We start from the raw sequence: 288,358 nt of genomic DNA, 5'->3' as shown, positions 1-288,358 counted from the left end.
AGGTATGTGGCAGTTTTGCATGTCTGTACCTATGGCAGGGACAGGTAATACAATCAAAGCATTATCTTGGGTGCAGGCTGTAAATGGAATGTGCCACCCCGGGGAGGCATCTGTACTATTTATTGTACTTAAATGCAATTTTCTACACATTTGGCAAGAGCAACCAGAGAATCTTTGATCAATCATCGTGCACTTAGGTAATCAAAGGACTATATTACTTCTAATTCATATCCGTGCAATGTTACAGTACTGGGCAGCCAGCCTTCAAGGCTGACACAAGACGATCTGATCATATTGTCCACAGTCTATGGATATGTGCAGAGAATGTACATAAGTAATGCCACACTGGGAAAAGGCCAAAGGTCCATCGAGCCCAGCATCCTGTCCACGACAGCGGCCAATCCAGGCCAAGGGCACCTGGCGAGCTTCCCAAACGTACAAATATTCTATACATGTTATTCCTGGAATTGTGGTAAAGGCGGTTAGCTTAGCGGAGTTTTAAAAAGGCTTGGACGGCTTCCTAAAGGAAAAGTTCACAGACCATTATTAAATGGACTTGGGGAAAATCCACTATTTCTGGTATAAGCAGTATAAAATGTTTTGTACTTTTTGGGGATCTTGCCAGGTATTTGTGACCTGGATTGGCCACTGTTGGAAACAGGATGCTGGGCTTGATAGACCTTTGGTCTGTCCCAGTATGGCAATGCTTATGTACTTATGTGGTATTTCTAATGTATTCAGTAGATGACGGCAAATAAAGACCTACATGGTCCACCCAGTCTGCCCAATAACCTAGCCAGAGTTGTACCTGTTTCTCTGTGCAGGTTATACCCCTCGGTCATATTTAAAGTGTGAAGGGCATTTAAGTTTTGCTTTGACTTCCATCCTGTTTCTACATAGGAATCCTCTGCGTTTGTCCGATGCCATTTTGAATTCTATTGTCTCCACTGCTTCCCCCGGAATGGTATTTACGCACCCACCATCCTCGCTATGAAAAAGTATTTCCTGATGTTACTCCTAAATCTACCATCCGACAACTTCAATTCATGACCTCAAGTTCTACTGCCACTTCCCTGTCTCTGAAAAAGATTTGTTTGTCCTTAAACATCTGTATCATATCCCCTCTGTCAATTCTTGCCTCTCAGTGGTTCCCAAACCTGGTGCTGGAGGCACCTCAACGAGTCAGGTTTTCAGGATATCCACAATGAATATGCATGAGAGAGAACTTCATGCAGTGGGAGCAGGGCATGCAAATCTCTCTCATGAATATTCACTGTGGATATCCTGAAAACCTGACTAGCTGGGATGCCTCCAGGATCAGGTTTGGGAGCCACTGATCTAGGGTCTACATATTCAGTTCACCCAGGGACCCTTTTACTAAGGTGCCTAGACACCTACATGTGTAAAACATAAAAATAATTGTTCACTTGCGACACAATGCAACCAAAGACCATAACAAACATTACCTGACTCTTCTTCCCCCTTTTCCTCTAAGTTCCCCCAACTGTACCTACCTTACATGTACCTCATTCTACCACTATATCACTTTGTATTCATTCATACCATGTATTTGTTCAGACCGGAATCGGCTAACGCCGTTAACGGTGATATGTAAGCCACATTGAGCCTGCAAAAGGTGGGAAAATGTGGGATACAAATGTAACAAATTAAATAAATAAATAAATAAAACGCACGTCAAATTACCACATGCCCCGAGTGGTAATTCTAATTTTTACGTGCGTTCGATACGCACATCGGAAAATATTTTGTATTTTCTGTCATGCAGCGCTAACCCGGTGATAATCGGCAGTGTGTACGCAAGCTGATGATTACCGTCTGGTTAACGCATGAGACCTTACCGCTAAGTGAATGGGTGGCGGTAAGGTCTCAGATGCAAAATGGATGGGCACCAATTTTTATTTTGCCATACGCCCATTTTCGGCAAAAAAGAGGTTGTTTTTTTTTTGCAGGCGTGCTGAAAAATGGACCCTGAGCGTTTCCAAAACACGCGCCTACACTAGCGCAGGCCATTTTTCGGCACACCTGGAGTCTCTTCACATGCATATTTTGGTTTATTTGTTTTGTCCTCCACCTCTCTTCCTCTTTTCCCCCCTATGATTTAGACCTGGCCTATTTTAAATGGCATTTTTTCCCTAATACTATTTTAATTTATATTTGTGAACCACCCTGACCTGTTTGTCAGATAAAGCAACATTGCAAGTTTTTATCATAAACATACCATTTTTTTTTACCTTCCTCTGAACTGCATCAAGTCTTTTTATGTCATTAGCTCAGATAGAGCCTCTGAAACTTAACAGAATACTCCAAGTGAGGCCACACCAATGACTTGTACAGGAGCATTAATGCTTCCTTTCTTCTGCTGGTTTTGCTTCTCTCAATGCAGCCTAGCATCCTTCTGGCTATGGCCACTGTCTAGTTTTGCCACCTTGAGATCTTCACTGTCACTCCAAGGTCCCTCTCCTTGTCTGTGCATATCAGCCTCTCACTCCCTATCACATGCATCTCCTTTGGATTTCTACACCCCAAGTGTATCACTCTGCATTTCTTCACATTAAATTATAAGATCATTTTTCTAAGTTTTGTAGATTACTTCTCATGTTCTTTTTTCCCTCCAGGTTGTTCATTCTTGCAAATTTTCTTGTCATCTGCAAACAGACAAACTTGTTCTTCTAAACCTTCTGCAATGTGGCTCACAGATATACTGAATAGAATCAGCCCCAATACCGATCCCTGAAGCACTCAGCTACTCACCTTTCATTCCTCCAAATGAATTCCATTTATCACCACCCTCTGTCATCTGTCCCTCAACCAGCTTCTAATTCAGTTCACTACTTTGGGTCCTAACTTCAGCCTGCTCAGTTTATTCATGAGGATCCTGTGGGGATAGGGATGAGCAGCCAGAGAATTTTTGTGTCATTTATGGGAATGTTCATTTTATTCCGGTTTTTCTGGTTATTTTGCCACTTTCCAGTGATCTTATGGACTCTTTGGAAAGAAGACACACTGTCCCACTAAGTTTGCTCAAGCGCAGTGGTTAATTTAAGAACATAAGACTAGCCATAACCCGGCAGAAACCCAATTAGTAGCAACATTCCATGCTACCAATCTCGGGGCAAGCAATGGCTTCCCCATGTCCATTTCAATAACAGAGGGCCAGATGCACTAAACAATCGTTAGAGCCCTTCCTTTACTGATTCACTTAGCGAATCGGTAAGGAACGGGCATGCATTAAGGAAAGGGAATGCAAATGAGCTGCTCATTGTAGCTCACTTGCATTTTCTATTCCATCGTTAAACAGTCGGCCAATCGGCCGGTCGAGCATGCGCAGAGCAGCCAAGCGTTATGCTGGCTGCTCTGTGCATGCCAAATACGCCTCCCTGTGCCGCCCGAAGACGCCACACTGCTCACCCCCTTCGATGTGGCTCGATCCAGAGGACAGTGCAGTTGAGGACGCCCATCCAAAAAAAACGTCCATTTTGGCCGTCATCCCCCCCCCCCCCCCCCCGGCAATAATAAAAACGTCTTTTTTTGGCAGTGCTTCACTCAGCTGAGAGACCTGGAAGTCCCTGAGCCAATCACAACGCATTTAGCAAGCTAAACGCGCTGTGATTGGTTCAGAGACTTCCAGGTCAGAGTGAAGCATGCCAGGGTTTACTACTTGCTCGTTAATGGCTTGTTAATGGCTCCTTAAGTTTAGTGCATCTGGCCCAGACTATGGACTTTTCCTCTGGCCAGACCTCAATCATATCTCCATTGTTGTCAGGGTTGCGGTCTTCCCGAGAAAATTTTCGGCAGCTGCGGGGTGCGGGTTTGGCCTTTTTTTCCTGTGGCCGCTGTGTGCTTTTTTCCGGGGCTTCTATTGGTCAAATTTGGTCCAATAGAAGCTTTCCTGGGGCTTCTATTGGTCCGATGTGGTCCAATAGAAGCTTTTCAGGGGCGTGGCTGACAGGGGCGGGGTTACCGACGTCAGGGGTGATGTCAGGGGGCGGGGTTGGTGACGTGGGAGGCGGGGTTTGACTTTGGGCATTTTTGGGGCGGGTTTAGGGCTGATTTTGGGCTGGGAAAATTTTTCCCATCTGGCAACCTTGCATATCTCCTCTCAGTTGTCTCTTTTACAAGTTGAAGAGCCCTAGCCTCTTTAGCCTTTCCTCATATGAGAGGCGTTCCGTCCCCTTTACTATTTTGATCGCTCTTCTCTGAACCTTTTCTAATTCTGCTATATCTTTTTTGAGATACGAATGACCAGAATTGAATACAATACTCAAGGTGAGGTTGCACCATGGAGCAATACAGAGGCATTATAATATTCTTGGTCTTATTTTGCATCCCTTTCTAATAATTCCTAGCATTCTGTTTGCTTTTGTGGCTGCAGCTGTACACTGGGCAGAAGATTCTTCCCAATGTGCATCATTTTGCATTTATCCACATTAAATTTCATCTGCCATTTGGATGCCCAGTCTTCCAGTTTTCTAAGGTCTTCCTGCAATGTTTCACAATCTGCATGTGTTTTAACAACTTTGAATATTTTTTGTGTCATCTACAAATTTAATCACCTCACTTGTTCCGATTTCCAGATCATTTATAAATATGTTAAATATCACCAATCTCAGTACAGATCTCTGTGGCACTCCACGATTTACCCTCCTCCACTGAGAAAAATACCTGTGTGGCATTCGGAAAAAATGTGCCCTTTTTCTGAAATAGTGCATCCTCTTTCCAAATAATGCACACTATTATCAGCAATTACAAAGTACAAAATATGTTTTTTTCTGTTTCTTTTCATTTGGCAATGAAATGCAATTTCATAGGGTACATCATCAACATTTCCTATGTCTTTGCAAACAACAGTTCATCCCTATGTTTGGAACCTTATCAAAGGCTTTGATGAAATCCGAGTAGACTACACTTAGTTCGTGTTCTCGACCCAGTTCTCTAGTCACCTAGTCAAAGAAATCAATCAGGTGTTTGGCATGAGTTTCCTTCAGTAAAACCATGTTGCCTTGGATCTTGCAACCCTTCGATTCTAGGAAGTTCACTATTCTTTCCTTAAGCAGTGTATCCATTACTTTTTCAATCAATTCAAGTGTCCCACTTCTTCTTCTCATCATTTTTGTGAAAAGGGACCACATCCACTCTTCAGTCCCATGGAATCTCTCCTATTGCCAAAGATTTATTAAACCAATCTTGAAGAGCATCTGCCAGAACCTCTCTGATCTCCCTCAGTATCCTGAGATATATCTCATCTGGCCCTGTGGCTTGGTCTACTTTCAGGTTCTCACCATTAGACACTGCAGCTTCATAAGGGTGGTATCAACTGGAAGCTCTTTGAGGCTTTTACCTTCCTTTTCAGCCTTTATTGCTTAAGTGTATGGTTCAGCTTCTGTTATTGTTTTTGAAAACTTAGTATTTTATTTGTTGGTGGACATTTTTTTGGCCATCATTCTCACCTCATTTATAGTGTGTAGTTGATTTTAAAACTACTTTCAGTTTTTCACATTGTTCATGAACACTTATTCCAGGAGCAGTGTAATATCTACTATAGTCCTATATATATATACCTTTGTCAGTCAACTGGGAGCTTCCACAACTTTCTTCCTGGAGAAGGAAAACCGTTGGCTAAGAAAGGTAAATATGTGAATGATGTTTGACTTTTGTTTTGGATATTTTAATTGAGGAAGCAGCAGGGGATTTTGACCTGTTATTTTTCTCTGCTCCCTAGGCTTTCATCTCTATTAGACCGAGTCCTGACTAGGCCTCAGCCTTCCACAAGCCTTTATGCCCTCCTTCCCATAGTTTTCTCTCATTTTAACCTCTTGAGGGCAAAGTTTCCAAATGGGTTAGTTTTGTGCATACCAAGACAGTGATGAACCTCGCTCCGAGGCCAGGGTATGTGGGGTATGTTTATTGGCATTTGCATCATGCTAAAATGAGCTCTGGAGTTCATAAGATGTGATAGATGTATAGGCAGCTTATCAAGCCATGTTTGGAAATGGCCTTAAATCAGGTCTGTTTCACCCAAATATAATGGGAAATATTTCTGTATCTTCCTGCCACATTTTCTTGGTTTCTGACAACATTTCCTGGTACTTAGAATCTTCTTCCCTCCACACAATGTACTAAATAATCACTTGATACAGACATGTCTCTTATCAGTGCTGTTATTGTATTTATTTTATTTAATTTCTTATATATGGTTTATAGTTTATGATTTATTTGACTTGATATATCACTCTCCCTTCAAGGAATAACAGAGTGGTTCACAATATAAAAATGAGAAACGATGAGAGGAATGCCAGTTTCAAACAAGGAAGTTAGTATAGGGTAGAGTTAGAGAGAAAGAAAGATGAAAGCGAAGAAAATATAAAAACGTTTCTGGACATTAGTGGATCCCCAAAGGCAGCAGAACCACCAAGTTCTACATTGAAGGTTGTTTCAAACAGGGTTTAAGGAGAGATCTAAATCATTGATAGGATGGTTCAAGACTCAACATACAAGGAAGAGAACTCCATAGCAAGGGTGCAATTGGGGGGGGGGGGGGGGGGGAGGTCCAGGTCCAGGTCCAGGTCCAGGTCCTAGTGGTTTGGTATATACTGCTTACAAGCCAAAAAGCTATTTATCGAAGTGGTGACATTCAGGTACAGTACGTATTTTTCTTTTCCTGGAGGACTCACAATCTGAGTTTGTACCTGAGGCAGTAGAGGGTTGAGCGGCTTGGCCGAAGACCACAAGGAGCTGCAGTGAGATTTGAACTGGGCTCTCCTGGTTCTCAACCCTCTGTTATATTTTTCTCGTATACCAATATATTTTGGGTTTCTTGCATCAACTTTCTGTTCAGTTGGAATATAAAGGTTCCAGGTGATCATAACCTCTTACTTCTCCACAGTTCTCTCAGAGTCATGACCCCAGTGCTTTTCTGGTGCATCGGTGTTATAACGGTTGCACAGCTTCCAGTGGACGAGAACAATTTCCAGTGGAGACAGTCAATACAGCTTCAGTCCCCTGCCTGAAATAGGTGGACAGCAGATAAACTCTCAGGCAGCCCTCAGTGGCATTGCAAGGACACCAAACCCTGCATCTGTAGGCCACAGAGGCCAGAGCAGGCCTGGCTTCTTATGCATCCAAAACACACTTACAGAAGGTAATGTCACATCTAGCAGTTCCCTAACATCTCCTTCTCCGGCCTCTGCTTTTAGACTAGGCCCTCCAGGAAAATTGGCAATCAGGAAACAGACGCTTCAGGCTCAGTATGAGCTTCAAAGGTTGGTTCTTGCTCTTTCTGTTTAGTCTTTCTTTATAAGGGAGGTGTTCTATCTCTTATATCATTGTGACCAGAACTGCACACGGTATTCAAGGTGGGGCTGCACAGTCTGATCCAGTCCTGGTTGCGTTCCATTGTACCTTGGAAATTTTCTCTCTTGCTTTCTTTGGGGGGTTTGGAATTATAATACAGTAGAGCAAACCCGGGATGGGCTCAGTCAGTCTTTGTTGAGCTGTCCTAAATCAGTCTTCCTCTCTCATCTGGATTTCACCAGCCTGTCTTCTTTTGCGTTGTCCTGATTCTATGAAATGCATAACATTCTACTTTTTGTTAAGTGTTCTTTTATTTGAAATTTGGATGTACATTCATTTATTCAAGCAGGCCTTTGATGGGCCTTGGAGATGCAGCCCCTCACTAAAGGGTCAGGGTTTCCCCCCATCCCCGTCAACTTACTTTGCCCTCACAATTTCCCTGGTCCTTCCCTGCTTCTGCCCTACTTTCCTCTGTTCTCTCATTCAAAGGGTGTTCCTTTCAGCCTTTTGCATTTCTAAAATGCTTTGATTGGTTATCCTGAAAGGCCATGTACCAAGTGCCGAATCAACATGCATCTTAAGCAAAGCTACTAGCCTTTTTCTCTGGGCCCACTAACTTTTCACCCCTGTCACTAAAAATCACCTTCTTATGATCTGTGCAGCATCACTGCCAAGACCTTGGAAATTCCTTTCTTCCCATGGATGTTTCCTCCAATTTCATTCTCCATTCCCCACCTAACTGTGCCCCAGGTGCACACATGGGAACTAACTTACTGTACATAAACTGTTTCACTTCTAGTGATGGCACCGCTGAAAAGAGAAGAAAATTCCCTCTCCGCCTTTATCAGAGTGGCGAGACTCAGACAAAACAAGCAATTCCAGCCCATTCGGGCTTGTTTCCTGGGAACTGCAGGCCTGCTGTGTTTGCAGAGTTCTCTGTGCTGCTGGGAGGTTGCTTTGTTTGCAGGCTTTTGCACTGATGCCTTGATTTCTATGGGCTTTTTTGTAGATGTTGAATTTGTGGGCAATAGGCATTGTAAGAAACATTCCGCTATTCAGGTCAGGAAGTCAAGGGGTCAAATCTCCTTTGAGAAAGGAGCAATAGAAGGTTCACTTCTTGCTACACCAGCAGAGCTCATGCAGATTAGGAGCTGGACCATTGGAGGTATATATATTTTTTTCTATCCAATGACCTTGGTATATTCAGTTTGGGGAAACTCCCAGCTCAGTATTAAAGAGGTTGGTACCTGTACTGCTGGGAGGTGCTGTCTCTGTTGTTACCTCTTCCTGCTCAGGGTTGGCTCAACCTATGGACCAGGTGAGGCACTGGCTCAGGGCGCCGGTGTTAAAGGGAGACCAAATCCCAGTCCTGTCTTCCTTCAGACTCTTAAAGGAATAGATGGTGGACTAAGATTTCGGCACCCTTTATCATCAGTGCCCTGAGCCAGTCCCTCATCTGGTCCAGCAGGAAGAGGGGGGAATTTGAGAGAGAGGGTGTGTGTGTGTGGAGGAGAGATACCATATTGCATGGGAGGGAGTGTCAATGCAAAAGTTGACTCAGGGAGCTATAGTCCTTTGCAGTGGCGTAGCCACCCACTTGAGGCTCAGACCCACCCATAAGTGGCACAGCTCTGATGTGTCTGGTGAGGCTTCTCAAGTCTTGTCAGCAGAAGACTACCAGCATTCTCCCCTCCCCCACAGGCATTTTGGCATCAGTTTACTCAATCCCCCAACCTCTCCACACCTTTTCAATCTGTCAGTGTTTCATGAACAGCGACTCATACCTGGAGCTCGTGCCAGTCCAGAGTCTTCTCTCTGATGTGACTTCCTGTTTGCACAATAGTGGTACCAGGTCAGAGGGAAGGCTGTGGACTGGTGAGAGCAGCGGGTATGAGTCATTGTTTGCTGACGGTGAAGCACTGAAGATTTGAAAAAGTATGAAGGGGAGGGTGGTATTGAGAAATTATTGGTCTCCTGGAGGAGGTGGGAGTGGAGGCAGAGATGCCGAATGGGATTCTTGTGCCCATCCACTTTAGGCTCAGGCCCACCCAAAATTGGGTGTCTGGCTTTGTCCCTGGTTTGAGCTGGTCCTGTTCTTGCTCCGTATTGAGTGACATTTATATAGTATACCAGATAAATGTAGCACTGTACAAACACGGAGAATAGCATTATTTACTTTTCAGACAGTTTTGAAGTCTTTTACATTACATTACATTATTATAATCTTATATTCCTCATCAACCAACAAGTTCAGTGCAGGTAGGAAAAACAATCTGAAGAGCTCTTCAGGAAATATACAATACTGCATAGAACAAGGACTATAACAAGCGAAAGAGTCTAGTAACATAGTAGATGATGGCAGGTAAAGACCTGAACGGTCCATCTAGTCTGCCCGAGTAGATAAACTCATTTCATAAAGGTAGGAGGTGATCCAGCATGTGTATACCTAATCTTGGTTTGTTCATTCAATTTTCAGGGCATAGACCGTAAAGGTCTGCCCGGCACTGTCCTTGTTCGAAAACTTCTGAAGATGTCATCGAAGCCCTTGAAAAGCTCCAGTCCAGCCCATCCAGGCCACGATCAGGGCACAGACTGTAGAAGTTCTGCCTAGCGCTGCCTATACTTTCCAATTAACAGCGTTGCCACCTAGTTTCCAGTGAGCTTCTTTGGATCGATTCTTTCTAAACAGGAGTCCTGCACGTTTATCCCACGCATTTTAAAATTCCGCTATGGTTTTCATCTCCACCACCTGTCGCGGGAGTGCATTCCAAGTATCCACCACCCTCTCAGTGTCATTAGCGCACAGCTTAGTAAATGGGGGGGTGGGGGAGTTAGGAGAGTTGTTTTGCTGTCCTAACTTTCTCCCTGTATACTAAGCCATGCTATCGGCTGCCGTGTACTAATACCGACACAGCCCATTCACTTTAAAAGGGCTATGTTGGCATTGCCACGTGGCAGCCAGTATCACGGCTTAGTAAACGGGGTGGGGGGGGGGGGGGGGGGGTTATTTCCATACTTAAAAATACAAAACGTTCTTCTATTTCACAATGACCATTTAAGGTCCGGGCGAATTTCAGTATCATTAAAAAAAAAAGAAAAAAGATTTTGGACAATTCCCAAAAGAATTGCAAGAAGAATTCAAGAAAATCATTAGAATTACCTTAGCTCCCCACAAATTTCTCTAACAGCACCCTCTTTCAGAAGTTTCCTATATAAACAGTAGTTTGTCGTGATTCTAACCTGTATTGGTAACACGTTCCAGGTCTTTGCTGCTAAAAATGGAAAATTAGATGAAAATATGGATTTGAAATAATCCCCTTTGGACTCAGATACTGCAATAATAAAGCATGCTGTGCTACTTCAGCTCTGCGCAAACTTGGAAAACATTTAAGGGATGCAGTTCTATATATAATATTAAAAATCATTACACATAACTTAAACTGAATTCCCACTGCAGCTCCCTGTGACCCTGGGCAAGTCACTTAATCCTCTATTGCCCCAGTACAAAAACCCTCAAGGGACAGAGAAAGTTCCTGCATATAATGTGTACAGCGCTGCGTATGTCTAGTAGCTCTATAGAAATGAGTAGTAGTAGTAATACATGCCTCCACTGCTAACAAAACAGGTTTACCAGTAGATGTGTAATCCTCTCCCCTTTTATTTACAGAAAATATCATTCAAGCATCTGTGTTCTGTATAATCTACAGTTTAATGTGCAAGTTGCACAATAAAATTTTTGCACATTCCAGATAAATTATGTTACAGTCAGTAATCCAGACTGAATAACACATAAGCACCGCCATACTGGGAAAAGACCAAGGGTCCATCAAGCCCAGCATCCTGTCTCTGACAGCAGCCAGTCCAGGCTTCAAGACCTAGCAAACCGCCCCCCCCCCTCAAAAAAAAATTTTTTTTTAATAATGTTCAATGGACTGTTCCTTCAGGAATCTGTCCAAACCCCCCTTAAACTCCGTAAGGCCAGCCACTGCCACCACATTCTCTGGCAACAAGTTCCAGAGTCCAACTACACGCTGAGTAAAGAAAAACTTTCTCCTATTTGTTTTAAATCTACCATATTCTAGCTTCATCTTGTGTCCCCTGGTTCTATTATTGTTTGAAAGTGTAAACAAATGCTTCACATCTGTCTGCTCTACTCTGCTCATTATCTTGTAGACTTCTATCATATCACCCCTCAGCCGCCTTTTCTCCAAGCTGAAGAGCTGATAACTGGCTAATTTGCATCTTGCCCAAACTCCGCCTCCAGACCATCCCCAACCTTAGGGGGTCTTTTACTAAAGATTAGCTCAAGTTATCTGCAGCAGGGCCCATAGGAATAAAATGGGCCCTGCTGCTGTTAACTTGAGCTAATCTTTAGTAAAAGACCACCCTTAACCAGTTAGGGAATAGCCAATTAGCAAATATACTCAGTGGCTCTCCTGCCTGGTTAAACTCCTTTGAATGTTTAGGCCTAGTATTATAGGCAACCTGACCTCATTGTTCAGACATTTCATATTCATGGATACAGTCTATGCCAGTACAAGAATCTATATGTTTATTTATTTAGCACATTTATACCCCACTTTTTCCCACATGTTTGTAGGCTCAAAGTGGCTTACAATGTACTGATAAAGCTTTCGCCAGACCAGTGGTTATACAATTACAATTAAATTAGATAGGATAGAAGGAACAGGGAAGAAGTAAAAGGGAAAGGGTAAGAGAGTCTAAAATGGTCCATGGATATGTTGTTAGGACATGTTCAGTGGCTGTTCTGTGTCTGCCTGTACCAGTGGCGTTCCTAGGGGGGCTGACACCCGGGGTGGATCGGCGATGCGCCCCACCCCCTGGGTGCACGCCGCTGGAGGGGTGCCGCGCGCGCCTGTCCTTCGTTCGTTCCATGCTCCCTCTGCCCCGGAACAGGAAGTAACCTGTTCCGTTCCTGTTCCGGGGCAGAGGGAGCATGGAACGAACGAAGGACAGGCGCGCGCGGCACCCCCCCAGTGGCGTGCACCCGGGGTGGACCGCAACCACCGCCCTCCCCCCCCCCCCCGGAATGCCACTGGCCTGTACACAGATGCTACTTTTAAGAATGTCTTGACCAAACTAAGCCTAGGTCTCCAAGGACCTAGCAGATAAGGTTCCTGTTGTTTGTTGGGGTTTTGCTGCTGGTTCAACTTTACCAGAGTTGGGATTTTAAAGGAAGAATGATGTGAAAAGTATTTTACACAGAGAAGAAATGGGAGCGAGTGGTAAGAGCAAGGTTTGGCAAGACTGGAGACCTCCTGAAAGTGCCACATTCAGGGGTTGGCTCCATGATCGTTTATCATTTATTTATTTACTATACCATTTCAAATTGCATTCACAAAACTGAACGGTTTACATCATCATATAAGAAATCCATAGCTAATGTTTACAGTCCTGTGCCAAACTTCAACCGCATAATAATTACCCAATTTTTTCTTCCCTTTGGAAACTATGTCACAGATCAGGTGCCAACAATTCATAGATCGACTGCCCATCCCAGAGTTGCCCATGTGCTTGTTTCTGAAGTATTAATTATATTATCACTGCTACAACTATTACTATAGAAAACACTCCCTGGAGTAACTGGAGCCCTCAAGATCTCTCCATATTTTGGAATGATATGCAGACTTCCATCGAAGTATGTTCCACTTTCCATAGATCTCTGACAAAAGAGAAGCAAAATCCACATGTTATTTCTGTTGCATTGCCAGATTTTCATGTATATATGCGTTTATTTATAGTAGCCTGTTATGGGATAAACAAAAAAAGAGAGAAAGGAAATTCACTTATAAATAGCCAGCCTGCTCAGCCAAATGGAAAAGCCCTGTTGATTTTAATCAGAAGCCTCTTGTCCATATTAGCCATGTGTCATGATTAGGCTGTAAACCATAGGGCAGGGCTGCCGAGAGACTGGGCCGGGCCCGGGGCAAGGCCGCCCCGCCTCCGTCCCCCGCTGCTCCCCCCGCCGCTGCAGTCCACAATCTCACCTGCCTGCCTCCACGGCTCCGGGCCCCCTTCATTCAAAGTGGCAGTCGCAGATTGCGTCTCTTCTGGCCTTCCCTCCTTGTGTCCCGCCCTTGTCTGATGTAACTTCCGGTTTCCATGAGGGCGGGACACAGGGAGAGAAGGCCAGAAGAGACGCAATCTGCGACTGCCGCTTTGAATGAAGGGGGCCCGGAGCCGTGGAGGCAGGCAGGTGAGACCGGGGACTGCAGCGCCAGTGGCCTGACCCCGGCGCTGGGCCCCCCTTGGAGGCCCGGGCCTGGGGAATTTTGTCCTCCCTGCCCTCCCCTCTCAGCGGCCCTGCCATAGGGAGCAGGATCGGTCTCCTGTACCAAAAAGCAGCTATGCTCACCACTATACCAGCAACACTTGCTATGGTCTCATATATGTATCTGTGCAACATTACTTACATCTGCTACTTCTGTAGCAGAGAGGTAGGTGCTTTCTTCTCACCTGCTCCTGGGAAGTCCACTTATTCTCCCCTCTTCCCCATCCTATAATAGCTGATCCTACTTTAATGAGCTTTCTGCACATGTGAGCCAACGGCTAGACAGGGCTCTTTTGGCAAACACAAACCGAAAATCACAAGGTCTGCTAATTCACCCTTCGATTCACAGAGCAGAAAGAATTGACGGCCACATTCCAGTAGCCTGGAAACCGTGATCCCCCTTTCAGCCTCACTCTGCAGAGTGACAGCATAGATCTGAATGAGAATCACACTCCATTCACCCTGTCTCACCCTCTGGGACTGAGAAGGGGGCAGGCCAGACAATAGCCCCATTATTTTTACCCATTGGCTTCCCTATTACCAGTGTGTTTTTATACGAAGGAGTTCTCATGCTGAAAGCTGGGGTAAAGTTATCGTTCGCCGGGATTCCAAAGTCTGCAAAGCTTCTAGAGAACCTAAAGAAGGAAGAGAAATATCTTTGTTAATTTAAGAGTGATTATTTTATGGATATCATTTTTACTAACTTCTGCAGTAATCTTACACCGGGGAGGACAGCCAGAGTGCAGTCGCTTGAGGTAATATTGTTTTCTTTGCTTCCAGTAATGGATCATGAACAAATTCTTTTCAACAATTGGCCAAGTCATCAATGACTTCTGGGGAATTTTATCTTCCACGGGCAAATCTAGACAAGCCCCCAAAAAAATCCATGATGGTTTTTCAGCGACTGCAACTGTAGCGCCAAACCAACTCAATCTTGCATGCACAGATATCAGTCATGAGGTGTTAACGTTCTTCTTTTCTGCTTTGGGAGTTCTATGATGGTAGAAAGAAAAACAAAATCTTCATCCTGAAATAGTGTAAAACAAAAATACCAGATAGAATCTAATCTCATATTTTGATGGAGTTTTAGTAGAACAACTGCCTTTTACAGTTCGTTTCATCTTTACAAACTGGTAGGTTGCTGCTTTTGTCCGTTCAATTATAAAATGTCTTACAGTTTGGCAAAGCACTGAAAATGAGTATTTAACAGGTGATGGCATGAGAAGTGTTTGTCAGGTGTTTTAAAAGATGGAGATATTAACAAAACAAAGGATGTTTCTGATAAGTATAGGAATGATCAAGCATGTTATAAATGTAGGTTGTAGTAAGCTGCCATTTAGAAACATCATATGATTAGCCTTGTTTTAAATACATACTGACTTCCTTCCGATTTTCATGAATTGGCATAAAAACTTGAGCATCGATTGCGCATTCCTGCTTAACAGAGCATAAAACCAGCCCCAGAGCTCATTCCTTCACTTTTGCTACGCTGAAGCTCTGTAATATTGCAGCCATAGAAATCTGTCTAACTTTAATAGAAGGCATTTATTTCCTCATACAGATAATTTTTTAATTTTATGTGAATGAGCTGATAAATAGGATTTGTTCAAAGACGAGGGAGTGTGAATGAAGAAAATGAAACTGGAGCAGTGTGTAATTTTCTTCATAATGAGCAGGGGTTTGGAATTATAGATGTTTAGTTTAATTAATGTCATATACCATCATCAATCAAAATAAAAATAACAGAGCAGTTTTGTCTTGTAAATTGTCTTTATGTATTTATGTGAAGAAGGAAGTGAGAGAATTTCTCTTGTTTAATGTTTCAGTCAGGGTTGGTACCCAAGCCTTCAGTCTAGTGCCTTTCTCAATTAACTTCCAGGTTTCTAGGTCCTTCAACTCCATGAAGATCTCAGTAATCATGATCTCAACACCACCATTCCTCCTAAATGATCCTCATGCTTTTAAAAATTAAGCTTTGTTTAGTATTTGTGTAATTTCCTTAAGATATTTACCTGGGTAAATGGGCTACTTGAAAACTGCCCCCACTCCCGTTAGTTCTTTGAGTTTGTGTGGCTGTCATGACCTTTGTTTCCCTTTGCTTGTAGTAGTGTTTTGCCCCTCCCCTAAAGCTGCTGTCTTAGGTGATGGCCTAGGCTTTCTATTGGTTAAAACCAGCTCTATTCCCAGCAAATGAGACACAGCAATGGCTGACTGTGAAAACTACATCCAACAACAATCAAGCTAAAAACATGTCAGCAATGCAATCGCCAATCAACAGCAAACATATATGGAAAGACATGTGTTCATTTACCAAGGATCAGCAAAGACAAAAGCATGTGCTAAGGGACAATAAATGAGCAGAGTAATGGTGAGAAACAGACAAATGTTGTTTTATTTAATTTAGTTGGATTTGATTTTGTTTTGTTTTTCATTTGTGTTGTTTAGTTTTGTAATAGTGCATCCTGGAGGAAAAGTCTATAATCTGCTATTAAGTCAAACCTGGGGGAAGCCAGTACTGGATTGGTAGGTACTAGCATGCAGTCTTTTTCCACCTATTTGCAGATTTTGAAGATGATCCTTTCTTTGATTGGGAGCCAGTGCAGCTTTTCTTGGAGGGGTTTTGCACTTTCGAATCGTGTTTTACCAAATATCAGCCTGGCTGCTGTGTTTTGGGCGGTCTGGAGTTTTTTTGTGAGTTGTTCTTTGCATCCTGCGTAGATTCCGTTGCAGTAATCTGCATGGCTTAGGACCATTGATTGTATTAGGTTTTGAAAGATTTCTCTTGGGAAGAAATTCAGTGCAAAAAGTATGAAGAAGGGTGCTATATTGGAGAAACAAGCTGGTGTTATATTGGATAAACAAGCCAGATGCTAAAGACAAGATTCAGTCTACATAGACATCATATGAATGAAGCATGACAATGCCAACCAAGATGTCACTTCAGTGGGACAGCACTTTACAAAACCTGAAATATCAATGATCTTATGGTGAAAATACTAAAAGGATATTTTAAGACAATCCAGGAACGTAAGACATTTGAAGTCAACATTATGAAATATTTTGACACCCAGCAGACAGAACTTAACAAAAATCTGGGTTTTCTATCCAACTATAAACCATAAAATTCTACTGCTTTGACACCCTCTTATCTACCATTCATCTCTCCCTGTCTCTCACCCACCCAGCTCTCCCCATTTCTCACCTAACCCACCCCACCTTTTTCTTGTGACACTGCCCTTGCAATGATTTTGTGTTGAGATCCAAGATGGCGTCTGAGGCAGACATGCACTCGGTTAGCTCCTGACTACCAGATGAACGCCAATAGCCTGAGGTTTCCTTGGATCCAATGATGGGAAAAAGGAAGGGAAAGTCTGTGGTGCCTACCTCCTCAGGCCGTACAGACTCCTCAACCATGCGACAGGCAACTCTGGATACGATGGTCCTATGAGTGCCGGCATCCACGTTGAACGCTTCGGTAAACCCACAAGATTGGGAACATAGTGTAGAGGAAGCGACGCTGAGTCCTCCCTCGCATACAGCTCCCCCGCGACCCGGCGGTGAAAGAGAGGCATCGGAGGAGCAGCAACCAGGTGCACCCGGAAGCGGTTTAGCCCTGGCAGCTCGAGTTGGAGGCCCCATTGCCACTTCTTCCCCTGTGAAATCATCAGAAGCGGGAGGACAGGGTATGAGTTTCGTATCCTTACCAGCTTCACAACAGGGTGATCCCGCCGAAGAGTTTCGAGGAATAAAAAGACCGGCTGTGATAACCCTTGATAGTATTTGGGAAGCGATTCAAGGCATGAGCCTCACTCTGCAGCAAAATTTGGTTAGTATGAGAGGAGAAATGGCGGAGATCAAACAAACTACACTTCGGATCGAGACTATGGAAACCAAAGTTCAGGTACTGGAAAATGAAATACAGACTTTTAAAAAATTTTCAGCAGTTGTTTCCAAGGATAAATCTTTCCAGTCCCGTAAAATTGAATATTTGGAAAATCAAATACGAAGGAATAATCTGAGGTTGTTAGGTTTCCCAAAGTCACTATTGATTTCTCCTTTGGACATGTTTAGAAAACACTTAATGGAAGTCCTACTTATCTCCTCAGATAATCTCCCACCCATTACAAGGGTTCAATATATATCGGGTATTAGAAATGTAAGAGATCCTGGTCCTACAGATATGAACCTAACTGATTTTCTCCAAAATTCATTAGAAGTCATAACTGAGAGAACTACTGTTCTGGTAACATTTGTTCTCGAATTTGATCGAAATAATATTTTCAAATTGTATTTTCCCAATATTAATGAAAACTTTCTGGGAGCAAAAATTCAAATATTCCCTGATTTAGCCAGGGATACTCAGAAAAGACGGAAAGAATTTCTTCAGCTTAAATCTAGAGTACTTAATTTGAGTGGAACTTTTCTGCTTAGATATCCTTGTCGTTGTATGATAGTATATAATTCCTCAAATTATCTTTTCTTTGACCCAGGAAAGTTACTTGAATTTATTTCCAGTAAAGAGTGAGCTCTTAACACCTGAATAATAACACTATGTACCGGCTGCAGTGATTTTTTGTTTCACTTATATATTCTGATACTTGTCAACATTTGCCTATTTCTGATTTGAAGAAGAAGGGTTACCTTTAAAAGGTAATAAAAAAAATGTATTAAGGTAGTCCAATAAGAAAGATAGCATCTTATTTTCTTTTCTATGTTTTGTCTTATTTATTACCTTTAAAAGTGGACTAACACGGCTACCACACCACTTGCACTCAACAATAATAAGAAAAGGATGTGCTAGCCACCATCAGAAGAACACATCAAGAACCATCAACAATAAACCAATTTATCTAGAACTTTTACTGATCAAAGCACCTACCATGAACTATCAAATAGTGTAGGTACTAAAAGCCATTACTAATAACCAGTCGAGTCACAAAGAATCATGAGCAACTAATGAATGTGCTGAGTAAAACAATTAACCATGTGTTTACCAAGAAACCGCGCTAATAGTAGTGAACTTTTGAGTTATAACAGGAATGCTCTTCATTTGACCTTGTTTTTTTTCTTAAGGAATGTTTCACTTAAGTAGGTCTGGCATTACGATATAAATGGGCAGCCAGAAAATTTCCATGTCCGTTTTCTGGTTTATCTTCGTTCCAGACGAGAGTCATTAAAGGGGGCATTTACTAAGTTGCGGTAGACTCTACGTGCATGCAGCACGCCCAAATAAGACTACTGCCAGGTCAGTGCACCCTCCTGGCAATAATTTCAGATTTGGCATGCGCCCATAATGCGTGGATGAATTATTTATTTATTTCCTCCGGTAATTGGCACTTGGCGTGTTCCGACCACTCACCGTGCATATACAGTATGAGCCCTTACCGCTAGATCAATGGGTGGTGTTAAGGGCTCAAGCCGGTTTTTGGCACGCGCTGTTTTTAGTTTTACTGCGGGCTCTTTTCCTGTCCCGATAAAAAAAGGGCCCTTTTTTGCAGACACTGTAAAAACTGGCCCAGCGCGCACACAACACATGCGCCCACACTACCACAGGCCACTTTTTACCGTGGCTTAGTAAAAGGACCCCTAAAAGTGCAAACTCCTTGCAAAGTAGTGCAAACCATCATGCGTGCATGCACTGTTGGGAGTGTGGACTTTTAGAAGAGGGTATATTATTATCAATAAATGACATTTCATCGCAAAGAACTGCCCATCCCTACACTACAATTAAATACAGTAAAATGGCAGACTGTGAAGTCATGAAAAGAATCTGGGAGGAAGATGGGGAGATGATAGAAAAGGGGAATAGGTATGCACTCCCCCCTTTCCATCTCCAGTGGTTTCAATGTCACTCACCCAGAAGCTCACATTCCCTTCCAACTGGAGTTACTCTATCTTCAACTGGGATGTTTAATAGCTCCCAGAAAAATTCAGAAATCAGAGGGTTCTTTCCATAAGGCAGTTCCTATGATTTTACTTCCAAAAACATGAATCTATTTCTAGTTTGCATTTACAGAATTCTCTGACTTTCCTATATTTACCTTTTTACCAGATCCCTGATTCTAATCTCACTAGATGATCTTGTGTTCTATGGTGACAGTCTGAAGACAAGACCCTAATAAACAGTAGCAGATGAAGCCGATTGCTTTTATCTTCCTTTTGGGTAAGTGCACTAGATATTTTTTCAGCCATTTTAATCAATTGGCAAATGCCGTATACCAAAGGACCCTCTTGTCTGCCACTGAGGTAGGCCACCTTCTAAAAGGTATAACTAGGATGGAGTTGGTCCAGAGGGCAGCTATTAAAATGATCAATGGTCTTTGTCATAAAGTGTATGGGAACAGATGTAAAGATCAATATATATGGTAGGCAGGAACATAGGAACCAGCTCTGCAGGTGCCAGTAGGTGCTGGACACCCCGAATACTGACCCAGATCCTTCATTGTGTCCAGGGAGGGGTAACTTGTATTATGTGTGTGGACTGCCCAATCATTTTGAAATGTTGGCACCTATGGGCAGTAGAATGGAGATATGATAGAGACAATTAAATACAGGAGGCAGGCTTCTTTCAATTGAAAGGAATCTCTAGAACCGTAGGACATAGGATGAAGTTGAAAAGACATAGATTTAGAAGTAATCTAAGGAATTATTTCCTGAAGGAAAGGGTGATGTATATGTGGAACAGCCTCCCAGTGGAGGTTGAGGACTGTATCCGAATTAGGGATGGGCAGCCAGAAAACTTCAGCTTGAAGTCGTTTCATGTGTCGTTTCTGGGAATGTTCATTTTGATTGTTTTCATTGGCCATTTCCTTTCAGCACAGGAGCAAAGTCATTGAGTGCGCATTATTTGGAAAAAGGGTGCACTCTTTCTGAAACAGTGTACACTCTTTTCTTGAGAGTATGCACATGCACGATGGTTCATTCGTGCACACTGTTTCAGAAAGAGCGTACCCTTTTTCCAAATGGTGTGCCTTTTCAGATTGGTTCCCCACTTGAAACTTGGCAGCCTCGTAACCCTTATGATAACTTGTTGGAAGAAGCGTACTGATCATACCCTGGTACAATGTCAGCCTGCACTAAAAACAAGTCAAGAAAAGTAATTGGCCCTTCTTCAGACATCGCATATTCAAAACTACTCACATGGCTCTACTTCATAGGACACAATGGGGAGAAAGACAAATTTATGAGAAAAATAGGGAAAGGGAAATGGGACTTGATATACTGCCTTTCTGAGGTTTTTGCAACTACATTCAAAGCGGTTTACATATATTCAGGTACTTATTTTGTACCAGGGGCAATGGAGGGTTAAGTGACTTGCCCAAAGTCACAAGGAGTTGCAGTGGGAATCGAATTTGGTTCCCCAGGATCAAAGTCCACTGCACTAACCACTAGGCTACTCATCCACTCCACTTATATATAGAAGTAAATTAGATTCTAGAGAGACCATAAGAATTTAGGTGCATTGAACCTACATGAACTGAGTAATAGCACTGTAACTTGAAGAAAGAACAGTGATAGGCAGAAATGATCCCTGGTGGACAAGAATTGTGGGCAGGGCCAGTGGTTTGCTGGGGTCAGTGTCTTTACACCAGCGCGGGTTCAGGCAGAGTAGATGGACTTAACAGTGCTTTCTAGCATCATAGTCCAAATATTAATGGGAACAGGTTTTGGAAATTGTAGTATTGTAAACATACCACCCTTAATCTCTTGAGGCCAGAGGCTGAGGGGGGGGGGGGGGGGGGGGGGGGGGGAGAGGAGAGGAAAGGAAGCACAGCTTAGTGTTGCAGAAGGCCATGGGTTGCCATGTTGAAACCAGCATGCTACAGTTCCCTAGGAAAAGGTGTCGGTACTAGTAGGTTGGTGGAGGCTGGTTGCTGTCCAGGAAAGCCATAGGGTGAGCACTGTGCATGCAGTGGGTGCTAGAGACCTTTCATACTGACAAAACTTCTTCACTATACCCCCAGTCATTTTCAAACAGTTCCAATGAGCAAGACCATACTGACCTAAAAAGCTGGTTGTTTAAATTTCTATATACAGTGCAGTCCGCATAAGTGCAAGGGTCTGGGACCAAAGAAATACATGCAGTTAACCAGAGCGTGCACTTAACCGTTGTCACCCAAAGAAGCTTGACATCTGATAAACATATGTACAGTACTGTTTATTATACATACAGTATACAGTCTCCATTAACTGACGTTATACAGTCTGTTAACTGACGTTAGGCCTACTTGAAGTAATCAGTGATAGTCCTCTTTACACTATTGTGTCTGTGAGCTCCATAGACTACGTCTGCCAGACGGTAAAAACTGTCATAGCACTGACATCCAGTGGCCCCCAGATAGGCCCACATGGTGTTGAAACTCTCCAGCGCTCTTGCAAAAGTGACAGGAGGTTGTTGAATTTTGTCAGCATGTGCCTCGCTGCTCATTTCATCATCTGTTTCATCATCAGCTGTTAACTGCGTGTAGACACATATCTCGACATCAGTGCTGTCGTCAGCTGTTTGTAGATCGTAATCAACAGCTACGTAGTGATGAAATTCCTCTTTAGTAACACAGGCTGGGATGTCAATAGCATGTTCATCTGATGCGTTTGCAACAGCTGCATCTGTTTCGTCCCTCTCCACATCCTTAACAAAGCTTGCCCGCTTGTAGCAGTTCACAATGGTTGCCTGTGTAACATGATTCCAGGCTTCTTTCTGCATATGTAGGGAATCCAACAGTGATAGATTATGAGCCAGTTCAACAGCATGTTTATCCTTGCCAGTCTGGTCATTTATAACGCTCATCAGACGATGTAGCACAAGAGCCCGATAATGTTTTTTGAAATTGGCTATTATGCCCTGATCCATAGGTTGGATCAGAGAGGTAGTGTTTGGTGGCAGGAAGACCACCTTGACGTTAGACAGCCTGACATCACTGTGTGCAGCACAATTATCACAAAGCAACAAAATCTGACGCTTTTGTGCCCGTATTCTAGTGTCTAACTTCTGTAGCCACTGCTTCCAAATTTCCCCAGACATCCATGAATTTGTGTTAGCCTCGTATGACATAGGAAGTCGCTTAACATTCTTGCAGCAACGGGGCTGTTTGCTCTTTCCAATGACGAGTGGTTCCAACTTCTCACTCCCATCCATATTGCAGCAAAGGAGGATTGTCAGTCGGTCCTTCGATGTTTTACTTTCTGTAGTTTTGGCATGTTTGAATGCAAGTGTTCCATCAGGAATCGCTCGCCAGTAGAGACCGTTTTCGTCAGCATTGAAAATGTCATGAGGTACAAACTTGTTCAAGATGGTAGGAAGAACTGAAACAACCCAATTTTCAGCACCAAAGTCATCAGCGTCTTGTTGTTCACCATGCTGTTTCTTGACTTTTATGTGGTTCCTCTCCTTCCATCTTTCCAACCATCCAACAGTGGCTTTGAATTCAGTTAGTCCAAGACTTTCAGCTAGCTGATTAGCTTTCTCCATAAGCAGTGGACCACTGACAGGAAACTGTCTGCTCCTGACTTAAGAAATCCACTGAAGAAGAGCATCTTTTCCCGTCCATTTTTGTTTCCAGATTTGTATTGTTTTGCCAGTCTTCCAGAAGCTGATATTTCTGCTTCAAGATACGTGAAATTTGACTGGGATTGACACCATATTCTTTAGCAATAGATGCTTGACTTTGTTTTCAAATTTTTTAATAACTTCTGTTCATTCAACCAGTGTTAAAGTCTTACAGTTGCGCGATGACAATGACTCCAGTGTACACTCTAACAACTTTCTTTCACTTATTCTGCCTGTGGCAGTTAACCGAGATTTCAAATTTACCGCCCATTTGTCACGTGCCAGTCGGCTTCCATATTCTGTGCGTGCGCTTATGCGGAGTCTTTCCTGCAGAGGAGCGGTCTTAAACCATGTATATAAGCAAATCTTGCACATCAGTGGTGCGCTAAACCGAAGTTTGTCCCCATAGAAATTGATGGCGCCAAAAACGGGACTGAAGTACGGCATGCAGTTAAACAGAGCATGCGCTTATCCTACATACACTTAAATGGAGTGCACTGTATCTACAGTAGATTATTATGCAACTTGGTGGTACTGTATGATGGGGGGTGGGGAATGGCATCTTATATAGTTATCTATCTAGGACAGTAGAGAACTTATAAGGAAGGAAGCAAACAAATCCTGTAAAGGGTCCCATGTGCACAGCTGGCCAGACTGGATGGGCTATTCGGTCTTTTAGGGGTGTGTCTTGTTACTTGTTTTATATTGTTAAGTTAAAGTGGAAAAAGAAACAAAAGGAAAAGAGAAGCTGTTGGCTGTGGGACTGCCCTCTCCCCTACTGCAAAGGTTTGTTAAAAAAAATAAGTCCTCTTGGCATGTCTACTGGAATCACTCCTGAGCAATGCAAACCCACAGATGGGATAAGAAAAGCGGAGGGGTGAGCTAGAAGGGATTGCAGGAATGGCAATGGCCATGGGATTATCGGTGGGGGGGGGGGGGGGGGGGGGGGGGGAGGGGGGAGCCCACGGTCTGGCTGTACCAGATAATTTTTTTTTGTTTACACCAAATGAAAAAAGAACAAACCTTCATTTGTTTCTCTTTAATTTTGTTTTCAGGATGAAATGAAAGAGGAAGTTTCTTTTTGAAATTTCTTGTTTTGTTTTTAATGAAAACTCATTCTTAGTAGAGCATGTACACTATCTTATTTTTGTAATAGTGGTCCATTAATTTCAACTGGACATCTTGTAGCTGCTCAGCTTTTGTCGACAGATGGCGAGGGGGTTTCTTCGTTGTTATTGTTAGAAGCCAGTCACAGGCTTTCACCTTGTAAAGGGGATTTGTAAAACTGGTGAATGCGGCTGCTGTTTCCATTGAGCAGAGCTGCGCCTCTGAGTCCTTCGCGGGAGGCAAGGAGGGATTATATCAGACTCTATTAGAAACTTGCAGATGCTATCTGTTGTCGACCAACTTACTACTTTTTGTTGCATCCTTTTAGATCCACAATTTTTTCTAAGCTTATAACCATGTTGTCCTTGCAGAGCTTGGTTAAATTTTTTTCATTTATGGATTCCCCTCTGTTATTTTTGTCTTAAAGTTGTTGATTTTATTGTGTGTTTGTAAGCTGATGTTTTATTACGTTTTCATATTATTGTTTTGATTTTACATGCTCTCCTGTAAATTGTTTTTGACATGTTATAAAATTGACGATAAATAAAATAAGTGTATATTTGTGTGTTGCTGTCTTACGCCCACCTTCTTTCCTTCTATCTTTCTTTCTTTCTTTTTCTTTCTCTCCTGCTCATTTCTCTTCCAGTTTGTTTGCTTCTCTAGCTTTCCTCTACCTTCTTCAGCCCATCAGTCCAGGAGATGTCAGAACTCTCTGTCCTACCATCACTTTTCTTGTACTGTATAATCGGAAGAAGCAGCTATTTATGTCTGACCTGGGAAGATAGTGGGAAGGGCTGAGAGCTTGGGGTAAGTCCATGAGTTCTAGTCTGTCTTTTTTGCTAATGCTACTACTACTATTTAGCATTTCTATAGCGCTACAAGGCATACGCAGCGCTGCACAAACATAGAAGAAAGACAGTCCCTGCTCAAAGAGCTTACAATCTAATAGACAAAAAATAAATAAAGTAATCAAATCAATTAATGTGAACGGGAAGGAAGAGAGGAGGGTAGGTGGAGGCGAGTGGTTACAAGTGGTTACGAGTCAAAAGCAAGGAGATGTGCATTTCCAATCAACTGCGCTTCTGTCAGAGACCAATAGCTCAGCTGGTCCAGAGACAGCACGGGTAGCAAGCACCCAGAGAAGGTAGGGTGGAGAAAAGTGTGCACTGAGTAAGAGATTGAGGGATCTGCATTTAAGGTCAGTGGGAGCTTCTGCTGGCTTCCTGGCCTTACGATGAAGAACACCGCACTAGGTTGAGAATCAGAAACTTTTTGTTCTGTGGCAAGGTGTGTGTGGTTGTGTCCTGGGTAGAGGCATTTGGGTGGAGTCTGGTATGTCTGGAACACCCCTGCTTGTTTTCCTTGCTGTGCAGAGCTCTTCTGGTTAATAATTCACAGGGTGAAATGCAGGTGTGGGCACTGGGCAGAGCAACAGCATTGTCAAAAATATAACTTAAAAGCAAGAGATGCCATGATTCCAATCATGAGTCGAATCCGGATGGAACCTGAAGTCTACTTAAGGAATTAGACATTGCCACTTTTGGGCCATGAGATCTGGACACACAGAGCAAAGGAGCACTATGGCCATTTGCACAAGAGAGAGGGGAAAGAAACAGCTTGAAGTGGATTTATGTAAAGGAGTTCAAAATACTTTGCATTAGATTCAGAAATCAGTGCTGGGAAAATTGAGTGCCGATTTCAGTGCCCAATTGGGGTGCACATCCCCAGTATTTTGCATGCAAACTTTAGGAATACCCCTGACCCGCCCATGAACCTCCCATGGCCGCGCCCCCTTTAGGATTGTGCCCTATGGGATTTGGGCACACACTGTTATTGAATATCTTGTAGCATGATGTGCGTGCAAATTCAAATTGGTGCCAATTAGCACCCAATTACTGACACTAATTGGCTCGTTACCCATTTAGTTGGGCGCATATCTTGGATTAATACCCAATTTTGGGTGCCATATATAGAATCCGGGGGCTTTGTGTCTATAACCTCCATAACTGCATAGTGGGAAATATTTTCAGATATCTGTTTGCACTAGAATGTCCTCACTAGTGGGAGAAGGACCAGTACCCGATCTTCTCTGTGCAGCATCCAGATGACATTTATGATATTAAAGGGGTGAGCTTCACAAAACACATCTTTTTGAAGGCAGCTACTATCATGCCTAGCAGTATCCCAGACCTCAAGTGCTGTATTCAGACTGAAAGATTGTTAGCTCGTATATACCTCTTGCATCTGTCATGTTTATAAATTCAAAAATGCGCATCACAAAGAGATCTCTCAGCAATCCTTCAATCATATACATTTCTGATTGTCAGGACTTATCACTATGACATGCAATTTTTCGGACCATCAGAGGCAGGAAACTCAAGCACTCAATAGTTTGATCAGTGCTTGCCTTCAATCGTCATCAGTCCTTTGAAATTTTATTGAATTTATTCTTCCACTCATTTAAAACCATAAACATCTAAAGTAAATGTCTTATCAATTTCAAATTCTTCTTCAGTATAAATAGTTCCAAAATGCTTAGCTTGAAACAGTTGAAAAAACGGGCACACTGCCAACGTGGCCAGTGTTTCGGGAACTTCGTGAGGGAAGCGGTCCGTCTAACAGTTCAACTTCAATCTTCATAATGCATCGTTGCATTATGTATTATTATTTCCTGGTGATTTTTGTTGCTGCTTAAACTATAAGGAACAGTGCAAGCTTCCCCTTTCAACTCTCACAATTATGCCTTGGCTTGGTCTTAAAGAGACAAACACTAAACACAGACTTTCAAAGGCTAATCCAATTTACATCTGAACTTCGACCTCTCTATAGAACACAATAAGATAAATTACCAACAAGGAATAAGACGCAAGCCATTAATCAGCTTGCAATCTCTGCACTCTCTTACCGCTTTGGAATTACAGACTAGCCTTATAAAGATATTTGTGTCCTTTCATTCAATTTTTTATTTATTATCAAATTTCTATTCCACACAATCCTACATTCTTGGAGGATTGCAAAGATCACATACATCATAATAAAAACACATTAAAAAAACACATCACCAAGACACACTTTATAAAGCAAAAAGTTAACAGGCAGTAATTGATCAAATAGCCGTATGTGCACCTAATAAAATATTCAAAATATCCTAATAAAATAATAAAATCAAGGTCAGGTATACACATAAAGTAGCACATATGCATAGGCGCCCGGTATAAGAGGCTTGGAGAGGCTAAGCCTCCCCCCTGCTGCAGCAGAATGGATCAGCTGTGGAGTCCAGCTGCTCTGAGGGGATTAAATTGTTGATTTACCTCTATCCTCATAGCAGGAGCTGCAGTGAAAGCCCTCTAGCAGTTGTAGAAATTGGTTTATGGTTTATTTACCTTACTGCTGGGAAAGCAGGGGGGGTTGGCTGGAGGTGTCCTGGGTTGCCCGGGAGATATTTAACGAGGATGACTTCCTGACCTGCACTGAGGACAGATAGCAGCAGAACGGATACTGGGCCAGCATGATCAGAAAAAGTCACCAGACAACAAAGGTAGAAAAGATCATTTTATTTTCATTATAGTGTTTGGAATATGTCCACTTTGAGAATCAGGTGCTCAACATTAAAAGTTTATATTTATTTACTTATTTATGGCATTTTATCCCACATTAAACATGAATTAGGGTGTTTTGTGGCTCTACATGAGAATTGTGATGATATGATCCCTTGTTTCATATTGTTGACGGTCTGCATTTTTCGTATGGGTGGTATATTGGTGTATTAGGTCTGCCCAGTGTAATATTTATGGTACAGTAAGGTTCTGAGTGTGTTTTTGGACAAAGTTGTGCATAGTGTTTTGCAGTTGAGCGATTGTGGTTAGAATATGCTTTGAGCAACCACTTTATTCTTTGACATATGATACATATCTAATATCTAAATTTAGTAAAAGGTATTAATTGTGACTTTTTATTTATTTATTTTTTTCTGCATGTTATCAGACAATTATGGATTTAAGCTCCACCCCTGGCCCTACCCCTAACCCCGCCCCCTTTAGCCTCCCCAAACAGTTGGGCCACCGACCGCCTATGCACATATGAGTTTATCTTGTTGGGCAGACTGGATGGACCGTACAGGTCTTTCTTTGCCGTCATCTACTATGTATTCTCTAAGGGGCCCTTTTATTAAAACTTGGGAAAATCCACTGCTTATTTCTGGGATAAGCAACATAAAATATATTGTACTGTTTTGGGATCTTGCCAAGTACTTGTAACCTGGATTGGCCACTGTTGGAAACAGGTTACTGGGCTTGATGGATCTTTTTTGTCTGTCCCAGTACTGCAATACTTATGTACTTACATCTTGGGAATCTGAATGGAATCTTGCTACTCTTTGGGGTTCTATATGGAATGTTGCTACACTTTGAAATTCTGCATGGAATCTTGTTATTCTTTAGAATTCTAGAATCTTGCTACTCTTTGAGGTTCTACATGGAACATGGCTACTCTTTGGGTTTCTGCCAGGTACTTGTGACCTGGATTGGCCACTGTTGGAAACGGGATACTGGGCTTGATGGACCTTCAGTCCATCCCAGTATGGCAACACTTATGTACTTAGTGCGTATTAACGGACATTGGTGTGCGCTAAGTGCCCCTTGGCCCATAGGTATAGGGACATACAGCATTTACTGGCCTTTTTACTATGCCACAGCAAAAAGTGGCCTGCTGCAGTGCGAGCGCATCTTTTGGGCTTGCGCCAGGCCAGTTTTTACTGCATCCTGGGAAAAGTGCCCTTTTTTTAAGGGGCCAGAAATGGACATACGGTGTGTCAATTTTCAGTCTGAGAACTTATCGCCACCCATTGACTTAGCAGTAGGACTCACGCGCTACCCAGACAAGTAGGCATGCAGCGCATGCCCATTGCCGGGCGGTAATGCCGATTTGGCGCATGCTGGATTCACATAGGCCCTTATGTGCCTTTGTAAAAGGGACCCTCAGCACGTAGAAATGAATGTTACCACGCACAAAGCTTTGGAAAAGGGCCCCTAAGTGTGGTACAATACAGTAAAATTAAATTCAAACCAAAACCTTTTCCCTCCTAACCTATATAAAAATATATAAACAAAATAACATCCAATTACAATAAATAAAAATTAAAATATCATAACACAATGCATCCAACCCTACTCAAAACTGTACACACAAGAAAACTCCTCCATGCCCATGAGGTAGATTATAAATTGGCAGTCATATATGGGTCTTCGGTGGCACCAGGAATTTATACAGGTATCAGGGGCGTAGCTACGGGGGACCACGGGGGCCTGGGCCCCCGCAAATTTCATCATGGCCCCTGGTTTGGCTGGCGAGGGTCCCCAACCCCCGTCAGTCGAAGCCTTCTTCAGCGCCGGTCTCCGGCGCAGCCGCGTTCGCTGCCTGCCCCCTGCTCTTCTTTCTTCTTGCTCCTCCTATGCACACTGACGCTGAACACAAGAGGAGCAAGAAGAAAGAAGAGCAGGGACCGTGCTGAAGAAGGCTTCGGCTGGCGGAGTTTGGGGAACCCTGCCAGCAAAGGTATTTCTGAGGGGAAGCGGCAAGGAAGCGGGGCGGGGGCACTCAAAATGTGCCCCCCAACCTCGGGCTCTGGCCCCCTCCCACTGTGAGGTCTGCCTACGCCCCTGATAGGGTATGAACGAAATTCAGTGTCATACCTGCATAGCTAACCAGGAAAAGTTAGCACTACCTTTATGCTGTCCAACTTGCCCTGTAATCTATGCAGAGACCATTACTGAATACCACCAGTACCTGCATAACTCCTGGCTCCTCCCCGACTCTGCCCCCAGACTACCCTGGCACTACCCTGAGTGCTGTGCTGGTCAGAGCTAATATTCAGCAGGAAATATCAGCTCCCAGCCCGCTCAGCATGATTTAAGCAAGCAGGAGCTGAATACCGACCCCTATGCTTCTGTGTAGATGATGCTCTAATGATTTATCATCACTTATGACTGACCTGAGCCAGATTTACCCTGGCGGCTGAAAAGTAGAAGGCTTTATGCCAATATGTGTTTCATTGCTTAAGTAACTACCATTACTGATCCAGAGTATTGCCAGCTATCATTGCTACTGTCAGGAGCTTGTGAATCTCCCTAATACAGCAGGACAGGCTGCTTCTTATGCCCCAGGCTTTTAAAGGCAAGAATAGCTCTCTGTTACAACTAGATTGTACAATGTTGTTGGAAAGCTGTGTGCCAGAAATAGGCTGTTATGGAGAACAGGTATGATTCACCTGCCCATTTTGAATATTTATTGTGGGAAGTTTAAGTAAATGGATGAAGAAGAGATTTTTTTGCCTTTTTGTGAACAGATCTGTTAAATTCTAGAGAGGAAATGGAGGAGTGACTTTGCGTTAAAATAGTAACTTTAGAACCAGGTAAAATGAGAGTTCAAATCCTGCGCCTCTCACTGACTCTCTTCTGATCTTGGGCAAGTTGTTCTGTCCTCCATTGTCTCAGGAACCCACTTTACTTCTAAGCCCTTCAGGGCATGGATTTGTTGTACCTAAATACATATCATGTTAGAACCTGCCCTGATCGTTGTTTGGAAGCACCAGCAAAAATATAATTATTCTATCATCCGCAGAATATGAAAGTGGCTCTGAGCACCTTCACCATCCCCTCTATTGCAGCACAAACGTGGCGTAAGATACAGGGAAGGAACTAAGGGTCGGATAATTGACCCTTCGTAACGGATTCATTTTTAATAATTGACACTTTTTGAAGTGTGTCAAGGGTTTCCCTGAATTGTAACTGCCTGGTTGTATGACTATCATCTTTTTCTTGCTTATAACTGCTGATTTGTTTCTCGTTGTCAAAAATCCAAGATCCAGTACTGTAGGGAACAAAACCTACAAGATACTAATGCCTCCATTCTTGGGCTGTCCTTCTCTTTGGGCGAGCCACAGAGCTGTTCCTTGCATTGAACTCTTGCACTGTAAGGTAATATTTAACTGAAATACATTCTGCTTCACAGCTCTTAACATTCCTGACATAGCACTGCTATGATTTACAGCACCATGCACAGGTAGGAACATGACCGATTAGAGTTAACCCTTCATCTTCCAGCACGACATCCGGTAGATGTCAGGGTAGCTCCTAAAACAAGGGTCTGTCTTCAAGATCAGTAAGAACAGTTGCTTTAACGGATTGGCAGGAGGCCTCTTAACCCTAGCTGCTGATTCCAAGCTGACCTAGATGAGTAATGACCCAAAGATGTTCTTATCTAATGGTTATTCAGAGAGCAATACTCGGGCATTTTCCAGCAGTTGAACAGTACTTTGCCCACCCTACATGCCAGTAACAGTACATGTGCAGGAGATATTTTTATAAGAGGAGTGCATACATATAAAAAATGTTGGATTATAAATCTGATCCTATGGAGACTCATTTGATGGTTGGTGGTACTTTGTATCCTTTGCAAAAGGTTATTAAATTATTAGGTGTCCATATTGATCAGACTTTAACGTTGGATATTTCATTTTTGTTAGAGTTCATTTTGTGTATTATGGAAATTAAGACATACGAGAAAAAAAATTCTCAATTTAAGGTTGCTGGTGCAATCTCTAGTTTTATTTAAATTAGATTATTGCAACCTTCTGTTGTTGGGTGCTTCTAGAAGTCAACTGCGAAGATTGCACTCTGTACAAAATACAGTTCCCTCTCACAAGGGGATAAAAAGATTTAGCCTATTAAAGCAATTGATGATATTTCAGGGTCCTAAGATTTGGAATTCTTTGGCTTTAAAATTAGAAGATCCGAATAGTTATGATAGTTTTCAGAAGTCTATGAAGACTATTCTTTTTAAAAGATTGGTCAGTTAATTTTCCTTTTTTATTTTTATTAGATGGTATAATTGTAATTTGTGAGGTTTGTCTCGGTTTTTAGTTTTTATCTTGTTGAAAACCGCCTAGAACTTATGGGTCAGGTGGGCTAGAAATATAATGTAATGTCCCTGCCATATACATGCATAAAAGTAGGTGCTTCCTTTTATTCACAAACCCCCTAATTCAGTGGTCCCCAAACCTGGTCCTGGAGGCCCCCCAGCCAGTCAGGTTTTCAGGATGTCCACAATGAACATCCGTGAGCCCCCGTTGCATGCAAATCTGTCTCTTGAATATTCATTGTGGATATCCTGAAAATCCGACTGGCTGGGGTACCTCCAGGACCAGGTTTGGAAACCACTGCCCAAATTCTAGAAACTTGCATGTCCAACTTTACACTTAGCATAAAAATTTGCGAGTGAAAGTTAGAATAAGGGCAGGTTACATGTGTAACTTAATAATGAGGTGATAAGGTTGGCGACCAATAATAGGCCTAAAATTGCTGTTAATTGGTGGTAGTTGGCACCAAATGGCAGTAATGCACATAATTGTCCCTTGTTGGGATTCTACAAATTGTGAGCGCAAAATCCACAGCAGGCAAGTGCAAAGGGAGTATGAGCCTGGGATGGACTTGGGCAGGTCAGGGGCATGTCTAACAGTTACGCTCATGGGTTATAGAACACTGGCAGTTCTGTGCCCATCCACCAACGTCTGTGCCCAGTAATTCTTAGCAGGTCACTCAAAGAAGTTTGCAAGCGATGTGACCACATCGCACCATTTTTGCAAAAACTTCACTGGCTACCAGTACAGTACAGGGCTAAATTTAAAACTCTGTCTGATCTTCAAGGCCCTTAATGGAAATGTCCCCAAGTACATGAACAGGATCACCTTCTGCATACCTCCAAGGACACTAAAGTTCTCCCAAGGAATATCCCTAACCACACCCTCTCCAAAGGGCATTACACGATGTGATACCCACAAGCAAACCTTCTCCGGAGTAGCCCCCACACTCTGGAATGCATTGCCTGAAAGGATCCGCTTAACACAAGACTATCTCTACTTCAAGAAGCAGGTGAATGCTTGGCTCTTCAACCAGACATTTAATGGAAGAAGTAACTAACTTGTTAGTCTCACTCACACACACAAGGCATGACATGGGCTGCACATACTGCGGCAGGACATGCTTATCCACTTCTACCCTAGCTGAGATAACATTTAATCACCTCTCTGAGATACTACCCCCTTAAGATCTCCCCTCCCACTCACCCATGAAGAAAATCTAAGGCAGCCCCAGGACCAATTCCTCCCCCTCCCCCTATGGTGGTAGAAATGTATTGTGGTATCCAATCATCAATCACATTGACCCAACATGGCCATGTTATGACTTGACTCACCTGCTTCAGTGGTCTAGGACCGAATATATGTCAAATTTTGTACAATGTTTCTTTTTTGAGACTTCAGATAAATACTTTGCTTGAAAGATTGCACAGCATGTAATCTGACTGCTTGGCCATGTTGGGTTGATGTCATAGATGATTAGATGTTACAATAAATTTTACAACCACGGTGGACTCCAGAGTCCTTTGCTGTTCTGGTGGTCATCATCGCTTCCTTCTGCGCTTAATTTTGTTTCCAGTCAAAGCTTTGTCCTGGCATTCTCCCCATTGAAAATACTGGGGATAATCACATTTATAAGTCTGGAAGCGTTTTTCATACTTGAGGAAAACTTGGAACATCAGGCCTACAGCACTGATTCCTGGGCTACCCTGGTGGAGGGATGGGAAAGGGGATGTCTGGCTGTCTTGTAGAGGTTTCTGTGTGCACCTGTGTGCTTTGCAGATTGAAGACTTTTTAATCTTAATCAGTGCTTTTTTTGTGCCGGTACGCAACGGTACGGCGTACCGGCACCTTTTTTTTTTTGCTCCCCCCGCCCCGTGACGGACGCACTGCCAGCCCCCATTTCCGGCCGCTGCTGCTTCTCCTGTTGAGCAGCAGCGGCCGCTACACAAAGAAAAAGATTTAAAAAAAACTTCAAACCTGGCTAAAACGCGGCACCCCGGCACCGTAGACAGCCATTAGGCATTGGCTGTTGTCCCGCAGCCGCTCCTCCTCTTGCCTCTACGTCACTGCGCTCCTCCGGGGTCTTCCTCCAGGGGCAGTGACGTAGAGGCAAGAGGAGGAGCGGCTGTGGGGCAACAGCCAATGCCTAATGGCTGTCTACAGTGCCGGGGTGCCGCGTTTCAGCCAGGTTTGAATTTTTTTTTTAAATCTTCTTTTTCTTTGTGTAGCGGCCGCTGCTGCTTCTCCTGTTGAGCAGCAGCGGCCGGAAATAGGGGCTGGTGCCGCGTGCGTCGCGACTTCGCGCCGTTCGCGGGAAACTTGGCAGGGGAGGGAAACCAACAGAGAAGGATTGGGGAGAGAGAGAAAGAGGGAAAACAACAGAGGGAAGGATTGGGGAGAGAGAGAGAGAGGGAAAACAACAGAGGGAAGGATTGGGGAGAGAGAGGGAAAAAACAGATGGAAGGATGGGGAGAGAGAGGGAAAAACAGATGGAAGGATTGGGGAGAGAGAGAAAGAGGGAAAACAACAGAGGGAAGGATTGGGGAGAGAGAGAAAGAGGGAAAACAACAGAGGGAAGGATTGGGGAGAGAGAGGGAAAAACAGATGGAAGGATGGGGAGAGAGAGGGAAAAACAGATGGAAGGATTGGGGAGAGAGAGAAAGAGGGAAAACAACAGAGGGAAGGATTGGGGAGAGAGAGAAAGAGGGAAAACAACAGAGGGAAGGATTGGGGAGAGAGAGAGAAAGAGGGAAAACAACAGAGGGAAGGATTGGGGAGAGAGAGGGGAAAACAGATGGAAGGATGGGGAGAGAGAGGGAAAAACAGATGGAAGGATTGGGGAGAGGGGAAAAACAGATGGAAGGATGGGGAGAGAGAGGGAAAAACACAGATGGCAGGATTGGGGAGAGAGGGAAAAACAGATGAAAGGATGGGGAAAGAGGGAAAACAGATGGAAGGATGGGGAGAGAGAGGGGAAAACAGATGGAAGGATGGGGAGAGAGAGAGAGGGAAAAACAGATGGAAGGATGGGGGGAGAGAAAGGGAAAATGGAAGGATAGGGAGAGAAAGAGGGAAGACGCTGGATGGAAGAATGCAGAAAGAAATAGGGGAGACACTGGAAGGATGGGGAGAGAAAGCAGAGCTGCTGGATGGAAAAGGGGAATAGAGAAAGACTGGAGAATAAGAGGAAGGGGCATGGGGAGAACAAGGGTGAGGAAAAGATGAAAAGCCACGGGTAGATGAAGGAAATTAAAGAATGGATAGTAAGAATTAATTAAATCTGGACAGAGAGCCTGAAAAATATTGAAGAAAGCAAAGAAAAAGGAGACAAAAAATGACAAATGGCACAGAAGAGTTAAGCGAAAACAAAGGAAAGGAGAATCACAGACTGGGACCAATATGGAAAGAAAAACAGTCACCAGACAACAAAGGTAGAAAAAAATCATTTTATTTTCATTTTAGTGTTTGTAATATGTCCAATTTGAGAATTTACATTGGCTGTCTTATTTTGCACTGGGTATACTACTGCTACTAGTTAGCAAATCATGTTATTTGTTTCTCCTATAGTATTGTAATATTTTCAATGATGTCTGTTTATATGCGCCATGGCTGGTATAGGGGGTGTGGTTAATGTGGGTGTGGCTATCATAGGGGTGGAGCCATATGTGGTGACCCCGCCCATAATGAGTACCGGCACCTTTTTTTCTACAAAACAAGCACTGATCTTAATAATATGGAATCCATGAGACTTGAATACGGAATTCTCTTCCCCTATGAAAAATATCCAAGGCACCTAGTAGCCCGAAAGGATGCAAAGATGATTTATGAATAATTTGCCACTGGTGAGAAGCTTCTAAAATTACAGCTGACAGATCGTAGAATACGTTGCCAGAAGGACTTTTAAGATAGAAATGAGTAATCTTTGACCTTGCACCTGACTGCTTTTCAATACATTTCCAAGATCTTGTCAGGAAAGATTTCTTTTCAGGATGAAACATTGGTATTCCACACTGAGCTCCAAGGTAGGGCCGAGGGATCATAAATCAGCCTTACAGAAAGTAATGCAGAAAACCAAAGGACACCATGAAATGCTTGAGAGGACAGAGCTGCTGTGTCCAGCAATGTCCATCTCCTCCAGAGGATAAATGACTGCAGCTATAGGAACAAAACAAAATCCAGGTTTTGTAGAACGAACGCCTTCCAAAATCCTAAAAGCACAATGATACACTTTGCTGCTTCAAATGAGGGGCATAATTTATTACAAAAGCAGGAGCACCCCAAGAAAGTGGCTGGAAAACAGGGGTGAGGTGGGATGGGGAGGTCAGGAGTAGCCAGGATTCTTTATGCGGGTCCCGGCTGAATATTGTCCAGGACCCGCATATGACCTGGCGTCTAGCACGTATTTGGCTAACATGTTTGCTGCAACTGCTGAGTACTGTGCAACTACATAAGTACATAAGTATTGCCATACTGGAAAAGACCAAAGGTCCATCGAGCCCAGCATCCTCTTTCCAACAGTGGCCAATCCAGGTCACAAATACCTGGCAAGATCCCAAAAAAGTACAAAACATTTTATACTGCTTACCCCAGAAATAGTGGATTTTCCCCAAGTCCATTTAATAATGGTCTATGGACTTTTCCTTTAGGAAGCTGTCCAAACCTTTTTTTAAACTCCGCTAAGCTAACCGCCTTTACCACATGCTCTGGCAACGAATTCCAGAGTTTAATTACACGTTGAGTGAAGAAATATTTTCTCTGATTTGTTTTAAATTTACTACATTGTAGCTTCATCGCCTGCCCCCTACTCCTAGTATTTTTGGAAAGCGTGAACAGACGCTTCACATCTGTATAAGCCATACCATTAACCTTTTTCGGAGGGATATTGCCCCGGATTCTTTATAGTGAGCCTAGAGATCTGTGCCAAAATCCAAGCAGATTGTATAACAATGTACATAACTTAACAAGCTAATGAGCGCTGATAACAGCACTTAACAAGCAATAATGAGCACTAAGTGGCACTGATTAGAATTTGCATGCACGACTCGCTAAGCGTATTCTGTAACAATGTGCGTCAAACTTCTAATGCGTGCAGGCAAAAAGGGGCATAGTTATGGGCAGGGAAATGAGTGTTTCGTGGGCATTCCTAATTTATACCCATAGTTATAGAATATGGCCCTGTGAACCTAAATCTACTCGCTGAAATTTACACCACAGCTTCGTTGGTGTAAATGGATGCATGTAGTTTTAGGCTCTGAGATACCAACTAAGAATATTCTGTATATTGCACCTAAATCTAGGCGCTGCTTATTGACTACTAGTAAAAAAAAGCCCGTTTCTTATTGAAATGAAACGGGCGCTAGCAAGGTAATGACCTTCTGCCATTAATGTTCTCCCCCCCTGCTCCCCTCGTTTCAGGATCCCCCCTCTATCCGGGCCCCCCTTTCCTCCGATGTCCATGCCCCCCCCCCCCCCCCCGCCTCCCATTTCTGCCGGCCAGCGCCTCCCTCCCTCTGTCTCTGTGGCCTCCGACAGCAAGGAGGACGTGTGCGGGTGCCCCAGCCCTTCGTAAGTGGCAGCTGCTGTTTAAAAAGTTTTACCTCCTGCTCGTCCGGCAACACTGAAATGCAGCAAGTACAGAGGCCCGCTTCTTTCAGCTGTTCTTCTGGTCCCGACCTCATTTCCTGTTTGCAGAAGGGCGGGACCACAGGAACTGCAGAAACAGAAGCGAAACCACAGAGTTCCCTCGAGGGCGGGGCAGTGATCGAGAGTGCGATTACGAACCCTAAGAACACTACACGGCTTCACTGCCACGCTGCCACGGAGTCAGCTTCAGAACATTGGAGGTGCGAATTATTATATTAGATGCTTAGTCGGCCCTGATTTCCATGCCGATTTTTTTTTTATGCACCATATATAGAATCTCCCCCATTGTGCTTTGACTCCCTTTTATTGATAACCCCTGAAGTGGGCGATGTAGCCACATTGGGCGTACTTTATAATAAAAGGACTTCTTTTAGACTTCAGTTTCTCCTGTGCGATCCACTTCTTTTGAATGTTGGCATTGAAAATCTGGGCATAAAGCCAGCAGCAGTGAAATAATCACAGACCGCTGATGGCTGAACATTTACCCCATTCTTTCTATATCAGCAGATAATTTAATACGGGCTCCATCTGAAGAATGTGCCCAATTCACGTGATTTAAAAAGCTTTATGTACTATCTCCCAAATTCTATATAGTATGACCAGAGTTGCATGCACAAATCAGGTTGAATTCTGATTTGCACGCGCAACTTAATAATCTTAACAAGCCAATCAGCACCGATAATTGCCACTTCACGGGCAATTGCTTACATTAATTGGAATTGATTAGAATTTATGTGCAGAACTTGCTAAGCGTATTCTGTAAAGTTTTGCAAAAAAATTCTAAGATGCAGAACCGAAAATGATAAAGGGGATGGAACTCCTCTCGTATGAGGAAAGGCAAAAGAGGTTAGGGCTCTTCAGCTTGGAAAAGAGATGGCTGAGGTGAGATATATGTTTACTGTCTTACTTTTACACTGTTTAATTGTACTTTTCTGTACTGTAGCCTTCCCTACAGTTTTGTGTAAGCCATATTCAGCCTGCAACTAGCGGGAAAATGTGGGTTATAAATGTATTAAATAAATAAATAAATATGATTGAGGTCTAAAAAATCTTGAGTGGTGTAGAACGAGTAGAAGGAAATTGATTTTTTTACTCGTTCCAAAAGTACAAAGACTAGGGGACACTCAATAAAGTTACATGGAAATACTTTTAAAACAAATAGGAGGAAATATTTTTTCACTCAACGAATAGTTAAGCTCTGGAAATCTTTGCCGGAGGATGTGGAAAGAGTGGTTATTGTATCTGGGTTTAAAAAGGTTTGGACAAATTCCTGGAGGAAAAGTCCATAGTCTGCTATTGAGACAGACATGGGAAGCAACTGCTTGCCCTGGGATTTGTTGTACGGAATGTTGCTACTCTGAGATTCTGCATGGAATCTTGTCACTCTTTAGGATTCCAGAATCTTGTTATTTTGGGGGGTTCTGCATGGAATGTTGCTACTCTTTGAGATTCTGCATGGAACCTTGTCACTCTTTAGGGTTCCAGAATCTTTCTATTATTTGGGGGTTCTACATGGAATGTTGCCACGATTTGGGTTTTTGTTGGGTACTTGTGACCTTGCTAGTCCACTTTTTGGAGAACAGGATGCTAGGTTGGATGGAGCATTGGTCTGACCCCGTATGGCTACTCTTATGTTCTTATGAAAAGAGGTATGGCCACGGGCATGGAATGGGCGGTTCGTGGGCTTTTCTATATGGAATACACCTGCTCTGCTCAGTCGTTGGCATTTACACCAAGTTTTACTTGGCGTAAATACCTGCAACTAAATTTAATCACGTGGATGGGTGCTAGGCATATTCTGTAAACCGCGTCTAACTTTAGGCGTAGTTCATAGAATATGCCTAGGTATATAAATATTTTGTGCCGATTATTACGGCACCATATGTAGAATCTGGTCCCATAGCTCTTTGGGTAATTGTTCCATTAGCACAATGAGCCCCACCTTGTGCTCAGGTTTGCAAAGATGGGTTATAAATAATACATTCCATTACCACCTCTGCTGAGAGGATATTACAGGTCTTGTCATTTTTCTCTTTGGTTATACGTTCAGCAATTCATCCAACACCCAGGCTGTTTCCCATTGTCTTATTTAATTATTCAAATACAGTGGGGGAAATAAGTATTTGATCCCTTGCTGATTTTGTAAGTTTGCCCACTGACAAAGACATGAGCAGCCCATAATTGAAGGGTAGGTTATTGGTAACAGTGAGAGATAGCACATCACAAATTAAATCCGGAAAATCACATTGTGGAAAGTATATGAATTTATTTGCATTCTGCAGAGGGAAATAAGTATTTGATCCCCCACCAACCAGTAAGAGATCTGGCCCCTACAGACCAGGTAGATGCTCCAAATCAACTCGTTACCTGCATGACAGACAGCTGTCGGCAATGGTCACCTGTATGAAAGACACCTGTCCACAGACTCAGTGAATCAGTCAGACTCTAACCTCTACAAAATGGCCAAGAGCAAGGAGCTGTCTAAGGATGTCAGGGACAAGATCATACACCTGCACAAGGCTGGAATGGGCTACAAAACCATCAGTAAGACGCTGGGCGAGAAGGAGACAACTGTTGGTGCCATAGTAAGAAAATGGAAGAAGTACAAAATGACTGTCAATCGACAAAGATCTGGGGCTCCACGCAAAATCTCACCTTGTGGGGTATCCTTGATCATGAGGAAGGTTAGAAATCAGCCTACAACTACAAGGGGGGAACTTGTCAATGATCTCAAGGCAGCTGGGACCACTGTCACCACGAAAACCATTGGTAACACATTACGACATAACAGATTGCAATCCTGCAGTGCCCGCAAGGTCCCCCTGCTCCGCAAGGCACATGTGACGGCCCGTCTGAAGTTTGCCAGTGAACACCTGGATGATGCCGAGAGTGATTGGGAGAAGGTGCTGTGGTCAGATGAGACAAAAATTGAGCTCTTTGGCATGAACTCAACTCGCCGTGTTTGGAGGAAGAGAAATGCTGCCTATGACCCAAAGAACACCGTCCCCACTGTCAAGCATGGAGGTGGAAATGTTATGTTTTGGGGGTGTTTCTCTGCTAAGGGCACAGGACTACTTCACCGCATCAATGGGAGAATGGATGGGGCCATGTACCGTACAATTCTGAGTGACAACCTCCTTCCCTCCGCCAGGGCCTTAAAAATGGGTCGTGGCTGGGTCTTCCAGCACGACAATGACCCAAAACATACAGCCAAGGCAACAAAGGAGTGGCTCAGGAAGAAGCACATTAGGGTCATGGAGTGGCCTAGCCAGTCACCAGACCTTAATCCCATTGAAAACTTATGGAGGGAGCTGAAGATGCGAGTTGCCAAGCGACAGCCCAGAACTCTTAATGATTTAGAGATGATCTGCAAAGAGGAGTGGACCAAATTCCTCCTGACATGTGTGCAAACCTCATCATCAACTACAGAAGACGTCTGACCGCTGTGCTTGCCAACAAGGGTTTTGCCACCAAGTATTAGGTCTTGTTTGCCAGAGGGATTAAATACTTATTTCCCTCTGCAGAATGCAAATAAATTCATATACTTTCCACAATGTGATTTTCCGGATTTAATTTGTGATGTGCTATCTCTCACTGTTACCAATAACCTACCCTTCAATTATGGGCTGCTCATGTCTTTGTCAGTGGGCAAACTTACAAAATCAGCAAGGGATCAAATACTTATTTCCCCCACTGTAAATGTATTAAAATGATAACATGCCTAGCAAGAACATGACTCAAGGTGGCTTTCAATAAAAACATTCACTATAAAAACATAACACCGCCCACCTCAAAATCCATTTTCTTACCATCAAACTAGACAGGCACCAAAATTAGTGAGCCTGTTGTCTGGAACATTCAGGCACTCCATGCTCAACGTTGTTACAGAGATAAATGTGTAAAAACTGTGTTCAGTGTTGAACACTTAGGGCTCAATATTCACTGGATCTTATCTGGGTGGGAGTGGCTCCTTCCTAGATCAGTTCCATTCACCACATCCATTCCTGGATTTTCAGCATCTGAACAAACCCCATTAACACTAACCAGGTTGTGCTGAGGCAGAGACTGATATTCAGTCTCTTCACTGGGTAACTGCCCTGTTGAAGTCAGTATATTAAAAAGGATGTCCAAACTTTATTTGGTTAGTTATATGGGAACTGGTCCGAATACTGCTGGTGAGGGGCGGCCCGACCACTCTTTCAGGAACAGCATCTTCCCCCTTCCTTCCTCCACCCTGTTCCCCAATTTTACCTTCTTTTTATGTTTTTTAAAAGCCGACGGCAGCAGCAATTCCCATACACTGCCCTGCCACTGGCACCCGCCTCTTCCCTTTACTGTGGCCACCTCTCTGATGTAACTTCCTGTTTCCTCAGAGGTGGCAGCAATAGAGAAGAGGTTGGTGCCAGCAGCAGGGCAGCATTTGGGAATTGCTGCTGCCACTGGCTTTTAAAAGAAAACGTAAAAAGAAGGTAAAATCAGGGAATGGGGTTGAGGAAGGAAGGGAGAGATGCCAAAACGTGTCCCGAGAGGGTGGCATCTTAGCCCTGCCTCAGAGATCTTGCCTTGGGCTGCCCCTGCTGCTGGTATCCAAATAAATGCTGACCACCAAGTTATACACAGGTATTCAATGCCAACCAGTATCTAGATGCAGGCGCTGAAATCTGAGTATAAAAAAACGTGGCAGCCAGCTCTCAAATCAAATGCTGACCGCCATGACTAAATATTGGTAGAGTACCAGGAATAATAATGCTTAAAATATCAATATACCGGCCGATATTCAAAGCAATTTAGCCACCGCTGACCAGTTAAATCACTTAGTCGGGGCTAGCTGCTAATTTTCGGTGGCACTTAACCAACTAGGTGACGCTGAAGTTCACAGTTAGTGCCTAACTCAAAGCCGGCTATGTTGGAGGCGTTCTGGGGGAGGAATCAGCAGTTGGCGCGTAAGTCCTGACATTCAGGAGGAATCTAAGAAAGTATTCGTTCACGAAAAGGATGGTGGAAGCCTGGAATGGCCTCTTGGTGGAGGTCGTGGAGACGAGGACTATGTCAGAATTTAAGAAGATGTGGGACAGGTACGTGGGATCCCTTAGGAAATGGAAGAGTTAGTGGTTATGGAGGATGGGCAGACTGGATGGGCCATTTGTCTTTTATCTGCCGTCAATGCTTCTATGTTTCTATTCAGCCCATAAGCAGCCAGGTTTAGCACATAAATAGGATGCATAAAACTCTGTCCTATCTTTATGTGCTAACTCATGGCCGCTTAAAGGCTGTATATTAACTTAAGCAGCTATGCGTTAGCCGGTTCAAAAATAACCAAAACCGAAGTCCAGACAGGACCCGGCTTTGACTATCTGGGAATAACTCTGTCGGCTCTGGACAAAACACTCACCACTGCCAGCTGAATATCCAGGTCCATAATCTCTCCATCTGTGAATCTGATTTCTGGACCGTCAATGGAGAATTTCAAAGTATGGCACCCCTTCACTTTGTCACTCAACGAATAGTTAAGCTCTGGAACTCTTTGCCGGAGGATGTGGTAACAGCAGTTAGTGTATCTGGATTTAAAAAAGGTTTGAACAAATTCCTGGAGGAAAAGTCCATAGTCTGCTATTGAGACAGACATGGGGAGCAGCTGCTTTCCCTGGGATTTGTAGTATGGAATGTTGCTACTCGTTGAGATTCTGCATGGAATCTTCACTCTTTAGGATTCCGGAATCTTCACTCTTTAGGATTCCGGAATCTTGCTATTCTTTGGGGTTCTACATGGAATGTTGCCACGATTTGGGTTTCTTCCAGGTACTTGTGACCTGGCTTGGCCACTGTTTGAAAAACAGGATACTGGGCTACGTGGACCATTGGTCTGACCCAGTATGGCTACTCTTATGTTCTCAAAGTACATGCTCTAAGTATTTCTCGAAGAAGAGAGGAAGATGTGCTTGGCTCTAGCACACTCTCTATCTTGTCTTGGAACCTGCCATTTTGGTATGGGGATTTGCAAAGGAACTGGAATCCTAACAAGAAGATACTAATTGCTAGCTCGGTTCTGTCTTCTGACATGTTTGGCTTGTTGGTTGGCAGCACTGCTGCTGTAAAAGAGGGAGGAATGTTTCAGAGATCATTGAAACGTATTATCTTTTTTTGTTTATACTTCTAGAAGGCTGTTGGGACTAGAATGCTTGTTGAAAATACATCTGACATCTGAATGTTTGGGTTTGTCTTTCAAAGATGGATATTTAGAGTTCTGATTCCCCATTCCATGGGCCAGGCTGGCACCAAAGGCAAAGGAATATCATTCTGTTAAAATGGAAAGAGATTATCGGGTATAGTCCAGTCCTTTGCAATGCTCTGTAAACCCTAACATTTGCACATTGTTGTGAATTTGCCCTCAACAGTCAACAGCTTTAAAGCCACTGACAACCATGGGCTGAATTAGAGCCAGATATTCAATTCCAGACCTAATCCAAGCACCAGCATCTACAGCTGCCAAAAGTTATGTGGGTGCCATCCAATATTCAGACCAGTGTCCGAACACCTAAGCGGATAAAGTTAATTTTTCCTGACCAGACCTACCAAGTCTGCCACGTTCAGCTGGAGATTCCAACTTATGCGGCACATCTCCTGAACTCCCATTGGGGATACAGACTCTCCCACTGAGCAGCTTCCCCTTCCAGGGGCAGCAGGAGGTACCTTAATAAAATGTGGTCTCTAATAACCCTTATCACGAAACTGGTTCTGCTACAGCAGGCAATGATGTTTTATTAAGTCATCTCCTGCTGCTGTTGTAAGGCGAGGCGACTGCTGGTGTGTACCAGGGGTGGAGTTGTAGGTGAGGCTGTGTGGAGCTTGGGATGGGGCCATGAGTGGGGTGGGGTGGAGTGGGGCTGGGGGGCGTGCCCTAAATCTCCCTCTGAATAATCTCATCCCCTTGGCAACTCTGCTGACCTAACTTTATCTGAGCACTTACCTGGTTAGTGGACTACAAATCACCACTAACTGGGTAAGTCCTTGTTCTGCCTTGATTCTGCCTCGGTACTAAATGGACCGTGCTGTGGCGGTCACAGCTAATATTCAGCAGCACTATCTGGTTAAGTGGCACGGCAGAAGCCTCTCCTGAATATCTACCCCTTAGATTTTAGGCACATCAAGAACTATGCAGATGGAATTGACAAATTTTGTTGAATCTGTCTGGGTTCTATTTGGGATTCTAATCCTGTTTTGCAGGAAGGCATAAGAAAACAAGGATGGTTTTCCAGTGCAGGGCAAAAGTTTGGTTCCATACAAACTGTAACACTGGGAAACCCTTTCTGATTCCCCCCTTCCCCCCCCCCCCCCCCCCCCCCCCCCCCCCCCCCCCCCCCCCCGTCTGCAATCAACAGTCTAATCTTAATTCTTGTAATCTCTAACATACTTAGTCTGATTGCAAAGTTTCAGATTGTGTATGATACTTTTGTTGCATAGAAGAAAGTAAAACAAATGTAGACAGTTTCCCCATGGAGATAGCAATGATCACTCGTAAAGTTTCATGGTAAAAATGTAAAATATTGTCCTGGCAATTTGTGAATGGCTCGGCATGTGCAAAGTACAAAAACCAGGGGGCACATGATGAAATTACATGGAAATACTTTTACAACAAATAGGAGGAAATATTTTTTCACTCAAAGAATAGTTAAGTTCTGGAACTTGCTGCCAGAAGATGTGGTAACAACGGTTAGAGTATCTGGGTGTAATAAAGGTTTGGACAAGTTCCTGGAGGAAAAGTCCATAGTCTGTTATTGAGATGAACATGGGGAAGCCACTGCTTGCCCTGGGATTGGTAGCTTGGAATGTTGCTACTATTTGGGATTCTGTCAGGTACTTGAGACCTGGATTGGTCACTGTTGGGAGTAGGATATTAGGCTAGATAGACCATCGGTCTGACCCAGTATGGCTATTCTTATGTTCTTATGAATTATTAACAAAATCCCATGAAGAGAATACACAAAGAAAGAGTGGGAAGTGGACCAATCACTCCAGAGACTGGGGCAACTAACTTGCAGATACAAGCTACGCTCAGCGTTTTTTTTTTTAAATCTCAAATCACAAAGGTCTTCTTTAAGACCCCCTTTTCTATTCCAGGACTCTACATCCGAATACAGACCATCAAAGACTCCTGAGGCAGGCCTGTGGCCGAAACACAGATCTCTGTTGAGTCTGCAATAAAGTTCATTTGCCCCATTCTCTGGAGTCATTGGTCCACTTCCCACTTTTCCTTATGAATTATTAACAATAGTGAACTACCTTTTTAAAAAGATCAAAATCAGGAAGAAGGTGAAGTTCTTGGCCTGTTTGAAAACAATATTGTTTTTTATCTTTGCTTTGGTGAAAAATATTTTCTGTAAAATGCCTATACTACTACTACTACTACTACTATTTAGCATTTTTATAGCGCTACAAGGCGTACGCAGCGCTGCACAAACATAGAAGAAAGACAGTCCCTGCTCAAAGAGCTTACAATCTAATAGACAAAAAATAAATAAAGTAAGCAAATCAAATCAATTAATGTGAATGGGAAGGAAGAGAGGAGGGTAGGTGGAGGCAAGTGGTTACAAGTGGTTACGAGTCAAAAGCAATGTTAAAGAGGTGGGCTTTCAGTCTAGATTTAAAGGTGGCCAAGGATGGGGCAAGACGTAGGGGCTCAGGAAGTTTATTCCAGGCGTAGGGTGCAGCGAGACAGAAGGCGCGAAGTCTGGAGTTGGCAGTAGTGGAGAAGGGAACAGATAAAAAGAATTTATCCATGGAGCGGAGTGCACGGGAAGGGGTGTAGGGAAGGACGAGTGTGGAGAGATACTGGGGAGCAGCAGAGTGAGTACATTTATAGGTTCCTTCCTTGTAGCACCCCTGCTATTCCAATACTGAGATAAACGGAGACATACAGACAACTCCACCACAGCAACAAAAACAGATGATGGTAGAGAATGATCAGAGAGCCATGCGGGCCTGCCCAGTAATTCCTGTCTATAGAAAAGGAAAAAGAGCGTCCCAGGTGTTGGTATAAAGTCAGACTGTGTGGAATCTGCTAGTATCATCATTTAAGAAGGGGTCTCTAAAGGCCTGACCTTTCCAGAGATTTATTTGTGTCCTCCTAGCTTCTTCCTACTTCTTTTGGCTTACAGCCCTCTCCAAACTTTATAACTGTGAATATAACATGGAAAGGAAGGCAGTGTAGTTGTTGAGGTAAATTAATGGTCATTATTTTTTCTTCACAGCCCAACTGCTGGCAGCCCAGACTGAAGACCCTGACTTACTGGAACATGGCTGTACTGAAGGGAGCTGCTACCCAGCCACAGGAAACCTTCTGATTGGCCGTGCGGAGCGCCTCAGCGCCACGTCAACATGTGGACTGGAAAAGCCTCAGGATTACTGCATTGTCAGCCATCTCCAGGTAGCGGGTCTTTATTGTGGAAGCCCATACTACTGATTATGTCGCATTAATTTCCTGTTTTGTCTTCAAAGATTTAATTCATTCACGTGAAATAAGCAGCAAGGTCAGGTGTTTCAAACTGCCTTTCTTTCCTTTCTTGGGATGCTCTGGAAGATTTTGATCTCACACAAGGCGAATTCAGATTGAGGGAAAGCTCTAGAACTAGTGGACATAGATGCAGGTTTGAGACAGCCTCGGGAAATATTTCTTCATGGAAAGAGTAGTGGGTGCTTGGAACGCCCTCTCAAAAAGGTGCTGGAATTGAAAAAGTGCAATAAACACAGATGACCCCTAAAGGGAAAGAGGATGGAAACGAAGAATGGAGCACCTCAGCTCAGAGCAGATGTGAAATGACTGTTGCGTTTATATTATCAAACCATGGAAAAAGGAATCTGCAGTGAACAGCAGGTACAAACCATCCCCACCCCCCATTAAAACCTGCAGAAAGTAACCTGTAATGCATGGCAGGTACCCTCCCCCACCCTCCAAAACAAAATCTTGCAGAAAGTAGCTTTCACTCTACCCTGGCAACCTTCCTGAGCAGACTGAATGAACCATATAGGTCCTCTATAGAATAGTAACATAGTAGATGATGGCAGAAAAAGACCTGCACGGTCCATCCAGTCTGCCCAACAAGATAAACTCATATGTGCTACTTTTTGTGTATGCCCTACTTTGATTTGTACCTGTCCTCTTCAGGGCACAGACCGTATAAGTCTGCCAAACTCTATCCCCGCCTCCCAGCCACCAGCCCCGCCTCCCACCACTGGCTCTGGCACAGACCATATAAGTCTGCCCAGCTCTATCCCCGCCTCCCAACCACCAGTCCCGCCTCCCACCACCGGCTCTGGCACAGACCATATAAGTCTGCTCAGCACCATCCCCGCCCAGCATTAAAAATTTTCAGTACCATCAATAGAATCTAGTCCTAAACGTATTAAGTTAATTCAACAAAAAGACATCACCTTTCCATTTTGTGTTTCTAATTATTGCCTTTTTTTCAGACATTTTTTCACTGTGTTTCAGAAATTAATGTTTATAGTATTAATTTGGAGGTTTTACATCTAAAGTCAATTTAATGTGAGTTCTTTATATGCATGAAATTTAGGAAACAAATATATTCTAATACATGCACATCTGTAATTGCTGTTTCTGATGTGTGTTTGAACATGGTATGGCCTGGACTTTGCATATACAAGGAAAGGAAAGACAAAAATTGCTATTCAAATCGACTTTCCGGGTTTGAGTCATCTTATTCAGACTAAACTCCCTGAGTTATTATGAAATCCTGTGTTTTCTGTCAAGTCTCTGCAATCTGCTCCATTCTATAATTTCATTTTGTACATTCCTTTCCAAATCCAGAAGATTGTCTATATATGGCTGAATAATTGCTGGGTTTCACGAGGACATCATATTTTTATACCTTATTGCATTCCCACGATATTCCAGTGGAAACTAAAAACATTGAGGGAATTAAATCCCCAAAGCCAAGGGTAGAGGGAGGTCAATAATACCCCATTTATATAAATACTTTAGGTGAAATTTAAACTTTGGATCCCACAGTGCTTCTGGTATACAAATGTTTTCCCTTGATGTACATAGAAACACAGAAACTTACTGTGGGTCTCATTGTCAAAGTACTTAGGCTTACAAAATTCCATAGGTTACACACACACAAGGAGTGGCACGGGCTGCACATACTGTAGCAGGACATGTTTATCCACTCCTACCCTAGCTGAGATAATATTTAATCACCTCTCTGACCTCGTGTGCAACTTTCTTTAAATTAGTCCCCTTATTTTCTAACTCCTCTTACTCTCTTACCTATCTATATGTTCCATCCTTGCTTATACCCTACACTGTCAATTAAAATGTTCTATTACCTATTGTGTTGACATTGTAAGTAGTATACTATGGTGTACTTTGTAATGTTATTTGGATATTTTTATTGCTGTAATTGTCTATTGCTCATGTTTGATTTATTCTTACTGTACACCGCCTTCAGTGAATTCCTTCAAAAAGGTGGTAAATACATCCTAATAAATATGTAAATTCTAAGTCTAAGTGCTTTGAAAATATGCCTCCATATGACGTGTCCAATCTGCCCATCCATACCAGCTACTAACCTCTATCATCTGTTCCTCTCCATAAGATTGCTCTGTGCTTATCCCAAGCTTTCTTGAATTCAGACACAGTGCTCATCTCCACCACCTCCACTGGGAGGCTGTTGCATGTCGACCTGTAAAGAAGTATTTCCTCAGGTTATTCCTGAGTCTGTCCTCTTTCACTTTCATCCTGTGCCCCCTCGTTCCAGAGCTTTCTTTCAGTTGAAAAAGACTAGGGTTACCATATTTTGTCCTCTGAAAAAGAGAACACATGTCCCATCCCACCCATGCCCCGCCCCCTGTCACATATTCCCCTCCCCTTACTTACTATCTACTGCCCTGGTGGTCTACTGACCTCTTCGGGGCAGGAAAGAGCCCCCTCTTTCCTGCCCGGAGCTCTGTCCTTGCCCTGCATCCTGTTGCTGTGACGGTCTCGGGATTCAAAATAGCTGTCGAGAGTTGAAGTCTCATGAGGCCGCTTCAACTCTTGGTGGCCATTTTGAATCCCGAGACCATCACAGCAACAGAATGTAGGGCAAGGCAGCACTCCGGACAGGAAAGAGGGGGCTCTTTTCTGCCCCGAAGAGGTCACTAGACCACCAGGGCAGTAGATAGTAAGGAAGGAGAGAGGAGGCTAGGATAGGCCCGCCGCCTGCCCGCCTGTTTGTCCAGAAATCCGGACAAACAGGTGGACTGGCAAAACCCGTCCGGACGCCTGGACATGTCCTCAAAAAGAGGACATGTCCGGGTTAATCCAGACGTATGGTAACCCTAAAAAAGACTTGCCTCCTGTGCATATATGCCATTACTCTTCACAATGTAACCCATAATCGTACTGTGACTAATTGTATTTCCATCATTCACAATGTATTGTAAGCCACACTGAGCCTGCAAATAGGTGGGAAAATGTGGGATACAAATGCAATAAATAAATAAAATACCTCCCCTCTCCTGCTTTTCCTCTGGAGTAGATACATATTGAGATCTTTAAGTTCATCCCCAAATGCTTTATGACCGAGGTCATTTTAGTAGCTGCCCTCTGGACCGTCTCCATCTTGTTTGTCTTTTTGAAGCAGTGGCGTAGCTACAGGTGGGCCTGGGTGGGCTGTGGCCCACCCAATTTGTACTCTGGCCCACCCAAAATTGTGGCACTCTTGCTGTGGCTGTTGGGAATCCCCAAACCCCACCAGCTAAAGATTTCCTTCTCCTCAGGCAGCCAGTGCTCTTCCAAATGGGAGCTGGCAGCACACCGGCCCCTCTGCACATGCTCAATTTTCACCAGGAGGAAGCACTGAGCAAGTATGGACTACTGTCAGTGGTGTCAGCTCAAGTCAAGTGCTGCCATCTGCTGTTTGGAAGAGCACTGGCTGCCTGCGGAGGAGGAAATCTTCAGTTGGTGCAGTTTGGGGATCCCCACCATCTCAGGTATTTAATATTTTGCATTTGAGGGTAGGGGGAGAGGCAGCATGTGGCGAGCAGAGCGGGGGGGGGGGGGGGGGGGGGGAGGAGGGGCTGAATTCTGTGCTCATTCATTTTGGGCTCAGGCCCCAAAATTGGCTATCTGGCTATGCCCTTGTTTTGAAGGTGTGATCTCCAGAAGTGTATACAGTATTACCAATGAGGTCTCCCTAGAAACTTCCACAGAGGCATCTACACCTCCTTTCCCTTCCCCTTCTGCACCCAAACATCCTTCTGGCTTTTGCAGTCACTTTTTCACCTGTTTGGCTACCTTAGGATCACCAGATATGATACCCCCAAGTCCTGCTTTTCTTTCACGCATGGAAGTTCTTCACACCCTGTATCATACAGCCTCCTTGGGATTTTGCAGGCTAAAGGCATTTTTTAGCATTACATCTTAGCTGCCAAATTGTCTACCAGTCTTCCTGCTTCACTAAATCATTATCCACACTATCCAGTGTGTCTACCTTACTACAGAGTTTTGGTATCATCTGCAAAGAGGCAAACGTTACCAGCCAGCCCTTCTGCAATATCGCTTGCCAAAATGCTAAAAAGAGCCAGACCATGAACTTATCCCTGTGGTACACCACTAATAATACCACTTTCCCCAAAGTGAATTTCATTTACCACTACCCTTTGTCACTAAAACCAGTTTCTAACCCAGTCACTTTAGGGTCCGTACCAAGAGGGCTGGGTTATTTATGTTGCCTGTGCCGAATCATGTCAAAGGCTTTGTTGAAATCTAAGTTCACCAACTCTCTGGTTAACCAGACAAAGGACTTAATCAGATTTGTCTGACGAGACCTGCCTCTGGTAAAACCATTCTGCTTCGAGTTCTGCAATCCACCGAATTCCAGAAACTGCACTATCCTCTGTTTCAAAAGTGTTTCTATTATTTTTATTTATTTTCAGCACTTGATATATCTCAGATGATCCCTGAAGCAATTATGCAGTTTACAATTTCTATTACAGGTACTTTGCACTGGCCCTAATGGGCTCACAATCTAAGTTATATATTGTACCTGAGGCACTGGAGGGCTAAGTGACTTGCCAGGGTCAAACAGAGATGCAGAGGGAATTGAACCTGGTTCCCCAGGATCTCAACCCACTGCCAACTGTCAGGGAGCAGCAGAAATTGAACCCGGTTCCCCAGGTCTGCAACTCACTGTATTGACCATCAGGCCACTCCTCCATTCTCCACAGAGGTCAGACTAGCTGGCCTGTAGTTCCCAACCTCTTCGGTATTTCCACTTTTGTGGAGAAGGGCCACATCCACCCTTCTCCAGACCTCCAGAACCACTGCAGACTCTAAAAAGCATTGAAAAGGTCAGACAGTGGAGCCCCCAGAGCTTCCCTAAGTTTATTCAGTACCCTCAGATGTATGCCATCCGGCCCCATCTCCTTGTCTACTTTTAGCTCAGATAACTCCTCATACATACTCTTCTGAAAGTTGTTGGTCTACCTCACTTCCATTCCTATTTATGTTGGCTTCTGCAGTCCTACTTCTGGTCATTCATTTGTTAATTCCACCTTAACGGCTTCTAAGTATTCCTCCTCTCCACCCTTGCATCTCACAATGCCACTTTGGCACTTCTTCCTATCACTAATGTATCTAAAAATGTTGCGCCCCCTCATTTTACTGTACTGGCTACTTTTCTTCAATTTCCATCTTTGCTTTCCTGACTAGTATACCAGCTTCTCTTAGCTTTTCCAGATATTATTGCCTGTCTTCGTCTTTCTGTAAACTCTTGTAGTTTATGAAGGCTAACCTCGTTTTCCTTACCTTTTCAGAACCAATGTGGCCTCCTTTTCCTCTTATTTTTATTTACTTTTCTAGCTGCCCTTAAAATAGAACCTTTCAGTTTTACCCACTGTTTTTCCTTCTCCCAGATCTTCCCATCCAGCTAAACTCTGAAGGTACCAAGTCAAATATTTTCAAAGGGAAATGCTACAAGAAGTCTGAGAATTGCCTCTAAGGATACAGTAATGTGTGAACAACACCCTTATCATGTCTGACATGAGAGTTTTAAAAAAAAAGGGTATTTAAAATGATCGTTAAAGAAAACAGGAAACTTTAATTATTGAGTATTATCTTGAGAGGTATGTTCTGCTCATTTTTCCTGCAAGCTGAGACTAGCATCTCTAAAGCGTTACCTGCTGTGGTGCCTTAATTCATAATCAGAAGAGCATCTCTTCAAGCAGAAAATGGTCACAAGAGCCCTTGCCTCGTCTTCATCTTCCAAAATGAATGCCAGTAAAGATATGTAAATTTGATACACAGGGACTCGTTTATAATGCGATCAAAATCTTTGGACCCCATGCCTGTGTTCTATCCAGTCTATAATATGTTAAATGTTCAGTACAACGTACAGTGTTAAAGAAAACATCTTGCACCCCCAACAATCTATTCTTCATTTTCCTGACTGGTGGAAGGCTACCTTCCCCCCCCCCCCCCCCGCCCCCCGCAGTTTGAGAACCATTGCAATAAGGCAAAACCAGGACTGACTCACACCATAGAGAAGGCATGGAACTGGATGGTAGTCATGTCTCTCATTCTTTTTCTCATATTTTCTGGACAGGCCTTTAACAATTACCAATTTTTTTAAAAATTGCATTGTAAAACAGCCAACAAGAAAAATGCTACAGATAACAATACTAAGATAAAGTAGCAATCCCATAACGGCATAAATACAAACAAATCAGAAATACCTCCGATTTTGAAAAATAAGAAGAGGCTAAGAAAGAACACAAAGATTAGCATGTCCTTTCCCCCCCTTGACCCACACCCAACCCTCTCCATTCACACCATCCAGAACACATCAAATGGTAAACAAAACGAACCTGAACAGATACAACAGATACAAGCAAAATGTGCCCACATTTTTCCCCACTTAAAGTATTTCGCTGAGATACCAAGAGCTTCTCTATTTTGCAAATATATTATACACGTACCATTTAAGCAATGATGGGAAACAAGATTGATTCCAAGAGTGAGCAATCAGAAGTTGAGCCGCATGAAAACACTGCTTTGAACATTGCTACCTGTTCCCAGAAGGGTTTTGTTAAAAAGATAAATTGCAGGATCCCAGGGAATCGCGTGCCTAAGCCAACGCTGCATACGAGCATGCACTGATTTCCAAATGACCACCAATTTCTGGCAGGATCACCAAAATACCATGTTGGCTACAGAGTCACCAACACAGTGGTGAGGCAGTTGCAAACATATGATAAAGTCTCACCGGGGTCAAGTACCAGCAATAGAGTATTTTAGCATAATTCTCTTGAATATTCAGAGACGGGGATACCTCAACAGAAGCAATTTCCATAGCCTCCCAGTCTCATAGTAACATAGTAGGTGACAGCAGATAAAGACCTATATGGTCCATCCAGTCTGCCCAACAAGATATACATATAAAGTAGCGCATATGAGTTTACCTGACCTTAATTTGTATCTATCATTTTCAGGGCACAGACCGTAGAAGTCTGCCCTGTACTAGCCCCACCTCCCAACCACTAGCCCCGCCTCCCAATCTTCGCTAAGCTTTTGAGGATCCAAATTGGAATAATAAAATTGCTCACCAGAACAGATGGACCCATCCACGGCATGGCACTCCACATCCCCCCACCACCACCCCAAGGAGATATAAAAAAACAATTATTGCTGCCAGCACCGGCTCCGCAGGCTTCCATCAGTGGTCCTGGCATCTGCCACCCGTCGCTGAACCCCATCCCTCCCTGGTGTAACTTACAGGCGTCCCCGGCACCTGCAGTGATTTAATTATTGCTGCCTGTGCCGGCTCTGCAGGCTTCAATTGGCCGGTTCCTGCAGGACAGGAAATGATGAAAGTGAGGGCGGGACATGGCTGATGTCTCCATCATCATAACTGACCCCCCAACTCAGTCTCCCATCTGGAATGATGCAAATATGCAGAGAGCAAGGCATCCTGGAGATGACGATAGGGGCAAGATATAAGAAACCTGGTGCCATGAAAATCTTCACAGACGCCTTCAAGAAAAGTCTCATCACCAAGTAGTTTAGCTTTCATTTTGGTGGTAGTGAAAAAAATGAAGAACCTGATGGTACGCTAAACAATTGGCAAGTTTTAAGACCAGGATAGGGAGGTCATTTCCTAATATCACTGCCTATCTGGTATTTAAGTGAACATGGGCTATGACGAGTGCCTGTTCTTAGTCACTTAACTGTGTCACTGTTCAAAACAAATTTCATTTCTTCTTTAGTGAACATTTTTTCTTGTTTCTTTTTTTCCTTACTTATTTTACAACCTGTATTTTTGCTTTTACAGCAGAAGATTTCTGTTTCTGTTTAGGTGGCAAGGGAACCAGGCATTTTTATTCTTCTCCAGAGTTATTAGGAGGAATTAATTTAGACTTTTGTATGGTAAACCCGAGATCGTTGGCTGGCACACTTCTGCTCTTGAAAGTCTTTTGTTTCTCGCCGCCAGCAGTGAGGTGAAACAGTGCAGCACATTATAAAAATTCAGAGGTCCTTTTACAAAGCTGTGGTAAGAATAGGCCTCAGCACAGGGGCGGCCCCGACCATTAGGCCACCTGAGGCAAGGGCTTCGGACAGCATTCTTCCGGGAGCGGCATCTCCCCTTTCCTTCCTCCACCTCCTTCCTTGAGTTTACCTTCTTTCTTCATGTTCCAAAAGCCAGCGGTTGCAGGCACAATTCCCACATGCTGCCTTCCACCAGCACCCGCTTTTTCTCTTTACTGCGGACACTTCTCTGATGTAACATCCTGTTTCCTGGGAATTGCTCCTGCTGCCGGCAGCTTTTGGAACATGAAGAAAGAAGGTAAACTCGGGGAACGGGGTGGAGGAAGGAAGGGGGAGATGCCAGAACTTAGCCCGGGAGGTGGGGAGCGGCATCTCGACTCGGGGGGGGGGGGGGTGGCATCTCAGCCCTGCCTCAGGTGGCATCTTGCCTTGGGCGACCCCTGCCTTACCATGCCCTTATGTAGGTCTTTCCCGCTCACAATGCCTATTTTTACCACAGCTATAAAAACCTCTTATTTTCCAATAATTTTATTTTTGGCCATGCCCTAATTATACCATTAGCATACAGTTATTTTTAAAAGTTACTGCATGAAGACTTATCCTTACCTATTTAGGAGCCAGTAAGGGCAACTGTGGTAACCGTGTGCTAACCAGTTAATGTAGATGTGCTGATTAGCACAGGAACACCCATTCTCCACCCCCTGACATGCTCCCTAAAAAAAAAAAAAGCTAAAAAATAACGCACACATAATGCAAAAACTAATATGGGTTGCATAGCGTATCCTGTGTTAGTCTTTTTTTTTTTTTTCCTACATTAGGCTTCCTTTAGCACCTAACAGCTTAGTAATGAAATAGATGTTTTTGATTTGATAGATGCTAACTATGCAAGAGGAATTTAATATATATGTTGTGGAATTGCACTAACCTGCATTGTACAATGTTTAAGAAAATATACTGAGAACATTAAGGAAGGACGAGATTCTTATTCTCAGGTACAGAGCAAGTTTATTTACAATACTGTACAGGTAATGCAATAATTTTAGCACTCAATTTAGGGATCTTATACAAGCGAAATGTGCAACAAGATAAATATTGCTAGAAAGCCTGAATTATTAATTATGCTGGGTTGGTATTAACTCACTATGATTGAGGCTCAGATGTATTCTTTCTGCTACTGGTTGGAGTGGTGAAGGAGGTCTTGTATCTGTAGCTTGATGGTGATCCTTGCTGGAAGAGAAGTCTTCTATTTGCAGATTGGATGGGAGTGGAACATGGAGAAAGTCCTACCTTGGGTGTCTGGAGTCTAGCAAAGGGTTCAGAGAGTGGTTCGGAGATAAAGAGAGTTCATTGAGAGTCCAGCTTTTATAATTCTTGTGGAGCCATAACAGTTAAAGTCACGTGGTGTGTGCTAACCCAATCAAAACTCAGGGATAGTTGAAACTTTCTGGTTCCGGAGATGGAGCTATAGAAAAGTTTGTTTAAGCTGGTTTAGCTGGTCACAAGATTCTTGGATGACCAGGTACTGAGATCCACATCCCAGAATGTACTTTGCAAGATTAAGAGGGTCATTGTCTGGGGGTTTCAGGTAGGTGGTCGTTCTGTTGTTATATCCAGTCTCTTTGATTGCTGTCAATATACAGATCCTGTTCTTGGAGAACAGTGGCGATTTAACTCTTCTGTGTCAACCCAGCCTTCTTTTGTGAGACTGTGGTTGACCACTTAACAGTTTTTGTTTCAGGTTTTGAATGGAGAAGGAAAGCTAGGTCTTCTTTGCAAGCCATTTTTATATTTCTGTATCCAGCACAAATAACTCTGAAAATCAATCATATCATGCTACAGTAAAAGGGCCGCTCAATGCTGTCCTCTTTTGGTTGGTCTGTGTAGTCTCACAGGAACTCTCCCTCTCTCGTGTATATTACAGGACTCAGAGAAATGTTTCTCCTGTGATTCTAGAGCCCCGTATCTTAGAGACACCCACCAAATACAGAATGTCATCTACCTGACAGGGCAGGATGGAGAGAAGACCTGGTGGCAGTCTGAGAATGGTGAGTCCATCTAGGGGATGGAGAAGGGAAACGTGGGGTACTTCCTCTGGAAAATACAGTATAATGGTGGAAAAGGATAGGGGTTTCTTCCTTGTGCTAATTAAAGAGCATTTTGGCAGGGATTGTGTTGATATACTTATCCCTCCCCTCCACCCTTTCTATGACTGTAGTGAGTCAAAATAGTCTTCTGAGCAGAAAGACTATCTATTACATTTTTTAAAAAATCTGTATATTTAGGTTGTGTTTTGTGCCATGGGGTGCTCTAGTGTGTTGAACTAATGGGAACATCACTATTCCTTGGCAGAGCCAAATGAGATAGCGGAGGGAGATCAGTGATTCTCAAACCTGTCCTGGGGGACCACCAGACAGTCAGGTTTTCAGGATATCCCTAATGAATATGCATTATATACTAACGGGTTAACCCAAATGCTCAATAACTGTATAGAATATTATAAATATATAAGTTACACACAGTTATATGCAATACTCTTTATTTATTGTATGCTTTATATCAATCACTTTTCAACATCTGATAATAAAATACCTACATTCATCCTCATTCATTCACATTCATACTATTTCCCCACACAGAGACCACTAACTAATACAATCAATAGCTATCTACCAACCCAAGCCCATTAATATTAATAGTCCATATCCTGTTCAACCAATGAATACTTGATCCACTGATTAATTCATCCGGAACAGTCTTTAATTTCACAACTCAGTACTCCATATATTATATCCTTTTAGCACTGAAATCAGGTGCTGACTCCACTAATAAGTTCATCACCAAACATTTTTTTAAAACTTCACGAATCAGTGCTCTGCATGCCGATTGCAACTGCAAAGTGATACCATCCCCAAAAGATATAGCAATCCAAGGCTTTTTGGTAGAATCGCATTAACAAACTTTCAACAGGTCTCCACGCAATTCATGACCAATCCTTTGTAGATCACCCCAAATATCTAATGAAACAGATCTGCATGCCTACTACTTCCTTTATATGCAAGTCTCACTCATGAATATTCATTAGGGATATCCTCAAAACCCAACTGGATGGTGGTCCCTCAGGACAGGTTTGAGAATCACTGTGCTAGAGAACAACTGTGTATCATACCGCAGCCCCCCCCCCCCCCCATCTGTCTTTTATGGTGTATAGTTCAGAGGACTTTTTAAATGATTCTTGCTAACTTCTCAGTTTGCCAGGCAAAAGAACCCTTTTAATAGAGACTGCAAGATCAATTTCTTACTTGGGTCAAATTTTGATTGCAAAATCTGATCACCCAGGAAAGGAGCCCTCCCAAAAATGCACTGTTCATGCAGTAATGTTTTTTCTTGGCAGCAAAGCAGGCTGTCTTGAAAGTAGCCAAAGAGCTCCTCATGATCTCATACCAGATAGATTTGATGATCACTCTTTTTCCAAGGTAATTAAGCTGATAAACCTCCCGCCCTCTCTCTTCCAACCTCCTCCTGTACAAACACATTCACTGACGGGCTCAGCCAGAGAGCTGAATAATGTGCTGAGAGATGGGGAAATGCCGTATTGTGTCAAACAGTGCCCAGGTTTAGGCACCACACCAGTGGATCATTTGAAAAAAATTACGTGCTCTCTTAAATAATACAAGGAGTAGCCTACACCCCTCATAGCAGTGGCAGCTAAAGGTTTCTCTGACTTGCTGTAGGCTACCAGTCAGTCTAATTCTAGTGGTGGGAAGAAAAAGTTGATCCGTTTTTGGCGCCTGGCATGGTACAGAGCCGAAAAGGAAATTTACGTTGATGCATGATGTTCTGGCACTAGCAGTCTTTTGATAATTATGGAGACAGCAAACACCTTTAGATAAAGTAACCATGGAGCTCTGAGTCTGTCCTGATTTGATACCACTGGATGTGTCATTATGTTTCTGCTTTCCCTAATAAAAAGTGGGACTATGGCTGAATGTCTGCAAACTCAGATTGTCCCTTTTAACGTGGAGCTGTGTACTCTCCCTGCAGTTAGGTCCGATATCAAACTTTTTTACACACACTCTTCTCGGGAGATCTAAGCTGAGTTGAAGGCTTATGAAGCGATTATAAACAAAATCTGGGGTCCCTTAACCATGCTGCACTAAAAGGTGGTTGGCACTATCGTTCTCTGCGTGCTGCGGCCACGTTTAGTGCAGTGGAAAATGGCTGCCTTTCCATATTATTTTGTAACGGCCACACACTAATTTCCCACAGCTTAGTAAAAGAGCCCCCTGTGTTTGTTGATATTTTATGGGGTTAAAAAAAAAATATCTTGTCTCTCAGGTGTTGAGTCCGTCAGCATTCGCCTTGACCTGGAGGCAGAGTTCCATTTTACTCATCTCATCCTGAAATTTAAGGTACTCTGAAGGGGTCGATATGATCAGTTAGTACCAATGTTTACATTGCCATAAAGGTTCATGATATGTTCAAATAGAGGAATGCTCAGAAGCAGGCTTTCTCTATTTAGGTCTATACTGTGTAACTGAATGAGGATAATTGAGGATAGGGGTGAATCGTGGACATGAAACTTCTTGCCCCAGTGACATGGTATGTACACTGGTTTAACTAATTTTCACAGAGCAGAAACAAGATTACACAGAAGCCAGGTAGTAAAGAACACACGTAATTGGTTACAGTCCAAGGACCCTGTGTACTAAGCTGCATTATTGGCACGTTAGCGTTTTTAATGCGCCTACAATATCCCTATAGGTGCCTACATGGTTAGTACACACATTAATTGTAGGCGCTTAAAACGCTAACACGCCTTAATAAACAGGGCTGTTGAATTTTAAGAACAGTGGATCATGATATGAAGTTAGAGGGAAAGAGTCTCGTAGGAAATATTATTTAACTGATTTATTTTTCTAATTTACTTTCAAATTTAAAACAGTATCATACAAACACATACAATATCATCATTTCTGGTTATTTTGTTTTGGATAAACAAACAGCATTAGAAATAGAGACAAATATACAAAATTTGTGTACATTCATTCTGTAAAGTGGCTTCATCAAACAATGGTAATTATTTAAGCTGAGACACAATGACATAATAAATCTGGGTCTAAGCAATGCACAATTACCTCCGATTCTGTAAAGGTCATCAAAAATTGCGTGTGCAAATTTAGGCGTGTTCCTAATTTAATTGAACAAGCCAAATTAGTGCCAATAATTGGCTTTTTAACAAGCAATTATTGGCACTAATTAGATTTAATTTAATTTAGTTAGGCACGGGATCTGTGCCTAAAATTTACATGCGTTCCAAAAAAAGGGGATGCGGAAACAGGAGGGTCATAGGCATTTCAGGGTGGAACGGGAGCGTGGCTTTGCACGTAATTACAGAATAATAGTGCTCCACGTGTAAATTTAGTGTGGGCAATTGCACCACATTTTCATTGGTGCAGATAGGTCGTGCCTAAATTTACACATGACTCTCCGCTTAAGCATGTAAACTCCTTTTGGAATGAAGACGTACAGTGCTACTTGGGTTTTAGTCCTAGAAGCAAGGAAGAATACTTTTCTTGGTAGTGTTTGGTAGAAAGTGTCATGTGCCACAGAGCTAGCATCCAACTGGAAAGCACTGTCCTGGTTTGGTTATAAGGACTTAGGGCTACAACCGTTTGAAAGTCAGTCACAAACTTTCCCAGTGATTTGACCATCCTCTAGCTCATAAAATTCCTTCTGGTTAACAGTCTTTGCCGTCTTCCCTTCCTCCACCCCAGACCTTCCGTCCTGCAGCAATGTTGATTGAGAGGTCGGCAGATTTTGGGCATACCTGGAAAGTATATCGCTATTTCTCTTACAACTGCACAAAGATGTTCCCTGGTGTCCCCATCAACAACTTGCAAAAGATCGATGATGTTATTTGTGAGCAGCGTTATTCGGATATTGAGCCATCCAGCGAAGGAGAGGTTAAGTTCTTCTGGAAGCTGTCATTTAGGTTTCTTTCCCTCGTAGGCGTCCAGTCACTCCATCACTCATATGGCACTGTCCTGGCAGCAGCACTAGTCGAGGAGGAAGCCGCATTCATAGCAGGTTGCAATACTATTAGTAGACCGTCACAGAAATTATCCAAAGATGTTATTGTAGATTAACTTTAAAGACCCTAGTTGGTCTCTTCTTTTGAGGAAGAGCCAATTTTGCACATGCCTAATGAAACAAACCACATACCATACATTAACTTTCAAGACCCTAGTTGGTCTCTTCTTTTGAGGAAGAGCCAATTTTGCACATGCCTAATGAAACAAACCACATACCAGCAGTAATATCAGGGGCTTCTGTCATTCTTTATCTTTTTATTGATGAATGTACTTCTTGTCACTTTAGGTGATTTTCAAAGTTCTGGACCCAGCAATCAAGGTGGAGGATCCCTATAGCCTGGAAATTCAAGGTACCACAGGGTTAGGAATTGGGGAAAAGCAGTTCGTAGAGTTCAGTGGTTGAAAGCATATGTTGTCGAGATGGAAGAATCTTCTACATTGTATGGGGTAATGAAGAGCAGGTGTTAAAAGTCAATACAATGCTCAATGTAAATCTGCTGCAGGATAAGAACTATGAATTGCGCAGTCTAAAGTACTCTTTTAGAATTCTATGTACGACTCAGTGGGTGTAAAGTGTATGGCTGCTTTAGCATCTATACCCTTATCTGAAAATGGGCTTTGTGCCTGTGTTATTTGCAGGCTAATTTTGAACAGATCAAGCATACGCTGATCTACTTTAACACATCCTCAGAAACATGTCTTTTTAACCCGATGGAAAGTATGCATGTTTTGGAAACCTAAGGCTAAATCAGTATTACACTGTGCAGTATTCTCAACCCTACTGTATTGGGCAATTGTCAAAAAAATGTTTCTCAAGTAACAGGGTTTTTTTGACAGCTGCCCTGTACCGCACACTGAAATGTATAAAAGTTTCAAGAATCTCACACACCACAGAGTACAGCAAGGTTGAGAACCACAGAGCAGTAGATACCAGAGGACAAAGATTTGCAGACAACTCTTGAGGCTTTAAGAAGCCATGAGTGTGTGTACTGTGGGGAATTTAATGGAATGGCTTGCGTTGCTCTCTCCCATCTTTCTGTTAGAACTTCTTCAGATCACAAACCTGAGGATAAACTTCACCAAGCTGCATACCCTTGGAGACAACCTGCTGGATCAGCGAGTAGAAGTTCTGCAGAAGTATTACTACGCTGTGTATGAGCTGGTGATGCGAGGAAGCTGCTTCTGCTATGGTCATGCCTCACAATGCTCACCCATCGAGGGGTTGCAAGGAGGCATTGAGGGGATGGTAAGAATATCAATAACAGAGCATAGGAGCAATGTGTGTTCTTATCTCTAGACTGTAACATAAATCTCTGGGATCTCTAATTCGGTGGTCTCAGAGTCATAGGTAAAACAATGGCTTGGATCATACCTGGCTTGCTTCTCAGAGTATTTCGAAAGCAATGTGTCAAATGAAGACAAATTCTATGACAACAGAGATCCTCAAAAAACTTCCGTAGAAAGCAAATTGTTTTTTTGTAAACTGGTCATGTTTTGCAATTTGCTCTGATAATACAACCCATTTTCTCTACCTGGCTGAAAATGCTTTTCTTGCATTTGTTCCTCTAGTCATATCTATACAGAAGTCAACGCTTTTGAAACTGGGTCTCTCTAACTTTTTGGCCCACCATTTTCTTCTGCAATTTCCAGCCTGATTGGAATCAATACTGGGCTATGGCACCATGAACCTTCATCTATAAGTCTCAGTGTAACACCCAAATTCTCCCCATTAGACCAGCTATCACAGTGACAGTCCTCACTCAGTGGCCACAGACCATGGCTCTCTAAATCTGGTCACTGGATGCCACCTTATGTGGTGGTTGAGAATTCCTTTCCGCTTTCCTCCATCAGCCCTTTTGCTGCTCCACCAGCCCTGCTCAGCTTGTGCAGTTGAGCCCAGATCTCCCATGCGGCAATATGACTCCATATACAGGACTGCAATGATTTCACTCTTGAAATGTAGCTCCATTTTGCTGCAGGAATGTAGTTGTGTATGTGGGGAGGAGTAACCTAGTGCAGTGGACTGAGAACTTCAGGAACCAGGTTTGATTCCCACTTTGGCTTCTTGTAACCCTGGGCAAGTTACTTAACCCTCCATTGCCCCGGTACAAAAGCTTAGATTGTCAGCCCACTAGGGACCAAGAAAGTAGCTACATATAACGAATGGAAACTGCTTTCGTTGTAGCACAGAAAGATGGTATATCAAATCTATGACTCTCTCTACTCCTTTTACTTATGGTGATATCACAGGAATGTACTTATGGACTGCAGGGAGGTGACTTTAGGAATGCTATCTCTTTGGTATAATTAAGTGGATCAGGAAATACTGTTTACTAAAGAAATGAGGAGAACCTTAAATGGGAAATAAAAATTTCACTGACATAGAAGTTAGAAAGCATAGCTGAAGGCTACCTCAGTGGCTCAGTTGGCCCAGGTCTTGCATTCCGTTAACAACCCAGGGAAGGAAAGGAGTCAGATTTATCACAGTAGTTGGATTCAGGGTCTAGGATTAGTAGGGGTGTTTAGCCAGCAACCTTTGCTTGTGTCATTTCTGGGAATGTTTGTTTTGATCAAGGGGGTTTTCTCCTTATCTTGTCATCAAGGAGCAATGCGTCCTCTTCTGAAAGAGCACAGACTATTTCCACAGAGTGTGTGCTCTTTCCTGATCATGCTTGTTTTTATTTGCCAATGGCATGAAAGTCATATGTTGTAACATTTCCTATATCGTTTTTAATGAATGCACAACCCTGATTCCAGGAAGCAGCCTTGGTCTATAGTCATAAGCCCCTGGCCAAGCAGTCATGGCAATGACTGAACTAAAGCAGTTTGGGAGGGGATATGAAATAGGAGCAAAACTCCACAGGTAAAAGCAACTGAAGGCTTCTAAGTCAGGTCCTAGCCCTGGTTCCTATTGACTTGGAAGCCTGAATGAAACCACCAGGCCATAAACGTGCAAACTCTTTATGCACATTTTCCAACAGTGGAACAGTTCCAGACGAGGATTAACAGATCTCACTGATGTGAGAAGGAGGGAGAGGTACAGGGATGCTCACTTGATAACTCTGGATTCTCCTCATCTGAGATTAGCTGTTTTCTTGCAGATTCATGGCAGGTGTGTATGTAAGCATCATACCAAAGGGCTGAACTGTGAACTCTGCAAGGATTTCTACCATGATTTGCCTTGGAGACCAGCTGAAGCCAACAACCCACATTCCTGCAAACGTAAGACAAGCCCTTCATCATACGAGGGGCGTAGATATATCTCCTAAGTACATGCATAACATAGAATTCTGTGAGTTATGCACATAGCATTGAATACTTAGGCATGCTCACATGTACGTGCCGTGTGTGCTCAATGTCGGTCCTCAAGGTTTGCAACCAGTGGCGTAGCTACGTGGGGCCAAGGGGGTCTGGGCCTCTGTAGATTTGGCCCTGGACCCCCCTGCCGACAACCCTCTCGCCCCCCTCCCGCTGCCAACCCGCCGCCGCCTGCCTTTGCTGGTGGGGCACCCCAACCCCCGCCAGCTGAGGTCCTCTTCTCGCAAAAGGCTTCCTTCTGTTTCGTGCAGGACGTCAGACTCACAGAAGGAAGTCTTTTGTGAGAAGAAGAGGACCTCGGCTGGCAGGGGTTGGGGTCCTCCACCAGCAAAGGTAGGCGTTGGCGGCGGGAGGGGGGGGTCGAGAGGGTCGTCGGCAGGGGGGGGAAGTTGGTGGTGGTGGTGGCGGGGTCGGCAATGGTGGGTGGGGTGGGGGGTAAAATGTGCCCCCTCACCTCGGGCTCTGGACCCCCCTACCGCTGAAGTCTGGCTATGTCCCTGTTTGCAACCCAGTTGTATTTTTAGGATTTCCCTAATAAATATGCATACAACAAAAATACTACTGGGTAACAATAATTTCAATATAGTTACACAAATATATCCAATATAATAAGCAACTATCAAATGTACAAAATTCTTTACTCAAACAAAGTTACCAAACAAGTTTTTCAAAAACTATTCTAAAAAATCAATACATTCTTCCAATATGCCCAGTCCTACAAAACATATATAAATATTAAACCACAACATCACAAAACAATTTTTATAATGAGATGTTGTGGTTTTATATTTATATATGTTTTGTAGGATTGGGCATATTGGAAGAATGTATTGATTTTTTAGAATAGTTTTTGAAAAATTGGTAATTATGTTTGAATAAAGAATTTAGTATATTTGATAGTTGCATATTATATTCAATAAATATGCATGAGATCTATTTGCAAGCACTGCCTCCATTGTATGCGTATTCATTGGGCGAATCTTGAAAACCTGACTGCGCTGTGGACCTCGAGGACAGACATTTAGCTCCCCTGGCATAAATGATCACGACTAACTTTAGGCACATCAATGCCAACAAGCTTCTTGGCGCACAGATGCAGTTAAAGAATTGGCACTCAGTGCATGGCATCAGTGCTCCTAACTGGAGGTCCCCACTTATAAAATTGCCCCATGTGAGAAGCCATTTTTATGCCAATGGCTCTGTGCAATATGTAGCGAACCTCTGTACCAAGGCTCATCCCATTCCATGACTCTCTCTTTCTACTGCAGAATGCAACTGCAATAACCATTCTCACAGATGCCACTTCGACATGGCTGTGTATCTGGCCACTGGCAGGGTGAGTGGTGGGGTCTGTGACGATTGCCAGCACAATACCGTGGGACGCAACTGTGAGTTCTGCAAACCATTCTATTATCGCAACCCCAGGGCGGACATCAGGGCAGAGACCGCCTGCATACGTGAGTGTTATATTCCCTACCCCGATATAGAGAAGTTGCCTACAGAAAGGAAGAGTGATTGGTGACATTTATTTTTACGTATTTTATTTTTATTTATTTGTTACATTTTGTATCCCACATTTTCCCATTTATTTGCAGGCTCAATGTGGCTTACATAGTACCATAAAGGCAATCGCCAATTCCGGTATGAACAAATACAAAGTGATGTTGTGATAGAATAAAAGATCATGTGTAACAGACACATTAGGGAATCGTAGGGAGGAAAAGTTAAGTTATGTCCAGTACAAGCTTAGGTTTCGTTGTGCTGCAGGGTTCAGTCATTTAAGTTGGATCGGTAGGGTTGGATCGGTAGGGTATGCCTTTTTGAACAGGTTCGTTTTTAGTGATTTACAGAAGTTTAGGTGGTCATACGTTGTTTTCACGGCGTTTGGTAATGCATTGCATAGTTGTGCTGATTACATACATAAATGATTAGAATAATGGCCTAAACGCATGTACATGTGCACTTACACAAATTTCTATATATGGCACTCAAAATTGTGTGTGCCAATTTACACGTCCAATTTAATTGGTTAAAGAGTCAGTTGGGCTGTAACAACCAATTATTGGCGTTAATTGTGAAAAATTTGGATTTACGCATACATGTTGCAAAGCGCTATCCTTTAAAGATGTGCGCATAAATCCCTTAGGACACAACTGAAAAGGGGGTGTGGCCATGGGAGGGGCATGGGCAGGTCAGGGGCATTCACTAGAGATGTGCGCAGTATTATGGAATTTGGAGGATCCGCGCCTAGTTTAAATGCCAAGTTTTGCCCCAGCTTTTAGTTGGTGTAAATGCTCGTGCCTATAAGTTGGGCGTGGTTCCTGGAGGTACACGACACCCAACTCGGAGCACCGTTTATAGAATAGCGCTGAGCGCGGTTTTTGTTCGGCACCCAAATTTGGGCACCGTTTATAGAATTTCCCCCAATAAGACTAGATTCTATATATAGTGCCTGAAAAATTGACGCCAAAAATATTTCCACCTAGGTGTATTCTGTAAACTGTGCCTAGATTTAGGCGCAGTCTATAGAATATGCCTAGATGGTTTATAGAATACGCCTAGCGGCCATGACTGCGCCTAACTCTAGGCGTGTCCATTTACGCCAAGTAAAACTTGGTGTAAATACCAGCACTTAAGTTAGGCATGAAGCAGGTCTATTCTATAACCCTGCACACAGATTTATGGAGTGCCCACGGTCCGCCCATTCCAGGCCCTTAGCCAGGCCCCCTTTTTGGCAGAGTGCATTAGAATTTGCATGCCTAGCAAGCTGTGCATGTAAATTTTAATTAATGGCAATTAGTGTCAATAATTGCTTCTTAAGTATCAATTGTCAATGCTGATTGGCTTGTTAAGTAATTAAATTGCACACGCAAATCCAGAATATGACTGGAGTTGTGAGCACAATTTCAGTCGTGCTCTATAGAATCCAGGGGATAGGGCATATTTGACAGATAACGCTTACATGTAAGTAGAGACCGCAGCTTACTAAAAGGGCCCCTTAGTGACCTGGAAACATAGACAGAATTTATCCACTGATAAAGCTTTTCTTTGATTGTATGAACACTTGGCTTTGTTAGGGTTAAATGCATTTGTTTTCATTTAATTGTTTGTAATTTATTGTATTTAGCAAGTGCTAAATTTTTATATTTTGGTGGGTTTATTTGAAGAGATTTAGGGCCCTGTTTTACTATGGTGCATTAGTGTTTTCAGCGTGTGTACACTTAACATGCATGCGTGCATGCGCCAACCATGTAGGCGCCTATAGGGATATTGTAGGTGCATACATGGATAACGTCCATGCATGGTTAAAAATATTAACGCGCCTATAATGTTGCTTAGTAAACGGGGGGCCCTTACTAACTAAGCTGGACCTCCAATCCCTCCTTCCTTTCAGACTCTTCCAGAGTCAGTGGGAATATCCCCTGCTCTTCAGACCACAGATCTCCCTAGAGCCCCAACCCAATCATGGTTCCCAATATGTCTTTCTGTTCCATATGCAGCCAGCTTTGGAACACTCTGCCAAGATCCATCCGAACAATCAACGACCATCTACCATTCAGAAAAATGTTGAAGACCCATCTCTTCAAGAAAGCTTACCCTAATGACCCAACTTAACTTTTTAATCCCACCCACATGATTCCTGCCCCGACGATTATTATACCTTTGACCATGTCTCACAATCTCCTTATGCTCATTCCTCAATCTCTTCCTCTCCATCCTTCCTACTCCTTACCCCTCCCAATCTCTTCTCCTTTTGCTCATCCTATCTTTGTTTACCTCTCCATGCTCAATTTACATATCCTCAAAACCCCACTACTACTATGTTTACTACAACTTGTAACATTCTCCTTCAAGACTTTGTAATTCTATTTACTATGTAAGCCGCATTGACCCTGCTATGTGTGGGAAAGCGCGGGGTACAAATGTAATTAATAATAATAATATGCGAGAAGAGTAAGTCCATTTAGAGAAGTTGTGCTTGACTTTGCAGCCTGTGACTGTGATCCAGAGGGATCTTTCAATGGGGGCGTTTGTGACACCCACACAGACGTGAACCTGGGCATGATTGCGGGGCAATGCCGCTGTAAAGAAAATGTGAAGGGTGAACGCTGCAACAGCTGCAAGGAGAGTTTCTATGGACTCAGCAGAAGTGACCCCGTGGGCTGCCAGCGTAAGTATCAGGGCTGCCTCTAATTGGTTAATCGTACTTTGCAGGGATGTGCACAGGGCAAACATTTTCAATTCATTGGGTCTTTATGCCCACGTTTCGGATGTGCTTTAGTTGATTTCGCCATTAGTTTTAATTGAAAAAATGTAATAGATGTTAAGACTTTGCAATATACGCTAATTGATTTAACATGCATTAAAGCCCTAATGCATGTTTAGCAGGTGGAAAAACAGGTTGTGATATTCTGCCTATTAGCATGCGCTAACTCACACGTTAACTATTTTTTTTAAATATATATATTTTTGGAGGGGATGTGTCATGGATAGAGAATGGACATGGAGGAGTAGCCTAGTGGTTAGTGCAGTGGACTTTGATCCTGGGGAACTGAGTTTGATTCCCACTGCAGCTCCTTGTGCGGCCGCATTGGTGATCTGCAAGGGCAGGCTTCTATATGGAATGTTGCTAGTGGAGGAGTAGCTTGGTGGTTAGTGCAGCGGACTCTGATTCTCATTGCAGCTCCTTGTGACTCTGGGCAAGTCACTGAACCCTCCATTGCCCCTGGTACAAAAATAAGTACCTGAATATATGTAAACCACTTTGAATGTAGTTGCAAAAACCACAGAAAGGCAGTATATCAAGTCCCATTTCCCTTTCCCCTAACCTGCTAGTGAGTTTGCATTAACAGGTGCTAACTGGTTAACACTGGGTTAACATGAGAGCAATTAGCATCTCCTAAATTAGAGGCAGTTACAAGTAACGTACACTAACGCAAACATAAGCACACAACCAGCCAATCAATTATTCCAAAATGTCTTAATTTGTGCTACCTTGAATCTGAATATAGCACGCAGAAAGTCCCAGGTTAAGACATGCTAAACCCAGATTCTAATGCCCTTTAGTAAAAAGGGTCCCGAAATCAATTTAGAAAGAAGAAAGCCACAGAGGCTTGGTAATATGGAATTCCAGAAGACGAAGGGCAGTATTAGAAAGATGGGTTTTTAATAAATGATTATCCTGCTTATAATCGAACGAGAAAAACGCCCAAGTTCCGACCTAAATCGGGAGATGGACGTTTATCTCACAAAAACGAATAAAGCGGTATAATCGAAAGCTGATTTTGGACGTTTTCAACTGCACTCCGTCGCGGATGCGGACAAAGATGATGGGGGCGTGTCAGAGGTGTGGCGAAGGCGGAACTGGGGCGTGGTTATCTGCCGAACAGAGATGGGCGCATTTCACCGATAATGGGAAAAAAGTATGCGTTTTTAGCTAGAATTTAGGACACTTTTCCTGGACCCTGTTTTTTCACGAATAAGGCCCCAAAAAGTGCCCTAAATGACCAGATGACCACTGGAGGGAATCGGGGATGACCTCCCCTGACTCCCCCAGTGGTCACTAACCCCCTCCCACCACAAAAAATGAAGTTTCACAACTTTTTATTTTCACCCTCATATGTCATACCCACCTCCCTGGCAGCAGTATGCAGGTCCCTGGAGCAGTTGTTAGGGGGTGCAGTGGACTTCAGGCAGGTGGACCCAGGCCCATCCCCCCTACCTGTTACAATTGTGCTGCTTAATGCTTATTAGTCGTCCAACCCCCCCAAACCCACTGTACCCACATGTAGGTGCCCCCCTTCACCCCTTAGGGCTATAGTAATGGTGTAGACTTGTGGGCGGTGAGTTTTGAGGGGGATTTGGGGGGCTCAACACACAAGGGAAGGGTGCTATGCACCTGGGAGCTCTTTTACCTTTTGTTTTGTTTTTGTAAAAGTGCCCCCTAGGGTGCCCGGTTGGTGTCCTGGCATGTGAGGGGGACCAGTGCACTACGACTCCTGGCCCCTCCCACGAACAAATGCCTTGGATTTATTCGTTTTTGAGCTGGGCGCTTTCATTTTCCATTATCACTGAAAAACAAAAACGCCCAGCTCACACATTGTCGAATAAAACATGGACGTCTATTTTTTTCGAAAATACAGTTCGGTCCGCCCCTTCACGGACCCGTTCTCGGAGATAAACGCCCATGGAGATAGCCGTTTTCGTTTGATTATGCCCCTCTATATCTCTCAAGAACCTTTTTTGTTCATGGTAAAACTGATGTTTGTCTTCATAAACCAATTTAGTACACACTAACTTTTTAAATTCAGTTTTTACTATTATAATTTAAAATGTTTTAATTGATTGAAGAAAAACAATAATAATTTCAAAATACATGCATTTGTTTTCATTTAATCTTTAAGTCCTGCTTTTTTTTTATCCAAATCAACTACAAAGTGGGGAGGATTCAAGGAAACCTGTCAGATTGCCAACACACTATGGGGGAAGTTATCAAACAGTAGGCTGTTACCGCATCTTGATTTACCACAGGAGTCACCAACCCATGGTATCTCAATATTGTTGTTTGCTGAATCCCGTGGAAAAAATAATGCTGCTTGCGAGCCATCTAAGAGCAATGGGTTGTTTGCCATGGTCTGATGATTCTAGATCACTTCGTAAAGATTTAAAGGGGCCCCAACAGAGAGAGGCTTTCGTGACCCCCCCCCCCCCCAACAAGGCCCTCCCCAGTAGTGCTGTTGATCAAATCTCCACCCAACCTGAAGGGCTCCTCCAAGGAGTGAAACCTCCACCCAGAAGCCCTGCCCCCAAGGTCCCCCCTCCCCTCCCCTCCCCAAATCCCCCAGGTGACCTTTAATATTCGCTGGTGGGTGGGCAGGGGTGATCCCTAGTTGCTCCTGCCCTTGCAGGCACCGGGATCCAAATGGTACTGGTGACCCTTAGGAGTACTAGTGATACTACCACTAAGGGTTATATTTACATATATGTGAGACTACCGCTAGGAATCATCGGTGCCATTTTGGATCCTAGCACCAGTGAGGGCAGGAACAACTGGGGATAGCTTCTACCCACCTACTAGACAACATGGAATATTAAAGGTATACTTGGGGTGGAGCTTGGGGGCCTTCTAGATTGAGGGGGCAGAGAGCACATGGTGTAAGCAGCAGAAAAGGCTTGGAAGACTGGACAAATCTGCCTCACGGTTTATTGGCTATTAGATTTTTTTTGTTCCATATTTGGCATGATGTGTGCCTTGAGAGAGAGAGACAGCGGGGCAGAAGCCAATTGAATCTTATTGCTTTTCTTGTCTCTGTCATCAGCTTGCAGGTGTGATCCTCGGGGTATTATCACGGGAAGTGCACCATGTGACCACATCACCGGTGACTGTTACTGCAAACGCTATGTCACGGGACGCTACTGCAACCAATGCTTAGTGAGTCACCTTTGGACAAGTCATGCCTCCATGGTGCTATACTCACAATGTAAAAAGGGACTAACATTGCCCATAGCAATGTGAACAATTCCATTGTTAGCTTTCAGTCAACAGATTGCTAAAACCTGTCGTTTCTTCCTCTATAATATCGCCAAAATTCGCCTTCTCCTTTCTGAGCACTCTACCAGAGCCCTCATCCACACTCTCATCACCTCTCACTTGGACTACTGCAACTTGCTTCTCACAGGTCTTCCACTCAGCCATCTCTCTTCTCTTCAATCAGTCCAAAACTCTGCTGCGCGACTCATCTTCCGCCAAAGTCGCTATGCTCACATTAGCCCCCTCCTTAAGTCACTTCACTGACTCCCTATCCGTTTCCATATTCAGTTCAAGCTCCTCTTATTAACCTATAAGTGCATTCACTCTGCTGCCCCTCACTACCTCTCCACCCTCATCTCTCCCTACACTCCTTCCCAGGAACTCCGTTCACTAGGCAAATCTCTCCTAATTGCACCCTTCTCCTCCATCGCTAACTCCAGACTCCGTTCCTTTTATCTCGCCGCACCATATGCCTGGAATAGACTTCCTGAGCCATTACGTCAAGCTCCATCCCTGGCCACCTTCAAATCCGGGCTAAAGGTCTATCTGTTTAATGCTGCTTTTGACTCCTAACTTGTCACCTGCTCGTAACCTTTATCTTGTCTCCCTCTCTTCAATAGTCCCCTTTCCCTATGTGTCCTATCTGTCTGTCCTACCCTTATCCCTTGTTTGTCCTGTCTGTCTGTCCTGAATTAGATTGTAAGCTCTTTTGAGCAGGGACTGTCTTTTCTTCATGTTCAATTGTGAAGCGCTGCATACGACTGGTAGCGCTATACAAATGATTTGTAGTAGTAGTAGTAACTCAAGGGCACAAAGAGTTGCCACTATGTGCTATGCCCGCAATATTGTGCTCTCTGAGCATCTACACATTTCTGTGTCATATTGGGCAACTAAGAAGATGGGTTCATATCCATCACTGCTAAATTCCAACTGCCTTGTAATCTTGTAACACCTTGGACTGGGGATATCCTGATCTTTCATTGCATCTCTGTCATTATAAAGTCTGCTTGAGTCTCTATTCCCTTTCCACTCAGCTCATCATCTCTTTTTTCTTACCCTTTAATCTTTCTCACCCAAGGGGTAGAAATTTCAAACTTACAAAATTGACTCTAGAAATGGAAAACTCATCTGTGAAAATGAATCATCCATAAATTGACGCCTCTTGCATGATTTCCCTCCCTCTACAGATCGAATTCTGGGGTTTAAGCAATGATATCGCTGGTTGTCGCCCATGTGCCTGTGACTTTGGAGGATCCTACAACAACCGGTATGATTAGGTTTTGGGGTGAGACTGGCACTAGGATGGTTCTAGCACCTGAGAACTTAGACATGCCCTAGTAAAATGTTACGCAAAATTTTACACTAAATAATCATGGAAACGTCAATTGATTTGATGGTTGGAAAGTAAAGCAAGCATTCTCTTGAAGTGGCTACTTATTTAATAGGAACATTCATGTTTTCTGTTTATTAAAAATGCCATAAAACAAAGAAATGTAGCTTATAAGGGCAATAGTTGTATGTGGACAAGGTAAAATACCCTGATTCTCAATAGAATGCGTCAGTTGTCAGAGCTCCCACTCAACACTCCCTCCTAGGATATTCGGTACAATTTGACCTTAGATTCTAGGAAATTCGGTACAATTTGACCTTAGATTATCCACAGTTTTCCTTTTCTTCTGGGCACTGTGACCTAGCTTATGGTAATTACTTTCTCTCACCTGCTGTGCATTCGCAGGTGCTCCATGGACAATGGCCAGTGTGACTGCCGGCCACACATCATTGGGCGCCAGTGTGAAGACGTCCAACCTGGTTACTTCTGTATGCCACTGGACTACTATACATATGAAGCTGAGAATGCCGGGGGCCTCTCGCCTACTGATGATACCTTACCAGTAAGTACACAGAAAAGGTCCAGCAGTAATTTGGCAATAATGGTAAAAGAATCACTGTATTCATTCCTGCCCCACCTTTTGCACAAATGTGGGATTCCTAATTTATTTCTTTATTTAACACATTTATACCCCACATTTTCCCACTAGTTGCAGGCTCAATGTGGCTTACACAATAACAAGGGTATGCTACAATATCAATAAACAATGTCATAATAAACAATGTGGTAGTAAAAATTGTGATCGTAAACGTATCGTCTAAAACAACAAGATAATAAAATATAAAAGAAAATTATTAAGGTCCATATATTTGCTGTAACAGATATTAAGTAAACTAAGTAACGTCTGGTAGGTAGGCCTTCTTGAACAGGGTGGTCTTCAGTAATTTCCTGAAGTCTAGATGATTCTAATGCAGGTAAAGAGATGCCTTTAGCCACCTAAGCACACTCTAGTGTCCAGGTATGTGTGTGTTCTTGATAGTAGAAGAAACCATATAGAAAATCACTCCTGGTACACACACACAGGTGGGGAAGGTCTTGCTTTGAGGTTTAATTTTTATTGCATTTTCTGCATGCAAAGCCTATCAAACACATGGAAGAGGACTACAGTTAATCAGTTTTAAGACGAGGAGTACAGACTTTGGGGATAATATCTCTGTACAGGATGCGCATGCTCAGGAGAAACTGTATATATGTAAATAGCAGGGCTGTTAATTGATTAAAATTGTTAACTGCACAACTAGGAGCGATCAAAATTTTTAATCGCGTGGTTGATCGCGTAGTGTCCCTCTCTCATTTTCGCCTGTATAGTGCAAAATATAGACGGCAGATGTCAATTCTCAAAACTGACATATTGTACTTCAGTTACTAAACTGAAAATAAAATCATTTTTCTTACCTTTGTTGTCCGGTGATCTTATTTTTCTAATCATCTTATTAGATGTCTCGGGTTCTGTTCCTCTGTCTGTTCTCTGAACTCTATTTTCAAGGCCTCCTCTCTCCTCACTATTTCTTTCCTCTTCTCCTCTCTTCTTTACTTCTCCCCCTATAGCATCTTTCACATTCAACATTCTGCCATTTTTATTCCTTCTTATAGGAGAGAGCATCATGATGCAATTAATCGTTAAAATTATTAGTGCAAGTAAAAAAAATTCCTGCAATTAATCACGATTAATTGCTTGAATGAACAGCCATAGTAAATAGCCCTGAAGGAGAATTCCCCTGTAGATAGGCCTGAGGAGGCCTTTTTGGACTCCTCACACAGGCATCCTGTTATGAAATTATGCCCTACCTAAATAATTGTACAGGACAATTTTCAAAGATATTTGCCTGGACAAAGAGCTGCTCGTCTCAATAAACTGGCATGTCTGAAAACTGCCCCCTTCTGCCTGGCGAAACGTATGCTGGATTTCTATAACCTGCACACTTCTAGCTGGGCAGAAGTGTTAGAGGCATTCCTAGGGACCAACAGTGCCCATAAAAAACAAATTCACTTTTGACCCATGGACTGGTTTTTCAGTTAGAAAATTAGCTATAAGGTGCATGAAAAGTACCTGCAGACTTTGCAGCTATGTGGGCTGTTTAAAAATTGCTCCCATGCTGTTTGAGCACATCTCGTAATTGGCTCAATTTTAGTTTGACAACCCTGACACATCTGTCTTGTGCATCATTTTACATCAAGGAGCAGTGGAAGAAAAATAAAGAAAACCTAGAAAAGAAAACGATGAATAGAAACAAAGAATGAGGGATGAAGAAAGATGGCTTGAGAGAGAGATTAAAATGGCCAGGATTATAACTAAAGCCGTACTAATTCTAGAAACTTTGATCTTGTTTCCTAAGAAAGAAAACCTAGTTTTCCAAATACTACTGTTGAAATACTGAGTCAGAAATTGTCAATGTAAAGTATAAATCTCTGTTGGGAAAAAAAAAACTAGAAAAAAAAACCCACTCCTAGTCCCCTCCCCCTTCTTTTTTTGAAAAAGTGGATTTACTCAGTAATAATCTGCTTAGGCCTAGTTTTCAATATCAGCTCCTGAATCTTATAAACATTGGCGTTCTTGTTGCCTTGCAACCATCGTTGCTTAGCTAGGTGGGAAACATGATTCACTGATCTTAGTCTAGGTCTGTCACTTGACCATCTGTCACGCGGAGAGTGTATTGTAGCTTGTTCATGTAATCGTCTGCCATGTTCAGTCCCAGGTTTCTATTCATGTAAAGTTTATACTTCACCAGCAAATCAGTCAGCTTAGTTTTCAGAGAACTTAGAGGCAGATGCAGCAACCAAACGTAAAAAAATCAAAATCGTTAAAGTCCCTAACGATTTTTAAAAAACGAAGAATGCACCAAAAAAAAAAGTCACACATGCTCAGATCGGTATTCAAACGTACAATGTATCAAAGAATCACAATACACATCGGTAATCGGCCCCTAAATCATGCGCAGAGCAGCCAAGCGTTTTGCTGGCTGCTCTGCGCATGCTGCAAACGTAAAAACAACAACAAAAAAAAGCCACAACAAATACACGTGGCTACCCGGTCAGCAAAATCCAAAAACAAAGGATCGGGAGGGGGCAAGGGCGCTCATCAGGAGCGTCCTGTATGGACGGCCTTGCCCCCCCCCCCCCCCCCGCTGCTCCCCACTTTCCGCCGCTCCCCCCCCCCCCCCGAAAAAGCAAAATGCTAGCTGCCCCGGTCCCCTCCCTTCCTGTTCCTGTGTTCTACAGAGCTAACTCCGCCTCCCGTCATTCTTCTGCCCCGTGCCCCGCCCCCGCTGCCCCCCCTGAGGTCGACTACGCCGCTCCCCCCCTCCACCGAGACCCCCCTCCCTATTAACGACCCGAGCAGCGCCTCTCACCTCTTTCAGAAGCGCTGCACGGGCAGGAAGATCTATTGTGTTGGTTGTAGAGTCTCCACGACGTCTCTTCTTCCCTGACGTAAGGTTACTTACGTCAGAAGGAGGCGGGGCCTGGGCCAGGGAAGAAGAGACGTCATGGAGACTCTACAACCAACACAATAGATCTTCCTGCCCGTGCAGCGCTTCTGAAAGAGGTGAGAGGCGCTGCTCGGGTCGTTAATAGGGAGGGGAGTCTCGGTGGAGGGGGGGAGCGGCGTAGTCGACCTCAGGGGGGGCAGCGGGAGCGACGCACGGGGCAGAAGAATGACGGGAGGCGGAGTTAGCTCTGCAGAACACAGGAACAGAAAGGGAGGGGGACCGGGGCAGCTAGCATTTTGCTTTTTCGGGGGGGGGGGGAGCGGCGGAAAGTGGGGAGCAGCGGGGGGGGGGGGGCAAGGCCGTCCATACAGGACGCTCCTGATGAGCGCCCTTGCCCCCTCCTGATCCTTTTTTTATTTTTATTTTTTTATGTGTTTTCTGACGTCCTTTGGACCAATCACAGCGCTTTTAGCTCTGCTAATGCGCTGGGATTGGCTCAAAGTTTGTTTATTTTTTCACTTAATGATTTTTCCTGGCACAGAGCTGTCCTAACGAGAGGTCCAGACCTCTCGTTAGTTTTCCTGCCTTTTTCCTGCGTAAAGGCAATCGGAAAAGGTTAGTGCATGTCGTTTCAATGGGGTTTTCACACTAATTGCTCATCTCCATTCCGTTTTCGTTAGCTGCTGGCCTCCTCGGTAAAAGCCCTTTGATGCATGCAACGGATCAAATTTTCCTCGTTGGAGGGTCATTAAAGGCTCATTTAGCTTTAGTGCATCTGCCTCTTAAAGACTTAGTGTGGTCCAGCACTTGATTCTGTAGCTCTGCAATTTGAGTAATAGAAGACATATCACCCACAAATGTAGTGGATAAATTAATTAAGGAAGAGTTCAGTACCTGAATGGCATCCCAGACAGAGTCCATTGTAACCAACTCGGAACAGGATAATTAAAATGGGTGAGGCTATACAGTCAAACCATTTCTATTCCATCAATCACGAAGTTCTAGGTGGAATTGGCGTACAACTGTTGCTAAAAAATCATCTTGTACGTTCCTCAATCTTCATTTCCCCAACTATAAAGGTCTAAAATACAAATTAATACACACATCAACCTTTTCCTATATGAGTACGCAATTCTGGAACGCATTGCCACGCAACCTAAAAGAGGCCTATGAACTGACCAATTTCCGTAAACTTCTAAAGACCCATCTCTTCGACAAGATATAATACCACAAAGATCTAAACGTGTGAAACTCCCACATTTATCCAGAAATGTTAATAATGCCTTCTGTTATATTACTATCGTGTATTCCATTACCATGCAACCCAAAATCCTTCTGTAACAACAAATGTCTTTTCTCTTCTCTTTTCCATTATCCATGATGTATTGTAAGCCACATTGAGCTTGCAAAGAGGAGGGAAAATGTGGGATACAGATGCAATTAAATAAATAAATAAATAAAATTCTTCCACAGTGTAAAACTGAATACATACATGATTAAAAAAAAGAAGCAGGAATAAACTCGAAGATCAAGGAGCAGGGAAGCTGACATTTAGATTAATTTATATTATAGACAGTAGAGACGAGAGTAAAAATAAATCTACTACTACTATTTATCATTTCTATAGCGCTACAAGGCATACACAGCGCTATACACCATACACAAAAAGACAGTCCCTGCTCAATGAGCTTACAATCTAGATAAGACAGGTAAACAAACAGAACAATTAAGGGTAAGGGAATAAAGAGGTGAGGATAAAAGGACAGGGCAAGTGAGTGGTGGTTAGGAGTCAAAAGCAGTGGTAAAGAGGTGGGCTTTAAGTTTAGACTTGAAAACGGCCAAAGACGGGGCAAGACGCACAGGCTCAGGAAGTCTATTCCAGGCGTGAGGTGCAGCAAGACAAAAGGAATGGAGCCTGAAATTAGCAGTAGAGGAGAAGGGGACGGATAAGAGAGATTTATCTACAGAACGGAGTACCCGAGAGTGGGCGTAGGGAGAGACAAGTGTGGAGAGGTACTGGGGAGCAGCAGAGTGAATGCACTTATAGGTCAATAAGAGAAGCTTGAACTGAATATGGAAACGGATAGGGAGTCAGTGAAGTGACTTAAGGAGGGGGCTAATGTGAGCATAGCGACTTTGGCGGAAGATGAGTCGCGCAGCAGAGTTTTGGACTGATTGAAGAGATGACTAAGAGGGAGGCCAGTGAGAAGCAGGTTACAATAATCAAGACGAGAGGTGATAAGAGTGTGGATAAGAGTTCTGGTAGAGTGCTCAGAGATGAAGGGACGGATTTTGCTGATATTATAGAGAAAGAAACGACAGGTTTTGGCAATCTGCTGAATGTGAGCAGAGAAGGAGAGAGAGGAGTCAAAGATGACCCCAAGGTTACGAGCTGATGAGACAGGGAGAATGAGAGTGCCATCCACAGAAATAGAGAAAGGGGGGAGAGGAGAGGTAGGTTTAGGGGGAAAATCTCATTCATTAGACACTCCTGTATGCTGCTGATAAAATGATTCTGTCACACTTGGTGTATTCTCGTTCTTACAGGGAAGCCCCAAACCTGAGGCACCAACAGACTGTGTGGAATATTATAATGCTATTCAGAACGGGAAAAAAGTAAGGTTAAGGCGCCAGCGAAGGACCATCCGTGTTCTGCAGCAACGAGCAGCCCTGCGTCGCATTCGACAGCTCCAGCACAAGGTGAGAGCTAAACTTTCAGTGAACCAGAGAAAGACACCTAACGGTCATGGTTGGTGAGGCCACAGAAGGAAATGTTGCTCTCTTTAGGAAAGCAAGTCCCTGTGGGCCATAGATAAGAGTGGTCCATCCAGGCTAAGGTCATAGTCACTTCTTGACCAGAAGACAGAACCAAAATGTTTATTCAGTCAGATTGGATCCTTTGTGGCTAACAGCTGGAATATTTTCTTGTGATTACAGCCAGATGTGGAAGTTATCCGCAGGGAACATATGCCGGGTCACATGATCACATGGACAGGCCTTGGATTCGCTAGAGTGAAGGATGGCGCTGGATTGTTGTTCCAGATCAACAATATTCCGTACCCAATGGACTATGACATCATGATCCGATATGAGCCGGAGGTACCAGGACACAACCTCACAGATACAAAGTCCCTTTAACGAGTTCTTCTTGGGTATTATCCCCAATATGTGTAGAGATGTTCAATGGCACCGTGGAGGCTTCCACTTAACTGCTCCAATGCCAGACAGTAAAAGCCCAGATTCCATTATAGCATAACCCAATTTGGGGGTACCTTACATTTATGCACCCCACAGTTACACCGGCCATAGACCTGGCATAAATGCAGTCATGTAAAGGCAGCAGGAAGAAGTGTAACTTGCTGAATTCTGTAAATTACATGCATAAGTGCTCTGCCATGCTCCGCCCCCTTGTATTTACGCACTAGCCAGCAGGGCCGCCGAGTGGGGGGGGCAGGGGGGGGACGAAGTTCCCCGGGCCTCCAAGGGGGGCCTGGCGCCGCAGTCCCACCCGCCTGTCCTCGGCTCCGTCTGCCACCGGGCCGGGCCCCCTCCATTCAACGCCTCACCACCTCGCTCCGTGTGAAAGTGCAGCAGCGGCAGTCTGCAGATCGCCTCCCTTTGGGCCTTCCCTCCCTGTGTCCCGTCCTCGTCTGACGTAACTTCCGTGAGGGCGGAACACAGGGAGGGAAGGCCCGAAGGGAGGCAATCTGTAGACTGCCGATGCTGCGCTTTCACGCGGAGCAAGGTGAGGCACTGTGATTTGAATTCAGGGGGCCCAGCCCGGTGGTGGACAGAGGGGGGTGGCGGCGGGCGGTGGCCCTGCTAGCCAGCAAAGGAGTGGAAACAAAAGCATAAGAAGCCTTCAAAACTGGGGGTGTTAAAATTTCTGGCGCGCAGCGCTAACTGGGCAATAATTGGCATTGTATGTGCACTGATGATTACCATCCGGTTAACGCGTGAGACCTTACTGCAAAGTCAATGGGCGGCAGTAAGGTCTCAGGCCCAAAATGGATGTGCACCAATTTTCACTTTGTCTCACGTCCCGCCAAAAAAAAAGGCCTTTTTTTTGCTGGTGTGCTGAAAAATTGACCTGCGCGTCCAATACACACGTCTACACCAGCACAGGCCACTTTTCGGCGCACCTTAGTAAAAGGACCCCCAAAATGGCCAATGTGATAAGTAGGTCTAGCCCTACTGCAGACCACATTGGTGCTTGTGACGATTGGCCTGTGTAGGTTTTAGCATGTATATCCCATCCCTTCAAATAACAGTTTTTCTCCTCTTTCTTGGTCTTTGAGTAGTCGGCTGAGGACTGGGAAGCCATAGTGAGTGTTACTGCACAGATATTACCCATGAGCCCTCGCTGCGGGAATGTGCTGCCTTCTGAACAGAGGTACACTGAGAAGCTCCCTCATACAGAACGGTACGTTGCTTGGATCCGCATCTGAATGGTTTTGCACCAGTGAGTCCTCCAGCAGTAAAGATGAGTTTAAGCAGGCAGCGGCGGGGGAAGCCGCAACATCTGTCCTTGTGTTTGGCCTGTTGCCCTTTAATAACCAGCAAGAGGAAGGACATGTTCCACTTGCAGAATCCATTCTAGGGTTGTAGTAAAATAAAACTGCCTACAATCAGGGCCACCGAGAGGAGGGTGCAGGGGGGCAAAATTCCCCGGGCCTCCAAGGGGGGCCTGGCGCTGGTGTCAGGCCGCCGGCGCTGCAGTCCCCAGTCTCAACTGCCTGCCTCCTCGGCTCCGGGCCCCCTTCATTCAAAGCGGCAGTCGCAGATCGCGTCTCTTCTGGCCTTCCCTCCCTGTGTCCCACCCTGGCGGAAACCGGAAGTTACATCAGACGAGGGCGGGACACAGGGAGGGGAGGCCAGAAGAGACGCGATTTGCGACTGCCGCTTTGAATGAAGGGGGCCCGGAGCCGAGGAGGCAGGCAGGTGAGACTGGGGACTGCAGCGGCGGGGGGAGCGACGGGGGGCGGCAGCAGCAGGGGGAGCGGAGACAGGGCAGTGGGGGGGGGGGGGGGGGCGGAGGCGGGGCGGCCTTGCCCCGTGCCCGGCCTAGTCTCTTGGTGGTCCTGCCTACAATACTCTTATTTCTGAACAAGGTAGATGGATAATTGTTCTTTATCAGCCACCCATCTACAATGTTACAGGGAAATATAGAAATGTGGAAAATGATGGCAGATAAAGACCATTTAGCCTATCCAAACATCTAAGCTTTAAATATATGTTACAATCCCCTCCTCTCCCTCAGAGATCCTGTGTGCTTGTCCTGGGCTTTCTTGAATTCAGATACAATCCTTATCACCACTTCCACTGAGAAGCCATTCCATGCATCCACCTCCAGGGCATTTAAATATATCAGCAATATTCAGCTCTGTCTGAGTATCCAGGTACGACAGACTGCCACTGTTATCCAAACAATGTAAATATTCAGAGCCATTAAATGAATAAAGATCCAGACAACCTAATCCCCCCCCCCCACACACACACACACATGTTTTACAAAGCCGCGCTAGTGGCTGCCAGTGCAGTAATGCCAACACAGCCCATTCAAAGTGAATGGGCTGTGTCTGCATTGCCGTGTGGCTTTGTAAAAGTGTGGGGGGGAAGGGGGTTGGTAAGACAGCTATCACCTGCTATCCCAATAATTCCCCACTCTACCCACAGACTAGCCAGGTGCTATCAGATAGTATCGGGATGGTCTGCAATGATTTTCAAAAATCCAGGGATGGTCCCAGTCAGTGGTCCTTATCGAGGTCGTTAGTTTTCAGATAAAGTCTTTGAGTAATTCTGCTGCATTTTTATGATGATGTTATGGAGGGAGATGTTCAGAAGTTTTTCTTACTGTGATTCGCTATAAGTCTTGTTTTTAAATTACAGCAAGTTTTCATAAATAAAACATGCAAGTTTCTATCATTGCGCCAGGAGGGGGGGGTCGTGCTGCACCCGGGGAGAGGGGGGGGGTGCGCATCGGCGATCCGCCTATGGTGGAGCTGACCTACGATCGTCACTGCCTTTAGTAAATGACAGTCCATCCAGTCTGCTCAGTGATGTGGTTTAGGGTTGTAGGTGTCACTCCGCGCAGGTCGCCTCTTCCTTCTGCAATAGGCAAAACCAGGGCTGTCTCAACCTGCTCAGCTTTATCCTGTTCTTGCCCATCTCTGAGTTATATAACCAAGTAGCATTTGGGACTGAAAATCCTTTTCTTTTCTCCAAAGAAAAACAAATCATTTACCAAAATAAATGGGTATGAGCTAGGGAAACATGCTTGGAACAGACCCAATCTCTCGCCAAGAACACTGAGGCGTGAAAAAAAGTTCCGCTAGTTTCCAGTCAGTTATGGTTTCTCACAGTTTGGACCATTCATCGTGTCATTGGGTTGTTCTAGTTTTCCCTTGACTGCCGGCGTTATCGCTCACATGGTTCAACCTGTCGGTCATACAACCCTTTTTTAACCTTGATTTTTGGTAATGGAAATGAATAAGTCTCCTTCCACTTTCTCCTGCTGTTAGATATATTGTGCTGCCCAGGCCTTTTTGCTTCGAAAACAACAACCAGTATGAGATTGCAATTCGGTTCCAGCGTTCTGGGGTTCCACACCGGCATATGATGGCCTTCATTCTGATTGATTCGGTGAGTGAGTCCACCATGGTGAATTGCTCATTAGTTCATATATCCAGGCGGTGTTTATCAAGCTGGATGAAAATAAATTAAGAGATTTTTATTCACAGATTTCCCAGTGCTGCCCCCTACTGTAAGGGGGGTGTCACAGAACTTTCTCATCAGCAAAAGTAGAACATGGGGTTCTCTGTAATAACTATTTGCTGGGTGATTGACTATTACTAGGAGCTGGCAGGGCATTTTGTCACTGATACACATCTTGCTTTGCCATTGTTCCATGTAGATGTGTCTCCCCTCTATCACAACAGAAGGTGGTATAAAGCAACATTAGTCTGTATTTAAACTGGCTTAAGGAATTAGTTTGGTTTTAAACCAGATCACTGTCTCCATCTATTGGTCACAGTTGAATATAACAGAGCACATTGCTTCAGCAAGACAGCCAAAAGACCTCCATCAGTCAGCATTATGCAAACCTTGACTTGCTGAAAATAGGAAATTGTGATAGCCCCATGGGACTTTCCAGGAATTCTTCACTTCCTATCATTCAGTTGTAATCAAGATGTACCAGCTGTGTTATACTGGCTAGCTGAGGAATTTCAGCTGTGTGTATACGTAGTTTCTGCTATCACGTACATGCTGCAATTAAAAAAAACTGAAGACTCAGTTGTTTATGGAGGCCCTTTTATAATTTTTTTTGTTTACAGTGGGAGTTGGAGAGGTACTGCTTTTGTATTGGTGATTCTGTTTATGTTGAGTTGGTTAGAGTAGCACTGTTTTTGTGGTTTTTATGTTGTGTTTTGTTTGATTATTTTAATCTATGTTTGTTTATTTGGAAACCACTTAGGTGTAGGTGGTATATACATTTTGAAAGTAAATAAATAAAGGAATACAGGTGCTCCCTGGAGTTCTCTGTCAGTTAAACTGGTGGATTTTTTTTATTAAACATTATGAAGTAATTACTGGAAGGTTTCATTGTGAACTGTGAAGGCATTTACCACACTGTGTTAAGCAGCTGGTATGGATTTTACTGTGCGGTAGCAATTAGCTCAGACCTGCACTAACAGCTATGAGTGGGTCATCAGCTAAAAAGAGGCAGGAAAGAAGACTGGCTGCCAGTGACACCACCCAGATCAGTGCCGTAGGCTAGCTGTCATTACTGTCAATAATGTGGCTGCACAACACCACTTCAAAATGTGGTGCTAAGTACAGCCATGCTACCAGCAGTCTAGTACTGTTGTGCTCAGTTGGGGTAACGGAATGCTCATGTACTGAAATGCCTGCAGCTCTGTCCATCTTTCACCCCTACAGCTGGTCCTCCTGCCAAAGTTCTCAGAGCTGCCTGGTTTCCATGGCAATGATCCGGTCTCCGTGCACCACCGGGAGGAGATGGAACGTTATATGTGCCTTGATTCCTTCAAGATGGCCACCATGCCTACACTGGCAGAAATGTGCATCAAACTTATCTGCAGCATCTCGGCCATCATCCATGATGGAGCACTATGTGAGTGTTCCCAAACCGCTGCTTGCTTATTTGGAAATTTTAAACCTGATTAAAGATTTATCCCCACCCAAAAAGCATTCATGGGAAAACAGCACTTAGCCCATGAGACATGAAGAATAATTACATAGCAGAGGAAAGTAGACGTCCACCTGATGGAGCTGGCAAAAACATAATTCCTTAGTGTCCTCACCAGACCAGTCCAGAACCTGTAGGTTAAGTATCCCTTAAAAGGTTGATAACCTTACTGCTCCGTCAGCTGCAACATGTGCTCTTGGACTGAAAAGAACCTAAAGTTAAAAATCTTAAATGGTTTTCTGCCCTAATGGAGAGGCAGTTACAACTCTTACCACCTTACTAAGCACCCTTGATGAGCCATTTCAGTTTATCTGCTCTTATCTAATGTGTTAATATCTATATATAGGAAGGCTTACTCAGTTCGAGAGCAGTGTTTATGACATGTATGGTCAGTTTAAGACAAAATCCAAAGCTATTCTGTCTTTGCTATCTGTGGATATACAGTGGGGGAAATAAGTATTTGATCCCTTGCTGATTTTGTAAGTTTGCCCACTGACAAAGACATGAGCAGCCCATAATTGAAGGGTAGGTTATTGGTAACAGTGAGAGATAGCACATCACAAATTAAATCCGGAAATCACATTGTGGAAAGTATATGAATTTATTTGCATTCTGCAGAGGGAAATAAGTATTTGATCCCTCTGGCAAACAAGACCTAATACTTGGTGGCAAAACCCTTGTTGGCAAGCACAGCGGTCAGACGTCTTCTGTAGTTGATGATGAGGTTTGCACACATGTCAGGAGGAATTTTGGTCCACTCCTCTTTGCAGATCATCTCTAAATCATTAAGAGTTCTGGGCTGTCGCTTGGCAACTCGCAGCTTCAGCTCCCTCCATAAGTTTTCAATGGGATTAAGGTCTGGTGACTGGCTAGGCCACTCCATGACCCTAATGTGCTTCTTCCTGAGCCACTCCTTTGTTGCCTTGGCTGTATGTTTTGGGTCATTGTCGTGCTGGAAGACCCAGCCACGACCCATTTTTAAGGCCCTGGCGGAGGGAAGGAGGTTGTCACTCAGAATTGTACGGTACATGGCCCCATCCATTCTCCCATTGATGCGGTGAAGTAGTCCTGTGCCCTTAGCAGAGAAACACCCCCAAAACATAACATTTCCACCTCCATGCTTGACAGTGGGGACGGTGTTCTTTGGGTCATAGGCAGCATTTCTCTTCCTCCAAACACGGCGAGTTGAGTTCATGCCAAAGAGCTCAATTTTTGTCTCATCTGACCACAGCACCTTCTCCCAATCACTCTCGGCATCATCCAGGTGTTCACTGGCAAACTTCAGACGGGCCGTCACATGTGCCTTCCGGAGCAGGGGGACCTTGCGGGCACTGCAGGATTGCAATCCGTTATGTCGTAATGTGTTACCAATGGTTTTCGTGGTGACAGTGGTCCCAGCTGCCTTGAGATCATTGACAAGTTCCTCCCTTGTAGTTGTAGGCTGATTTCTAACCTTCCTCATGATCAAGGATACCCCACGAGGTGAGATTTTGCGTGGAGCCCCAGATCTTTGTCGATTGACAGTCATTTTGTACTTCTTCCATTTTCTTACTATGGCACCAACAGTTGTCTCCTTCTCGCCCAGCGTCTTACTGATGGTTTTGTAGCCCATTCCAGCCTTGTGCAGGTGTATGATCTTGTCCCTGACATCCTTAGACAGCTCCTTGCTCTTGGCCATTTTGTAGAGGTTAGAGTCTGACTGATTCACTGAGTCTGTGGACAGGTGTCTTTCATACAGGTGACCATTGCCGACAGCTGTCTGTCATGCAGGTAACGAGTTGATTTGGAGCATCTACCTGGTCTGTAGGGGCCAGATCTCTTACTGGTTGGTGGGGGATCAAATACTTATTTCCCTCTGCAGAATGCAAATAAATTCATATACTTTCCACAATGTGATTTTCCGGATTTAATTTGTGATGTGCTATCTCTCACTGTTACCAATAACCTACCCTTCAATTATGGGCTGCTCATGTCTTTGTCAGTGGGCAAACTTACAAAATCAGCAAGGGATCAAATACTTATTTCCCCCACTGTATATCCAGAGATATTGATGTATAATATACACACATATGCCTTGGTTCTTTGCAGCATGCCACTGTGACCTTCAAGGCTCCTCCAGTGCAGTGTGTGACAAGGTAGGAGGACAGTGCAAATGCAAACCCAATGTGATTGGCCGTCGATGTGACCAGTGTGCACCAGGGACCTATGGATTTGGTCCATATGGCTGCAGTCGTAAGTAGTGCCCAGGTCTTAATACCTTTCATTTCTTTCTGTCTCTCTCTGGCTCTGGTCACCTTGTTGGGTAGACTGGATGATCTGTGCAGGTCTTTATCTGCCATCATTTACTGTGTTACTGTATAATGTTCAGTTCGGCAGCACAAGGTCACTATTATCCTTTAACCTGAAATGCAACTGGATGGGGATGAGTAAAAAAGAATATGGTTTAGTGACCAGAATGACGGTTTTCCTGTAATGTAAGGAGGATGCAACACACTATGGACAATACAACTGGTCTGGCTGTAATAGCCCAACTGTGTGAAAATAGGGTGTTGGAAAACAGATTCCTAATGATGTCCTGTTTCCATTCGATCCGTAGCTTGTAATTGTCACTCTCAAGGCTCCGTCAGCAAGTTCTGTGATCCCTCCTCAGGACAGTGTCAGTGCCAGCACAATGCCGTGGGTCGTCAGTGTGACCAATGTATGCCTGGCCAGTGGGGCTTCCCAAACTGCAGGCCCTGCCAATGCAATGGACATTCAGAGGAATGTGATCCAAGAACAGGGACATGCATTGGCTGCCGGGATTATACCAGCGGCCGTCACTGTGACAGGTGAGAAGCAGCTTAGCCAACTCCGATTTCTTTGTTTGTTGGTTTATTTATTTATTTGTTACATCTTCTTGATATACCGCTATAATAGCTTGGAGGTGAACAAAGTGGTTTGCAATATTTAAAAAAGTAGTTTAGATTGCATAGGTTGCAGCCTTGATGGTGTGAGTGTGCAGACATGCCATGTAGGAGATGCTGATATGAAGCCTCCCCACTAACAACCTGGGTGGTTGTTAATTATTTACTTCCACTAGTTCTTTCTCTCAGGTGCTTGGATGGATATTATGGTGACCCAGTGCTCGGTTCAGGACAACAGTGTCGGCCGTGTCCATGCCCTGGGTACCCTGGGAGTCGCAATTACCATGGTACTTCCTGCCATGCTGATAAGGATTCTAATCAAATCATCTGTCTCTGTGCGCCTGGCTATACAGGTAAGAACTAAAGAAAGGGCTGTTAACGTTGCTCATTGGAAAGTAATTTGTCCAGGTCTTATCCAGTGCCACCTTTTTTACCCCTTTGAGGGTAAGGATGACCACAATTTCATATTTGCAGAGGTCTTCTGTTGGCAGAATACAGATAAAACCGTCACAATAACGGGAAGGAACAACTTTATAATTAAAGATGAGAAAGATCAAAACTACTTCATAATGTTAAATTCTCATCTAAAAGACATAAATACCATTCTGCAAAAACACTTGAAGAACTTATGTCTTTTAGATGAGAATTTAACATTGCATGGCAGAATGCAGATGTCAGGATGATACATTAAGGAGGTGACACCATCAGACTGCAGGGAGCTCCAGTCCAGTTCTGTCAGGTTCTGCCAGTTATCCAAAGCCTCAATGTTTCTCACCATACAACAATTGAGGCTTCAAAAATAATCTCCAAGTCTATGGGTTTTAGTTAGCGGACTTAGTAGATATGAGTTGTGAATCACAGAGTGGAATTACGTCAACTAGTTGAAGAACAGAAGTCAAGGTTGCAGCCTTAGGTGCTCCAATGCTTCATGAGGAGCACCTAGTCTCCAACAGCATCAGTGCACCCAAGTTCCATTAGAGAATAAAGACGTTAGCTGAACTCAGTTAAACTAGGTCAATGGCAGGTGTAGATGGATGTGCCTATGTGTTTAGTGCGTAACTTACAGTATGTGGGAGATTTGCCAATGTCCCACCCAGGTTCTACCCAAGAGCCTATCCCCCCCCCCCCCCCCCCAGCCATGCAGTTACTCATGAATGCGCTTACACACTATGTTATAGACCAGCACGTAATGCATTTATGTGGTAAGTGCCAATTTCCTGTGCAGGGTTACAGATTTGCCCTTCATGGATTTGACAGCACAGGGAGCAGGGTACCACATGGTTTCTAAGTCAGATCTACGCGCTACCGAGCAAGGAAGTTTTCTCTTATTGCTTCCATGCAGGCCTCTGGGACTCCCAGATGGTTTTCCAATGCTAGAAGCAATATCTCTTAGAATCTGCGAGGCAGGTATTACTGATTTCTTGAAGAATCTCCAGGTTTGGGCCTTCTGTTATTTGCACGTCACACTTTTGTGACTTATGCATGGAGTAATCAGCTACATTTTGTGTAGACTCCTGGGATTTCTTGCACTGTGGGATGACACGTTAGTGGTTGTCCTAGTTCAAAGCCAACCACTTCACTTTTCCTTAGCTTTAGCTGTGTTGCCCACTCCCGCTTTTTAAAAAATCCTTTTGCTTTCTTGGTATGTTGATTCCTGTTTCCAAGGATGCCCAGAGAGTAAAATCCAAAGTTAGTCCTAGGTTCCTTTTAAATATGTTTGTTGTACGAACTAGTCTTATCATCATAAGGTCCATACTTGACTTCTGTATTGTGAGCCTTTCGTTATGTGTCTGTCTCAGGGACTCGCTGCGACAGGTGCTCTCCTGGTTATTTCGGAACCCCAGAGCACGGAGACGGAGAGTGCCGGCCTTGTCAATGTCATAACAACATTGACCCCACAGATCCTGAGTCCTGTGACCCTCGTAGTGGGCAGTGCTTAAAATGTCTGTATAATACCGATGGCCCCAACTGTGCTGAATGCAAGCCTGGTTACTACGGAAGTGCCATACAGCGCAGCTGCAGACGTAAGTGAGAGCTGGTGTAAATTTAGGATGGTAGCTGTACGTCACCTCAGCCTCTTTGAAACTCTCTGTATGATCGTTGGTCTTCCTTTCTTTCTACATTTCTATCATCATTGGCAAAACCTCTTTCTGTTGGGTTCGAAATGTATCTAAAGTGTACCCAGTGCTCATAGGTTCATCTTACCCCTCCCCCCCCTCAATTGTATGATTTTATGCTTTCTGGCATTCTTTCCTTCCGTCCATTTACCTCATCGAAAAGGCTGTGACATATCAACTGTTGACAGCTTCCACTTCACTATACCTTTCTTTTCATTAGGCCTCTGATGTTCCAACGCCCACCTATTCTTGCTCAGATCATGTTGAAAAATCACTTTTCTTCACATTCTTTGCTACCCACTCCCAGGAATACTTCTCATCTCTTATTTCACTGCCCTACATCTCAACATTTCTGCTCCTCAGCTGCTGTTCTCCGGTCTCTTCCTTATTCTGCTCTGTCAAGAATTTCTGCCTTCCCTTTCATGGTGAAACCAGCTCTCTACCAACATCTGTCAGGTCCCATTACTCAGCACTTTTAAATGTCTCTTTACAAGAAAATTCTTCTCTACTGCTCTCAGAATCCCAGCCAGAGCTTTCTTCATTTTCTGCATTTAACTGGATTATTTTTTTGCATTTTAATTCCTTTTGTATTGCACCGTATGATAAGAATGCATAATTAAGAAGGACTGTTTGTACACCGATTGTGCTAAACACCCGAGAGTCAATTTTCAAAGAATCTGGTGATTTTATTGTGAAAGGCGATTCAGTTGTGAGATGTACATGTTTTTTTAAAAATATTTCCATTGACATATATATACTATTTTGGGTGAATTTATTCAAAAAGGCAGTATATAAATCCTGAAAAAAATACATAAATATTGGAAAGCTACCACATTCCATACTCCTCGCCCTGCTGGCCGTGGGGGCGGTGTTGGACTACTTCTCTCTCCCTCCTCAAGATTTCAACCCCTTCTTCCACCTCAATCTCACTGTTTTTCCTCCTTTGAAGTCCACTCTATCCGCCTTTTCTCTCCTCTGCCTCTTCGAATAGCGGTCATTTATCGTCCCATCCTTTCTCAGTGACTTTGACGCCTGGCTTGCCTTCTTCCATGATCCTTTCTCCCCCTCTCTCATCCTTGGTGACTTTAATATTCCTGCTAATGATCCTTCCAACTCTTATATTTCCAAGTTACTCGCTTTAACATCCTCCTTTAATCTCCAACTATGCTCCACCTCCCCCACTCATAAAAATGGTCACTGTCTTGATCTCATCTTCTCCTCCCAACTGTTCACCCTCTAGTTTCCTTGCCTCTGATCTTCCCTCCTCTGATCACCATCTTATAACTTTCACACTTAAATCTCCTCCCTCCCAGTCCCGTCCTATCTTATCTAATTTATCTAGGAATCTTCACGATATTGACCCTTCATCTCTATCCTCCCATGTTTCAAACCTCCTCTCTACTGTGGCACCATCCACATCTGTCAACGAGGCTGTTTCTTCTTACAACAATACTCTATCCTCTGCCTTAGACACTCTTGCACCTTTGATGACCCGCCCTGTAAGGCATACAAAACCCCAACCTTGGCTGACTTCTAATATCCGCTACCTACGTTCCTGTACCCGCTCCGCCGAACGCCTCTGGCGGAAATCTCGGGCCCTTGCTGATTTCTTACACTTTAAGTTCATGCTGACCTCCTTCCAATCTGCTCTTTTACGTGCCAAACAGGATTATTATATCCAACTGACCAACTCTCTTGGCTCTAATCCTCGACTTCTCTTCACCACATTGAACTCTCTCCTCAAGGTGCCCCTCCCCCAACTCCCCCTTCATTATCTCCTCAGACCCTTGCTGAATTCTTTCACAACAAGGTTCAAAAGATAAACCTTGCTTTCTCTACCTCACCACCTCTCCTTCCACTAGTCTGTTCCCCTCTCTCTCCTTCCCCTCATTCCCTTTCCTCCTTTCCTGAAGTTACTATTGAGGAAACTACACTTCTCCTTTCTTCCTCAAAATGTACCACCTGTTCCTCTGATCCCATTCCCACCCACCTTCTTAATGCTATCTCTCCTGCTCTTATTCCTTTTATCTGTCACATTCTCAACCTCTCACTTTCCACTGCGACTGTCCCTGCTGCCTTTAAACATGCTGTGGTCACACCTCTCCTTAAGAAGCCTTCACTTGACCCTACTTGTCCCTCTAATTACCGACCCATCTCCCTCCTTCCTTTTCTCTCCAAATTACTTGAGCGTGCTGTTCACCGCCGCTGCCTTGATTTTCTCTCCTCACATGCTATTCTTGACCCACTACAATCTTGTTTTCGCCCTCTCCACTTAACCGAAACTGCGCTTACTAAAGTCTCCAATGACCTATTACTGGCTAAATCCAGAGGTCAATATTCCATCCTCATTCTTCTTGATCTTTCCGCTGCTTTTGACACTGTCGATCACAGCATACTTCTCGATACCCTGTCCTCACTTGGATTCCAGGGCTCTGTCCTTTCCTGGTTCTCTTCCTACCTCTCCTCCGCACCTTTAGTGTACACTCTGGTGGATCCTCTTCTACTTCTATCCCTCTGCCTGTCGGCGTACCTCAGGGTTCTGTTCTTGGTACCCTCCTCTTTTCTATCTACACTTCTTCCCTTGGTTCATTAATCTCATCCCATGGCTTTTCCTACCATCTCTATGCTGATGACTCCCAAATCTACCTTTCTACCCCTGATATCTCACCTTGCATCCAAACCAAAGTTTCAGCGTGCTTGTCTGACATTGCTGTCTGGATGTCTCAACGCCACCTGAAATTAAATATGACCAAAACCAAGCTTCTCATTTCCCCCCCCAAACCCACCTCCCCGCTCCCCCCGTTTTCTATTTCTGTTGATGGCTCTTTCATTCTCCCTGCCTCCTCAGCTCAAAACCTTGGGGTCATCTTTGACTCTTCTATCTCCTTCTCTGCTCATATCCAGCAGATTGCCAAGACCTGTCGTTTCTTTCTTTACAACATCCGTAAAATCCGCCCCTTTCTTTCCACGCACTCTACCAAAACCCTCATCCACACCCTTGTCACCTCTCGTTTAGACTACTGCAATCTGCTTCTTGCTGGCCTCCCACTTAGTCACCTCTCCCCTCTCCAGTCGGTTCAAAACTCTGCTGCCCGTCTCGTCTTCCACCAGGGTCGCTTTACTCATACTACCCTTCTCCTCAAGACCCTTCACTGGCTCCCTATCCGTTTTCGCATCCTGTTCAAACTTCTTCTACTAACCTATAAATGTACTCACTCTGCTGCTCCCCAGTATCTCTCCACACTCGTCCTTCCCTACACCCCTTCCCGTGCACTCCGCTCCATGGATAAATCCTTTTTATCTGTTCCCTTCTCCACTACTGCCAACTCCAGACTTCACGCCTTCTGTCTCGCTGCACCCTAAGCCTGGAATAAACTTCCTGAGCCCCTACGTCTTGCCCCATCCTTGGCCACCTTTAAAGCTAGACTGAAAGCCCAACTCTTTAACATTGCTTTTGACTCGTAACCACTTGTAACCACTCGCCTCCACCTACCCTCCTCTCTTCCTTCCCGTTCACATTAATTGATTTGATTTGCTTACTTTATTTATTTTTTGTCTATTAGATTGTAAGCTCTTTGAGCAGGGACTGTCTTTCTTCTATGATTGTGCAGCACTGCGTACGCTTTGTAGCGCTATAGAAACGCTAAATAGTAGTAGTAGTAGAAGTGAGGGCTGTATTTACTGTCTATTGATTCTGTTATAATATTACATTTTATTTTTTATTTTTTAGGCTGCACCTGCAACCAGCAGGGGACTCTTCCATCCCACTGCTCCTTGGACACCTGCTATTGTGATAGGGTCTCCGGGCACTGCCCCTGCAGGGCTAACATTGTGGGCAAGAACTGTGACCAGTGCGCCCCGAACTTCTGGAACTTTGGGGGAGTCCTGGGTTGTGAGCCATGTGCCTGTGACCCCACACACTCTCTTCACCAGGACTGTAATATGGTGAGGCCAGGGTGAGAGAAGGGGGCCCTCCAACAGCTTTAAACTATGCAGCTAATGGTTGAGCAAAAATGTACTTTCAGACTCTATTTTATATCATGATGTTCTCCAGATGTCTTGATACGCCATCAGCCTTCCACCATATACATACCACCATCTCTGGCCTTTTATCCCTTTTGATTTATTTATTTATCCATGTATTAGCCTGCTTTACTGATAACACCCAAGAACAGCTTATAATTTACATACATAATTAATAACAAACATTTTAAAATAACATCGTAATATAAAATCAAATTATACTAACCCAACACTTGTAATTACATCATAAAATAAAGTTATAACGTAAAGTAACAAATCTATAAAATCTATGATCAATGCCTGTAATCTATCATTTACATGCATAACTGTGTTCTCTGCCCAGACTCCGCCCACCTTCATACCACATGTCTTTGCAATTAAGCGCAGTTTACAGCAGAATACGCTGCTAGAATATTGGCATTTATGCATTTCTGTGCACATATACTTGCATAGAAGCAGATATTCTGGTCATGTACACACCTTCTTGGTGCCCTGTTTATATAATTAACCCGTAGAGGTAATTCTATAAATGCCAGAACAATGTAAAACTTCATAGAGCTCCGGCTCTTAAGAATTTGATAATGCTTTACCAGTGGCGTAACCAGGAATTTTCGACAGGGGGTGTCTCACGCTGCATTTCCCTCCCTTCTTCCTCTTGCCGTATCTCTCCCTTCCCTTCCCCGCAAAGCTATCACAATTCCTTCCCAATCCCTCCCCCTACTTTAAAATCTCCTCCAGTCTTTGCCCAGGCAGCGTCAGTGGCACTCATATGCTGCCTGTGGCCTGAACCGATGCTTTCTCTCTGAACCATCCCGCCCTTCAGAAAACAGGAAATTGAATCAGAAGGAGCAGGACGGTTCAGAGAGAAAGCCCCGATGCAGGCCGCAGGTAGTCTATGAGTGATGCTGCCATTGGTGCTGCCCTGGCGAAGACTGGAAGTGATTTTAAGGAACAGGGATGGGGGGAGCTGGAGGAGGGAGGGAATTGCGAGAGATTTGTGGGGCCAGAAAGGGAAGGGAGAGATGTGGTGGGGGTAGGGGCGAGAGAAGGGAGGGACTGACAGGTGGTGTGTGTACGCAACACACGGACCTTGAATGGATACGCCACTGCTTCAAAAGATTATAAACTCTACTGATGAGAGTGCGGGAACCGTCTTACTTACAGCCAAGTGGCCTCTTCCAGCCTGTCCTGGTTCATTCTCTGATCTCATTTCTGTCCTTTCCTCTTGCTTCAGTTCACAGGACAGTGTTGGTGCCAGCCTGGGTTTGGCGGGAGAGTGTGTGCGCATTGCCAGGAAGATTACTGGGGTAATCCAGAGCAGGAGTGCAGAGGTAAACCTATTACTGGGGTTAATCCAGAGCAGAAGTGCAGAGAAATATCTGTCTGGTGGGGGGCATGTGTGAAATCCTCAGGCAGAGCTCTACAGCAGGGCTTCCCAAACCTGCGCCAGTGACCCCACTGTCAGGTGACTTCTTAGCAGATTCATAACAAGTATGGAGTGGAGGAGTGGCCTAATGGTTAGTGCAGTGGGTTGCGGACATGGGGAACTGGGTTCGATTCCCGCTGCTGCCTGATGGTCAGCAGTGGGTTGAGATCCTGGGGAACCAGGTTCAAATCCCTCTGCAGCTCCGTGTGACCCTGGGCAAGTCACTTAACCCTCTGTTGCCCCAGATACAAGAGTAGTGTAATGTACTACTTAGGTTGTGAGCTCACTAGGGACAGTCCCAGTACCTGTAAAATTAAACTGTAAACCACTTAGGTCTAAGTGGTATATAAATAAATACTAAATGAAATGAGATAAGCCCGAGAAAGGTGCATGCAAATCTCTCTCATGCATTTTCATTGTGGATATCTGAAAAACCCGCCTGGCTGTGGAGTCACCACTCCAGAACAGGTTTGGGAAACCTTGTAGAGCATCTCACTTCTACTGGGACATCATCTCACTTTAGTTTTGGAGCTTGGCCAGAGTTCAGGGTGACTTACATTTCAGGTGCATTTGCATATGAAGTTTAATTTTTGATTGAATTATTTGCATTTTCCAAATCAAGGTCAAGGTAAATTACAATTCAGGTACTGTATTTATTTCAATAGAGCAGTTAATAGAAATTTTTATATACGGTCCTCCATTAAAATCATCCTTCTTTGTGCATTCTGAACCTGCATAGTTCACAAAAGCTAGAAGAGGTGTTTAAAGATAGTCCAATAAAGGGGTAATTTTTCAACATTTTTCCACATGGAAATGGGCTCTTATAAATTGCACAGCTGCATGTGTGTGCGTGACTGCTCTACCCAGCTGATTAAATAGCATTTAGCTGGCTAACCGCTAATATTCAGCAGGAGAAAGCCGGATACCTCCGCTGAATATTTGCGGTCAGGGGCGGCCCGACCATTAGGCCACCTGAGGTGGGGGCCTCAGGCGGCACTCTTTTGGAGCGGTATCTCGGGGGGACAGCTTCGCGGTGCTTTACCTGGTCACAGTGACTTTCCAAACCCAGCAGCGATTCCCATATATTGCCCTGTCGCCACCACCGGCACCCGCATTTTCCCTTTAACTTCCTGTTTCGCTCAGGCAGCTGCTGTAAGGGGAAGAGGCAGGTAGCGACAAGGCAACGCTTGGGAATTGCTGCTGCTGCCAGATTTGTAAAATCACCGTGACCAGGTAAAATGCCCCGGGGGAGGGGCGGCATCTTGGCCAGGGGTATAAACAAAGATGGAACATATAGATAGGTAAGAGAGTAAGAAGACTTAGAAGGTAAGGTGGTTAACTTGAAGAAAGTTGCACATGAGGTCAGAGATGGTTTAATATTATCTCAGCTAGGGTAGGAGTGGACATCAGTGACATCATCTGGATAGTGCCACTGAATGTCCTCACAGACCACCTCGGTACTATCTGGATGTGCTGGATGTTAACCAGTTTAGCAGTGATAACCAGATAACTATCCGGATGAAATTTTCAGAACTGGTTACTATTCGGATGCTGGTGCTAAATATTGGATATTCTTTTTTAGACATGTGGCTGGTATTTTTGTTAAATGCTGACTGTCGCACCTGAATATTGAGTTGAATATTCACAAGTTTATAATCCTGAATTCCTAAGAAATAAGAATAAGCAGCATAAAATGTATTTTACTGTTTTGGGATCTTGCCAGGTGCTTGTAACCCGGATTGGCCACTGTTGGAAACGGGATGCTGGGCTTCATGGACCTTTGGTCTGTCCCAGAGTGGCAATACTTATGTACTTATGTACTTGGATTCTGAATGGAATCTTGCTACTCTTTGGGGTTCTACTTTGAATGTTGCTACACTTTGAAATTCAGCATGGAATCTTGTTATTCTTTAGAATTCTAGAATTTTGCTACTCTTTGGGGTTCTATATGGAATGTTGCTACTCTTTGGGTTTCTGCCAGGTACTTGTGACCTGGATTGGCCACTGTTGGAAACAGGATACTGGGCTTGATAGACCTTCTGTCTGTCCAAGTATGGCAATGTCTGTTCTTATTTTCTTAACCAAAGTGGTTTTACATTGATTATATGCAAGTACTTTCTCTATCCCTAGTAGGCTTCACAATCTAAGCAGTGGAGTGGCCTAGTGGTTAGAGCACCGGTCTTGCAATCCAGAGGTGGCCGGTTCAAACCCCACTGCTGCTCCTTGTGATCTTGGGCAAGTCACTTAACCCTCCATTGCCTCAGGTACAAACTTAGATTGTGAGCCCTCCTGGGACAGAGAAATATCCAGAGTACCTGAATGTAACTCACCTTGAGCTACTACTGAAAAAGATATGAGCAAAATCTAAATAAATAAATATTGTACACAGGGTAATGGAGGGTCACAAGGAGCTGCAGTGGGAATTGAACCTGGTTCCCCTGTTTCTCAGGCCACTGCACTAGCCATTAGGCTCCTCCAAGTGGCCTATGTAATGTAAAACCTCCTTTTCAACATTTTTTAGATAATTGCTATATTGATCGAATAAAAGGTATCTCAGAATCCAGCTGAACTAATAAGAAACTGTGATGTTTCCACTTGATCAAATCTTGATTCTTACCTCTTTTTTTTTTCTCTTTTTCTGCTCTTCAGTGTGTAACTGTCATCCAGCTGGCTCAGAAATTACGCAGTGTGACCGCTCCACTGGCCACTGCCACTGTCGGCCAGGGTTCACCGGGCAGCACTGTGATAATTGCACACGTGGCTTTCAGGACAACTTTCCCATCTGCACCGCCTGCCACCCATGCTTTGCCCAGTGGGATGTCACCATGTCACAGCTCCTGCGACAGCTCCAGTGGCTCAAGCAGAAGGCTGCAGACCTACTGACTGGTAACACTGCCCCCGAGGTCAGCAACAGCAGAATAAAGGACCTAGAAAACAAGCTGACCATGATTCAGCAGCTGATCGGAAATGGCACTTCCCAGGGTACTGAACTACTGGGAACAATGGATGACCTGCTGACCACAGCAAGGCAAGTTTTACTCTCCTGTCTCTGATGCATTTTCTGAAGAAGCAGTGCGCTACGAGTCAGAGATAAAGTAGCTTGCTGGAGATAGATGGGACAGCATGGAAGAAGTGTAGAGCTTCAAAATCATCTCTGAGGGTCAGTCAGGCTATTAGAGTCCCAAAGAAGGCACAGGTCTGTCAGCAAAACCCAAAATGCATGTGTAAGGGGTGCCTTCTTTTGAGGTAGCCCGTAGGTGGATTAACACCTCCATTTGCCCATAGATCATTTACTTTATCCTTGTTCTGTTCCTTAATCTACTCTCTGCTCCTTGGAAGCACGTTCTCTCTGGAGGGTGAAGGGATTTCCCCAGTGGCGTACCAAGGTGGGGGTGGTCCGCCCCGGGTGCACGCCGCTGGGGGAGTGTCACGTGCCTGTCCGCTACGTTTGTTCTGTGCTCCTTCTGCCCCGGAACAGGTTACTTCCTGTTCCGGGGCAGAGGGAGCATGGAAACGAATGAAGCGACAGGCGTGCGGCACCCCCACCCCCCAGCAGCGTGCACCCGGGGGGAGGGGCGCATCGGCGATCCGCCCCGGGTGTCAGCCCCCCTAGGAACGCCACTGGATTTCACTTCAAGGTCCTGGTGGAGATTTCTCTCTTCACCACAGATAGAACTGAGATGCTCCAACTAACTTTACTGAACCTTGGTGCAAAACAGTTACTGCTTTCAAGCAGTCTTTTTGTCCTGAGGTTTTGCAGCATTAAGGGAACCTGTTTAGTCACACAACATTCATTTCCTTCCTTGTCACTGTCAGTTCATGGATCGGTAGCTTCTCGTGTACTGGGCTACCTAGACCCTTCTGACTGAAGCCTAACAGTCTGTCCTCTGGGATCCTGCTTCCTTTCAGACTCTCTTAATAAGGGAAATCTTGCCTCACATTGCCTTCTCCTGCATTAAACTTCTGGTCAGTGCTTCTCTCTCTCTCTCTCTCTCTATTTCCTTTATCTTGTGGGAAACCCTCTGACTTTTTACATGCATTTCATGCAATGCAAGACACTAACTTAAAACTCAAGGGAGACTCCCTTCTGGATACAAATTAACTTGGTTCAAGGCTGAGCCTTGGTCCAGTGCTTCTATCTGCAAATCCCCCCCCCCCAAATCCACCACACACTCCCTAGTGGTCTCTGGTTTATTAAGCAGAACCAATACAGCCACCCTACTCCTCTGCCTCATTTTTACAGCGCTACTAGACGTACCCAGGGGACACTGTAACAGTATAGTGCACACTTCCTCTCTATACTAAGTTGGCATTGTCCTGAAATCAGGAGCATTATTGGGATGGTTTATGTTTATGTTTATTGGTGAATCTGATATACTACCTTTCATAATAAACATATAGGGACCCTTTTCTAAGCTGTGTAAGCATCTACACGTGCCCAACGCACGCCACCGACTGCTGCTTGGCTCTTGCGGTAATTTCATTTTGGCGCGCGTCCGAAAAATATTTTTTTATTTTCAGATGCGCGTAATGGGCGCGCACAGGTCATTACCACCTGTATTCTTTACCGTGAGGTCAACGGCTGGCGGTAAGGTCTCAGACCCCAGAATGGATGCACGGCAATTTTGATTTTGTCGCACGTCCATTTTCGGCGAAAAAAGAGGCCTTTTTCACAAGCACATTGAAAAATGAATTGGTGTGTGCCCAAAACCCACGTCTACACTACCGCAAGCCATTTTTCAGCACACCCTAGTAAAAGGACCCGGATACTGAGGTATGTTTCCTCAGTGTAATCCATAACTAACAGCACAGCAAGTCAGAATTTTCCTGCATTGGTTACAACTGTACAGAGCAGAAGGAACAATAAAGAGAGCTTCACTTATGCCTTGAACAACCATAATCTTTGCGTTCCACATCTACTCAATGCTAGTGCTGTTTTATTTTAATCTGCAATACAATTCGCTAAATTATTATTCAGTAGAACCACACTACCTATTTATTGTACTACGGTGCAAAAATGTGACAGCTGGTAACCTACAGGGGGCAGTATTGCATTAACTACAACTTGTATTTGACCCTATTAAGAGGCCAAGGAAGGGCAAGGCTGAAGCTCTGGGTACAGGGATTTCAAGTGTTTAAAATCTAATCAATTTTTAGTCTTTTGCTCTGAATCCACCTAACACCCTCCAACCTTCCAGGGCAGATATTTTCCATATATCAAAACAACTGAACGGGCTAGGGAGGCACTTGAATGAGACGGACCTGAAGGAACGGGAACAAAGAAACCAGCTGGATTCACTGAACACTGAGTTGAGGAAGATTAATGCAACTGTGTCCAGGCTGAAGGATCAGCTCCAGGGCATCGTAGCAGCTGGATTTAATGGTGAGAAGGAACTGGGGCTGGGAGCACTGATGGTTTTGTCACTGTTAAGTAGGGATGTGTTGTCCTTTGTAATGACATAGCAAATGTCAGTGACATAACATTATTGTTTCATGTCATTACCAAATAAAAATAAGCAGAAAAGATAAGACATTTCAGGGCCCTTTTACTAAGGGACAACGCTTATTGCAAAATGCAGTAGTTTTGCATTTATAAGTGTGTGTTAATGAATTTCTTTCAATTATTGTTTGGAAGGGAGCATGCCACAGGTGGGGATTGAGCGTGTCTGCATTAACCCGCTAGTATGATTGGTATCCACTAACTGGTTAACGCAGAGTTAGCACAGGAGTACACAGGAAGTGGTAAGTGTTCCTGTGTTAATTTTTTTTGCAATTCTCACATGCTAATGGAAAAATTAGCATGGGACCTGCAAACATTTTTTTTAATGCCCTATTTTGTGGCTGCATTAAAATGGGCGTGTTAAACGTGCTAGGTCTATTTTTTTAACACATTTTATATTTTCTTATTCACTGATAATAGTATGCACTCTTTCCCAATGGTGGAACCATTGTGTATGCACAAACTCAGAAAAAGTGTGCCCTCTTACTGAAATAGTGCACACTATTCCCAAAGAGGGTGTGGTAACAGTGATCAGCGTATCTGGGTTTATAAAAGGTTTGGACAAGTTCCTGGAGGAAAAGTCCATAGTCTGTTATTGAGATGGACATGAGGGAGACCACTGCTTGACCTGCGATTGGTAGCCTGGAATTTTGCTACTATTTGAGATTCCGGAACGTTGCTACTCTTTGGGTTTCTGCCAGGTACTTGTGACCTGGATTGGCCACTGTTGGAAGCAGGATACTGGGCTAGATGGACCATTGGTCCGACCCAGTATGGGTATTCTTATGCTCTTATTTCACACTATTATTGAAAACTGTCAAAATGACAAACTGTATCAAAGAGCCTCTATCTGGTGAGTATTATAGCAGAATGTAAACCTTAACATTCATTTTTTTATCTAATTTTTAATTTTATTATAAAAAGGAGAGAAAAGCTTCAACAGACTCCACCTAGGCAAGAAATGCCTGTATAGTAAAGGAGTTCTCGTCGTCATCATAGGCTAAGAAACTTCTCAAAAATGTAATATGCACAGTTCAAGAGACAAAATATCCATAGATCAGCTTTATGGAAGGTGTTTCACACTGTCAAGATAAGTGTAAAGCTGATCTCTTGAACTGTGCATATTTATTTTTTATTTTTATTACATTTGTACCCCGCGCTTTCCCACTCATAGCAGGTTCAATGCGGCTTAAGTACTTATTTGTACCTGGGGCAATAGAGGGTTAAATGACTTGCCCAGAGTCACAAGGAGCTGCATTGGGAATCGAACCCAGTTCCCCAGGACCAAAGTCCATCACTCTAACCACTAGGCCACTCCTCCACTCATATTACATTTTTGGGAGGATTTTTTTAGCCTGTGATGACACCAGGAACTCCTTTATTATACAGGCATTTTTGTCCAGGTGGAGTCTGTTAAGGCTTTTTCCTCTTTTTTATAATAAAATTAAAAATTAGATAAAAAATGAATGTTAAGGTTTACATACCGCTATAGTACTCACCAGTTAAGAGGATCTTTGATATATTAGGTTTTTAACTGAGAGAAATCCTCTTTTGAAAATGACAAAATGGCCAAATAAAACAAAAATTCCTGTAAACATCATAGGAAACGACACAAAACGAACATTTTCTGGCTGCCCACCCCTACTGTTAAGTATTTTGACTGTGGGTGCATTTTTGATCAGTGAGGACAGTGGAAGGATTCCTGTCCATCCAACACCAATTCAGAAATTCTAGCCCTAGAATTGGTTTCCAGTACAGCAAAATGAGCTCTGTCAGTTTTCTCTTGCAAATGAAAAGTTCAGTTATTTCATGCAAGTGTTTCTTTGTAGTATATAGATCACTATGGAAATTTAGAAAAAGACACACAGAGTGGTGTCATATAACGCATGCATATTAGCACCATCCAGACACATGTTCCATATCTGTGACATAAGCAGAGTTCTGGTGGTGCCAGTATCTTTAAGGGGTTTGTTGAAAGAGGGCTTAAAATAAATCTGCCCCACCCCCAATGACTTCAAACTGTTTTTTCTTCGGCATATTTCTTTGTCTCTGTCCTTTACGGTCGCCAAAAGTCATCTTCCACACAAGAACTGCCCTATTGAGTCAGACCAAAGGTCCTTCAAGCCCAGCATCTTGTATCCAAAAGTGGTCAATGTGGGTCACAAGAACCTGGCAAGATCTCAAAGAGTGGATATATTACTGCTTATGCCGAAGATTAAGCGATAGCTTTCCCAAAGTCTACCTTAATAATGGTTTATGGACTTTTCCTCCAGGAACCTATCCAGATCTTTTTTTAAACTCAGATACACTAATGTTTTTACCACATCTTCCAGCAATAAATTCTAGAGCTTAATTATGCATTGAGTGAAAAAAATATTTTCTATTTGTGTTAAATAGTGTGACCATCATCTCAAGGAAGAGTTTTCTCTTACAAAAAAAGACTTTGAAGCTAGAAACAGGGAATAGAGAGGGTAAAAAAGCAGACTTTGTTTAGTTAACCAGCTCCTATCCATACTCTACTCTGCTCCTTTTCAGAGACATACAACAGCATCCTGAAATATTACCTGGATTCCAACAATGCCAAGAATCTTGCAGACATCTCTGTCTTCGGACCAGGAAGCCCAGTAGCTCAGTCCATGAAGACACGTCACAGAACCGAAATTCTACTGAAGGAGAATGCAGATACATTCCAAAAGAACATGGCAGCTCACAAGAAATCTCTGAGGGAGCTGCAAAGGAAGATGCAAGGCCTAGATGTTGTTCGCATCAATGAGAAGGTCATAGATATGGGACAGGAAGAGACACTACTGTAGTGAAGGGGAGAGAGGGGTAGAGAAAGGATAGAATGCCAGTGGGAGAGATGTAATGGTATATCTAATGGGAAAGGACATAGCTGGAGCACAAAGAAGAGAAACATGTAGAGCAGTATGAAAACTTATAAGGGAAGAAAGCAAAAAATGCAGGAATGGAAAACAAAGAAAAAGAAATACTAAAGGGAAGAAGACATTACAAAGAATGAACTGTAAAAGGAGGAAGAGAGAATATGAGGGGCGGAGAATAAAAGACTCCATTTGTTTGGTGGTCTGTTGATGTATGGAAGTCACTCAGGAGCAGAATTAGAGGAGCAGGGAAATGTTGATACTTTCTGGGAGAGACTTTGATCTTTTCCACTGTATTGTTTTGCAGATATGTGGGGTTCCCGGAAACCAACACTGTGACCAAGCCCCCTGTGGCGGTGCTAATTGCAGGGACAATCTTGGGAACCGGAGATGTGGTGGGGAGAGCTGTAATGGTGCCCTCCCTGTGTCCATCAAGGCAATGAACATGGCACAGAATGTCTCGAGAGAGCTAGAGAACACAGCGGCACAACTGACTGCCGTAACTCAGAAGGTATAGAATTCAGGAAGATTTGTTGCTAGTCTGGGTAAATTGAGGTAAAGGCCAGTTAATGAATCTGTTAGACTTGGAGACAGGTTTTGCTTTAGATCACTACTAGTTAGACCACTGAGCCACTGAATTGACTAGAAACTGACCTGTATGAACCAAGCAGAACCATGGCATGTATGACAATCATAGAAATGAAACTGGATCCTAAATTAGAGGAAACGTCAGTGGTAGTATTTTGCAAGAAGTTTTCTGAAAAATAAATAAATAAAGTCCCTACTGTAAGCAGCAGTCCACTGCCTAGGACAGAGGCTGGCTGTCCGTTTGAAGAACATGAGGACAATGCTGGGTGAACTTCTACAGTCTATGTCCCAAACGAAGATCATGATCAAGTATTTAATCTCACATTCATTGTTGGTTTAATCATGAATTGATAATGATTGTGACTGTTGGGCAGACTGGATGAAACATTCAGGTCTCTAGTGGTTAGTGCAGTGGACTTTGATCCCGGGGAACTGGGTTCGATTCCCACTGGAGCTCCTTGTGGCTCTGGGCAAGTCACTTGACCTTCTATTGCCCCAGGTACCAATAAGTACCTGTGTATAGTATGTAAACCACTTTAATTGTAACCACAGAAAGGCGGTGTATCCTTTCCCCCTTCCCCTTTATCTGCCATCATTTATTATGTTACTATCAGTCTCGTTTTCAAAGAACATAGACTTACAAACTTCCATAGGTTCTTATGTAACTTTGTAAGTCTAAGTGCTTTGAAAATGAGTACCTAAGTATCCTTCCTTGAGCCTTATGAACACATCCACCAAGTTGTGTCATGTATCTGCAGCCTTGAGTTTCCACAATGTGTGAATAGACAGGATGACAACTCTGCCTGCTCCTATCCAGATTGAGGAAATCCAAGGATTAGCCAAGGATGCCAAGGGGCGAAGTGAAGCAATACTTACTAAGGCTCAAGATGCCAAGAGACGGATAGAAGACTCCACCAACAAGCTGAGGAACTTTATCAAGAGGATAAAAGATTTCCTGACGGGTAAGTGGTATCCTAATATCATAGACAGAAGTCAACGCCCTTTGTCTGCAATATACTGCCAATTTCTTGCCAATGGGTTGTCATCAGGCTTTGCTTTCATACACTAATTAACCAAGGGCTTCCATAAACTCGGTAAAACACTTCACTGCCCATATCCAGCCAGCAGCGGTTAATGTTTTTTTTAAACGTTGGCTGCCATTGGCTGGGCTAGACACAGAAATTCAGTGCCAGCCTCTATCTGGGTATGATACTGAATATCCAGATCTGGAGCAGCCTCTGGGAGTTACCCAGATAACTGCCAATATTCAGAAGAGGTACATGGATCTACCTGGTTAACTTGGGGCAGCCTTTGTTCTGCGGGAGCTGATCTACCCAGATAACTCTCTTTAAAAATTGACCCATAAGTTTGTAACTTGATTTAATGGAGGGTTCAGAAACTCGCCTGAGCTCACAAGGAGTAGAAGTCGGTTTTCATTTTTGCTTCCCCTGCTTCTTAGCCTGCTGCTCTAACCACTAGGCTGATTATGCATCGTTTAATGAATTAAAGGATAGGACTTGGGGTCAGGTTCATCTAGGACCTCGGAGTGTAGCAAAGTTTACCATAAGCAGGTGGCTAACAGAGCAGGATCTAGCTGTGCCCAGCTCTGTGCTTATATACTGTGGTTGCCACCTTCTCACCAATGCCTTGACAGCACTGACTGAACAAAATTCAATTGTTGAAAGTGTGGCACAAACCCACCGTCCTTCCCCACTGAGAAAGAATGTACAATTTATTTTCTGCTTTGCCAATAAACTCACATGCCTTCATTCAGGTAGACTATGGGGCACATTTTCGAAAGAGAAGGACATAAATCGGAAGATGGATGTCCTTGTCCCAGGGACATCCAAATCGGTATAATCGAAACCTGATTAAGGACGTCTGCAACTGCACTCCGTTGCAAGGATGGCCAAAGTTCAAGGGGGCGTGTCGGAGGCATAGCAAAGGTGGGACTTGGGGGTGCCTAACACTTGGACGTCCTTGACCCATAATTGAAAAAAACGAGGATGTCCCCGACGAACACTTGGACGTTTTCACCCGGACCTGTTTTTATTATGACTAAGGCACAAAAAGGTGCCCAAAATGAGCACATGACCACCGGAGAGAATCGGGGATGACCTCCTGTTACTCCCCCAGTGGTCACTAACCCCCCTCCCACCCTCAAAAAACATCTTTCAAAATATGTCGTGCTAGCCTCAGATGTCATACTCAGGTCCGTGACAGCGCATGCAGGTTCCTGGAGCAGTTTTAGTGGCTACGGCTGTTCACTTCAGACAGGCAGACCCAGGCCCACCCCCCCCCCCCCCCCACCTGTTACATTTGTGGAGGAAATAGTGAGCCCTCCAAAACCCACCAAAAACCCACATCTAGGTGCCCCCTTCACCTGTAAGGGCTATGGTAGTGCTGTACAGTTGTGGGTAGTGGGTTTTGGGGGGCTCAGCACACAAGGTAAGGGAGCTATGTACCTGGGAGCAATTTATGAAGTCCACTGCAGTGCCCTCTAGGGTGCCCGGTTGTTGTCCTGGCATGTCAGGGGGACCAGTGCACTAGAAATGCTGGCTCCTCCCATGACCAAATGGCTTGCATTTGGCTGTTTTTGATATGGAGGTCTTTGGTTTTGAAAAAAATCACCGAAAGTCAGAAATGTCCATGTCTAGGGACGTCCAAATTTAAGGATTTGGACGTCCCTGATGGTATTTTCAAAACGAAAGATGGACGCCCATCTTGTTTCAAAAATACGGGTTTCCCCGCCCCTGGATTTCGCCGTTTTGCAAGGACGTCCCTTTCGAAAATGCCCCTCTATGTCAACACTGGTTTAAGTTAGACAGAACTCCTAGAACAGCAGGGGACTAAAATGGGAAACTGGGAGGTTACTGTATTGGATATAAAGTAAAGTCCATATCATACTACAATTCATCTGTAGCCTTAGAGCTTGAGGCCTACATGTAGTTTCATAATATAAATTAACTCTGTTTTGTTCTTGCAAATTATATACATGGAATTAGTACAATGTTAGAGTAGGTCTTCCAGTAGACCTCTCATAATATTTCACAAAGGAATAAATATCTTTGTTTTCTAGTTGTAAACAAACATTTACATAACCTTCAGCCCCCAACCCCTTAACACTTGTGTTTTGTCTCTAGAGGAAGGAGCTGATCCAGAGAGCATTGAGCTGGTGGCCCAGCAGGTCTTGAATATCTCACTACCCTCCAATGCAAGTGACATTACCAGACTTGTCAAGGAGATCAGAGAAAGTATCGGCAACCTGAGCAATGTGGACAAAGTCCTCAACAGCACTTCTGAGAGCCTGGCCACAGCCAAAGAACTACTCAATCAGGCTGTGCAAGCCAAGTAAGAGAGCGTTGACAAACTCATCCTCATTTGGAAGCTGTTAGAGACATCAACATTTTACCTCAGCTTAGTGATTGTGGATTACCGAGATCCCTGATCACAACCTAAGGTTCATGTTTATTTATTTATGACTTTGCTCATCTTTAGTTACATTAGCTGGTTGCTTTGTCAGGTAATATCTCAGCCAACATGAGAGCCAGAAATCATCTGGTTTCAAGCGAGCAGTTTAACTGATCAATCCAAAGGAGTAGTGGCACTCTATTTTCTTTCCTCGCATGTATGTGTTACCACCTGTATGAGCACTCAGCTTCATTTACACAAATATAAGCAATGTCAACACATTATTTATACTTTATATTCTCTATTTACTTTAATTACTTCATCTGTAGGTCTAGAGCCCTCTTACTGACTAACCAAAAACAACTATATATTTTCTTCTCTAGAATATGTTATTTTATGTCTTTGTATTATTTTAATATGATATTGCGTATATATACTTGTAACCCACTTTGAACAATAGAAGGTGTGGGATATAAATCACTTTAATAGTAACTAATAATATAGTATAATCCCAGTTAACTGACCTTTGGTTATCCAACATTCTGGATTAACTGACAGTCAGTAATCCGGGCTCCACCCACTAACTTTCCTTCCTCCCAAACGTCATGGCACCAGCTGCACCTCCAAGAAACTCCTCCAAAGTGCCTTCCCGCTCACCCACCCAACCAAGCATAGCTCACCGCCCCAGTCTACCTTCAGCAGTGCTTTTAAAATGGTTGCCGCTACCTTCAGCAGCAGTCTTGCAGCAGCCATTTTGAAAGCATTTCCAGCATGGGCAGGAGCAACTGAGTGAGGATCATCCCTGTCCCTACCTCACTGGTAGACCACCAGGGCTTTGAAGGTAGACCCTGGGGGGGGGGGGGGCTATGATTGGTTAGGTGAGGAGGGTCTGGGAGCAGGAAGGCTGCTACTGTTTGGGGGAAATGGAGGGAGAGAAGCGCTGAGTGTGGTGGTGTGGAGGGGGGGAGAGGATATAGTGCAGTCTGTAGAGTCTCGGATTATTCAATTTTTAAGTTATCTGACAACCTGCCAGTCCTGTTTATGTCAGATAATCTACACTCTTACTGTAATTATAATTTTCTAAGCAACAAACTGCACCAGAGAATTACTTAACTATAAAGTCATCCAAGAAAGTAGCCAGCCAAGTCTACTATTTTCTGTAGCCAGGGCTGGCTCAACTATCACACATGACTAGGCGATTACCTAGGGCAGCAGCTTCTGAGGGACAGAAAAAGAACGGGTTCTGACAGCCACACAAACTCAAAGGACCTGCAGGAAGGGTGAGCAATTTTCAAATAGCCCATTTAATTGAGTAAATGACTTTTGGAAATGACTCTCATTATTTAAGATTTAAAAGCATGATGAGTTTATATTGTTGGGCAGACTGGATGAACCGTACAGGTCTTTTTCTGCCGTCACTTACTATGTTACTATGTCTTAGGGGAGTTGCAAATTAAGGGCCTGAAAATTTAATTGGAGGGAGAGGTGTAAGGCTCAAGGTTTGCCTAGGGCGTCCAATACCTTTGTGTTTGCCTTTCTGTAGCTGCAAAACTAATAGAGTAAAGTCAGATACTTCTCTCCATTTTCCAAGCTCCTTTTTGACAGAAGTTTACCTCCTCTATTCTCTTGTACATAACAGTAACTCATTCGGCCTTACTGTTCAAGAGTTCTTCTGATTTTGTGTGTCTGTGGCAACCATTTTTCAAAGTCGTGTCCAGTATGACTGCAAAAATTTAATGCTGTGAAGCTTTTTGGTTTCCATCTCAGAAAACCTAACGCTGTTTGGCATTAACATCATGTGAAAGTAATCAGTAACAGATTATAGGAGAAAGCCATCTGGAAACGATAAATTCTCAAAAGTCCTAGTAACAAATCTATGCACGGCCCTGGTTTTCATGGAGCGTCACATGCTATCTTCCCCAGGTACCTTTGCTGCTAATACCCGGGTACGAGCACCGGTATACCCAGATGCCACCTGACACTAAATGTTCAGCTGGAACTTCAAACTCTGTGGCCAGCGTTTAAATGAGATGTCAGCTGCAGAGTCTGAATATTGACCCAACTGTTTTTAGGTTTTTCACTGAGGGGCAGGATTAAGGCACAGACAAACTAGAAGCGTGCCTGGGGCTTAAATGTTTAGACTGGGCACTCCCAGATATGTGAGTCAGAGATCCCCAAAGTAGAGTTTTCACCTGCCAAGTCAGCTGCTGGCAGAAAGAAGGTTTGGCGGGATTGGAGGTTGACGGTATGAGGGTGTGGGGGCAACCAGAGCCACCACTGCCCACTGTTTTTCCTATTCCCAGTTGGCAGGAGGGGGAAAGCTGTCAAAATTACTCAAAACCATCTCAACTTTAGGAAATTACTGAAGACCAGCCTATTCCAGAAGGCCTACCCCCAGGCTCCGACATAAAACCCAAAGTCCTTCAAAACAGCATATAAATGGACTATTTTGGACTCTCTTACCTTTACCCTTTTTCCTTTATTCCCTGTTCTTTCTATCCACTCTGACTACCACAATCTATTGTATTTGTATAACTACTGGACTGGCGATAGCCTTTTCGGTCTAATGTAAGCCACATTGAGCCTGCAAACATGTGGGAAAATGTGGGGTATAAATGTGATAAATAAATAAATAAAATTATTTAGTGCATTTGCCATTCCTCTCAAGCCTACCTGCTTCTTTCTCCTCTGCCAGCTTTTCTTTGCAATCAGAGCCACGGGGTGGGGAGGGGGACGTTTGTTGGAGTTTCAAAGTGTATTTGTGTTACATTGGAAAAGGGGGTGGGGAACAAGGGTTTACCATATGGCTCGAGAAAAAGGAGGACAGATTGAGCCAGTCTGGGTTTTACTTCCATTGCTTTCAATGGAAGCAAAACCTGGACTGGATCAATGTGCCCTCCTTGCACTTGTCTGTCTAGGATCCAGCGAAGAGTTAATCCTGCCCTGTTTTCATGTGAACGAAATGTGATGTTTTCTGCAGGAATAAAGCTGACAGTGTGAAGAGCAGCATCACTGAAACCCAAAATACTCTTGGGATGGCCCAAGCGAAAGTGAAAGCAGCAGAAAAAGCTCTGAGGAAAGCAAAGCAAGACATAACCAGCGTAGAGACTGTCGTGAAAGAGGTAGGAAGGACATTCTTCTCACCTCAATACGCCAACAAGAACATCAATTACCACGACAATGTTACTAACCTACAGCCAGATGATAAATGGTAAATGTGGGCGCCAGAGGCCACTAGCGTCGAAGCAGCAGCCATGATCATCAGGCAAACGGTGCCCCTGCCCCTCAATACCACAGAACTCATTTAAATTAAATTTAAATGAGTTCCGCTTGTATTCCGCCCCTATGGTCACAGAACAGCGCTCTGATCGTACGGACAGAATGGCGTCTTAACCCTATGCCAGTTCAGAGCTGGCATTAAGGTTAAGGCTCTGCTCCTGCCTCCCCCCCCCCCCCCCCCCCCGTCAGAGTCAGGCAATATATTCTTATTCCTCTGTAATCAAATAGAAATGTATCATTCTAGGTATGACTAGAACGTGTTTCACGCTTACCTTCAAAACTCAAATAATTACCATGAAACTGAGTTTATCCTTCCTCCATTGGTCCCAACGTTTGTAACAAAAGCATGTCCTACATTATATAAACTGGACTATCCACCCTAGTTGAGACACTTCCTTATATGAGGAAAAGCTAAAGAAGTTAAGGGCCCTGTTTACTAAGTAAACCTTGTTCACAAAATCATTTATGGAGAGGTCCTGGTCTACATGTCAGACCTGATAGACTTACCACCCAGGAACACCAAAAGCACGCACATTCCTGAATCTCCATTTCCCCAGCTGCAAAGGACTAAAATACAAATTAACACATGCATCCAACTTTTCATACATAAGCACGCAGCTATGGAATGCACTACCATTTGGTGTGAAAAAAATTCCTGAATTAACCAACTTTCGGAAATCACTGAAGACCTTCCTGTTCATCAAAGCATACCGCAACGATCCATCATATACACTCTAATGCAATACCACTTTTTCTCTGGTCCCGAATTGTGATCTCTTCATACTTGTTTGATTAATTTTACTATGTTATTCATGTTCTTTATGTATCACCACTTGTATCTTTAACTCTGGATTGGCGATAGCCATGACGGAACAATGTAAGCCACACTGAGCCTGCAAATAGGTGGGAAAATGTGGGATACAAATGCAGCAAATAAATAAATAAAATACAATCATGGTAAAACATATTTAAGTCTGCACTCTACAGTCCTGCATCACCCTGTTCAGCGTTGTTAAGCTTAAACCAACCAATCAGAGGCAATTGTTATTGCCACTTACCTAATTGTTAGCTTTTAAAATTCAAATCAACATTAACAATTTTCACTTGGTAACTTAATGCTCATACAGCCAATGAAATCAAGTTCTTCTAATACTCATTTCCAACCCTCCCCACACAAACCATCCACTGTAATTCTATTGAGAACCAATACCAATGGTAATTACAAACTACTATGAGCTTCCGTCTTCAACTACTTAATCCGATTGTAGCACATCTATATAAATCATGTAAAATGACCACCTACCACTTCACAAACAAATATCGTCCTCACAAAGAAAAGCTCCCCGTTCAGTCTGGCAATTTAATCCAGCAGGTTTCATAGTGCCAATGAATCCTGGGTAAAATTCTCAGGCCCCTTCTGTGAAATCAGCTCAGTGTTATGTTAATCTATTGAAGTAAAAATGAGGAATTAACAGGCCAGTATTCTTAAGAATAGCCACAGTGGGTCAGACCAATGGTCCAACAGTGGCCAATCCAGGTCACAAGTACCTGGAAGAAACCCAAATAGTAGCAAGATTCTGGAATCCCAAACAGTAGCAACGTTCTATGCTACCAATCCCAGGGCAAGCAATGGCTTCCACATGTCTGTCTCAATAGCAGACTATGGACTTTTCCTCTAGAAACTTGTCCAAACCTTTTTTAAACCCAGATACACTAACTGTTGTTACCACATCCTCTGCTAATGAGTTGCAGAGCTTAACTGTTCATTGAGTGAAAACTATTTCCTCCTGCTCCTTTTAAAAGTAGCACCATGTAACTTTCTTCAGTGTCCCCAAGTCGTCGTACTTTTTGAAAGAATAAAAAATGATCATGTTTACCTGTTCTACACCACTCAGAATTTTGTAGACCTCAATTATATCTCCCCTCAGCTGTCTCTTTTCCAAACTGAAGAGTCCTAACTTCTTAAGCCTTTTCTTATATAGGACGAGTTCCATCCCCTTAATCATTTTGGTCATCATTCTTTGAACCTTTTCTTATTCCGCTATATCTTTTTCAAGATACGGTGGCCAGAATCGCACACAATACTCAAGGTGAGGCTGCACCATGGAGCGATACAGAGGCATTATAATATTTTTGATCTTATTTTGCATCCCTTTCCTAATAATTCCTAGCATTCTGTTTGCTTTTTTGCCCGCAGAAGATTTCAGCATATTGTCCACGATGACGCCTAAATCTTTTCCTTGGTGCTGACTCCTAGGGTGAAACCTAGCATCAAATAACTATGATTTGGATGATTCTTCCCAATGTATATCACTTTGCATTTGTCCACCTAATTAGCTGGAGAATAAACACTTAAATTTACAATTTATAAACACCTAGAAAAGCAGTGCTGATTCAGCCCATTAAATTTACAAATTTACAATTTATAAACACCTAGAAAAGCAGTGCTGATTCAGCCCATTGTAGTCAGTGATCTTAAAGGTACTAGAGAACTACAGTGAAGTGGAGGAGTAGCCTAATGGTTAGTGCAGTGGGCTGTGATCCTGGCAACCTGGGTTTGATTCCCACTTCAGCTCCTTGTGACCTTGGGCAATTCGAGTCTTAGTTTCATTGTGTTGTGGGATCGAGGCATTTAAGTTGGGTCATCAGGGTATGCCTTTTTGAATAAGTAAGTTTTTTGTGATTTCCGAAAGTTTGATAGGTTGTGCGTTGTTTTCAAGGTGTTTAGTAGTAGTAGTACAGCCTGAATGCAGCTCAAATGTTCAACACCAGGCTTAGTCTGGTCACTGGCGCTGTTGCAAGTTACTTGGGTGCCAGCAAACATTCATACTGGTGCCCAAATAATTGGCTGGATAAAGCTAGAACAACCTTTCTATTGTCCTAACTTTATCCAGGCAGTGACCCGGTTGGGGGGGGGGGGGGTCTGAAAATCACCACTAACCCCTGGATAACAAGCTAATCGATGCCAATTATTGGTTGCTAGCAGTGGCGTAGCCATGGGTGGGCCTCAGCCCACCCACTTTGGGGTCAGGCCCACCCAAAATCAGTGCTCCGTAGGCGAGGCTGGCGGGGATCTGCAAGTCCCGCCAGCCAAAGATCTCCTCCTGGCAGAAAGAGCACTTACACCCTAGTCAACCAGCAGTGTCACTGAGTTTGCATGCTTACGCTGAGCCTGGCCATGTCAGCAGCTCTCTGCGACATTACCACTAGCTGCGCAGGGTGTAAGTGTTCATTCTGCTGGGAGGTGGTCTTCAGGTGGCGGGGCTTGCGGATCCCCGCCAGCCCAGGTATTTCTTTTGGTTTGATTAGGAGGGGGGAATTAACACCAGTGAGGGCCGAGGAGAGTGGGGAGACCACCGGAGTAGGGCCGAGGAGGGTGGAGAAGAGATGAGTTTTTTGGCCCACCCTCTTTGGGCTCAGGCCCACCCTAAATTTGCCGTCTGGCTACGCTCCTGGTTGCTAATAAGCAATTATCAGCACTAATTGGCACTAATTAGAATTTACATGCATAACTTTCTAAGCATATTCTGTAATGTGGTGCATGTACGTTCTAATATGTGGATCTCAAAAGGGGGCGTGGCCATGGGCGTCCCTGAAAATTATGTGCACTTTTATAGAATATGCCCGATCTGCTCTTAACTTAGGTGTGGGCATTTATGTGGGGAGTTCCTAGGAAGTATCGACACCCCAGGCATCTCTGGCAGCTGAACTTGTCACTTACTTTCCATTCCAGCTTACTGGTAAAGTTGAGGGTATTGAAAATAAAGAGATGGACATCATGAACCGACTGGGGAATCTGTCCAAGGAAGCAGAGGCCTTGCAGAAGAAGACGGAGACCAACAGGCAGCAAGCCAAGGAGGCCAAGGATAAGGCCGACCGAGCTCTGTCAAGTACCGGGAAGCTGGAAAAGGTAGAGGCAAGGACTTGAGGAAGACTTGTCATGGCACTGGGCGAATGACGTGACCTAGAAAGAAATGATTAAGAAAATGACCTAATAATAGGTCAGTTAAAAGAGGCTGAGTGAAAGCACATTGTGGGGGAACACTATGTGGAAACACTGATTTTAACCAATAAGTAAATACCCCTGATGCAAAAAAAAAGAAGATGCTTATTGGATAAACACTAGGGAAACCACTTTCTCTTGTATTCTCTTACCCTTTCCCTGACCTGTCTGTGCGATTCCTAAAGTGACATAAATGTGCATATTTAATTCTACCAGAAAGGGTACCCAGCAGTAAAACCTGTGGCACGAAAAAAAAACAGTAAGCACCACTTTTTAGTACCCTCAAAAACATCTAATTAGCTGGAGAATAAACACTTAAATTTACACTTTATAAACACCTAGAAAAGCAGTGCTGATTACAACCAAAGCAAATCTGTTTCCTACATTGGAGATGGAAATGCTACTGAGGCACAGTGTTCAGGTGATGGAGATAAGTCAAATGAGATTAGGGCAGGGGTTCACCAGGTTTTCAGGATACCCACAATGAATATACATGTGACAGATTTGCAGAGAATGGAGGCAGGGCATGCCAGTTTATCCTATGCATACTCATTGTGGATATCTTGAAAAGCAGACTGGCTGGGTGTGTCCCAAGGACTGGTTGAGAACCCCTGGATTAGGCGGATCTTATCTGGAGATACATACAGCAGTGGTTGGTTCCCAACCCTGGTCCTGGAGGCACTCCAGTCAGTCAGGTTTCAGGATATCCCCAATGAATGTTCAAGAGAGAGATTTGCATGTAGTAGAGTCAGTTATGCAAATATCTCTCATGAATATTCATTGCCTCCCACAAAAGGGACATGTTGATGGATACAGACGCTATTAGTATTGATTGAACTGGTCTCTTTGAAAGTGAATGATATAAAGGATACTGATATTATCATAATGATGTGATCTGGATATGACAGTTATCCTATATAATAATTCTCACCTCCAACGTGCTTTCTTGCCTGGGACCATGGCTCCCTTGGAGTTGGTCAGGAAGGCTCCGTAGATCAGACTGACGCCACTGGCCGCATTATGACGTGACCCTAGCAGACCAACTCCAAGGGAGCCACGGTCCCAGGCAAGAAAGCACGTTGGAGGTGAGAATTACTGGTAGTGCTGCTGAAGGAGCTATGTCGACGATAATGGCGCCGCAAACACCCTCCTCCCCCCTTGTGTTGTTTCAGGACCCCCCTCCCACTCCACCCCTGTCTGGCCCTCCCCTTCGTAAGAGCTGGCTGCTTAAAAGTTTTTACCTCCTGCACGCAGGGACGCCGCTTCCGTCAGCCTTTTCTTTCGCTTCTGTTTCAGCTGTTACTGTGGTCCCGCCCAGAACAGCTGAAACACAAGTGAAAGAAAAAGCTGTCAGAAGCGGTGTCCCTGCGTGCAGGAGGTAAATTTAAGCAGACAGCTCTTACGAAGGGGAGGGCCAGACAGGTGGGGAGTGGGAGGTGGGTCCTGAAACTACAAAGGGGGGTCCTGAAACGACAGAGGGGGGGAAGGGGGTCCTGAAACAACACGGGGGAGGGGTTACTGGAAATCTACTGGAAGGGGAGGGACGGGTCCTGTAACTGGAAGGGGAGGGGGTCCTGGATCAGGGGGTAGCGCCCATTTCATTTGTGTCAGAAACAGGCCTTTTTTTTACTAGTTATGAACATAAATTACAGCAATGCTCTAAGTGTCAATACGTGAATAACATAAGTGTGATAAAACCATAAGAAAAAATTCTGTTTGAGCAGCATACATTTGGTATGGGTAACCTTTTAGTCCTTCAGAAGAATGAGTGTGAGGTTATCTTAATAACGGTTGAGTGTGAATGATAGGGTTGAATGAGGATGACTTTGTTTTGGTGTAAGCAGTAAGGGGAAGCTGATTAGGTTAAAGTTTTGAAAAAATGTTATAAAATGTTTTTTTCTAATAAAGTTAAATCAGACAATAGTGATTGTAGTTAATTTTGTGGGAGGTATTAATTTTTGTAACTAGTGTGAAATATAGTTACTCACTAGGAAGGGAGATGAATATTCATTGGGGATATCCTGAAAGCCTAACTAGCTGGGGATCCTCCAAGACCAGGTTTGGGAATCACTGGCATACTCCATATTTCCGCTTACAGGTGTTTCATAGACATTGTGGGGGCCTGTGTGGCCTTTTCTGTGGTTATATTTTTAATCTGTTACTCTTTCTTGCACCATTTTCTAGGAGATGAAGAAACTAAATGAAAAATACACAGAACTTCAGGATAAGATTGGGGATATAGATGGTGTGGCTGGTGGCGCTATAGAGAGGGTGAAGAATGTCAAGGATGAGGCACAGGCACTTCTGAAGAAAGCCTCTGACATCAAGGAGAAGCTGGACGGTTTGTAAACTCTGAAATTAATGTTATGAGAAAGTTACAGCTACCATTACTTAAAAACACACAGAGCAAGCTGTTATCTCTCTCTCTACCAATTACAAATCAGTACTTGTGAAATTGGTTGCCATTCTCCCCTGTGCACCCCTTGGGAGCAGCCATCTGGTATCGGTGATTTGTCTATAATATTTTAGAGACTTTTTTTTGGAAATTATATGATGAAAAATTTTATTTCCAACAACTTTCCATGAGGATTTTGGATCTTTAATCATGTCTTTAGTTCCTAGAAGTTCATACTTAATCCTTTCCTATCAGGCACAGAAGGAAGAGAGATGGTTTGGTGATAGAGGTTTAATTCTTCTGAGGTTTTTTCACTGTAATTGTTTCCTGGGCTTTTTTTTTCAGGTCTTGAAAAAAGATTTCAAAACAATGAGAACAAAATTGACGCAAAAATGACAACGCTTCAAGAGCTTGAAAAGCAAGCATCGGGATTATTAGAACATATCCGAAAAGAGGCAAATGCTTACGCCAGCTGTGAGTCCTAAAGAAACCAGCTCCATGACCCTGAAGAACCAGCAGAACCTGAAGGTTTTCTCTGTTTTCATACCCTAAATTTGGAACCAAGAAGAACCAGAAATTCCCTGCCTCACGTAGCAAATCTAGAACCGAGAAAAAGAACATTCTTCAGGTACTTGCTTATAAGCCTAAGCTTTCCACTCTCACTGAGACTCAGATATATAAGCATTTTTTCCCAATGAACATAAACATGGGAAAATCCCTTTAGTACATCTGGCCCTGAGTCAAGAACAAAGATTAAATATCTCCTACCAACTTTGGAAGCGAAGCTATCCCTCCCTTTCTGACTCTGGAATAAATATTATCCATTCCCCAATTAATCTGGAACCGAATATTTCTGTTTCTTGTTGGCTCTGACATGAGGAAGGACCATCTATCAATGACTGTTGAGCCAAAGCTAGTGGTCTCTCGCTGATTCTAAAACTGAGACATCTCAACCCTCATCTCTCTCTGCTACAACAAGAAATAAATGCTGTTTACGTCACTCGTTTCAGAGCACCAAGCCAGTTCCACCGTTCCACCCTCACTGCTATCTTGGCTCAGCAGCCAGCCTTGGAAAAGATGGATCCTTCTCTGCAGTAGCTACCTGCGCTTTATTTTTGACTGTATCTCGGTCACGGTGGTGTTAAACTTGACTATCACGTACCAAGACAAAGAGAGCTTCATCCCTTCACTAGTGGTGCATGCGGCATTCACACTGGGACCAGTGTCCAGCTTCCATCTCTGAGTCAGAGTTCATCTTCATCCTCCGTACTGGGATACTAACCAGGGGAAACTGGAAGAGCTATCCGGGAGCCATGGAAACCTGCATTCCACTCCAACAACCGGGACATTCTAGCAGAAGCAGTCGGGCAAATCTGTACAGTTATAGCTGGCAAGAAAGAAAAGTGTGTGTGTGTGTCTCTAGAGATGTCCCCCTCAGAAATGGCCTCAAACATCAGGAAAAAGGGAGCCAGAGCCAAATAACATCTTTGTGTGTTTGTATTTTTTTCCAGATGGAAAATGCAGCATTATCCCAGAAGAACTGTTCTCTGTTTGAAAGTTAGTTCATATATCAAACTCAAGTTAGGTACGTTTCTGACACAGCATTTTTGTTATGCTAGCGTCAGGCATGAGAAATGTAATACTTGGACAATCTCTCAATTGTTCACGCTTTCAAAAAGTACAAAGACTAGGGGACACTCCATGAAGTTACATAGTAGCACATTTAAAACAGGAGAAAATATTTTTTTCACTCAGTTGTCCTTTTACAAAGGCGTGCTAGCAGTTTTAGGGCGCACTAACCATTAGCATGCGCTAAATGCTAGCGATGCCCATAGAAATATATGGGTGACTCTTAACGTTTAATGTGTGATTATTCGTAGCGCATGCTAAAAATGCTAGTGCGATTTGTTAAAGGACCCCCTCAGTGCAGAGTTTAACTCTGGAACTTGTTGCCAGAGATGTGGTAAAAGTAGTTCATGTAGCCAGGTTTAAAAAAGGTTTGAACAAATTCCTGGAGGAAAAGTCCATAAACTGGTTGTTAAGATAGACCTGGGGAAAGCCATTGCTTATCCCTGAGGTCAACTAGTGTGGAGTCTTGCTATTTTGGGGGCTCTGCCAGGTAGTTGTTGTGACCTGGATTGGCCACTGTTGGAAGCAGGATACTGGGCTAGATGGCCTTTGGTCTGACCAGTGGGGTAACGCTTATGTTCTGTGTTTCGGTGGGTAATCCATGTACTATGAATGGTAGACACAAAGTCCCTATAGCTATAGGGAAGACTGGATTCATATTCCCCAGTAGAATATTTCCTTTCGCAAGCAATGTACACCCATGAGTCATTCAACAGAGCTAAAATTCAGTCCAAACTCTAGAGTAGTCAGTTCTATGAGGGAGGAAGTTGTCTCCCTGCCTGATCTTATGGTTCATATAGTAATGCTCTAGTGGACATTCAGGAAGTAATTTAATAAACGTTTTTCATATCTGAATAATAATTCTTTAAAAATTACTGTGGGTGATGCCTGAAAGTCTGCACTGTGCAAGCAGGTATGTATTTGTAGGAGAGGAGTTCGGGTGGAGTCGCAATTTACACATGTATTTTCTTTTTTTTAAAACATGCATAGGTGCATAATTTATGCACTAAGACTTATGCTAACTCCCAAACAGAAAACCCAAAATAAGGGGAAGAATCATAAACCCATCCTCTCAAGAACGTACGACCACCTAAAGTTCCGGAAAAAAACTAAAAACGAACCTGTTCCAAAAGGCATACCCCACCAACCCAACATGACAACAAGAGTACCTGTCACGCAACAACACCAAGAACGCAATGGACTCACCCCAACTCTCCCTCTTCCTACCTAATGTTCCCCCAATGTACCTACCATATATGATCCCCATTCTACCACAACCACACCTTGTCCTTATGTACACATTGTATTTGTTCAGACCGGAATTGGCGATTGCCTTTATGGTACTATGTAAGCCACATTGAGCCTGCAAATAGGTGGGAAAATGTGGGATACAAATGTAACAAATAATCACCAAATAAAAAAAAGAGAGGAAGGCACTCAGGTGGCCCCAATAAAATAGAATTTCAAACGAAGAGGCCCTTTTACTGAGCCGCGTAAGCGTCTATGCGCACCCAACGTGCGCCAAAATGGAGTTACCGCCCGGCTACCACGTGGCTGTTGCGGTAATTTCATTTTTTGCGCACATCCAAAAAATAAATTTTATTTTCAGATTCGCATATCGGACGCACATCAGGTGGCATCTGAGGCACATATGTCATTACCGCCCGGTTACCATGTGAGACTTTAACGCTAGGTCAATGGCTGGCGGAAAGGTCTCAGACCCAAAACGGATGCACTGCAATTTTCATTTTGCCGCACATCCATTTTCGGCAAAAAATTTTTAAAAGGCTTTTTTTACAGATGCACTGAAAAATGATTCTGCACGCACCCAAAACATGTGTCTACACTACTGCAGGCCATTTTTCAGCACGCCTTTGTAAAAGGACCCCTTATAACTGTGAGAAAATCACTCTAGGGATCATTTTCAAAGCACTTAGACATACAAAGTTCCACAGGTTACTATGGAACTTTGTAACTCTAAGTGCTTTGAAAATACACCTCCACGTGCAACAGTTACAAAAAAATACTGAAACATATTTTAAATATCAAACATTGTATCATTAAAAAATATATAAAGAGGAGGTGGACATCATAAATACAGAAAACAAGGTCATAGGACCTCCTGTCACGCACAGCTGTTCCAAGTCCGGGACCTTAAATGCAATTTCAAATCCTCTGTCTTTCCATCCTCAAAACAACGTTGTAATAGGCATTAAAGAGCTCACAAGAGAACTGGCATCAGGCCGCTTTGAAACTATCCTTTGGTGATCTTAGATACTTTGAACAACCCCGGAAGCAAGAAACACGCCGAAACACCTTCTGACGTCTCTTTTCCCAGATAAGTGGTAGCTGTTTAATAACACAAAAGATATTTCAAATAAATAGAATAATTTATAAATGCGCCTTGTTTTTATTGTAGTTTGTGAATACAGTTTAATGCATATTGCAGCGTTGTTTTGAGGATGGAGAGACTCATTATTTGAAATTGCATTTAAAGTTCCAGACTTGGAACAGCTGTGTGGGAGAGGAGATCCTATGACCTTGTTTTCCGTATTTATGATGTCTGCCTCCTCTTTGTAATTTTTTTTATGATACAATGTTTGATATTTAAAATATGTTTCAGTATTTTTTGTAACTGTTGTACATAGAGGGGCATTTTCGATATGACGTCTTAAAATTTACACTCCAGCCCATCCCTATCTATTCAGTCACGATCAGGGCACAGACCGTAGAAGTTTGGCCAGCACTGGTTTTGCTTCCCAATTACCAGTGTTGCCATCCAATCTCTGCTAAGATTCGGTAGATCCATTCCTTCTAAACAGGATTCCTTTGTGTCTGTCACACACATGTTTGAATTCCATTACCCCCTAGGTGATAGTTAAGGTCTCTACTTAGCCAACTAATGCAAAGAAACCTGGAGAAAATTTGCTATTTAGTATGAGAGAGAGTTTTCTTGTAGTAGCAGGGATCAAGGACATCCTCAACTCCTATAAGAAGTGAGTGAAATAGAAGGTATTGCAGAATGGAAAAATCAGCTCCTGACAACTAACAAGGAATTGCAATAGCTGGTTCCATGTACAGTGATGAAACATATAAAGGCTGCCCAGTATTCCCAAGCTGCACTGACACTCTGTTTGTCTGAAATTCTTGCATAAATAACTTTCTTCCAGCCGCACAAAGCGAAAGTGAAAGCACAGATGGCAAAAGTCAGCTGAACCAGCAACCGCAACGCTAGACATAAGGCTGCTTTCCATACAGTGACAGGCACTTTCAGGGACAACATGTGCAGTCAATGAGTAGGAAAGATATAGTGGACTTAGAAAAGGTGCAGAGAAGAGCAACGAAAATGATAAAGGGGATGGGACGACTTCCCTATGAGGAAAGGCTAAAGCGGCTAGGGCTCTTCAGCTTGGAGAAAAGGTGGCTGAGGGGAGATATGATAGAGGTCTATAAAATAATGAGTGGAGTTGAACGGATAGATGTGAAGCGTCTGTTCACGCTTTCCAAAAATACTAGGACTAGGTGGCATGCGATGAAGCTACAATGTAGTAAATTTAAAATGAATCAGAGAAAAGTTTTCTTCACTCAACATGTAATTAAACTCTGGAATTCGTTGCCAGAGATTGTGGTAAAGGCGGTTAGCTTAGCGCAGTTTTAAAAAGGTTTGGACAGCTTCCTAAAGGAAAAGTCCATAGACCGTTATTAAATGGACTTGAGGAAAATCCACTATTTCTGGGATAAGCAGTATAAAATGTTTTGTACTTTTTTGGGATCTTGCCAGGTATTTGTGATCTGGATTGGCCACGGTTGGAAACAGGATGCTGGGCTTGATGGACCTTTGGTCTTTCCATGATCCATCCTAAATACTAGACAACGAAACTCTACCAAAACCAGACAAAACCGAACTCTCTATACTTGACTGCTCCATTTACTCTGTCAACAATACTACTACTACTATTAAACATTTCTATAGTGCTACTAGACTTACGCAGCGCTGTACAAATGAACATGAAAAGACAGTCCCTGCTCAACAGAGCTTACAATCTAAATTGGACAGATGAACAGACAGCTAGGGGTGGGGAAATTGCAGTGGTAGGGGTGATAAGTGAGAGTGTTGAGTAAGAGAGTCATGGTTAGGAGTCAAAAGCAGTAGCAAAGAGGTGGGCTTTAAGCCTAGACTTGAAGACAGCCAGAGACTGAGCTTGACGTACTGGCTAAGGGAGTCTATTCCAGGCATAGGGAGCAGCGAGATAGAAGGAACGGAGCCGGGAGTTAGCAGTGGGGGAGAAGGGGGACGACAGGAGACATTTACCCAGCGAACGGAGTTCATGGGGAGGAGTGTAGGGAGAGATGAGAGCGGAAAGGTACTGAGGAGCTGCGGAGTGGATGCACTTGTAGGTCAAAAGGAGAAGTTTGAACCGTATGCGGAAGCGGATAGGGAGCCAGTGAAGCGACTTGTGGAGAGGGCTAACAATGAACGTTAACGCACTACCACTTTATTTCTCATGCCGGAAATGAACTTTTCTATACTTAACCGCCTAACTTACTCTATAATTCACTCCATCATTTATGAACTTTAATGCAATACCACTTTGTATTTCTCATTCTGGAAATGGCGATCGCCATTACGGCATAATGTAAGCCACATTGAGCCTGCAAATAGGTGGGAAAATGTGGGATACAAATGCAACAAATAAATAAATAAACATGTATTTTCCTGATGCTGACACAGAGACTGGTTTACCTTGCCAGTTTGGCTTTCTTTGGGGTGTGGGGTGGGGGCGTTAGTCATTAGGAGTTTAATGAGTCCATCTCCCCTAATCCCTGTAGTGGAGTGCTGTTCAATCTAAGCAGATTGCCAAAACCTAAACATGCTTGGTAGCAGTTCTAAAGCTTGACTTTCATCTGTTAGGACATCGTTTATTCTCCTTCTAAAATGAGGAAGAACCAGGTGCTTGCTAGGCATGTCCTAGTGGCCTCTATAACACAACTGACCACACCTCCTTTCCACGTGCATGCACTTGGGTTTTGACATGCATAATCCTGGTTTTGTAAAATGGGAACACACGATGTTTATGCACATTTCACATGTGAGCAGCCCTTCTAAAATGACCGCTTGTATGTCTTCAGAGCAAATGAAGGGTCCTGGTTACTAAATGATTACTTCTATGGAGTGGCAATGGCAGACATGTTTAGTAAATAGGGCCCTTAGGGGGCTGGAGTGGCAACTTAACAAGGTCCCTGTACTCTATAGTTCCACCAGTAGTACCAATGCCCCACATGAGGTTTAGCTTAATTGCTGTTCTTAGCTCTTTGTTTCATATAACCTCATCTCTACACTCCAGGGGGTCCTGTTTCCCCATTCTGGTAGTTACTGCGATAAATGCACAAAAGTCCAGACTGGTCGTTTCAGACAGCTGGGTTCAACTGGGTGAGATGAGGATGAAATCTACAGTTTTAGTGCTTAAGCCCGAGGCCTGCACGTAAAACCCGTCTCTGGGTCTGGTTTACTAAGGCTGTTCCGCTATTCTGTTTCTGTGGGGATCCAGCCTAGTAAATCAGGCATATACTCTACCCCAAAGAGCTAAAAATATGCCCTGCCCATTGTTAGAAAGGATGGTAGGAAGAAAGAATTTCTACCATCTATGTAAACCATAATCCAGTGTTCCGGATGGATATGCAAAATGGAGGGAGAAGAAAATGGAGAGAACCCCCCCCCCCCCCCAAGACAAATGAGTTAGCATTTATACTGTATATCACCAAATTTGGTGTTTTTGTCTTATGGGACTGGGTTATACTGTAGTACCCAGAATAGGCCTAGTTCGGTCAGACAAACAATCCCGGTTTTGCTGGATTTTTAAACTTTCTGATTGGCAACATTTTCTCTCCCAAAATCAGCAGATTCAGGACTGGAAATGCTGTTCTGTAAATCAGTGACACTGCACAGTCTGCCGCAGACAAGCGCTGGAAATAAAGACCCTTTTCATGGACAACTCATCTGAGCTTTTTTTTTTTCCCCTCTTACTGTACTGCAAAGGTGTTGGTGAGCAGCCAGTTCAGGGGCAGGCTTTCTTAGCTAGGGGATTAATACCGGTTTAGGCCAGCCCTGCCCAAACTCTACTGCTGTCAGAGAGTTGTCCAGGGCCCCTCTGAAGTATGTTGCTGGTCTGTAATCCACACCCCTGTGAAAAAATATTCATGTGACCAAAGCCAGCACCTCAACTACTAACTATGTTAGATGGAGAACTAGAAAAGAAGACCATTGGCTAGTGAACTGTTGCTGGTCTACTTCAAATCCCAGGCTGCAAAGCTGCCGAGTAACCGGTGGATCAAGATTTAGCCATTGTTGTCAGCATTTTTGTTAAACACTGTCTGCAGCAGTCGAAAAAATATCTAGTCATTCAGCAGCATTATTTGGATAGTGACTGGCCTTGAATATCCGCATAAGGCAGTTTACAGTAGACTGAAACTTATCTGGATAGTGGCAATAGTCAGTCTGCTATCCGGATGGCTTTGACCCAAATAATTTAGGTCAGTCTTTGTCTTAAGTTATCCAGATAGCAGACTGGGATCACCCAGGCTCGATCCGCATAATGCAGAGATGGCTTGTAAGGAAATTCTGATGTACCATCTAAACCAGCGTTTTTCAACCAGTGTGCCGTGGCTGGTCCGCAGGTGCGCCACGAGAGTTGAGGGTCATTTATTAGCAGTGCATTTTTTTCTAGCAAAAAAGGTGCCGGTACTCAAATGCCAGGCCACCCTTCAGGTGTGGGGTGATCACTGAGGGACTCATCCCACATTAGCCAGGCCCCCTGCAACTAGTCACAGAATCTATGACAAGGCAGGATTGGTGTGTAGAGCCTGGGCTCTTTCATTAAAACTTGGGGACCATGGGTCCATATTAGCAGACAACGGAAAAGGTGCTAGTACTCAGTGCCCCCAAGTACCCCTTCAAAAAAAGCCCTGTTTATTAGTAGGGACAGCTTAGTTTGTGCTGGAACGGAGTGTACTTTTTAAAAAGTTTTCTTGTCTCCAGCAGTCTGTACTAGCAAGCAGCGATTCATACAGCTTGCTCAGGCGGGAAGCAGGTAGTTACGTCAGAGAGAAGGCTCCAGGGTTGGCATGAGCAAATTTTTAAAAGGTACATGGAGAGAGGGGGGAGGGGGTCAAGAGCCAAGGGAAGATGCCTGGTTGAAGCCTGGGAGCGGTGCTGGACTATTTTTGAGGGGAGGGGGAGAGAAGGTAAATGATGGACTGGACCATATGTAAGGGTAGGGTGAGGGGATGGCATAGAAGGTAAAAAACTGGACCATTTATGGGGGTGTGCCTTGACAATTTAACATCATGTAAGTATGCTGTGAGATGAAAAGGTTGAAAATCTCTAATCTAAACACAGCCTCTGAATATCTGTGTCTGCACAAAATTTAACACGTGCCGAACAACAAAAACGAAGGATTTAAATAAAAGAAACTTTCAATATTGACCTGCCAGTTTCTGGAGAAAGCAGCCCATTCAGAGCAAAACATGGCCATGTTGGGCACCTTCTTAATTTCATTACTAATAAAATATTGCTCTCGTACTGACCGAGTCTGCTTCTGTGATTTTCTTTCTTTTATAGCCTTTGTAATGCAAACCAACGCTAATATTGCTTAGCAATAGCTACATTATATTTTACAAGATCAAATACACAGAAGCAGGGGTGTGCATACTTTATCAGACACCCAGGGCAGAGCACAACCCCCCCCCCCCCCCCCCAGGCAGTGCACACACCCCCGACTTCAAGTAAAGGGGTGTGTGAAGCAGGCACATGATGCTGGCTCTGCCGGTCCCCTGCCCCCTCAGACGTCAACTTCCTATTCTGGGGCAGGGGACCGGCAGAGCCAATAGCGTGTGCCTGCGCCATGCACCCCCTCGCTGCCAGCACCCAAGGCGGACCTCCTCCACCACCCTGCCCTAGGTATGCTAGAGCACACAAGGATATGTCTACTGCAATGCATATTAAAGCATTTTGCAGTAAGTAACCTTTTTGTACATGCTAAATGTGCGCTATTTATATTTGTGTATTTTTTTTTGGAGGGTGTGTGTCATTTGCCCTCTAACTGGTTAGAGTACCCATAATAAGTACATAAGTATTCCCACACTGGGACAGACCAAAGGTCCATCAAGCCCAGCATCCTGTTTCCAACAGTGGCCAATCCAGGTCACAAATACCTGGCAAGATCCCCAAAAAGTACAAAACATTTTATACTGCTTATGCCAGAAATAGCGGATTTCCCCCAAGTCCAATTTAATAATGGTCTGTGGACTTTTCCTTTAGGAAGCCGTCCAGACCCTTTTTAAACCCCGCTAAGCTAACCACCTTTATCACATAATGCGGGAGCTTTTTCTACCTCCTAAATAGGAGGAAGAGCTCTGGCTTCAATTATTTTCAGGTTACATACATTAACGCAAACATTAGTGCACAATCTGGAAAGGAAATACTTGACAATACCCTATTCTGAGCGTGTGGGAAAAAGACATGACTGCAAATCAAGGTGTAACTCAAGCGGAAGAAATGGTAATTTTTTTCAAGTTCACAGGCTCTAAAAAGTATAGCACATGCCACACAGCAATTTTAAAAAATAAATCTTGTGTTAGATGGGAAATGACACAATAGGAAAAAGAAATGTCAGTTATTTTCTAACATTCCTGTTTAATATTTCAAAATTCACTTCTAACTATGTCACAGAACAGAAATGAAGCACTCTTTCCACCCATCACAAGTGTTCTACCATTCCTTCCCCACCCCCCCCCACCCCCGCCCCAAAATGCCTGGAGAAGGTGAAAACAACAGCTATTACTCACTCCAGGTTTCTGGAACATTTTGTATTTAGATTTGAAAAGGATCCCAAATTCCACTGAACTTAAGCCCTGGTGATTGTTGATGTAACACGAGTTATCACAGCTCAGCTGTAGGAAATACAGAATGATTAATATTCTATACCAAATACCTGCATTTGTGTTTTTGGGAACAATTGGACACATGAAGGTAGTTCTGTTCAGTTACAGTCCTAGAAAAGAAATATACAGCTTTCAACAGAGAAAGCTTCAGGAAAGTCGTACAAGTGTTTCCAGACACCAGGCAGTAAGCAAGATTACTTTTTTTGGAGGCACAACACTTAGATTTTGCCAAACATATAAATTTTACATTGTATTCATCCAAAAAGTTAATTAACTTCAGGGTATTTCATTTCAATGGGATGTTAAGACATGGTCCCTTTGTTCCCTTCCCCCCTTTCCAGAATGTTCCATTTAATAACTTTTGAATGTTGGCCTGCATACAGCTCAACCTTCCAACATCATGTTTCAAAGGGTCCTTTCACATCTTAACCTCATTTTATCTCATCTTCCCTCACTGTACTCCTAAGCCTGCAAATGAATATGGGCATTTGTCTGGGAGGAAAGAATAGGCATTGAGGCGTCTGCTCTACCATGACCCGGCTGTGACTGATTCAGCTGCTGTTAATAGAATATTTCTAGGCAACCTCACAAGAAGGTCTCCAGCAATAAGAAATGCAGTATAGCTGACCTGCAAGGGGTCCTGGGTCAGTCCATCTACCCCTTCAGTCAGCCATTGGAATAAATAGAATTGGTTATTGGACAGAAAATAGAGGGTAGGGTTAAATGGCCATTTCTCTCAATGGAGGAGGGTGAATAGTGGAGTGCCACAGCGATCTGTACTGGGACTAGTGATAGTTAGACTCTGGAACTCATTATCGGAGTTTAAAGGGGGTCTGGACAGATTCCTGAAGGAAAAGTCCATTGATCATTATTAAATTTGGGGGTTTTGCCAGGTTCTTGGGGCCTGGATTGGCCACTGTCAGAGACAGAGTGCTGGGCTTGATGGACCTTTGGTCTTTTTCCAGCGTGGCAGTGCTTATGTACTTATGTACTTATGATCTGTAAATCGGAACGACGAGTAGGTGATTAAATTTGTAGATGACAAAAAAACACTTCAAGGTTGTTAAAACACATGTAGACTGTGAAAAAGTGAGGGAAGGCCTTTGGAAACTGGAAGACTGGGCATCCAAATTGCAGATAAAATTTAATGTGGACAAATGTAAAGAGATGCACATTGGGAATAATAATCTGAATCATAGTTACCTGATCCTAGGGTACACTTTGGGGGTCAGCACCCAAGAAAAAGATCTAGCTGTCATTGTAGAAAATATGCTGAAATCTTCTGCCCAGTGTGTGGAGGCAACCAAAAAAGCAAACAGGATACTAGAAATTATTAGGAAAGGGATCGTAAATAAGAGCGAGAATACTATAATGCCTCTATATGGTTCCATGGTGCAACACGTGGACAATCAGTTCTGATTGTCGTATCTCAAAAAAGATATAGCGGAATTAGAAAAGGTTCAAAAAAGAGCGACTAAAATGATAAAGGGGATGGAACTCCTCTCTTATGAGGAAAGGCTAAAGAGGCTGGGGCTCTTCAGCTTGGAAAAGAGTCAGCTGAGGGGGGATATGATTGAGGTCTACAAGATCCTGAGTGATGTAGGAGTAGAAGTGAATTGATTTTTTTACTCTTTCAAAAAGTACAAAGACTAGGGGACACTCGATGAATTTAGATGGAAATACTTTTAAAACAAATAGAAGGAAATATTTTTTTCACTGAGAGAATAGTTAAGCTCTGGAACTCTGCCAGAAGATGTAGTAACAGTGGTTAGCTTATTTGAGTTTTTAAAAGGTTTGGACAAATTTCTGGAGGAAAAGTCATAGTCTGCTATTGAGACAAACATGGGGAAGTCACTGCTGTCCCTGGGATTGGTAGCATGGAATGTTGCTACTACTTGGGGTTCTACCAGGTACTTGTAACCTGGATTGGCCACTGATGGAAATAGGATACTGGGCTCAATGGACCATTGATCTGACCCAGCCAGGGCCGCCGAGAGGGGGGGGACAGGGGGGACAAAAGTCCCCGGGCCCGGGCCTCCGGGGGGGGGGGCCCAGCGCCGCTGCAGTCCGGCCCGCCTGCCGTAGCTCCCGGAACTAACCTGAAGCGCTTTCACCTTCAGAGCAACCAGCAGCAGCAGGGCAGAGACCTCTCCTTCCTTCCGTGACCCGCCCTCGCCTGACGTAACGTCAGCGAGGGCGGGGCACGGAAGGAAGGAGAGGTCTGCGCTGCTGCTGCTGGTTGCTCCAAAGGTGAAAGCGATTCAGGTTAGTTCAGAGAGGGCCCGGCAGCGGGTGGAGGGGGGCCCGGTGACTTCGGGTGGGGGTCGCAACGCAATCTCGGGTGGGGGGGCCCAGGGAAGGGCTGGTCAAACCCAGTAAGCGGGGTAAGCGCTGCAGGGGGGCGCCTGCCTTCAAGCGCCTTACCGCGCCGCCCTTGGTGCTTTAAATCTTTAATTTACCTCAGTTCCAGCAGCCGCATCATTTGAAAGCCCTGCCCCATCTCTAGCCTTCCCTCCCTTCGTGAGTTTGTTCCGCAGTCCTGCCTTCTGATGTCATTGCCTCGAGGGCAGGACTGCAGAACGAACTCACGAAGGGAGGGAAGGCTAGAGATGGGGCAGGGCTTTCAAATGATGTGGCTGCTGGAACTGAGGTAAATTAAAGATTTAAAGCACCAAGGGCGGCGGGGGATGGGGGCGAAGGAGAATCACTGGACAGGGGCAGGGTGGAGAAGAGAGAAAGGAGATGCTGGAGGGGGCGGGGGCGCATGGGTGCCGGAGGCGGGGCCCGCGGGCGTCAACTCATAGTCTGCAGGGGGGCGCCAGAGACCCTAGGACCGGCCCTGGCCTGGGGGCAGTCTTGTCCCAGGCCCGGCCCCGGCTCTCAGCGGCCCTGGACCCAGCATGGCTATTGTTATGTTACTATGTTCTAGAAGCAGTGTTCACAGCTCCTAGAGAAAACAAATCAGTCATTGTGCAATGGCGGCACTTAGTGGTCAGATTTAGAGACCATGCTTGCAGGGTATGGAAAGCGCCCTATGCATGTTCCCTGGCTGAGCACTGTCCCTGCAATGACTGGACTTCAGTAAGTTGAGAATGGGATAAAATACAGGGGAAGTGGGGAGAAATTCTGGGGAGCTGTGAACAAAGGCTCATGGCACTAGATCCCAACTGATCTAGTAGCCCCCCAAAAAAACAAGCAGGAACTGGCAAGTCACAAACCCCTCCAAGGTGGTGTAATAATGTCCATCAGTTCCCTTGGTTTTCAGTTTCCCCTGGGTATTCTTAGTGGCAGTATTTTACTTGGAGAGCTTCATACTTTGCATAAGTAGTGTCATTTAAGTCTGATGTTTCTTGGTGCACACACAGGAGACTGGTGAAAACTGACAGGTTACTCTTCCACTGTGTACTAATGCTTCTTTGGGGAAATGTTGTGCATTGTTACTTCACTGTTATTCTCTTTTGATGCATTGGAAGGAAACAAGTTTTATACTGTGAATTTTAAACACCATAATGTGGGCACTCAAACCCCTGCTGAGTCCTGGTTAGAAGAGATGGCATTAACCCTAAACTTCAACGCAGGGCATGCTGCCATGCACCCCAGCCCCCTATTTTCCAGTACCTATGTTTCAGTGTAATACGCTTTTGTAAGTTAATAGTGGTAAATCAGTATTTAATGAGGTAATGCTTAAGGCTGACCTCTAGAGGGCATGACAGTTAACTTCTGTTAAATAGCCCAACACTTCTCCATCTGTCCAAGATGCTAATGATCAAAAGTAAACGTAGGGCTAGAGGCCATTAGTGCTGTATTAGCGCCTGCACTTACCAGCGCAGAATGATCAGAGGGGTCGAGCACAGCAAACAACGAGCAAGCCAAGCTAGAATTAGTCTTCAGTCTTATACACATACTAACAGGACTAAAACACTATTCACTAAAATCTAGTCAGGACCAACAGTACATCATCAATGACGCATAACATCCTGACAGGCTACCATAAGTACATAAGCATTGCCATACTGGGAAAGACCAAAGGTCCATCAAACCCAGCATCCTGTTTCCAACAGTGGCCAATCCTGGTCACAAATACCTGGCAAGATCCCAAAAAAGTGCAAAACATTTTATACTGCTTATCCCAGAAATAGTGGATTTTCCCAAGTCCTTCCCAGTCAGGTTTTACCAGGCACATGCGCACAGGAGCCAAGCTTACCGCTGAACTCTTCTGCGCATGCACCAAGCACAATCCTCCCACCTGACTCCCTAATGCTCAAAGCTATGAGTGCACCTATTTTTTCACGGAGAGAGTGGTGGATACTTGGAACGCCCTCCCGTGGGAGGTGGTGGCGATGAAAACGGTAACAGAATTCAAAAATGAGTGGGATAAACATAAAGGAATCCTGTTCAGAAGAAATGGATCCTCAGAACCTTAGCGGAGATTGGGTGGCAGCACCGGTGGTTGGGAGGCAGGGCTAGTGGGTGGGAGGCGGGGCTACTGCTGGGCAGACTTCTACGGTCTGTGCCCTGAAAATGGCAGATACAAATCAAGGTCAGGTATACACATAAAGTAGCACATATGAGTTTATCTTGTTGGGCAGACTGAATGGACCGTACAGATCTTTCTCTGCCGTCATCTACTATGTTACTATATTTGCATCTCATTAGCTTTGAGTATTAGAGCGTTGTTCTTCTGGCAGTATTTTAATGGTGCTATTCAGAATAGCGCCAGAGTTTTGATCATCCCCCCCCCCCCCTCGAGGTCTTTGGGTTTCCTAGAGAATTGAGGTCTCTCATACAGTAATACAGGCATCTTCAGCGGAGCCAAATTTCAATGAACTGGAATGTTGTGCTAACTGAGCAGGAAGATATTTAAATTAATTACAGATTTGAAGTGTGGAAAAACTCTGTAATGAATCTGTGGAGATTTTCCTTGTTTTCCTGAATGATATGACCTGATGATTCCCCATTCATGCCCTTGTCCTTCCATGTACCAGAGATGCCAAGTTACCCAGTTCCAGGCTGGAAACATTTTGCCCAATCCTGGTTTTGAACTTACATCCCAAAGCAGCATGACATTTGTAGTGCCTGATCCTGCCCATTGAAATCAGTGTTTGTCAGTCCCATAATGTAGCTAAAACTGTAAGAATATAATGTTAATTATGTATGCATAATTAGCTCTGGTGAAGGCAGGATATAAATTTAAAAATAAATAAATGGGAAAAATCAAATAAATACTGGGCACCTCAATTAAATATAACATAAAAAAAACTCTTTGGAAGACCAGAAAATATTAAAACATATAGAAATACGTATATAATTCTGTGTACTTTTCTAATATCCTTTTGTGGAAAAGATTTATAGACGGGATTTTTTTTTAATTTGGCAAAGTAATTTTTGCCTTTTGAAACAATTTATTTTGTACATGCGATGCCAATTTAGCTTTTACTTCCACTACTTAGGTATGAAGAGGGAATATTTTCTGCATCTATTTTTTAGGAAGAACATTGACAGAAACGCATTGTTTTCACCCCAAAGCACCGCATGGCAGTCTGCATTTTGGCCAACTATTGCCGATAGTGACTTTAAGTTCTAAGCCAAAAAGTTGCTGACCCGCTTTCATGATAGGGATATCCTCGAAGAGAATTTAGGTGAGCTTACAAAATTGCTGTTTATACTCACCGAGGACAGCTGCTTTGCCCTGGCAGCTGTGAAACATCTGTTTCTCCCGTATGTATATTACCCTAGAGAAAAGGACGCTTCAGGGACGCAAAATTATTCTTAACTATTGGAACGTTTTAAGTGTTTGTCCTCAATCGAACACCTTGCCTAAAATTGCTTTTCGACGGAGTAAGAACTTGAGTGAATTGTTATCTCCAGGCTCAGCTACAGGGTCATTTTCCAAGTGGCCATCGTGAGTATTGCGATTATGCAGTACAGACTGATTACATCACCATTCCTAACAGCGGAAGGAGCAGAGACTCTAATTCTACTCAAGCAGTGTATTGTGTGCAACTTCCATGAAAAACAAAATGTTGTATAGATCAAACCAGACGAGCCATTGGTTGAACATTTGAGCTGTCTACGTACTGGCAGAATGGAAGCTGCTTTGGTGGAACACTGGTGAACAACGGGGTCGTGGCCTCTCAGATTTGAAATTTGTATGGTGCTACTTCAAGTTTTGACTCCTGAGGGGGTGATGTCTCTCTGAGATTGATATATAAGGAACAAAAGTTTATATTTTGGGACACTATCACACCAAGGGGTTTGAACAAGGAAATTGAATGGCCATTAGCAGAATATGCTACTATTGGTATTTGGAATTCATTGCCAGAGAATGTGGTAAAGGCAGTTAGCTTAGCGGAGTTTTAAAAAGGTTTGGACGGCTTCCTAAAGGAAAATTCCATAGACCATTATTAAATGTACTTGGGAAAATCCACTATTTCTGGGATAAGCAGTATAAAATGTTTTGTACTTTTTTGGGGATCTTGCCAGGTATTTGTGACCAGGATTGGCCACTGTTGGAAACAAGATGCTGGGCTCGATGGACCTTTGGTCTTTCCCAGTATGGCAATGCTTATGTACTTATGGTAGCCTGTCAGGATGTTATGCATCATTGATGATGTACTGTTGGTCCTGACTAGATTTTAGTGAATAGTGTTTTAGTCCTGTTAGTAAGTGTATAAGACTGAAGACTAATTCTAGCTTGCAAGTTGCCAAAGAATTACTTTATGATATTGTTTTGGAGTTTTTGCATAAAGAATTTTTGAATTTTTTTTATTTGTTTGATTTTCATGATACTTTTAGGTGGTTTTAGGGTTTTTAATAGAGAATTTTTCAATATTCTTTACAGATGATTTCATTACTTCCTCCTGATGAAGCTGTTGGCGAAACATGATTTTGTGTTGAGGAACTGAGTCGGCAGATTGAACTGCTTTTGCTTCATATCTTTGAACAATGTCATGCCCTTAGGAATATATGTTTCAAGACTGTTGTACGCTTCCTTGAAATTGGACTCCTGGCACCACTTCTTTGACACCGCCCTTCTGGTGTGTATAATTCTTTGAAGACTAAAATCACCAACAGCAGATAAGTTATTTTGTTATATTTAGATGTTTGCTGATTGAGTTTAATAACACAATTGGATGTAAGGTGTGATGATTACATTTTGGGTATGCCATTGTTTCTGGTATTTGCTGTCACTTATTTATGAACACCAATCTCATCTATTATTATATTTTCTTTTTTATATATAATTTTTGGTTTTCATATTGGACTTATTGATTGCTATATGTTTTTATATTTTCTGGTCTTCCGAAGATTTTTTTGAGTCTCGTGATGTACCAGGATGGGGAGGTCTGAAATTCAGGACTATTCCAAAATCTCCAGCCTGGAACTGGGTAACTTGGCATCTCTGCATGTACACACTTATTGTTTATTGTAAATTCTGCGTTATTTCAAAAAATTCTAAGCAGATTACAAAAATTGCATACATAATTAGTAAAAATGACAAAAACAAATATCTCATTCAGACGTCAATAATCAAATAAAACATCAAACAAAAACATTTAAATATATCAACTAAACATTACAACAAAATTTCCATACCCAAACAGAGGTAATAAGCCAGCAAACTTAAACATCCCTAAATCGTAACCATCAATGAGGTCTGTGCCAAAAGCTTGTTGGAAGAGAATTGTCTTTAAGATCTTTTAAAGGCAGGCATAGATCTTATTATGCGAACCTGAAATGGTAGTTCATTCCACAACTTTGGTCCTGCAACATAGAAAATCATCATTCTGTATTCCTCAAGCCTGATCAATCGAAATGCTGGAATGTCCAATAAATGCACTGAAGAAAAGGTAGAGTTTGTGAGGGTTGATTTATATACCTCACCAATCTGAGCCTAGAAAAAATAGTACCAATCATTTTTCTTACTTGCTCGTGCATAGTTAGCGCAGCATCCATAATCACGCCTAAAAATGAATCTTCTGGACAAAAATAATCTCAATGTTATCAACAGTGAAAGATGTAGGACAATCTGGAATAGAATAACCTGATAATATTAACTGTGGCTTTTTGCCATATTCAACTTTATTTACTCTCATCCATTGATTGACAATACTTAAGAACAAACCAAGAAAATTCAAGGTTTCATAGTGCAAGTCTTTAATTCTAAAAATGAATTGAACATCATCAGCATATATTTGATATTCAACGCCAATGCCTCCTAATAAAACACAAAGAGGTTGTAGAAAAATATTAAATAAAGTAGTGGACAAAGCAGACCCCATGTGGCACTCCTCAACTCATATGTAGGAAGGAAGAGCAATAAACCATTTGAAACACAGAATTGCATAGAACTAAAAAATGATGAGAACCATTGCAATATTGTTCCGTCCATGCCAATAGCTTTAAGTCGATGCAACAGTGTAGTATGGTTAACAGAATTGAAGGTGGCTGAAATATCTAAGGAAATACCTTTGTTAAAGTCAGTTTGAATTATATCCAACATGGAAATGAACAAAGTCTCTGTATCATGTTTGGATCAAAATTCAAACTGATATTTATCTAAAAGTTGATGGCATTCTAGGAACTCAATTAGTTGTTCATGAACGACCTCTTCAATTACCTTCCCTAAAAATGGCAAGGAGGAAATTGGTCTTTAATTTGATACAACTGTAGGATCAAGAGACGCATTCTTTAGAAGAGGTCTAACTACTGCTTTCTTCAATGACATGGGCATCACACCCCCTTGCAAAGATTTATTCACTGAATACTGAATCGCTTTAGGAGCTACAGAATTTCATTGCTTTAATTAGTAGGATGACAACCATCTAAAGAACAAAAAGAATTTTTTACCCTAGCAAAGGTAGTTTTAACTTGTTCAGTACTAATCTCAAAAAACGATGACCAACGTTCTTAAAAAATGATGACTAACATTCTTCCTATTCTAATGGACATTCCAATTCAGAAAGTAATTGAACAGAATCAAATACTTCAATGATCAATGCTACTTTACCAAGGAATCCCTGAACAAATTTCTGACATGAAATTTGGTCAAATTCATCCCAGCAGAATCCAAGGAAGTCAACCTTCTGTCATACATAATTCTTTTGATTGTGACAGAGAATCTTCAGTTCTTTTATTAAAACACTCTGTTTTTAGCACCCATCACAATAGTCTTATATTGTTGCATTCTTAAATTATAATTTTCCAGATTAGTTCTTGATGGATACTTTCTCCATTCTCGCAATAAATGTTTACATGCCTTAACATCATCATTAAACCAAGGAACCATATGGGCTCTGTTGAGGGACACCTCGTTTTTGAGCAAGATCATCTAAAACATTCTGTATAGACTCATTCCCCCAGGAGGGCAATAAAACAAGAGAATATTCAATCTAGGTGAAGATAACATCAAAGCATCAATCTCAGATACAATCGTCCCATCTAATCACTACTCCACCCCCACCTTCACCTCTCTTTTGGTGATGAGGAAGTGATATGGCAGTATAACCAGGAGAACTGAAATTATTAATAATCACATTATCTTCTGTTAAGAGTCAATATTCAGTTATACAAACAATATCAAAGCCTCCACCTCTTTATTCCTTACAGATCTTGCATGTAAAAGAGCAAATTGAGTTGTCCACCCCTGTTGAATAATAAAAAGGAATTTGGACAGATCTCTTTTAATACCCCCCACCCTTCTACCAGCTGGCTGAGGTGGGGGCAGATCTCCATACCTCCCAGAACCTATCCAAACAGGAATCGAGAAAGTTGCCATGCTAAATAAAATTAATACTAAACCAAAAGATTCCAAGCTTCTATCACAATTTAATCAAATACCTCTCAAGATCTCATAAGGTCCTTCAAAGTCTTCCTGCCCTGCCCAGAAGACAGGGGGTGATTTTATAGAGCATTTTGCAATGTGAAAAGTCTGTTTAGACATGTTGAAAAAGATTTTTATAACACTTTGCAGCAGATACACACAGCAATAAGATGGTGCAGGTAACATATAGTAACATAGTAAATGAAGGCAGATAAAGACCTGTATGGTCTATCCAGAGGTATAGATGTTCCCAGGGGTTTGGGTGCAGTTTGGACAGAGGAGGAGCGGAGGTGTAATGTATCTGCTTATTTTATAAGATATATAAGTACAGTCGTAGAGCGCAGTGCACATTCATACCAGGGCTTCCCAAACTGTGGGTTGCAACCCTAAATGGGGTTCTAGAATCTGCATTTGGGATGACCTGGGCGTGCTGGGAAAAAACATTATCGGCTTGTGCCTTCCAACATGTATGCAATAATTAGGCCAATGAAGGCTCCCCGGAAGGCAAGGAATGATGGCGGCGATGCTGTCGGATGACTGGGGAGCGGTGGCACAGAAGAAAGGTAAGCCATCGGGGGTTGCCTGCTTTCTGTGGCTGTGATAATGGGGTTGCAGTCAAGAAAGTCTGGTAAATGCTGATTTGCACAGCATTGGAGCAGGTATGAATGTGTGGGGTCGGTATTTCCATGCTGCTGGGGCTGGCTCTGGGGGCCTAATTTATAAACACATGCAGGTGCCTATGGGGTCCTTTGAACAAGCTGCGGTTAAAGGAGCACTGCGCTAGTGGCAGCGTGTGTTTTTGAAATGTGCCGAGGTCCCTTTTACCGCAGAGGGTAAAAAGGCTGAAAAAGAAATGGCTGTGCAGTAAGTTCACATTTGCCGAGTAGCAATTTCAGGCGGGGGAGAACTTACCACCACCCACTGAGATGGCGGTATGGGTTCCCACGCTAACCCAGCGGTAAAAATATGGAAATAAATTTCCGTAATGCTAGAAATGGTGCGCACTGGGGGCAGAATTACTGCCTGGCTGCTGTGGTAGACTGGTGGTACTTCCAGATTGATGATGATTGAAAATGATAAAGGGGATGGGACGACTTCCCTATGAGGAAAGGCTAAAGCGGCTAGGGCTCTTTAGCTTGGAGAAAAGACGACCGAGGGGAGATGGAGTGGAGGAGTGGCCTAGTGGTTAGGGTGGTGGTCTTTGGTCCTGGGGAACTGAGGAACTGAGTTTGATTCCCACTTCAGGCACAGGCAGCTCCTTGTGACTCTGGGCAAATCACTTAACCCTCCATTGCCCCATGTAAGCCACATTGAGCCTGCCATGAGTGGGAAAGCGCAGGGTACAAATGTAACAAAAAAAAATATGATAGAGGTCTATAAAATAATGAGTGGAGTTGAACGGGTAGATGTGAAGCGTCTGTTCACGCTTTCCAAAAATACTAGGACTAGGGGGCATGCGATGAAGCTACAATGTAGTAAATTTAAAATGAATCGGAGAAAATGTTTCTTCACTCAACATGTAATTAAACTCTGGAATTTGTTGCCAGAGAATGTGGTAAAGGCGGTTAGCGTAGCGAAGTTTAAAAAAGGTTTGGATGGCTTTCTAAAGGAAAAGTCCATAGACCGTTATTAAATGGACTTGGGGAAAATCCACTATTTCTGGGATAAGCAGTATAAAATGTTTTGTACATTTTTGGGATCTTGCCGGGTATTTGTGACCTGGATTGGCCACTGTTGGAAACAGGATGCTGGGCTCGATGGACCTTTGGTCTTTCCCAGTATGGCAATACTTATGTACTTATGATGTGTAGCAACCCTTTAATAAAAAAGCCCCTATGTTGTTGTTATAAAATACTTACTGTCAGGGCCGCCGAGAGAGTTGGCCGGGCCCGAGGCAAGGCCGCCCCCCCCCCCCCCCCGCTACTGCAGTCCATGGTCTCACCTGCCTGCCTCCATGGCTCCGGGCCCCCTGCATTCGAAGCGGCAGTCCCAGATCACCTCCCTTCCGGTCTTCCCTCCCTGTGTCCCGCCCTCGTCTGATGTAACTTCCGGTTTCCGCGAGGGCGGGACACAGGGAGGGAAGGCCGGAAGGGAGGTGATCTGGGACTGCCGCTTCGAATGCAGGGGGCCCGGAGCCGAGGAGGCAGGCAGGTGAGACCGGGGACTGCAGCGCCGGCGACCTGACCCTGGTGCCGGGCCCCCCTTGGAGGCCTGGGCCTGGGGAATTTTGTCCCCCCTGCCCTCCCCTCTCGGCGGCCCTGCTTACTGTTTTTTATCTTGTTATAGTCGTAAGTCCCACTTTAAATGCATGTTAAAAAAATAGTCTTTCCTCATTTATCCTTCACCATTATGTTGTGCAGAGAATCTTTTCCGAAAGGGCTGTGTTCAGCAACTAAGTGTAAGTATGTCGTTTATTGGGCATGATTTACTGCCCCTTAGATGATGGTCCCGCCACAATCAAAAAGATGAAATAATTTGGGTAAGGATTATATAACTCTGAGGTTTTTTGACTAGCACATGTTTTTCTGGAACTTTAATGTGGTCAGAGTGCTTCAGAGGTTTTTGTGATATTTAAGCCTTCACTTCTTTTCAGAAGCGCATTGTAAGACTTCTCCACTAGGTGTCCTGCTATAGAATCAACCCTTAGGGGGCAATTCTATGAGTGGGTGCCTCCATTTAGGCACCTGATGCTGCATAATGAGAGCCTATGCGATAACAGCAACTGGGCACTTGGATTCCATTAAAGAATACTGGCATAACCTGGCATTGGCACACCTTACATATACACACTCACAGTTTCGCCAACCATAGATCTGGCATAACTGCGGCTGCCTAACTGCAGCAAGGATGTGTGTAACTTACTGTAGTCTGTTCACTGTGCACATAGGTGGCATGGAGGGGCATAATCGAATGGCGCCGGCCATCTATATGGGCGGCCATCTTTATGGCCGGCGCCGCAAAGAGCGGTCCCAAACCGTATTATCGAAAAAGATGGGCGGCCATCTTTCGTTTCAATAATACGGTTGGGGCCAGCCAAATGCCTTGGATTTGGCCGGGTTTGAAATGGCCGGCATCGTTTTTCGCCGATAATGGAAACCTAAGCCGGCCATCTCAATCCCGGACAAATCCAAGGCATTTGGTCGTGGGAGGGGCCAGCATTTGTAGTGCACTGGCCCCCCTGATATGCCAGGACACCAACCGGGCACCCTAGGGGGCACTGCAGTGGACTTCATTAATTGCTGCCAGGTACATAGCTCCCTTCCCTTGGTTGCTGAGCCCACCAAATCCCCCCCCCAAAACCCACTCCCCACAACTGTACACCACTACCATAGCTCTAAGGGGTGAAGGGGGGCACCTAGATGTGGGTACAGTGGGTTTTAGGTGGGTTTTGCAGGGCTCCCATTTACCACCACAAGTGTAACAGGTGGGGGGGGGGGATGGGCCTGAGTCCGCCTGCCTGAAATGCACTGCAGTACCCCCTAAAACTGCTCCAGGGACCTGCATACTGCTGTCAGGGAGCTGGGTATGACATTTCAGGCTGGCATACAAGCTGGCAAAAAATGTTTTGATTTTATTAGGGTGGGAGGGGGTTGGTGACCACTGGGGGAGTACGGGGAGGTCATCCCCGATTCCCTCCGGTGGTCATCTGGTGAGTTGGGGCATCTTTTCGAGACTTGGTCCTAAAAATAAATGGACCAAGTAAAGTCAGCCAAACGCTAGTCAGAGCCGGCTTTCTTTTTTCTGTTATCGGCTGAAGCTGGCCATCTCGTAAGCACGCCCCCGTCCCGCCTTCGGTACACTGCCGACACACCCCCTTGAAGTTTGGCCAGCCCTGCGACGGAAAGCAGTTGAAGCCGGCCAAACTCGGCTTTCGATTATACCGATTTGGCCGGCTTCAGGAGAAAGGCGGCAATCTCCCGATTTGTGTTGGAAGATGGCTGCCCTTCTCTTTCGAAAATAAGCAGGAGTGTCACCTATGCTTCTCCCATATTGTGCCCACATGTACATCCCTTTGCATGTATGCTCTATGCCACTTACCTGCACCTTAAAGAATAGCGCATAGTCGCTTTGCTAGCATTAAAAATATAAGAATAACCATACTGGGGCTCATGTAACCCAGTGTTCTGCTTCCAACAGTGGCCAATCCAGGTCACAAGTACCTGGCGGAAGCCCAAAGAGTAACAAGATTCTGAAATCCCAAAAAGTAACAAAATTCCAGAATCCCAAAAAGTGGCTAAGATTCCGGAATCTCAAAAAGTAACAAGATTCTGGAATCCCAAATAGTAGCAAAATTCTGAATTCCCAAAGAGTAGCAAGATTCTGAAATCCCAAAAAGTAACAAAATTCCAGAATCCCAAACAGTGGCTAAGATTCCAGAATCCCAAAAAGTGCCAAGATTCTGGAATCCCAAAAAATGGTAAGGTTCCAGAAACCCAAAGAGTAACAAGATTCTGTAATCCCAAATAGTAGCAAAATTCTGAATTCCCAAAGAGTAGCAAGATTCCAGAATTCCAAAGAGTAGCAAGATGCCTTGATAGTGAGCCAGAGATAAGTAGTGGCTTTCCCCATGTCAATCTGAATAGCAGTTTATGGACTTTTCCATCAGCAATTTGTCCAAACTTTTTTTTAAACCCAGATTTGCTAACCGCTATTACCATTTCCATGCGTAAGGTAAGTGTACACTTACTTGCCAGACTGCCAGTACCCTGTACATTTATGCATGCATGTGGCACTTAAATACAGATGCTCAGTTACAGAATTGCCCTTGCAATGTCTTGAATAGGCAATGCAAATAAAGTTTAAGGAGTGTGACTGACAAAGTGACCAACACACAAAGGTACCAGATTGTATAGAGAAATAAAATGAGTAGGGGATGGGATGTGATACATTTAAAGAAGTCACTCTCACATAGCTCTTTCAATGTGTTTTGCTTGAGAGGAAAGTTTTTTTATTCTTGTTTAATCCAGGAGACCCAATTTTGGCTGTGTATCTTTGCTTCCTGTTCCAGCCGAGAAGTCCAGCCCACGATTTAATTCCTTCCCTCGCCTGATGGGGTTTTTTTCCCAGCAAAAGTTTTTGACTTGAAATAACTTCAGAGTGAGCTCAGAAGAGCAGGCGGCTGAGGCTGGGAGTCCACTGCTGAAGGTAAGTGAAAGCTTGCAAGATCGGAGCAGCCTGGTGGGGTGGGTGGGGGGAATAAAACCCTGCTCCCAGCCTTATGGAAATGCCTGTTACATAGAGGAAACCAATCCAGAATCAGAAAGAACAGCAGCATCTGAGTACAGGCTCTGATTTCTCATTCATTAAGAAAAAAACCTGCTTTCCCCCAGGTCTTAATAGAAACAGAAGGGAATGTGGTTGCGGTACAGGCTCTGAAAGGGTCACTGGTAAAGAAAGCTCTCTGATAATGTAACTGCTGTGCGGGAGGGGGACAGGCTTTCATACAGTAAAGGAAGGCAGGATCTGTTAAAGTGACACTTTAAAGGGATAAAGTCAAAGCTCCGATAAAGTCAATGTTTATCTCTCCAAATGCCATTCAAGGCAAGGCTAATGCAAGTAGTCTAGCTAGTTCCCTGCCCCATAAAGCTTACAATGCGAGTTTGTATCTGAGGTAATGGAGGGTGAAGTGACCTCCATGTTCACAAGGAGTGTCGGTGGGAGAAGGGGAATTCCCACCTGCTGCTGCTAGGAGTGGGGGAGTTGTCCAGGGGTGGGCAGAGAACCAAGATAGCCAATGTTCATTTTCTGTCTATTTCTCGACACTAACATGGCTTGTGACCTTGGAAGTCACTTCAAGGGGCATTTTTGATATGATGTCTAAATCTGATTTTTTTTTCCAGAAAACATCCAAAAATCCAGTAGTGAACATGGTTGTTTTTGAGCTAGAAAAACATCCAGCTTTTTGTTTCGAAAATGGCCACTTGCTGTATATTGTTGTGCTCTGTGTGTTTTTATTTTTTGGTCCATTTTCAAAAAAAAAAAATGTCCAAGGAAAACATGCACCAAATCAAGCCATTGGGGGACCCAGCATTCTTAGTAGACTGGCCACACAGACATCACAGCAGAACAGTGGGACACCCTAGGGGACACTGCAGTGGACGTCACAAAAACGCTCCCAGGTGCACCTCACCCTTACCCCCTTAGATTGTACAGTGATCCCTCCAAAACTCACCAAAAATCCTACTGCACCCATCTATACACCACCAGTGGCGTAGCAAGGGCGGGGCGGTGGGGGCGGTCTGCCCCAGGTGCACGCCGCTGGAGGGGTGCAGAGAGCAGCTGTGCACCTGTTGGCTCCGCTGGTTCCCTGCTCCCTCTGCCCCGGAACAGGTTTCTTCCTGTTCCAGGGCAGAGGGAGCAGGGAGCCAGTGGAGCCGACAGGCGCGCGGCTGCTCCCTGCACCCTCCAGCAGCCAAGAATGCACCCGGGGGGGCTTGATGCACCGGGGAGGGGGGTGTCATTGTGCCAGGGGGTGTTGTGCTGCACCCTGGGGGGATGGACGCCGCTGTACCCGGGGGGGGGGGGGCTTGATGCGCCGGGGAGGGGGGTGTCATTGCACCGGGGGGGTGTCATAGTGCACCCTGGGGGGACGGATGCCGCTGCACCCGGGGGGGGGGTGCGCAGTGGCGATCCGCCCCGGGTGGCAGCCGACCTAGAATCGCCACTTTACACCATTACAATAGCCTTATGTCTGCAGGTGTCACCTATATATGGGTACAGTAGGTTTTTAGTGGGTTTTGGAGGGCTGACAGTTAGAGTGGGATATGGACCTGGGTCCCCTTCTCCACCTTGCACTGCACCGGGGTGGGTTTTGGAGGGCTGCACCGACCACTAGGCTACTCCAGGGACCTGCTTGCCGCTCTAATAGGACTGGCCATAATATCTGAAGCTGTCATAGAGGCTGGTATGTATTGTTTCTTTCACATCTTTGGGGGGGGGGGGGGGTGGGAGGGGATCAATGGCCACTGGAGGAGTAAAGGAAGTCATAATCCCTCCAGTGGTCATCTGGTTATTTAGGGCACATTTTTGTGACTTAGTTGTGATTGAAATAGGTCTAGATCAAACTTTTAGCCCTGGATGTTTTTACTTTGTTCCATTATGGCAGAAAAAATGTCCCAAGTTGTGGGAAAGCCCAAATCCCACCCCCAATACACCCTCTTGTGAGTTGGACACACTGCATTCGAACTGCGTAGAAAAACGTCTTTAAAATGTGTTTCAAAAATAGCAATTTGGATGTTTTGGCAAAAAAAGTCCAGCCGTTTTGTGCCATTTTTTGGACATTTTTCTGTTTTGAAAATGAGTCCCTTCACCTTCAATTGTCTCAGGTACAAACATAGAGCCTCGTTTACTAACGTGTATTAATGAGTTAATATCCATTTAATGCATCACTAGTAAATAGGTCCCATTGAGAATAATGGGGGTTGCATTATTTAACATGTGTTCAATTACATTAATGCAGGTCACTATAAGAAGCCCTTAGATTGTAAGCCCTCTGGGACAGGGAACTGCCTGTGGACCTGGATGTAACTTGCTTTGAACTCAGATGTGGAAAAGTGAATACAGTACAGTCTCGTTAATCTGACCATCCGGCATATCTGTCAGACGCCCCGGTGATGTCATCAATGTTTATTTCTACTAAAAAGCTTTGTTTTAGAACAAATTTTGAAAATCGAGAACTCTTTATGCATTGTTTGAGGGGTTTATGCGGTGTTTTCCATATTATCTGACTTTTCACTTATCTGACAAAGGGTTGGTCCCATTTACGTCAGATAATCGAGACTGGACTGGACTTAAATGTAAAACTCAATCCGTTAGTTTAAACTCAACCAGTTAGTGTCAATGTCAAATCGAAAGAACCGAAGCTCAAGTGCTGTCATCTCCTCATCTTCAGCAAAGGCTCTCCATTTCATCTTTCCACTGTTCCCCTTAACAAATTTCACACCCCCAATGCTTTTCAGCTAACTGTGGAGCTTGCTCCCTCGTTTCAGCCTCAAAAACGAGCTTCCTTTGAATTTTTAAAGGCTGACATATCTGTGATACCTGCTTCAAGATGAAAGTCGTTGCTTTGAGTATAAAACGGAGACTCTTGTGTTTTTTTTAACAAAGAGACTGAGAACAGAAAAGCCCAGGAGTGAAGCAGAAAGGAACCAAACAGGCTAAAAGCACCATTATATCTCCCTTACCCCTTCATCTTTTGTCTTTGTGCCCCTCCTTGTAGATTAGAGGAACCCTCCAGTACTGCACTGAGAAATTCTTCCAAGCACGCCCTTTCCGATGAAGTTTCTAATCTTGCTGCTAAGTGGTAAGTCTTTTTCTTTTTTTTTAATTTGCAGGTCTTGGGAAACCCTGAACCCCATGGTGAGGTGGGGAATCAAAGATTCAGAGGCTCAGGAAAAGGGAAGGGTAGGAGGGAAAGTGGAAGCATTAGCCTCCCCTGTCTGGTTGGGATAAAAGGAAAACCAACAGTGTTATTCTTTTTTTTTACCTCAAATTGACGAGACAATCTGCAAAAGCAGTTCCAGCATGACAGATGAATCCATGGGGAATTAAGAATAAATTTTAAAAAACAAAACAGGAAAGTTTGGCGTGAAGGCAGACAATCCCCCAGCTTCCTACTGCAGATGCTGGCACACCCTTTCACTACGGGACTGTGAATGTTTCGTAGCCTGGCCGCCAATTCCATCAACCTGCCTCGCTGATGAGGGGCACAGACTGCAGAGGGAAGCGTTAGGCAATCGGTCAAAGGCTGGCCGTGCTGGACCTCTGGTCTCCTCTTGACTTAAACCCACCAGGTTAAGCACAAAATGCTGCTGAATATACAACTCCGGTTAGTGCCAAGGTGATCTGGGGCTGTACTCAGGTAGTTACCCAGTTAACTCAGGGTAGCAAATGGCTATTCAGATCTTCAGTGCTGATGCATGAATAGGGGCCTGTATTGAATGCTTGGTCTATTTCAGCTGCCAGCAGTCAATGTTTAAGAAACCACTGACCACTGCTTGCTGAATATTAACCCCCACCCCCGTGTAAACTGTAAAAGAGGGAAGAGTGAAGAGAAGGTAGAGCGAGCTGGCATCTCCATGGTCTATTCCCAAAATATCCAGGATATGGCCAACAAAGATGGAATATTCCCTTACCTTTAAGCAAAATCGGAGCTGGTTACACTTGCATTTTTTCCCTTTGGCCTCAAGAGATGCTCAGCCAGTTTGGGTTTTAAAATATTCACAATGAATATGCATGAGAGAGATTTGCATGCATTATTGTACCTAGGGGGAAGTTGCCACCGTTGCATTCAGATCTATCTCATGCATATTCATTGTGGATATCCTGAAAACTTGACTGGCAGGGTGTGTCCCAAGGACTGGAGTGAGAACCACTGGGTTATGTAGTGTACAGCAGGACAGGAAATGAAGGCTTGGCACACATGGGAAAAGCAAAGCTATTTATATCTGCGAACTAAAGATATCTTATCTGCACTGTTACAGCTGAAAGTCCTGTGGCCCATCCATTCTTGGCTTTCAAATAAATCATTACGTTGGCAAATTTCCGTTTCCCCCTGGAGCGTGGAGACCTGAGGGGATTTTACATCATTTTCACAGCGAAGCTGCCAGGATCACCTCTCCTTACATGTGGCTTTTGAGCACACTGAGGACACCGTCACCCTCTATCTTTAATAAGGGAGAGCAATATTCGGAAGGCTGATTTGCAAGCATAAGCCCTTTTGAAAATTAGGGATGGGCTGTCATTTGCAACAACGTAGGACCTGTCAGTTCTTATCAAACGAAAAGGAGCAGAAAAACACATAACATAACATAATAACATAATAGATGACGGCAGAAAAAGACCTGCACGGTCCACCCAGTCTGCCCAACAAGATAAACTCACATGTGCCATTTTTTTTGTATACCTTACCTTGATTTGTACCTGTCTTTTTCAGGGCACAGACCGTACAGGTCTGCCCAGCACTATCCCCGCCTCCCAACCACCAGCCCCGCCTCCCACCACCGGCTCTGGCACAGACCGTATAAGTCTGCCCAGCACTATCCCCACCTCCCAACCACCAGCCCTGCCTCCCACCACCGGCTAAGCTTCTGGGGATCCCTTCCTTCTGAGTAGGATTCCTTTAGGAAGGGACATATTAGATTTTGCGATTTCTTGATTGGTAAAATGACGCACAATCTTTGAAAACTGTGTACAGTATGGAGAAGGTCTATAAATGGGGCTCAGAATTTGACATGGTTCTTAGCGTGCTATGCTATCCACTGTGCCTAACTTTAAGCGCTGTTTATAGAATAGCGATGTTTTGGCGCCATACATAGAATTCATCCTTCAGCGTATAAATGGAAGGGAGTTTTACCCATAGGTGAGGCATGGGCGGGTCCTATAAATACTTGCGTGACTTACAGAATAGTGCGAGTTATGCGCTAACGTACTGCAGCCTGCTATTGACCCGGTGTAGGTGGGCGTGTCTAAATGGCACGTAAAGTGCTGACTTACGCCGCTATTCTATGATGGATGCTGTGATAAAATTAACACGTACTGCGCTGCATCCTGGTGTCTCGCTTGTGGTACCCTTCGTAGAGCTTCCCCCGAGTTAAGATTTGCAGATAACACTGCAAGAGTAGCTTCCAGGTCTCAGTGTCAGGACTGAATTGTTCTACACATGGCTGAACTCCAGTTATTACGTATTTAAGGCCGCAACCACTTGTTTTAATTTGAGCTGCTCCCAAGGATGTTTGGCAGCAAGATCCTGTCTATAATCTGTACCAGCAGGTGATGTCTAGGCCAGAAAATGTTCACTCAAAACGATGTAACTGGGAGGGAGAGGACCCCTCCCAGTTAAATAGCTTGTGCGGGATGATCCGCTGATTGTCGGAGCCACTTAACTGGGTTTTTAGCATTAACTGCTAAAGCCATAGTCGCTAATTTTGTGGGCGGTCTGGGGCGGAGTTGGCACTTACGCGGTTAACTTAACTGAATAAGAGATAGCTGGCTGCACAAACCTGGTTATATTCAATGGTGGTGCCCGGACATGGCTTGGAATTTAATCCATGGCGTACCAAGGGTGGGGCGGTGGGTTTGGGCCACCCCAGGTGCAGGCAGCAAGGAGGTGCACTCAGGGCTGCCAAGAGGGGGGCCAGGGAGGGGGCACATTTCTTGGCCCCAGCCTCCAAGGGGGGCCTGGTGCTGGGGTCTGTCTCTCTCCTGCTCCTGTCGGGACCCGGGTGATTGTGTTAATGTGATAGCCCGGCCCCAGCACACAGGAGCAGGAAAGAGACAGACCCCGGTGCCCGGCCCCCCTTGGAGGCTGGAGAGGAGCAGATTCACTGACACAAGAAGGTAGGGTGTGGGGGGGGGGGGGGGAGCGGTGGCTGTCTCCTAAGTGGGATGGGCAGTGACTTCGGCAGTCATACCCCGTGCCCGGCTATGTCTCTCTACGTCCCTGGGTGCACTGAGCAGTCATGTGGCTGTCGGCTCTGCCGGTCCCCTGCCCCTTCTGACGTCAACTTCCGGTTCTGGGGCAGGGAGCCAGCAGAGCCGACAGCCACATGACTGCTCAATGCACCACCCCCTTTCTTGGAGGGAGGAAGCGCAGTGGGGGGGGGGGGGGTGATGCGCCTGGAGGAGGGAGGTGCTCTAATCCGGGTGGCAACCAAGCTAGGAACGCCACTGTATTTAGTAACCAGGCATAATGTTGCCGGCTGCCACTGGCTGAATATTTTCCCTAGACTTTTTAGGTTCAGAAGGTGAAAGTCTTCCCAGAGCATGAGTTGCTCTGTGTCTCTGTCACTGGCAGGTAATATTAACAGAGACGTCAGAATGGAAAGACAGAAGAAAGAAGAAGGAAAGCTAAGTTGAGATGATCCTCCTGGTCCCTGCCATATTTCTGTGATATTTCGAGAGCATCTGACCTCCCATCCTTAATAATTGCACGTCCTCTCAATGGCTCTGATTTATTAGAGAAACTTTTGCTCAGTCAGGAGGTCAGGGCTTTTGGTGTCTGTTTACTTCCAGCACTGTATGAAGGGAAAGGAGGGGGTAAGGGCAGTGAGAGAACCGCTATATTACATGTTATGCCAATGAAGTTTCTTGCACTGAGCTGAGAAAAGAAACCAAACAAAAAGGATGTGTAAAAGTGTAAGAAACAGAAAGTGAGGAAGGGACAGAGAGGTGGAGGCCAATGTATTATGTTACCCTAAACTTTGGGAAAGTGTGTGCGATGGGGTATTATGATATGAAAATAAGTCCTGGGGATAAGAAATGTGAGTATTTCTGCTTCACATTTTATTACAAAATTTCTAGCTAAATATTTGGGGATTCTGATATTGCAAAGCATTTATTGCATGTAATTTAGTTGAGCACGCATTCTTAATGACCTGCTTTGATTTTCCATCACAGTCACTTGTTAGTCTTGATTTTGTGCAAAAGCTCACAATTAAAAGAGCACGTGTACTAAAATCACTACATGTGAAAAGTAAAATTACAAATGGTACATAAGTACGTAAGTACATAAGTAATGCCACACTGGGATAGACCAGAGGTCCAACAGTGGTCATTCCAGGTCACAAACACCTGGCAAGATCCTAAAAAAGTTCAATACATTTTTTGCTGCTTATCCCAGAAATAAGAAGTGGATTTTCCCCAAGTCAATTTAATAATGGCCTATGGACTTTCCTTTAGGAAACTGTCCAGACCTTTTTTAAACCCCGCTAAGCTAACTGCCTTTACCACATTTTCTGGCAACAAATTCCAGAGTTTAATTACACGCTTTTGACATATGATTTATTAGTTATCTACTCCTCAGCTACTGTTCACGCACCTACAGTGTCTTCTCCTTTCTCTGTACCTAATTTTCTAGTTGATTTATCTTTTTTCTGTCCTATTTTTTAATATAGTTCCTTTCAACATATTATACTGTTTCATTGTACACCACCTTGTCACTTTTGGTGAAAGGCAACATATTAAGAATAATAGACCATAAATAATTCTCGGCTCTTCAGCTTGGAAAAGAGATGGCTGAAGAGGGATATGATTGAGGTCTATAAAATCCTGAGGGGTGTAGAATGGGTAGAAATGAATCATTTTTTCAATCTTTCAAAAAGTCCAAAGACTGGGGGACACTTAATGAAATTACATAGAAACATGTTTAAAACAAATAGGAGGAAATATTTTTTCACTTAAAGAATCGTTAAACTCTGGAACTCACTGCCAAAGGTTGTGGCAACAGCGGTTACTTAGCGTATCTGGGTTTTAAAAAAGTTTGGACGAGTACCTGTAGATAAAGTCTATAGTCTGTTATTGAGATGGATATGGGGGAAGCCACTGCTTGCTCTGGGATTGGTAGCATGGAATGTTGCTACTTTTTGGGATTCCTCATGGAATTTTGCAACTCTTTGGGGTTCCGAATGGAATTTTGCTACTCTTTGTGGTTCCAAATGGAATGTTGCTACTCTTTGGGGTTCTGTATGGAATGTTGCTACTCTTTGGGATTCCTCATGGAATTTTGCTACTCTTTGGGGTTCCGCATGGAATGTTGCTACTCTTTGGGATTCCGCATGGAATGTTGCTACTCTTTGGATTTCTGCCAGTACTTGTGACCTGGATTGGCCATTGTTGGAAGCGGGATACTGGGCTAAATGGACCATTAGTCTGACCCAGTTTGGCTATTCTTACGTTCTTATGTTCTTTTACAAAACTGACAAGTGCTGCAGTGTTTCTCCACTAGAAAGAAAAGATAGAAATGTATAACATGTGAACAGACTGCCAAAGGTACCAGGCAAAAATATACAGTCAGCCCTTTATTCCAGCATGCTGAAAGCAAGCCATGGATTCTGGAACTGGAGGGCAAGTGATCTGTATAGACTTTCCATGTCAGCGTGTTTTCTCCTCTGTATTTCAGGCACAGGAACCAGTTTTTGGCTTTAAAGCTTGACTTAGGAATTTTACATTCTCACTGAAAACACCACTGTGGTATTTCAGTGCCTTATCCTGTCTGCACTGAAAGAACAGAGTGTGAATCTTAACAGTAGATGTTTCCTAGAGAAAGAAAGAGCATGAAGAGGACAGCAGACTGGACATTTTAAAAGCAAAATAGATACTCTTGAGTAGGATGCAGAAGTAAAAAGTGATACAGTCAACTGAACATTTAAACAGACTAAGCTCTTCTGTGGCAAAGGATCAATATTCTGCCTTCATATCACAGCAAAATATAGGCCTGTCCTGGGTGCGATGTCCTTTTCTCGCTTCATCACTGCTAGGTCATGGACTGGACCTGCTTAGTACCACCATCATCACAGCTGCTAAAGTGATTTTCTGACTGCAGGGATGGAGTTCAGACATGTGGATAACTCATTAGCATGAAGAAATAGTCTACGTTCTGGAAGAGCTTAGCGAGGATGAGTTCTTTAGCAGGAGGGTTGGAGACGGGTCTCAGGAGCATAGAAGGAGGAAGACTGAGATGACCTGCACAGAGCAGGTATTTTTTCCAGCTGTTACAGCTGCTGAAAATGGTACCATGTCATTCCAACGGGGCAGCTATTAGCAAGCAGGGAAACAAACAGTTAAAATAATAGCAGCAAGAATGTAGTAGCTTTAGATCTGGAAAACAAATTAAGGCAGCTCAGCCCTTTTGAAATCTAGCAATGGTAATCCTTCCTGCCTCAAACCTTGAGATGGGGAACATGAAAGACAGAGAGAAATTGGCACTGGCAAAAACATGAAGAAACTCTGTTTAATGTCGTCACCCCCCCCCCCCCCCCCCCGGGACTCTTGTTTTCCTGTTGCTGAAATCCAATCAAATAAATATTTGTCTTGTTCAGAACCCCCCCCCCCCCAAAAAAAAAAAAAAAACCCTTTGTAAGTTCTATATGCACAATTCCACCACTGTGAATGAACTTGTTCAACTTCAATCATCAAAAGCACCTTGACATTACAGCAGTGATTTTTATTTATATATCTGGATTTGTATAATGGCATTCCAGGTTCCAAACAGTAGCACGTTAGCAAGGAAGTTTGTGAAAGGTTAAATCTGTAAAATGGAGTTTAGAATCCCAGGGCACATGAACACTCCTGTCCAGAAGAGTAAATTTCGTTTTGGTTCTGTATTTATTTGCAATTATTATTATTATTAATTACTTTTGTACCCCGCGTTTTCCCCACACATAGCAGGTTCAATGCGGCTTACATAGTAAATAGAATTACAAAGTCTTGAAGGAGAATGTTACAAGTTGTAGTAAACATAGTAGTAGTGGGGTTTGAGGATATGTAAATTGAGCATGGAAAGGTAAACAAAGATAAGATGAGCAAAAGGAGAAGAGATTGGGAGGGGTAAGGAGTAGGAAGGATGGAGAGGAAGAGATTGAGGAATGAGCATAAGGAGATTGTGAGACATGGTCAAAGGTATAATAATCGTCAGGGCAGGAATCATGTGGGTGGGCTTAAAAAGTTAAGTTGGGTCATTATTTATTTATTTTATTATTTTTTATTTATTGCACTTGTATCTCACATTTTCCCACCTCTTTGCAGGCGCAATATGGCTTACAAAACATCATGGATAATGGAAATGAAAAGAGAATAGGCATTTGGTGTTACAGAAGGATTGCATGATAATGGAATACATGATAGTAATATATAGAAGGCATTATTAACATTTCTGGAAATATATAAGAGTTTCACATGATTTGATCTTTGTGGTATATCTTGTCGAAGAGATGGGTCTTTAGTAGTTTACGGAAGTTGGTCAGTTCATAGGTCGCTTTTAGGTTGCGTGGCAATGCGTTCCAGAATTGCGTGCTCATATAGGAAAAGGTTGATGCGTGCATTAATTTGTATTTTAGACCTTTACAGTTAGGGAAATGAAGATTAAGGAATGTGCAAGATGATTTTTTAGCATTCCTGGCTGGTAGGTCTAACAAGTCTGATATGTAGGCTGGGGCATCGCCATGGATGATTTTATGTACTAGGGTACATATTTTGAACGTGATACGTTCTTTGAGTGGGAGCCAGTGTAGCTTCTCTCGTAGGGGTTTTGCACTTTTGTATTTTGATTTTCCAAATATGAATCTGGCCGCCGTGTTCTGGGCTGTTTGGAGTTTTTTGAGTATTTGCTCCTTGCAGCCAGCGTAGAGTGAGTTGCAGTAGTCTAGATGACTGAGTACTAAAGATTGTATCAGATTACGGAAGACGGTTCTTGGGAAGAATGGTCTTACTCTTTTTAATTTCCACATTGAGTGGAACATCTTTTTGGTTGTGTTTTTCGCGTGATTCTCAAGAGTTAGGTGCCGATCAATGGTAACGCCAAGAATTTTCAGGGTTTCCGAGATTGGTAGATTTAGTTTCAGTGTTTTGATGGTGGTGAATTTGCTCGTGTTGTGTTGAGAGGTGAGTATTAGGCATTGGGTTTTTTCTGCGTTGAGTTTTAATTGAATATCATTGGAAATTTCTTTTAGGTCTTGTTTGAATGGGATGTAGATCATTACATCATCAGCGTAGATGTATGGGTTGAGGTTTTGGTTTGATAGTAGTTTAGCCAAGGGTGTCATCATTAGGTTGAATATAGTCAGTGAGAGGGGAGATCCCTGTGGAACTGCACATTCAGGTGTCTATGTGGCTGATGTAATCGAATTTGATGTCACTTGATATGAGCGTGTGGTTAGGAATCCTTTAAACCAATTAAGAACGTTGCCTCCGATACCGAAGTATTCAAGGATGTGTAGTAGTATTCCATGATGAACCATGTCGAAGGCGCTTGACATGTCGAATTGTAGTAGTAATATATTCTTGCCGGTTGCAATCGTTTGTTTGAATTTAGTCATGAGCGTAACTAGTACTGTTTCAGTACTGTGATTAGAACGAAGTCCTGATTGGGAGTTGTGTAGTATTGAGAACTTGTTTAGATAGTCTGTGATTTGTTTGGTTACCATCCCTTCTGTTATTTTGGTTATTAAAGGAATGGATGCTACTGGTCTATAGTTGGTTAATTCACTCGCGTTTTTCTTTGCATCTTTGGGTATGGGGGTGAGTAGAATGTTTCCTTTCTCCTTTGGGAAGAGTCCATTTTGTAGCATAAAATTCACGTGTTTCATTAGATCTGTTATAAAGTGTTGGGGGGGGGGCGATTTCATAAGGTTATTTGGGCATATATCTAGTTTGCAATGAGCTTTGGCGAATCTTTTAAGCGTTTGGGAAATGAGATCTTCCGATATTACCTCGAATTCAGTCCAGATCTTATCTGCTGGGTATACTCATTAGGGTAAGCTTTCTTGAAGAGATGGGTCTTCAACATTTTTCTAAATGGTAGATGGTCGTTGATTGTTCGGATGGATCTTGGCAGAGCATTCCAAAGCTGGCTGCCCAAAAAGGAGAAACTGGATGCATATTTACATCTCAAACAAGAAGCAAAGAAAATATAATTATCACAAAGGCAACATAAAGGAACAATAATCCAAAATCTAAGCCCACATCATGGGTAAAAGGAAATAAATATTTTTATTTATTTATTAGGATTTATTTATCGCCTTTTTGAAGGAATTCACTCAAATTCCTTCAAAACGAATAAATCAAAAAATGAGCAATAGACAATTACAGCACTAAAAATATTCAAATAACAATACAAAGCATGGCATAGTATACTACTTACAATGTCAACACAATACATAATAGAACATTTTAATAGACAGTGTAGGGTATAAGCAAAGATGGAACATATAGATAGGTAAAAGAGTAAAAGGAGTTAGAAAATAAGGGGACCAAGTTAAAGAAAGGTGCACATGACAGCAGAGAGATGGTTAAATATTATCTCAGCTAGGGTAAAATAATGCGATAGTAAAAAGAAATGAAAAGTATTCTTCATTGGCCCAACTTACAACCCGCACACAATTCTATGACTCCTCCTCCACCCACCCAATCTAACTCGGATTTTACCAGAAAGAAATTTCTCTAAATGGGTCGGATCTGTTAAAGTGACACCACAGGATACGCTTATAGGAGAACCTTAGAAAAAGGTAGCGCCTGTCTCCAAAACCCATGACTTCAACTGGAACATCTTTCTGTGCATCTGAGTAGCACATGATATTCTGGGGAACCAGTGAGTACAGAACACAAGAGTTTTTTTTTTTATCTTAAGACAAGCTTTTTGTACCAAACATTTATCACACTCAGCAAAAAATGAGACTAAGTGGGAGGATCTTGTATCAGTGGTATCCTGGGAACCCTCAAGAGACCCTACTACTACTACTACTATTTAGCATTTATATAGCGCTACAAAGCGTACGCAACGCTGCACAAACATAGAAGAAAGACAGTCCCTGCTCAAAGAGCTAACAATCTACTAGACAAAAATAATAAAGTAAGCAAATCAATTAATGTGTAGAGGAAAGAGGAGAGGAGGGTAGGTAGAAGCGAGAGGTACAAGTGGTTACAAGTCAAAAGCAATGTTGAAGAGGTGGGCTTTTAATCTAGATTTAAAGATGGTCAAGGATGGGGCAAGACGTAAGTGAAATTAAAACGCTGTGATGACTCTAAATGATCCAACACCCCACCCCCCCCCCCCCCCCCACTAGTCTGAGTCAACCTAGGTATATAGTAACAATTATTCACAATATAGCAAATGAGTTGCTAGGAATGTCTGGATACTGGAATTGAATATCAAAGTAGGTGCGGACGGTCAGCATTTATCCGGTTACGTGCCAAGTAACCAGATAAGTTAAACCAGACAAAGATAGGACTGAATATCAGCACTTGACCACATATGTGTCAGCTCGGCCCTCCGACTACCCACAAGGTAGCCGGCGTCTGTTTGACCGGTTAGAAGAGATATTCAACAGTCAAATGGCTTTGAATATCGGCCCCTAGATTTTATCTTCCACTTAGCCATCTTATAGTCAAAGGATGGAGGGGAGTTGCCAATCTCTCTCAAGAGTCCTTCAGGAGCTGAGCATACTACAAACAGATTCAGCAGCCCCCGAAACTTTTAAGTTCTTGTGATAATCCGCATCATTGTGCACCAACTGTAAAACCTTTCTAGAGGTTTGAGGACACCCAAGAAAACATGAAATACATAAAACTATGACTGTGAGCAGCATAGACTGTGCACCAGCTTTGACTGCAGTTCAGTCCCTCCAACTTTCTAGCTCAAAGACTGAACTACCGATCAGGAGAAATCCTGGAAATGGAGAATGAGATTCACCCAATCCACTGATTTTCCCACCATGGCCTCAGTCTATCAATTACTCCTGACTTGTAAGATAATTATTATTCTCCTATAACTAAGGTTACCATTTTTTTTTGTTATATTTGTACCCCGCGCTTTCCCACTCATGGCAGGCTCAATGCGGCTTACATATTATATACAGGTACTTACTTGTATCTGGGGCAATGGAGGGTTAAGTGACTTGCCCAGAGTCACAAGGAGCTACCTGTGCCTGAAGTAGGAATTGAACTCAGTTCCTCAGGACCTGAGTCCACCACCCTAACCACTAGGCCACTCCTTCACAGAACAGGAAATCATAGTAGCATATTTAGGGCTTTTTTTGAGGGAGTACTTGGGGGTACTGAGTACCGGCACCTTTTCCATTGTCTGCTAAAATTGACCCATGGTCCCCAAGATTTAATGAAAGAGCTCAGGCTCTACACACCAATTCTGCCTTGTCATAGATTCTGTGACTGGTTTCAGGGGGCCCGGCTATTGTGGGGTGGGTCTCTCAGTGATCACCCCACCCCTGAAGGGTGGCCTGGCATTCGAGTACCAGCACCTTTTTCACTAGAAAAAAATGCACTGAGCATGTGTTTTCGCCCTTGGAGGGGCAAACACCAGCTTCATCCCTGTCTCCTGCCCACACTTCCAGCATTTCTAGATGTGCTGCTAATTTAACTATGCTGGAGGGATTCCAAGTCAGAAAGGCAGTGGAAGCTGAGCCAAAGCAATAAGATCAGGGGGCCTTGACTGCCTTGTTTGGCTACTCACCAAGGTCTCAGACAAAGCTGAAAGTCTAATCTACACCCCAAACTTTCACTCTGTAGCAAAATGTAGGTTTCTGAGAGGAGCAGTAAATATAAATGCTAAAACGAGGACAAGTTTGATAAAGTCAAGGTATGCGGTAGTTAATTTTATGTCAAGTGCTTATGTCGAAAGTCCAAAAAGATGCCCACTTAAGCCTATTTTATGGCTTCACAAAACAAAACTCCTACAATGACCCCTAGCGCAAAGATGCTCTCGTACAACTTTACGCCTGATCTAAAGAAGGTGCATGCGTAGGAGCCAGCTTTTCAAAATGATTGAAGATGGTAAAATCAACACAAATGAGCCCTTCTTGACAGTGGCGTAGCCAGGAATTTTCAACAAAGGGTGCGTCTGCATTTCCCTCCCTTCTCCCTTCCCATCCCTTCCTGACCCGGTCCCCAAAAGATCTGGCAATTCCCCCCCCCCCCCCAACTTAAAATTATCTCCAGTCGTTGCCTGGGCAGGCCAGCAGCAGTGGCAATCATAGGCTGCCTGCGACCTGCACTGGGGCTTTCTGTCTGAACTGTCCTTCCTTTTCAGAAAACAGGAAGTTGCATCAGAAGGGGTAGGTTGATTCGGAGAGACAGTCCCAGTGCAGGCCGCTGGCAGCCTGTGGGTACTGCTGCGCTTGCGCTGCCCAAGCGAAGACTGGATGTGATTTAAGGTGGGGGGGAGGGAGGGAATTGTGAGATTTTTATGAGGCTGGGCCAGGAAGGGAAGGGAGAGAAGCGGCAAGAGGGAAAAGAGAGAGAGACTGACAGGGGATGCATATGCAACACACACACCTTGAATGGATACGCCACTACTTCTAGAATAAAGTGAAGGACTTTGCTCAATATTGGGGGTGCTCAAGCTTCCACTGCCCCCTGTGGGTGTTCAGGTGGGGTTTTTTTTAATAACATATGTACTGTATTTGCGTTGCAACTCTACCCCTGCTTTCCTCCAAATTTGCCACTGGGAATGCTTATGTTCCATCTTTTTGCCATACTTATACAAATGCATGAGCCCTTTTTCTGTGTATGAAACATTCTTTACTTGTGATAAACTTTTCATATTTACTATTTTTGGGGTGTGTTAATTTTGATCCTGTGTTTAGTGATTTTAAAACAGTGGTTTCTTTGTTTTTGGCTTGTAGAATACTAGTATACATATAGGCATATGCCAACCTGACACATAAGGATATTCTTCAGATACCCACACATGTGTGGGAGGGGGCATAGCCCAGCAGCCAAAGAACCAGAGGTGGCCAATTCAAATCCCACCCCAGGTGCACGCTGCAGAGGGGTGCAGGGAGCAGCCGCACAGCTGTTGGCTCCGCCGGTTTCCTGCTCCCTCTGATGTTACTTCCTGTTCTGGGGCAGAGGGAGCAGGGAACCGGCAGAGCCGACAGCTGTGCGACTGCTCCCAGTACCCCAGAAGGTAAGAGCAATGCACCCGGGGAGAGGGGGCTTGAGGTGGGGCACCGGGGTGGGGGGGACACTGCACCCAGGGGGGCGGTGCACAGCAGCGATCCGCCCCAGGTGGCAGCCAACCAAGGAACACCACCACTTCAGCTTGGAGAAGAGATAGCTGAGGGGAGATATGATTGAGGTCTACAAAATCCTAAGTGGTGTAGAATGAGTAGAAGTGAATTGATTTTTTACACTTTCAAAAAGTACAAAGACTAGGGGACACTCAATGAAGTTACATGGAAATACTGCAGTTCTGGAACTCGTTGCCAGAGGATGTGGTAACAATGATTAGGGTATCTGGGTTTTAAAAAGGTTTGGGCAAGTTCCTGGAGGAAAAGTCCGTAGTCTGTTTGTGAGACAGATATGGGGAAGCCACTGCTTGCCCCAGGATTGGTAGCATGGAATGTTGCTACTATTTGGGTTTCTGACAGGTACTTGTGACCTGGACTGGCCACTGTGGAAGCAGGATACTGGGCTAGATGGACCATTGGTCTGACCCAGTGTGGTTATTCTTATGTTCACATGTCCAGTTGGAACAAAGTCAAAATCTTAAATTTTGTTCTCCACCCTACTGGTGGCCAATGAAAGGGTGATGAATATAGTGTACATAAGTACATAAGTACCACCATACTGGGAAAAGACCAAGGGTCCATCAAGCCCAGCATCCTGTCTACAACAGCGGCCAATCCAGGCTTCAAGATCCCGGCAACCTCCCCCCCCCCCAAAAAAAAAAAATGTGTTCATGGTGCCGTACACCAATTAACAGATGTACAGCGGCAAAATGCACAGTTTGCACAGATAAATTCAGAGAGTTATAATAAGATCTAATGCTTGCAAGACAGACCTAAAATCCTCAGGTGCTGAAAATGGTGGTTACCTTTGTAGCAGATGCTAGTTCATTGTAGCAAGTGTCAGTGCTATATGTCAAACCTCATGCAAATATTTGGATGAACCCCACCGTCAGTGCTCTGAGGTGGGCCCCTCATTCTGACAGTGAAGTACTTGCTAGTGAAGACCTGTTTATGTTTTGACTTCTTGTAAAAATGGTCTGTGGTCTGCAATAGCTGTAATTATAGCTACAACAGTTAGGGGTATCCTGAAGAGTCAGAAGGTAATAAACTATCCAAATCACTGTATGACTCACATACCAGAGTTCAAATATGTCAGATCAGGATGCCAACCAACATAAAATTTGAGGCAGTAACCCCAAAGGAGGAAAGATGAGTTGCGATGAGACTACAGTGAATAATAGATTTTCCAAGGTTTGGGTCTTATGACTCAGCGTGCAGTTGCATATAACCCACTGCCGCCAAAACCTGTCCGCCTGTCCCAGGGAGCAGATACATTTGTTCCAACACTTGTTTTTAATGGGTGTATGTCATCTCCAGTTGACGTAGCACAGCAGTGTCCTGTCCAACCTCTTCTCCCACTAGCCTTCAGCCACGCCCATTGTTTTTATAACAATAAAAGAACCAGTTACAAGTGATTCAGGCTAGAAACATCCCTGCTAAGCAGAGTCAGTAGAGAGCTATAAATTTTAACCCCCTCATTCTATAACGGGTCACCTTAAGTTAGGCGACAGTTGTGCGTGTAAGTTATAGAATACTGGCGAGACTCTTACTGTTACATGCATTAGTGCTGATTGTGTGCTAAGCAGTATCAAGGTCTTGAATAAACATAACATGAACATAGTCTATGGGGACGATATTCAGACCGTGGGAACTAACTGGGCCTGCCTCCCATGGTCGGTGCTGAGCCCAGATGTTCAATGCAGGGCTGTTTCCATTAATCCATTAACCATTTGTAACTCTGTTACCTGGAAATGGCAACAGCCATTACGGCAAATGTAAGCCACATTGAGCCTGCGAATTGGTGGGAAAATGTGGGATACAAATGCTACAAATAAATAAATAAACCTACATTGAATATCCAGTTTATTTCCACTCAATGTGGAAGCTCAAACGATTGAAACCTTTTTTTCCCCAGGGAAATAATTCGCAACTTGGTGCAATCCATGGTACTAAGCCACCTAGACTACTGCAATGGAATCTATGCGGGGTGCAAAGAACAAATTATAAAAAAAACCTCCAAAATGCTCAGAACACAGCAGCCAGGCTTATATTTGGAAAAGCAAGATTCAAAGGCGCCAAACCCCTATGAGAAAAACTGCACTGGCTCCCAATCAAAGAACGTATTGCATTCAAAATCTGCATCCTGGTTCATAAAATCATCTACGGCGAAGCCCCAGGATACATGACAGACTTCATAGACCTACCAACCAGAAATACAACAAGATCAACACGAACATATCTAAATCTCCACTACCCAAGCTGCAAAGGCCTCAAATACAAATCAACAACCTATGCATCCAGCTGCTCCTATATAAGCACACAACTATGGAACGCACTACCAAACGCCATGAAAACAACATATGACCACCTAAACTTCCGGAAACTACTAAAAACTAACCTGTTCAAAAAGGCATACCCTAACGATCCAACTTAAATGTCTTAACTCTGCAACATAACGTAACCAAAGCTCGTGCAGGACATAACTCTTCCTCCTTACGATTACCCAATGTGTCTGTCACACATGAACTGTACTCTGCCACAACATCACTCTGTATTTGTTCATACCGATATTGGCGATCGCCTTTACGGTAGCATGTAAGCCACATTGAGCCTGCAAATAGGTGGGAAAATGTGGGATACAAATGTCACAAATAAATAAATAAATACATTTTTGGCCGGTTCAAACTTAACTAACCAGTGCTGGCTGGTTAAGTTTAAACCAGCCAATGATAGGCCTGCTACTTCAGCAGCCCAATTTGGCCACCAAACTTAGCTGGCAATGCACTGAATTTTCGTGGACAGCTGGCTACATCATGCAATAGAGCCGGTTATCCGCTAAGCGCTAACCAGAAATAATCAGTGGGAGAGAACCGGCAATCCCCCACTGAATAATCGTGGCTAGACGGTTAAGCACTATTTAACTGGCCAGGAGATGGTTAAATATTGGGCAGTATATCTTAGGGTACCTTTTACTAAACTGTGTAGGCACCTATGAGCGCCCAACGCATGTCAATTTGGAGTTACCGCATGGCCCAGGTGGTCATTTTGGTTTCTTTACATGCGTCTGCTAAGCGCGCTAGAAAATAATTTTTTTCCTGTCAGCAGCAGAAACCGGGCAGCAATCATTCTACACACATAGACAATTACTTTACAGTTACCACATGAGACCTTACCGCTAAGTCAATGGGTGGCGGTAAGGTCTCAGACCCAATATGGACGCACGCCAATTTTTATATTGCCACCCATCCATTTTTGGCAGAAATGGATCTGCGCATACCCAAAATGCACGCCTATACTAACGCAGCCCATTTTTCAGCGCACCTTAGTAAAAGGACCCCTTAGTATGTGAAGGTAAGGGGGTGGACAGAGAGCGATGGACAGAGGGATAGCAGCAGTTTTGCCCCTCATTATGCCTGCTTCAAACCAGCACTGGCTGATTGTGAAACTTTTCTGGAAGTATTAGGTCTGCACCAAACTCTCAGGACACACGCTGGTTAACAGTCCCTTCCTATCACGTCATAAAGTAAAACCAGCCAAAAAGATCTGGGCACTTTTGCTCTCCAGATGCAGACAGCTGCATAAGCCATAGCATAACAGGTGCAAACTAATCATCCTTTAAAATCAAGACAAGGCGTAGAGACTCTCTAGAACTCCTTCATTCTGCTCTCTTTGGAAACTGAGAAAGGGGGTGAAGGGACTGAGGTTTTATATTTCCTTTCTCACTCTTTCTTGTTTTTAATGAATCTTGATAAGGAATGCCACAATTTTTTTCTTTTTTTACCAGATTGCTTCTTTTGTTTTTTTTGCAGTGTCTAGTATACCCATTGCTGAGTTTCCTTTTGTCAGCAGAATGAATTGCTGTGCACATGAAATTTAAACTTTAAATAGGTTGAAACGCAGCTCATTAAAAAGTACGGCTGAAGCCAAAGAAAAAATGTGAGCCAGTTCTAAAAGGTTGTGCCAACCTCTGCAATTTAATGCAGCTGGATCTTAGCTAAGTAAACAGAATGATGTGAAAAGAAAAAAAAACACAATATTGAACCATTACAGCTAATCAAGTCCTTACTAAAAGCTCTGGAATGAGGGGGCATAGGATGAAGGTGAAAGGGGATAGAGTCAGGAGTAATTTATGGAAATATTTATTTATGGAAAGGGTGGTGGATTGGTGGAACAGCCTCCCAGTGAAGGAGGTAGAAATAAGGACACTGAATTCAAGAAAGCATGGGATAAGCACAGGGGGGTAGAGGATCTTTAGGGGAGAGGAAAGGATATTTGATAGTGCTGAGCAGAATTTTACGGTCTGTGCCCTGAGAAAGGCAAGGACAAATCAAACTCGGGTATACATATAAAGTATCGCATTCCATGTAAAATGAGTTTATCTTGTTGGGCAGACTGGATGGACCGTTCAGGTCTTTAGCTGCCATCATTTATTATATTACTATATGTTACTATGTTACTCTTTGGGGTTCTACATGGATTGTTGCTACTAACTGGGATTCCAAAATCTTGTAACTGTTTAGGATTCCAGAATCTTCAGAACTTTTAGTACAAGAACAGTGCTGGGCAGACTTCTATGGTCTGTGCCCTGAGAATGGCAAGGACAAATCAAACTCGGGTATAAAGTATCACATACCATGTAAAATGAGTTTATCTTGTTGGGCAGACTGGATGGACCATACAGGTCTTTATCTGCCATCATTTACTATGTTACTATGTTATAGTATGGATGGGCACTCTAGATAGGCCATATGGAGGGGCATTTTTGAAAGAAACGTCTAAGTCGGAATTTGGGCGTTTTACTAAGATGTCCAAATTTGGAGGCGGGGAGAAGGTCATTTTCGAAAAAAAATGGATGTCCATCTTTCATTTCGAAAATACCAAGGATGTCCTTGGATTTGGACGTCTTTGTTTTTCGGTGATTTTCGAAACCAAAGAAGTCCAAGTATAAAACATCCAAATGCAAGCCATTTGGATGAGGGATGAGCCAGCATTTGTAATACCCTGGTCCCCGTGACATGCCAGGAGAGCAATGGGGCACCCTAGGGGGTACTGCAGTGGACTTCATAAAATGCTTCCAGGTATATAGCTCCCCTACCTTGTGTGCTGAGCCCCCCAAAACCCACTACCCCTAACTGTACACCACAACCATAGCCCTTACGGGTGAAGGGGGCACCTATATGTGGGTACAGAGGGTTGTTGTTTTTTTTATGAAGTCTTTATTAGTAGATAATACACAAATTCTGAAACAGGACATATCATTCGATTCATGATACAGTCAATGAAATAGAACGCAACTCCAATGCTTCATCAAACAAATATTAATAACATAGTGGCGCTCTAGTTATAGACCAACTGAACACCTCTCACTACACTAATACACCTATTAAACTGTTCAGAATAGCCAAACCAATACTTCAGTCTTTATCAATTTTAAATTGTCCCCATTGCATCCCCCTCATACCTCTCAAGACCCCACCCCATCCCACCCTTCCTGACCCTCCCTCCCTCCCCCCCAATCGAACGGTACAGAGGGTTTCTAGTGGGTTTTGGAGGGCTCGCTGTTTCCTCCACAAATGTAACAGAAAGGGGGGGTATGGGCCTGGGTTCACCAGTCTGAAGTGCACTGCACCCACTAAAACTGCTCCAGGGACCTGCATGCGCTGTCATGGACCTGAGTATGACATCTGAGGCTGGCACAGGCTGACAATCAACATTTTTAATGATGTTTTTTCAGGATGGGAGGGGGTTAGTGACCACTGGGGGAGTAAGGGGAGGTCATTCCCAATTCCCTCCAGTAGTCATCTGGTCATTTCGGGCACCTCTTTGTGCCTTATTCGCAATAAAAGCAGGTCTGGGTGAAGACATCCAAGTTTTAGTCTTGGACGTCTCTGCTTTTTTCCATTATGGCTCAAAGATGTTCAAGTCTTAGGAATGCCCAAGTCCCGCCTTCACCACGCCTCCGATATGCCCCCTTAAGATTTGGACGTCCTTGCGACAGACGTTCGCTAGAGACGTTCAAAATCGGATTTCGATTATGCCGATTTGGATGTCTCTGAGAGATGGACGCCAAGTGTTGATTTATGTCACTTTTTAGACGTCCATCTCTTTCGAAAATGAACCTGATGGTCTCTATCTGCTGTTATTTTCTGTATTGCTGTGTTTCTATGTTGGACAGAAACCACATTATAAATTGTTGTGAAGAGTCAAGAATATGACAATAGTTGGAACAGCAAGAATTATGGGAATTTACCCTTAGTCCACCCAGAGCTCTTTAGACAGATCCTAAAAATAAGATTCTCTCCCTCCTCACTTCAATTTTCAATCACACCAGCGAGGGGTGGAGGAATATCTCCCTGACCCTTTCATCCATAGTGTGACATGGACTTCTTGATTTGTGTTTGACCAAGACCACACAGTAAAGCACCGGACCTCCAAGTCTCTTCTTGCATGACGGAGGCATGCCGCAGACACCCACCCAACCTTCAGACAGGTCTTTCCCTCTTTTGGCCAGTTTCATATCTTTCTGCTTGGAAACAGAAGTTAGCAAATGGAAATTAATGCAAGAAGAAATCTTTTTATTGGACTGACTACATTTGCTGAGTATTTTGTAGATTCTGCTTGGGACCTGACAAAGGGTGTGCAACTCCCAAAAACTAGCCAAGAAATGGATCGTTAATGCAATAAAACATACCCCCATATACTATTCATTTTTTGTGTTGATCTTCATCTCCAGTGGACTAACACAGCAATGTCTGTAAATGTCCTTACAAGCACAACCCAGTGCATCGAGTTTATAAACAAAAAAATTCGGAACTCATTTTATCTTAATTAAAATTTTACAAGTTAGCACTGAGCTGTGGTGGAAGTAAACCAGGCTCCTTACAAGGTTTTCTTCTGCCACTCACTCTACTTTCAGGGGAGAAATCTGAGCCCCCTTCCCTAGGACATACCCGGGCTGTTCCTGAAAGAATCAAGGCTAAATCCTCTTCCATTCGGCCCGCACCTGCATCCATTCCCTTCTCCCACCTACCTGCTCCCCCTCCTCCCACAATTCACAATTGCAAATAAGCACAATTTCAAGGACTCAATACTCAACCAGCTGCGATCAACGTTTTACTAACTGCCACTGGCGTGATCCCTGGAAATTCAATGCTGGGCCATGTCTGGGATCCGGCATTGAATTTCCCGGTATACGGAATCGGCAATAACATAACCAGCTAAGTGTGATATTTAACACTTAACCAGCTACGGAGATCCACGTAAGGATTATGAAATATGATAATTTACATATACATTTGCAAAATGTAGGTGCAATCGTTTACACCAGTTCTAGAGCTGCTATAAGTGATTACACCTTAAATTGTGTTTTCCGCTACTTAATGTTTTATAGCAGAAAATAGTCATCTATTGTTCTGCTTAAAATAGGCATCTGGCTATAAAATTACTTTCCATATGAGTTGTCATTGTTCAAACGCTGAGTTTCCTTATGATAAAGGGGATGAGATGACGTCCCCTTGAGGAAAGGCTGAAATGGTTTGGGCTGTTCAGCTTGGAGAAAAGACGGCTGAGAGGAGATATGATAGAGGTCTATAAAATAATGAGTGGAGTGGAACGGGAAGAAATGAATTGCTTGTTTACTCTTTCCAAAAATATTAGGACTAGGGGGCACACAATGAAAAAGTAGTTAATTTAAAATGAATCAGAGAAAATATTTCTTCATTCAGTGTGTAATTAAACTCTGGAATTCGTTGCCAGAGAATGTGGTAAAAGCAGTTAGCTTAGCAAGGTTTCAAAAAATGTTTGGATAGCTTCCTAAAAGAAAAGTCCATTAGCCATTATTAAAATGGACTTGGGGGAAAATCCACTGCTTATTGCTAGGATAAGCAGCATAAAATGTATTGTACTGTTTTGGGATCTTGCCAGGTACTTGTGACCTGGATTGGCCACTGTTGGAAACAGGATACTGGGCTTGATGGACCTTCGGTCTGTCCCAGTATGGCAACACTTATTGGAGTGGAGGAGTGGCCTAGTGGTTAGAGCACCGTTTTTGCAATCCAGAGGTGTCCGCTTCAAACCCCACTGCTGCTCCTTGTGATCTTGGGCAAGTCACTTAACCCTCCATTGCCTTAGGTACAAACTTAAATCATGAGCCCTCCTGGGACAGAGAAATATCCAGGGTACCTGAATGTAACTCACCTTGAGCTACTACTGAAAAAGGTGTGAGCAAAATCTAAATAAATACTTATGTACTAAGGGTTTCATCTCCAGGGCTGGTGTTATGGAGGCTCAAACAGGGCAATTGCCCTAGATCCCCAAGCTGAACAAGAAACAGCCTTCTGTGGTGAGATGTTGGGCTTCCTATTACATTTCTGCCCTTGGCCCCAGCATATTTAACACTGGCCCTGTTCTTCTCACATCTAATTTCATAAGATTTACCTGATGCATTAATGAACTCCCAACACTGTATGTGAACTGCTTTCCGAGGGATTCTTTTACTAAGGTGCGCTGAAAAATGGCCTGCGGTAGTGTAGGCATGGGTTTTGGGCATGCAGAGAATCATTTTTCAGCGCACCTGTTAAAAAAAAGTCTTTTTAAAATTTTTGCCGAAAATGGACGTGCGGCAAAATGAAAATTGTCCCACGTCCATTTTGGGTCCGAGACCTTACTGCCAGCCATTGGCCTAGTGGTAAAGTCTCACGCAGTAACCGGGCAGTAATGACCTACGTGCACCAAATGCCACTTGGCGCACGTCCAATACGCACAGCAGAAAATAAAAATGTTTTTTTTCAGCCGTGCATATCGGACGTGCGGCAAAAATGAAGTTGCCGCAAGAGCCACACGGTAGCCATGCGGTAACTCCGTTTTGACACACGTTGGGCATACGTAGACACTTACGCAGCTTAGTTAAAGGTCACCTAAGTCTGCACTGTACCAAAGCTGACATAGAATAGAAAAGAACCCTATTCTACACAAGCAAAGACATGTCATTATGACATCTTAAAGTACAAATTCCAAAGGGAATATAACAAGATGGGTCTTTTCAGTGATTGAGGAACTAAAAGATGTGGTGGTGATTACGGATTCAATCTCTTTTATCATCCTAAAAAAACTCTTTCTTGGTGCTTTCTGGAAAACTATTTCCTAAACGCTGCTTCGATACTGGGAAAAATGTATGTTATTTTGATAAGCAAAAAGAATAACTGTGAAGAATTTTATAAAAGAGATTACACTTGAAAGCATGTAACAAATGTGTTGTTGAAGGAAAGTTAGCTTTTGGTTCCCATGCCAAGAAAAAGAGAGAAAACTAGAGAGAATAAGGAAGGAGAGAGCAAAGAATAATGAAGCTACAGAAAGAACAAAAATGAAGAACGAGAAAGAAAAAAGTAAACTAATATAAGTTAAACAGAGTTGCAGAAATGAAAAAGTCAATTATATGGTAAGCCGTATTGTAGAAAATCTTTATGATCATATCTGTTGGTTGAATGTTCTAATGCTTATTAGGTGTATCATTAGTATTATGCTGACATTGTATTATATCTCTGGTATTTGAATTCCAGTGCTGTTAAATGTGTACATTTTTGATACTTTTTCACAGTAGTTCTATTATTAGGTTTCAATTTATTGTTTTCAAGTTTACCTAATTTATTATGTTTATGTTTATTCTTTGTTATTTTACTATTGTTGTGCTGTTAACAAAATTATAAGTTTTATGTTAACCTGTACCTGCTGAACACCGCCTTGGGTGAAGCTCTTCATAAAGGCGGTTAATAAATCTACTACTACTACTACTACTACTTAACATTTCTAGAGCGCTACTAGGGTTACGCAGCGCTGTACAAATTAATAACTAAGGACAGTCCCTGCTCAGAAGAGCTTACAATCCCAATAAATAAATAAATTAGAAGTAAAGAAGCAGGCAAGAAAAAATGATAAAATGAACTGGTGAAAGAATATGAGAAGATAAATGGACAGGAAAAAAGGGAAAGCGATTCTGATAAACAGGGAAAGAGAGAGAGAGACAGGGATAGCCTGAGAGAGTACAGTGTCCTTTAGTTCAATGACAGTAACAAAACCTTTACAGCTTCCCTGTGTTGCCAGGCTTCAGAAATCCTCCCCTGAAAATGAACAGCTGGAAAGTAACAAAAAACAAATTAACCTAGCAAGCGTGTTTCATAAAGATAAGAGGAATTCTAGCCATGGAGTGATATGGAAGAGACCCTGGACTGGGGCATCTCTATCAAGAACTGTACTGATCCAGACAGAGAAAAAACCCTGCCATGAAGCTGGAGCCAGTTTATTTATGGACAAAGATGAGAGGCGACTTGGTCAGCTTCTTTTCTGGTTCGGGTTTGTGGGGGAAGGGCTTGCAATGAGACAGGCTGGTGAGGAAAAGGAGCAGCTGGTTGGGGTGAAACTTTTTTTAAACGTTTTTGCATAGACAGAGCTAGTGTTCTCAGAAAGCTTTTCACAAAGTTCATAGGAGGTAATGTCCTTTTGTGGGTTAGGAACTGGTTATTGGACAGAAAACAGAGGGTAGGGTTAAATGGCCATTTTTCTCAATGGAGGAGGGTGAATAGTGGAGTGCCACAGGGATCTGTACTGGGACTGGTGCTAGTTAACATATTTAGAAATGATCTGGAAATCGGAACGACAAGTGAGGTGATTAAATTTGCAGATGACATAAAACTATTCAAAGTTGTCAAAACACATGCGGACTGTGAAAAATTGCAGGAAGACCGTAGGAAATTGGAAGACTGGGCATCCAAATGGCAGATGAAATTTAATGTGGATAAATGCAAAGTAATGCGCATTGGAAAGAATAATTCAAATCACAGTTACCCGCTGCTAGGGTAAACCTTGAGTCATTACCCAAGAAAAAGATCTAGGTGTCATTTCAGACAATACACTAAAATCTTTTGCCCAGTGTGCAACAGCAGCCAAAACAACAAACAGGATCGAAGGAATTATTAGGAAAGGGATGGTAAATAAGACCAAAAATATCTGTATTGCTCCACGGTGCAAGTTCACGTTGAGTATTGCATTCAATTCTGGTTGCCATACCTCAAAAAGGATATAGCAGAATTAGAAAAGCTTCAAAGAAGAGCAATCAAAATGATAAAGGGGATGTAACTCCTCCCATATAAGGAAAGGTTAAAGAGGTTAAGGCTCTTCAGCTTGGAAAAGAGATGGATGGGGGGGGGGGGGGGATATGATTGAGGTCTACAAAACCCTGAGTGGTGTAAAATGGGTAAAAGTGAATCGATTTTTCAGCCTTTCAAAAATTACAAAGACCAGGGACACTCAGTGAAATTTCATGGAAATACTTTTAGAATAGGAGGAAATATTTTTTCACTGAAAGAATAGTTAACTTGTTGCTGGAGGAGATGGCAACAGCGGTTAGCATATCTGGGTTTAAAAAAGGTCTGGACAAGTTCCTGGAGGAAAAGACCATTGTCTGCTATTGAGATAGACATGGGAAAGCCACTGCTTGCCAGAGGATTGGTAGCATGGAATGCTGCTACTATTTGGGTTTCTATCAGTTCCGCGCGTAAATCTAGGTGATTTCTATAACTATGTGCCCAGATTAATTGTTTTAACAAGCTGTTAAGCGTTGTTAACAGCGCTTAACAAGCAATAATGAGCACTAATTGGCAAAAATTTGAATTTATGCGAGTACATTGCTAAGCGTATTCTGTAATGTACTGCGCCTAAATTCTAATGCACGCAGGCAAAAAGGGGAATGCTTAGGGGTGTGCAAATGAGCATTTTGTGGGCATTCCAAAATCTATGCGTGTTGTTATGAAATATGGGCCAGTGCATGTAAATATAAGCGCAGGGATTTACACCAGCTTTTCATTGGAGTAAACGGACATGCCTAGATTTAATCACATGAACTATGCCTAAGTATATAGATGTTCACATGGTATTTAAAATACACTTAGGTGTAATTGCCTAACACACATTAATTTTAGGTGCCAGATATGGAATCAGGCCCTATGCACTAATATTCAGCAGAAATAACCTACTATCATTTTTATTTTGCTCACACCTTTTTCAGTAGTAGCTCAAGGTGAGTTACATTCAGGTAGACTGGATATTTCTCTGTCCCAGGAGGGCTCACAATCTAAGTTTGTACCTGAGGCAATGGAAGGTTAAGTGACTTGCCCAAGGTCACAAGGAGCAGCAGTGGAATTTGAACTGGCCACTTCTGGATTGCAAGATCGATGCTCTAACCACTAGGCCACTCCTCCACTCATGCTCTGAACATTCCCACTTAGCTGGCTATGTGTTATTTAACCAGCCAAGCGCGTTCCTGGCTATTTAAATAGCTCTGAATAATGTGTTGGTGCAACCTCCCCAATTACTTTTACACAAGGGGTTTGTACTAAAAAGCAAAGCAAAAGTCTGCACTTTGTTGTAATTGGTGAACTTGGAATAATGACCAACAAACATTGTGCCTACTTTCTCTGTTAAGAAAGACACCATTAGTTTGATTATAGAAAACGAAGCCCATTGCTCTATCTGCTGCCCTCTGCCTGCCTCCCTTCACCCTCCCTCCCCTCAACTCTTGATTATTGTAACCTGCTTCTCACCGGCCTCCCTCTTAGCCACCTCTCTCCTCTTCAATCAGTCCAAAACTCTGCTGCACGACTCATTTTCCACCAAAGTCTGTATGCTCACATTAGCCCTCTCCTTAAGTCACTTCACTGGCTCCATATCTGTTTCCATATTCAATTCAAACTTCTCCTATTGACCTATAAGTGCATTCACTCTGCTGCTCCCCAGTACCTCTCCACTCTTGTCTCTCCCTACACCTCCCCTCGAGTACTCCGTTCTGTAGATAAATCTCTCTTATCTGTCCCTTTCTCCTCTACTGCTAATTCAAGACTCCGTTCCTTTTATCTCGCTGCACCTCACGCCTGGAATAGACTTCCCGAGCCTGTACGTCTAGCCCCGTCTTTGGCCGTTTTCAAGTCCAAACTCAAAGCCCACCTCTTTACCACTGCTTTTGACTCCTAACCACTACTCACTTGCCCTGTCCTTTTATCCTCACCTCTTTATTCCCTTACCCTTAATTGTTCTGTTTGTTTACCTGTCTTATCTAGATTGTAAGCTCTTTGAGCAGGGACTGTCTTTTTGTGTATGGTGTACAGCGCTGTGTATGCCTTGTAGCGCTATAGAAATGATAAGTAGTAGTAGTAGTAATACTTCAGTAGTACTTCTGCAGTCTAAGGGTAAACGATTATACAGGTACCTTTACCCGCACACAGGTTAAGCAATAAATAGCACTAAGGGGTAATTTTACTAAGGTATGCTGAAAAATGGCCTGCGCTGGTGTAGACGTGTATTGGGCGCATGCAGGTCCATTTTTCAGCGCACCTGCAAAAAAAGGTCCTTTTTTTAGCCGAAAATGGACGTGTGGCAAAATAAAAACTGGCGAACGGCTATTTAGGGCCTGAGACCTTACCACCATCCATTGAACTAGCGGTAAAGACTCACGCATTAACCGGCTGGTAATCATCAGCACGCATACAATGCTGATTACTGCCCGGTTAGCGCCATGTGCCAGAAATGTTCTGCGGCATGTAGTGGGTGCGCGTAGAAAATGAAATTACCACTTGGGCCAAGCGGTAGCCTGGCAGTAATTCAACATTGAACACACATAGGACGCTCATACGTTCCTTAGTAAAAGGGCCCCTGTATTACCCATGAAAATGACTTTCATTTCTGCCATCAAAATGACTTGCCAAAGATCACACAAAACATCAGTGGTAGAGGTGTTATACATTTTGTCATGGACCCTTTTTTTGATGTCTATTTCATTGGGTCGGTCACTAGATCAGACGTCTTCCTCATAAGCTGCTCTTCTATTCTGTCCTAGCATGGTAGTGATAAGAACCTGGGCTCTAATCTGTCTGGCTGCCTGGGTTCGTAACATCTCCTGGCGTCGGCCAGCCTCCAGGGTTCCATTCCCCCCTCACTGTCCCGCCCTCATGTCAAGACGTAATGACGTCAGGGGACGGGGCGGTGGGGGGGAGGGGAGCGCTGGAGGCGAGCTGACATCAGGTGGGATGTCAGGCCTACCTGTTTGATGCTGCTTTTGACTCCTAACTTGTCACTTGCTTGTAACCTTTATCTTGTCTTCCCTTTCCCTTTCCCTTTCCCTATGTGTCCTTCTGTCTGTCTTACCCTTATCCTTATTGTCCTGTCTGTCTGTCCTGATTTAGACTGTAAGCTCTTTTGAGCAGGGACTGTCTTTTCTTCATGTTCAATTGTGAAGCGCTGCGTACGACTGGTAGTGCTATAGAAATGATTTATAGTAGTAGCAGTAGTAGTAATCTTCTCCCTGGACTTTCTTTTTTCTCATCTTACTTTCAGCCTTAGTGGCTGGGGCTGTGCCCCAAGACCCTGGTCATCTGCACGGCTGCGCTCAGGGAAGCTGCTATCCTGCCACCGGAGACCTGCTTGTTGGCCGCGGGGACAAACTAAGAGCCTCATCCACCTGTGGGGAGAAAAGGTCCCAATCCTACTGCATCTTAAGCCATCTTCAGGTAAGTCGGACAGATTGTCGAGTTAGAGGAAACCTTTCTGGGTGGCCTGGTGCTGGAGAATAGAATTATGGTGTGTTAAGGATTACAATTTAATAGTTTGTCCTAATTCATTTGAAGGAGGAAACAACTTTAAATCAAATTGTTATGTTCAATTTAGTCATTCAATGTATTTATAAAACTTACTTGACTACAACTGCAAGCTTACATTTTAGAAGAGCAGCTGTTGTTAGCTTTCCCCACATCTATTTCTAGGTCCTTCCAGAAGTTGCCATGTTGACACAACAGTTGGAGACTGACCAGGGTAGGAGTGGTCCTGAAATGATGACAGAAATTAAGGGGCCCTTTTATTAAGCTGCGATAGACGCTAATGCACATCCAATGCAGTCTAAAATGGCGTACTGTGGGATGCACGCCAGCCAGGGGCGTATCTGCGTGGGGCCACAGGGGCCTGGGCCCCCGCAGATTTCACCCTGGGCCCCCCTACCACCGACCCTCTCCACCTCCCACTCCCCCTCCCGCCCGCCCGCCACCAACCCGTCGCCGATCTTTGCTGGCGGGGGACCCCAAGCCCCCGCCAGCCAAAGTCCTCTCTTCCGTGCAGGATGCAAGTTGCAACGCTTCCTGTTCTTCTGAGTCTGACGTCCTGCAGAACGTCAGACTCAGAAGAACAGGAAGCATTGCAACTTGCAGCCTGCATGGAAGAGAGGACCTCGGCTGGCGGGGGGTTGGGGTCCTCCGCCAGCAAAGGTAAGTGACAGCAGCGGGGGAGGGTTGGCGGCGGCGGGAGGGGGTGGAGAGTGTCATTGGTGGCGAGGGGGGGTCTGGCAGTGGCGGGGGGGTCCGGAAATGGCGGGGCGGGGGGGTCGATGGCGCCGGGGGGGGGCTAAAATGTGCCCCTCCCTCTGGCTCTGGCCCCCCCTACCGCCAGAGTCCAGATACGCCCCTGGCGCCAGCATCCTGTGCTGCCAGATCTGTGCCTTATAAAATGTTTTGAAGGAGCATGTCGGGGGGGGGGGGTGAAGAGTGGGTGTTCCTACGCTAATCAGCGTAGCTACATTACTTCACGCTAACTGGTTAGTACATGGATAGCAAGTGAGTCCTTACTGCCTACAAAATGGGTAACGATAATTTTTCAAGATGGCTGTGCACTAATTGCAACATTAGTGTATGAACTTTAATATGAATAATACAACAAAGCAATTTTTACAGCTGCAATAGCTGCTTTAACATGTTGGAAAGACCCATGTAAGCGCCTGATAAGACTACCTTTTATTTATTTATTATCACATTTATACCCCACATTTTCCCAACTGTGTCAGGCTCAATGTGGCTTACATCACACCGCAAAGGCAAAAGCCAATCCAGTAAATTAAGCTAATACAAAATAAAACCTACATAAGAAATAATGGAGAGGATTGGGAAGGAACGAAAGAAACAGGGAAGCTAGGGGAGAGGAGGGAAGGGTGGATGTGTCCAAAATTGTCATAAAATTCATGTATATCAAGCAGTGGAAACCCCGGCTGAGTCCTTGGGGTAGGCCTTTCCAAATAAGATGGTCTTAAGAGATTTCCTGAAATTTAGATGGTTTTGGATGTTTTTTTATAGTTTTTGGCAAAGCATTCCATAGTTGTGAGCTGATAAAGGAGAAGGATGAAGCATATGTGGATTTATACTTAAGACCGTTGCAGCTTGGGTAATGAAGGTTTAGGTATGAACGGGATAGTCTTAATGCATTCCTGGGTGGTAGGATGATTAGATTAATCATGTAGCCAGGGACTTCACCATAGAGAATTTTGTGAACTAGGGAGCAGATTTTAAAGGTGATTCGATCCTTGACAGGAAGCCAGTGCAATTTCTCTCGGAGGGGATTACCACAGCTTAGTAAAAGGACCCCTAACATTTTAAGTGGAAGGATATTATAACCATTTAGGTGCCCTCTGGGCATCTAAATATTGGTGCACTGTTATACAATTATCCCCTAGTTGTTGTCATTACACCATGACTAGGACGTCCTCCTCTAGGGCTTGTGAATGCTTCTCCATTGTATCTCCAAACCTGTCCAATCTGGCCCTCCACGTGTCCGTAGGATTCAGTTCTGAGGGTGCCAGTGAGTGCTGAGCATGCTCAGTATTGAGGAAGCTATTTGGTTATATCCAGGGAAGGGTCATTTGGACTATGTTCATCACTCCCCATCATCTTGAAATGTGAGTGCCTATGCGAATGGCAATGCACGGTGCTATCACTATAACACACTGGGCCAACAGACTTCTGTTAATTTTATCTTCTATTTTTTCCCCTCAGGATGAAAAGAAGTGCTTCGTATGTGACTCCCGAAGACCATATGACCCTCTCTACAACCCTATCAGCCACCGCATTGAGAATGTCATCACCACCTTTGCACCACATCGCAAGAAGGCCTGGTGGCAATCTGAGAATGGTACAATGAGAGGAAATGAGTGGCATGAACTTATGTGATTTGGCATGAAAGCAACATAGATATAGAAGAGAAAAGAGTGGCAGGGCCTGGTCTTGAGGCTCCCTTTACATAGGGTTACCATATTTTGTCCCCCCAAAAGGAGGACCTATGCCCCGCCCCACCACACACCCCGCCCCCTTTCACACCTCACTCCGCCCCCTGTCACATTGCTCTTCAACAGTAGATAAATCTGCTTCAGTGGGCCATGCAAGGTAATAGTTGTAGTTCTATGCAAAAACCCAGCACTGCAGTTCATTTAAACTATACCAAGACCTCCAGCTGTATTGCTAGAATTTTTGGTTTGTCCTTTGAAATATTTATAAAAGTTGTAACAATATGATCTTCATTGTTAAGGACCTTCTGAAACGTTCTGTTTAAAGTGAGCCTGTCGTTTGCATTGCTCACTGCCGCTGCCTTTCATCATCGGTCCTAATTTTCATCGTACTCTTTGTGCAAAAACTTGTTAAATCAATCTTATTCATCAGCGAATCGTTTTCAAGAAGAACTTGAAAATACATAGGGGCCCTTTTACTAAGCCGCATAAGCGTCTATGCACGCCCAATGCACGCCAAAATGGAGTTACCATCCGGCTACCATGTGGCTTTTGCGGTAATTTCATTTTTTGTGCATGTCCAATACGTGCATCTGAAAAATATTTTTATTTTTGGATGTGCGTATCGGACACGCGCCATGGCATTTCACACTTTTAGGTCATTACCGCCCGGTTACTGAATGAGTCTTTACCGCTAGGTCAATGGCTGGTGGTAAGGTCTCAGACCCAAAATGGACACGTGGCAATTTTCATTTTGCCGCACGTCCATTTTCGATTCAAAAAGTTTTAAAAAGGCATTTTTTACAGGTGTGCTAAAAATGATTCTGCATGCGCCCACAACACGCGTCTACACTACCGCAGGCCATTTTTCAGCACGCCTTTGTAAAAGGACCCCTTAGCTTTTAAACATTTAGACCTATTGCCGACATGGCCAGCGTTTCGTTTCCTGCACAGTGTCCCTTGTACCAACAGACATCATGTACAAACTGGAGATCGTCTTACTAGTATTCACTATAACCTTAGCTGCATCGTTCTAAAATAGCAAGCAGCGTCTAGCTCACGCAGACCACATGACCATCACATATGGCTGAAACAAAAACAGTAACTTAGAAAACCTGGGCTGGAACTCCTCATTATATAGACCAGGATCTGGAAGGATTGAGGACAGTCACTGCAATGCACAGTTAAAGGTTGGGAGGGGGAGGGGAGGCTTACAAATGGAGGGAAAATGTTAGGACCAAGGCTCTGCACACTTGTAGCATCAAAGCCCCAATAAAGTTTCCTGCCAGTTGAGCTGGAAGCTCCAGAAAAGCTGAAGTAAACCCGATGTGAATCATCCTGCATTTTTCTATGGTTTTCATTTCCTATAACTTGCAGAGGAGAAAACAACATACAACAAGCCAAAATATGCAACATGAACCATGGGATGTTGTTGCAGTAGGGCTAAGTTTAAGGAAAAGAGCAAAGAGCATTTTTACACAATTTATTCTGTTGGAATTTTTTCCCAGCCAAAGTTTCAGAAAGTGCTAACTTTAACCTAACAAAGTAAAGGGGTTTTTTTTCATTTGAGGGTAATTTTATAACTGTTTACATATGAAAAACAGTATGTGTGTGTGTGTGCCTGAGCTTTAAAAATGACCTCTGGGAGACTATGAACCTACTTTTACACCTGCTCTGCAGCAAACACAAATTTTCTGCATCAGTTTACATGCATAAGGGTGAGTTTTCAAAAGCTCACCCCTTCCCAGTCTCAGGTTTGACTTGGTCCAGGTAAACTTACAAACGTGTAGGTCGTGCATATGTAATGTTAGCATATATCAGACAAGCAATTATATAAAAAAGGCTTCTTGCCTTGATTTCGGTGTTACAATGAGGTTGTCTTAGCACTGATTTTATAATAGCACTTAGGTAGGTCTAAGCTTTACGGGGGGGGGGGGGGGGGGGGGGGCTGATATTCAAAGCAATTTAGCTGCTGCTGACCGGTTAAATCACTAGGGGCCAGATGCACTAAACTTAATGAACCATTAACGAGCAATTAGTAAACCCTGGCATGCACTAAAGACCATTTTCCGATCATGGTAGCAGCTAACGAAAACAGAATGCAGATGATCCAAAGGGTATTGCAAGGCTATTATAATGAGATGCACTACAGTTTTCCGATCCCCTTACCATAAAAAAACCTAACGGGAGGTCTACACCTCTCATTGGGGCAAATCGGAAGAAAAATATGTCAACAGGGACGTCCTTTTTGGACGTCCTTCACCTGAAAAAAAAACCCCACTCCAAATACGCCTCTGTGCTGCCCAAAAGGAAGACACTGAAGAGTGCAGTTGAGGACGTAGTTGCAGAACTACGTCAGACGAGGGTGGGCCAGGGACGGAAGGAGGGAGGCCCGAAGGGAAGCGATCTGCTGCTGCCTGCTGCAGCGCCTTCACACGGAGGTGAGAGGCACTGTGAGGGCCCGGCCCGGTGGCAGACGGAGGGGGGGGGCGAGTGGAGGGGGGAGCGGCGGTGGCGACGATGACCTCGACCTCATGGGGGGCGGCGAGGGCGGGGCTCCGAGGCACAAAGGATGACGGGGAGGCCGGGGCTGCGGGAAGCTGTGATTTCAATGCAGGGGGGGAGCGGCGCAACGGAAAAAACAGAAAGCCAAGTGCTCGTCAGGGACGTCCATAAAGAATGTCCTCCCCCCGCCCCCCCCCCCCCCCCGCAATAATAAAAACGTCCTTTTTGGATGTCCTTCACTCAGCTGAGAGACCTGGAAGTCTCTGAGCCAATCACAACGCGTTTAGCTCAGCTAAACGCATTGTGATTGGCTCAGAGACTTCAAGGTCTCTTAGCTGAGTGAAATGTCCAAAAAGGACGTTTTTATTATTGGGATGGACGTCCTCAACTGCACTCTCCGGCATCTTCCTTTTGGGTGGCACAGAGGCGTATTTGGCATGCACAGAGCAGCCAGCATAACGCTTGGCTGCTCTGCGCATGCTCGACCGGCTGACTGTTTACTGATGGAATAGAAAATGCAAGTGAGCTACAATGAGCAGGTCATTTGCATTCCTTTTCCTTGATGCATGCCCGTTCCTTACCGATTCGCTAAGGGAATCGGTAAGGGAAGGGCTTTAACGATTTTTTAGTGCGTCTTGGCCTAGGTCGGAGCTAGATGCTAATTTTCAGTGGCATTTACCCAGCCAGGTGCTGCTAAAATTCGTCGTTAGCGCCTAACTCAAAGCCAGCATTGTTGGGGGCGCTCTGTAGGTGGAGTCAACACTTGACTCTTAAGCAGCCAGGTTTAGCGCATAACTGAGATTGTATAAAAGTATGTCCTATCTTTGGGGGTCGTTTACTAAGCCGCGGTAGCATTTTTAGCTCGCGGTAGAAATCAGCGGGCGGTAAACACTGAGCTACCCAAAGGAATATAATGGGCATCTTGGCGTTTACCGCCAGCTGATTTGTACCGTGAGCTAAAAACGCTACCACGGCTTGGTAATAGACCCCCTTTATGTGCTAACTTATGGCCGCTAAGGGCTGAATATAGGCTTAAATGACTATGTGTTAGCTGGCTCAAAAATAACCAGATATCCAAAGCCGGAGCCGACACGGCCCAGCTTTGAATATCTGGGAATAACTCTGGTGGCGGTGAGCAAAACAGTTATGGCCGCCAGCTGCAAATTGACCCCATAGAATACCAACATAAAGCCGCTTTGATCCACTGAAATTTAGATGCACCAAGGGCTGGTGGAAATGATCATGCCTCGGTGTGCCATGGAGAATGCACAGCTGATGGTATTCTACAAGTTGTGCATGTTGCTTAGCAACACACACATGATCTGTTCATATATATGTCCCCCTCATAATTACACATTAGAGCACTTAGACACTGGCTTATAGAACGGCAGGGAAAGGCCAATGAGTTCCAACAAATACCAAAAAACAATCTGTGATGATATTAAGAGGCCAATAAGACTCGACACGGTGCCGTGGTTCGGCAATCACATGCCTGCATCAGGAGTCTGTGTATCTACTAACATATATTATAAAAAATATTTTTGTGGAAATAAGATAACATTAAAAGAACTGAATAAAGAACAAAATGAAAAACATTAACTTAGACACAAATTAATAATATAAAGAACAGAACAATAACACTTAAACAATCATATCTATGACACATATAGACTATTTAAAATATGAAATATAACAAAAAATATTCTATATGTGTCATAGATATGATTGTTTAAGTGTTATTGTTCTGTTCTTTATATTATTAATTTGTGTCTAAGTTAATGTTTTTCATTTTGTTCTTTATACAATTCTTTTAATGTTATCTTATTTTCACAAAAATATTTTTATAATATATGTTAGTAGATACACAGACTAACAACAACAAATCATTTGTCAAGATGAAAAAATAAAATTGCCTAACTATAAATAAACATCTCATATTTTAAAACAAGTACAAAGCAACCACAACTTTTAAAAAAGCATCAACTAAATTATACTAAAAATTATGATGATGAATCCAGAAAGTTCTCCATATATAATAAAAAGAATGTATTGACTAATATGTTTACCATAAATTAAAGACGGAAATAAAACTGTGCCAGGAAACCGACTTGCTGAGCTCTTTCTTCTTCTTTTCTTTTTTTTTGTGTGTTTTTATCTGATTCTTTAATCTGGTCCTGAACCATCCATCAATGAATTGCCTCATTTCTCCTCAGTGTCAGGGAATCTGTGTCTTTGTTGGGTTGCAGACAAGCTGACAGTGAGATCCAGAGAGGAAAGAGAAGGGGCCTACCCAGTCCAGCTCCAGCTTTCCATTGTCCCCCACTGGATAGAGTGCAGTGGAAACACTGACTCATTTCTTTATAATAATGAAAGAAAATAAATACAAAGATAAAAGAGACGTTGCAATGATCAACTATTTTTATCCTTAGTGGATTTTGCAGATAAGACTGGGAAATTATTTTACATGAACTTAGTATCAGTGTTTTCAGTCCCCGGTCAGAGAGGGTTGACGAATAGTGAAAAACAGCAAACGTCTAGGCCCGGTTTTGGCTGCTGGGCCAGCAAAGTTTGGAGATGCTGTAGAAGCAGCCTCACAGCTCCTGTGAGGGTGGGAAGAGGCAAGGAGAGTAAAGGGAATCCTGGTCATTGCTCCATAGTGACACCTGCTGGTGGGAATGAAGGTGCATGTGTACCAGGTTCTGGCACCCTGTGGCACCCAGCCAAGAATCATCACTTTTTTTGCACCCTGGGCCCATGTATGATCTCTTTTTACAAGGGGACTTCCTATGACAGGGAAGGGGCCACCTTTCGGTACTGCAGAGTAGGGAAACACTAGATGCAAGGGTAGAATCAGGAATCTCCAGTGCTTAGTTGCAAAGCCCAAGTGGATTTCAAAGTCATGCACATAAAAATCTCCATACATAGGGACATTGTAGGACAAATCCAAATCCATTTCCAGAGTTTGCATTTGTATAAATCAGATAATTGACAGCCCATGCAAGAAAAAAATACACCATACAGAACAGTAAACCGGAGCCAAGCTGTGCCTTCTGGCCTCCCTTCCCTCCAGAAGTTTCCTAGAAACAATGTATGTTCTGCTACTACTTGTACAGGTCCCTTTTGTACTTGTAAGTTCCTCTGAAGCGAGTCCTCTCTTTCGGATGAGTGCCCTCCCAAGGTTCCCACAGAGTTTTCAACAACCCCTGCAGATTTCTGGCACACCACTAGCAATCCTTGCTCACAAATGGCTTAGTTAAAAAATGGAAACTCATGTGTGCAGAAGAACAAGTGAGTTTCTCACTTGAACAAAAGGTAATAAATTGGAGATATTTCTCCAGGGAGCAGGTCAGCATCTTTTCTGCTTCTCTCTAACTCTCTCTAATGTGTCATGGAGGCATCTATAGAGATTAATACCTGCCAACTCTCCCACATTGCGTGGAACATGGGAAACTCAGAGGTCACTGCTTAGCTTTTTCTCTGCCTGCACATGACCACGAGCCGTTTCAAATCTCACAATCAAGATTAACCAGCAGGAAGTGTTGGCTGAGAGGGTCATCATAGTACTAGCATCATGGAGGTTTAATGGACAGGCGAAGGTAGAAGCAAAGTTGGACCATTATCTGGCCAGAAGCCAGTAGGCGGACCTTGCCACCATACAAAGTCATGTATTTTGAGTGTATCAAGATGGCTACATGGTAGGGAAGCAATTAAATATCCTTGGGTGTACACAGCTTCAGCTTTCTCATGTGATACCGTCTCCTGTCAATCAAACCTCCTTGGCTAGCATAGAAGTGTTGAAGAGGGGTTGGAGTAGGGGCAGGATTTAGGCAGAATGGGGTAGGGCAGAAGCTGGGTTGAGAGGTGGGGTCAAAATCTCTCACTTAAAAATTGCTCCTCCTTGATATTTCTGCAGATTTTAGAGAAAAAGGATCCACTCTCTTGGGATGGGTCATGTACATCGATCAAAGCAACTTTAATCCCATGCACATGCCTAGAACTGGAAAAGTTCACATTCTATTCTGTGGTGAAAGCCCAGGAAACCTTAAATTTCTTTTCACTTTTTTCAGGTGTTTCTGAGGTCTACATTCAGCTGGACCTGGAGGCTGAATTTCACTTCACGCACCTCATCATGACCTTTAAGGTAAATATTATCATTCTCCCAATCCCAGAGAACTGCTCATCTCCTGCAGTACCATTGGTGGAATGGGGCATAATGAAGCACCTTAATTTTTGTTTGGGGAGGGGAGCAGGAACATGTTCACTCAACGTGGAGAGGTCTCATCTTCTGCTAGAGGGTGTTTCTCAGTGATTTTGAATTCAACCATCCAGAACTTAAAATAATTTCATCTTTTTGTTTAATCAAAGCTCTTCTTCAGTTAGGATTGTTTATGTTCTGAAGTTGCTTCTCACATTGTTTTTTTTTTATGTTTCCATTCTTTCTACTTTTTTTATCCTTCTTTCCCCGTACCCCTTTTTTTAAACTTTTGTCTCTTCCCTCATGAGTTTCCCTTTTTTCTTGGTTTTGCTTAAGTTGTTGTTTCTTCTTTCCCTGTTGCCACCTCTCTTTCTCTCTCTCTCTCTCTCTCTCTCCGTCTTTGCTTTTTCTCTCCTCTTATGACCTTGCGTCTTCTCAGACTTTCAGACCTGCAGCCATGTTAGTGGAACGCTCAGCTGACTTTGGGCGCACCTGGCAAGTGTACCGGTACTTTGCCTTTAACTGTGCCACTGTCTTCCCCAATGTGTCCCGTCTTCCACTACGCAAAGTGGATGATGTCATCTGTGAATCCCGCTACTCTGATATCGAACCATCTACTGAAGGAGAGGTAAGGAGTTGAGTCGAAACTGTGTCAGACACTGGTTTGTTCTTCCAACTATAAAGAACGTCTTTGGGTCTTCATGTGGAAATTATGCGCCAATCAACCCTTCTCGCCTGAAATATTTTTTTTTTTACTGCAGAGTATAGGGATAGTGGGTGGGAGTTATCCTCTTGTCTCCCCAGAAAAAAATAAAAAGGACCTCTGTGAACAAGGCTGTCAAAAGAGTTAAAATTTTATTGAACTATGTACAGGGTTGACTAAACAGATATATGAGAGTGTTGAAAGATTAGCAACGTTAAAAGCTTTGGGTTGAGATAGCCTCTGAAAAGTGTAGAAGACCATAAACCATATATCACACAATCTAATTCCAACACTTTTAACTAATTACTTCTCTTATAGCTAGTATTCTTTCAACCAATTAGCTCAACACTCTTTAAATCCATTAGTCCTTTTGCCTATGCAGCAACTCCTGGCTTCTTCCCGTCACTCTAGGCTGAGTCTTTCTGTGGGCTTGGCAGTGTGGCCTGTGTCCCACCCCTTAAGCCTAATCTGTGTCCTTCCATGATCCTCCTCACCAAGCCCCCTCCTGCTGGGTGGATGTGGGGGATTGGAAAGGGCAGGGCTGATGCCACACTGAGGAGAAGGGGATAGAGCAGGGCTGGAGATGGGCTACAAGGGAGTGGTGGGGGTAGGGAAGGGCTGAAGCTGGGCTACAAGGGAGGGGTGGGGAGTAGTGAAGGGATGGGCTGATGCCAGGCTACAGGGAGTGATGGGGAGTAGGGAAGGGAAGGGATGCGGATTTAGGGACGGGAAGGGCTGATGTTGGGCTACAGGACAATTTCAAAATGTTGGTCCTTCATTCTGTAGTTGGTGAGGTTTGTCTGTGTTCTACATGTGACCCAGGTGAGAGATTCTTCTGGCATATGGTTAGTGCGAGGGTCTATATCAGTCTGAATTAACTGCCTTTTCCAACTGGACACATATCACTGTTGTGTATATTCACTGCTTCCTTTTTAAAAGTATTGCTGTTGGTAGTTTGTGCATTCAGAATTGGTGGTGTAAAGGTTTGCAGCATAGGCTCTGAGAAGCTTCTTCCTGGGATTTAGTGTTACTCCACAAAGGGGGTCTTTTACTAATGAATAATGCATGTTTTCTGCTGCAGGGCTCCTTGAAATAAAACGAGGCCTAAGGCAAATAACATGAGCTAATTGTTAGTAAAAGACCTCCACAGGATCTGGCAGTGAAGGGATTTTGTATTTCTATTATTAGCAGAATTTGAATACATTATGTCTATGGAAAGCTGTAAGAGGAAATATTCTAGCTATGTTCTGTATGCTACAGATTGCACAGGAGGTGGGAAAAAATCTTGATGTTGACAGTGTGACAGAATGTGGTTACTGTTGATGCAGGACAGCTGTTGGGCAGACGACGTACTTAGAAATCCATCATCAAGTGCATCTAAGGCATTATTTCATAGTTTCCCAAGAAATACTACTCATATCTATATACATACTCCCTGATATTTAGCTCTATTTAACCAGTCAGCAATGACCGCTGACCGCCTAAATAGCATTGAACTGGCTAACCGCAAATCTTCAAAGAGCGATAACCAGTTATTTCCTGCTGAATATTTTCAGTTAGTCTGCAAATAGGTGGGAAAATGTGGGATACCAATGCAGCAAATAATAATAATACTAGTGGCTAACTGGCTATATTGCATGGAATAGCCAGTTAGCACTGATATTCAGCACTGGGTTTAGCAGTTAATTAGTAGCGCAAAAATAGCCGGACTATCTTTAACGGCTAGGAACTTAACCGGTTAAGTTCCAGCGGCCAAAAATGAAACCGGAAATTCAGTGCTGATCGTTGGATACAGTGTGGCATTGAATTTCCATATTTCCATGGTTCAGCGCCGGCAGCAGAACTTTAACCATACTCTCCGCCTCCAGATGAATATCAGCCCCTTAATTCCCACTCGTATTAGCTCTAGGCCCACCCAAAATGTCAGGTTTGGCTATGCCACTGGTTAGAAACCTCTCTTATTTTCTCAACAGAATACAGACAGAGAACATCTGCTTTTAAAATTCACTGTGACCAAAGGTCTCTTCTCTCCCCAATTTCTCATTAAACCTTCCCTTAAAGGGGGAGGGGGAGGGTTCACACATTTTGAATTTTTTTGTTTGTCAATAAATGTGCAGCTCTGGTGTCTCTCTGCTTCCCCTCCCCTCCTCCCCAGCGGACATCCAGTCCTGGCGTATGACTGGCAGTGAAACAGACTGCCTGCAGTCGGTCCTGCCGGGACCTTTCCTCTGTCACATCCTGCCTCCTGTGATGTAACTTCCTGTAGGCAGTCACAAACAGCGAAGATGACACAAAAAAGGGAAAAAGGGGAAAAGGGATTGAAAAAGAAAAACCAAAAATGTAAAAAAATAATAAGTAAAGAATGTGAATTGTGATGATAAAAAATATAGAAAAGAATAATGACACAAGTAAAAATGAAAAAATAATAATAATAAACAGATTTATTGAGGTAATATGACTCATATTACCTCAATAAATCTATTTATTATTATTATTTTTTCATTTTTACTTGTGTCATTATTCTTTTCTATATTTTTTATCATCACAATTCACATTCTTTACTTATTATTTTTTTACATTTTTGGTTTTTCTTTTTCAATCCCTTTTCCCCTTTTTCCCTTTTTTGTGTCATCTTCGCTGTTTGTGACTGCTATCCTTTTTTGCGAAGACAGGTTTCTTCTGTATTTTTAATACTTCCTGTAGGCAGACATGACAGAGGAAAGGTCCATAGGCAGTCTGTTTCAGTGCCTCTGCCGCTCACACACCGTGACTGAAGGACCAACTGCCGGCGGAGGGGGGGGGAACAGAGAGAAATGTCAGATCCGTAAGGGGGGGGGGGTGAGCAAGAGTGAGCAGCTGCAGAGATCGGCACCAAACCCGCACAGTGGAGTAGGAGGAGGAGCTGCTATTTTGGAAGTGACCTGAGCTCAATGTGTGGGGGGGAGGCCCCCAAAGCCCCCCATGGCTACGCCACTGATTTCGAAAGAGCGCATGCTCAATTTCTTTTCTTCCCCCTTTTGACAAAATGGCCAAACAAAAACAAATAAAGTAAGCAAGACCAAACTGCAAGTTCATACGTGTATTCCCAGAGTAACTGATTGAAGTCAGGACGATTCAGAGTAAGGGACTTATCAATGAAGAATGGATGAATCAGAATAGCCAGGATATAACAGAACACTGGCTTCATTTGTTCCCTGGAATCTAACATAGAGGCTTTTATTAAGGATGTGTTGTCAGTTTAAAATGCCACAGAAACAACAGTGGTATTTTAATATAATTTTGCGTCAACTCGTAGCCAAAGCCACACAAACACACGATATCATTTGTCAATTTAGTACCGTACAGGTTGTGTTGTAAAAAAAATGCACACGATAAAACAAACAGTACACTTTTGAAAAGAAAATAGTACAAAAACTGGAAAATGAAAAAGGAATTTATTATTTTTTTGATATTCACAGCCCTAGCAGCTATAAGCCACTAAAAAGGCCAAAACTCTTGAAGCTGTTGGATGAATGATGTATTTAGCAGATGTATCATCACTTGGCTGCGCGGAACAGATCTAGCAGCCATGACTACTAAAGCCTGATTCCGACTGGCCTTCCTTACCTGAGGTCTGAGTCCTTGAGTGAAGATGAAAGATTCCTGGCACCGACATGTGCAGTTACCTTTGGTTTCTGGAATCTTTGCTATATTTCTCTGTCTCAGGCAGGGGTGTAGCCAGACAACAGATTTTGGGTGGGCCTAGGCAAGAAGTGGATGGGCACCTAGAGTTCTCCCCCCCCCCTTCACCACCACCACCACCACCACCAAAACAATATCTCAGCTGGCGGGAAAACGCTTCTTTCCAGCTTGGCAGTCTGCAGCAGGCATGCGCTGAAAACTGAGCATGTGTAGGTGCTGGTGTTGTGGAAAGTAGTGTTTTCGTTACTATCGGGGAAGTCTTCAGCTGGCAGAGCTTGGGATCCCCACCAGCTACTGCTAAACGTGTTCTACTGTTGGGTGGGCCTAAGTGGGTGGGCCCTGGTCCACCCAGGCCCACCTGTGGCTACGCCACTGGTCTCAGGTTGGTCAGTAGAGTTGCCCGTACTTCTCAGTCTGGCTTAACCCAGACTTCTCGCTTTAAGTCCTATAAACTAAGGGGACAAGTCTATAAGGGGACATCTCCTTTTTTAGGTACCCAGATGCTGCACGGGGGAAGCCTCTTCTATAACAACATCTGGGCACCCAGATTCCATTACAGAATAACTCCATAATCCAGCATCAGCATACCTTACATTTTTGCACCTGTAGTTATACCCATGAGTGGGAATCCTCCATCTACAGTCCTGCCAGTGGGAGGTGCTGTTTCACTATCACATTTTCAATAGTGAGGGACAGGCAAAGTCTGCAGGACTCCAGGGCACCTGCCTGTCCCGAGCAAATGAAGACACAATCTTGAAGCACCACCCCCTACTGATAGCAATGCAGTTGGAGGACTTCCGCTCAGCTTAGAGGGAACAGTGGTAGACCTGGGGTAACTGTGAGTCAGTGGCGTAGCAAGGGCGGGGCGGTGGGGGCGGTCTGCCCCGGGAGTCAACGGGTGGGGGGGTGCTCCGTCCACCCCCCCCCCCCCCCGGCGCAGCGCCTCTCACTCCCCCCAACAGTCCCCATCTGCCTACCAGCTGAGCTCTGGCCGGCACCTCCAATCTGCAGCGCTGCTGACTTTAAATGAAGAAAACCATCTCGACGTTGGCCCTTCACTCACTGAGTCCCGCCCTCTGATATAACTTCCTATTTCCTCGAGGGCAGATTGGAGGTGCCGGCCGGAGCTCAGCTGGTAGGCAGGTGGGGACTGTCGGGGGGGAGTGAGAGGTGCTGCGCCGGGGGGGGGGGGGTTAGGGTCCACACCAGGGGGGGTACCGACGCCAGGGGGGGTGCTGTTCCACGCCAGGGGGGGTGCTGTGTTGCACTGCACCCGGGGGGGGGGGTGCGCACAGCGGCGGTCCGCCCCGGGTGTCAGTCAAGCACGGAACGCCACTGCTGTGAGTGAATAAATGCTGCAAGGATGCGGGTAATTTACTGTGTTCTGTAAGTTGCATGTTTACGTGGCAGCACGCGAGAGCCATTTGTTAAGTTTTTAAGAATGTAGGGAGCTGGTTGTTAATTTAGACTCCCCATGACTACTTTACCAACTGGCTGTCAAAATGTGGGCTTTCACCTTTTGAATTCTCTTTTACTTTGCTGATGGAGATGCTGAGCCCCCATCTGCCATGTAAATACACTGCTCCTGTTCTCCCGCTCCTTGTTTGAGCAGCTGGCTGGGATTTCTCGTGCATTTGCGAGAAGTCCCAGCATGCTGCTCAGAGCCAGAAACAAGCAGCGGGGCATGGAGGCAGTCCATTTATTGGCTGGTGAGGCTCGGCAACCCTGCCAGTAAAGGTATGCCTATCATGCTCACACAAGGGGGGAGGGAGAGAGAGGCATACGTTGCCCCCCTCCAAGTCCCCCCTGGCCCCCCAAACTGCAAGGCTGGCCAAGCCCGGAGAGAGAACCCATTGTTAAAAATTTACCAGCACACCCCTGCTTAAAGCTATCACAACCCAAAAAAAAGACTCCAGTTCTTTCTAGGACCAATACTGCAACTGCACCTTTGCATTAGGATAAGTGATTGAAATATTTCTCAGAAGGACTACTGAGGACTAATGCAAGGTGAAGCCAGGTGCTTTGTATTCTGAAAGATTGAACTGATACTTAAAAAAGCTTGATTGATTGGTTTAATGATTTTCCCAACAGCAATGTCTCTCATGCTTTTTATCATAGGTGATCTACAGGGTTCTGGATCCAGCCATCCCAATCAGTGACCCATACGGCTCGCAAATTCAAAGTAGGTCTCTTCCTTGAAATTTTGAGCTAAACAGTTAACAGCTGCTCCCTTGGCTGTCAGACCTCTTCCCTCCCACACCACACCACACCATATTTCTCCTCCTAAGCAAACGCCTGATCTAAGAAGTGATTCGCGCATCACTAGCATTCTTCACCAGAAATAGATTTGGTGTTCTTTGCCGGTAAGTTGGCGTTTTGTCAAGCAGTTGTACATGAGATGTTTAAGTGGAATGAGGCAGCCCTGAATCTAGAGGGATTGTTGTGATTTAAGGCTGCAGTGTCAAAGAGGAACTCTCCTCAGATTCATAGGGGCAGAGCAGCAGAGGAGGAAGGTCCAAAAGAGGAGAGTCAGAGAAAAAGTTTACTTTGCAGCTATTTTAAGACAGCTTTTCAGGGAGGGTCTCTGTTCTCAGGCCTTGAATTACTTTGGAATCTGCCGCTGGTTGTCTAGCTTCACCTGCGTACCGCTGTGCAATATTTCTAAAGATTTTTGTCATTGGCAAACCGTGCGTTCAATTTCTTTTATAAATAGTTTCTACAATGTCGGAAACACTATAGGTTATTCTATTTTTACAAAATACCTAACCTTAGCATTATCAGATAAAATTAAACCTAGTAACCTTTAGGGACAATTGTGACTCTCAAAACCTAGCTCTGTATCTCAGACTGTGCAGTGGAAGAGCTTTAGGATAAGCTTTGCATGTGAGCTGATTATACAAAAGTATTTGTGAGTATTAATTTACATTGTGTAAAGCCCTTTCTCCCCAACAGGGCCCATCAACAGCAGAGCTCAGAGGCGGCCTTAGACAATCTGCCGCCTGGGGCGAAGGATGAGATGGTGCCCCCAGCTCCACCCCCCCCCCCCACCGAGTCCAACATCTCTCCCTTCCTCTCTTCCCCCCCCCCCCAACACCCTCCTTTTCCCCCCTTTCTCAGCCACAGTCTGACTTCTCCCACCTTCCTTTCTCAACCCCTTTCCCCAAATATACCTCCTTTTTTTGTTGTTTTTCAAAAGTCAGAGGCGGCAGCAATTCCCATATGCTGCCCTGCTGCCGGCACCAGCTTCTTCTCTGTACTGTGGTCCGCCTCTCTGACATAACTTCCTGTTTCCTCAGAGGCAGGCAGTAGTAAAGGGAAGAAGTCGGTACCAGGTGGCAGGGCAGAATATGGGAATCCCTGCCGATGATGACATTTGGAAAACAAAAAAAAAGCAGGTAGACTCGGCGAACGAGGTTGAGAAAAGAAGGGGGAGAAGAGGGATTGCGGCCAGTGGGGGGGGGGGGAGTGGAAAGGAGCGAGACACAGCTCTATGAAAAGTGCCATCTGAGGTCCCCCGCCTCAGTTGGCCTAACAGTAGGGCCGCCACTGCCAGAGCTAGGTATTCTAGCATAGGTGGCACTGCAGCAGAGAACAATGCCCCCCCCCCCCCCCCCCGCCTGCAGGTATATGGTGCCTAAAGCAACACCAGAGATGACCAAGGACTAGTGGTGTAGCCAGAAAGGTTTCTTAAAAATCTGTTATTGGCAGCAGTTTGCATGAAACATAAAGAAGTACACAACCGTGAATGGGACTCGACAAGGGCCGTGTTTCAGCTACAGCATCAGGAGTCCAGAATACATAAGTCGAAACAAGAGCAAAAAGTAAAATAGGTCAGATAATAGCACTTGTATAAATATCAATATGCATATGAATGAAAATTATATTGTGCATTTGACACATGCACTAGTGGGTATGTCATAAGAAGATAAGAATAGCCATACTGGGTCAGACCAGTGGTCCATCTAGCCCAGTATCCTGCTTCCAACAGTGGCCAATCCAGGTCACAAGTACCTGGCAGAAACCCAAATAGTAGCAATATTCCATGAAGAACTGCAAAGAATAGCAAGATTCTAGAATCCTAAAGAGTAGCAAGATTCCATTCAGAATCCCAAGTAAGTTTTGCCACACTGGGACAGACCAAAAGTCTATCAAGCCCAGTATCCTGTTTCCAACAGTGGCCAATCCAGGTCACAAGTACCTGGCAGAAACCCAAAGAGTAGCAACATTCCATGTAGAACTGCAAAGAATAGCAAGATTCTAGAATTCTAAAGAATTACAAGATTCCATGCAGAATCCCAAAGAGTAGCAAGATTCCATTCAGAATCCAAAGTAGATAAGTATTGCCATACTAGGACAGACCAAAGGTCCATCAAGCCCAGCATCCTGTTGGATTATTTGTAGTAAATAATTAGCAGATTTTAGTACACACAGCTTCAGCTTTAGAAATGTTAATTTCTTTCTTCATCTCTCTCTCATTCACCCCTGAATAATTCACTGCTGAGTCACTTTAAAGTTGAAGTAACAAAACATCTGTTTACTCACAGTTTGCAGTTAGATTATAATCAGACAGGCTTATATATACATATTACTATACATTTGTATTATCAGCTCCTTCCATGTGCTTAGATGGTAATGGATGCTCACACCACCATAGATCCTCTCAGGTTAGGAGAGATCATGAGCTCCATGTGCTCCATGTGCTGCATCTGCTGCATCTAACCCCCACAGGAAGTTGCATAGCTGTGTGACCTCTCTAAGTAATTCACATCAGAGGTCACAGAGTAATCACAGAGAAATAATAGGTGACAGGCAATGCATGCAAAATACAATACATTCCAACAAACCCCTTCTCATGCATAACTGTCATGCAATTATTTATTCATACAAAGTCCAAGCTTTATACGCAGATTCACAAAACGTTCTCTGGGTAACGGTTTGGTCATGATGTCAGCTGTCATCTCACTGGTGTGACAATAGTGTAGACTGATGACCCCTTCTTTTGCCAACTCTCGCACGTTGTGGTATTTCGTTGCGATGTGCTTGGTGCGTGACTGAACCTTGTCATTCTGTGACAGTCGGATGCAGCTCTGATTATCTTCCATTATCTGGATTGGTCTCTGCTCAGCTATTCCGAAATCCAGCAAAAGTTTTTCAATCCACATCAGTTCTCTGCACGCTTCCGATACAGCCACATATTCAGCTTCTGTAGAAGACAAACTCACAATACTTTGTTTATGACTGGCCCATGAAATTTGTACATTTCCATACATAAACACATATCCACTTGTGGATTTATAATCAGAATGATCCCCTGCCCAATCTGAATCACAGTAACATATTAGTTTTGGATTACTATTGGCTGAAATCTTTAATTTACAATCAATGGTACCCTTTAAATACCTTACCATCCTTTTAACTGCAGTCCAATCTGATTTGGTAGGTGAGCTGACCCTTCTGCTCAAAATTCCTACTGCATTTGCTATATCAGCCCTGTATGTGGTAGCTAGATATAAAAGCTTACCTATGGCTGATCTATATTGGATGTTATCTGGTAAAGGTTCTCTTACTGTTTCATCCTTCAGAAAATCAGTGATCATGGGAGTGCTTACAACTTGGGCATCTTGCATACCTAAACTTTCAATAAGCTCATTTATTTTCTGCTTCTGGCTTAGAAGATAAGAACCATCATTTTGTTTCTCAATTTCTATACCAAGATAGTATGACACATTACCAAGTTCTTTTATCTCAACATTGTGGTTTAAATATTTTACAATGTCCTTGTACTCTTGCTCACTTTTGCTTGCAATGAGCAGATCATCAACAAAAGCTAAAATGTATGCATATTGTCCATTTGTGCACCTAGTGTACAAGCATTTATCTGCTTCACCTTGCTTAAATCCTAAATTTGTCAATATTTCATGCAATTTTTCATTCCAACATTTTGCACTTTGCTTTAATCCATAAAGACCTTTGTTTAATTTACACACTAGCTGTCTTTGTTTTGTATTTATGAAACCTGTTGGCTGTTCCATGTACAAGTCTTCAGTTATTTCTCCATGAAGAAACGCTGTTTTCACATCAATGTGGTTGACTTGCATGCCTTTTGAGACTGCAATGCTCAGAAGTGTTCTGATTGTCGTGTGTTTCACTACAGGTGCAAACACTTCATCAAAATCTTCTCCATATTTTTGAAGATATCCCTTTGCCACTAATCTGGCTTTATACCTTTCCACTTTTCCTTGTGCATTCCTTTTTAACTTGAATACCCATTTGCATCCTATAGCTTTCTTGCCAGGAGGTAATTTTGTAAGAATCCAAGTATTATTTTTATCCAATGCATCAATTTCTTCTTGTGCAGCTTTATGCCATTCAGCAGCTTCTTCTGCTGGCATTTTCTCAATCTCATCCCATGTTAAGGGCTCTTGAGCTTCTGCTGACTTTGTTAGGTAAGACAGTCTTGGGGGTGGAACACCTTTGTTTTCCCTGGATGAGCGTCTGACAACAGGTTGGTCTGACCTTTCCGCATCCTCTAAATCTGAGAGTACTTCTCCAATTGATTCCCCTTCTCCAACTGTACTGTCTTCTTCAATGATCCTTTCTGTGTCTGTTTCCTCTGCCTGTTCCTCGTTAGATACAGATGAGTTGCTTTCAGACATCTGCCTTGGTATGGCATTTATATACACTGGCATGTCTATTATGGTTCTAGTTTCATATTCTGGATGATAAGGCTCATCTGGGATAATCCAGCCTTTATCAACCCTTTTGTTTTCATCAAAATATGTAACATGTCTTATGCCAACAATGCCAGTTTTCAGATTCAAAATTCTATATCCTTTGTGTCCTGGAGCATAGCCAACTAAAATGCCCCTTTCTGTTGTGGAATCCAGCTTATGCCTTCTTTGCTTTGGTACATGAGCATATGCTGTACTTCCAAATGTTCTTATGTGTGTCAGGTTTGGCTTCCTACCATGCCATGTCTCATGTGGTGTGCGCTCAGCGCCTTTAGTTGGCATTCTGTTTTGTAGGTACACTGCTGTGAGAATGGCTTCCCCCCATAGTCTTTTAGGGAGATTGCTATCTGACAGCATACATCTGGTCATTTCCACAAGTGACCTAAAATTTCTCTCTGCAACAGAATTTTTCTCTGGTGTATAAGCTACTGTTGTGATATGTTGAATGCCTTCTTGTTCTAGAAATGTGCGCATGCTTTGTGAAATGAACTCACCACCATTGTCGGTCTGAAGAACCTTTGGTTTTCTTTCAAATTTATTGCTCACCATGGCTACGTATTTCTTCAGCATGTCTGTGACTTGACTTTTCTCTTTCAGCAAATAGGCCACACAATATCTAGAGAAATCATCCAAGAATATTAGCACAAATCTGTTATTTCCCAATGATGGGATATTAAACGGTCCACATAAGTCACTGTGTATTAAGTCCAGCACTTTATTACTCCTATTTCCTGTGTATGCAGGAAATGAGGGTCTTACACCTTTTTGAGTAACACAGTCTATGCATTTCTCCATTTTACCAGCATCTGTACTTATCTGAATGCCGGTGGCCAGTTGCTTACTGTAAAGATCCTGGATCACCTTAAAATCACGATGTCCCAGGCGGCGGTGCCAGATTTCCAGACTACATTTACCATCATTCTTCCTTACTTGCGCCATATGTGAGGCTTCACCTGAAATGTTCAGTTTATAAACATCATTATGCATAAAAGCTTCAGCATACACTTCATCATTTTTAGAGATTGTGCACTTACTGTTTTCAAAATGAATCACAAATCCCTTCTTATCTAATGTAGATACACTAAGCATATTGCAAACTGCTTGGGGAATATACAAGACATCACTTACAGGAATTTCTTTAACTTCATTAGACACTTTGCATTTTAAGAATCCAATACCTTTTGCTTGGATCTTAGCAGTCCCTGCGTTTGCAGTTTTAAGAATACCTTCCTCTGGACACATTTCCTGAAAGAAATCCTTACAATTGGTTAAATGGCATGTGCTCCCTGAATCCAAAATCCAAGTACTTTCATTTGAATTATTATTTACCATAGTCAAAGATTTTTCTGCCATTAGAAAGCCCTTGTGTTTATCTTTGTCCTTCATACATTTCCTGGTTTGAAAATTCTTTAGTTCCATTGGCTTAGGTGAGCTAGAGGGAGTGTTTTGTGTTTCCTTACACCATTTAGATACATGTCCCTCCTTTCCACATGAGTAGCAAATCAGCTTGCCCTTGGGTGGAGTTTTCCCATAGCTCCGCCTTCCTCTGTTCTTTGCCAAGAAATTTGTTTCATTTCTCTCTGACTTGCTTTGAGAACACATCTCCTCAGAATCATTTATTATGCATTCCTGCCTTAGTTTTGATGTTGTCTGTTCAAAAGATTGCCCTTCAATGGCCTCATTTACAGACCTAAAAACATCAAACTTCTTTGATAGTGAGGTAAAAAGAAATGCTCTTTTCAATGCATCACACATGGGAATTCCTGAAAGTTCTAACTTTTGAAATGAAGACATAAGATGCATAATGTGATCATTACATTTACTTTTATCCCTTAATTTGGTTTCATTCAACTCTGCCAGCCAAATTGGTTGCTGCTTTGCATATGTAGTTGCATACATAGTTCTCAGTTTATATAAAATGTCCTTTGGTGTATCTTTTCCCTCTACTAATATGGCTTGTTTCTCTGAGAGAGCTTCCAAAAGCATGCACTTCACATAATAGTTTGCATTGTCCCATTCAGCCATATTTTCAGCTGTTCTGTCTTGGTCTAAGCATATATCTAATCTTTTTGCTCGAAGGAGACATATGAATCTTAATTCCCACTGCTGATAATTAAACTCAGTTAATTTAGGCACCTTGAGAGAATAGAACAATGGTGAATTTCTTCCCTCAGCCATTTTCTTAGCCTTCTGTCTGCTGTGTGGGGGGAGAGAGAGACAGACTGAATCTTTCCTTTAAAACTTAAGAGAAAAATGTGGCCTTTTTTTCTGCCTGGTAATATTTCTCTTTTTTTTCAATTCCTGGCCCTGGGCTCATAACCCTTTTGTTGGATTATTTGTAGTAAATAATTAGCAGATTTTAGTACACACAGCTTCAGCTTTAGAAATGTTAATTTCTTTCTTCATCTCTCTCTCATTCACCCCTGAATAATTCACTGCTGAGTCACTTTAAAGTTGAAGTAACAAAACATCTGTTTACTCACAGTTTGCAGTTAGATTATAATCAGACAGGCTTATATATACATATTACTATACATTTGTATTATCAGCTCCTTCCATGTGCTTAGATGGTAATGGATGCTCACACCACCATAGATCCTCTCAGGTTAGGAGAGATCATGAGCTCCATGTGCTCCATGTGCTGCATCTGCTGCATCTAACCCCCACAGGAAGTTGCATAGCTGTGTGACCTCTCTAAGTAATTCACATCAGAGGTCACAGAGTAATCACAGAGAAATAATAGGTGACAGGCAATGCATGCAAAATACAATACATTCCAACACATCCAGTTTCCAACAGGGGCCAATCCAGGTCGCAAGTACCTGACAGAAACCCAAATAGTAGCAATATTCCATGAAGAACTGCAAAGAATAGCAAGATTCTGGAATCCTAAAGAGTAGCAAGATTCCATTCAGAATCCCAAGTACATAAGTATATACGTTTTTCAACACTGGGACAGACCAAAGGTCCATCAAGCCCAGTATCCTGTTTCCAGCAGTGGCCAATCCAGGTCACAAGTACCTAGCAGCAGGGCCGTGCCTAGGGTCTCCGGCGCCCCCCTGCAGTTGGTGGCTCCGGCGCCCCCCTCCCCCTTTGGCACCGCGCCGCCGCCGCCCCCCCCCCCATTGGCACCGTGCTGCTCCCCCCCGAAAACGATCGCTACACTGCCCGCCCTCTTCTCCCCAGATCCTTTTCCTTTTTTTTTTGTTTAAATTTAGCTCTGTCCGGCGGCAGCGTAGCGTCAGTGAGAAGGAGGCGGCGATCCCCCGCTCCGACGTGTCTACTAGTCTTCTTCCCTTCGTTAAGTGTCCCGCCTTCTTCTGACGTCATTTCTGACGTCAGAAGAAGGCGGAACACAGTGAAGGGAAGGCTAGTAGACACGTCGGGACGGGGGAGCGCTGCCTCCTTCTTACTGATGCTACGCCGCCGGACAGAAGTAAATTTAAACAAAAAAAAAAGGAAAAGGATCTGGGGAGAAGAGGGCGAGGTAAGCATGGTGCGGCGGGGCACCCCCCAGAGGATGGCGCCCTCCTGCCATGCTTACCTCGCTTACCGTGTTGGCACGGCCCTGCCTAGCAGAAACCTAATTAGTATCAACATTCTATGCTATCAGTTAGAAAGCTGCATGGGAATGGGGATAGTGGGAATCCCGCGGGTATACCCTCCAGGTCAGCGGGATCCCATGGGGATAGACTCGGGTCTGCAGGGATCGCATAGGGATGGACCCATTTCCTGCAGTGTGCCAAGCTTTGTCTTCCCTCCCCCGAGCCACAGGGTGCCCTACCTGCACATACCTCAAGGCACCTTGGTGGTCTAGTGGCTTCCTCGGGGCAGGAAACATCTCCCCCTAAGCGGCGGCCTCATGAGCCTTCCGCAGAAGTCTTGCAAGGCCACTGTTTGAAGTCTTGGCAGCCATTTTAAAGAAATGGCAGCAGCAAGAGGATCAGCGGTAGCAGGCAGAAAAGAGTGGAGATCTTTCCTGCCCCGAAGAAGCCACTAGACCATTAGGGTGCCTTGAGGTATGTGCTGAGCCTCCTGGGAAAGATGGAGAAAGAAAAATCCCTAGGGTGGGCTTGTACAGGAAGTAAAGTGTTGAACGTGGTGGTCAAAAATCAGGTCTGCTGCGAGGCCTTCTCTATTTCTGTTTTCTGCCTGAAGATTTTAGCCTGCCCTCCCCCAATTTCTTGTAAATCAGCTGTAGAACACAAGTCCTGACATTGTGCAGGCTCCAAAATCGCTTTGTAACGTCTCAAGGGAATATTGATTGTGCAGCATTTAGAAGGGGCAAATGCAGGGGCATTTGTGGAGGTAACACAGGCTTGGGTTTTACCACTGTGGTGTTTCTGTGCACTATATATTGAGTCCTAAAAGAGTTATTAAAACTTGAGGTCTCTCTGCAGCGGTGTGTTTAGTATTGGGTGGTTGGAGAAGGGAAAGTGTGGGACCTTTACAGTTTTACTGGCTGTCTATGGTTGAGTGCATAAAAATTCAAATCCGAGTGCTAACATTCAAGTCATGCATATCAATTGCATAATTTTCTTCATAATACGAGTGGTGAACCCACTATGAAACTGTTAATGACCCAGACAATGATGTGTTTATTGCTGCTGTCAAACATTAAACAGATTAAGAAAGTCTGTTGAAAGCTGAGATGTTCTCTGTGGCTGCTCCAAAATTATGGGATAGTCTTCCATTTTGAGATTTGTAGGTAACAAATTGATTTTAACTTTTAGGTTTTTAAGTGATATTTTCAGTGGAAGATCTTGTTTATTGGTTGTTCATTCGCAGGGGTGTGGGGAGGTCTTCTGTGTTCAAAGCTAATAGATTTTTTGTTTTGTTTTGTTTTTGTGTTAGATAATAATGGATTTCATTCTTTTTGTTTTGTAAACTGCCTTGAATATCTCTCTTTTGATCAGCAGGGTGATATCTAAGATTTTTTTTAGGGGTGAACGATTAAAAAATTTAATCGTGATTAGTTGTGTGTGGGTGGGTGGATGGCTATAAAAAGGGCAGAGGAAGTGTGGGTGCAGGGAAGAGGAAGGAGGGGAAAAAGATTGGTAAGGGGGACAAGCTGCTCATGGATGGGAGGGAAAGGAAAGAAAAGGGGGACAAGCTGCTCATGGATGTTTGCTTTTTTTGGAAACGTATCTTATTTAATTTTGTATTTAGCAGAGTATGGAAGAAAGTGATGTTACTTTTACTGGTAGTTTTACTAATAGAATCTGTCTTTCTTGGGGGCGGAGTCAAGGTATCTGCAGTGCGGTGTGGCGTGGCAGAGGCCGGGCGGACCAGGGGCTGGGATGGAGGACATTACTTGCGGCGGGGATGGGTTAGATTCCCACAGGGACTGGCAGGGACAGGTTAGATTTCTGTCCCTGTGCAACTACTTTTCCTCCAGGAACTTGTCCAAACCTTTTTTAAAACCAGATATGCTAACCCCTGTTACCACCTCCTCCAGTAATGAGTTCCAGAGCTTAAATATTCTTTTCCCTTTTTACTCTCTTTGCACTACTTTGCATCCCTTTTTAGTTTTTATATATTATACTTGATACCGTGGTTCAATGAAGAACTGAAAAAACTAAAAACACAATCTAGGAAACTGGAACGCGCATGGAAAAAAAAACGAACACACACTCAACGCATGGAAACAACTACAAAGGAAATACAAATACGCATTAAAACAGACCAAAAGTTCGTACTACAAAACTAAAATTGGGCCGGATTACAAAAACACGAAGAAACTGTACCATCTCGTGAACAAACTACTGGACACAACACCAGTCACCACAACCAACACTGACATCCCATCTGCAGACAGCCTTGCTAAATATTTCAATGAAAAAATCGTAAACTTACGCAAAACCCTACCTCAGAACAACATGGACATAGAAAACTTCATTAATGGTCTAGACCCAACCCCCAATGAATACCCTGCTGACCAAATATGGTCAAATTTTGCTCTACTCAGCGCCGACGCAGTTACCCAGGCGATTAAACAATACTCAAACAGCCATTGTCAACTGGACACATGCCCCAGCTACCTAATACAATCTGCCCCCCACCGCTTCATAATAGACCTCAAATCCCACTTAAGCTTCATGCTCCATCAGGGTATGTACCCTCAAGAAAGAGGCAACATCCTGCTCACCGCAATACAAAAGACACCAAGAAAAAAACAAACGACATTACCAACTAATGCCCAGTAGCATCTATCCCATTAGTAGTCAAACTAATGGAAGGACTGGTGACCAAACAACTCAATGACTACATAAAGAAATTCACTATACTACATGAGTCACAATCAGGATTTCGACCCCTACACAGCACCGAAACAGTACTACTCACTCTCCTAACCAAATTCAAGCAGGAAATAGCAATAGGCAAGAGCATTCTCCTCCTCCAATTTGACATGTCAAGTGCATTCGACATGGTTAACTATAACATATTGCAAAGACTTCTAGAATACTTCGGAATCAATGGTGGCACTTTCAATTGGATTAAGGGTTTTCTAACCACAAGAACATATCAAGTGAAATCAAAAACAAACACATAGTCACTGTGGAAACCAGGCTGCAGAGTACCGCAAGGATCACCATGATCACCGATCCTTTTCAACATCAGGCTCAGTCTCTGGCTGTCTTCAAGTCTAGGCTTAAAGCCCACCTCTTTGCTACTGCTTTTGACTCCTAACCATGACTCTCTTACTCAACACCCTCACTTATCACCCCTACCACTGCAATTTCCCCACCCCTAGCTGTCTGTTCGTCTGTCCAATTTAGATTGTAAGCTCTGTTGCGCAAGGACTGTCTTTTCATGTTAATTTGTACAGTGCTGCGTAAGTCTAGTAACGCTATAGAAATGTTTAATAGTAGTAGTAGTAGTAGTAGTAATGATGACTCCACTAGCCAAGACCCTATCCACCCAAGGCCTCAACCCCGCTACCTCACCCCGCTACCAAAAGATGCTAAAAAAAGCACAATGGACCTAACCAACTATCGACCAGTAGCATCGATTCCACTCATGACCAAACTCATGGAAGGCATAGTGATGAAACAACTTAATGAATACCTAAATAAACACTCAATTCTGCATGAGTCTCAATCAGTATTTCGGTCGAATCACAGCACCAAAACGGTACTAGTGTCCGCAATGAACTCATTCTAACAAGCAATTGCGACTGGTAACAACATCCTCCTCCTGCAATTCGACATGTCCAGTGCCTTTGACATGGTTAACTATGATATACTAATACATATACTAGAATACTTCGGAGTAGGAGGCACAGTCCTCAAATGGTTCAAAGGATTCCTGACCACAAGATCTTACCAAGTAACAACGAACGTGGACAGATCACCCCCATGGAAACCTGAGTATGGAGTTCCCCAGGGATCCCCTCTCTCACCAACATTATTCAACCTAATGATGACACCTCTAGCCAAACTACTAGCCAATCAAAACCTCAACCCCTACATTTATGCAGATGACGTCACAATTTACATCCCATTCAAAAATGATCTAAATGAAATCACCAACGAGATCAATCAAAGCCTCCAAATAATGCACACTTGATCAGATGCATTCCAACTAAAACTTAACGCAGAAAAAACACAATGTCTTGTACTCACTTCACAACATAACACAAAAAACTTCTCCACCATAATCACACCATACTGCTCCCTCCCTGTCTCACAAAACTTGAAAATTCTTGGAGTCACCCTTGATCGAAACCTCACTCTTGATACCCACATGAAAAACACGATGAAAAAGATGTTCTACACCATGTGGAAACTCAAAAGAGTAAAACCTTTCTTCCCGAGATACATCTTCCGTACCCTGGTACAGTCAATGGTAATAAGTCATCTGGACTACTGCAATGCACTGTGCAAAGAACAGACAATCAAAAAACTCCAAACTGCCCAGAACACAGCTGCCAGACTCATATTTGGAAAAACTAAATATGAAAGTGCAAAACCCCTAAGAGAGAAACTTCACTGGCTCCCACTTAAGGAACGCATTGCGTTCAAGATCTGCACGATTGTACACAAAATCATCCACGCAGACGCCCCAATCTACATGCTAAACCTCATAGACCTACCTCCCAGAAACGCAAATTTCGCAACTTGCACTACTCCAGCTGCAAAGGACTTAAATACAAGCTGATGCATGCCTCTACCTTCTCTTACATGAGCATGCAGTTATGGAACGCATTACCCACAGACTTGAAAGCATCAACGAAACAACTATCTTTCGAAAATCTCTGAAGACCTTCTTCTTCAACAAGGCCTACAATGAGAACCTAAAGCCTCACTAAGTCACCTCACCAACCCACTCAATTATGAACTCTTACTTTCTATAACTACCCTAAGCACTCTCTTCCTTCTTCTTTTTTCCCTTCCTAATCGCTACACATTACTAACTGTATCTGATCTGATATCCTGAAATGACAATGTTAATAAATCTATGTAAGCCACATCGAGCCTGCAAATAGGTGGGGGAATGTGGGATACAAATGCAATAAATAAATAAATAAAATAAATAAAACCCATTTATCTACGCTGATGACGTTACATTATACATCCCATACAAACATGATCTGGCGGAAATGACCAACGAAACCAAGCTAAGCTTAAACATCATGAACTCATGGGCAAATGAATTCCAACTAAAACTCAATACAGAAAAATCACACTGTCTCATCATCTCATCCCAATACAATACATACAAACCCATAAACATTAACACCCCAGGATACACTCTCCCTGACTCAGACAGCCTGAAAATTCTCGGAGTAACAATTGACTGTAACCTATCACTAGAGACCCAAGCGAAATCCACCATAAAGAAAATGTTTTTCTCAATGTGGAAACTCAAACGCGTAAAACCATTCTTCCCGAGGGAAATATTTTGTAACCTGGTACAGTCCATGGTACTAAGCCACATAGATTACTGTAATGGAATCTATGCGGGATGCAAGGATCAAATCATAAAGAAACTTCAGACCGCCCAAAACACAGCAGCCAGGCTTATATTTGGAAACACACGTTTTGACAGCGTCAAACCATTCTGAGAAAAATTGCACTGGCTACCGATCAAAGAACGTATCACTTTCAATATTCTGCATGACTGTTCGTAAAATTATTTACGGTGAGGCATCGGGATACATGACAGACCTCATCGACCTGTCAACCAGAAACACCACAAAATCTGCATGATCATACCTAAACCTCCACTACCCAAGCAGCAAAAGACTCAAATACAAATCCACCTATGCATCCAGCTTTTCCTACCTAAGCACACAACTATGGAACGCATTGCCAAAAGCAGTAAAAACTACACTCGACCACCTAAATTTTCGGACAGACCTTTTCAGAAAAGCATACCCCACCAACCCAACATAAAAATACCTGGTCACCTGTGACACAATGAGGGGCATAATCGAATGCGAACGCCCATCCCCATGGGCGACTATCTCCGAGGAGGGTACGCGAAGGGGCGGGACAGACCGTATTTTTGAAAAAGATGGGCGTCCATCTTTTGTTTCGATAATATGGTTGGCGCCGGGCAAATGAATCGGATTTGGGCAGATTTGAGCTGGGCAGTATCGGTTTTCAGCGATAATGGAAACCGAATGCGCCCAGCTCAAAAACGAACACATCCAAGGTATTTGGTCATGGGAGGGGCCAGGATTCGTAGTGCACTGGTCCCCCTAACATGCCAAGACACCAACTGGGCACCCTAGGGGGCACTTGTAAAAAGTAAAATTAAAAATTAAAATACCTCCCAAGTCCATAGCTCCCTTACCTTGGGTGCTGAGCCCCCAAAATCCCCCCAAACTCCACTCCCCACAACTCTACACCATTACCATAGCACTTATGGCTGAAGGGGGGCACCTAGATGTGGGTACAGTGGGTTTTGGGGGGGGGGGGTTGGAGGGCTCCCATTTACCAGCACAAGTGTAACAGGTAGGGGGGATGGGCCTGGGTCCACCTGCCTGAAGTCCACTGCACCCACTAACAACTGCTCCAGGGACCTGCATACTGCTGTGATGGAGCTGGGTATGACATTTGAGGCTGGCATACAGGCTGGAAAAAAAAGTTTTTAAAGTTCTTTTTTTTGGTGGGAGGGGGTTAGTGACCACTGGGGGAATCAGGGGAGGTCATCCCCGATTCCCTCAGGTGGTCATCTGGGCAGTTGGGGCACTTTTTGTGGACTTGTTCGTGGAAAAAAGGGTCCAAAAAAGCGGTCCAAATTCTCACTTCTGCCGCTCTTTGTTTTTCCATTATCGGCCAAGCGCACCCATCTCTCCTCGGCCCCAGTCCCGCCTTCACCACACCTCCAACACGCCCCCATCAACTTTGTTCGTTCCTGCGACAGACTGCAGTTGGAGGCGCCCAAAATCGGCTTTCGATTATACCGATTTGGGCGCCCATCTCCCGATTTGGGTCGAAATATGGGCGTCTTTCTCTTTCGAAAATAAGCCTGACTGTAACCAAAGACCGTAACGGACATTACTTGACTCTTCTTCTCCCTTTCCCTCTCTGAGTTCCCCCCAACTGTACCTACCATACATGTACCTCATTCTACCACAATATCACTTTGTATTCATTCATACCATGTATTTGTTCAGACCGTAATCGGCTAACGCCGTTAACGGTTATATGTAAGCCACATTGAGCCTGCAAAAGGTGGGGAAATGTGGGATACAAATGTAACTAATAATAATAAAACTATTCTAGCTTGTTTTTTTTTACTTTAAGTATAATAGGTTTGGAAAACTTCCTGGAGGAAAAGTTCATAGTCTGCTATTGAGGCAGACATGGGGAAGCTCCTATTTGTGTTTCTGCCAAGTACTTGTGACTTGGATTGGCCACTGTTGGAACAACTGAAGTAGATTGGTCTGACCCAATATGGCTATTCTTGTGTTGTTATGTTTTTTTACTTATGCGTTTTTGTTTAATTTGTGTAGTTCTCCATATTTCATGCAAACTGCTGCCAATACAAGATTTTTAAGAGACCTTTCTGGCTACACCAGTGGCGTAGCAAGGGCGGGGGGGTAGGGGCGGTCCGCCCCGGGTGCATTCTGCTGGAGGGTGCAGAGAGCAGCCGCGCGCCTGTCGGCTCCGCTGGTTCCCTGCTCCCTCTGCCCCGGAACAGGTTACTTCCTGTTCCGGGGCAGAGGGAGCAGGGAGCCAGCAGAGCCGACAGGGGCGCGGCTGCTCTCTGCACCCTCCAGCAGCCAAGAATGCACTCGGGGGGGGGGGGCTTGATGCGCCGGGGAGGGGAGTGTCATTGCGCCGGGGGGGGGGGGCTTGATGCGCCGGGGAGGGGGGTGTCATTGCGCCAGGGAGGATGTCGTGCTGCACCCTGGGGGGACAAACGCCGCTGCACCTGGAGGGGGTGCGCAGCGGCGATTCCCCCCGGGTGGCAGCCAATCTAGGATCGCCACTGGGCTACACACTGGTCCTTGGTTATCTCTGCTGTTTTGCTGCTGCTTTCTGACCTGTGGCGATTGGTCTCTCTTTTTTCTTTCTTTCTCTTTGCCCAAGGCAACACCCCATTGCCCTGCCCTAGAGCTCACAGAAGTGGTTGCTCCCAACTTGTGCTCAGATTTGTTTCTAATCTAAGGGAGAGTTATTTCTGCACAATATGACAGTTCTATAAGAGATTCCTGACAGATGTTGCTGACTTAGTCCAAGTTCCCATGGTGATGTTTTGCTTCATCACCAGATATGGCAAGCACCCTTTTTTGGGGGTGGTTACACTGGGGTGTTATAATTGGGAACCTGCCAGGCAAGCAGAATACCCTGTTATATTTACAATCCACTTTGCAATTCTGATTTGTTCTCAAAGTTCAGTTTGTAGGAACCTCTGGAAATGTTCCCAGGAAACTGACTGTTGGCTGCTGAGGGGATTTTTAAGCCTTGCGGAACTAATGTGGTTTCAGAGAGAGGGAACAGTTGAGATCAAAGTGTTATGAAAGCCTTTCAGATAAGAGTCTGAATGGAACAGTTACAGAAAGCTGTGTGGAACGAACCACAGAGATCTGAATAGTAGAGGCTTGGACTCTCTTGAGAAACAGGCCATCATTAAACACTCCACAATAAATTCTATAAAAGTTACTAAAAACTGCGCACACGTCCAATTTGCATGTGCAATTTAGTTGAATAACGAACCAATTAGAGCTGATAATGGGCTTCTTAACCAGCAATTATTGGTGCTAATTGGATTTAATTAACATTTACTTGCATAAATTTAGGCAAGGGTCCAAAAAGAGGGCACAGCCCTGTAAAATGAAACTGTAAACCACTTAGATCTACTACTTGAATGAATGAATTAATTAATTAATTCATACATATTAAATAACGGGATACCTGTAGCAATTACCTCAACGTTACATCTTTAGCAACTCCCAAGAGTCCAGATTTAATTCATTCTTACTATCCAGTCTTTAATTTCCCTCTTTATAGCAACTCTGTCCTCTCCCCCCTTTTCATCCAGTATCTCCCCTCTTTCTCATTTTCCCCATCCAGTGTCTCCGCTTTCTCTCCCCATCCTTTTAACCAAAGTCTCCACTTTCTCTATCCCGTTTCCATCCCACATCTTCTCTTTTCTCCATCATTTCTCCTTCCCCTCTTCCATTTAGCATATGTCAACTCTCCCTCCTTTCCTGCCTTCCATCCGGTGTCTTTTTTCCTCTGCTTCTCCCACAATGAGCAGCAGCAGCAAACTAAAAAGAAGCAGGGGCGTGACTGCGGTGTTCTTCAGACGCTCACTGTCAGCTCTGATGGTCCTCTGCCCCCTCTGATGTCAATTCCTGTTCCAGGGCAGAGGACCAGCAGAGCTGACAGCACGCACCTTAACACCACGGATTCCGCGCCTGCTTCATCTTGGTTTGCCGCCACTTCTGCTCTTCAGAAGAAGCAGCAGTGATGGCGGCACGTAACAGTGACTCAGTGGGAGAATTTTCTTTTTTGGCAGGAGTATGGGAGATGATCCACCAAAGTGGGAGTCTCATGCATACTAGCAAGTCTGGAACCCTCTGCTGCTTTGAAATCTGAAAAGAAGTGGTGGAACTGTGTTCCAGGCCATTCCCCCAGAAATAAATACTTCTATATGCTAGTGGACATACACAAACACATAAGAGACAGTCCCTGCTTGACAGATCCTACAATGTATTCAAGACAATTCTGATAGAGCTACCTGAAAACTTGTTAGGCCTGCAAACAAGGAACTCATGGATTGCCGCAAATTGCCTTCTGAAAAGTTTAGATGATGCTGGAGTAGTTGTCCACTGTACAGAGTTGCTTATACAACAGTGACCTGATTTGGACAGCTGTCAGAAGAAAGCTTTTTCTGTGATCTCGTCACAAAAGTCATCTAAAGTAAGCAGAAGAAAACTTTAATAAGCCTGAAGCTTTCTGGAACAGAGTGCTTCGGACTAATGAAGTGAAAATGGAACCATTTGACAATAATCACATAAAAGGTACATTTAGAGAAAAAAAAGAAAAGAATATTTTACCAACCGTTAACCATTGGAGTGGATGTGTGACAGCCAGTGGCATATAAAATATTGGATGAGTGGAATGAAGAATGGATTCAATTAAATGTCAACATATCCAAGAAATTAATGTGCTGCAGTCCATGAAGAAACTGAATCTGAAAAGAGGATGGATATTTCAGCAAGACAACAATTTGGAACATACCTCAAAATTAGCCGTGACATATTTACAGGGAAGAAAGATTCATGTTTTGTATTGGCCTTCACAGTCCTCAAGCTTGAATATTATTGAAAATATTATTATTATTATTATTTGTTACATTTATACCCCACATTTTCCCACCTATTTGCAGGCTCAATGTGGCTTACATAGTACCGTAGGCGTTTGCCAAGACCGGTAGAGAAAATATGTAGGGAAAAGTCAACCAGGTAGCTCATGTAAGGAGTTCTAAAAATATTTCTGAGCTAGAAGAGTGAGAAAAAATTCCCAAAACTAAAATGAAAAGACTCGTAGGGGCCCTTTTACTAAACCACGTAAGCATCTACACGTGCCCAACACGCGCCAAAATGGAGTTACCGCCCAACCACCGCATGGCTCTTGCGGTAATTTCATTTCAATTTTGGCGCGCGTCTGAAAAATATTTTTTATTTTCGGATGCGCATAACGGACGTGCGCAGGTCATTACCAGCCGGATTCTTTACCGCTAGGTCAATGGCTGCCAGTAAGGTCTCAGACCCAAAATGGACAAGTGGCAATTTTGATTTTGCCGCACATCCATTTTCGGCAAAAAAACGGCCTTTTATACAGGTGCGCTAAAAATGGATCGGCGCGCACCCAAAACCCGCGCCTACACTGCCACAAGCCAATTTCCAGAGGGCCTTTGTAAAAGGACCCCTTAGTTGGCTACAGAATGAATTTAGAAGCAAGTAGTTTTGACAAAAGAGGTGTTAGAAAGTATTGACTAGAAGGATGTCCACATTTTTTTGTACCTGCCATATTCACTGTTTTCTTATTTAAATATGTTTTTTAAAACACAACTACAAAGATTAATTATGCATTAAAATTTGCAGAAAGATGTCATTTTTAACTCTGGGCAAGTCACTTAACCCTCCATTGCCTGCCGCATTGAGCCTGCCATGAGTGGGAAAGCACGGGGTACAAATGTAACAAAAATAAAATAAATTTAGAGCTTATGTCAGCCTCTGTTCAGTTAGGGATTCACGGAAATATCAAAATTGATCGTGAGTTTGTAAATTTTTATTCACAACTGTAGTGCAATTCTATAAGGAAATCTTACATTCAGGGGCCAAGAATGTACACAAATGACCAGAATACCAGCATAGATGCTCGCATGCATGCACATATGCACATAAATGTGGAAATAGACAAAGCAGGTACATACACACTTTATTTATAGAGATAAAACCTAGTATGTTGCTCGACACAGGCCGTATTTCCAGGGCCACCGAGAGGGGGGGGGCGGGGGGGGGGGCAAAATTCCCTGGGCCCAGGCCTCCAAGGGGAGCCTGGCGCCGGGGTCTCTCTCTCTTTTCTGCTCCTGACGGGACCCAAGTGATCACATCCTGACAGGAGCAGGTCGGCAGGAGAGAGAAAACTCCGGTTCGGGCCTCCCTTGGAGGCTGGGGAGGAACCAAAGCTTCCTCCAGCACTGCTCTGCTGAGTGTCTGCTTTTCCTCAGGCGCACATGCTGGTTTCCCCAGCATGCCCTGAGATGAAAAGTTAGCCGCAGGGGCAGGCATTCGGCACTGGAGGAAGACGTCTTCTGCTGGCGGGGCCTCAGGATCCCCGCCAGCCAAGGTATTTCCTTTTGCGGCAGTGATGGGGAGGCGGCAGCAATGGGGAGGCAACAGCAGCAGTGATCGGGTGTGAAGGGCGGCAGCAGATGACAATTATGGGGGGGCGGGGGCAGCCCTGCTCCGGGCTCAGTGGCGGCAGCCCTGCCCTAGGCACGGTTCAGTCTCTCGGCGGCCCTGCGTGTTTCGCCCAAAGGGGCTACAAAATAATGAATAAACAGAATATAAATATAAAAGCAAACATAATACAAAAACAAAAATAGAATACAAAATTTAAAAAATACAGCAAAACATTAAAAGATAAATTGTAAATAATACCATGACAAATCAAAATGTAATGCAATATTAAAACCATACAACCCATTCACAGCTCATCAGACCAAAAGAACAACAACCAACTAAAAGGGAAACCAAATATATATGGAAATAACCAACAGAAAGGGAAAAAAGGACACAACAAAACCAGATACCAAGAAAACAGGCAACTAATAAAAATTAACACATCAACGTCCCAAACTGAACCTTACCATTCAATCCAAATGGGTTATGTAAACGCCAGATCAGTAGTAAATAAAACAGAGATTATAACAGACTGGATCACTACAGATAATCTTGACCTCCTATTTTTTTTTTTTTTTTTAACATTTGTACCCCACACTTTTCCCACTCATGGCAGGCTCTATGCGGTGGGCAATGGAGGGTTAAGTGACTTGCTCAGAGTCACAAGGAGCTGCCTGTGCCGGGAATCGAACTCAGTTCCTCAGGACCAAAGTCCACCACCCTAACCACTAGGCCACTCCTCCACTCATCACTGAAACCTGGATCCATGACCTTAAAGACCCCATAATCTTAGATTTAGGCCCACCAGGATACAAAATTACCCACTGGACGAGAAACGGAAAAAGAGGAGGAGGAATAGCCATAATATACAAATCCGAGTTCACCATCACAGCCACAGCTGAATCCATTTTGCCACAACTTGAAATTGCCTCGGTAAGAATCAATCACCCAGACTTGCAGGAACACCTCAACACAGTCCTACTCTACAGACCACCAGGCAATTGGCAAGATTCCCAAACACACTTTATGGACTTTATCTCAAACACTTGTGTCTCCACCTCAAACCTTATCATAATAGGAGATATTAACCTGCACCTTGAAGATCTTACCTCAACAAGCACCCAAGAATGCAAAGAGTTCCTACAACTGTGGGATCTTCATGAACCAAACACGCAACCAACTCACACCAAAGGACACACACTAGACATTATCACATACAAATTCGGTCCCAATGCAAACCTTATACTAACAGATACTAAATGGACACCCACACCGTGGTCAAACCACTATAAAGCATACATCTCCCTCCAATGGTGAACGAAAGACTCACTTCACAAACAAGAACAAAAAACCTACTCCATGAGAGGAAAAATAGACCCGGTAATATTCTGGCAACAGATCTATCACAGCGGATGGACAATAAAGACAGATACAAACCAATTCCTTCTAGAATGGGACGATAGATGCAGATCAATACTAGACAATATTGCCCCAACTCAAACCAGAACCTCACACAGAAAGAACTCAATACCATGGTTCAATGAAGAATTGAAAAAACTTAAAACACAAGTTAGAAGGTTAGAACGAGCGTGGAAAAAAAAGAAAGATGACCCCCACACTTAACACCTGGAAACAACTTCAAAGAAAATATAAATATACCATAAGACAAACTAAAAGATTATATTACAAAACTGAAATTGGACCAAACTACAAAGACACACATAAACTCTTCCAACTCGTGAATAAATTATTAGATATCACACCAGTCACAACTAACAGCAAAGATACACCAGGAGCAGACAATCTTGAGAAATTCTTCAGTGAGAAAATCATACAACTACGACTTAAAATACCTTTCAGTACCATCGACTTCGCCGTAATACTCGACTGTCTAGATCCAGACCCTGGTGTATACCCAGCAGATAGAACCTGGACCCAACTTCGAGATAGTATCGGAGAATCTCATCTCCCAAACGCTCAAAAGATTCGCCAAATCTCATTGCAAATTAGACATATGCCCAAACAACCTTATGACATATGCCCCTAAACAATTTATAACAGACCTAAAGAATCACTTGAACTATATGTTACAAAATGGACTCTTCCTGAAGGAGAAAGGAAACATTCTACTCACCCCCATACCCAAAGATGCAAAAAAAAATGCTAGTGAACTAACCAACTACAGGCCAGTAGCATCCATTCCCTTAATAACCAAACTAACGGAAGGGATGGTGACCAAACAACTCACAAACTATTTAAACAAATTCTCAATATTACATGACTTCCAGTCAGGATTTCGGTCTAACCACAGTACTGAAACAGTACTAGTTACTCTCATGACTAAATTCAAACAACTGATTGCAACTGGCAAGAACATACTACTTCTTCAATTTGACATGTCGAGCGCCTTCGACATGGTTGATCATGGAATACTACTACACATCCTCGAGTACTTCGGAATTGGAGGCAATGTTCTCAATTGGTTCAAGGGGTTCCTAACCATGCGATCATACCAAGTGACATCTAATTCGACTATATCAGCCACATGGATACCTGAATGCGGAGTTCCACAGGGGTCCCCCCTCTCACCGACCTTATTCTATTTAATGATGATACCCTTGGCAAAACTACTATCAAACCAAAACCTCAACCCATACATATATGCAGATGACGTAATGATCTACATTCCATTTAAACATGATTTAAAGGAAATTTCCAATGACATCAACCAAAGTCTACATATCATGCATTCATGGGCGGATGCATTTCAGCTGAAACTCAATGCAGAAAAAACCCAATGCCTAATACTCACCTCTCAACATAACATAAACAAATTCACCACCATTAACACACCAAAACTGAATCTTCCAATTTCGGACTCCTTAAAAATTCTTGGAGTCACCATTGATCAACACCTAACACTTGAGAGTCACGCGAAAAACACAACCAAGAAGATGTTCTACTCAATGTGAAAATTAAAAAGAGTAAGACCTTTCTTCCCAAGAGACGTCTTCCGTAACCTGGTACAATCAATGGTACTCAGCCATTTAGACTACTGCAACGCACTCTATGCTGGCTGCAAAGAGCAAATAATCAAGAAACTTCAGACAGCCCAGAACACTGCAGCAAGACTCATATTCGGCAAAACAAAATATGAAAGTGCTAAACCCCTACGAGAAAAGCTACACTGGCTCCCTCTTAAAGAACGCGTCACATTCAAAATATGTACCCTAGTTCACAAAATCATTCATGGAGACGCCCCAGCCTACATGTCAGACCTGATAGACTTACCACCCAGGAATGCTAAAAAATCATTCCACACATTCCTTAATCTTCATTTTCCCAACTGCAAAGGTCTAAAATATAAACTAACGCATGCATCAACCTTTTCCTACTTGAGCACACAATTCTGGAACGCGCTGCCACGCAACTTAAAAACGATCTATGAACTAACCGACTTCCGCAAACTACTGAAGTCCCATCTCTTTAACACGGCATACCACAAAGATCAACAAATGTGAACTCCTCCACACATATCCAGAATTGTCTTATAATATTTGCTGTTACTCTACTATCATGCTTTATCATTATCATGTTACCCAAAATTCTTCTGTAATACTAAACGTTGACTTTCTCATTTATTTCCACTATTCATGATGTATTGTAAGCCACATTGAGCCTGCAAAGAGGTGGGAAAATGTGGGATACAAATGCAATAAATAAATAAATACGGGAATATAAAACATATACAGATGTATAAAACAAGACTAAGGATAATAGTGGATACTACGTGATAGCTATCATATCAATACAGCCCACACACCATTTTGTTTTTTTGCCTGTCAAGACCACAGTATAGGTATGAGTCCTATTCACACTTTTCTTTTTGGATGTGTTTGTCTTTTTATATGCCTGTATTGATGTGATATGCTGAATTGTTGAAGATTGAAGCAATGTATGTCCAACTCACAAATGGATTGCCCTGCTCAGATACAACTTGATCTTCTCCATTCCTTTCTTTGGTTTTCAGACCTCCTTAAAATCACCAACTTGCGAGTGAATTTCACTAAACTGCACACGCTAGGGGACAACTTGCTGGATTCCCGAATACAGATCGAGGAGAAATACTACTATGCCGTGTATGAGATGGTGGTGCGTGGCAACTGCTTCTGCTATGGCCATGCCTCTGAGTGTGCCCCCATTCAAGGCGTCAGGGGGGACATCGAGGGCATGGTAAGGACCCCTTTGCTGAGTCCCCCTGTGTGCATTTTCTCCCTTCTGTCTCTTTCACTGCATTAATCCCTGCTGTAACAGACTTTCTCCGTCTTTTATTCTTCTCTTCCCACCTCCCTCATATTTGTTTGTCACTCTTTCTATTTCTTTCGCTCATGCACATTTTATTCTCTTTTCTCAGGGTGGATAATTCTAAAAGCCCTTCATAGCCTTTAATAAAATTGTCCTGGCGTATATTTACAAGACTGAGGGGTGCAGTTATCAACCTGGACTATCGTTCACACAACCACTAACTTGTGCTATTTTAGCACAGGTTCCATGTGGTGACCAATGAAATAACCCATCTTAACTGGAGCCCATGTTGATAACTTCCCCCCTGAGTGGAGGCATTCCTGGAGGCAGGGCTGGGGAAGGTTTTTCGTTTATGTGCCGACTTTTGAAAATACGAGCATATGCACGTAATTTAGCCCAGAAAATTATGTATGTGTCCAAGAGCAGTATGGAAAGCAGTATAGACTGTTTTGCACTTTTTTGGGATCTTGCCAGGTATTTGTGACCTGGATTGGCCACTGTTGGAAACAAGATGCTGGGCTTGATGGACCTTTGGTCTGTCCCAGTATGGCAATACTTATGTACTTATGTACTTGGGATTCTGAATGGAATCTTGCTACTTTTTGGGGTGCTACATGGAATGTTGCTACACTTTGAAATTCTGCATGGAATCTTGTTATTCTTTAGAATTCTAGAATCTTGCTACTCTTTGAGGTTCTACATGGAATGTTGCTACTCTTTGGGTTTCTGCCAGGTATTTGCAGGGCTGCCGAGAGACTGGGCCGGGCCTGGGACAAGGCCGCCCCCAGGCCCCCAAGCCCCGCCCCACTGCCACACACCCCAAGTTGTCCCCGCCCCCCTGAGGGGGGCCCAGCGCCACAGTCCCACCCGCCTCCACCACTGGGCCCCTTCCACCCGAACCTCCGCCAGCAGAATTGCTGTCTTCTGACTCCGGCGTGCGCGGCCCACACAGACGCGCTCCTCTCAGCTGATCTTCGCTGTACTGTGCAGGGCTTCGGTGCGTCTAACGTCCTGCACATGCAGGACGTCAGACGCATCGAAGCCCTGCACAGTACAGCGAAGATCAGCTGAGAGGAGCGCGTCTGTGTGGGCCACGCACGCCGGAGTCAAAAGACAGCACTTCTGCTGGCTGGGGTTTGGGTGGAAGGAGCCCGGTGGCGAATGGGACCACGGCGCAGGGCCCCCCTTGGAGGCCCGGGCTCCGGGAATTTTGTCCCCCCTGTCCCCCCCTCTCGGCGGCCCTGGGTATTTGTGACGTGGATTGGCCACTGTTGGAAACAGGATGCTGGGCTTGATGGACCTTTGGTCTATCCCAGTATGGCAATACTTATGTACTTGGGATTCTGAATGGAATCTTTCTGCTCTTTGGGGTTCTACATGGAATGTTGCTACTCTTTGAAATTCTGCATGGAATCTTGTTATTCTTTAGAATTCTAGAATCTTGCTACTCTTTGAGGTTCTACATGGAATGTTGCTACTCTTTGGGTTTCTACCAGGTACTTGTGACCTGGATTGGCCACTGTTGGAAACAGGACGCTGGGCTTGATGGACCTTTGGTCTTTCCCAGTATGGCAATACTTATGTACTTATGAAATGCAGGGTCGGCTCTGCCCTGCAGTCCTGTTTGTCTGTCTTGATTAGATTGTAAGGTCTGTTGAGCAGGGACTGTCTCTTACGTGTTTAGTGTATAGCGCTGCATCCATCTAGTAGTGCTAGTAGTAGTACTCTAGTGGACTAGGCATCTGCCTGGGGCAGCAGCAGTTGGGGAGCAGTGGTGTGGCAGGAGAGTATCTTCTAATCTCCCCTTCTACCATAGTCCTGTGTCTGACATGCTCGTTTGTCACCACCATCGAAGAGGCCAGGACGAGGTGCAATGGCAGGGTCAGTAGCAGCAGAAGGAGCATGATGGAGATGAGACGCAGGGTAAAGAAGGGGAAATGAGATGCTGGATAGGAAGGAGAGATGCTGTCTACTGGGGGGGGGGGGTAGGGAAGAAGAGGGGAGAGGAAATACTGGAGGGGGATAGGGAGGGAAAGGGGAGATGAGATGCTGGCAGTGGAGGAAAAGAGAAGATGCTGGACCTAAGGGCGTATATGGAGGGGAGATGCTGGCTACCTGAGTGGACAGGCCTGTTTGCATTCCATGAGAGGGAGAGTTGATAATCCTTGTTCTAGATTCATAGATTCACTTACCTTCAGCTTATTATCGTTTGTATTTAAGATCATGTAACGACTGCATCATAACAACACTCTGTAAGCCACATTGAGCCTGCAAAAAGGTGGAATAATGTGGGGTACAAATGCAATAAATAATAATAATAATAAGTATCTCAATTTAGAGCACCAGTTTCAAAGGACAGGGTTACAGTATAAATAACAGCAATTGTCATTCTTCTATTGACATTGATTCAGCAACATTATAGACCTGGGAGATGCTGAAGGTAATGTTCGTAAGAAGATAAGGTGGGCAGAGGGAAAGACCTTCTCAGTTTTTCAGTTTAACTTACCCTTGCAGGTCCACGGGAGGTGCGTATGCAAGCACAACACCAATGGACTCAACTGTGAGAAGTGTGATAGCTTCTTTAACGACCTGCCCTGGAGGCCAGCTGAAGGACGCAAAAGCAATGCATGCAAAAGTGAGTTCAGAAGGGAGCTGAAATACTTTTAATGCTGCCGTTTCTTTAAGGGGACTGTCCATGGACAGAAATCCAAATAAAAGGGAGAGAGGAGATGCTCAGAGCTGCAACCAGTAGATTGTCATCTCTACCAGCAGTAGGTGTTCTGGGAAACTAGAAGGAGTTGTGCAGGACATAAATCCAGGATGTTTTGTAGAAAGTTTGATCATTTCTCCAGTGCTGGTTACAGTCCAAATTACTGTCTCACAGGAGGAAGCACATAGGAAGAAGGAAGGGCAACCACCAAACACTAAGGCTAATGTCACAGAAGGCAGCATCTTGCCAGAGGCCCAAAGTTTCCTACTTTACCTTTTTCCTGTTTAAGAAATGCCTTCATGCCAGTGGTCAGAGGGAGCCCTGTTGTCAGAAAGCTTTGCTCTGAGGCTCTTAAGTGGACTTGGAGCTGGCTACCTAGCTGTGAAGTAACTGCTTATGTTTTCTCTCAGAATGCAACTGTAATAACCACTCACGGAAGTGCCATTTTGACATGGCGGTATACCTGTCCACGGGCAATGTGAGCGGTGGGGTCTGCGATGAATGCTTGCACAATACAATGGGTCGCCACTGTCAGTTCTGCAAACCATTCTTCTACAAAGATGCAAGCAAGGACATCCGGGATCCTGGAGTATGCAAAGGTGAGATCAGTAAGAGACACGTGAACAGATTAGAGCCAAAGCAGTGACAGAACTCGCTGAGGGGAAGGGGCAAAAATTTCCCGGGCCTGGTCTCAGTGCCAGCAAGCTTCTTCCTGCCTGCCTGGTTCCGGGTCTGTCTTCTCCTGCTCCTGCGTGCCACCCAGGACCCAGATGATTGCCTTAGCACAAAATTGCAATAATGCAATCATCCGAGTCCCGACTGCCAGCACAGACAGAAGCAGGAGAAGACAGACCGTGGGAGCAGGCAGGCAGGAAAAGGCTTGCCAGTGCCGGGCCAGGCCCCCCCCCTTGGAAACAGAAAGGTAAGGGGTGGGTGGGAGGGAGCAGCGGTGAGGGGGAAGGGCGCAGCGCGCGGCAGTCCGGTTCTGCCCTGGGCCCGGCTGTGTCTCTCAGCGGCCCTGACAGAACTAGGAATATGTGCACTGGAATTAAACAGGAGTAGGAACAAGATATAAAATGAGTTGGTAGAATGTGCCCTCTTGCTTCTTTACCATACTGTCTTGACAGACCAAGAAAAGGCGATTTGAAGCCCCCTGGTGCAGTCAGGTCAAATGCAAGACGTTCAGGGGCATGACCCCCCATCCCCAGTCAGCTTCAAGTAAAACTTCTGATCTATCTTTCCTCAGCCTGTCACTGTGACCCTCGTGGCTCCCAGGATGGAGGACTCTGTGATGCCCACGATGAGCCAGCTTTGGGCCTGATTGCTGGGCAGTGCCGCTGTAAGCATTATGTGGAAGGCCCACGCTGTGACAAGTGTAAAGCCGGTTCCTTTGGGCTCAGTGCAGACAATCCCCAGGGATGTCGGCGTAAGTAATTTTTCCTGAGTGACCTTTGTGCTTTCAAGTATTTCTTGCACCAGCTCTAGAGTGATGAAGAACCAGCCGCCCTAACAGCCCCGGTCCCTTCTGTGCTGGAAAAACTGTTGGGATTTTATTCCCGGTTCTGGCCCTCACTGGAGTCGCAGTAGGGAATGGTGTAAGGATCAAATTACTGGTTATTGCACTATAGTGCATACATGTCTGACCTCATAGATTTACCAACCAGGAACACAAAAAGATCAGCACGCACATTCTTGAGCCTCCACTACCCCAGTTGCAAAGGACTCAAACATAAATCAATATATGCATCTAGCTTCTCCTACATCAGCACGCAAATATGGAATGCACTACTAAAGGCTTTAAAAACAATGCACGACCTAACTGCCTTCCGGAAATTACTAAAGACCAACCTGTTCAAAAAGACATACCATAATGAGACATCATAAATGACCTAACATCAAAACTCTACCAGAACCAAATAAAACCGAACTCTTTACACCTGATTGCTTCAATCAATTTGTCACCAATGAACATTAATGTCCTACCCCCCTATCTCTCATGCCTGAAATGAACTGTTTATCCAACTTACAGTACTTTATAATTTACTTCAACATTTATGAACTTTAATGTAATAATACATTGTATTTCTCATTCCGGAAATGGCGATCGCCATTACAGCATACTGTAAGCCACATTGAGCCTGCAAATAGGTGGGAAAATGTGGGATACAAATGCAACAAATAAATAAGTAAATAAATAGTCCCCACATATCCTTCTTGGTTGATGAATTCAGACACTGGATCCCAGTTGGTTTAATCTTCAAACTTAAAATGATCGTTACTATTATTTTTATGCTTCTTTCTCTCCTGAACTCTCCCCTCTGTGCTTATCTCATGTTTTTTCTATGTTAGGGTGCCAGTGTGACCCTCGAGGCACAGTGTCAGATGGTTCTTCGTGTGATCCCGTCACTGGAAATTGCTTCTGTAAACGCCTGGTAACTGGACACAGCTGTAACCAGTGCCTGGTGAGTACTTGTTCCAGATGTTTCAATTAGAACAACCCTGGTCCAAAAATGCACTGAAAGGGGATAGAGGTAACCTGAGTAAATACTTCTTCATGGAAGGTGGTGGAACCGGTGGAGACGAAAACAGTATCTGAATTCAAGAGAGCTTGGGACAAGTATATTGGATCTCTAAGGGAGTGACAGGGAGAGTAGATGGCATGGATGGGCTGACTGGATAGGCCTTATGATCTTTATCTGCCTACATTTTTCTATGTTTAAATAGGACACGATTAATAATCAATTATTACCATTCAAGAGTGGAAGAGTAGTCTAATGCTTAGTGAAGTGGGCTGAGAACCTGGAAAACCAGGCAAATTCCCACTGCAGCTCCTTGTGACTCTGAGCAATTATAATCCTCCATTTCTCCAGGTTCAAACACCTAGAATTGTGAGCCCACTAGGGACAGAGAAAGTATCTGTATATAATATATGTAAACCACTTTGGCTGTCCTACAGAAAGACAGTATATCAAATCCTTGACCCTTTATTACTGAGAAATTCATGTGCACAGTTGACTTCTTGGATTTACACTATAATATTTTGTTGGTGTAGTCTTTGCAAAGCCCAGTCATCCCCCTGGGTTCTTCGTAGTTACTCTCATATGCAGAAGCACTGGCAGAAACTGTCCATTCATTCCTTTCCCATACTGTCACTTATACCCAATCCTGCATTCTCATCTACCCCCCACATGCCTATTCTCACACACCAGAATGTTAGAGAGAACATAAGAATAACCTTACTGGGTCAGACCAATGGTCCATCTAAGCCCAGTATCCTGCTTCCAATAGTGTCCAATCCAGGTCACAAGTACCTGGCAGAAACCCAAATAGTTACAACATCCCATGCTACCAATCCCAGGGCAAGCAGTGGCTTCTCCATGTCTGTCTCAATGGCAGATTATGGACTTTTCCTCCAGGAACATGCCCAAACCTTTTTTAAACCCAGATACGCTAACTGCTGTTACCACATCCTCCGGCAAAGAGTTCCAGAGCTTAACTATTCGTTGAGGAAAAAAATATTTCCTGCTATATGTTTTAAAAGTATTTCCATGTACCTTCATTAAGTGTTCCCTAGTCTTTGTACTTTTGGAAAGAGAAAAAAAATGATTCACTTCTACTCATTATACACCACTCAAAATTATGTAGACCTCAATCATATCTCCCCTCATTCATCTCTTTTCTAAGCTGAAGAGCCCTAATCTCTTTAGCCTTTCCTCATACGGGAGGCGTTCCATCCCCTTTATAATTTTGGTCACTCTTCTGTTGTTAGATGTTGTTTCTAGTGGCATTTCTAGGCAGAAATATTTGAGGTAGCAACAGGGTGGGAAGAAGGATGAAAAAGGGCAAGCCAGAGTGACATTTCTGCACGTCAGGTCCACTTCCACCACATCGCAGCCCACTCCCCCACCTGCCTTTAAATTAGCTACATAAGAAACTACAAGAAAAAGTTCCCCGAGCTTTCAACGCACAACCCCCCCCCCCAAACCAGTTTCAGCTCCCAATAAAATTGCCATTACATAATTAATAGCTTTACTCAACAAATACTTTTATGTGAGACTCGTGTTTGGATTCTCTGTAGGTTTGGACAGGATCTCAGTAGAAACCCGGAACCTCCAGTTCTGTAACACATACTCCACATTCCCCAAGAAGAATATACATATGCACAGCCAAAAAAAAAGTTTGGCTCATTTGACAATTTTCCCTGATCTTTGTTTTTCTCATATTTTTTGCACATTCATTGTAATTGTGCACTTTGTATTCATGTTAAAATCTTCTGCATGCATATTATCAGTTGTATCCACATTGTTTTAGATGCCCATATGAACCAAATGACCTTAAATCAAATGTGACACAACACTAGTCTATCAGCAACAAGCAGACGGCTTAATAAACTCTTGGTTTGATAAATAATTTACTCAAATCTTGATCTTGATTTGATCAGAGGGGGAGAAAAAGTCTCATAAGTAATAGAGAAATAGAAAACAGAAAAACAAAGAACAAAAAAATCAGATAAAAACACAAAACTCAAGATCAACACTTGGAAGGAGGGGGTTTTGTCAATGATTATATGAGCCATAAGAGGGTGTGACCCAGATGTTGGGTTGATGTAGAAACCCACACATAAGCCCCTTTGATATTATGAGACTTTTTCTCCCCCTCTGATCAAATCAAGATCAAGATTTGAGTAAATTATTTATCAAACCAAGAGTTTTGGGGTGAACTACTTGTCTATTCTTTTTATTAAGCCATATGAACCAAATGAGCACTCCTACCCAACAACGAGCAACCCATACAAAAAGTATTCAAATCATGATGCCACCTCAGCAGCAGCACGTGCTCCTTTCACTTCCAGACACAAAACCCTGCAAAAAAAATACTCCAAACCCACATGTAAATGTGACTGGTGGTGGGCTACAGGCAGTTTGCAGTGCAAAATCAAAGGAAACTAGAAAATAATTAAAGTAATACAGTCTGTTCCTCTGTCACAGACTCTTTCCAACCCTAGTCAGCAATCCCAATAAAAGTCATGGAAAACAAAGGCATTCCTTTACCTTTGCTGTCTTCTGTTCCTTCTCATGTAAACCTCTGAGCTAGGGCCACTCTTTGCCTCCCTGGGACTCCCCCACAGGTACTGTAGCCCAGCCAACACTTTAGGGAGAGTTTCCCTCCAGGAGATGTCTGAACTCAGGATCTCTCTCCTAGAGACCTCTTGCGTTGGGGCCTCACTGGTTCTACACTCTCTCAGGGCATTTAACCTTCCTGCCCTTCTGACTCAGGACCTGCTTTGACAGTTTAGTGCCACCTGCTGTAAGGTGGTTAACCTGCACCTTCAGTGAGGGAGTGCTCCTAGGGACACCTGCTGCTATACCCACTCACTCCCTCACACCACACTTCAAACTTCCTGTACCATAACAGCCCTTACTCAAACTGCAGCAGTGCCACCTATAAAAAGCAATAAACTAGACAAGCCTAGTGGTTAGGGTGGTGGACTTTGGTCCTGGGGAACTGAGTTCGATTCCCACTTCAGACACAGGCAGCTCCTTGTGACTCTGGGCAAGTCACTTAACCCTCCATTGCCCCAGGTACAAATAAGTACCTGAATACAATATGTAAGCCGCATTGAGCCTGCCATGAGTGGGAAAGCGTGGGGTACAAATGTAACAAAAATAAATTTAAAAAAAAATGCAGATATGGGGAAACATCCTTTCAACAGTCAGGAGGCGAAACATGGTTTTGTGTCGGATTACACATTCCCCTTAAATCTGTTATATATAAGCTCAGTGCGATTTGATTTTGTTGATAATGAATGATTTAAAAATGTGAGCATATGGCATTTGACACATTTTTGCACATGAAATCTTCACTTAAATTATAAAGTAGAAAGGTTCAAGTAAAATCTTTTTTGGGAGACCAGTGATGAACAGGAGAGCAGCGGATTGAAGCACAGAGTGCCCCGCATCCCCGATGGACTGAGTTCTTCTAAACCTAATAACAGCATTCTTTGGCATAAGCTTCATTTTTGATAGTACATACGTATATATTTGGCTTAGGCAAGGTATTTGAGCTGAGAGAACTGTTATTTTACACCTATAAAAAGACAGCACTGTAAACATTACGCTAGGCCTTAGAGCACCAATACACCAACTACATTTAAATTAGAACAAGCTGGATTGTTAGAATCTGACACAGACACTACCCACTAGCAGAATCCTTCACCTCTGTCCCACATGCAGAACATGGACAGACTTTCACCTAATATAGAATAAAAGACCCAAGTAAGAAACAGAAACAGAAAAGAAATATGCAGACAAAAATCTGAAATGGAAATCCCCTAGAAAGCCAGGCTGAATGAGCAACGGAATACTGGAAAGAGCAGCAGAAATGCATTTCCTTCTGAACTAAATTATATATTTATAATTTCTTCCGGAAGTTGCTGAAGATGAACCTGTTCAAAGAGACTTACAAAAAGAATCCTCCATAATGATTTGACTCCTAAGCTACACCAGAATCAACCAATACTGATCTCTTCTAATTTGATTTCTTCAATCATATTATCATTTTTTTTAATTATAATCTTTATTAATAAATTCAATTTTCACAACAAAGTGTAAATATGCAATCGGCATTGTTTAACAAATGAAATTCATAATACAATTAAATAATTGAAAAAGAAATTCTTAACTGCCTATTTGTCCACAAACAAAGAAATTTAGGTTCCAAAGTTTCAAAAATTAGAAAGAAATTAAAGAATATTAGAGGTTGCCACCTCGGGTTATCGACCCAAGCCTGCTTGTTAGGGTGGGCATACTACATTCACATCGGCTCTAGCATCAAGAAATTCTTTAAACTGTTTTGGGTCTACAAACTGAAACTGTTTACCCTCAAGTAATACATTACAAATACAAGGAAAACGTAATACAAAATTAACTCCCAATGCCAACGCTCTAGGGCGCTGCTCCAGAAAAGCCTTGTGCCTTATTTGTGTAGGCCTCGAGAGGTCTGGAAAAATTCGAACCTTTGAGCCCAAAAACAAGTTTTCTAAGTGTCTTAAGGAAAGTCTTAAAACAGCATTGCGGTCAGGCTCCAGTGCAAAAGTGACCAGCATAGTTGACCTCTGTGTAATTATTTCCAATGAACTTTCCAGGAAGGAAGTGAGATTCATCCCATCCCCCACTACTAAGGGGTTTCCAGCAGTCCCCTTCGGATTCCAGATGTAATAGGCCCGAGTAATGGGAGGTAGTGAGTCCTTATCCATTCCAAGAATGTCAACCATATATTTTTTTACCATCTCAGTAGGAGGAGTTAAAGGAGATTTGGAGAAATTTAGAAACCTAAGGTTAAGTTTCCTAACCTGGTTCTCCAGGTATTCCATTCGTCTATGCATGAAATTATTATCTTTAACCAATGCAGTTTCCAAGTTCCCCATTTCTTGAAGCTCAGTATTCACTTTATCTAATTTCAAGGATTGCTGTGCAGTCACTTGCGCTTGGAGCAACGCAGCTTCAGACAAAACTTTAATATCACCAGTATGTTCTTTCAATGTATTCTGCATAGAAACCTGGATGCTGTACACCATGTCCCACAGTGACTCAAGTGTCACTACTGCTGGTCTAACCACGCTACTAGAGGCTGGGAGAGATTGAGATTGGGCCTCAGCTCGAGATAATTTTGAAACAATATCTTGAGGTAGTACCTGTAAGGCTGATTGAATTAATTGCTCTCGTTCATGAGATCCACTCTGTGTAGCTGCGGACCTTCCCTCAGACAGGTTCGGTTGAGCCACTTCGGCTTCCGTCGCTGTTCGGGCTGCAAACAACTCTCTCCCAGGCTGAGGCGGAGCAATACGATCCACAGGGCTCAGGGAAGCCCCGTTAGGACTCTCGATCGACGGCAGTGCGTCGAGAGTTGCAGTAGGGGTCGAAGTTCCCCGAGGCCCCGATTGCTGCTTTGAGAATTGCAGGGTCGTCTGCTTCAACGTTGGGATGGTCTCAGGAACCGAGGGAAGTTCCCTGACCTTTCCCCTCCGCTTCCCCATCCGAAAAAAACGAGGCGGCAGAAGCACCAACGGGGCTGAAAACCTAAGCTTCCTCAAGAGCAAATTCAGGTGCGTCCGCTTAAAACGCCATCTTGGAACCTCGCCCCAGCTCACCTTTTTTTTTTTTTTTTTTTTTTAAATGCTCCTTCTGCATTTGACTTGCTCAAAGTCACAAGGAGCAACAGTGGGAATTAAACCCATGTTGCCAGGATCAAAGCCCACTGCACTAACCATTAAGCCACTCCTCCTCTGCTGTAATCATATTATCATTATTGAGCATTATATCTTATACTAATCTCACTTTTGTCATATATTATTTATTTACTTATCCTAATTTACTTGATATTCTTCGCATCTTAATTGTAACAATAAGCTGGACTTCTTATTCTGTTAGTGACAATCACCATTGTGACATAATGTAAGCCACATTGAGCCTGCAAATAGGTGGGAAAATGTGGAATACAAAAGCAGCAAATAAATAAATAAAATAAAAAAAACTCTGCAAAAACTGAAAGGATGCATGTTTCCCAAAGCTGGCATGAGATAGATTTGCACACAATGGGAATGCAGTATGTGCAGATTTATCTCATGCATATTCATTGTGGTAATCCTGAAGACTCAACAGATTAGGTAATGCTTCCCAGAGAGGATTGAGAATCCTGGCCCTGTCCTTCCAGGTATTAACAGGAGTGGAGGAGTGGCCTAGGGCCAGATGCACTAAACAATCGTAAGAGCCCTTCTCTTACCGATTCCCTTAGCGAATCGGTAAGGAACGGGCATGCATTAAGAAAAGGGAATGCAAATGAGCTGCTCGTTGTAGCTCACTTGCATTCTCTAGTCCATCATTAAACAGTCAGCCAATCGGCCGGTCGAGCATGCGCAGAGCAGCCAATCGTTATGCTGGCTGCTCTGCGCATGCCAAATACGCCTCCCTATGCCGCCCGAAGACGCCGCGCTAATCACCCCCTCCGATGCGGCTCGATCCAGAGGACAGTGCAATTGAGGATGCCCGTCCAAAAAAAAACGTCCATTTTGGCCGTCATTCCCCCCCTGCAATAATAAAAACATCTTTTTTGGCAGTGCTTCACTCAGCTGAGAGACCAGGAAGTCTCTGAGCCAATCAAAGCGTGTTTAGGTCGGCTGAACGCGTTGTGATTGGCTCAGGGACTTCCAGGTCTCAGCTGAGTGAAGCACTGCCAAAAAAGACGTTTTTATTTTTGCAGGGAGGGGGGATAACGGCCAAAATGGCCACCCATCAAAAAAAACGTCCATTTTGGCTATCATTCCCCCCTGCTGGTGTTTCCCACTAGTGTATTTGTGAAGGTTTAAGCCAGGAGGGCTTGAGAAAAGGCTTTAGCTTGAAACCAAATATTTTCAGCAAAATAGTCAGGCATAGGATTACCGTATGGCTCCAGAAAAAGGAGGGCACATTGATCCAGTCCGGGTTTTGCTTCCATTGAAAGCAATGGAAGTAAAACCCAGACTGGCTCATTCTGTCTTCCTTTTTCTGGAGCCATATGGTAACCCTAGTCAGGCAGAACATTTGGGTGTCTCTTTCAGGCCCTGGGCACCAACCGGCTCTGCCTCTCAGAGCTGCAGACCCTTTCATCACTGCTCACAAGACTCCGCCTGTCTGGGAGTCTCATGAAAAGCTGGGTTTGCTCAGTTTCAGCCTCTTGGAAGAGGTGCAATTACCCAGCATGTGACAGGTGGGTCTCAAAAATAGAAAATCTTGTTTGAAGCACAAACACTTTTAGATCAAAATTAGTGTGGTATGCTTTTTAACTTCAAAAGAACCACATGCATAGATAAATAGAGTGCAGAAAACATAAATCAAGTTGTAATCTTTTAATCTATGCCTTTCCCTTGGCCTGCTCCTGGGCCTTTCATATAAAGCTCAGGGCCTGTGCTCTGTTACACAGCAGCTGGTGCTGCTAGTCTGAAGAAAAGGATCCAGGAAGTTCCAGTGAATTACATCTGTTGGTTAAAAGCTTCCACAGCTTCTATCAGACTTGTACAACTTTTATCTAAGTGGCTTTTCACTTTGAAAGGGTTAATGGTAGGGCTGGTTTAACCTATGGACCAGGTGAGGCTCTGGGCACCAAATGCCTGAGCCTGTGATGTCACTGGCCCTATACATTAAGCTGGCCAAGAGCTTATCTGGTGGCATTGCAGGGAAAAAAGAAGAGCCGGCAACCCCCTTCCTCTTTCTGTCTCAGACCACCTTCCTCTGTCTATCTTTAAAGGTAGTTTTCTCCTCCCAAATACACACAGTGTTTCACCTAATGCTACCCACATCAGCACCCCGGAATCTTCCTTCAACTGCACCCCTGTGGAAACAGGAAGTTATGTCAAAGGAGGGGCTGGGGCACAGGAAACAATGGGGGTAGCAGGTGAAATGCTGTTGGTATTCAGGAGGGGGGAGGATGGCCTGAGGGCCCATGGGGGCACCAAGCCAAAAGTTGGCTCAGGGCACCCAGGTCCCTTGAGCCGGCCCTGGTTAATAGAATCTAAAATGTAGCACAAAATAAACAAGCTGTTGGCTTGCTGAATACTATATAAGAAAGAAAAAGGTCCCCTGTGAAAGGAAGGTCTACATTGAAAAAATCCTCCAAAAGATGGTGGAAATTCAGACGATACATTCGTGCTAAGCACCTGCATCTGGCGTCAACAACTATCTGAATGACTGCATTTTCTCGGAGCTTGAAGCAGAGAAAGTATTTATACCAATTATTTCCCTTCAAAGATGACCTAACCTCCAACCATAATCACTTGTGTTTTAAATCATTCAGATTGTTGTTAACTTCTGATGCAGGCGCTTAGCACCAAAACACGACATTGTGTCAAGTCCTAATCTATCTTCTGAAGTTCCACCATCTTTTGGAGATTTGCTTTATGTTTGGAGATGTTTGTTTTATGGGGCCCGATATTCAGCCAGCGGCAGGGAGTGCATTTGCTGTCCACCGCCAGCGTTAATCCTGGATATTCAATGCCATATCAGGGTTTATTTTGGCCGCTAAAAAGTTAACTGGCTTTAGCGGTCAAAAATAGGCCTGTTATTTAAGTGGCCGGCCTATTTTGACTGCTGAATGTAGCCGGTTAGGTGCTGATTATCCAGTTAGCTCCCTCTGAATATCTGCGGTTAGGCACTTAAACACTATTTAACCGGCCAGTACTTGTTCCTGGCTGGTTAAATAGTTTTGAATATTGGGGGGATGGTCTTTTTAGTATCATAAGAAACTTTATGTTTTATCAGTTCTTACTCCAAGTTCCACTATTTATTTTTAATGGTCCACTCTACTTCCTTGTCTTTTTGCTCAACGCTATGACATTTTGACTCAACAACGTTGCACGTATAAGAGGTAAGTTTATAAATAGACACCTCTGTTTAGACTGTTCAATGCCACGGGGTGAAAGCCTGTTCTATAACGTTATCTGGGCTCTCAGATGCCATCATAGGATACAAGTGTAACCTGGTTTCGGGGCATCTAAAATGGAGGCGCCCACAGTTATATTTCTATATTAAAATGAGAGTGTGTCGATTGAAGTCTAGTCAAGTGCTTCTGTCTTCTTTCCCTTACTCTCTAGTGATATCGCACACACTACAGTTCTTCCACCCCATTTTATATACGGGTGATGTCAGGATAGGGATAATGAGGCTCATGAATTTGTATTGATGCTTATAATATACTATGCCAAACAAGGCATGTAAAGGGCTTTTACTCAACGCTTCTGAGATTCACAGGATTCAATTATTTGTGACCCACTGAGTGAAAAAGTACCAAAAGTGGGGTATGTGACTTATTTATTCCACAAGATAGAAGGTTATCAACTGTGTAACTCTGCAAAATTTCAGCCTCGGGTATGGACTAATTACATCTTTAAAAAATGAGAAATGTTTATCAATAAAAAAAAGTAGGTTTTTCAGAAAAATGCATTTGAGACAAAACTTCTATACCTCTGTAATCCATAGGAAGTTACAAACAAAATTTCAACTTTACCAGCCATGAAATGAAGTTGAAGGGGGGCAATCTCAATAAAAATGTCAGGAAGTATTTTTTCACGGAGAGAGTGATGGATACTTGGAATGCCCTCCTGCGGGAGGTGGTGGAGATGAAAACGGTAACAGAATTCAAAAATGTGTGGGATAAACATAAAGGAATTCTGTTCGGAAGGAATGGATCCTCAGAAGCTTAGCAGAAATTGGGTGGCAGCACCAGTGGTTGGGAGGTGGGGCTAGTGTTTGGGAGGTGGGGCTAGTGCTGGCAGACTTCTACGGTCTGTGCCCTGAAAATGGCAGATACAAATCAAGAATAAAGCAATATAAGATATCCTTAGACAATCCTGAAATGTGTTTATTCATTAGGAGGAAAAACCTCAAATTCAAAGGGAAACACTCCTTTGTTAGGTAACTAACATAAGGGAGGACCCTTAAATCATCATAGGTTAAAAACCTCCTGCTTTTAATAAACGGCAACTGCTCAATATTTTCAAAAAAAATATATTCATAAATATGAACCGTTTCTACTTTTTGTTAAACCACGGATCACTTATCTTTTTTATCTTTTGAGATTCGCAGTCATGAAAAATACCATCCACGGTCCGACTTCAGCCCAAGTTGTGTTTCATCTACAGAGCTGTCTGATACCACGGACCCTGAGGCAGAATGTGAAACTTGGGCCGAAGTCGGACCGTGGATGGTATTTTTCATGACTGCGAATCTCAAAAGATAAAAAAGATAAGTGATCCGTGGTTTAACAAAAAGTAGAAACGGTTCATATTTATGAATATATATTTTTTGAAAATATTGAGCAGTTGCCGTTTATTAAAAGCAGGAGGTTTTTTACCTATGATGATTTAAGGGTCCTCCCTTATGTTAGTTACCTAACAAAGGAGTGTTTCCCTTTGAATTTGAGGTTTTTCCTCCTAATGAATAAACACATTTCAGGATTGTCTAAGGATATCTTATATTGCTTTATTCTCAATTTTTCATGATTAGATATCCAAGATTGCTCTTTTGTGAGATTTAGATTTGTCAGATACAAATCAAGGTCAGGTATACATATAAAGTAGCTCATATGAGTTTATCTTGTTGGGCAGACTGGATGGACTGTACAGGTCTTTCTCTGTCATCATCTACTATATTACTATAGTACACAAAACTTTCAATAATCAAAGTTGCCCAAATTTAGCTCTCCAAACTTTTATAGCCTTTATCTGTTATTTGTAACCTCACTTTTGGTACTTTTCACTCTGCAGATCACATTTGTATTCCTAAACTCTGCGAATAGCTTTTGGTGGTCACCTCTTCTGTTTCAGTCTGGTGCATAATTGAGCCCATCCTGTAGATAATAATCTAACTTGCTGGTTGCCATGATTCTTGGTTCCACTCTTCTGCCCAATGGAAATCCTCACCAAGGATTTGCCCTTGTCCGACCCCCAGCAACATTTATTTTAAGCATCAGAAATAACGTTCTTTCCTTTCCTTTCAGCCAGAACACTGGGCTCTGAGTCATGACCTCCAAGGCTGCCGCCCCTGTGACTGTGACATTGGAGGAGCGTGGGATAACCAGTAAGTATTAATTTAGTGATACTTCACGATCGAGACAAAATGGTGCAGCTTCTCAAGAGCACTGGTGTAAAAAATCCAGGAAGGGTCCGACCCATGCTGAATCAGAAGATTAGTTTTATTCTACTCCTCCAAGAGGTGGAACACAGAATCCAAGCCACATGTGAAAAGGACTGTATGGTACAATATGATTTTTCTTCTTACACTGACACCAAATAGATGTACTTTTTACAGCACAGTGAATGTCAGCTGCTGACTTATTTTCCATCCTGCTACCTTTTATGGATTTATTTATTGGAGTTTATTAACTGCCTTTATGAAGAGATTCATTCAAGGCAGTGTACAGCAGATATGGTGTAACACAAAACTTATAATTTTATTAACAGCATAATAGTAAAATGACCAAATATAAAGATAAATACAATCAATAAGGTCAACTTGGAAATGGCAAATTGAAATGTAGTAATAGGATTAACATGATAGAGTATCAGAAATAGAATCATTTAACAGAGCTGTAAATCAATGATATAACAAAATGTCATTAGAATACAAATGATACTATAATAGCATGAAAAAAACATTCAAATAACAGAAATGATGCTAATGCTGCTCCTAAAATACAATGAAATATTTCACTATGTAGCTGAGTGGCCAAGTGCAGTTGAGATATATAAAAGGGCGAGAAGATGAATAATACAGAGTCAATTAGGATAAATCAAAGGGTGGCTAAACTGAATGGATTTTTTTTTCATTCTGCCCATTCAATGCTAGTCATTGCTTTAATTCCATCTTATCAGGTGTGCCATAGAGACTGGTCAGTGCCGATGCCGTAGTCACATGGTTGGCAGACAGTGCAGTCAAGTGAAGTCGGGCTACTATCGCATTAACCTGGACCACTACACCTACGAGGCGGAGTCTGCACTGCTTCGACAGGTAAAGGGGAAATGTACGAACTAAGACGTGAACCTCAGAAGAGAAGGGAGAGTGTATAAAGGAAAACCATCTCAAATTCACTCATAGGAAACATGTTCATTGGAGCAGCATGTGAGCTCTGTAGTCAAGCAAATGTTCTTCACTCTTTGGAAGCTTAAGCGTATCCAGCCTTATTTCCCTAGAGAGGTATTCCGCAACCTAGTCCAGTCCCTAGTTATAAGTCGTCTCGATTACTGCAACAGTATCTACGGGGGATGCACATCCACGCTACTAAAAAAATTGCAAACTGCTCAGAACACAGCAGCTCGACTCATCTTCGGTAAATTGAGATTTGAAAGTTCGAGCCCACTGCATGAGAGGTTGCACTGGCTTCCTGTGAAGGACCGTATCGTTTTCAAGATCTGCGCATTGGTGCACAAAATCATCTATGGTGACGCTCCTGCTTACATGGACACTCTCAACTTGCCGCCCAGGAACTCCCGCAAGTCAGCTCGCTCGTATCTCAATCTCCACTATCCAGCTTTTGGTGGGCTAAAACATAAGACTGTCTATGCTTCCTCTTTTTCTTATCTTAGCACTCAATTCTGGAACGGGCTGCCCCAAGTGGTCAAATTCACCCCAGATCACCCGACCTTTAAGAAGCGGCTCAAGACCTTCTTTTTCGGTAGAGCATATGCCATGAGCCCTCCTGGTGTCGCATCCTTCTGAACCATGACTGCCATAGCGACTAGTTGTCACCTTCTCCTCTCTCCCTCTCCCTCCTGTTGTTCCTCTTTCCCTCCTACGACCCTAATTACTGTATTTTGTATTATTGCTGCTTAATAGACTATTGTACGCCGCATTGAGCCTGCCCGTGGGTGGGAATAATGTGGGATATAAATGCCATAAATAAATAGTAGGTGACGGCAGAAAAAGACCTGTACGCTCCATCCAGTCTGCCCAACAAGATAAACTCATATGTGCTACTTTATATGTATACCTGACCTTGATTTGTATCTGCCATTTTCAGGGCACAGACAGTAGAAGTCTGCCCAGCACTAGCCCCGCCTCCCAACCACTAGCCCCACCTCCCAACCACCGGTGCTGCCACCCAATCTCTGCTAAGCTTCTGAGGATCCAATTCTTCTGAACAGGATTCCTTTATGTTTATCCCATGCATTTTTGAATTCCGTTACCGTTTTCATCTCCACCACTTCCCGCAGGAGGGCATTCCAAGTATCCACCACTCTCTGTGTGAAAAAATACTTCCTGACATTTTTCTTGAGTCTGCTCCCCTTCAACCTCATTTCATGTCCTCTAGTTCTACCGCCTTCCCGCCTTCCCTAAAGATAGCCTGAGGGGTGGAGGCTTAGCGTAGTAATGGTTAGAGCAACAGGCTGAGAACCAGCGAAGCCAGCATTCAAATCCCACCTCTTCTCCTTGTGACTATGGGGAAGTCACGTAACCTTCAATTGCCCCAGGTACAAACCTAGATCGTAAGCTGTCCGAGGACAGAGAAATACCTACTGTATCTGAATGTAACTTGCTTTGAGATACTACCGAAAAGGTATGAGCTAAATCTTCCTGAAAAGGTCAACTCTGCACCTCCTGAGCTGTTAGAAAGGAAGTGTCCAGGAGGAGGGAGGTACTGCTGCTGTCCAGAGTGTACATAAAATTGCGATATAAAAGTGAAGGAACTACAAATAGAGAGATGCTGTCATTTGAAAACGGACATGGAAACAACAAGAAAATGTATTTCATATTATTGCCAATACAAAAAAACACCCTCCCCAACCCCTCCCCCCAATCCTCCTGATATTTAAACACCACAGTTAGCCTTGACTTCAAATGCTGACCATGGCATTTAAATGTGTACAGGTTGTACCATAGAAAGGCTACAACAAGTCCACGATTCCCCTCACCACCAAAAAAACCCCACTTCAGATATTACTGGCTGCTGGCCTAGTCCTCTGTGACTGTCTCCGCCATGGATCACCAACCAATGATCTGTTTTTAATCTTTTGATCACAGGGCTGTTCTGTGGTGGAGAGGGAGTACCCCGTGGGTCATCTTGCCACTTGGACTGGACCTGGGTTCGTCAGGGTCCATGAGGGTGGTGTTTTGGAGTTCAGGATCAGTGATGTCCCCTTCTCCATGGAGTATGATGTTCTCATTCGCTATGAACCTCAGGTAAAAACCAGAGACGATGGAATCAAACGTGATCACAGCTGACCTTCTTGCTAGAAAGATAAGGCACACCTATAACTATGAGATTCCTATTCCGAATATATATTCCTGTGGACTTGCTTATCGTTGATTAGTACATTTCCAAATGTCTGAGGTCACATTGGTTTAGCTGAGTGATCTAGTGGTCAGAGCGGTGAACATACAACTAGGAAAGCCAAGGTTCATTTCTCCTACTGATGCTCCTTGTGACCTTAGGCAAATCACTTTGCTTTCTATTGACCCAAATACCAACTTAGAGGTCCTTTTATAAAGGCACAGGAGGGCTAACGTGCAGTTAGCACGTACCCAATCGGCACTACTGCCGGGGTAGCGCATGCACCCAGCCGTAATTCCGAGTTTGGCGTGCGCTGAATCCTACGGTAGAAAATAATTGTTTATTTTCTACCATGGGAGGCGTTCCTGGCAGTAACCGGCAGCATACCCATGTTGGCTTGCGCTGCATGGTTACCACGTGATCCCTTACCGCTAGGTCAACAGGTGGTGGTATGGGCCATACCGCCACTTTCTCCTGAATTCTATAACGCCCCTACTTAAATTTTAGTAATGCCCCCAACACACCCACACTCCTTCCATGGCCGTGCCCCCATTTCAGCTACTTGTGTTTGAATATGCGTGTGCCTCTTTGTAGAATACGCCTAAAAAGAAGCACAAGTAAATTCCAATTAGTGATAATTGGTTGCTATTGGCCAGTTATCATCACTGATTGGCTTGTTATATAGAATTATATAGAATCTGGCCCAAAGTGTGTGAACTATGTCCCAGTACTGTGTATTGCACATTCTTTCCCATCACTGCCCACTCTTTTGGAAGGTTGCTCGCTCTTTCTGATAGAGTGCACTCTCCCAAAAGGAAATCATTTTTTAAACATGAACAAAATTAAAATTCCTATAAGTGACATGGGAAACTAAACAAAATTAAAATTTTGGGGCTGCCCACCTCTAAAACTTACATGTTACATAGGCCCAACACAATGCCAGCATTATGTCTAACAAAAGGTTGCCATGAAGACTTTACTCATAAATGTACCAGAGGAAGCTTTCGATAAATGTTGTTCCCCCTTCCTTATTAGCTCCATGAGAAATGGGAAGAGGTGAGAGTATCTGTAATTCGACCAGGACCCATCCCAACTAGCAGCCCATGCGGAAACACAATCCCAGCAGATGACAAACTAAGTGTGTCCTTGACCCCCGGCTCCAGGTCAGTAGTCCATATTTTACATAGATGCTGCTGGTATTATTATTTTTCTCCACTGCTTCATCAATTTCTTGTATCCTCCTACAAATTGTCCCAGGATGTGGTTTTACCTTGTATGCATTACTAGTGTTTGGAGAATGGATTCCATGGCAGGCTATTACGTGAATATCTGGGCACTCGCATCTCTTCCTACTTAAAAGAAGTGAGAGCAATATACTGAGAATATAATATCTTGATATAGTTATTTTCCTTTTCCATATCTTCACAGGCATATTGCTCTGCCTCAACCAGTCTGCTTAGAGCATGGTGTCATTTACACCATTCGCCTGGAGTTTACCCGCTATACCCATCGACAAAAAGTTCCTAACGCCAATGTCCTGATAGATTCGGTAAGCCCTTCATTAAAAACCTGTAATTGATGATTTCTGAAGCAAGATAACAGCTCAGTTGCACAAACCCTACTAGAGGAGCATCTTCAAGAGAAAACAGAAGATGAACTGGACAGTCCTCATTTCAATTCCTGTTACATAAGTTTGTAATGTATTTCCAATGTATTTTCTGAAGTGCATTTAAATTTTTTTGAGGGATAGTTAAGTGAGGACTGCTGAGCACATGGCGAAGATAAAAACATTTGACCATACAGAATGTTTTATGGTCAGAAACCCCACTACAACTTTCAGGCCATTTGGGATACAGTGTTAAGATATAGTCAGTGTATGTATCATCACTGCAAAGAGCTCTGAGGGAGGAATGCTTAGTTCTTTGTTTTCCGGAAACTAATATTTGAGGAACAATCGTGTAAAAATGTGTTCCTCCAGGTCTTACTCATCATGGCTTTATTTTTCTGCCTCAGCTAGTGTTGATTCCCCGCTACTCCTCCATGGAGATGTTCATTGCTGGAGATCCTGCTTCCATTAGCCGCAAAGAGATGTTTGAACGTCATCGTTGTCATGACAGCAGCAAAAGTGTGGTGAAGGTGCCTACCTCTGAGACGTGTACCACTCTCATCACCAGCATGTCAGCTATCCTCCATGAAGGAGCACTGGGTAAGTACTGAGAGCTGGAGTAGGGAGGGGTTGGTGGGAGTAGTAGGTAGGGAAGGTGAAAACCTTATTTTGGTCTCATTGGAAAAAAATTCTGTGTAGGATGATCAACAAGCTTGAGTCTAGACCAAAATGGACAGATCAACCCAGTTCTGGTTTTACACCATGGCAAACAAGGAAAATAGGACTACATCTTCAGGAATGCGATGAGTAAAACCAAGATTGGCTCAGCCTATTCTTTCAGTCTTAGAACCTTATGGTCACCCTAGTTCTGTCCCATTAAGGAGCTGTTCTTTAAAAGAAAAGTCCTGTTTGGAGATGTATATATGCAGTTGCTTAAGGGACATGGATGGGGATCAGGGTCTGGGAGATTTGAACCAAGCTAATTGACAGAATACTAAATGGAGTACAAGAGAAGGGCAACTGTGACATTATACACAGACAGTGGAATGTGGCAGATCACTGGGGCCATGACCCTACCAATATTTTGCCCAATAGAGCATCAGCAATTAGAGAGATTGGGGGAGGGATTGGTTTGTTTGGCCCCTTGACATTAAGAGATTGGGATGTGGCTGGTGAGACATTTCATGTGGTAGTTTTTTGTATCTTGATATATAGACCCCCCTCCCCCATTGCTCAAGCAAATTTTCTATTTGTACTTCTCACAGCATGCCAGTGTGACCCTCAGGGATCCCTGAGCTCTGTATGTGACATCAATGGTGGGCAGTGCCGGTGTAAAGCAAATGTGATTGGACGGCAGTGTGAACGATGCGCCCCAGGGACTTATGGTTTTGGGCCTGCTGGTTGCAAAGGTAAGAGAGGCACAGGAAGCCCTCCTGATCTTTCTTCCAGTGATTTCATCCTCTCTTGTGTGGCACTTTTCTTTTCCTTTTCTGTTCTTTTAATTTTTTTGTCCTGTAATTTATTTCTGCTCCTTCAAGCTCAATTGGAATTGCCCTTTATTGGGCTTTGGCACCATGATTCATTTTTGGCTACCCAGGAATTTGGTTTTTCTTTTATATTACCCTCATTGTTATGAATGGTTAAATTACAGAAACAAAGTTTTTAAAAAGTTTTTAAGTAGAGAGGTGTGGTAGCCGTGTTAGTCCACTCTTAAAGGTTATCAATAGAAATTAAACAAAATAAAACATGGTAAAGAAAATAAGATGATACCTTTTCTAACCCATTATAAACCATAAAGTTGTATTTCTCTGTTTATTTCTCTGTTTATTACCCTCCTGTCACCTACCAACACCCATCCTGTTAGAATATCAATGAAATGCTTTGATGTCCCCATGCATACCCCCACCCTCCCACTCTGTCACTGTGAAAGTAATGCTTTGATGTTTGTCTTATATATACTATCTGCTACCACATTTGCTTATTTCCGATCTGACGAAGAAGGGCAACCTTCGAAAGCTAATCAAGAAATGTATTAAGTTATGTCCAATAAAAAAGGTATCATCTTATTTTCTTTTCCATGTTTTATTTTGTTTGATTTCTATTGATAACCTAAAAAGTTTTTAAAACCCAGTTCTTAGGCCAGTGGCATACCTAGCTTGGTTGCCACCTAGGGCCAGTTGCCACTGTGCCCCCAAAGTGCTTCATCCCCCCTCCCCCCCAAAGAGCGTTACACCCACCACCCTTCCTTCTAGCAAGGGGTGCACGGAGCAGTCACATGGCTGTTGGCTCCGCCGGTCCCCTGCCCCAGAACAGGAAGTAATGTCAGAGGGGGCAGGGGAGCGGCGGGGCTGACAGCCACACAACTGCTCACCCCCTTGCTGCCTGCTACTGCCCCCGCCACCCCGCCCTTGGTATGCTACTATCTTAGGGACCTGTTTAATAAGATGCACTAGCATTTTTAGTGTAAATATGTTCCTATGGGTGACTTAGCGTTTAGCGCATGCTAAAAACGCTAGCGTGCCCTTGGCGCAGCTTAGTAAACAGGGCCCCAGTGACGATCCTAGGTCAGCTGCCACCCGGGGGCGGATCACCGATGCGCACCCCCCCCCCCCGGGTGCAGCACAACCCCCCCCCCCCTTCTGGCGCAATGACACCCCCCAGCGCATCAACCCCCCCCCCCCCCCCCTCCGGGTGCATTCTTGACTGCAGAGAGCAGCCGTGCAGCTGTCGGCTCCGCTGGCTCCCTGCTCCCTCTGCCCCAGAACAGGAAGTAACCTGTTCCGGGGCAGAGGGAGCAGGGAACCAGCGGAGGCGACAGGCGCACGGCTGCTCTCTGCACCCCTCCAGCGGCGTGCACCCGGGGCGGACCGCCCCCACCGCCCCGCCCTTGGTACGCCTCTGCAGGGCACTAAGGCTTTTTAAAGACAGAGGACCTGATATTCAAAGGGGTTAATGGGCAGGAGAGGCTCCTGGCCTGTTAAACCCCATTGAGCTAGCTGGGCACAGCTGCCCGTAATCGGTTATTGCTGCTGAAAATCTCTGCTAACCAGCCATCCCACTAACAGCCTGGGTTAGAGGCGGACCTTGAGTGGAACCAGGACTTAGCTGGATAGCGGCAATGTTCATCCACTAATGGCTAAGTGGATAAGTTAAGTCAGTAAAAGGTGCCGAGTTAACAGGCACCAGTCTGAATATCGGCCAGTGCCAGGTTAAATTCTGGGTGACCACAGATACCCAGATATTCAATGTCGGAAGCTGACATGCCCCTGGCATTGATTATTCATGGAATTTCAGTCCACACGTGTCAGCAGCTTACAAGACGCTGACTGCCTTGGGCTGAATATTGGGCCAGGAATTTTCTCAGGGCTGATGTCTCAAAAGGGTTAATCTTTCTGCACTTTTGGAGGACACTATCACTGTTTCACGACAAATGCAGCAGTTCACTTCAGCAAAAGGAGAGCCCAGTAATTGTTCTAAGATCCATCTCTCTGTCTGTGTAACTTTTGGCTTATGCCAGACTCCTGACGGCAGGCATCACATGCCGAAACACGGCCGTGTCCAGGTCATCATGCGATGTTTGATACTCGAGAAATCTTCAAATTCTAGCTGGACTCCCAACTGTTCTTTTCAGTCTTCCCCTTGGTTGTCAATCGCTACTGTCCTATTTTGGTCCAGTCCTGTGGAAACCTTCCTCCTAATTTTCTGCACACCATGACAGAAATGAGCATCACTTCTAAAGGTTGTTGGGTATGTTCTAACCAGTGGCGTAGCTAGGTGGGGCCACGGGGGCCTGGGACCCTGGTTTGCTGGCGGGGGTCCCCAACCCCCACCAGTGAAGCCTTGTCCAGCACCAGTTCTCCGGCGCCGTTGCTTCCCTGCCTTGCTCTCTCTTCCTCCTCACATCCTGCGTGCTCCTTTTAGTGAAATTCAGCATGAAATTTATTGAGGAGGAAGAGAGAGCAGGGCAGGGAACATGGCACCACTGGAGACCGGCGCTGGAGAAGGCTTCAGCTGGTGGGGGTTGGGAACCCCACCAGCCAAGGTATTTGCTGCTGTGGGAAGCGGCGAGGCGGTGAGGGGAGCGGCAAGGTGGTGGTGGGGGCGGTGGTGGGGCGGGCAGACTAAAATGTGACCCCCCCCACCTCGGCCTCTGGCCCCCTCCGACCGCAAGGTCGGGCTATGCCCTTCTAAACCACAAATAACCAATGCTCTTAATCCTCAGTGATTCAGAATGAGGGTCCTCTCTCAAGCACTCCAACCACAATCTTTGTTGGATTCTTTGTTAGTAACAAACTTGACTTGCTTCTATGAACCAGTACCCGTTTTCTGGGTCTGAATATTCGGTTTACAGTAATTAAAAACCAGTAAAATGCAGTGTAGTTGAGTCTAGAACGTGATTAGTCATCTGTCGAGGAGACATGCAGGAACGTTTCTCTGTTCTTTTTCAGCATGTGAGTGCAGTGTGGACGGATCCCTTCACAGCTTCTGCGATCAGTCAAGTGGGCAGTGTCCGTGCCGTGCTGGAGCTTTTGGCCTCCGCTGTGACCACTGTCAACATGGACACTGGGGATTCCCAAACTGTCGTCAGTGCCTGTGTAATGGCCACGCCGAGGACTGCGAGCAGAGAACAGGGGCCTGCCTGAACTGCCGAGGACCCACACTGCTGGTGACAGATGTGAAAAGTAAGATGATTTTTAAAAATCGGGTATAACTTAGAATTATGGATCTAAGAGGAATTGTTCAGTGTTGTATGAGGTCACGGTCTGGCTAGTGAGCAGACTGTACAGAACAAGGGTGGAAGGGAGGAAAAGTTCCAAAAGACACAGGCAAACTAGAAGCTTCTAAATGTTTAGTTAGCCAAAATAGTAATCCACAATGTAGTACAGAGGTAACCCAAGTGACCTTACACGGGCCCCGTGGTTTCAGCACAAGCCTTCCTCAGGGGGTGTTGAAGATAAGCTTCACAGCTTGTGGAAAAAAGGTATTTCAGAGCACTGAACAACAAAAAGGTTTGCCAGCAACGCTAAGTAGGAGCACCTTTTGCTTTTTAAGCGGCTGTATTTTTTCAGCGTGTTTTTCAAGTACTGACTCCGTCCCTGGAACGCCCCCCAAAACAGCTCGTTTTCACTTAGGCGTTAACCACTAATTTCAGCAGCAATAACCCAGTTAAGCGCCACTGAAAATTAATGCATAACCCAAACAAGGGGATTTAACCAGTCAGCAAGCCATATTTACCTGTGAAGAAACTTCCAGAGGTCTCAACCCAAGAAAATTCTGTTGAGGGAAATGGTCAGAATCTTTGGAACTTGGAAGGATGGAAGGGAGACCCTGGAACTTGGGAGGGAGGGAGGGGGACCCTGGAACTTGGACGGAAGGGGGACCCTGGAACTTGGAGGGAGGGGACGACCCTGGAACTCGGACGGAGGAGGCAGGGGGGGACACGGCCCTGCAACAGGAGGGAGGGTGAGAACACATTTAGCCTAACAATCCCTTTCAAAACATTAATTGCAAAAGGCAATACCTTGCTAGCGCCCGTTTCATTGGTTTCAGAAACAGGCCTTTTATCCTAGTAACAGATAAGTGCATAGGAATATTATGGCAATCATATTAACAGAGAAGAATTCAGAATTATTGCTATTAAGGTTCATACGAAAAATTATGTTGATTAAGAAGTGGGTAGTGGATAACAACAATAATAATGATATCAGGAAAGGTATAATTGTCAGTATTAGGATAAATGGATAACAACATGACATAACATATAGTATGGTTACTATACTATACTGTACCATCTGAGTTTTCTATCCCGCTGTCATTCCCAAAGGATTCAGAGCGGTTGACATTTTCAAAACAACTCCAGTAATAGAGGAGACAATGACAAAAAGCATAACATCATAAATATAAAAAGCTAAAAATCAAATTTAAAAATAAAAAACAGAATTATTGTTCAAGACAAGTACGTTTCACAGAATGGAATGTTGCTATCTTTTTGGGTTTCTGTCAGGTACTTGTGACCTGGCTTGGCCACTGTTGGAAGCAGGATACTGGGCTAGATGGACCATTGGTCTGACCCAGTAAGGCTACTCTTATGTTCTTACTACACTTAAATGAGGTACAAATGCACAGGAGGCAAGCCTCATTCAATTGAAAGAAAGCTCTGGAACAAGGGGGGCATTGGACAAAAGTGAAAGAGGGAAGGGGAAGGGAATGGGACTTGATATACCGCCTTTCTGTGGTTGAACAGATCTGAGGAGTAATCTCGGGGAAATATTTCTTTACAGAAGGGTGGTGGATGCATGGAATAGACTCCAAGTAGAAGTGGTGGATTAAGTACTGTATTCTGAATTCAAGAAATCATGGGAGACGTACAGAGGATCTCTCTGAGGGAGGAAAGGGGATTGTAGAGCTTAGTAGTTGATATGGTATGATATGTCATATGGTCTTTTTCTGCCATCATTTTCTCTGTTTTTATGTGAAACAATCTTCTTAACCCACAGATGCATTGCTGGGTAATTATGGAACCCTGTCCTTGGATCTGGTGAACAATTGCGGCCATGTCCTGAGCCGAAGGACCAAAAGTGGACGCCATTTGCTGCCTCCTGTCATAAAGACAGTCAATCCAGACAAGTGATCTGTATTTGCAACCTGGGTCTACAGGTGAGTGCCCTTCAGGAAATACTGTGTTTCTGCTAACCAAGCAGCAGTAATCTTTAATAATAAAAATGAAATACACAGGTACATTAGATGTGAAATGCTTCCTCATGCTTGTGCATTACACGTTTCTCATAATGGATTTCTTATGAGATGGAAATAAATTGATTGTGCCATGTGATTTCAAAAGTGACATGACCTGTGGGACTTGTTACGTGACATTCGTGAATTCTGTGCTCATGCGAACACATTCACCGAGTTTAGTGGTGGGCACTGGATTATATATGGAGTGCAGTTGTGAATACAGAGAAATGGAGCAGGGGCTTTTTTTGAGGGGGGTACTTGCGGGTACTGAGTACCGCACCTTTTCCATTGTCTGCTAAAATTGACCCACGGACCCCAAGGTTTTAGTGAAAGAGCTCAGGCTGTAGCACACCAATTCTGCCTTGTCATAGATTCTGTGACTGGCTGCAGGGGACCTGGCTATTGTGGGGTGGGTCACTCAGTGATCACCCACACCCTGAAGAGTGGCCTAGCATTGTGAGTCCTGGCACCTTTTTTTACTAGAAACAACGCATGAAATGGAGGCACATTATGTATTGAAGATCTTCACCCACTCTGGAGGTAATTTTATATCAGGGGTCTGTTGAAGCCTGTTTTATAAAGACAACAGTCGACTATATGCGTTTTGTGAACGAGCCGGTCCATACTCAGAAATGGCCACTGACTGGAGAAATCGCTTGTTCAGGGCTATCCGCTAATTTTTTCAGTGGCTCTTAACCGGTTTATCGCTGCTGAAAATTAGCGGTCGGGCCTAAGTGAAAACTGGCTATTTTGGGGGTGGTCCGGGACGATAGAAGTGCAATTTCAGCACTTAACTGGCCAGGGTAACCGCATAAAACCCAGCTCTATCTTTATGCAGGCAACCCATAGTCGGTTAAGTTCAGAACTATAGACTTAACCAGCTCGCGTTAAGTTGGACCTTCAATGCCAGAGCCCAGCCATGGATCAGCATTGAGCATCTGGGAATAAGGCTGGCAGCGGTCAGCAAATCGCTCACCACAGCCGACATTCCTAACGTTGTGCTGACGGGGCCAGCTGAATATCTATGATAGCGCCATACATATGGCTTTGCGTTCATGTCGCTGTGTGACAATAGGCTTATCTGATTATGTTAATGGTTTGCATTCTGCTTCTGCCATGGTCTCATATATATGTGTACAACCTATCGAAACGTTTGGCTTCTATTCCAGTCCAAAGTGTCAACGTGTTCATTTTCCTTCCTGAAGTTGGATGTTCATTGTGACTGAAGGCTCTGAGACCTGCAGCTTTAGGTTTCACTTGGATTGGCTTTTACATTCAGTTGCTCACCTTTCCAATTGAGGCTTGAGACAAGTGCATAAAAATTGCCATACAGCAGGTGTACTCAGACCTGTCCTAGGGGTCCACAGGCCAGTCAGGTTTTCCGGATATCCCTAATTAATTTGTATGCCTGTCACCTCCATTATATGCAAATCTCTCTCATGTATGTCCATTAGAGTTGTCCTGAAAACCCAACTGGCCCGTGTACCCCTTTGAATACCACTATCCTATTTCCAACAGTGGTCAATCCAGGTCACAAGTACTTGTCAGAATCCCAAAACCAAGCTACATTCCCTGCTGCTTTACCCAGGGATAAGTAGAGGCTTCCCCATAAGTAGATGCTTCCCCTGTGTCTTCCCCATTCACCCATGACCTCCCATTTCCACACCCCCTTTTTTGACTCACGCATAAAATTCAAGCACGGATCCAACGCCTAAATTTCAGCATGTACATTTCAATTAAATCTAATTCATGCAATAAGTGCTTGTTAAAAGCACGGGTTATCAGCTAATAAGCTTATTATTCAATTAAATATGCACAAACCGCAACTTTTAGTGGCTCTTATAGAACTGACGCACCAATTTATTGAATTTCCCCGCAGTTTGTACCTGAAGCAATGAAAGGAAGGTTAAGTGACTTGCCCGAGTTCAGAAGGAGTGGAACGGATACTTGCAGTTCTGTACCTTATTGCCTACAGCGAGACACAAACATTTACACCAGCCATTCAGCTAGCGTACAAATGCTCACTTCTACAGTCAGCATGGTCACTACTGCGATTATACTAGAATTCCATAATTACATTACATTACATCAAGAGCTTCTAGTCCACATAACCTGATCAGTTCCATGCGGATAAGGTAACAGAAGAGAGGGCAAACCAGTACACAAATACAGGCAATAAAAGAAAAAAGAAAGCACAGCTAGGCCTTCGGATTGAGACAGAGAGTCCTTGTGATTCCGACTGTCTCATAGCCTGACGGCCCAGCTGATGAATAGTTTAAAAAGAGAACAACCATCTGGGAACACCAGAACAACCATCTGGGAATTACAAACCTAAAAGCTGTACCTCAAATATAATAGTTTCACTATTTTTAAAAATAAAACCGTCTTCAGTTGTTACGGAAAGAGACCCACAACTGAGATAGAGAGCAGACCAGAAGAAGGACGAGAATTCCATGTCGTTGTGGCTTGATACAGGATCGAAGCCGAAAGTTGTTTAAAATATTAACTGACTTAACTGTGGAAACAACAGAGATATTTTCCATGAGAGAACAATCCCACCCAATACAGGAATATTTCCTTGTAGAGTCTGATAAAACCAGTGTACACAACTTAAAATGACATCTTGCAATAACTGGGAGCCAATGAGGGGCATAATCGAAAGGGGCACCCAAGTTTTCCTGAGGACGTCCTCGCAGGACGTCCCGGCGAAGGGGCAGGAAACCCGTATTATCGAACACAGATGGGCGTCCATCTTTTGTTTCAATATACGGTCGGGGATGCCCAAATCTGACATTTAGTCGTCCCTAGAGATGGTTTGTCCTAGACTTGGTCGTTCTGATTTTCGGTGATAATGGAAACAAAGGATGCCCATCTCAGAAATGACCAAATCCAGCCCTTGGTTGTGGAGGAGCCAGCATCCTAGTGCACTGGTCCCCGACATGCCAGGACACCCTAGGGGGCACTGCAGTGGACTTCAGAAATTGCTCCCAGGTGCATAGCTCCATTACCTTGTGTGCTGAGCCCCCCATAACCCCCCCCAAAAAAAAAACCCACTACCCACAACTGTACTCCACTACCATAGCCCTTATGGGTGAAGGGGGGCACCTAGATGTGGATACAGTGGGTTTCTGGTGGGTTTTGAAGGGCTCACATTTACCACCACAAGTGTAACAGGTAGGGGGATAGGCCTGGGTCCGCCTGCCTGAAGTGCACTGCACCCACTAAAACTGCTCCAGGGACCTGCATACTGCTATCATAGAGCTGAGTATGATATTTGAGGCTGGCATAGAGGCTGGCAAAAAATATATTTTTTAAATTTTTTTTGAGGATGGGAGGGGGTTAGTGACCACTGGGGGAGTAAGTGGAGGTCATCCACAATTCCCTCCGGTGGTCATCTGGTCAGTTCGGGCACCTTTTTGTGACTTGGTCGTAAGAAAAAAAAGGACCAGGTAAAGTCGTCCAAGTATTCATCAGGGAATGCCCTTTTTTTTACCATTATGGGTCGAGGACGCCCATGTGTTAGGCATGCCCAAGGTCCCGCCTTCGCTATGCCTCCGACACGCCCATGGGAACTTTGGTTTCCGTCCTGCGATGGAAAGCCAGTTGGGGACGCCCAAAATCGGCTTTCGATTATACCGATTTGGACGACCCTGTGAGAAGGACGTCCATCTTGCGATTTGTGACGAAAGATGGGCATCCTTCTCTTTCGAAAATAAGTCTGAATGTAACTCATAATAATGAGTAATAGATATATCCAATCTTAAAGAAAAAAATAACTCTTATAGCTATATTCCGCATTGTTTGCCACCTCTTCAGTAAAGTATTGGTGCATTACAATAATCTAATTTTGATAATGGCACTTTGCATGCATAACTATTGGCTATAATTGGTGCTAATCAACAGTAATTTGCAGTTATGCACATAACTGCCCTTAGTCAGTATTCTACAATATGTGCATGTAATTTCCATAGTGCACAGCTGCAAGGGAGGTGTGGACCTGGGAGGGACATGGATGGGTCAGGGGCTTTCCTGGTTCTTACTCAACCTGCTGCTCAAACCATTGAACTAGTCCTCCAGTCCATTCAAAAAACTAGGTGGCTCCTGCCCAGTTAAATCACAGTGAGGAGGCCATCTCAGATGTTCAGTGGCACCTAACCACATAGTACCTCTGAAAATTTGGGGTGACTGCTGTGGTACTATCTGGTTAGTGCCGGGGCAGTCTGGGGGCGGAATCAGGACAGTGCCAGAATTTACCCAGTTAGGGGAAGTATTCAGTCCACATAAGTTGGACAGCCAAAACAATTAATCTGGCCACTGACCGGGGTATGGGTCTGAATGTTGCCGGTACCAATAAGTTCTGGTGGCATTCAATGCTGGTGCCCAGGTTAGTCCCCACATTCACTATCCAGGTCAAATTCAGCCAGTGACAGTCAGTTCCTTTGAAATGCTGACCACTACTGGAGGAGAGATCTTTACAATTCAGTGCCCATCAGGTGTGGTCAGATGGGGCATTGGTTCAGTTAGTCAGGTTAAAGCCAGTGATATGGTAATTCATAAGAACTGTGATGTAGCATCAGCAATGAAACTAGCACATGGTTCCATATGTCCTGGCCAATCACAAGACTGTTCCCAACTCTTCTCACACTAGCATGACCACAATATGCAAATTATTACAACACCCTCCCTCTACACCCACCCAAATGCAAAGGAGGGCTTCCAATCTGACACTATCAACTAAGTGCTAGTCTTCGACAGCTGCTCTCCTCACCCAAGGTGCCCTGCCCCCATTGCATTGTGAACATATTATATTTGTATGTTTATGGTTGTTTTCCTGCCTCAGGGATGGTAAAGAGATCGGATGGGGTTCAGCGTGAGTAATCTTCTCTATCCCTCCTCTACCCTCACCCCCTGCATGGCTTCAGCCCTCCTAGTACTCTCCTCACACAACAGAAACACCCCCGTGGCTTTTCTAGTGAAGAGAATAGAGACACACCATCACGCTAAAGTGTGAAAGACTGACAGTGTTTGCTACCAGTAATGATTTAATCAACACCCTGACCTGGGATCTGAAGGGAGGAGGTTCCAGGGGGTTTGAGCGGACAACACTAATGTTAATGTGTCTTTGATAAATCCTGCACTTTGTGTATGTTCAACACTTGCATATTCTGTTCTGTAGACCTGTTGTCTTTATGTGCACATGGAGTGTATATATGCTATACCATCATGCATGTGTAGATTTTGTTTGGTATGTAATACCCTATAGCGTGTATATACAATGCATGAAACTCCACAAGGAAACAATAGACAATTTTGAAGTTCAAGTTCATCATAACCTTGCAAAGATGAGAGTCGGGGGTCAAGAACTGCTTCTAATATTCCTACTAATGCCGCAGTTAGGTGCAGCTGCAGGACTCTTACGCACAGCTTGAAGTGAAAAAAATTATTGTGCATGCATGGAATTGGGAAACGTTGGTCTTTTTTTCTTTTTTTTTGTGGAAAAGTGCAGAACAGATGAACAGATCCATCCTAGAAGAGTTCAACTTCAAACCAATCCTTACTTCTTGCATTTGCCTTTGCTTTCATTCCTACCGCTGTTCCTGTTTCATTCCTGTGTTATTTTAACACGGCCCCGTGCACTTGCTGGTTGGAAATTTCCAAGTCTACATCTTGGTTGCATTTTTTTCTTGGTGTTGATCTGATGTTATGGGAGTTTCATTTCTAACTGTGTCTTCTAGTGGAAATTACTTTGGAGAAAGGTCTAGAAGTGGTAGCTGTGGGGAAGCTCTTATTGACAAGCTCCCCCAGTCTTTCACGTAAGGGGGGGGGGGGGGGGTTATATAAAAAACATTGGCTAAGAGGAATAATAGAGCGACTCCACTATTCTTCCTCTCCCTGCAGATATTTCTGTAAAGAAAAATGTAATGGGGCAGGTTTGACAGCAATGTTTCCTCAATAAACTGTTCTCTGGCTTCTTGTCAACAGTATCTTCAAACAGTCCTTAAACCTATTAAGAAGCATCTTTCTACATTAGATTTAGGGGACAGATTTTATTTATTTATGCACATTTATACCCCACTTTTTTCCACATGTATGCAGACTCAAAGTGGCTTACAATGTACTGATAAGGCTATCGCCTGACCAGTGGTTATACAATTACAATTAGATGAAATCGGACAGAACGAACAGGGAAAGAAGAAATAGGGGCTAAAAAAGGTCAAATGACATGTTTTTAGGAAGGACTGTAGGTAATAAAAGAATCCTCCTTAATGACCTGATTCCAATCTATACCAGAACCAGCTAAGACTGATCCCTCTAATTCGACTATTTTAATCATATTATCATCATTGATCATTATATCTTAACCTGCTCTCTATTATATGTTATGTATTATCATTCTACTGACCCTATTTACTTGAATTCTTATACATGAATCTGTAACATTATGCTGAATTTCTTATTCTGCTAATAGTGATGCCTTTGCAACATAATGTAAGCCACATTGTGCCTGCAAATAGGTGGGAAAATGTGGGGTACAAATGCAGCAAATAAATAAATAAATATGTGGAAGTTCTGAAGTTGGCTCTCCGAGATAGGCTGGTCTTAGCTAGATTCCAGATGCTGAGACGGTTCAGAGTGGCTTGAACAGCATGCAATTGTAAATAACAAAATCACAAATTCTTACTGCTTCCTGGCATAAGCAAAGAGAATTTGTTTTCTCCTTTTTTGTTGAGATAAACATGCCAAACTGAATTAGCGCAAGACTTTTCTAGAAAATTTTCTAGAAATGTCATTTTAAAAATGACACCTTGCTTGCAGGTCTGCAGGTAGTTTTGTAAGCAAATTTTGAAAAGGAAGTACCCCATGGAGTTTCCCTTAAAAAAAAACTCCAGGCCACAAGTTGTTTCTGTACCCACAGATTTTGCACCTAGTGTAAAATCAGTATCATAATGCATGTGGAGAGATTTCAAAATAAAATCCCTGTGCATTTTCTGCTGCCTTCACCAAATGTGATGTGGGTTTAAAAGTATCCTGACTATGAAATGGAGAGGAAGGGCAGTTTTCAACCAATGATTTTATCCAGGGAGCTGCTTAGTTATCTGGGTAAACTCATTGAGCCCGATATTCAGTCGGTGGCAGGCAGCGCGTTTGCTGTCCGCCATTGCCGTTCAACCCAGATATTCAATGCCAGGCTGTATCCGGTGACCAGCATTGAGTATCTGGCTTTATTTTGGCTGCTACAAAGCTAACCAGCTGTGTCGATATTCAGCACTAACCGGTTAACTTTTTAGTGGTCAAAGATAGGCCTGATATTTAAGCAGCCTATTCTGACCGCTCAACACAGCCAGTTTGGCACTGAATATTCACGCCTAACTGGCTAGCCACTAACTGGGATATTCAGTGGGAGATAATCGGTTATCTCTTGCTGAATATCTGTGGTTAGGTACTTTAACACTACTTAACCGACCAGGATTAGCTCCTGGCCGGTTAAATAGCTTTGAATATCAGGGAGATTGAAAATTACTTGTAGAAAGCTGTACCAGATTAAACTAGCAATATATTGCAAAAAAATACAGACAGGTGGTTTACTCTTTATTGAATGACATAAAGAAACATCTGATACTGACCGGATGAATTTGTGTGACAGCCCTGGGCAGGTCAACCATCCCTCAACATTCCCTCCCTCTCCCCCCACCCCACTGAGGGCAGCAGCATACTTCTTGCCTTCATTTGTCGTTTGCTGGCCTCACTCTGATCATGCGGTGTTGGCAGGTCCTGGGAGACCAGTTCAGATTTAAGATTGAAGGTAGCAAAGGAGAAGCAGAGTGACAGACCCAGGTGAGAAATGCTGTTCTTCTGTTGGTGGGATGGAAGAGAGAATTTGTGTCTGACCTGTAGATGTGCTCCTTCTTTTGTTTGCCTTTGGAGAAGGGAAAACTGCAAAGGCTAATTTTGACTCAGACTCTGTATGTCCTTAGGGAAGTGGCTGGATGGCCATCACAACTACAATTGAAATTCATTAATTGCACAAAGTCAGATGGGAACCTTGGCAAAAGAGTTTGCATGTGGGTTCCCACATCAGCAAAAGACTGCTCTGTGACATAAGCAGTGGATCAGGGTAGGAGATCATGGCCGTGACCCAACCAACTTTGTGCTCCACATTGTATCAGCAGCTAGGGAATTTGGAGGATGGTATATTTTTCTCCCCCTACGCCAACCAAAAATGCAGCTACCTCTTCCTTTGACACAGGAGAGGTGATTGTTAGGGTTACCATACGTCCAGATTTCCCCCAGACATGTCCTCCTTTTCAGCGGACTGTTGGGGGTCCAAACAGTTTTTTTCAAGCCAGCCCATTTGTCAGGGTTTCTGGGTTGGCAGGCAGGCTGGCTTGTGGGCAGGCGGAAGGACAGGCTTGCCTTCTCCCCCTTCCCACCCCCACCCCGCCTATTATGGTGGTCTAGAGGCCTCTTTGAGGCAGGAAAGAGCTCCACTCTTTCCTTCTCAGTGACGCTGACCTCCCTGCTACCTCCGCTTCTTGAAAATGGCTGTCGAGACTTCAAGCGGAGGCCTCACGAGACTTCGCGGAAGTCTTGCAAGGCCACTGCTTGAAGTCTCAGCAGCCATTTTCAAGAAGTACGGCAGCTGGGAGGTCAAGGCAGTGGGCAGGAAAGAGTGGGGTTCTTTCCTGCCACGAAGAAGCCACTAGACCACCAGGGCTGCAAGGTAGGCCTAGGAGGGGAGGGAGAGAAGGAAGCAAGCTGCTCGAGGATGGGAGGGAGAGAAGGGGGCAGCTGCTCATGGATGGGAGGGTAGAGAGAGGAGAAGGGAACATGCTGTACATGGAGGGAAGGGAAGGAAAAAGATAGAAATTCAGCACACGGATAGAAAGGATGGAGAGGGACATGCTGCTCATAGATGTTTGCTTTTTTGGAAATTTACATCTTTTCTAAATTTGTTCTTAGACTATGGAAGAAAATTCATTTCTATTACTTTTACCAGTATTTTAACTGATTATAGAATCTGGCTTCCTTGGATCAAAGTGACTGTGCAGCTGGGGTGGGACCAGGGGCAGGATGGGGCAAGCAAGGGGTGGACTGGGGCGGGGCGACATTTTATATTTTGTGTCCGCAAATATGGCAACTTTAGTAATTGTGGAAGAGCTCGTGTCTACCTCCATTCTTCAGGAGTCTCTGAGGTAGGTTTCTGGCTGTGGTGGGGCTTATAATCCCCAGTCTCCTACTGTACGAGTAACCGGAGAGTGAGGCAGGAATATCAGCTTTTGGATAGAAAAAAAATCAAGAAAGCCACACTATTAGCGGATGCTTGACTGAAACTAAACAGTGTGTCTTGTTCTTAAGGTTCTCGCTGTGATGAATGTGCTCCTGGCTATTATGGGAACCCATTTCAAGCTGGTGGCAAGTGTCTACCCTGCCAATGCAACAACAACATAGATACCACCGACCTGGACGCCTGTGATCGAAGGACTGGTCAGTGTCTGAAGTGCCTTTACAACACCGAGGGAACGCACTGCGAGCACTGCAAGACTGGCTACTATGGAGACGCATCCCGGAGAAACTGCCGAAGTAAGTTTATGTTTATGTTTAATTAAAACTTGCTATACCGCCTTTTCTAAAAATATAGGTCAAGGCAGTGTACAATACATTAAAAACATAAATAAAGAGAATGAAATCAGAACTCCATCAATATGATAGGAAAGATTCCAATCATACAAGAGAACAACCATACTAAAAACGTACAGAAACACATAATAACTGGCTCCTGAAAAACATCCCACCTTCCTATGACTATGTTTCAAAAGCATGTACAAAAAAATTTCTTCAATTATAACTCCTTACGAGGGGGTATGGGTAAAGCGTTCCACCATAATGAGCAATAAAAAAGAAAGCTGATTGGTGCATACATTCAAGATGCACCTGTGATGGCGGGGGGGGGGGGGGAGGAGAGGGAGATTTAAATGTTGTTCAAAGTTGGAACAGAGAGTATCATGAAACATCTGAAAAAAATCAAATCAGACAAATAAGAAGGAGCATCTTCATAAAGTGCACAATGAGTTAAATTGGAAACGAAATTGAAATAGAAGCCAATGCAGCTTCTGAAGAATGGAAGTGATACGATCGAATCTTTTTGCTCTACAAAGAAATCAAGCAGCTGTATTTTGCAACAATTGTAAATGCTTAATCTGGTATAAAGAAACACCAGCATAAATGATGTTACTGTAATCTAATCATGAAAAAATAAGAAGCCACAAGAATATGTAAAGTCTTGAAATCGGAACAAAAACCAGACTGTACAAAGTCGCCTAAAAAGCCCGTCTGCATCACTGAGGATACTTGGTCATTAAAAGATAACCTCAAATCATACATAATCCCCAAATACTTGAAAGAACTCACAGGTTGTACTGGGGACTCCCAAAGAACCAAAGGTAAAGTAGGGGGCTTTAGATGTCCTGATAGCCAACAGGCAGTGGCCTAAGCTCTTTCAACTATTCCGCTATTTTGTTCAAACACATCCAAAGAAGGCTAAGAACTATAAAAGTAGGAGAAGTTGGAAAAACAAGTAAAATATCATCTGTGTAGAAACAGGTAGTTCTACCACATCAGTGGCATAGCCAGACTGCCAATTTTGGGTGGGCCTGAACCCAAAGTGGGTGAGCACAAAAGTTTCTCTCTACCCCTCTCCCCCAGCAAAATTTAGTCACACTAATCAGATGCATTGTCACACAGAGTAAAGGGCTGCTTTTCAGTGCATCAGATTTCAGACAATTTATTTAATAGCCTAACACCCTTTTCAATGAGCTTTCAGAGGCCAAAACCTCCTGCCTAAGGTCAGTATAATGCTGTTACGGTATCCACGCCTGACCTAAGGAAGGAAGTATTGGTCTCTGAAACTTTATTAACAAAGGTACCATTTTATTTTATCCTAAATTAAAAATAAATTTATTTTCTTTACCTTTGTTGTATGGCCATTTACTTTTTCTCATTGTGTTGCTCCCAGTCTCTAGATTCTGCATTCCTTCGTTTTCGCTTAACTCTTCTGCCACGGTTTCCTGGCCATTTCTCATTTTTCTCTCCTTTTTCTTTGCTTTCTTCAATATTTTTCTGCCTCTCTCTCTCTGTCCAGATTTAATTCATTCTTACTATCCATTCTTTAATTTCCTTCATCTACTTATGGCTTTTCATCTTTTCTCACCCTTGTTCTCCCCATGCGCCTTCCTCTTATTCTCCAGTCTTTCACTACTCTCCTTTTCCATCCAGCAGCTCTCTTCTTTCTCTCCCCATCCTTCCAGTGTCTTCCCTCTCTCTCCCCATCCTTCCAGTAGTCTCCCCTCTTTCTTTCTGCATTCTTCCATCCAGTGTCACCTCTTTCTCCCTACCCTTCCATTCAGCGTCTTCCCTCTTTCTCCTTACCCTTCCATCCAGCGTCTCCCTCTTTCTCTCCCCATCCTTCCACCCATCTACCCTCTCTCCTGATCCTTCCATCTAATGTCTCTCTCTACCTCCTTCTAACCAGTGTCTATCTCTCTACCCTTTTCTGTTCAGTGTCCCTTCTCTCTCCACATCCTTCTAGTCTCTCCCCTTTCTCTCTGCATCCTTTCATCCATCTCCCCTCTTTCTCTCCCCATCCTTCCATCTGTTTTCCCTCATTCTCTCCCCATCCTTATATCTGCTTTTTCCCTCATTCTCTCCCCATCCTTCCATCTGCTTTTTCCCTCATTCTCTCCCCATCCTTCCATCTGCTTTTTCCCTCTTTCTCTCCCCATCCTTCCATCTGCTTTTCCCTCTCCTGATTCAGGCCCGCCAGCGCCAACCCTAGCTCCCATTACCGGCCACTGCTGCTTTTCCTATTGAGCAGCAGGGCCGGCGCTACAAAAAGAAGAAGCGCTCAGCTGACTGAGCTGAGCGCTAATGACAAAAAAAGTTGAAAAAAAAAGCGCGGCATCTCTGCAGGCAGCCTTGAGGCATTGGCTGCTGGCTCTGCAGGCTCCTCCCGTCTCTTACATCACTGCCCCTGTGTCGCTCCAGGGGCAGTGATGTAAGAGACGGGAGGAGCCAGCAGCCAATGCCTCAAGGCTGCCTGCGGAGGTGCCGCGCTTTTTTTTTTTAAAACTTTTTTTGTCGTTAGCGCTCAGCTCAGTCAGCTGAGCGCTTCTTCTTTTTGTAGCGCAGGCCCTGCTGCTCAATAGGAAAAGCAGCAGTGGCCGGCAATGGGAGCTGGTGCTGGTGCGGGCTTGGAGGAAAAGTGAGCGGGCAGTGTCTGTGCACTTGGGAGGGTGGGCCAGAGCTGAAATTGGGTGGGCCTGGGCCCACCCAGGCCCACCCGTAGCTACACCCCTGTACCACATTCCTGAATCAACTCAGCTAAAGGACTTATAAAAATGTTAAGGTTGGTGATAAAATCGAACCTTGTGGGAAACCAGAAATATCTTTTCGAATGTTGAACTGTTGTCCTATGCGATCGACCTTAAAAGATCTATCAGTTATAAATGATTTAAGCCACTGAAGAACCTGACCTTCAATTACCAATGTTGTACTGTATAACCATTGAAGTAAAAGTTTATGATCAACACAGTCAAACATTGCACTAAGATCTAAGGCAACAGCAAGGACTGTTTTCCCAAAGAGATAAGGACAGCCCAGCCCAGTGGTGGGGGAGGGTCAGCGGCGGGGGCGAAAGTGGTGGGGGGTCAGCAACGGGCTAGACTGTGCTCCCCCCCCCCCCACCTTGGGCTCTGGATCCCCCTCCTGCCAAGGTCTGGCTACGTCCCCTGGTGGTAGATAATGCTGTTTGGTATTATTTATCTGCAAAATTGTATTTTAATTGTTGATTTTATGTAATTTGTAAACTGTGAACCGCTTTGGCACTGAGGTAGGAAACAGAATATAAAATCAATAAATCCAATCCAATTTACTGTGTCCAAGGAGAAGTAATCTGAGTTGAGTTTAGCACCCTCTATCATTTTGGTTCAAGTGGAGTAATCAAGTCCGTAAGACTGTTTGTGTGATTGGTATATATTGGCTAGAACCAAAATGATAGAGGGTGCTAAACTCAACTCAGATTACTTCTCCTTGGACACAGTAAATTGGATTGGATTTATTGATTTTATATTCCGTTTTCTACCTCAGTTCACAATTTACAAATTACATAAAATCAACAATTAAAATACAATTTTGCAGATAAATAATACCAAACAGCATTATCTACCACCAGGGACATAGCCAGACCTTGGCAGGAGGGGGATCCAGAGCCCGAGGTGGGGGGGGGGCACAGTCTAGCCCGCTGCCGACCCCCCGCCACTTTCGCCCCCGCCGCTGACCCCCCTCCTACCGCCGCCCCTCCTCCTTGTTGTTGCTACCGCCAGGTACCCCAGAAAATGAAAAATATTTTTCAGACGCGTATAGCAGACGTGTGCCAAAATTGAAATTACAGCAAGGGCCACATGATAATCGGGCAGTAACTCTAATTTGGCGAATGTTGGGTGTGCATAGGTGCCCACGGGGCTTAGCAAAATGGGGCCCTAAGTGTAGAATCTGGAACATTGTATATTTAGAGATTATGCCTCCGTGAGCTTGGTGTGACTAATATAGGCTTGACAGGGAGCATTCTTTGACAATGACACTCCAGTTTTTGCTGTTAGTTGGGAAGGCCAGCTCCAGGATGGGATGCTGTGACCAGCTGTCTTATCTTTATTCGGTTGCCATGCTTATTTTGATATACAGGGTGCACATGCAACTTTCTGGGAACAGGCCAAGATTGGTGCACTTCCAGCGATCACTGCATATGCGAAAGAAGGACCGGACAGTGTAACTGCATGCCAAATGTGGTGGGCCAAAGCTGTGACCGTTGCATGCCCAATTTCTGGAATCTAGCCAGTGGGACAGGCTGTGTGCCCTGCAACTGTGATCTCCAAAACTCCTTCAGCTCCAGCTGCAATCAGGTATGAATTATGCACAGCTGCTGAATTAATGAATGAGTCTTGCCTATAATCAACTCTTTCACATCTAGAACAGGGATGTAATAATTAACTCATCAATGGCTTAGATCTTTAAGGATTTCATCTGCTTTGAAATGTCTTCCAGTTTACTGGGAAATGCCAGTGTCGACCAGGATTTGGCGGTCTCACCTGTACTGACTGTCAAGAGAATTACTGGGGGAATCCAAATTCCCAGTGTAGACGTAAGTCTATTAAGTGTGACTACACTCCAGTTTACCAATATTAGGGGTCCTTTTACAAAGGCGCGCTGAAAAATGACGTGTATTTTGGGAGCACGCAGAATCATTTTTCAGCGCGCCTGCAAAAAAATGCCTTTTTTAAAATTTTTGCCAAAAATGGCCGTGCGGCAAAATGAAAATTGCCGTGCGTTCATTTTGGGTCTGAGACCTTACTGCCAGCCATTGACCTAGTGGTAAAGTCTCACGCGGTAACCGGGCGGTAATGACCTACGTGCATTGGTACATGCCCAATACGTGCGTTCAAAAATAAAAATTATTTTTAATGAAATTAGCACAAGAGTCACATGGTAGCTGGGTGGTAACTCCATTTTGGCGCGCGTTGGTGTGCGTAGACACTTACGAAGCTTAGTAAAAGGGCCCCTTAGTGATAGTAGCCAGGACCTTTCTGGGCAAGAGAGAGGGGCCTTAGTCCCCTCCTTCTGGTTACACTTCCCCAGAGGGGACAGCCCCCCTTTGGTCACATGCCCAGAGAGAGGGAGTGGATGGGGTCAGTTGGGGGTCATGTGGCACTCCTGGTTTACATGGAATAGACAGGGTCAGCAGGGCCCCAGCAGAGCTACTAATGGCCCTCCTTCTTGTTCGGCACCCCAAGCAACCACCCTGCTCGTCCTCCCCATGGTCGACCCTAATAGTAAGTGTTGTGAAAGTATTACCAACACTATAGGAAGTACACTTCTTCTTATCACTGTTCTTTGCCCTCATGCCGATTATCAGCATTGCATAATTTTATCTCCGGTGTCATTCTTCTTATTTTTTTTATTCTTTGCTTATTAGCTTGCGACTGTGACCGCCGTGGAACTGAAGCATCTCAATGTAACAGAGCTAGTGGCCACTGCAGCTGTCGCCAGGGTGTGTCCGGTGTCCGCTGTGACCAGTGTGCACGTGGGTTCTCGGGAGAGTTCCCCAACTGTCAGCCTTGCCACCAGTGCTTCGGGGACTGGGATCGGATTGTGCAGGACATGGCTGCTCACATTAGGAAGTTAGTGCAGCGTGCGAAGGACATTCAGCACACAGGCCTTATAGGGACTTATGAGAAAGACTTCCGTGATCTGGAGGAGAAATTGAAAACGGTGCAGGGGATTGTCAATGCACGCAATGCCACTGTGCATGCTGTGACCCAACTGATGATAACCATGGATGACCTTCGGTGAGGAAACAAGAGATGGTTTCTGTCTTATTTTTTATAATGTATTATTTTCATCATTCTTTCCCCCCCCCCCCCCTTTTCAATCCTTAACCTATAGGTCTAGGGTTGAACTTGTCAACATTGGTCCTTCTGTTGTCCTTGACCAAACAGCTCATATGTATACGTAATGCAAGGTTCCACATTAGGAGTCATCGACCAGGAAAGGGTCTAGGCATCATCGTTGATGATATGTTGACACCCTCTGCTCACTGTGCGGCGGTGGCTAAGAAAGCAAATAGAATGTTAGGCATTATTAGGAAAGGAATGGAAAACAAACATGAGGATGTTATAATGCCTTTGTATTGCTCCATGGTGCAACCACACTTCAAATATTGTGTTCAATTCTAGTCACCGCATCTCAAAAAAGTTATAGTGGAAAGAGAAGGGTAACGAAAATGATAAAGGGGATGGGATAAGTTCCCTATGAGGAATGGCTAAAGTGGCTAGGGCTCTTCAGATTGGAGAAAAGATGGCTGAGGGGAGATATGATAGAGGTCTATAAAATAATGAGTGGAGTGGAACAGGTAGATGTGAATCGCTTGTTTACTCTTTCCAAAAAATACTAGGACTAGGGTGCACGCAATGACGCTACAAAGTAGTAAATTTAAAACGAATCAGAGAAAGTATTTCTTCACTCAGTGTGTAATTAAACTTTGGAATTAGTTGCTAGAGAATGTAGTAAAGCAGTTAGCTTAGCAGGGCTTAGAAAAGGTTTGGCTAGCTTTCTAAAAGAAAAGTCCATAAGCCATTATTAAAATGAACTTGGGGAAAATTCACTGCTTATGTCTAGGATAAGTAATATAAAATGTATTGTTTTGAGATCTCGCCAGGTACTTGTAACCTGGATTGGCCACTGTTGGAAACAGGACGCTGGGCTTGATGGACCTTCAGTCTGTCCCAGTATGGCAACGCTTATGTTCTTATGTACTTATGACCCTGCTTTTGCTGTTGACCATAGAGATTATCCCCCTAATTCTATATCACATGCTCATTTTGGTGCTTAGGACACTACATTGCACACGCACTTGATTTTTAAGTTGTGTGTGTTAACATATCGTATTTTGTAACATAGTAACATAGCAACATAGTAGATGATGGCAGATAAAGACCTGTATGGCTCATCCAGTCTGCTTCAGAAGATAAGCTCATTATATAAGGTATGATGTGATACTCCATATATATACCTGCCCGTTTCCGCATACATTTCAAACTCCTCTTATTGACCTATAAGTGCAGCTCCTCAGTACCTCTCCACTCTCATCTCTCCCTACATTCCTCCCCGGGAACTCCGTTCACTGGGTAAATCTCTCTTATCTGCACCCTTCTCCTCCACTGCTAACTCCAGACTCCGTTCCTTTTATCTTTCTGCACCATATGCCTGGAATAGACTTCCTGAGCCAGTACGTCAAGCTCCATCTCTGGCTGTCTTCAAATCTAAGCTAAAAGCCCACCTTTTTGATGCTGCTTTTAACTCCTAACTCTTATTCACTTGTTCAGAACCCTTATTTTATCATCCTCACTTTAATATTCCCTTATCTCTTGTTTGTCCTGTTTGTCTGTCCTAATTAGATTGTAAGCTCTGTTGAGCAGGAACTGTCTCTTCATATTCAAGTGTACAGCGCTGTGTACGTCTAGTAGCGCTATAGAAATTATAAGTAGTAGTAGTATACCTGGTCTTGATTTGTCCTTGCCATTTTCAGGGCATGGACTATAGGAGTCTGCCCAGCACAGTCCTTGTTCTAAAACTTCTGAAGCTGTCATCGAAGCCCCTGAAAGCTCCACTCCAGCCCATCCACAATGCTACCGCAGCTTAGTAAAAGACCCCCTAAAGTCATAGAATACTGACTCGTACAGTTATGCACATAACTGCAAATTAGTGCCAATTAAGTCCAATTATAGCAACGCCAATTAGCAGCTAATTTAGCAATAAAGTTATGCATATAACTGGCAGTATTCTTTACTTTGGAGCTCATTTTCAGAGCACTTAGACTTACAAAGTTCCATTGGTTACTATGAAGCTTTGGAAGTCAAAGTGCTAATTCGCAAACAAACCTTTTCCAGAGACAGGTGGGTGGTAGAACTAGAGGACATGAATTGAGGTTGAAAGGGGGCAGACTCAGGAATAATGTTAGGAAATAGTTTTTCACATAGATGGTGGTAGATACCTGGAATGCCCTCCCGCAGGAGGTAGTAGAGATGAAAACGATAATGGAATTCAAAAATGCAGTGGGATAAACACAAAAGAATCCTGTTTAGAAGGAATGGATCCAAAGAAGCTTAGTGGAGATTAGGAAGCAACACCGGTAATTGGGAAGCAAAGCCAGTACTGGGCACGGTTTGTGCTCTGATTGTAGCTGCACAGATTCAGCTTCAACTTCAGAAATTGGAAAACAAGGCCAGTGCTGGACAGATTTCTACAGTCTGTGCCCTGATCATGGCTGAATAGATTTGGATGGGCTGGAATGGAACTTTTCTGGGGCTTCAATATTAACTTCAGAAATTTTAGAACAAAGACAGTGCTGGGCAGACTTCTATGGTCTATGCCCTGAAAATGGAAAGGACAAATCAAGACCAGGTATACATATGAAGTGTCACATGCCGTGTGTGATGAGTTTGTCTTGTTGGGCAGACTGGATGGACTGTACAGGTCTTTATCTGCCATCATCTACTATGTTACTATGGGCCCCTTTTACTAAGCAGCAGCCCGGCGGTACTTCCCACCCCTAGCGCACCGTCATATCTGGTGCTTCAAATATTTATTTATTTTTGTAGCACCGGAGTGTAATCGGGAAGTGCTGCATGCTGCCCGGTTACCGCCGGGTTAGCGCAGGAGCCCTTACTGCCATTTCAGTGGGTGGCAGCAAGGGCTCCCCCTCCCCCCGAATTGGCCATGCAGGAAGTGCTTTACTTGCCACACAGCCATTTCCTGCAGGAAAACATAGTAACATAATAACATAGTAGATGATGGCAGAAAAAGACCTGCACGGTCCATCCAGTCTGCCCAACAAGATAAACTCATATGTGCTACTTTTTGTGTATACCTGACCTTGATTTGTATCTGCCATTTTTAGGACACAGCTCTTTGAGCAGGGACAGTCTTTCTTCTATGTTTGTGCAGCGCTCCGTACGCCTTGTAGCACAATAGAAATGCTAAATAGTAATAGTAGTAGACCGTAGAAGTCTGCCCAGCACTAGCCCCGCCTCCCACCACCGGCTCTGCAGTAAAAGGGGGCCTCGGCGCACGTAAAAAACACACACCAATGCCAGCGCAGGCCCCCTTTTGCCGCAGCTTGGTAAACGGGGCCCTATGTTACTTTAGATGGCCTTTTGAGAATGACCCCCTATGTGTATCAATTCTTCCGTTGCCCTCAACCAAAGAAGTCATAGGCCTTCTTGACCAAAGGGGTCACAGCCATAAGACCCTCCAATTGCTGCAGACTGAAATAGAGGAGGCAGGAGTGAGTGATTCCAGGGGGATAATAACCAGCATGCCAGCCATAGGGCCTAAGCTCCAGGTCTTACAACAGGAATGGGTTAGTTGGGGGAGGAACAAGTATGGGTTAATTGGGGGAGAAAAAAACTTAAGGCTTTTCTTACCTGGAGGTAAATAGTTATTTTGAAGTTTCCAGTCCAAGGATTGCCTTCATCAAGAGATACAAAATGAGAAAAACTGCTGGAGGGTGAAGGTGGAAAAAAACATCAGAGAGGTAGTTTTCAAAGCTAATTACCCACTTCAACTCACCTGGCTGGAAACCACCCTCCTTTAGGTTGAGGAGTAGCCTAGTGGTTAGTGCAGTGGACTTTGATCCTGGGGAACTGAGTTCAATTCCCACTGCAGCTCCTTGTGACTCTGGGCAAGTCACCTTGCCCCTGGTACAAAATAAGTACCTAAACATATGTAAACTGCCTTGAATGTAGTTGCAAAAACCTCAGAAAGGCAGTATATCAAGTCCTATTTCCCTGCCCTTTATTTCAGCAAAAGTATGTATGAGCTTCTATTGCATGGTCGCTTTTAGCTAGGTTTGTTACCTAACATCATATTCTGAGAAGCATGTTTAGGTCAATGATTTAAGCAGCTGGAGCACATGCTCTTTTCACCCTGCCTGGCCACTTGAGGATACAAAGGACGCACACTCAGTGCACATGCGCATTTTACGCTAGCCAATGTACCAGTAATTTCTCTGTGAAAAGAAGCCATAAAGTGCACGTGTTAACATGCATAAGATGTGCTTACGGTTAGCTGAAAATGGAACTCTAGAACATTAGAGGCTGCTTCACATTGCCAGTTCTCCTCTAGAGCTTCTAAACTCATTCTGTGCTATTGTGTATTGCTGCCTCTTGTCCATGTGTTCCCCGCAATTAAAACGCAGAGTAATTCTACAGCTCTGAACTGAGTCTAGAGACCATGAAATCTAGTCTCAAGTTGGTTGAGTAGTTTCGGTCACTTGCTACACAATCTGGAAACCCCTAGACAGTGGTGTGCTGGAGCAGGCTCTCACAGGCTCGCAAGAGCCGGTTGTTAAGTTTTTAAGAATTTTGGGAGCCGGTTGTTAAAGTAGGGCCCTCCATGGCTACTTTAACAACTGGCTCCGAAAATGTGGGCTTGGGCCCCCTGCTGAATTCTCTTTTACTTTGCTGGTGGGGATGCTGAGCCCTGCCAGCCAAGTAAATAGACTGCTGCTGCTCCCAGCTCCTTGTTTCCAGCTCTGAGCAGCAAGCTGGGACTTCTCCAGCATGTGTGAGAAGTTTAGGCATGCTGCTCAGAGCAAGACATTGGGAGTGGTGGCAGTCCATTTATTGGCTGCCAGCAAAGGTATGCCTAGTGTGCCCACACGAAGAGAGGGAGGAGAGAGAGGCAAGTGTTGCTCCCCCTCCCCCCCCCCGGCCACCCTTGGCCCTTCCAACTGCAGAGCTGGCTACGTCCAGAGAAAGAGCCTGTTGTTAAAAATTTACCAGCACACCCCTGCCCCTAGAGAGCAGTAGGGAAACTCTCCCACTGAATCTGCTTCAGGAACCACAGGCAGGACACAGGGCACCTAATTGATTTCAACTAGTTAAGTTTCCAAATTTGTGTGACCGTAATACTGCTGCTGGAAAGCCTGAAGGTCTCCCCCTCCTTCCTCTCTTATTTCTCGGACCAACAGGAACAGAATTGGTGAGACAACAGAGAGGTTGACCCAGCTGGAAGGAGAACTGACTGAAGTTCAGGATGAAAACTTTGATGCTACTCATGAACTGAATGCACTGGAAAGGGATGCCCGGGCCCTGAACCTGTCTGCCAAGGAGATTTCGCACCAGCTGGATGTTCTAAAGAACTCCAATTTTCTAGGTTAGTGGCAGACTTTAAAGCATATTAACCATTTTTACCAACAGGTACGGTGGATCTTTATCTACCAGCTCAGATGACTAAGGGAGAGGAAGAGAGGCTTATTCAAAGAACCTGATGGCTCACTTGCATAATTCTGATTATGAGAGAAGAGAAATTTACTGCTCTTATTAATTGCTTTTATTTTTCACTGGTGTGCAATCGTTACTGTTAGCAAAATTTGCTTAGTTAGCAAAATTGAAACATCTTAGGGGCAGGGCCGCCGAGACACTGGGCCAGGCCCGGGACAAGGCTGCCCCCGGGCCCCCCCCCCCCCCCCCCCCCGCTCGAAGTCGCCGGGGCCCCCACTCCACCCGCCACAGGACCCTCTCTCCACCCCCGGGCCCTCTGCACTGACCTTAAGCGCCTCACCTTTGAAAGTGCAGCAACAAGCAGCGGCAGACCACTCCTTCCTTCCGTGTCCCGCCCTCGCGGAAGTTAGGTCAGGCGAGGGCGGGACACAGAAGGAAGGAGTGGTCCGCCTCTGCTTGCTGCGCTTTCGAAGGTGAGGCGCTTAAGTTCAATGCCAGGGAGCAATGGAGGGCGGGCGGGCCCCCCCCCCCCCCCGGAGGCCCGGGGAATTTTGTCCCCCAAGTCCCCCCCTGCCCCCCTCTCGGCGGCCCTGGTTAGGGGCCCTTTTACTAAGCTATAGTAAGCATTGTGGGCCTGATTCTATATAATGGCGCCTTAGGCAATTATACTTAAACGTATTCTAAACAGGAGGCTGAGATACACAGGAAGTACAATTGATTAATAACTGGTTTTAACTGGTTTATACTGCAGCTTAGTAAATAGGCCCATAAGTTTGCACCTGAGGGTAAAGTGACTTGCTCAGGGCCACAATAAACATCTGTGGGATTTCAACCCTGCTGTCCTAATCATTCAGTTACTGTTTTTTTACAACATATTTATTGATGGTATTTGGCTACGATCAGTTGGTAAGGCTGGGAGGCTAGACAGCCAGTATGGTTGTACTGTAAAGTTTTGGAATTAATGTGATTTGTGCTGTTTATACTCTTGTATTATGAATAATTTTTTTCAGTATTCTGCCTTAGGTAAAGGTGGAATAGAAATGAATGAATGAAAACATAAATAGATAAATAAATGTATAACACACCTTGACCTACCACTGGAAATGTGTGAAATAAAAGTACATCTAAAGAAAAATTGAATCAAATTAATTTGTAGGAGAGAAGGCTTTGTACTTTAATTTTAAAATGTATAAACTTGCACTATCTAAAAATTCTAGGCAGAGTACAGAAAAACATACCCAGTAAAATTAAACAGAACAAACACAATACAAACTAGGTCATCAATATATAACATTTTGGCTTGCTGCAAGACTCCCTTATCGTCATTTACTAGATACCATCATAGGTCTGTTGAAACAAAAATGTTTTAAGAGATTTCTAAAAAGTCTCTAGACTTTTAATTGATCTCAAATGACAAGGTAAGTTGGGTCATAATTTTGGGCCAGCAATGTAAAAAATGGAGTTCAGATATTCTTCTAATTGAACCTGATGAAATGAAGAAACATCTAATCTGTCACCTGATCCTGACCTAAGTGGTCTTGCGATTGGGGACTCTAAGGATACTGGATAGCTCTGCTAACATTTAGGCAACTGGCCGTCAAATCTTCTGGGCAAAGTGTGTCTGACAAGTACCATTACCTGTTTTCCCTCAGGTGCCTATGATAGCATTCGACATTCTCATGCCCAGTCCCGTGAAGCAGAGATCCAGGCCAATGCCTCCACTGTGAATGTACCCGGGGCTGTAAGTGACTCTGCCGACACCCGCCAGAAGGCTGAGCAGCAAATGGTGAAAAAACGGGATGACTTTTACCGGAAGAACGCAGCCAACCACAGGGCCTTGCAGGACCTAAAAGCCAAAGCCGAAACGCTTAGTATGAAGAAAATCAATGAGAAGGTAAGAAAAAGACGTCACCCATCATAGCCACTGTTACAGTAAAGGGACACGTAAGTAATGAATAATGTTTCTCCCATGTTTATCATTTTGCTTTAATTATCCTTAGCTTAAACCAGGGGACAGCAGCTCACATGTCTACATGAGCAGATAATTGGACTTGGAAAGTCCCTAGAACACAGGCAGAAGTAAAATGTCAGCTAGTGCCTGGTTCCCTTTCCTTCAGGTCTGTGGAGCACCAGGAGATCTCCCGTGCGCTGAGAGCCCCTGTGGAGGTGCTGGCTGCTATGACGATGAGGGAAAGAGGCACTGCGGTGGACTGAATTGCAATGGCGCAGTGGCAACATCAGACAATGCATTAGATCGAGCTCGCCATGCTGAAGATGAGCTGCGCCGCGCCATGGATGATGTAGCGCAGCTTTTCCAAAAGGTATGATTGGACCTAAAGAAGGTCAGGACAACATACAGAAAACATTTTGAGGGTAACTCTGTAACAGTGCCTAGACCTAGGTGCCCCCTGTAAAGGAAAATATTCTATACATTGTGTGCGTGAGTCTTACCCATGTACTACACAGACTCTGCTTAAGTGCTTGCTAAGATACTTTCATACTCATAGAAAAGGCATTTATGTGCATACAGTCCGTTCTCACTATTCGCAGGTTAGGTTCCTAGAAAATCCCTTGAATATCAAAAATGCAAATACGGAACTATTGATCTTATGGGAATAAGGGGTTAGGCTCCTGTGCGACCCTGTTACACAGCAACAGTGCACAGTGAACGTCATAAACTCATCATTTCATGTAGCCTTCTTGTAAAGAACAGTTACTTATTATATTGTGCATTTTATAAATGTATTTTATATACTGTTTTTTTTTTCGATAAAAGTACAGTACATACAGGTTTTTGGTGTAATAATACTTACGCACAGCTCTATGAATATCCATCCTCATGGGAACACACTTTCACTTGCACTACATTGTGCATGGCCGCACATAAGCGAAAATGTCCCTGAATAGCAAAAATGGGTTATACTTTATCTTCCATGAATAAGTGAATCTATGACTAACAAACACATGGGGGCATGCGATGAAGCTACAATGTAATAAATTTAAAACGAATCGGAGAAATTTTTTCTTCACTCAACGGGTAATTAAACTCTGGAATTCGTTGCCAGAAAATGTGGTAAAGGCGGTTAGCTTAGCGGAGTTTAAAAAAGGTTTGGACGGCTTCCTAAAGGAAAAGTCCATAGACTTAAATGGACTTGGGGAAAATCCACTATTTCTGGGGTAAGCAGTATAAAATGTTTTGTACTTTTTTGGGATCTTGCCAGGTATATTGTGACCTGGATTAGCCACTGTTGGAAACAGGATGCTGGGCTTGATGGACCTTTGGTCTTTCCTAGTATGGCAATACTTATGTACTTATGTAATGCACTGTATTTGCCATTATTCTAATCCTTTATTCCCCAGATTCTATATATGGCACCTAAGTTGCGCATACAGATTTGGCAATGCGACCAAATTGCACATGCAACTTAATTGGTTAACAAGCCAATTGTGCTGATAATTGTGTGGGGGGGGGGGGGGAGGAAAGGGGAGGAGAGAGATGCTGGACACCTCAGAAAGGAGGATATAGAGAAGGGGAGATGCTCAACACCTTGTGGGGGGAGGTAGGGAAAGGAAGATGCTGGACTACAGAAGGGTAGGATAGGGAAGGGGAGATGCTGGACATCGGAGGTATGAGAGGGCCTTGAGCTACCCCATGGTGGGAGGAGCATGACTGAATGTTTGTCCAGGGTGTCATATACCCTTGGCCCAGCCCTGATGTGAACATTCCAAAAAAGCACCTATTTTTGCCTGTTTTACCAAGTCAACGTAAGCACCAACATGCCTTTATCAAATAGCAGGGTCGCCAAGAGCCGGGGCCGGGCCCGAGGTCAAGGCCACCCCCGGGCCCCCCCTCACCCGAGGTCGCCGCCCACCTGAAGTCGCCGGGCCCCCCCCCCTCCACCCGCTACCGGGCCCGGAACTAACCTTAAGCCTCCTTCTTTCACTTCGCGGAAGCAGCAGCAGCAGGGCAGACCTCTCCTCCTTCCTTCTGTGCCCCGCCCTCGCGGACGTTACGTCAGGCGAAGGCGGGACACGGAAGGAAGGAGTGGCCTGCCCTGCTGCTGCTTGCGTGAAGTGAAAGAAGGAGACTTAAGGTTAATTCCGGAGCGAGGAGAGGAGGAGCGAGGAGAGGAGGCGCGAGGAGGGCGGGCCACACTGCAGCGGCGGCACTGGGCCTCCCCGGAGGCCCGGGCCCGGGGACTTTTGTCCCCCCTATCCCCCCCCTCTCGGCGGCCCTGTCAAATAGAAATCCAGAACCATCCCCAATGGTGCAAATATGTGCACGTACTGGTGTATTTTATCAAATCTGTGCATACCTCAAAATTTTCCCCATCAAATATTTTTTGCATTCTTAATAGTATATAAAGATGAATATATGCTAGATCTGGTGGATCTTCCAACCAGAAACAGTTTCAATTCCTCCCGATCCTTCGATTGCAGTGGCCTGAAGTACAAATCTACCTACGCATCCAACTTCTCCTTCATAGGCTCACAACTGTGGAATGCACTGCCTAGAACCCTAAAATCAACCCAGAACTATCTAAATTTCAGAAAACTATTGAAGACCACCATGTTCAAGAAGACATACCTTACAGACTCATCCTAATGCACTTCCACCTGTTTTTTCAGCATAATCCATGGACTTTTTTACTATCTTTTGTTATCTGTTGTTGTTTTAAATGCTACCAATATGCTAATAACCTACTACTACTTATCATTTCTATAGCGCTACAAGGCATACGCAGCGCTGTACACCATACACAAAAAAGACAGTTCCTGCTCAAAGAGCTTACAATCTAGATAAGACAGGGAGACAGACAAATCAATTAAGGGTAAGGGAATAAAGAGGTGAGGATAAAAGGACAGGGCAAGCGAGCAGTGTACTACTACAATGTTTAATTATACTTTCTGAACCGTAGCCTACCCTGCGGTTTTGTGTAAGCCACATTGAACCTGCAATTGGTGGGAAAATGTGGGGTATAAATGTATTAAATAAATTTAAAAAAATAAATGAGTGCTTTCAAATTTTTTCTACTTTCTTTTGCTTTGCAATCCCGTCATTGTGGACCTGCCATACTGAATTGTATCTCTGGAAAAAATGCTTAGCACATCAGTGCCTGAAGTGATCACCGCAGCAAACTTCTGTTTAATAGACTTCCTTTCAGCATTCACACCCAAAGCTGTTGTAAGGGGCAGCTAAGAGAGGGAGAATCACATCCCCTTTTTGAATCAGTCTGTGGCTCTGCCGGCACCTGAGCCTGAAACAGAAGGAGGGCACCAAACGCATCCTTTGCCTAGGACACTTTGGTCCAGCAACTGCTTTATCCACATCAGCATTGGTTAATCCTTTTCTGTTTTTGCACATTTTAGGTAGCTGAAGCAAAGGTAAAGGCAAACAAGGCCAAACTTCGGGCTCAGGCAGTACTGGATAAAGCTAATGACGCCAAAGGCCGCATGGATCAATCCAACAAGGAGCTGAGGGAGCTCATCCAGCAGATCAAGGACTTCCTGAACCGTAAGTACGTTCCCCAGTAAGCTAAACTCGAATCTGAAGAGGGTGATGAGGAAATCAAGGACCCAATATTCAAAGGGATTTAACTGAGCTGACCGGCCTCTAGTATTCAGCAGCACTTACCTGGGTGGTTCTGCTGAATGTTGGCTCCAACCAGCCATTCCCTAACTAGGTTAGGGGCGTCTGGGGGCAGAGTTTGGACAGAGCTGCCTGTGACTTACCTAGTTAGTGCCTGGAATAGACTTCCTGAGTCAGTACATCAAGCTCCATCTCTGGCCATATTCACATCTAGGCTAAAAGCCCACCTTTTTGAGGCTGCTTTTAACTCCTAACTCCTGTTCACTTGTTCAGTGCTATGTCTGTTTTAATCAGTCGAGCAGGAACTGTCTCTTATATGTTTAGTGTACAGTGCTGTGTACATCTAGTAGCACTATAGAAATGATTAGTAGTAGTAGTTAGTGGCAATATTCAATCTGCTGACCAGTTAAGTATGTAGGTATGCATAACCGCTGTCCTAACTTCATCTGCCGAGTTAACCATGCCTGGTTAACATTTGGGTGACCACAGATACCCGGATATTAATTGCCAGAGGCTGGATGTGCCCCACCATTGAATATCCAGGGTTCTTTCAGCCCACAGCTTATAAAGTCATTTGCCACTACAGGCTGAATATTGGACCCAAAGTGTTCAATTCCTTCTCCTGCCCTGTGATGTTCTTCTAGTTTGTGCTTTTTCTGTATATTCTGCAGAGGAGGGTGCTGACCCAGACAGCATTGAAATGGTGGCTTCCTATGTTCTGGGTTTATCGATCCCAGCCTCCCCCCAGCAGATCCGTCACTTGGCTGAAGAGATCAAGGACAGGGTTAGCAGTCTTTCCAATGTAGACGCCATCTTGGACAAGACTGCAGGGGACGTGAGGAAGGCAGAGCAGCTTCTTCAGGAAGCCAAGAGAGCAAAGTGAGTGTTCCCATAATGACCAGCAGTATCTCTGTGAATGCACTCTCATGTTTCATGGAAGGACACAACAGAGAGTCCTTTTTCAATGTTTCATAATTAGCATAATGTGAGCTTCTCTTTAAATGCATGAATGTTGTGCCTAGTGCTCTAATGTATATCAATTGCTCTGCTACAGGTTTCACCCAGTTGGGATAAAATTAATATTCTAAAATATGCAGGTATTTGTAAAGCCCACTGATACTTTTACTCACAAATTTTCCAGCAGTTCTCATAGGGAACGTGGCGCATAATATCCCATTCAAACTTGCATAGAGATAAAGTATCCACAAAGGTACTTTGCTGCCTCCCCCGGTGTAACCCCACCTATCAGTCTGCCTTGTTACATGGAAACATAGAATAATGATGGCAGATAAAGGCCAAATGGACCATCCAATCTGCCCATCCTCTGTAACCCCCAACTCTTCCTTTCCCTAAGGGATCCCACGTGCTTATCCCACACTTTCTTAAATTAGTCCTCGTCTGTACTTTTACCCACATACAAGATGGTACAATTTAAGAAAGCTGATTTACCTTGGTAAATGAATTTTGTAAACTGTCCTGCCTATCACCTAAAGTTTCCTTTAGAATATACGGATATCAATCATAAATTGTATCTTTGATATATAAGGAGCACAAATGAAACAAAGCTGTGTAAATCAGGCCTTTTGTTTAATTTCATACTTTCTCATATTCCGTTTCATGGGTAAGGTGTGTGTGTGGGGGGGGGGGGGGGGTTGGGGGTCTTTAAGTGGAATGCCTCCAAAACCTGTTGTTCTCAGCACTCTAAAACTACATTTAAACATGTTCTTTTCACATGTTGCAGGACACGTGCTGAAAACGTGAAGACCACAGCTGAGACTGTGAAGAAGGCACTGGACGACGCCAAGCGTGCCCAAATTGCAGCTGAGGCTGCAATCCGGAATGCAGCCGGTGACATCAGAGACACAGAGAAGGCGCTCGCCTCAGTAAGAACGAAAAGAGAAGGTCACAGAAAAATAAATGCAGGTGTTCACAGGCAGTGGGATGGGGTGGGCCACCAGAGCCATGGCCCCACTGTACAGCATCAGTAACTGGCAAGCTTGGGGATGGGGTCACAGATTGGTTTATATGGTCCCTGCAAATATTTATTTAAAAACTGCACATATAGGAGAACATTTCATGTACAAATTGATTATGTAGAAGAGCATTTTATCATTTCTTAAGTTTGCTATACCGCTTCTCTTGTGCGCAAAATAATACATACGATAAACAAAACTTAATTAACTAATAGGAATGCCATAAAATAAATAGGAAAGTACAACCACTCAAGACCAGTCAAACAACACACAAACATGCAGCTTAAAGTCTAAAACAAATATATAAAAACACTTGCATACGCTTGCTTCCCTCTCCCCGTCCCCACCATCATCGCAGAAATTCAACCGGTAAGGACATCATAGACCTGAAAGCAATCAATGACATAACTATCTTTCGCAAAGCTCTGAAGACATACTTCAACAAAGCCTACAATGAAAACCGATAATTGACAACTCATCAATTCACCTCACCAACCCAATCAGTTATGAAAATCCAACTATATAATTCCCGATCACTCTCTCCCTTCCTCTATCTTCCCTACTTAATCTATGCACAATACTAACTGTATCTGATATCTTGTATTGACATTGTTAACAACATTATGTAAGCCACTTTGAGCCTGCAAATAGGTGGGGAAAGGTGGGATACAAATGCAATAAATAATAATAATAATAAAAGCTAGTTTGAAAAAATGGGTTTTCAGAGAGGCTCGGAAAGAAGCATAAGAATTATCTAACTTTAGATATTGAGGAAGTGAGTTCCAGAGAGAAGGTGCAGGAAAGGTGCAGGTGCAGATGATCAAGTAGACTCCCATCGTGCCTTAGAAGGGTGAAGTATAACAAGCCTATTATACATAAGTGAATGGAGAGTACAAGAAGGAGCGTAAGGTACAATCAGAGAGGCCAGGTAAGAAGGGCAGTGTATAGAACCATATGTGTAATTATAAGAATCTTGTATTTTATTCGGAATTCTATAGGCAACTGGTGAAGGCGTTGCAGCAACAGAGAAACATGATCATAGCAACTTGTGTGACAAATTATACAAGCTGCAGTATTTTGAAGTATTTGAAGACATTTTAAGTTAGCCTTGGTGATACCTGCATAAATGGAATTACAGTAGTCACAGCGAGAGTTAATATATGCATAGAACAAGGAACAAAGCGAAGCTGAGTCTACTAAACTACGGACAGACCTGAGACGTAAGAGAAAGAAGAAGCAAGTCTTCATAACCTGAGATATCTGCAATGTAAATGACAGAGCTATGTGCATAGAACCTTGGGCAGTTTTAGAAGTCAGCTGAGCAATTTCCTAAAGGGGCATTTATATTTAACCATTGCACGCACAAGTTCTAGAATAAGGTAAATTGCGCATGTAACTTAATTTGATAATTGGCACCAATTAACGTTTACATGTGAAGCTACCCTTAGCTGCTATTCTATTAAGTTGCTGTTCGCATTCCAGAGCGCACGTTTACACATCTGTCTACACTGAGGTGGTATAAGTGTTCAGGCCTAACATTAGGTGTGTAAATGCACATTTATGCTAGTATTCTATAAACAGCAGGTGAGCAAAAGTGGCATAGCTATGTGGGGCCACAGGGGACTGGGCCTCCATAGATCTGGCCCTGGACCCCCTGCCAACAACCCTCTTGACCCCCCTCCCACCGACGACCCTCTCAACCCCCCTCCTGCCGCCAACCCTCCCCCGCTGCCGCCGTCGTCACCATGGGCTACCTTTGCTGGCGGGGGACCCCAATCCCCGCCAGCCGAGGTCCTCTTCTTTCCGTGAAGGCTTCGTTCTGTTTCTGACATCCTGCACATAAACAGAACAAAGCCATCTGTGAGTCTGATGTCCTGCATGTACAACGTGCAGGACATCAGAAACAGAATGAAGCCTTTGCGGGAAGAAGAGGACCTCGGCTGGTGGGGATTGGGGTCCCCCGCCAGCAAAGGTAGCCCACGGCGACGATGGCAGCGGGGGAGGGTTGGCGGTGGGGGGGAGGGGTTGAGAGGGTCGGCGGCAGGGGTCGTCAAAGTTGGTGGTGGTGGTGAAGCCAGTGGGCGGCGGCGGTGGGGGGGGGGCTAAAATGTGCCCCCTCAGCTCGGGCTCTGGACCCCCTCCCGCCAAAGTCTGGCTACGCCCCTGGTGTGCACACAATTACCTTTATAGAATCTGCACTTAGGGCTATATATGGCACTTAAAAAATCGGCGCTGAAAAAAACTCTATTCCATCAATCGCGCTTAAAGTTAGGTGTGGTTTATTGAATAACACACCCGGGAATCGTGCCTAACTTTAGATGCAATATATTTTGCCAACACAACTATGTATAATTGCAAATTTGTTTATTCATCTACTTTTTGTATCATATAGATCTAAATATCACATAACTTAAAACCACTCATTAAATCACACTACTCATACTCATTCAGCACACATTCTTGCCCATCTATTCATCCGACTATTCACACCTCTCTTAAATCATTAATCAACTATTTCATCTTCAATATTATATCATACCGGGTTACCCCAACACGCTGTGAACAATATTGAATCAGTACACTCTTATAGTTCTAAACCCCACCAAACATTAGATTAATGAAAAGTCACTACTATTCACGTCTCTTTTTGTAGCGTTACTGCTTCTCGTTATCTATTCATGTCCATATACACTGCAAGATGTTCCTGAAGATGGTGTGGGTTCAATGATTCAATCAGGCACATATACACCAGTTCCTTCAAGTTTTAGTAGAATTGCATGTATTCTTTTCTAATATTCACCAATCACAGCATTTGTGGTAGTAAACCCGCCAACTCGCCTGTGTAGTTCTTGTCACTTACCAATATCCCATATCACTTCTATTGATCTTTTATCGTGCCTAAATTAGGCACCTTTCCCCCTTATGTTATAATTATGCACGTAAATCCTAGGAATGCTCCCAATCTGCCCATGACCCCCCCCCCCCCCCCCCCCCCCCCATTTCCATGCCCACCTTTTTCGGACTTGCACATATAATTTAGGCACAGATTTGCAGCCTAAATTTATGCACGTGCATTTCAAATATAATTAGTGCCAATAATTGTTTAACAAGCTAATTATTGGTGCTAATTAGTTTGTTCAATTAAATTGTGCATGCAAATGAGGGCATGTGCGCAATTTTCAGTGCTTTTTATCAAATTTGGGAGTTAGCGTACATCATCCTGGCACCTACATTTCAGTGACCTTTTACTACTACTACTACTACTACTACAGCGCTAGACGTACGCATTGCTGTACACTTGAGAATTTACCCCTGAAAGGGCCCCTATCTGGAGCCTATTCTATAAAAGAAAATAGGTACTGGCTGACTTCCCTTCAGAGCAGAGGTTCTCAACCCTGTCCTCAGGACACACCTAGCTAGTGAGGTTCAGGATGCCCACTGTGAATATGCATGAGATAAATTTGCATGCACTATCTCTATTGTATGCAAATCACTCTCATGCATATTCCATTCTGTTTCCATATATGGATCCTTTGGCCCTGATATTCAGAACGTGGGAGATAGGCAGTCTGTCTCCTGCGGTCTGTGCTGAACCCGGATATTCAATGCTGGGCCATTTCTTGTGACCGGCACTGAATATCCAGGTTTTTTCGGCTGGTTTGAAGATAACTAGCTGGCTATGTCGACATTCACACATAGCTGGTTATCTTTAAACCGGCTGAAGATATACCAGGGTTTGATGCGGCCAAATATAACTGCCAAACCCAGTTTAAAAATCTGTGGATAGCCGGTTATATCACCGGTTATCTGCTAACTACGAATATACAGTGGAGGATAACCAGTTATCCCTGTTGAATATCGAGGGATAGCCGGTTAAGTTCTATTTATCCAGTCAGCTTCTATTCTGACCGGTTAAATAGCACTAAATAACGGGCAGTTTGTGTTTATCCCATGCATTCTTGAATTCTGTTACATTTTTGTTTCCACCACCTCCAGCAGGAGGACATTCCAGGCATCCACTACTCTCTCCATGAAAAAGTACTTCCTGACCTTACTCCTAAGTCGACCCCCCACCTGCAACCTGTTTGTGTCCTCTAGTTCTACCATTTCCCCTTTTCAGGGAAAGATTTGTTTGCAAATTAATACCTTTCAAATATTTAAATGCAAACAAATCCCAGTCGTAATCTTTGTGAAAGAACATACAGGGACATCACTGCTATGCAAATAAGAGAAGCAAAATTTCAGTCTTCAGCTGTCATGTGGAGATGCCACTGGTCCATGAGAAACGTAGTCAGTGATGTTCCCACGTGTAGGACTTCTTGGTTTTATATGCTGTGTTCCGACTTACTTTCCACTCTTTCACTTCTTGGTTCGTATTTCATGGAAAAGGCAAATATTTAGTAACAATATCACAACTTCCCCTCTCCCTTTCAGATCCAATCAGGAACAGCCAATGCTGAGAATCGGCTCAATGATGCCATGGATAGAGTGGGGCAGCTGGACAGACAGATTGATGCTCTGAAGATGAAACGGGCAAATAACAGCCTGGCAGCCACACGAGCAGAGGAAACAGCAACTGCAGCAAGGGACAAAGCCAATGAAGCCAAGCAGGTAACGTTTATTTATTATCATTTACTTATTTATTAAGATTTATTTACTGCCGTTTCAAAGAAATTCACCCAAGGAAGTGTACAGCAAGAATAAGCCGCATGTAAGCAACAGACAATTACAGCAGTAAAAATACTCAAATGACAATACAAGGTATCGCATAGTATATAACAACAATGAGCAATAAAACATTGTAATAAACAGCATAGGGTGTAAGCGGAGGTAGAACATATGACACGCAGCAATGGAATGCACTACCGCTTAACCTTAAAACTATCCACGAACTAACCAACTTTCGTGAATCTCTAAAGACCTACCTCTTCAACAAGGCATATCACAATAATCAAGAATTGTAAATGTAATAATCCTCCACCTCTAGACCTATATGTACCTATACGTGGAACTGCTTACCTCTTATATTTGTTTGCTTAATTTTATCATGCTTATCCTGGCATGCTCTGTAATACAAACTAGTATTTAATTTGTTAATCTTATCATGCTCAATCTTTATGCTTTGTAATACAAACTGGTACCTAATCTGTTAAGGCGAAAGCCATAACGATACACTGTAAGCCACATTGAGCCTGCGAACAGGTGGGAAAATGTGGGATACAAATGCAATAAATAAATAAATAAATAGACAGATAAGATATAGTCTATCAGAAGCAACAGACAAAAATTCTTTTAAAAAAATGCAATAACACACACAAAAATAGTCATTGGGAACAACAGATTTTCAGAGCAATGGACATGGCCTCCCTCATATAATCTGATGCTCTGATGATACATTATAGAATAACAGGAGTTAGATAGAAAATAAGGGTGATTAACTTATTGCACATAGAAAAGGTGCATTAAAATGATCTCAGCTCAAGAAGGAGTGTGCGTGACTAGCAAGTTCGGTCCTCGAGGGCCGCAATCCATTCAGGTTTTCAGGATTTCCCCAATGAATATGCATAAGATCTATTTGCGTGAACTTCCTCCACTGTATGCAAATAGATCTCATGCATATTCATTGTTTAAATCCTAAAAACCTGACCTGGCGAGGGCTGAGGTTCGACACTCCTGAGCTAGTTAGTTGCTTCTTTCATTAAATTCTTTGAAGAAGAGACAGGCTTTCACCTGCTTCCTGCGTTAAGACTTTCCAGGAGTACGGGAGCTACCAGAGAAGGCTGGCAAATATCACCTCATGTGATAAACAAAAAAGAAGATCTAGATGTCAATTTAACTCATACATTGAAAAAGGAAAGAAAAGAATAAACTTTTTTTTCATATATAATGTGTGCTGATGTCACGTCTGTGGCCGTGCCCCCTCTCAGACTCACCTTATTTCCTGTGGTCAGCTTCTGAGCTGGCTTCTGTCTGTTCTTTGTGAGTTAGTTCTGTCTCTGTGTGCTGGCTGCATTAGATTGTCTGTGTGTTGTCACCCGTTCCAGATTTCAGCCCAGTCCAGTCCGGATCTTCCAGGCTGCCAGACCTGCTTGTTTTGTTTGAACCTGCACAGCACCCTTAGTTGCCTGGTGATTGTTGCAGCTGAATCTCAGCTGCTGCTGGGCTTATTAGCCATTTTGAAACCTTTCTGCTTTGCCTTTGCATTGCGTCTAAGGCCCTGGTATGTTGGTGCTTTTGCACTTCAGCCTGAGTTTGTTTCCTTGCTCTAGTTCTTGCCTGAAGTCTTGCCTATTCTAGTTAGTCTATGTTTAGTTTAGGGTATTGCTTGTTTCCCAGTCTTGTGTCTTGTTTGTATGTCTTTGTCTAGTTCTGGGTTTATCTGTGTTTGTTCCCTGCTTCAGTGGCTGCTTGCAGCTTTCAGTTCAGTCTCCTGTCTAGCTGTGTTTGTTTCCTGTTTCAGTGGCTGCTCGCAGCATTCAGTCCTGTCCTTTAGCCTATCCTTTCCCTGCCTTGCTGTCCCAGTGCTGCCCAGCTGTTATCCAGTCCTGCCCTGTCCAGTAAGTCCTGCCGGCCAACTGAAGCCTGGAGCTCAACTCTTGGTGAAAAGTGGCCAGGTGCAGGTGAAGCCTAACTGTTTGTCAGAGATCTGCCCTGTCTCTAGCGTGGGGTGGTTTTGCCTGCCACTGCCGCTCCTAGGCAGTGGCCCAAGGGCTCACAAACCCAGTCCCAGCTTTGTAAACGTGACAGCTGAGAACCTTGTGCTACCCGAACAGGGCAGCACCCACCAATCCCATCATTGCACACTGAAAGATAATAAAGTCCGTATCTCAGTCTTATTTATTGATGCTGATAGTCCCAGAGATATAGAAATAGTCTCTCAAATTAGAGTCTTTGAAGCTGGTATGTCACCAAATTTTGCTATAAGCTCTTGGCAAAATGTTACCAATCACAGACTTATTTTAGCGAACAGTACGAAGACAGTCATACTTAATCAAAAACCTTATCTGTAAATCTGATGATTTTCAAATGAAGAAATCAGTCTGATAATTGGATTGGTGGGTGCTGCCCTGTTCGGATAGCACAAGGTTCTCAGCACACACTATATATTTTTAAAAAGGTTTTTATTTTATTTTTCAATTTTATGAGTTAAATTGACACTTAGATCTTGGTTTTTTTTTTTTTTAGTTTATTTAGTTATACTTTAGGTCAGGTGTGATTATTGAAATTTTTTTAAGCCCATTGTGTTTACCTCATATGATAAGGGATATTCCTTGAGAGGATCTTAGTGATGCTGACTAGATTGTAAGCTCTGCAAAGAAAGACTGTCTCCTACTTGCATTTCTACAGTGTTGCCTACATTTATAAGTGCTATAGCAATAATAGTGTTTTGATCTGGGCAAAACGTTCAAGGAGTACATTGGGCATCGCAGGGTGTAGCTGTGATCTATTTCCTAGCTCTTTACCCCTGTCCAAGAGCCAAGCTGAGAGCCATGTTATTTTTCCTTTGGGCCAGAAAGATCTGAATCCAGAAAGGGCAGATGATCTATATTTATGCTATATCTACAGCTTTAAACAACTTCCATCCTTTCAGGAACTCTGTGGTACGACAGCATCCCCCATATCATCAAAGAACATAAGAACAGTCAATGGTCCACCTAACCCACAATCCTGTTTCCAACAGTGGCCAATCCAGGCCACAAGTGGCCTCCCCATGTCTGTCTCAAAAACCTCTTTTACCTTTTCTCATATGAGAGGAGGTCCCTGCCCGTTATCATTTTCAAATCATCTATCTGGGGCCACAGTAGCCCAATGAAAGATTTTGTAGCCATTCTCCTGGCTTACAGCTCTTAAGCTGCCTGAATTGCTTTCCTTTTTAAAGTACATTTTTACCCTCTCCAGAGTCTGTTAGATGGTATAACAAAAATATCAACCAGATTTTTAACTCACGCTTTGTTTGCTTATTGTGTGGTGGTGGGGGAATTTCAGCTACTAGATGGGCAGCTTGGCGACAAATATAAAATCGTTCAGGACCTCATGGACCGAAAAGCCAAAGGCATGAAAGAAGCAAAAGAAAAAGCAGATCAACTTCGGGCTGAAGCCAGGAAGCTGCTGAGAGATGCTCACAACAAGCTGAAACGTTTAAATGGTGAGACAGGTCTAGCGGAGGTGCTGGGAACGTTGTTTTATTTGGAGTATTCTCTGTTAGATCTCACACTACTCTTTCTCTTTGCTACAGAACTGGAAAGCCAGTATGAGCGAAATGAGCGAATCCTAGAATTGAAGGCACGACAGCTAGATGGCCTGGAGGACAAAATGAAGGACATTCTGGGTGCCATCAACCAACAGATCCAAATCTACAATACCTGTCAATAAACAGCCTCCAGCTGACCATTCCTCCCTTGCACTGGCTCACTACATATTTATTCTAGCATAGCGTGACCACCAGACAGACATCGGGACTGAATTTATCAGGAGTTTGATGAATGAAGCATCCAAACTTTATCTACCAAGAATGTTTCCCTTAAGAATACAGCGGGATCAGCTCTCAAGTAAATCTAGGGGCCTTTTTACTAAGCCGTGTAAGTGTCTACGTGCGCCCAACGCAAGCCAAAATGGAGTTGCTGATTACCACATGGCTCCTGTAGTAATTTCATTTTTGGCGCCTGTCCGATATGCGCGTCTGAAAAAAATTTATTTTGGGGCGCACGCCAAGTGGCATTTGGCACGCGTAGGTCATTACCGCTCGGATTCTTTACCACTGGGTCAATGACTGGCGGTAAGGTCTCAGACCCAACATGGACGTGTGGCAATTTTGATTTTACCGCACGTCCATTTTCAGCAAAAAAAGGCATTTTTTTTGTAGATGTGGTGAGAAATAATTCTGCGCGCACCCAAACACGTGTCTACACTACCGCAGCCCATTTAGCTCTGAACATTTCCTGTTTCATTTCATTGTTTCCAAAATAAAACGAAAAAAGGAATACGTTTTCATTTTGAAATGGACTTCCCTGCCGATAGAATTATTTTAAAAAGCTCTTATAGTTCATCAAACCCATGAAAGTAAATTACTCCTTTGTCTGTCCCCCCTGCCTCTTACCCCATCTGTTGGTTTAAATGGTTCAAATGTGGTAGAAGTAATCCTCCAGTCGTTTTTACTCCCATTTTGACCATGTAAACCCATAGGTGAGAGGGAACATTTGGGTTTGCAAGTTGGGTAGATAGACCTTAATCAACCAGGACAAAATTTTGGACCCTGTTTACTAACGTTTTGTGCGCTCCTAGAGACACCCATATATTCCTATGGGTGTCTCTAGCATTAGTGTGCGCTAAAACGTTAGCACACCTACAGCGCAGCTTAGTAAACAGGGCCCTTTGTTCTGTTTTCACTTTTTTTTTTTTTTCATTTTGTTTGTTTCTTTCTTTTTAACCAAACAAAACATCACAAAATAACTGAAACAAAAAATGAAAAGACATAGATACTTACTCCTAAAGCTGATGCTTCTCTGGAACACTACCTCCTAATCCTACAAAAGTCGTCAAAAATTGTCTGCGCAATTTAATTGAATAACAAGCCAATTAGTGCCAATAATTGGTTTTTTAACAAGCAATTATTCATGCTAATTGAAATCAATTAAGGTGTATAAATTTAGGCATGTAATCCACACCTAAATTTTACTTGCGTCCTGGAAACGGGGGTGCAAAAATAGGATGGTCATGGGCATTTTGGGGCACAAGGTGGGTGTGGATTCCAGTGACACATATAATTATAGAATAAGGGGGGTTCCGCGTATAAATTCGGGCGAGGCATTTGCACTTTTCATTGGTGCAAATGGATGTGTCTAAATTTACGCGTGACCCCTGCGCTTAAGAACTATTCTTTAAACTGCACCTAACTTTGCGTCTTTTTTACCAAGCTGCGGCAAAAGGGGGACTGCGCTAGCGTTGGCATGTGTTTTTGATGTGCACTGAGGCCCCCTTTTACCACAGCGGGTAAAAGGGTAGGTCTTTCTTTTCTGCAGGAAATGGCCGTGCGGCAAGTAACTTAAGGCTTAGTTTATAGAAGCACGCTAACCAGGTGGTTTTATGGTGCCGATTTTTAAGGGGCCATATATAGAATTTCCCCTTTAGGGCCCGATTCTATAGATGGCGCCTAAAATTAACGCACATTAGGCAATCACACCTAAGGTTATTCTAAATACTGAACGTAGATAGAATACACATAGGCGTAGTTCATGGCAACTAATGACTCAATACCTATCGCTGTTATTGTTCAATTAACTGCATAATGAATTGTAACTTTTACTATTGTTTAAATGTAAGCCACATTGAACCAAAACTAGCTTATAGATAATTGTTTGATATAAGAAGAAATAAATAAATAAATCTACGTGCATCCATTTATGCCAACGAAAAGCTGGTGTAAATCCCTGTGCGTAGATTTACGCGCACTGGCCCATATTTTATAACACACATAGATATTGGAACACCTACAAAGCGCTCATTTCCACGCCCCTACTACTACTTATCATTTCTATAGTGCTACTAGACGTACGCAGCGCTGTACACTTGAACATGAAGACAGTCCCTGCTCGACAGAGCTTACAATCTAATTAGGACAGACAAACAAGAGATAAGGGAATATTAAAGTGAGGATGATAAAACAAGGCTTCTGAATAAGGGTTAGGAGTTAAAAGCAGCATCAAAAAGGTGGGCTTTTAGCTTAGCCATGCCCCTTTTTGCCTGCACGCGTTAGAATTTAGGCGCAGAATACACTTAGCAATGTACACACGTAAATTCTAATTTTTGCCAATTAGTGCTTGCTAAGAGCTGTTAACGCTTAACAGCTTGTTAAAACAATCTACGCGCAGTTATAGAATACACCTAGATTTATGCGCGTAACCGCAAGTATCTCTAGGCGCACTATTTAGAATCTGGGGTTAGTGCGCAGGAAAGTCCTGAGTTAGGACACATGAAGCCCATTTTTAGTGTACCTTTAACTCTTCTACATGATCAGAGGACTAGAAAAGAGATGAAAATGTTTAGTAAAATAACTAACGTGAACCGAAAATGGCATGCGTACACTGCTGATTACCGCCAGAGAAGCACCACATGGTAGAAAATTTCTACTGCGTGTTTTGAACACACGTCAAGAATGTAATTACCGTCTGGGGCATGCGGTAGCCGGGCGCTAATTCCAATTTGATGCGCGTTGGGACGCCTTAGTAAAAGGACCACTAATGCAGTAATTGTATTTAAAAACAAGGCAAAACGATCTGCAAACTCCAACGTAGACAACACAACAGCAGATACAAAACGGAAGAATGTTCAAAAATTTATTGATGATGTCAAATACCAGACTTATTGCCCGACACAGGCCGTGTTTCGCCCCTCAAGCAGCCCTTCTTGGGTGAAACACGGCCTCTATCAGGCAATAAGTCTGGTATTTGACATCATCAATAAATTTTTGAACATTCTTCCGTTTTGTATCTGCTGTTTTGTTGTCTATGTAACTGTATTTAATTCCATTCACAACAAAAAATCATTTATGAAACAAGTGTCCTGAAAATATTGAAAGCTGTTCTGCAGCTTCAGGAATACCAAAAGTATCAAGATATTTGCTCGCAGAGATAAGCAGTGGCTTTCCTTAGGTCTACCTTAATAACAGTTTGTGGATTTTTCATCCATGAATTCATACAAACGTTTTTATTCTTTCCAATCCAACAGAAAGAATTACACAAAAGGGGTCAAGAATGTCTCTGTTTGTTTGGGGGCAAAATAACTCTGAAAAAATTTAACATAATGGCATGACTTGGCACCGTTTCAAAAATGGACCAGATTAGACTGGGGGATTGGGTTCCAGAAGAATAACACCCCCCCCCCCCCAACCCATGATCAAGTATTTTATATTACATTCATTGTTGGTTTAATCACGAATTGATAATGAGTGTGACTTTTTCAGGTCTTATCTGTCGTCATTTATTATGTTACCAAATTAAAATGTGGACATATATTGTCACATTGCTGTTCTGAAAAACTAAAAACAAACTTTTAAAAAGTGCAAAACGGTTGTGTTACTTATGGAAATTCTGCCTCTGCTGAACTTCTGTGAGGATATGTGCTTGGAAATAGCATCTCATGATCATGTACACTCTCTAAACTAGTGCAAGGAGTTTCTGTACTTTACAGTCGTGTCCTGGTCTGTGCAAATGGGCAGGTGCCCTTGAAATAAAGTGCCACTGTGTCTTTTGCCTGCTGTGAAGAATCTCCTTTGGTCCACTTGTCTGAAATATCTCCTTTGACAATTTACTTATAGATTCCTCGGCTGGTATTTGCAAAGACGTACTCCCATTGGCATAAAATATTTTCAAAAAATCATGTGCAAACCTGGTTCTTGCAACATACCAAAGCATAGTTCTATCACATTATGGATGTTCTTCAAAAGGGATTGTTTCCTACTTTGTGCCTATGGAAAAAATATATACGTAACAAGGCCCAGTGTCTAAATACTTAGCCCAAATATCTACAGTCCTTACTTGGTAAACCCCCAAAATAAATGACACAACAGTGAAGAGGATAAATATAGTACCACCTTGGGGATCTAAATGGTATGTTTGGTAGTGAGAGTGGGAATGTACAGTGCATGTACAGATCTGTACATGCATATGTAAAAGTGTAATACAGGAGTCTAGGAGACACCCTTTACTGGACACGGCTCAGGAAGGGGAGCTCTCTCCTTAGAGGTTTTCACGGACAGGTCCTGCACCTTTCCTCCAGGCGGCTCCCAGACAACTCCAACACAGGGAGTAAAGGAGGTTGAAGCCGGTCCGAGGTATCAATGTCTGCTAGAGGCTGATGCTCGAAACTAACGTTAAAAAGCGGTTTAGAGCCTGATTTGCTCACACGTTATTGTGCACAAAATGCTCAAGGGCCGAGCACGGGTGTTAACATGTGTACTAAACACTGCCACAATGCATTTAAATGGACACAAATGAGGTCAGTTAGTATTTCTTCCCAATGCACAAACGGAAGTGCTGTAATGCATAGAAGGAAATAATGGTCAATAGTGCCAAAAATGTACTGCTAGGTCATAAGCAGCGTAGAAAGTTTTCAGGAGAAAATCTATCAATTTTTTCACATTCCACTGCATTTTTTGTCTTCTTTCCAAGCAGGATGCCCATGCAAGTCTGAGCACTGCTAATGAGAACAAAGCATGTGCACAACTCCGACCAAAAGTGAAAGCACACATAAGTACCGTTTTTCTGTGCACAAATATGAGCTTTTCAAAAATTTAAAGTGCAATTTTTGAAAGGCTCATATTTAAAAGCGAAGACGAACAGCGCCAATGTATGCTTGCACTTCCGGGTTTGTCTGGGCATGTACACAAGAGCCATGCTTACCGCAAATCCTTTATGCCCTTCTGCAAGGCATGATCCTCCCCTTACTTTTGGCTTGTTAGTGCCAGTTAAGTGATGCTCAAAAGAAATCTTATGCAAATGATATGCACTGTTAAATATATTTCTGTGCTGTTGTAGCGTTATGGGGTTTTGTGTTGTGGGCTTTGGCACCCAGTTTTGAGCATCAGCCTCCTAGTGCGGCGATAGGCAAACCGAAGAAGCAGGACACTCAACAACTCACACGCAACACCTTCTCCCTCTGTCTCCATTTGGTATCTCTCTCCATCTCAAAACCCAAATCCCAGTCCCATTCAGAATCTCTCCCTCATTCTCAACTCCCATCCTCACATCCTACCTTCCTACTAGAGTTGCACAGGGACAGAAAATGGAAACGTTGACCTATATTCTTTGAAAGATAACATCAAAATGTTTGAAGAAACTTGGAACCCTTTCATGCTCATATTCAGTAGTTCTATTCATTCAAATTACTACACACAGTACACATGGATTGCCTGCTAGTCTATTGAAAGCATTGAAACAGACGTTAATAAATAAAAACATCAAAAAGAATAAAGTGATACTTCTTTTTATTGGACTAACAGGGGCCCTTTACAAAGGCGCGTAAGGGCCTATTGCGTGTCCAGCTTGTGCAAATTGGCATTACGGCCCAGCTAATGTGCTCCGGGTGGTAATTCTGAATTTTGGTGCACACTGAAAACAAGCGGTAGTACAAAATAATTTTCTATTTTCTACCGCGGAAGCGTTCCCAGCAGTAGGCGCATGACAGACGGTTACCACATGGGTAACGCATGAGCCCTTACCTCTAAGTTAATGGGTGGCGTTAAGGGCTCAGACCATAAATAGACAAATGCCTTCATTTTCCAGCACGTCCATTTCCCGCCCCCCCCCCCCCAACAAAAAAATGTTTTTTCCAGATGCGGTGGAAAAAATGGTCCAGTGCACGTCCAATACACATGCCCACACTACCACAGGCCACTTTTTGGCATGCCTTTATAAAAGGATCCCTTAGGGCCCTGTTTACTAAGGCACACTAGTGTATTTCACCGCTAGAAACACCCATATGGGTGTGTCTAGTGTTAGCGCGCCTACAGCGTGGCTTAGTAAACATGGCCTTTAATCTATATAAGCGGTAACTTTGTCAACACTCATGTATATACCTTTTATTAACATTTGTATAGCGCTACCAGACGTATGCAGCGCTGAACACCTGACATAGACAGTCCCTGCTCAATAGAGCTTACAATCTAAAAATAATACAGACAGACAAGACAATTAAGGGCGAGGGAAGTACTGGGTGAGAAGGAACAGGGGAGGCAATTGAGTAGTAGCTAGGAGCCAAAAGCAGTGGTGAAAAAGGTGGGTTTTCAACATAGATTTGAAAACAGGTAGAGGGAGCTAGACGTACAGGCTCAGGAAGTCTATTCCAGGCATAAGGTGCCGCGAGGGAAAAGGGACGAAGCCTGGAGTTAGCGGTGGAGGAGAAGGGGGACGGCAAGAGAGATTTGTCCAGTGAGCGAAGTTCATGGGGAGGGATGTAGGGAGAGATTTCTATTTCTGTTGATGGCTCTCTCATTCTCCCTGTCTCCTCAGCTCAAAACCTTGGGGTCATCTTTGACTCTTCTCGCTCCTTCTCTGCTCATATCCAGCAGATCGCCAAGACCTGTTGTTTCTTTCTTTACAACATCTATAAAATCCGCCCCTTTCTTTCCAAGCACTCTACCAAAACCCTCATCCACACCCTTGTCACCTCTCGTTTAGACTACTGCAATCTGCTTCTTGCTGGCCTCCCACTTAGTCACCTCTCCCCTCTCCAATCGGTTCAAAACTCTGCTGCCCGTCTCGTCTTCCGCCAGGGTCGCTTTACTCATACTACCCCTCTCCTCAAGTCGCTTCACTGGCTCCCTATCCGTTTTCGCATCCTGTTCAAACTACTTTTACTAACCTATAAATGTACTTTGCTGCTCCCCAGTATCTCTCCACACTCGTCCTTCCCTACACCCCTTCCCGTGCACTCCGCTCCATGGATAAATCTTTCTTATCTGTTCCCTTCTCTGCTACTGCCAACTCCAGACTTCGTGCCTGCTGTCTCGCTGCACCCTACGCCTGGAATAAACTTCCTGAGCCCCTACGTCTTGCCCCATCCTTGGTCACCTTTAAGTCTAGACTGAAAGCCCACCTCTTTAACATTGCTTTTGACTCGTAACCACTTGTAACCACTCGCCTCCATGCTCCATCTACCCTCCTCTCCTCCTTCCTGTACACATTAATTGATTTGATTCTTTTTTTGTCTATTAGATTGGAAGCTCTATGAGCAGGGACTGTCTTTCTTCTATGTTTGTGCAGCGCTGCGTACACCTTGTAGCGCTATAGAAATGCTAAATAATAGTAGTAGTAGTAGTCGCTGCAGAATGGATGCATTTAAAGGTTGGCCTAAATTATATTCAGAGCAGCTCAATTTCATGCTCCTGCCATTAACTCCACCTCCAAATGTATGTACACGTTTTACGCATACAAATATTTGTAGTAAAGGGGCTAATTAATTAAAAAAAATAATAATAATAATAATAAAAAGACTTATGCAATCAGCATCAGCTCCGATATTATAACTTCCGGCCGTGGCAACACGCATGCGCCACGTTACGTGACGACCTCTGACGCTCTGGCTTGGGGCACGTGTCAGTGTGAGCGAAGGAGGTCATTTAAATCTCCTTGGATCAACTTGGTCAGAGACCAAGTGCGGCTGCGCTGGATTACTTAAGGGAGGAGGCAACATTTTGGAAGACCCTGGCCTGGGTAGGTAGTTGGTTACTGAAAAAGGCTCGTAAAATCCCACATGAACGCTAGCAAGAACTACCTCCATCTCCCCCCCCCCCCCTCTTCTCACAAATCCCATCCCCGTGCAGCTTTTGAGATCCCTCGCGACAGGCCCCGCATAGCTTTCCTTCTCCGTTCTCCGGCGTCCACCACGGTCCCGCCCTCCTTTGACGTAACTTTTTCAGCGCCCTGCTCTCTTCTGACGTAACTTCCTGTTTCCGAGGGAGGGAGAGAGAGAGAGAGAAGTTGTGTCAGAAAGGGACAGGGCACCGGAGAACGGAAGCTGCGGGACTGGTGTTGCATGACTTCAGGTATGAGTTTGCTGTGAGAGATGTGGAGGAGGGTGAGGGGTCGGATTGCGGGGAGGAAGAGACATGCTGGACCGGGGAGAGCGGAAGAGACGACAAGGACTACGGGCGGGGGGCCGGTTCCTGACCCGATTGCATGTCAAGAGGGGTTGGTGTGTGAGAGTCTGAGGACAGCCGAATGCGTCTGACTCGGTCTCTGAACCCCCAAGAACAACTGCCAATATCGAAGGGTTCAGTACTAGTAACGCCTGTGTAGGATGGGCTGTTTTGGCGTATTATAATATGCCGGCACTACTTGTTAGGTTGTGTCACAATGTTAAGATTCCAGAGGCAGCTCGAATTACTGCAGTTATGTTTGAATAAATGTTCTTTTGGTGGTTCTGTGAATGCAAAATATATTAATCCCGGATTTTGTGAGAATCGTACAGGAGACACGCTCTGATTAGGGGAGAAGTTTTCCCCCCAGGTTTGTTAATAGACAAATTTATCCTGTGTACCGTTTTGTGGTTTGTTCTTATTGTTATGCTTTTCTGTGCCGATGAGTAAGTGTTTATTTATTTATTGCATTTGTATCCCACATTTCCAACCTATTTGCAGGCTCATGTGGATTACAGAGCCCTGTTATGGCTTTGTCATCCAGGATGTCAGATACAATTAGTGATGTAGAAATATTAAGCAAAAGAAGAGAAGATTTAGGTGGATAGTTATAGAAAATAGACTTTCATAACTGAGTGGGTTGGCGAGGTGATTTGGTAGGATTATGGGTTGTCTTGTAGGCTTTGTTGAAGAGATGTGTCTTCAGAGGTTTACAAAGTGTTGACAAACATGTCGAGTCGTCCAGCCATTTTTTGGACACCACTTAAACACCTTTGTTTGCAGACAAAATATATATCATGTGACTACGAGGTACACTAATATCAACAAGCTTCTAAGGCTAACACTATTATATATATATATATATATATATATATATATAATATATATATATATTTTTTTTTTTTTTTTAATTTAGTTACTGTTTTATGTAATCTAGCTATGCCCCCATGTTTAGGGCACCACACAAGAGATAGCTCTGATTTTTTTTCCCAAGGTTTGATAGAAGTATATTAAAAATAGACAACTTCTCCTGTGCACCATTTTGTAGTTTGTTCTTATTGTCATGATTTTCTGTGCTGGTGAGAAAGTGTGACAAACATGTGAGCTGGCCAGCCATTATTTGGACATCGCTTTACACTGCTGTTTGC

General features: G+C 43.8%; 2 protein-coding genes across 4 annotated transcripts in view; both read left to right on the top strand.

Moving 5' to 3' along the window:
• LOC115471994 (laminin subunit beta-4-like) overlaps nt 1–119,581 on the top strand; it is a 120,569-nt gene extending 988 nt beyond the window's left edge. Inside the window, exons 2-36 of one of the 3 annotated variants that reach the window (XM_030206010.1) lie at nt 18,767–18,848; nt 19,656–19,766; nt 47,064–47,239; nt 57,282–57,405; nt 59,696–59,769; nt 61,135–61,323; nt 61,739–61,802; nt 62,496–62,698; nt 64,554–64,674; nt 66,039–66,227; nt 68,762–68,941; nt 72,090–72,202; nt 73,489–73,568; nt 74,037–74,193; nt 79,667–79,819; nt 80,057–80,218; nt 81,421–81,542; nt 83,641–83,761; nt 85,058–85,250; nt 87,414–87,557; nt 87,922–88,153; nt 88,418–88,581; nt 90,028–90,252; nt 94,076–94,290; nt 95,603–95,699; nt 98,444–98,822; nt 100,993–101,177; nt 103,830–104,071; nt 104,481–104,684; nt 105,579–105,723; nt 107,905–108,112; nt 111,153–111,294; nt 115,185–115,361; nt 117,639–117,795; nt 118,195–119,581. In XM_030206010.1, coding sequence (XP_030061870.1) covers nt 19,736–19,766; nt 47,064–47,239; nt 57,282–57,405; nt 59,696–59,769; nt 61,135–61,323; nt 61,739–61,802; nt 62,496–62,698; nt 64,554–64,674; nt 66,039–66,227; nt 68,762–68,941; nt 72,090–72,202; nt 73,489–73,568; nt 74,037–74,193; nt 79,667–79,819; nt 80,057–80,218; nt 81,421–81,542; nt 83,641–83,761; nt 85,058–85,250; nt 87,414–87,557; nt 87,922–88,153; nt 88,418–88,581; nt 90,028–90,252; nt 94,076–94,290; nt 95,603–95,699; nt 98,444–98,822; nt 100,993–101,177; nt 103,830–104,071; nt 104,481–104,684; nt 105,579–105,723; nt 107,905–108,112; nt 111,153–111,294; nt 115,185–115,361; nt 117,639–117,795; nt 118,195–118,334 — 5,508 coding nt within the window. In that variant the 5' untranslated portion in view covers nt 18,767–18,848; nt 19,656–19,735 and the 3' untranslated portion in view covers nt 118,335–119,581. The remainder of the gene's footprint in view (nt 1–18,766; nt 18,849–19,655; nt 19,767–47,063; nt 47,240–57,281; nt 57,406–59,695; nt 59,770–61,134; nt 61,324–61,738; nt 61,803–62,495; nt 62,699–64,553; nt 64,675–66,038; nt 66,228–68,761; nt 68,942–72,089; nt 72,203–73,488; nt 73,569–74,036; nt 74,194–79,666; nt 79,820–80,056; nt 80,219–81,420; nt 81,543–83,640; nt 83,762–85,057; nt 85,251–87,413; nt 87,558–87,921; nt 88,154–88,417; nt 88,582–90,027; nt 90,253–94,075; nt 94,291–95,602; nt 95,700–98,443; nt 98,823–100,992; nt 101,178–103,829; nt 104,072–104,480; nt 104,685–105,578; nt 105,724–107,904; nt 108,113–111,152; nt 111,295–115,184; nt 115,362–117,638; nt 117,796–118,194) is intronic. The other 2 variants (XM_030206011.1, XM_030206009.1) reach the window with 2 other exon arrangements.
• Nucleotides 119,582–143,343: 23,762 nt separating this feature from the next.
• LOC115472632 (laminin subunit beta-2-like) lies at nt 143,344–279,203 on the top strand. The gene is given in 37 exon segments (XM_030206953.1): nt 143,344–143,386; nt 146,460–146,543; nt 174,139–174,311; nt 176,613–176,748; nt 183,412–183,485; nt 183,979–184,167; nt 190,042–190,105; nt 214,058–214,260; nt 216,847–216,967; nt 217,453–217,641; nt 218,289–218,468; nt 219,392–219,504; nt 230,570–230,649; nt 231,444–231,579; nt 233,590–233,748; nt 234,875–235,002; nt 235,268–235,388; nt 235,853–236,045; nt 236,711–236,854; nt 239,894–240,093; nt 240,096–240,127; nt 241,943–242,094; nt 243,548–243,556; nt 247,021–247,050; nt 251,538–251,762; nt 255,918–256,135; nt 256,278–256,374; nt 257,206–257,578; nt 262,762–262,946; nt 264,667–264,908; nt 265,132–265,335; nt 268,385–268,529; nt 269,276–269,483; nt 270,346–270,487; nt 275,012–275,188; nt 278,564–278,723; nt 278,814–279,203. Coding segments are annotated over 36 exon segments (5,367 nt in total). The 5' UTR covers nt 143,344–143,386; nt 146,460–146,515; the 3' UTR covers nt 278,951–279,203.
• Nucleotides 279,204–288,358: the final 9,155 nt, after the last annotated feature.

The sequence above is a fragment of the Microcaecilia unicolor genome, chromosome 6 (assembly GCF_901765095.1).
Source record: "Microcaecilia unicolor chromosome 6, aMicUni1.1, whole genome shotgun sequence".
In the NCBI taxonomy this organism is placed as follows: Eukaryota; Metazoa; Chordata; class Amphibia; order Gymnophiona; family Siphonopidae; genus Microcaecilia; species Microcaecilia unicolor.
The sequence above is the reverse complement of the archived record's forward strand: the minus strand, read 5'-3'. Positions and strand labels throughout refer to the sequence as shown.